The 288358-nt window shown below is 40.2% G+C and overlaps 4 protein-coding genes, 1 long non-coding RNA gene and 1 pseudogene across 13 annotated transcripts; 4 read left to right on the forward strand and 2 right to left on the reverse strand.

The window, feature by feature from the left end:
* Positions 1–11784: 11784 nt before the first annotated feature.
* On the forward strand, positions 11785–38686 carry BAG3 (BAG cochaperone 3). The gene is made up of 4 exons (XM_020786504.3): positions 11785–12110; positions 33914–34267; positions 36554–36922; positions 37434–38686. Exons 1-4 carry the CDS (start codon positions 11928–11930, stop codon positions 38202–38204), a joined length of 1677 nt encoding a protein of 558 aa, XP_020642163.3. The 5' UTR covers positions 11785–11927; the 3' UTR covers positions 38205–38686.
* A 37750-nt stretch (positions 38687–76436) lies between these two features.
* LOC140705500 (uncharacterized) lies at positions 76437–78651 on the forward strand. The gene is made up of 3 exons (XR_012084894.2): positions 76437–76540; positions 77323–77448; positions 78494–78651. It is a non-coding gene; the product is annotated as an uncharacterized LOC140705500 (long non-coding RNA).
* Positions 78652–82807: 4156 nt separating this feature from the next.
* On the forward strand, positions 82808–135124 carry INPP5F (inositol polyphosphate-5-phosphatase F). Of its 3 annotated transcripts, none has more exons than XM_078389623.1 (20): positions 82808–83219; positions 95151–95231; positions 111994–112130; positions 113012–113140; positions 114716–114883; positions 115097–115153; positions 115498–115696; positions 116448–116627; positions 118299–118366; positions 119517–119641; positions 120057–120134; positions 120631–120751; positions 123010–123138; positions 123777–123894; positions 124559–124757; positions 126723–126794; positions 126941–127014; positions 127819–127947; positions 130676–130763; positions 132438–135124. In XM_078389623.1, exons 1-20 carry the CDS (start codon positions 83195–83197, stop codon positions 133591–133593), a joined length of 3333 nt encoding a protein of 1110 aa, XP_078245749.1. In that variant the 5' UTR covers positions 82808–83194; the 3' UTR covers positions 133594–135124. The 3 variants fall into 3 exon arrangements, with proteins under 3 accessions (XP_078245749.1, XP_072851567.2, XP_020642161.3); XM_072995466.2 differs by lacking the exon at positions 82808–83219 and adding an exon at positions 83747–84003; XM_020786502.3 differs by lacking the exon at positions 82808–83219 and adding an exon at positions 83757–83994.
* Positions 135125–141681: 6557 nt separating this feature from the next.
* MCMBP (minichromosome maintenance complex binding protein) lies at positions 141682–177422 on the reverse strand. Of its 6 annotated transcripts, none has more exons than XM_078389624.1 (17): positions 177227–177333; positions 172246–172331; positions 171974–172082; positions 168925–169065; positions 166283–166324; positions 164290–164391; positions 163085–163214; positions 161326–161477; positions 156314–156414; positions 155121–155296; positions 153172–153295; positions 150874–150991; positions 149852–150017; positions 145214–145347; positions 144520–144684; positions 143746–143834; positions 141682–142057 (listed from the first exon to the last, which is right to left on the reverse strand). In XM_078389624.1, exons 3-17 carry the CDS (start codon positions 172007–172009, stop codon positions 141931–141933), a joined length of 1803 nt encoding a protein of 600 aa, XP_078245750.1. In that variant the 5' UTR covers positions 172010–172082; positions 172246–172331; positions 177227–177333; the 3' UTR covers positions 141682–141930. The 6 variants fall into 6 exon arrangements, 5 of the variants coding, with proteins under 5 accessions (XP_078245750.1, XP_072851570.2, XP_072851569.2 ...); XM_072995469.2 differs by lacking the exon at positions 177227–177333 and adding an exon at positions 177038–177177; XR_013543188.1 differs by lacking the exon at positions 171974–172082 and having other exon boundaries at positions 145187–145347; positions 177227–177422.
* LOC140706127 (U1 spliceosomal RNA) lies at positions 158568–158721 on the reverse strand (annotated as a pseudogene).
* Positions 177423–177527: 105 nt separating the features above from the next.
* Positions 177528–213460, forward strand: SEC23IP (SEC23 interacting protein). Of its 2 annotated transcripts, XM_020786510.3 has the most exons (19): positions 177534–177824; positions 182988–183526; positions 184479–184665; positions 185939–186132; positions 186752–186841; positions 188325–188445; positions 189548–189637; positions 190970–191111; positions 192723–192931; positions 193410–193528; positions 193954–194124; positions 195518–195613; positions 196879–197085; positions 197469–197624; positions 198730–198832; positions 201201–201386; positions 202437–202599; positions 208843–208951; positions 211628–213460. In XM_020786510.3, the coding sequence occupies exons 1-18, from the start codon at positions 177644–177646 to the stop codon at positions 208922–208924; spliced, it is 3036 nt and encodes a 1011-aa protein (XP_020642169.3). In that variant the 5' UTR covers positions 177534–177643; the 3' UTR covers positions 208925–208951; positions 211628–213460. The 2 variants fall into 2 exon arrangements, 1 of the variants encoding a protein (XP_020642169.3); XR_013543187.1 differs by lacking the exons at positions 208843–208951; positions 211628–213460 and having other exon boundaries at positions 177528–177824; positions 197469–197764; positions 202437–202649.
* The last annotated feature ends 74898 nt before the right edge of the window (positions 213461–288358 follow it).

Here is a 288358-nt window from a genome sequence, read left to right on the forward strand (position 1 = left end):
CACTATCTGGATTGTCCGGGATATTCTAACCTTTCTGATTTAATTCCTCTGTGTATTCTTGCCACCTCTTCTTGATGTCTTCTGCTTCTGTGAGGTCCCTCCCATTTTTGTCCTTTATTCATGTCCATCTTTGCACAAAATGTTCCTTTAATATATCCAATTTTCTTGAATAGATCTCTGGTTTTTCCCTTTCGATTATTTTCTTCTATTTCTTTGCACTGTTCATTTAAAAAGGCCCTCTTGTCTCTCCTTGCTATTCTTTGGAGTCCTAATAGTTTGATGTATACATGAGGATGTAAAACCTTATGCTACTACTTGGGGCCAGTTAGAAATAGCCAGCCTTCAAAGAAGGGTCCAACAGGGAATCATTCCAAGACTGTCATGAGATCTGCCAAAAAACAGTCACTAAAGTATATTAATAGAATTATTTGTTGCCTTTATGTTAACAGAAAGGATCTACTGGGGCTTGCTCATAAAGGTGTGTCAGTTTTAAAATTCCTTTTATGATTTAACTTTGGCTTGGGATGGCTTAAAATTAGACTCCATATTTCCTGTTCAGTTAAACTAAACCAAAATTCTTTGGTGAAGGCATTCAAGGCATGATCCCATGAAAAATGACAAGCAGACACCTGCCAAGTACTTAACTGCTGCTGAAATACTATGTCCCTTCTTTTGGCAAATTGAGAACAGGCCAAATCCAAAGTTGTGTAGTAAAAGAGATATTATGGACTTCTGATGTGATTATTTTAAATATAAAGTACAATATTTCTCCTAAATAAACCTCTTGCTCTATCCTACCATTTTTCAGATTAGGACATTATATTGCTGGGACCAAATAAGAGCTAGTGCTAAGTAATAAAAATAAAAACTGGGTTTTGTTGTTGTCTGAAAAAGTCCTAAGAGACCACGTATAAAATGCCATTTGATCTGAGTCTCCCTACATTAAGAACAAAAGAGTGCTGTTGGCCCAGACCAACAATCCATCTAGTCTAATGCAATATCCTGTCTCCCACAGTAGAAACTCATAGAATGTCTTAACCAGAGAATTGTACTGCACAGTAGTTATCCAGATGTTTCTAGGAAGTCTGTAAGTAAAGCAGAAATAACATTCACACTGTGTTTTATTTCCAAACTACCATTTCCAAATACTGTATGCCAAAGCATGGATTATTGCATAATTGCTAAACATACTGGCTTGCTGCAGCTACAGATTTGAATAATTTATTCAAACTGGTACAACGAATTTATCTCCTATGCTTCACTGGCAGCCTGCTAAGATTTCAGAAGTTATTTGACTGGCAATTCTCCAAGAGTACCATATTGCTCCTCATGTGTTTTGCCTAAACCCTTTCTTTTCCATGCCCCCATAGTCTCCCCTTTTCCTAGCACCTCAGGTTTTCAACCTGTAGACTTTTCTGTCTCATTTTCCCATAACCCTCTCCCTCTTAAACAATCCTTCCTTCCAATCTGACTTTATACCCTTCACCTGTTCTGTTCTAGTGCATTCCTACTACAGCTCTCAGCTAGCCTTTCTACTGAGGACTTCATGTTTACCCATTTCTTACTGCCAAAATTATACAGCTGTTCTTGTCTTTAGGAGCATTGTTTGTGACATTTCTCCAAACATTGCAACCTTTCTCCCTTCATTTTCTTTTACTTTTTTCTTGTTTCACTCAGATGTCAAGCAAAACACTGATAAAGATTTAAAGAGAGAGACAGATGTGTGTGTGTGTTCAGTCGTTTAGTCGTGTCCGACTCTTCGTGACCCCATGGACCAGACCACGCCAGGCCCTCCTATCTTCCACTGCCTCCCGGAGTTGTGTCAAATTCATGTTGGTTGCTTCGATGACACTGTCCAACCATCTCATCCTCGGTCGTCCCCTTCTCCTCTTGCCTTCACACTTTCCCAACATCAGCGTCTTTTCCAAAGAGTCTTCTCTTGGAGTCTCTTGGAGAGACAGATACAGAGATAAAAACTAATGCAAACATACGTTGAGGGTGATTGTACTAGTCTTACTCTCCCACAGGATTCCAAATACTGTAGCTTCTAAGGACAGAGGATTTCCTGTGCATAAAGTCACCTTTCAGATGTAGAGGGCAAGAAAGATGGATGGGGTAGGGCTAGCATGTTCCTTTTAATATTTACTTTACCTACTTCTTCTCATGCCAGAATATAGATTTTTTTCTCTCCAATATATTATTAGTTTCCTGTTCCTCAATGCATTAAAGTGTACTACTCTTTTCTTTAACATCCCACTATTTGCATTTCTGTTTTTTTTTCATTTCCACTAGATTCCTAGTCTTAAAGTTTCTTAAATTTCTGTCATCCTTCCCTCTTCTTATCAGTGCATGGATCATGTTATTCTCAGTTGTCCTATGCCATCGTCTTGAACTACCTTTCCAGAATTTTTTCTCAACTTTCTACTGCTTACATATTTCCTGAGTAATTGAAATGTCAATTAACATTTCACAATTTGAATGCAGCTCAGCCTCTGACATAGATAGGTAACCAATACTGTATAGAACTTTTAACTTACTTATAGCCTTGTCCTATGAATAACTAAGCACTGTCTTAGAAGACCTAAAAGGCTAAATCCAATTGTTAATCCCAACTAGAGTAATCCCATTGAATCAATGCAATCTATACAAAGTTGATGTACTGTTGATTCACTTGGTCTGTCCTAGTTGAGACTGGCAGTTAGATTTAGGTTTAATTTTGCACAATCTACCTTATTATATGTAATTAGAAAACTATAGTATAAATTCTATCCCATCCGCTCTGGAAAGCTTGCAAAACTGAAAGGTGAAATTGTAAATGCATATCACAGTCTCTCATAATTAAAAATACTTCATCATAATCCCAACACAATAAAGAGAAATTAGCTGAATTTCTCAAATTACCCAGGAGCATTTTAGCAAAGACACATTTTCCTGATGTTTTATTTCAGTCTTGCTCATTATTTGCTGAAGGATAGTGATAAAAAGGAAGTAATATGAACACATATTAAAAGAGAGTTGCATAAAATAGCTTAAATCAAATTATTTTATTACATTTTGTTTCTGATATAAAGTGATATAAAGCTGTTTTTGCAGCTTATTCAGATGATAGGACTACTCCATAATTTGATAACTAACTCATTCTCTATCAAGATTACTGAGAAAAAAAAGTCCACTCAAGAGAGAGCGAAAACATTGTGATGCTACCATTCACCTGCCCCATTCACATACTGGGTGGCTCTAACTGCTACAGAGGAATGCGATAAGATCTTTTTCTGAGCCTCTGCCTGCAGAAACAGAAATTACCCAGTACTGTAGTTGGGGTGGAGGGAGGAAGAAAATGCCTGGAGAGGTGCACCCGGGAAGAGAGGTTGAGGGCTGTTTTTTTCTCCCATGTGAAAAGAAACAGGTTAACTACCACCACTCTGGCTAGTTTTGGCCCAAGTTCAGTAAGAATGCATCCTGGACTGCTCCTAAATTATACTTTTTGTGCAGAAATATTGCTCCTTCAATTCACAAAAGAGGATTGTAAATAGCTCTTTATTTCTGTTCCTGTAAATAAGGTGAAATACGACAAATATTGTTAGTCCACAGTGCTGTTACTAGTCAGTTTGCCCTTGTACAGATATGTCATTAATCTTGGCTGGCTCAAGACACATTGCTGTCACAGAACAAGATGGCACCTCTTAACTGTTCCCATATACGAATGTTGATTGAGGACTCCTCTTGTTGGGAGAAGGGTGAATTATATATGAAATTAAGGAATTAATTTTTCTTTAACCCTCGTAATGGAATAACATATTCCACCACATCTGACAGCAGCAGACTAGCTAAGAGGCACAAGGCTTTCCACAAGGGTGCAATGCTGTTTCTTCCAATACATTGCTGCCAGCACTGAGATTTGTACCCTGAGGCTTCATGCTGCCAAATGTAAATGCTTACCCTGTTAGTAGTACTGTGTGACTGAAACAAGATAGCTTTTGTAAAGATCTGCTGCCTAGACTCAAGGAAGCCTTCCTCCCCCTTCCTAGTCTACTGACTATGGAAAGCAATCTTACCAGAATTGGTTTGCTTTTCTAGCTGTCCCCTCCCCCTGCCCTTCTGTCTGTTACAGACTGTCTCCCTTTCTGTATTCCTTGCCTGAAAAAGCTGGAAACATGGCCAGCTCTTGGATGGGGTTACAAGAGAGAGAGAGCGCTCTAAACTGAACACAAGTATTAACAGAATCCTTTTCAAAAACCCAGTGCTATGCTACATTGCTTTGCTTACACCAGAAGATAGCTATAGCAACAGGACATTAAGTATTCAAAAGTCAATAAATATGGAATTAATGTCCGAATGCTCAGCTTTTTCTGGTCCATTATGTGCTTAATCAAGCCAGTTCCATATTTATTAATATACCCAGTTCTCAGTGAAATTTTGACCAGAGATTTTGGGGGGGGCAAAAAATATCAAATAATAGATTCTGAAAACAATATCCGCTATTAATAATTTGGTGGTTTATATTAGTGAATGTACAGTTTAAATCTCAGAAGTAAATGTTATGAATACCTTTGGGTAGTGTGGGCAGCATATAAGTTAAATAAAATAAATACAAAGTTACTTAGATGTGGACAAGACCATTGTTTGAGGGTACAGTACATGATATAACCACTTAAGCTAAACCAGCTTTGGTATGGTAAGAACATGGGCACTTCATAAATATGGAAGGATACCTGGAAACTTCATGTATGTAGTTTTTTGTTTCATACAAGAACTCAATAGGAGAACAGAAGAAAGGCAAAAATATAAAATATATGAAGTAAACAAATATTCAGCTCTCTACATCTGGTCAGGCACATAGTTGTGTCTGTATGTAGCACCAGTGGTAATACTCTTATTGTTACACCAGCCTGATAAAACTGAATCTATATACCATTATTTAAAGTAGATAATTGTACTTCAAGAAAAAAGAATTCTGGAATTAATAGGTTCCTATCAATCTTGTTTCTTGAAACGTTTCATATTTTATTTTGTTTATTAATCTGTTTTCTTTGATTACATTATTTATATCATTGACCAATTTTACTTTATAATTGATATCTTTTTATTTACGCCGGTGGTCTTTTTGGTGTTGTCAGCAACATTTTGCCTGTGCCAGTACACCAAACTCCCTCCCTCTTGACCTTCAGGAAGCATGTTAAAACTGAGCTATTTAAAGAGGCTTTCCTCCCACTTTGAGATATTTTTCGAACCATTTAGTGCAGTTTTTTATTTGGTTTAGCTGTTGCCTCTAGGTGTGTGTGTGTGTGTGTATGTGTGTGTGTGTGTGTGTGTGTGTGTGTGAGAGAGAGAGAGTTGTATATAAATGCAATAAATAAATAAATAATCACATCTTTTTACTTATGTAAACATCTAATACGTCTAATTCAATTAAGGGGAAGGAGCTAATTAATTTACAGTGATAGAGACATGACTTTAGCCTATTCCCTACATCACTTCATGAAAGGCAGCACCCAAAATTATCCCTATGTAGTCCCAGTGGTATAATAACCTTAGAACTGCAGAGCTGGAAGGGACCCTGTGGATCATCAAGTCCAGCCCCTGCTCTCACTTCTGGCTCCACAGGCAGAGAGACCTAAATGACTGAGCTATCCAGCAGCTAGCTGGGATCACTCTGTATGCCACCAATATTGACCGATGCATCTTGACACTTGGTGGAATGGAGGGAAGAAAAGCAGATGGGAACTAAGTGGTCCTTGTAAGATTATTATCATTCACTGCTAGTCAGGGCCAATTCAAAGTTCTGGTGGGCCCTGAGCAAAAAATATAGTAATGGGGGGGTCCTTCCCTCCTCCCTGCCTCTCTCTTACCTCCCGCCTAAACAGGTCACACATGAACAATGTCATATAAATAAGAATGACTTCCTAAGGTAATCTTAGTAGCAGTAAATAAATGAACAATGCTTAGGAAAACAAACAAACACCATAATAATGAAGTTCTAGCTTATGAGGGAGGCGAGGAAAGGGAAGCCTAAAGCTGAACTCTGAGGCACTCTGCACATGCCCAGAAAAGAGAAAAAGTTGTGCACATCATGTGCAGAACATGCCAAGGCTGCAATCCAGAACAGGCCCCACGTGGACGGGAGGGAAGGCTTTTACCGAGGGGGGGGGGAGGTGGCGCCGGCGGCAGGGCCATGGGGGGCAGGATGTGGTGTGCAAAGGAGCTGAGCACTGTCTGCCCGCTGTCCAGCCCCCATATCTCACCAGCCAGGAGCACCACCTGTGTGCACTGCACCACTGCCCCAGGCCAGCCTTGCCCTTGCAACCCCAGTGGCTCCCGACCTGCTGCTGCTCCGGCCGCTCCATCCCCCTCTTCTCGTGGGCCCCTACAGACTGTGGGCCCTGAGGAAATGCCCACTTTGTTCTCTGAATAAAGTGGCCCTGCCGCTAGTCATAGTCTGACGATCTGCAGTAATGGGTTGCTGTGCGGAGAGTTCCTACTCGGGGTCCTTAGCTAGCCAGCCACTGTTCTGAGATACTGTATAGCATTCCATTTTCCTTTCCCGCAGATACACAGCATTCTAGCATTGCTAAGCATGCTCTGTCCTTGTCGGGCTGCATTTGTGCTCTTACGGTTTTGTTTATCACTTAGAAAAAAAAATATTTCTTTTGAACTACAATTCCCAGAGCCTCCTAGCTAACCTGGAGTTTCCCCAGAAAGGACTGGATCTGCTTGTTCTTTCTCAGTGGCTCTGTTTTGGCTACCATCCCGTCAGCACTCAGCAGCTGGGATTCATATTAGGAGTGATAATGTTTCACTGTTTTAAGCAACTTAGCAGTAGCGGGGGCAGGGTGGAAGGATTTATAGCTGAGTTTTATCACATTGTTCAGTAAAAAAAAAAATAGAAATAAGACATTTCTGAAGTTGTTTTAGTTTAGTTTCATATTGGTAAGGGTGCAATCAATTAATCAATCTGTGGGGTTTTTCCTTGTTAAAAAAAAGAGCATGTACCTGTAATATAAACTCAAACACTGTTTCAATACTACATTAAGTCACAAAATATATGGTTTTGATCTAGAAGCATTGCTTCCATCCCCACACACAAGAATACAATTCTGTATAAAATCTGTGTACATCCACCAAAATGTGTGTAGGCTTACATGTTCATCTTGGAAAATGAAGAGCTCAGGACTACGTATACAGAAGCCCAAGTTCTTTTGGGCGGGGGAGGGTGAGGTTATAGGAAGAGTTAGTGTTACCTTTCTTGACTACAGACCTCAAAATACTCCAAATAGCAACTGGCCTTGACTCACTCACTGCATTTGAGGCAGACTTCCTTTATCTCCCATCAATTGTTACTGCAAGCTACCTTGAGAGCCTTCTAAAAATAGGGAATATATACAGTAAATGATATATTATACAATGAATATACAGGTCATGAATTTCTTTCAACAAGACAGTGTCTGATATCATCTGCAGGTATTCCTTAGCTCTCTTTGGTTTGTAAATAAATGCTCATTTGTGAAACATGTTATCATTTGCAGTTTCAGGTAGAATACTTCTCATCAGCTATCCTGTAACTGTTTATATAGCGTTCGTATTAATTCATGAGGTATAACAGGAACCAATTGATCAAACTCTGTTGTCTTATATGCAGTAATAATATATGGGGAAATGGTTCTGATATATGGTGTCCACTACCAAGGTGTCCTACATATGAAGCACACAGTAGTGGATTACCACCATTAGCGTGGTGCTCTAGGACTGTGTGCCTTGCCCAAGGCAACAGAGGCTAGCTCTTCTCTTAGGAGGCATCGTGTGGAAATGAACTTCCAATGGCTGGTGAGGATTGCCTGGAAATGAAAGATTGTGGTTCTCATAAGGAACTATAGCTTTAGTCTGTTGGATTCATGACAGCCGGAGTGGCAGATTGCTAGCTAGCTTTAGGGCGTAGGAGGGAGGTAGAATAGCTTATGTGTTCTCAAATGGGAGCCAAAATGTGTGTTTTTACAAAGGCACGGTCTCCACCAAGATGCAGCTGTTTTCCTGAGTCAGAGCCATCATGGCTGCTTGCCCAAAATCTGGCCTAGACAATATATGTCACATGGATGTATGACATTTGCTATGTAAGAATATAAACACCGCCTGCTGTGTAACTATGCTGGGTTAAGACATTTCACCACCTGGGGCAAGGGAAGATACCAGCCCCCTTTCATTATACGTACAAAAGGTAACTGGTCTGGCACCTATCTCTTACTATAATACTGGCTACAGGATAGGTAGCAGGTAAGTTTAGGGAGGTTTGGCTTCCAAAATGGGAATGGATTCAGAGAGAACAGCTGCAAGTTGCTCCAGCTGTTTTGCCACTGAATCCTATGGTGTAGTGGCTGAACTGCAGTACTGCAGTCAAAACTAGAGATGGGGGGGTCATATATGAATACAAAGCCTACTGGCACAAGTGGCTGGCTTGATGAACAGCCAACTTCAGACCCCATTGGACTCCAATTGTGGCAGTAGCTCGGCTGCCACAGCGCCACCTCCCTGCTCACCCAGCCACTCTGACAAGGGGGTGGGAGGACAAGCCTCCCTGCTCAGCCATAGAGTGGCCAGGCGAGCAGGGAGGCAAGATTGCGGCAGCCAAGCTACTGCTGTGATTGGGGCACAGATGACGACACTGGCCATGTGCACTGTGTACTGTGTAGTAACTGGTCCATTGGGATCTGGGGTTGGGTGTTCATCAAGCCAGCTACCTGTGCCAGCAGGCTTCATATACAAATACAAAGCCCCCATTGCTAGTCAAAACATCTCATCATCCTGACAGGTTCAGGTAGCCGGCTCAAGGTTGATTCAGCCTTCCATCCATCCAAGATCAGTAAAATGAGTTTCCAGCTTGCTCAGGGACAATTTGCAAAATTATGTTGTAAACTGCCCAGAGAATGCTGTAGCACTATGGGGTGATATATAAGTTGAAACAGCAGCGGCAGCAACATTAGCCACCTGTGGTGGTTGGCCGGTCTGCCTAATGGTAAGGATAATCAAAGTGGGTAAAAGTCATGTATTTAAGGTTAGCTTTGTTTTAGTTGATATCTTGCCTTACCTGATGAAGATGCTGCAAGATATTGCCATCGAAAGCTTGGATTATTTGAACAATAAACTTGTATTGACACTACTGGAAACCCATGAGCTGTTTATGCAAATCATGCAATGTTTGTCTAGTCTAATAAACCTATTCCTCAAACTTGTGTAGATGGTTCGTATAAGGAATGTGGAGAACTGTGTTCCTTAGGAAGTGTTCATTTTGTCTTTGTTGCCTATTTGCATAGTTTTTACTCTGTTCTTATCAGACACATAATCTGTATTTAGATATTTGTAATTTTAAATTTGTGTAATTTGAGTTTTTAGTTACTTGTTTAATATTTTCACTGTTTCTTGTGTAAATTGGTAGCTATTCTGGGCTCCCATTACTAAAGGCATATACTGTAATTAACTGCAAATATAATAATTAAAAGAACCATAATAATCCATGCTAGAGATGTCCTTGGAAAGCAACTACTGTACAAGTTTCACTGTTTCAGCTTACTGCCCAGAAAACGGTTTTCAGTGTTATAGCATAGATCCAATAAATCAAACAGACATTTTAGCCTAGATTTAGGCTCTTTCGGAACTTCCCAACAGGAAAGCACACTATCTGATCAGAAGAAAATAAAAAGATGGAAACAGACCTATACAGAAGGACAGTTAATGGGCTTAAGTTATAGGAAGCCAGATGCAGATTATCTGAATATTGGGTGTTAGAGCAATAAAGCAATGGAACCACTTAATCTGAGAGGAGTTGAGCACACCAACACTGGAGGCATTCAAGAAAAAATTGGACAACCATCTGTCAAATCTGCTTTGATTTGGATTCCTGCATTGAGCAGGTGAGTTAGACTCAGTGCCCTTATAGGCCCCTTCCAACTCCATTATTATGTGATTCTATGATAAAAGGATCACAGACTCTTTTGAAGAGGCATCTTATGATGAAGAACCTACAGTTATAGAAAGTGAAGTTAAGAAGACCAAAATCATGATTACAGAAGAGTTACAAAACTTTACTATTGACAATGAAGGCACTGAAATAGTTAGGAGATTTTGTATGCCTTGGTTCAATCATCAATCCAAATGGAGACTGCGGTCAAGAAAATCAGAAGACTGAGATTCAGAAGGGCAGCAAAGGAATTAGAGAAAGTAATCAAGTGTAAGGATGTGTCAGGAGGAACCAAGAACCACACTCTTTTATTTCTGCTCACCATGTGTAAAAGCCAGGTGGTACAAAAGGCTGACAGGAAAAAAAGTGATTCATTTGAAATATGGTGTTTATGTGTTTTGTGGATATCCTGGATCTCCAGAAAGCTGAACAAGTGGATGTGAGAGTTCGATCTTGGGATTAACAGTCTCCACAACAAAATTACGAGTCGTCTTCAACTTTAAACTAGGGGTCAAGTTTACTGGGGTGTTCAACAAAAAGTCCTTATCAAGTAAGTTATCCCATAATTTATTTCCCATCGCCAACAAGTCGGATGGGGGCATCCATTCTTCCTTTCCCAACAGTTTTGAGTCCTCAGCAACCCTGTTGGGAAAAATAGTCAACGTGTAGGGCTGACATGTGCCTGCATCAATCGGTTTATCAATAGCTGCTATTGTTCTGATAGTTGTTTGATCAACTTTTCTTGCTCTTCGGTGACTCTGTGAATCCAGTCGTCTGTGTATTTGTCTGGTTGTGGAGGGCCCCCTCGTTGGGTGCCAATATGTAAGGTTTCGATCTTGGGATTAACAGTCTCCACAACAAAATCATGAGTCTTCTTCAACTTTAAACTAGGGGTCAGGTTTATTGGGGCGTTCAACAAAAAGTCCTTATCAAGTAAGTTATTCCATAATTTCTTTCCCATCGCTAACAGGTCGGATGGGGGCATCCATTCTTCCTTTCCAAACAGTTTTGAGTCCTCAGCGTTACCCCAGGGTCCAATCCAGAGGGAAAGACGACGACCAAATACAGAATCCCGCAGGCTCAAGTCTACAAGAGCTGAGCAAGTCAGTAGAAGACAGGAACTTTTGAAGATCATTCATTCATAGATTCGCCAGAAGTCGGAGGCGACTTGACAGCTGGTAAGAAAAAACAAACATGCCCTGAGATCCACTTGTTGCGGAGAACGCCGTTGCCTTTATCAGTGGCCTGCTATACCAGCAGGCTGTATTTTTAAGGAAGACGGGTAAGGGAATATTTCACTCTCATTTTCTCCTGCGAGTTAACATTGGCAGGGAACACGTCCGGGCACATTACCGCAAATCGGCAAATAACTCACTAATATCAGAAGTAAGATGCTAAAAGGATTGCAAACCTATTAACTGCGGGGCGCAGGACGTTGATGATTAGAGCCCCAGTTTTGGAGACAATCCCCTCCTCCCTTCCTTTAAACCCACAAGAGCTCAAGAAAGATGGTGCCACGGTCATAGCTTGAAATAATAACCACCGCCCCGCAGGCGGAGCGAAGGCGTCCCGCTCGTCATAATGGAGATACACCGGCGAATAATAATCACGGGTGCGGTGGGGGGGGAGGACGAGGAGAGAGTGACTCAAGGAGGAGCGGCCGGCGCGGCTACCCAGAGGCGCTAGAGGCGCCCAGAAGTTTCCAACGGGGCAGCTGTCCTGCGTCTCTCCTCCTCCTTCTCCTCCTCCTCCCTCTTCCCCTCCTCTTTGGCGTGAAGCTGCTATTTCCAGACACTTCCACCCCCTTCAGCTGTCCCCTCCCCTTCGCTGTTAAGCGATAAAGGTGCCCGGCCGGTTTGGGCGGCTTCGCATGACTCTTTCCCAGTTGATGGCCCGGCAGCCGGCCGAAGTGGTCGTTTCCCTGCGCTCCTTCGCTCCGACGCCCCGGGCCTTACGCTGAACCTTGCTCTCGCGTAGTAGGATGAGCGCTGCGGCTCAGTCTCCCGCGATGGTGCGGACGGAGACCGGAGGAGGCGAACGCGACCCGCTGCCTCCGGGCTGGGAGGTGAAAATAGACCCGCAAACCGGGTGGCCTTTCTTTGTGGATCATAACAACCGCACCACCACTTGGAACGACCCGCGCCTGCCCGGGGATCAGCTGAAGGTACTGCCCCAGAAGCGCGTTCCGGTTTCTTTTCGCCCTTTCTGTTTGCGCGGGAAACTTGGCAGCCTTGGGACTTCCGAGTCGAGAAAGGGGTGGGTGGGTGAGGAGGTCGGAGATTTAGGAGGACTGGCGAACGTGCGGGGTGCGGGTTTTCACAATGTTCTGTTACTCTGTGTAGACGGGAGTCCTTCCCCACGTTTACCCGAGCTGCAGCCGGCCTCCCTTCACCGTCTGTCCTGACTTGGGCGTGCATGATAGGGAGGGGGGGTTTGCTCCGTCAGAATGTGTGTCGTGTGCGGTACTTTTCCCCTCTCTTTATGGCTCTCTTGGAGTGACTCAGGAATAAAAGGCCCCTTAGTTCCCCGCAGTTGGGAAGTGGGGGCGCCGCAGGGGCTGTGGCCCTCCCGCCACTCCTTCTGGCACCGTGTGAAGGGCAGCGGCGGGGCGCTTCCGTGAAGTCCTGTACCAATGCGGTGCAGTGAGTGGGGCAGTGCCAGGAAAAGCCTGTCCTCCTCACCCCCCCCTCCCTGCACATGGCAATGCAGTGAGGCTAGGAGCTGGCTTTTGTCTCTGACGCACTGCAGTCCTTTTTTTGTGCGTAAATCATTTGATACCTCAGTCCTCACAGTGTTTATTTAAAGTTGTTGAAGCCCAACTCTGTATAAAGGAATGAACTTCTCATTTCTGTGGCTGTGAATCTCCAACACGGGGCAGCATGCTGTGGTTTAAAAAACCCTTGTGTAGGTTTCCATTTACTTTTCTAGCGTTCAGAAAAGACGAGAGCCGATTGTGGACAGGTTCCTCTCAAGTGGAAAGGGCAAAAATCAGATTGCACATTCGGATACACTTTTAAAAAATGTCTCTTGGAAGTTCGATCCTGTTTGCCTTAAAAGATGTATAGATTGTGTAAAAGAAATGCTTTTGTTTCGGCTCTTCCATTAGTTTGCTGGGATTAATTATCTGAATTAACAGCATGGTGGAAAACACTTGTTCAGTATATCTTATATTTCCTTGCAGGAATTTTGCTTGTGTTTGGTTTAGAGGTTACTGTACTAGTACCTTGGCATAAAAGCACTAGCAGTTGTTGGAAGCCATATTTGTAATGGTCATAAAGGTGGCTTCCACAGATCTGTGTGAGTTTGTTGAACTTCGGACCACTGCCGTGCTGCCCAGTGGTTATTGAAGAAATTTGAGTACAGTATTCCTAAGCAAACAAAGAATTTGAATTTCAACCCAAAAGCTTTCCAATATTTGGAAAAGCAGCTCTCAGTGTTACTATTAAAACTAGTTGTGTGGGTGGTCTGAGGGCTGTAAAGCTAAGGGCTACACCTAAGTGCTGAAAAACAAACCTTTATTATATTGGTGATATCCCTACTTCATAAATGCTTTGTGTGCAGAACCAAATATCATCGTAGCAAGTGAAATATAAGCTATAGAGTGAACTTCCTTGCCAAAAATTGAACTTTTAGATAAAGGAAGAGAGATAAAACTCTTGACATACTGAAATGATAAAGAAGAATCATCACTTGTGGATGTGTTCTTTCTTTCTTAGGGACTAGTACCCAAGATATTTGTTGTTGCTTCTTCCAGTTTACATGGTCATTTGTTCAAGAAACACTCCAATTTGCTGCTTTAGTACAAAGTGTAACACACTTTAAAGTACTGAAGCTTGTGCTCTGTGTATATAGGTGCATTCTCCTAGCTGCTACCCAAAGTTATTTCCTCTTAAAAAGTCATATGCTTATTGAAGAAGCATGTGAAAAGACAAAGCACAAACAGCATCAATTTGTATTTAAATTCAGGTTGGTGTTATGAATTCATACTGACTGCTGGATGTAAAATAGCCTGGTTTCAAACTTTTAAGCATGCTCGTTTTTGCTCGGTCATGTATATTTAAAATGATCACCTTTTTGAGTAGTTGGAAAAGACCCTGAAAACTTTGGGATAGAATTTTTACTCTCAGTTAATACTTTTAAAGTCTTCCTTCATAATTTTTGTGTGTGTAATTCAAGTGGTTTAGCCAATGTATGTGCCCTATTTCAATTTTCTTGGTGGCTTGGAAGACATGTTTTAGGCCAGGAAATTGGCCATGACTTTTCTTTTTCAGAAAATTCTCCATTAAAAAAGGCATAGTAAATAGGGTATATTACAATGGAGTGTACATGTAATATAAGCATAGTTGATTCATTCTAGCTAAATTACAGCATCAGCATTTTTTTCTGGGTTAAATCCAGTTTTAATCCCAAGTAGAGTAAACCCATTGAATCAGTGGAACCTTGGAAAGTCTTGATTGAACAACTCCCTTTTATTCAGTGGTGTACTCTAATCAGGACTGACAATTGGATATAGCACTATTGGCAGCGGCAGGGGACCTCCGAGAGGCCTCCCATGGCGGCGGAGAAGCCCTGGAAGGCATCTGGAGGGCTGCTGCCGCTGCTGGGAGCCGAGCTGCGCCGGGCGATCTTGGCCATGCTCGGACTCTGGAAGGGAGAAGCGGGGAAAGCGCCAAATTTGAATTTGGCACTTTCCTTTGCGGCCGGAGAAGTATGGATGTCGAAAAGTTTTGTAAGTGGAGCCGTCCGTAAGTCGAGACTCCATTGTATGCAAGCCTGTCATGCAGTGGAGCTGGAGCAGATCCTCCCCTTAGGTTTCCAAACACTGCAGAAATTGTGTTCAACCACTGCTCAAAGGAGCAATTTCAGTAGCATTTGTGTGACTTTCTGACATTTGACTAGATAGATCCTTAGTGCATTCACATTGGTAGCAATTTGTTATATATTCTTTACATAGTAGTTGTAGAGGATTTTCTGCTGTACCACTGCAGTCTGGGAAGACAGAAAAGGGAAACTCCTATTTTTACAATATGATTTAAGAAGCTAGAATGCTGACTAATGCCGCTAAAGTGCATAGTCATATAAACAATCTCATTAGACTAGGCCATGTGAAAGACTGAACTCGACATCTCCAATCTAAAAACTCAGGTTTATGCGCAGAAATAGTTAATGATCAACAAACTATTTTCAAAAGTACTGTGAGAACAGCATCTTTAATGAAAACCGAAATAGTCTGATTGGGAAGAATAGTGGGATGGACGCTTTATTAATTAATGTTTAAATAACTATAGGGTGCTGTTTCCCGTTTGCAGTAATGGGAAGTATTGCTGCTGCATATAAATTATATCTGGATTTAATAAAATGACACCTTTTGGTTAGAGTTAGGTAAATGAGTGATAGATTGTTTGCCAGTAACTTTTGTTTAAACTGGAATTATTTCATAAATTGTGATAACAGGAATAATTGAGTAAAGAGCAGGTGATATCTTTATTAGACCACTAAGAAATCAAACAAACAGCTAGTTTTTGACATAGATCTGTCTTCCTTAAGCTGTGCAGCAAGATTTTGTGGATAGTGCATGAAAAAATATATATGAGAATAACGGATTGTGCAATTGGGTTTGCATAATGTAACCATTAGAATTCAGCCAGTACATTAATTGAAAAAAAGAACAGGTATTATTTGAATTTATGTGAAATGTATTGATTTAAAGCTGTGATTTGGGTAAACTAAGATTGGTTGATTGATTGATTGATTGTCTCGCCTTCCTTCCAATAAAGGAACACATCACAGCATACAATTAAAATTTGCATCTATAAAATCACACTGACATAATGAAAAAAGGATTAGACTAAAAGAATGTTAAAAACAGTTTAAAAGTTAAAATAAACTTAAAACAGTTATTAAAATACTGATAAAAATATGCTGCATCCGTTTCTAAAAAAATACAAGCCCACAAGGGCATTTAGAGGTAAAAGGGTGTTCACTGAACGTGCCTGCAATAAAGGCCTTTCATCAGAGTTCTCAGAGACTGGAGGCAGAGGTTACACAGAGAGATAAAATATTTCAAATATCCTGGACCTAAGCTGCATAGTGCTTTATAGGTCATGACCAGCATGTTGAATAGGACCTGGCAATATACCGTCAGCCAGTGAACTTGTAGCAAGGAAGTTATGGGGTCCCTTTGACTGGCTCTAGTCAGCAGTCTGGCTGCAGCATTTTGAATCAGCTGAAGTTTCAGAACCATCTTAAATGTCCCTTGTAGAGCATGTTACAGTAATCCAAATGGAATGTAACTGGGGCATGTATCACTGCAGCCAATAAGGACTGAGTTGGGGAGGAAATGCCTCCTCTTGCACTTTTGGTGGGACATTCCCTTACCCTGGTTAGCTGCCTGTGGTCAAAAAATGAGGTATAAATATGACTTAACATGAGTTTTTGAATTTGCACTATGTCACACAATCTAAATTATGTTGTTTGCAACTGGTAACCTTAGTGGGGATAAGAGTGTGTATAATTACATATACCATCCAAATCCAAGTTTGGATGAATTCCATGTTTGGAAATTGTCCAAGCAAATACTTTAAAAATGTAGCCATATGGTTATAAAATTTATTCTGTACTGTTTCATGGCAGAATTAAAATACACTGTTCATTGCTGTGTTTCAGGTCACAATCACATGTTCACTTATTAAAAAAAAAATTTGTTTCCTTCTCCTTAGGGTTTTTTTTAGGGGGGGATGTTATGCTTTATTGCATATTTTTATATTTGCATTTGAATTGCAAGGAGGTGGTTTTTCTCCAGCTTGTTTTTCATTTAATTCAGAAGAAGTCTGGCAATAATTTGTGCCTCCTAGCTTGCTATGTTGATTAATACTTCATAGGGACAAATGGAGAACTGTATGGTTTTTCACTGGAAACTTTGCTTCCTCCAGAGGTTTGAAACATCCTAAACATCTCCCCGTTATTGTTGAGCTGTTGCTACCAATTCTGTTTTATGTCATCCTTGCAGAACCTGTGTGACCTGTTTGTTTCTCAAGTTAGGAGGGACAGTGTAACAGATCAACAGGTGTACTTTCTTGACAAACATATTTCAAAGAAATAAAAAGCCATTTCTAGCAAGAAAAGGTTTTCCCCATTTCCTCCAGGTTAGGAAAGTGTGCACCTTACATTTCCCAGCTTCTAAATTGGGTCTCCCCCCCCCCCCCCCCCGTGCATTCTCTTACCTGCTGTGTATTGCAGACGGTATTTCTCTGCACTGTTTCCTTTCCAGTCAGAGAGTCTTACCCTCAATTTGTTTTGGCTGTATAGCCTGTTTCCTCGAAAATAAGACCTAACCTGAAAATAAGGCCTGGTATGATTTTTCAGGATGCTTATAATATAAGCCCTACCCAAAAAAATAAGTCCTAGTTAAGTGAAACCCTGCCCTCCACCATTGTGCAGCAACCAGAAGATGACATGACTGTATTTGAATAAATGTAGATTGTTATACATGAAAACAATAATAAAACATCCCGTGAAAATAGGCCCTAATGCTTTTTTTTTTTTTGGAGCAAAAATTAATATAAGACCCTGTCATATTTTCGGGGAAACATGTTAGAAGCCCCTGTGATTTACATTTTGAAATCTTAAACAACTGAGTGTGCTGCCATTATGAGAAGGGTTTTTTTCTGGTTGATAATTTTGCTTTGTGACTCTTCAAACTCCTTATGACCTAGGGAGCATGGAAATCAAAGATCTACGGTATTATGTGCTCTGATACACATGCTTGATTTTAAACAGTTTGCTAGAATATGCATGCCCTCTCTTCAACAAGGAGAACTTTTTATAGAACTGTTTTTGAAGACCTTGTTTTAATCATTAATTTTGGGTCTGGTAGGATGAAGCGGTGATGCAATTACTCTTCATGGAAAACTTATTTTGTCATCTTGTGATGGAATTTTCGAGTCCAGTTCCATTTATAGGCACACAGGACAAATGGCTTCATTTGTGCTTTAGGGAATCGAGGACATTGTTGTCTGTGAGGACCAATCTCACTGTACAGACAAGAATTTTATTTTATTGAAGTGAAGTTTAGAAGAGCCAGTTTCACGCACATTCTAAATTGACTTGGAACCAGTTCCTTCCTTGCTGGGATCCTGACACTGGTTCGCGGAAGAACCACAGAGCCTACTTAATTTGTATAGTATGTTTAAGTGTGAGATAAAATTTATTTAATAAAACATACCAAAAAAGCAGACTCTTGTTTTGTGTGATGAATCCATAGAAATAATAAACATAATGAAACAGGATGGTAATAGGTGAGTAAGCTCGCCTATTTTATGAAGCATTTTTGGCAAACTGACAAATCCTGAATTCAGTATTCCTGTCCATGAAAATGTGGTGAAGCAAACAATATAACTTTAAGGCTTAATTGATTGCAAAATAAGTGGCCATAATTTAACAGAGCTTGGGAAACTGGGAAATCCATGACCCCATTAGGCAAATTATTACGTATTATTACCTTGTACTGTAACTGTAAAGTACTTTATTATAGCTATAATGGATGAAACAACAATAAAATGGCAGCAGAGGGAAAGAACACAAGAACAGCATTCCAGAGATATAAGTAGCTACTATTTGGAGAGGACAGGGACGTGGTGGCGCTGTGGGCTAAACCGCAGAAGCCTGTGCTGCAGGGTCAGAAGACCAAGCAGTCGTAAGATCGAATCCACGCGACGGAGTGAGCGCCCGTTGCTTGTCCCAGCTCCCGCCAACCTAGCGGTTCGAAAGCATGCAAATGCGAGTAGATAAATAGGTACCATCTTGGTGGGAAGGTAAACAGCGTTCCGTGTCTAAATCACACTGGCCATGTGACGACGGAAAGATTGTCTTCGGACAAACGCTGGCTCTATGGCTTGAAGAGCGGGATGAGCGCTGCCCCCTAGAGTCGGACACGACTGGACAAAAATTGTCAAGGGGAACCTTTACCTTTACCTTTATTTGGAGAGGGAGAGTGTTTAGAATTGCAGTCTTAACCTCCCTCCCTCCCTCCTCTTATTTATCTGATATACGTAGTTGTTCATACAAACAAAATACCAGTCAGGAGATGGGAAATCTTTATAACATGAAACATTGAGGTGAGATATCAAAATGGACCAAGAATCTAAAATATGGTTGGTTTTCATTGCACAATGCTTTGCACACTTTTGCACTCACTCCATTAATGTTCCACTTTTCACAGGCAGTATCTTTTGTGTAATTGTCCCCATTTTGGCTATTTCCTTGCTCTTAGTTACTAATTTGAAACTGCAGTCTTATTCATCCTCTTTAACTAGAAGAAAGATAGAAGGAATCATGGCAGGTATTCAAGCAACACTTTCTAATTGGTAGTCTTACAAATCTATACGTATATAATTAGTCATTAACTGCAGCCCTCAAACAGCTCTAGAAAAACACTGAATAAGGTGTTGTTTAGCTCTTATTATTTGTTGCTAGAAAATATTTACATGTTCTTATGTTATTGGGAATAATTCCAGGAGATACAAGCACATGTAGATGGAAAAAATAGCAAGTCAAAGAGCGGCTTGGACCAAAAAAACCCCCACAAATACAAAATATGGCCTAGAAAAATGAGGTGCTGATGCAAACATATTTTCAAATTAGTACTGTGCACAATTGAGAGTTAACACAGCATTTCTTCCTCATATTCCTCTCATATTATAAATCCTGACAGAGACATGCAATTTCACCTGTTGCAGCCGTCCTATGCATTTCAGGATACAGCTCAATCATATGCATAAAGAGTGCTTGAAAACTGAGCAAGGAATTTTTAAGATTTGCCTTGTTAATGGGTGTAAATCTTCCTTCTGTTGTGATAAAACAGTATCCTCTTTTGTAGATACTATGCAGGTGTATGAAGGTTGTATTGGCCTTCTTTCTAGATTTTTAATGTTGATAGGACTGATTGAGAGGGATTAAGTAAAACTCAGATTTTCTTTCAAATCTGACTAGGCCATCTTTTTGGAAATGCTTATGAATGATACAGAGATGGAACTTCTCTTTTTAATTATTGGCCTAATTGCACAGGTTGTGCCAGCTACACCTCTGTTTATCCACAGATGACCTCACAATAGCCACCATAACCTCTTTAACGATGACTCTTGTAATTCCTCTCTAGTGAGTCCTTTGGCAACTTGTTAATTGCCAGATGAAAGCAACTGAATGTTATGCTTTTGCCTAACAAAGCAACAGGATTTCAGCCACTGTGAGTTGTTCATAAACCAATAATGATTTTCACTTAAACCAAACTGAGTGTTTAAAACTGAAAAAGTGACTTTTTTGCTTTCTAAAAGTAAAAAAAAAAGGGTTTTTTTGCTTTTGAAAAGTTAAATTTTGTTCTCACAGTTTTTTTTAATTGTAAAAATTAGGGGATGGAGACTGCAAAAATGACTTGTGAAATTCATGTTGCTCCATGCCAATATATAGTGATGGGTATCACAGAATCGTGTTGAAAGAGGTCCTATAAGGCCATTGAGTCCAACCCCATGCTCAGTGCAGCAATACAAACCAAAGGATATCTGCCAGGTGGTTGTCTAAATTTCTCTTGAATGCCTCCAGTGTTGGACCACTTACCAAATCTCAAGGTAATTAGTTTCATAGCTATACTGCTCTATCAGTTAGCAAGTTTTTCCTTATAGTGTACTGTATTCAACCAAAATCTGGCTTTCTGTAACTTGAGCCCACTGTTGTGTGTCCTTTATTCAGGGTTGAAAAGTGCTATCATATCTTCTCCTCAGTCTTCTTTTCTCAAGGCTAAACAAGCCCAGTTCTTTCAGTCTGTCCTCTTAGGGCTTAGTTTCCAGCCCTCTCTGATCATCCTTGTTGTCTTCTCTGAACTTCTTCCAGTTTGTTGGCATCCTTCTTGAAGTGTGGTATCCAGAACTGGAAACACTACTCAAGTTGAGACCTAACCAGTGCCAAATAGAGGGGAACTAGTACTTCACAGGATTTGGAGACTATACCTCTATTAATGCAGCCTAAAATAGCACTTGCCTTTTTTGTAGCCACATCCTCCTGTTGGCTCATATTCAGTGCATCTTTTAACTTTTTTATGCTGTATGAGTTGCAAATGTCAAGATTGTGGCTGGTCTTTGTCTTGGTACTTTAGGAAGTATAAATATTCCCAATCACATCTTATATAATAAAAATATAAGTAAAACATGCAAACAGTCATTAATGTACAAGAACAAAAAAAAATGCAGCAAGATGTGAAAAATCAGAAAAAACACTTCATCAAGACTACAGTTGTTTGTAGAATAACTGAGAAAATAAGACATCTGGTACTGAAATGACAGAAAACTAGTTAATGCTTGAACCTTTTTTGGAGGTGGGATTCCATGGTTGGAGCACTTGTCACTGGTAAATTTCTAGGTGTCACCCATCTGACTTCAGAGGGATCTTATCATATAGGAAGGCAGATCCTCTAAACATATTGGAGGACTAAATTTTTTTATAAGCAATTATTGCCATGCCCATAAACATAATCATGGTTATGTCACTGCATACTTTAAAGATGATCCACAAAAAACTCGTAAGAGTTATATTAATTAAGTACCTATTTCCCAATGCAGATTCTGATGCCCATAGCCAAAGTTAAGTCTTAAAATATGTTTGCATCATAACATTGGGTGAAATAGCAGATGAACCCTTCCAGTCAAGGTATATTTCAGAAGCATGAGTGACATTGGAAAAACACATGGTAACATACCCTGTTTCCCCAAAAATAAGACCTAACTTGAAAATAAGCCCTAGTATGATTTTTCAGGATGCTCGTAATATAAGCCCTACCCCCCAAAAAAGCGCCAGTTAAGTGACACTCCACCCCCCACCATTGTGCAGCAACCAGAAGAAGATGACATGACTGTATTTGAATAAATGTAGATTGTTGTACATGAAAAAAAATAAAACATCCCCTGGAAATAAGCTCTAATGCATTATTTTTGAGCAAAAATTAATATAAGACCCTGTCTTGTTTTCGGGGAAACACTGTATATTCTGAGAGGCTGTAGTCAGGAATATTAGTTTTACAAGTACTGTACAATGTAAACTTCCTTTATGGATTCATCTGACACATTTTTTGTTAAAAATTCAAGGCTCTTTCTCATTTTTCTGCACTTCATGTTGGTGTTTCTGCTGTTGGCCCCCTGTCTTCCTTATACAGTGGTGTCTTGCAAGACGATTTTAATTTGTTCTGCGAAAATCGTCGTCTTGTGAAAAATTGTCTTGCAAGGTTTCCCTATGGGGACCTCGCAAGACGAATGAAACTTATTCGTCTTGCAAGGCATCGGTCTTGGGGAAAAAAGTCTTGTGAAGCACAGCCATAGAAAAAACTGTCTTGCAAGGCACCATAGGGAATCGAAAAAACCAATCATCTTGTGGGTTTTTTGTCCCCCGAGGCAATCGTCTTGCGAGGCACCACTGTACTAAAAATGAAGTTTCTGTGTGAAAACAACCCCCCCATCTCTTGCTTTGATCCAGCTCTAATCTCTAGGGCCATTGTATTGTTTTGTAGAAATCAAATATTGGTTTTCCTGGTAAAAAAATTAAATGTGACATGCAGAATCCTTAGATTTTTGGTTTTTGTGTTTAAAAAAGCAGAAACAAACAGCTTATGGCTGAGCCCTGTAGTTCAAAATGTATGTGATGTCTTCCAGTAAAGGAATTAGGTTTTTAAATGTAATGTACTCCATAATACTGTAGGCTTTTTATGACTATATATTTTTTAAATATAAGTGTAATATAAGTAACAGCAGGTTGATGTGTTCTGATAGGCTGCCAGCATACTTTGGAAACCATAATCATAAATGCAATGCAGACAATCACTTAAAAATACAAGGTATATTCTAGTTGTTTTCTTCACCACTCCAGTCCTGTTATAAAGATCCCAAACCTGCTTGGAAAGCAGTAGAAGCTATTAAAAACACTTTTTTCCTTCACAGTATTTTTCTTATGATATACAGAATATATGTAAATTATTTTTTTAAAAAATAACTAGTATAATTGTAAAAGTTAAAATAAATTTAGGAAAATTAATGGTTTTTTTTTTCAGGGCTAGTTCTAAGGACATCGGGTATATTGTGGAGCTTATGTGCTGTATTTAGTTTATTTCAGAAAGAGGAAGAAGATCAGTATTTATTGTTGAAGTTCAAATACAGTTTTACTGTGTTGGAACAATATATATTTCTGTCGCTGGGTTATTTCATCATTACTTTCCATTTTAATTAGTTTATTTCAAAGTTTATTCATTTTTAACTGAGATGTAGGAGCTAGGCTTGATTCCAAATCTAAGCAGCTACATATGTTAACTGGAATATAAATTCATGCTGTTCCCTCATTTTATATTTTCATTATGAATTGTGCTCCAGGTGCAAATGTAATAGATTTGCCTGTTAGTCCTTCATTTCTTCCTTCCTTTCGACTGAGAATATACATCTATTGCTTTAACCTCCCCTTGCCCTATACTCTTACTCTGAAAATGTTGCTATTTCCTCATTCCAAAGATGATGGAGGAGAGAGAGTGTTCAAAAGAATAATGATGCGAATAAAGACTTGTACATAGTGCTTAATACGAGAGAGCTATTATAAAAACTAGCCTGTATGTATAAAATGAAACATGAGTTTAATGCAAGCCTGCTGTAGTCAGCCTTACATCTCTAATACACTGTTTGTAATCTGTCACATACTGAGTCATTGGCATCATTGCCGCTGAGAAAGATCAACCTTTTCATGTCAAGCATTAGAAATACAGCACATATTTTATTGTTGATTACAGTGTTGCGTGGAAAGCCTGTAAGTGGAAACTCTTGAATCTGGGAGAAATTAGTCACAGAGTCCTCTATGTAAGGGGGAAACTGAAGGATGTCTGCATCATTGTTCTTGTGAAATTAAATATTGAGACATTTTTCAGTATGATCAGTTCTTTAAACGGTGATAGGAGACCTACGCTTTTACTGTACAGCCAAATCTACTCAATTGCATTTAAAATCAAGTTAATACACTTATGATGTCAATGCACTTTAAAGCAGTGGTACCAAATCCTCTCCATTCAGCTCTTGATTCCTGGTGTAGTATCTGAAGATTAGCTCAGTGGTTCCTAAACTTGGGTCCCCAGGTGTTCGTGGGCTGAAACTCCCAGAAGCCTTCGCCACTAGCTGTGCTGGCCAGGGTTTCTGGGAGTTGCGGTCAAAGAACACTTCAGGATCCAAGGTTGGGAACCACTGCTGTTTATCTAGTTGTATTAAAACTTCCCCCTGGAACTAAAACATGTATGGAGGTACATTGGATGGAAGTGCAGTTTAAAACACACTAGGAGTGTGTGGGTGAAGTATTCTTTCTACCTGCTGTTCTTCCTGTGGCCTCTTCTCTTACTTCTCATATAAGAAGCTGACTGAAGACAGCAGGGAAGACACCACCGCAGACTGATAGTATAGGGAAGGTTTTGTACCATTGCTTGAAATAGTGCTAGCTGCACTTCTAAGAGCTATTGGGGTAGATTTGCCTGAAAATATATGGGTCTCCACGGTCATATGTAGTTCAGCCTTTACTAAATGGTATTTATCTTGGTGAGGGAAAGAAGTATTTGTTACCTGATCTCTCTTGGAGATTAATGTAGAATGTAGTCCCAAAATAGAAAGGCTACTGCAGGAAGAGCTTCATTAGAGAACTTCAAGGGGGGAATCTTGTATACAAGTTCTGTTTCTGTTCTGTGTAGTATCTTAGTGTCAGATTACAAACATACCTAAGCTTCAGAGTCTTTATTTTCTATTCTCTCTGAATGTTTGTTCTTCTGATCTTCCTACTCATCTTTCTCCCATACTTTCACTCCCACATTATTGCACCTGGTAGACCCTTACTTGTAGTCCTGTCTGTATTTATCATCTAACATTTTTTACATTTTAGTGAGAGCAATTCGAACATTGCTCAGATAATATCCTGTTCAGTTATTTCTGTGCTGTTACCTTCATTGTGAAGAATTGGAGCCAGTCTGTAATTCTGTTTCCAGATTTACATTTCAGGTGTATAAAAAGATAAGGTGCTCTGAATGGAAAACATGGGGGAAGACAGTTTTTCCCCTATTTTTTTTTTCCATTTGGATCACAAGTGCGGCTTTAATCTGCAAATTGTGCAGATCTACATAAGATACATTTGGGAGAAACTCCTCAGTTCATAAATATTTAAAAGCCCATTCTTAACAGCAAAATATTGTTACATCTCTAATTTGAGTCTATTGAACTGAGCATGTAGAAGCTCTTAAGTCTTCGCACTTCAGACCAGTTTAAAAAATAATAATAAGAGCATCTGCTGTGGTTAGCTAATAATGAAGAGCTGTCTTCCGTTCTTCCTGCCAGTTTAGATTTATGGGCTTCCTTAACCCTAGTATTTCTGTTTATGTCCTGTCCCTCCCGGTATACCACTGTACTTTAGTCTTTTCTTCAGTTCTTTGGAAAGATTTAGGCTATGTAAATAGAAGTGTCATTCTCTTGCTAGTCTGCCTTCTAATAATGGGACAGTTTGCCATCAGACTATTTTTTAACTTTGCATGTAATCACACCAATCAGCCAATATTTAAGACGATACACTTGCAGGCAATTGTCAGCTTATATAGGATGTGTTTCTTTGAAATGAACACCTAAGTTCTCTTCATGAAAATTTTGCTAAAAATATTTTTCTTACTGATCATTACATTGGTGAAGATCTGTATACATTGGTCCAGTAACTGATAATCTTACCTGTTCCATTTGTGTCTGTTCTACACTCAGCTACAGATTCACTGTAAAAATAATTGAATTAAGCCCAAGGATTTCAGCACTGAGATGGAAAGGAAATTTCCCCAGAGAGCCATATTTTGAAACTTGTTTTGGTTGCTAAGCCAGAAGTTGGGAATTTGTGCCTATGCTTGTTCCTTTTTCAGTCATTATCTATCTGGAAAATCAGGAGTTTTGATTATATGTAGAACCTATAGGCGAGCATAAATTGTTACATCTTCAGACATATCACACTCTATATGGAGATGATGTCAGAGAGGAGGTAGTGACCAAAGGGGGGTATTGTGCTACATTTCTCCCTGAAGCAAAATCTTCTGCTCTCCTTTTCAGGTTCAGATTTTTTTTTAAAAAAAGGAAGATAGGGATTGTCCTAGCATTTGAGCTGCCAAAGCTCAGATATGATACCCACCCTAGGCTTGGAGCTGAGAAGAGGAGCAGAGGGACATTTTGGTTCTGGCCAGCACCTCCTTTTCCTCCTCCAAATAAGAGGAAGAGACCGAGGTTTGGTTGTTTGTTTGGCACTGACAAAAATTTCTCTGTCACTGTAACTAAATAGATGTCTGCGTTTATATTGTACCCAGAGCTGTGAGGAGAATCGCTTTCTATGCCTAGCTCCCAGTAGGAATGGAAGGTTGAAGTTCTTCTCACATCCTACAAAGGGAGATGGAATACTTACCATGAATACTTAAATTATGGACTCACGCTCGTTGTCCTGTACTTCCAAAGCAAAGGTAGACAAAGTGCTTCCTGGGCATTACAGCTGTCCCCAGAAGTTCCAACCCCCAAATTTTGATATGACCAGTTGTGCCTTCTAGAGGGCATGACTGGCAATTTTAAGCCAAAATCAGAAGTGGTCTCCTGTTCTCTCCCCGTTTTGAAGCAAGACCTTTTCAGATCTAAATAAGGCACAGTGAGAGTCTGCCTCTAGACCAGTGGTCCCCAACTTTTTTTAATGCCAGGGACTGGTTTTATTAAAGACCATTCTTCCAAGGACTGGGGAGGGGTTAGGGTCAAGTCATGGGGGGGCGTGTCTCCTGGGAATAGGATCTCTCAGAGTCATTTAAGTTCCTCCTGAGCTTGGACTTTCTCCTGCCTTTTCCGTGGGGATCATCATCTTAGAACTGCAGAGCTGGAAGGGACCTTATGAGATCATCCAGTCCAGCCCCTGCCAAGGAGGCACAAGTGGTGAATTGAACTCCCAACCTCCAGCCCTGCAGCCCAACACCTAAACTACTGAGCTCTCCAACACCTCATACCTACCCCATGTTGTCCTACTCTAACGTTACAAGTATAGCAGGACTGTGGCTTCACTCAGGTGACAGGAAGTGCAAGACAAAGGGACTCGTACATGCCATCCATAGGCAGCATTAACGTTTCTCCTTCCCGGAGCGCAAGAGTCTTGGAAATTGAGGGGAAGAGCTGGAGGAGCCCCGGTGAGCATGGTGGGGACTGGGCTGGACAGGGAAAAAAAAGACCAAGGGAAGAAGGCGGGATTGAGCAGAGCGATTTCATGGCGCCAGGCCTGTCTGTCCTCCAGCAGCCCAGGAGGGAAGCAACCGGTCCCAGCCCTAGAGAAGCCAAATACTGCAGTGGAATGGGCTCTGTGGTAGAAGATGGTGTGGTGATGCACATCCCTCCCCGCCTCGGCAGCTGAGGAGTTAAACACACTGAGTTGGGCTTCCTAGAAGGAAAGGGGGGAAGAACCGTGCCTCAAAAAGAATGCCTTCCTGTTCCTTTTTTTCTTGTCCTCCAGAGGAAAGCGGGGTTTGGCTCTTTTTCAGGCCTGCCCCTGTTTTCTGGGGATCTAGGGAGTGCGCACCCACCCACCCAAAGCCCACCACCATTGCGCCTGGGGATGAGTACATCCTAATGCTTTACAGCAGCGGTCCTCTGCCGTTGTGCGCCAGGTGGTGTGGGTGTGTGGAGGGAGGGGGTACACGGGCGCGCGCCTGTATTGGAAGGGGGCGTGGAGGCAACGGTACTGGCACTGTAGGGATCTGAGGCACGTCAGCCCGACTGCAGCCCTGAGCGCACCAAAGCCAGTGATGCTGTCGCCGCAAGATGGTGCAAGCCAGTGCAGACTCTTTTCCCGCTGCGGCTCCTCCGGCATCAGGCGAAGGCTCTAGGCTGGCCTCCCGGAGTCTGTGCCCCATCCACCTCGCACCACATCCCACGCCCTGCACCTGGTCACCGTCTGGCTGGCGATCGCTTGGTGCAGATGTGCTTTGTGTGCCGGGGTGACTGTCACCACATCTGTACCGCTGCTGCCACCCCCACCCGGTTTGCTGCGGCTGGGGAGTCAAAGCAAGAGAGTTCGGGAGAATCCTCGGAGCCCGAGGAGGGAGGGGGGTCAGAGGCTCTCGCTCATGGATGGCCATCACCCCTGTCGGCCACCTGCAGAGACCATGGCTTCTCCCCGAGGTAGCCGCCCGGTGTCCATTGGCTCGTTCGGCTTCCTTCTGATTGCTTTGGGAGCATGTAAGGGAAGGCGGACGGGGGGAGCAAGCCAGCCGAGAAGGGGGCATGGGGGCGAAGCGTGAGCGCGACATGCCCCTCCACGAGGGGGTGGAGATCTGTGTCTGCGGCCCAGTTCCAGGAAGCCCACGGACCATCACCGGGCCGCGGACCGGGGGTTGACAACCCCTGCTCTGGACCATGTGATTAGTTACTTAGTTTTTTAAAACAAACAGGCTTAGGTTTGAGGTAGATGGGTCAGGGACAGCTCTCTGGGGTCTCAGGGTAGCAGAGGTGGAATTTCCTATCCTCTTGTAAAGCTAGGATGTGGCAGCTGCTAGAATAGGTGCTGGATCTGCTGCTTCAGCAGAGGAGATAGATTTTAATGTTGTACACAGATGCAGTGCAAACACACACACACACGCACGCACGCACAGAGAGACAGAGAGAGAGAGGGAAAAAAAAGCTTAGAGCCTAGAGCAGGCTTGTCCAACCTGCGGCCCGAGGGCCGCATGCGGCCCAGGTCAGCTCGTAATGCAGCCCAGTGCAATTTTTTATTTTTAAAGAAATTCCAAAGTTTCAAGTTACACTGCTGGCGCTTGCGGCCGGGGCACGTCACAACAGTAGAGGGGGAGAGAGGGAAGGAAGGAGTGGGAGGGGAGGGGACGGGGGGCTGCGTGACTGCATTGTGCCGTCCCCGTCAATAGGTGAACCCCCTCCCGGCCCCATAAAGCCGCCGGAGTCGAAGCTGGCAACCTCTGCTGTCTGAGATCACAGCTGCCGGTAAGCGCGCTTGGAGCGGGGCTGTGAAGGACGGCTAGAGCTGCCCCCCTATGCGGCCCAAACCAAATTTATGTGCGGCCCAATCCAAATTTTCGTCTTCTAATATGGCCCAGGGAAGGTGAAAGGTTGGACACCCCTGGCCTAGAGCTTTACTATAGGAAGCTGCCTAAGCTTAAATTAGACCAATAGTCCTTGTAATTCAGTATTTACTATGCTCATGGGCAATGTCTCTCCAGTGTTTCACACAGGTGTTTTCCACAGCTCTACTTGGAGATGCCAAACAAAGAATCAGGGATCTTTTTCATGCCACTTTTGATATGGACCCACTGCTTCTAACACCGGTGCTGCCTGTCATCAGTTAGAACAGAGGCCGTCAACCCCCAGTCAGTGGCCCGGTGTCGATCTGCGGCCTGAGCCAGACAAGGCTGTGAAGACTGACCTCCCGCCTGCCCCCCCCTGCACTCACTCCCCTCCCCACAGCTGCTTTGCGTGTGTGCCAGCGCTGGCACGAGCACTCCCACATCCCTTCATGCATGTGCGCAGGTGGCCGTGCAAGCGCCCTTGAGCATGAGCGAAGAGGTAGGGGAGCGCTCACGCTGGGGGGCGGGTGATCCCCCACTACTTCGCACATGCACCCGAGAGTGCATGCGTACCTGCGGAGGCCCCCCGCCTTTCTTGGAGGCTCACATGGTCCGCGGTCCCAAAAAGGTTGGAGGCCGCTGAGTTAGAAGGTACATGAGGTGAATTTGTCCATCTCTCACAGTGTGCTGTGTTAGCTTTCTGAGCCCAGATGTTTGCATGCACTGCCTCATGAAGGTAAAGGGATAGACAAGGGGGGAGGGAGGGAGGGAGAAATATATCTTTATTTTAACCTGTTATGTTAGGGTTTCCCATGTTCAAGTCAGTGTTCAAAAAGCCAAGAAATTGCAGGAAACTGTTTCCCCGAAAATAAGACCTGACCTAAAAATAAGCCCTAGTATGATTTTTCAGGATGCTCGTAATATAAGCTGTACCCCAAAAATAAGCCCCAGTTAAGTGAAGCCCTGCCTTCCACCATTGTGCAGCAAGCAGAAGATGAAATGACTATATTTGAATAAATTTAAATTGTTGAGGCGAGGAGGTAGAAGCCCTCGCCGGAGTGTCATCCTTAGGAAAGAACAGGAGGCGCAAACAGACCTGCTTGCATCACCCGTCGAGACGGTACAACGGGGTGTGGACACCGTGAGTTAGAACGGGGTTTGTCTAAATTGACCGTAGCCACTCAGACGGAGAGGGAAATGGCGGGAAAAGAAGAAAGGGGTAGAACCACCGTGGAGGCGGGAATAGGGGATATAAAAGGAATGAGAAATGATATACCAGGGGGCTGGGAGTTAATAGGGGTGAAGGATCCCTGGACTGGGAAATGTGAAAAAGTCCGCGTCCCCAAGGAGAAGAAGAGGTCTGCCTCCACAACCATCGTATTGGGGTGAATCGGAGGCGCGCGAGTGGTGCCGGAGGTTAAAAGAGGAGAAAGAAGTCGTGGGGAGAGCGGAGAGAGAGAGATGGGCATGGAGACTGGAGGAAGCCCGGCAGAGAGGGTTCCTGTCAGACCATGGGCTCCCTTACGAGGAGATGAGGACCCCTTCGATCCAGAGGGGAGAAATGAGGAGGTCAAACCATTGATAAAGCCGGGGACTGACACTTTGGACTTGTATGGCAGGAATCCTTTTACCAAAGGACCCTGGAATGATTTAGACTATAACCCATTCACCAGAGATGTTTGGATGCCCCCGTGGGACCTGTTGGCAGCAAGAGACAATCTTAGAGTTAACCTAGAGAATAATGACCTATTGTTTGATGTTCCAATAAAGCCCAGTTTTGATTTTGCAACACGAGAGCCTCCTGTCTCTTATGTCAAAGCCAGGGGAGACCCCATTTGAACCTTCACATGCGTTTTTTGTAGAAAAAATTAATATAAGACCCTGTCTTATTTTCGGGGAAACACGGTAAGAGTCATGCTCTGAACAGATATGTTATTTAGACAAAAGGAATATAACAAGTATCCTATGTTGTGGTTTCTTCTATTTCTTTTCCACTAATAGAACATGTGAAAGTGGAAAGTTTTTTCTTAATTGAAGGTGATTATGTCTTGATGTCCAAACAGATGAACATAATGATGTGGATAATAATAATAATAATAATAATAATAATAATAATAATAATAATAATAATAATAATAATAATAATAATAATAATAATAATAATAATAATAATAATAATAGTAATAGTAACAGTAACAGTAATAGTAATAGTAGTAGTAGTAGTAGTAGTAGTAATAGTAATAGTAATAGTAATAGTAATAGTAATAGTAATAGTAATAGTAATAGTAATAGTAATATCATCATCATTTCAAAATGTCCCGATTGAAACAGATGAGGCTATCTGAACTAAACAATTCTCCCCCGCATGTGCACACACACACACCATATTTTCTCTTTCTCATTTATTCTCTTCAAATGACATTTCAACAACTATTGAAAAATTCATAGTTCACACAAGTACCCCCTTTTCTCATCTGAGTGTTTTTAAATTGTTTTCTTATCTTTGAACATTTCTGCCCAGATATTACAAAGGAACTAACTCGGCAGCTTATATGCCACATTTGAATTGATTATTTGCTAACATAAGAAGTATGGCTTAGAATCTAAGCCATAGATGACATGCAGAAGCATGTGGCAGTAATGCTGGAGCTTATAATAACTGCCAAAATTAGCTACGGAATACTGGTCACATATCTTAATGTTAAAGCATGTTTACCAAGTGTGGTTGGAAAATTATAAAATTGCTTTTAAAGTAAGGCTCAGACAGACCAAGTATTCAAATAGGCTACTTTATCACACTCTGTGGAAATAAATAAAATGTCCTATGTATTCAGCAAGCACTAAGTTTCCCATTTCTTTTTTAAAAGATAATGGGGAAGGAGAGAAAAAAAGAACAAAGATATTTAATAAAATCATGATTATAATATTGGTCCTCTCCTCCTCCTGGACAGTTTAGATTTAGATTAGGTGAGGCTAGGGACAAATCTTAATCAACAAACCACAGGCCACTGATTTCCCCCCCTTGTGTGTAATTTTTCATTTAGAGGGGCTGACTAAATTATTTCAGCCCACTTCTCTCTTTCTATGTAAGAAACCAAAATGTCATTTATATTTGTTTATTATTATTTTAAATAAAACATAAATGTGGACCACTAGGCTTGACATCATTGGCTAAAATTTTATTGGTGTAAATTTATGCCATGCAAACTAGATTACATAATCATCCAGTGATGGATATTTTTAATTTAATTTAATAAAAAACTTCCTATCCCCCCCCCTCCTGATACTGAATACCTTTTGCTTTGGGAGCCTTGGGTGGGATGGAGGAGTTTTTAATGTCAGATAATTGCAACCAATGGTTTTGTTGCTGAATTAGGATCACTGCTAGCTTTTCAGTGCCATTTTCCAATATCAAATCCCCCTCTCCAAGTCCTGATGGCCCCAGAGGAACAAAAAATAAGGATTCCTAGAGAGCCTTAGAATCTGATGGGAGGGGGCAGGAAATATTTAATTTATGATATCATGTAGCTTGTGTGGCATAAATTAATGCCAACAGGATTTCAGCCAGTGGTTTGGTTAAATATGTATAACAAAATATTTTCTCTCTCTCTCTCTAGTATCACCAGTGACCGGTACAATGGAGAGCTTGCTCAGTTCCTTAAATGTGCAAGAGAGAGAGGCAGACACATTACTCTATCTAAGCAAAAACAAACAAAAACAAACAAAGTATTCTGCTACTCTTAATAAAATTTATTTCTGTGTGAGCTTCTGTTGATGTTATTCTGGTGTTTCTGAAGAAGTGAATTATAGTTTTATGAATGTGTACACTGAAATAAAGTTGTTAAAGGTGCCACAGTACTTTTATTAGTGTTGTATGTCTGTTTTTATTTGAGGGACTCACTAACACATCCCAGTAAAATTTGTGACACATCAAAGTCGTTAATTCCTGGGCCAGAGGCTTTCTCCCTAATAAGGAGTTTTACTACAACTGAATAGGCTGACTTGAGGTATTTCACCTCTCTGCAGATGAGGCAGGGATGTAGTTTAAACAGGAACACAAGGTTTCAGTAGTAATGAATAGACATTCTACATGTCCTTTGGTGAACTCTCCTCTCTTACTAGCTTACATAGTGCATTATATGTTTGTTTCAGGTATTTTGAAAATAATCCTTGATTTGTTTTGATCCCTTTCCCTTCTTCAAATAAATTGAAATAAATGAGCATCAAACAAAAGGCAAAATACTCCTGGCCTATATGAATATGAAACTTGTGAACTTAGCTTTGTCATAACATGTGAACCAACTGAGATGCGAAACCACAGCTGTTGCACCCCTCCCAGAGGAGCTTACTGAACATCCATGTTTTCTAGCTGAGCTGTGGCTAGGCAAAACAGATTCCTACTGGGCATGCACCATCACATACTCACTCCTGAGACTTTTCTTGAGGTACTATTGGTCTCTTTTCTCCCTCCATCACTAGCCTGGTTTTATTTCTCTCAGCATGTGATGGTGGTGGGTACCATGGACTACAGAAGGAGAAAATGTTACCAGGTCCCCTGAAGTTCCACGCCCAAATTTATAAAATACAGAATAAAAATACATTTGACTGCCTACTGTTGATAGGTGTTACATCACATGTGAACTGTTATTGAAGAGAGTTGCTCTCAATTAAGAAAATATTTACTTGAGGTGCTAATAATTCTTTGTTTTAATAACCAATGTTATTCTCTATTTGCTATAATTTTAGCGAAAAGAGTTCCACTAAAAACAATTGAGCTAGCTGCTTTTTTTGAACTGTAAAGATATTGACTCCAAAATTTATACTGTATGATTTGTTTGTTTGTCTAGGAAAGTCAATCAACAAACGGTATTTCTCGAAATAGTCCAAACCAGCCTCAAGTGAGAGATGGAAACGTGGGATACCCAAAGCTTCGTGCTGGTTACATCCCCATTCCGGTCATTCATGAAGGTGCAGAGAACCGGCAGCAGCCCTCATATTATTCTGGCTATCAGCCTGGCATGCAGCGGGTCAAGGCAGAAACCATTCCTTCCACAGCACGAGCCCCATCACCTCTAAGAGGAAATTTTGCCCGTTCACAGTCTCCAGCTAGAGGACCTCCAGAAATTGCCCAGACAGATAAACAGTGTGGACAGACAACAGCAGCTGCACCAGGCCGTGTTTCTCCTTCTCATGGATCTGAGGTAAGCTGACAGAACTGTTGTGGTATGTTTTATGCTGGAATTCTTCAATGACTTAAGATCTAAATAATAGTGTGTAACTAAAGTTCAAAAGCATGCAAATGCAAGTAGATAAATAGGTACCGGTATGGTGGGAAAGTAATGGTGTTACGTGTCTAGTTGCGCTGGCCACGTGACCACGGAAACTTGGACAAATGCTGGCTCTATGGCTTGGAGACGGGGATGAGCACCGCCCCCTAGAGTCGGACATGACTGGACTAAATGTCAAGGGGAACCTTTACCTTTACTAAATTACATTGGCCTCATAACTAGCTATTTCTTTAGTATCCTCATAATATTGTTGGTTATATATAGGTATTTCATATGCAGTTTGTAAATGTGTTCAGATCCACGCAACTGTGCTGCCTGGTGAGTTCTGGGATTTGTACCTCAAAAACATAAATCTGCAGATCTCTATTCTGAGATAATAGTCAGAAAATAGTATCTTCACTCTTCAAACATCTTCCATGTAAAACAGATTGCGCAGTTTGTTTTCTGTAAAACAAGAATGCGGGGCAGAGTTGCTTTTTCAAAATACTTTTTGGTTTGAAAGAGAAATATTTCAGATTTCTGTAGATCTCGGAGCATAGTTGGGCCTGCCTTTTAATACTTGTGCCTTGGATTGGCTATTTGTTGAAAAGGATGATGATCCCAAGTTGTATTTCCCATGAGACTAAATTGCCTTAGGGTCTAAACATCTGAATGATTCTGCAACCTATAGAATGAAGCAACAGGTTTGCTTCTTTCACCAAAGTACTGTAGATCTAACAAGGCAGATTCATATCAATAAAGGCACATCTGATGCTGGTACCCTATTTTTCAGTAGAGGAGAATTCAAATACAATTGTAAAGGATTTTTAACTATGATGTTTGTATGTTATTTCTCTTTGCAGCTATGGAACATTAACTTTCCTTCATCATCATAACTATGTCCTTCATAAATTGATTCTATTCATAAATAGATTTTTCTATACAGCTGCCTATGACTACAGATCCTTGATTTCAGATTGTTCATACTGTTGTTGGGTGTGTTTTTTTGGTTAGAACTTCAGAGCAAGAGCTTTTGAGTTTTTACTGTTTAAAACATTTTTAATTGCTAAATATAGGAAGAATGGAGCAACAGGACTAAAGTTGATACTATGCCAGCATTTCCTCTGTGGAAGTGCAAGTCAGTCTATACACTGCAGGTTAGTTGTGGGTTGGTTGTGTCTTTAGCCAGCAGGAAGTAGAAAGAATGTGAGATTATTTTGACTGAAAATGAAAGCAAGAATGAATAAAGCTTTTTAGAAATTTAGGTGTGTTTTTCACATCCCAGCTTCAAATTGCTTTTTAATATGATCCTCATAGTCTCTAAGAAAGTCTTGTGCTAGGGACCTACAAAAATAATCATAAGGATGCCTTTGAAGACACTAGTGTTGATAATGGGCTTCTACAGTACATCCAGAATTGAGCTTTGTCTAAGAGCTTGCTAGTCAGTTAGTTACTCTCTGTGTGTCAGGTGGTTTACACTGTGTGTTTCTTTAAAGCACTGCTGTGTGCTGAATCAGAATTCTTAGCAGTTCTTGTTATTAAATTATATTTTACTGACCGTGGTTTATGAGCTGTACTCTGTATCTGATCTGCCCTGTATCAACAGATCTCAGGGTGGGGCACACTTAGTGAAGTACATTGAAATAATATAAACAACTATGTAAGATATTTAAAATACCTTAATGTAATTGTTAAATTAAGCTGAATTAAGTGAGACATCTATAGCTAATTAGTTTAAAATAGTAACAGAAACTGATAAAACAAAATAAGTAGCAGTCTCCTTGATTTTCAGTAAGGACTTAGAAGGAACGTTCTTAAAATTAAAACATACTGCGAAATTCGTTTTCTTCAACCTGTTGTGAAGTAAATGTCCTTGCAGTTTTTAACCCCCAAGTAGAATTTACTAGTTTAATCAATGTGTCATCTAGAATATTTGTGCGTGGTTACTGCCAGAGCAGCATCATTGCTAGGACTCAGCAGAAGAGAGTAATCAGCAGCCACTGTTCAAATACTTGGGCCTGCAGAAGCAGATTGTTGACATATGATTTGTGCAACTGGCATGCAGCAGGCACTTCGCCAATGAGCTGGATCAGTTTCTGTGATTTGCTATTATTCGTGTTGATAATTCGCAGTAAAGTACCTGCCTTGAATTACTTTTGGGAAGTTAGACCTATAGCAAACACAATAATGGACATTAATAGTTTTCTTTGCCCCCTGCAGCAGTCTCCATCTCCTACACCTTCTGAATCACCAACAGTGTCTCCTCAGTCATCAGGCAGATCCAACTCAGGAAGCCATCAGCTCCCTCGTGGATATATTCCTATCCCTGTGATCCATGAAGGAAATGTACCAAAGCAGCCACCGCGGGTCTATCATCAGGCACAGAAGACACATTATCCAGCCCAGCAGAGTGAATACCAAGCTCACCAACCAGTGTACCATAAAATCCAAGTTGATGATCAGGAACAGAAGCCACAACGTGCACAGTCCCCATTCAGAGTGTCACAGAGAGGCTCAGCAAGTCGTGAAAGCTCACCGGGCAGAGTCCAGTCTCCAACTCCCATCAGAATACAGTCAGCCAAACCTCAGGTGGGTGTGGCGATGCTCTTTAATTTCCATTAGCAATTAGTTGACTGTATTAGTCATGCGTACTTTGAAAGAATATCATTGAAAACTACAATCTGTTAATTGACATGAATTCCTGGTTAATGATTTTGCAGACTGGAAATTACACCTCCAGCTCTACCATAGGCACCATAAGAATCTTCATTTTATTCTTTTCTGCACACTTTGCTTTTGTGGTTCAAGACATTTTTGGAGTCCTTCCTGGAAATAGGAAAGCCATTAAGCAATTGCAGTGAAATAATGTTGTGCAGTTTTCCACTTCAAATGTGGCCTATTTGGGTGGATCACTATTTAAAATAATGTTATGAGTGTGTAAAGATTGCTGTAGACTGCGTAGCTGTAGATTAAGGATCAGGGAAATGTCTCATATTAGATGTGAGGAGTTCAGTTTTACAATTTTTACTCAAAGCTGAAATCCCTTTACTTGTTTTCTTGTTTTACATTCACCCCTAATCAAGCCGGTTGATCTTTTCAGGCTTCTCAACAACAAATGCCAGCCCAAGGATCAGCACCAACTCCACCGCCTGACGCTAAGTTTGAAACCAAGATAGGCCCATCTAGAACAGAGATCCCTGCACCATATGTTCCCATTCAAGTCATTCGCACAGATACAGATACTAAGCCGCCTCCACAGAAACTGCCTCCTACAGCAGAAGATATTGATAAAAAGATACCTTGCCCTGCTAAAGCTGCTCCGGCAGAAGAGAGATCTCTTCCACAAGAAACTGAACTACAGAAGACTGCTGAGGTGGAAGAGCCTCAGAAACATCCAGGCATCTTGCAAGTTGAAGCTATTCTAAACAGAGTACAGGCATTGGAGCAGGCTGTTGATTCCTTTAAAGGCAAGAAAAATGACAAAAAATATCTAATGATAGAAGAATATTTGACCAAAGAGCTGTTAGCCTTGGACTCTGTAGACCCTGAAGGTCGTCCAGATGTTAGACAGGTCAGGAGAGACGGTGTAAGAAAAGTCCAGAATATATTGGAAAGACTTGAACAGAAAGCAGAAGATGTTCCAGAGCATATTCAAGGGGATGAACCTCAGCCTCCTTTGCCTGAGAATAATCCACTTCCAGAGCTAAAAATAGAGGTTGATCCTAAAGGGGAAAGCATTAATAAGGGTATAAGTGATGAGAATAACAAGGAGCAAATCAAAACGGAAACAAATCAGCCTGGATCTGAGGAGGTAGCAGTCACCGACCTTGCCAAAGAAACCAGCATATCTGAAAATGCAAGTGAACCATAACCACAGGAAAAGAATTAAAGTCCTTGGACACTTCAAGTTACAGTGTGTGTTAAGTGAATTTTAACTTGCATGCATTCAGGAGCTTTGCACCAGTTGGTTTTTAATCAATGTAACAGCTTGGGACACTGTAAACACTCAGGTGAGGTAGATGTGAGGTCAGAAAGAAAATACATTTAGTCTGTATTCTGTATATTACTCAGAGGAAGTGTTCAAAGAATATCATTTAAATGGTTGCTTTCAAGCAAACCCTTTACAGAGAAAGGTCTTGGGTCAAGTAGATTGATTTATGTAAAATCATTACCTAACTATATCAGAATAAAAGTTTTTAAAGACACTTTTAAGGGGAAAATGGTTCCACTGTTAGGCACTTTAAAGTAACAATGCCTGGAAAGTGTGTTAAGAAAAGATAGGGATATTTATATGTGTTGCAAACTTTAGTGCTATATTTTAAATGGGGAAAAAATAAAACAATACTGTAGAAACATGATGGATCAGTGTTGTTTATAAATTTGAAAGCTGGCTATATTTGTATTTATTTCTAATAACATTTCTATCCCAGCTTAGGAAGTTTTTCTTCACACATACTTTCCAGTTAGCCCACAGTTTGTCAAGTGCACATGTAATCTATCTTGGCCAATCACAGTAGATAGTGTGAGGTACAGAATACTCACAGTTGGTGAGTGGATGTTCATTTTCTATTTTATTTGGAGTAGATAAGTGAACAATTGTTTCAGCTGCCTGTCCAAATTTAAGTACACAAGTCAGTGCAAATGAAGATAAAACTGTTTACGAAAAGTCTTCAACGTTGGAATCTGCTGAAATTCAGCTTTATGTGAGATGGTTACAAACTGTAATTCATGAGAACTGAAGTAATTCAGACCTTCTGAGTTCACAGAATTGTTTTGCTAAAGGCTTCTTTGGACAAACTTTTATATAACTCTTTATACTCTTCTCAACCTCTTAGTTTCTTTATCAGAATAAGGGCTAAGAAATCATGAGAGGTTTATATAGTTTTTTTTTTTTTAAAAAATAAATCCTGGTAACTTTCATCTGTGATCTTAAGTCCAAGCTAGCTAGTACAGTAGAAACACAGACTTGCCAATCTTGTATTTCACACATTACGTTAGGTGAGATCCACGCAGACCATTATTATCTACTCCATGTTCTGCATGTCTCACACATACCGTATATTTCCATGTATAAGGCTATAATTTTGTCTAAAATCTTTAGACTAAAAATTGAGGGTCATCTTATACACGGAGGTAAGCTGAGAACAAAAACAAGTGGAGGGGAAAGCAGGGATCAAAACCATCCTGCGCGTTTTGATGCTTTTCCCCCTACACTTGATAAGCCCCACTTAGATTTCTTAATTTTGAATTAGAAAAGTGTGGGGAGCATCTTATACATGGGGGCGTCTTATACATGGAAAAACATGGTACAGTATTCTTCACCTCTGCAAAGCCATTCAAAAGCAGTATAAACTTGACTGGAGGAAAAAGCAGTGAGGAGCCATTTTGGAAATGAAACATTATCACAAGAATGGTTCAGCCAACCTGCCTTCTAGGTTTCCCTCCTACAGGGTTCCCTTTGTTATACATTCATGTAACCTTAGGAAATTATGGGTTTGGTACAAATCCAAAGCAAAATCTAGACTTGCATATCAGAATTTAGGAAGGAGTCTTAGTATTGGATAAATAAGCACTCTGCAAGGGTGCTGCTGTTACCGATCTATATAAACCCTTTCAAGAGAAAAATGCATGATAGCAGCCTTTGGCTTATCAATGTCAGAAGGAGTGAAAGTAGACGATTTAGAATATTCCTTGATTTCCAGTGTAGTAGGTTAATTATAATTGTTAAAGTCTAAGTAGATTCATCAGTCCACAGACTGAAAGCATTTAGTTTCACTTTGTGAATCAACAAGGTTGTATTCAGAACACTAACTACAGTTTTGTTGGCAATATAGCTATCATTCCAATGAAAATGCCTCTGCCTAGACATCACCAGCCGTATACCACTCATGCAAATTCCATTTTTGATGAGGCTATGCCGCTGACATCAGGCTACAAGAATACTTAAAAGAGGGAGCCATCAGTAGTGACTTCCTGTAGGCAAGATATAAACAGCATCTCTCCCACATGCTTTCTCTCGTCTTTTTTCTTTTTCTTTTCTTTTCTTCTTTTTTAATGTCATGCAGAAAAAAATTATCTCAGGTTATCCAAGGTGGTAACCAGATTCTTTCCAACTGTAACTGCACTGTAAGATATTTGTTAAAGTCATAATTATTGGCTTGCTCTCCAATTCTGGCTTAGGTTTTGATATAAGTTTAGATTGAATGAACCAACATCTCAGACTAACAGCATCTTATAATGACAAGCATTGTTTTAACTGATGGCCAAACCATTATTAACCACGGAATTGTATCCAGCTGTCTGTCTACTACTGGAAAGGAAATTACTGGTGGCATGTATTTCTACTCTGTCCTACAGCTTTTCCAGAACTGATTTGGATAGCACTTGGAGGTGGTACTGAGGAGGAAATAAGCAAAGGGGAGATCCTTTTGCATAAGTGGAATGGTGCTCATGTTATACTGGTTATTGCCCACTGTGAGTGTAGTGTAATTACAATGGTAATCACTAAATGCAAAGTGTGGCCTTCCAGGTGTCATTAGACCAGAACTCTTAACATTTAACATTTCTTGTCATTCGTTCTGCTTGCTAATGTTGAGGGTCATTACAATAACACCGAGGGGGCTGTGCCCTCCCTTGCATTAGAGGACAACAGATTTAATTACAGTGGTGCCTCGCATAGCAAGGTTAATCCATTCCGGATTAACCCTCGCTCTGTGAAAACCTCGCTAAACGGAACATAAAAACCCATTGGAACGCATTAAACATTGTTTAATGCGTTCCAGTGGGCCCTAAACTTACCGTGCAGCGAAGTTTCCTCCATAGCGGCAGCCATTTTCGCGCCCTTGGTAAGCGAGGGGAGGGCGTGAAAACGATGCGCGTGGCCATTTCGGGCGTCCGGCGGCCATTTTAGAACCACCGAACAGCTGATCCGCGGGCATCGCAAAGCGAAGATCGGTAAGCGAAACACTTACCGATCGTCGCTATGCGAGTTTTGCCCATTGGAACGATCGGTATGCCTCCGCATTAGCGATCCCGAAAAGGGAATCGCTATGCGGATTCGTCGTTGTACGGTGTGCTCATTAAGCGAGGCACCACTACATCTGAGTGGAGTCAAGAGTTTCCTAAGTCTATTCTGTTACTGTTTTAAGAGAGACAGTGAAGCTCCTATAAATACTCTGTTTTCTCTAACTCTTCTGTGATAGTCATACCAATGCAGCCTCACAAAATATGGCATGCTTACAATGAAAATGCTTCAGTATACTGTATTTATTTAAGGATTTTTAAGGCCACTCACTGTTGGGCTCATATTAAAAGCTATCTGCTCTTGGCATGTTACACTGTGGAGTACACTTACTCTCAGAATTTTTCTTCCTACATAGTTGCTAATTCTTGTATTAAAAAGAGTCCAAAAAACTACCATATTTATCTATCATATACTAGACACTAAATAAGGTATGCTACTGTATGTTAGATGTAAAAGATTATTTACTATACAGTCGTGCCCCGCTTAACAATTGCCTTGCTTAATGAGGAAATCGCTTTATGATGAGGTTTTTGCGATCGCAATTGTGATTGCAAAATGATGGTTTAAATGGGGGAATTTCGCTTAGCGATGATCGGTTCCCTGCTTCGAGAAAAGGCATGAAATGGTTCGCTTGTCAATTAGTGATTATTAATTAAGGCATTTGTTTCTCTGCTTGTGGCTTGACGCAGCAGCCTCCCCCCCCCTTCAGCCTCATGGCATGTAACTACTGTACTGTATTAGGAAACAAGTCCTCAGTTTGGCTATTTCTGATAGCACCTTGAGCTCCATTTGTTGCTGGTGATCAGATGAGGCCTGGTTTGATTCTGGGTCTACAGAGTAACTTCAGATTCCTGAGCAGGTTTTGGAACCTTTCTGGTTGTGGCTGTTGCTAGGCCGATTTTTGCTTTACGATGATCAGCAAACAGCTGATCATCGGGTTTCAAAATGGCTGCCGGCTGAAGAAAATGGCCCCCTGTTGTTTTCTAGGACGGATTCCTCGCTTTACAGGCACCGAAAATGGCCACCGTATGGAGGATCTTCGCTAGACGAGCATGTATTCAGCCCATTGGAACATATTAACCGGGTTTTAATGCGTTTCAATGGGTTTTTAAATTTTGTTTGATGATGTTTTCGCTCTACAGCGATTTTGCTGTAATGAATTAATATCGTCAAGCGAGGCACCACTGTAATTAACTACTTGGACTTTCTGAAGTACTCTTTTTCTGACTAATTTTTTTTGAAATTTTTAAAAAAGAGTCTGAGAAATGTAAAACACAAAAGTACTCTTTTTCTGACTAATTTTTTTGAAATTTTTAAAAAAGAGTCTGAGAAATGTAAAACACAAATAGTACTAAAAACCTAATCAAAGCAATAATGTATAACAATCTATCTAAAATCACACACAGTAGTTGGTTACAGAGGGAAGGCTTGCCTGAAGAGAAAAGTCTTTGCCTCTTTAGCAGCTAGAATCAAGTTTGAGCTATTTAAAAGTCCCACTAGGGTTTTGTTCTTGTTGTTTGTTTTGTTTTTTCAAGATTGGGCTTCTAGGGTTTCAGCCACTTTTGTGATGTTGGCATTTTCCCCCATTCTTTCCCCTGGCCCCCTTCCCCATCACAGGTTACATTTTGAATGTGCTCTGCCAGAGGCTGATGATTAAAATTTTGTCTGTGAAAACTGGATTGTTTTTCTTCCTTGGTCTCGAAACACTCTTCTTGGTGTATATCTGAAATGCCATTTATGTTGCTTGATAGGAGCAATGTGAAGTATATAGGGCTTTCAGCCATACTCTATTTACTTCTAGTGAGTACTGGAGATGGTAAAAAAGAAGAATGCCAAACTCCAAAATGCCTGCCAAATGTTTGCAAGAAAGAGAAAAAAAAACATGTATTCTTTCTGGTACTTACGAAAAGCATGTTCTATGCTCCCATCAACCATGACCTTGAAATGTTAGTTATTTAAAGACTGTACAGTCCAATTAAGTCTAGTTTTGATATCTTCATAAACTTAGCTCTGATGTGATGCTTTTTGTGTATAGCCTCAATTCTTACTTCAGGTTCATTGCTTTTCTGTCTTTTCAATCATTTTTTTTAACTTTCTGTTTCCGGTTACCATCGTGCTCTTTTTAATACTGCATATGTTCCATAAGAAACATGGCTGTGTAAGGAGCACTACGGCATAGAAGAAGCAGAGCACAGGTAATATCACTGAAAAACTGACATTCAAGAAAGGACCCATTGGGTGTTTGGTTTCCAAAATTGATACACTGAGATTATGGTTTTATTCATCTCTGCAATAATTAACATTCAAGGTAAATAACCAGGAAAAATACATTCTCTGTTCATGGTGATCACTCAGCTTCAGAAGTTACATATTGCTGTGCCCTCCGTGAAGGTGAGTGGATGAAGTGCATGTTGCCCTTTTCATGCTAATGACCATTCTCTGCCTTATGTATCTCAGGGGTAGCAGCACTCCATACCCTGGGAGCTACCATTTTAGTTTTTTCCCAGTGTCCCAGAGCAGCGGTCCCCAACCTTTTTGGGACCGTGGACCAGTTGCGGTGTGTGGTGGCTGTGTGCGCGGGGTGTGTGTGTTGCGACACGCCCACCATGCACGCGTGTGTGGGGGCGGAGATCCATCTCCGCGGCCCAGTTCCACGAAGCCCACTGTCCCATAGTATCCGACAGGGTCATTCTCTGACAATGGAGAAAGTAAAATGTTGGCTCGGACACAGCTGCCTAATGTGACGAACTTACTTTTGGGTTAAGGGCTTGTTGCCCAAGACCCCTGATTGGTTGCTGATTTTCTGTGAGTAAGAGCTTGAAACTCTGGAACAAAGGTGCTTGGGGTCTGTGATAAATATGGGAATAAAATGCTCTCAAAAACATTTAGTGATCATGACCCTTTGGAACAAGCATTGCCTTGGCAACTTTCATCTCAGCTATTACATACAAACCTTCATGGATAAGAGTGTAGAAATAATTCTCACACATGCCACAAAGGAGAACCTCAATGACACTGAAATCGGAAGCAAATTCTGTTTATTTTTATTTCATATAAAATAAGTGATAAGCACCATTTATGTGGCTACTATTGGGGTGGTTTATATTCAATTAAACATCAGCAACCAAAACCAAATCAAAGTGGCAGGGAAACAAACCATGAAATGTCCTTATGTTCTAAAAGCCTAGGCAAGCTACATTGTGTTGCTAGGAGTCTGATCTTATGTCCTGATTAGAAGCTGACCAACCCTATCTTTGGGATAGATGAACTGCTCTTTGCTGGACATTTCTGCGTATAAAAAAAATGACAAAGTGAAAACTTTATATGAGATGGCAAAAGAAGTGAATAATTCAACTGTACTAGAAAGATAAAAGGAACACTTTCTTTGCTTTCAAGGAATGATAGTATGCTTTGACCTGTTGGCTTGAAAGCCTGAACTGATTACCCTAACTGACTAGTGCTTTTAAAAAAAAAAAAAAAAAAAATGAATGACTGAGTGAAAGCAGATGCTGATAACTAGTGAGTGTGTCTCTGACCTGGACATGAGAAATAATACTGCAGTATGACCGAACTAGGTGGATGTAGGGTGGCCCCTAGTATTCTGGGCCATAGGTGCTTATCTTGTCTGTGAAACCCCCACAGGGCTGTGATGTCCTCAAAGGGGGTTTGTGAAGGCTTGATGAACTGTTACAATGTTTTGCAGTTAAAATGAAAGAAAAGGAAACATGGAACAAAATCTTAATTTCACTTGTTTGTGTAAAACGGCTATTCTAGCCTACCAAAGAAAAGTAAGAATTGGTTGTGAAAATAACTAGAGATGGGGGTATTTGTATACGAATACAAGGTCCCCCACACAGGTGGAGATAATGAGGGGCCAGCCTCCTGGGGCCAGACCGCCCACTCACCTTCTGCTGTTGCCATGGGCTCCGCGCTCCCTATCGCAAGACGCTCCTGGCGGGAGGATGGGCCTTGCTGGGAGGTCAAAGAGTGGCTTGCAGTCTGCAAGTTCTGGAGCGACAGGAAGGGAGCGTGGAGCCCATGGCAACAGCTGAAGGCGAGGGGACGGTCTGGCCCCAGGGGGCTAGACCCTCATTATCTCCACCTGTGCTGGGGTAGTCATATACAAGTATCTCTCTCTCTAGAAATAACTGATAGCAGATAATTGTTTAATATTTCTGCACGAGGTAAGAACATTCAAGTGAATGACACTGAGTGGCACATGACATGTCTTGCTACTGCGCAGTCAAACTGTGGGAAGAGAGTTGGAGCCCGTGTCAACGTGAGTGAGTGCTTGGATGGACTTCGTGATTATGTTTGTTCAATTTCTGTTAACAAAACCATTTGGTTCTTGTCAGATAAGGTTACTTTTCAATATTATCGCAGTGCATTTTGCAACAATACATTTTGGCTGAGCTTCAGAATGTATCTCTGGCTGAATTTGAAACATAAAACTGATGCTGTTGATGAGAGTGCATCCTGTTCAAAGAAAAATGCAGCTTCTTCCAGTCATCTTAAGTTCACCATTATAGCAAGGAATATCTGTTGATGAGACCCTTCGTGATAAACTTTACATAAATATTTGATGCACTTTAGGGTTTTAGATCTTGAGTTAAGTCTGCGAGACTAACTTGCAGTTAAGTATTTAACCAAGAAAAGGTATTTAAAGGGGGTCCATGGCAAAGAAAAGGTTAAGAACTACTGTTCTGGGTAATTCCTTTAACAGGACAAGGAAAAGGCTACACGGTCCCCAAGGTTACACAAATGTACATGTGGCTGATGCTTTTTATTGGACCACTAAAAAATCAAAATGAATTGCAAACTTTCATGGAGGAATCCCACTTCATCAGGCTGAGCGCAACCCCTTTGTGGATTGTGCAGAAAAATTGTAGACAAGAGTCCAAAACTTAATGGTATATGTCTGTGAGGTGATCTGAGATGACTCAGGTTTCAAAATTTATTTCAAAACTAGCGAGTGTGTTGGGGTGTGTGTGTCAGAGGTCAGCAAAATATTGCCTTGGGTAATTTTAAAACATCTACAAATATAAAATGTATGCATGCAGGTCACTGGACTACATCTTTCTGGACAGAGTAATGTATTTGCGCTAGGAGGAGGTGTGAGAGGAGGACATTGTAAGTTGAGCAACCTTTCCTTCAACCTTGAGAATGCCCCCCCCCCAAGGGAGGATAGCTGGAAAACCAAACCAACCGAAGGTCTGCTTCTAATATACAGTACTGCAATATTTCAGATTTTCCCAGTGCTTTTTAAAAGTCTGCCTTCTCTTCTGCAGAAGAAAAACCAAGTTAGCCAAACCAGAGGTTTTGGCGCTCTCTCTCTCTCTCTCTCTCTCTCTCTCTCTCTCTCTCTCTTCCCCCCCCCCCCCATCTGTGTGATTGGAATAACTGGAAAAACCGGTCCATCTTCCTTGCTCTTCTATGGTAGTAATAGAAACTCATGGTGTTCCCACTCTTCATTCGTCATGCTCCAGCTTCTGAGTGAAGACGAGCTGAGCAACAAGCCTTGGGAATGCGTTCATAAGCAGACTGAAGAGGGAACTGAGCCTCCCCAGTCTACCTTGGGCACGCAGACACATATGGTCCAGCTGCCTGGCAAGCCACCTGGCCAGGTCAAGGGAACACTTGCCAATACACCCTCTGCCCTTTGTTATGCCTTCCACAGATGCAGATGAAGCCTCAGGTAAGCTGGGAGTCTGGATTTCAGCTTGTCTTCTGCAAGGACTGTAGATTCTGCAATCCCCAATGTTTAGATTTTCCACACTAAAACAGATGCATTTAGAAGCACCAAAATGTAGAATAAGGTGGAAACCTGGATTTCAGACAATACCTCCTCATCTCCAAAATATAATATGCTGCCGATTCCCTCTTATGGCAGATTTCTCCAGGGTTTTCTAGGTGTAAAGGACACAGTAAGTGGTTTGCCATTCCTTTATTTCAGGGGGTGCTCAGGAACTCTGCAATTTGCCCCCAAAGGCCACACACACTGGTCTTTGGGGTATTGAGCTCCCAGCCTTTGGCTCCACAACCGGGTACCCAACTCACTGAGTTATCCAGACAGTTGCAAAATATAAATATGTCTAAAAACAAAAAAGAGGGATCCAAAAAACAAGATATCCTTAAACTGCTTTATCAAATTCCAGCAGGTTAAAATAAGAAATAGAAGTTTCTTACAATTGAACTTATTTTTAAAATTCAGCTACAATTGGGAAGCTGTTCTTCCTGCTCTCCTTAGTATAATTAACCATCATGTTGTTTCTGCTGTTCTTAATCTATGCTGAAAAGATCTGATATGGAACAAAAGACATCAATTACCCTTCTGTGAAATACCACATTGACTCACACTATTTGCAATTTTGTAACCAACCACTCATTCTTGTAACTGAAGAAGTGGATTTTATTCACAAAAGCTCACATTAACTGAGCGTCTGTGGTGCCACAATATTTTTGGTGTTTTAATTTGTCCCCCCCCCCGTTATTATTTCTTTTCTTTTGTTTTTGCCTGATACTCCTGGTTCAAACTGATGGGTTCAGCACCTGCACAGAACGTTGTTCAGAACCTTCCAGAGCTGAGCGAAAAACAGGAAGCCTCCCCCCACCCTATAAAGCACACGATTGCACTGTTAATTGTCACAGATACAGTTTGGAGAAACGTGTATAAAAACCGAGCTAAGCAATAAGTACGTAACTGACTTTGTAATTCTAATGAGTTACCTTGGTTCCTACAGTGGAAAGTCAGCCCCAAACAGTCTTTAAAATTCTTGACAATATCACAACTATCAACAGTGTCATGAGCTAAGGTTTGTAGCATACCTGAATTTCCAAGAAGCAAAAATGAATAAAAATACAACTCTAGTAAGGAATGGGAACAGCTGAAAAGCAAGTAGCAAAGATAGCTGGATCCATTCTTTTTATGGGAAGATATAAGAATAGTTCCCATCATTTGAAAAGTGGAATTAAGATTGCCAGAAGAAATATCAACAGCCTCCGATATGCAGATGATACCACTCTGATGGCAGAAAGTGAAGAGGAATTAACGAACCTATCAATAAGGTTGATAGAGGAGAGCACAAAAAAACAGTCTAAAGCTCAACATCAAAAATAAGATCATGGTCACTGGTCCCATCACCTCCTGGGAAATAGAAAGGGAAGATATGGAGGCAGTGACAGTATATGCTTCTTTCTGTTTTGCTTTAAACAGTTTTAATTAAATGCATTTGTATCTATTTATATTGTTTGCCTGGATCCTTAATAAATTTTAGCCATTGTTATTTGTGTTGTTCCTCTTGCAGAATTAAAATTTGATTTTAAAAAGATAGATTAGATGGAGACCTGAATGTTTATGCTGTCAACTGAGGGCCCATCTGTTTACCCAACTTTGTCTAATTATTTTCCTAATTATTAGTATTGTCAATTACCCTGATTTCCAGTGAATTGTTTTCTGTGGATTTTAAGGTTTTTATTGTTCTTTGAACTGTTCTATTGTTTGGATTGTTCTTTATTATATGGGATATTTACAAACAGCTTTGGAAGATTTGAATGAGAGGTTATGCAGAAATGCTCCTGAATATGTATTTTTTAAATGACAAAATAGGCATATGCTTCTCCATTAACTGGCCAGATACATGAAAATGAGTGTGTGGTTACAATTCCAAGGAACATAAAGTCTTGAGATGACTAAACAAACAAGTCTGTGTTTCTAATGCAAACGATTAAATGATAATAATACAAATAAATAATGTTGCCTAGATACTGTAGCTGTAAATCTGTGGTAAATATTTAAGGTGCAACACACATAAACACAGAGACCTGCTTATTTGAAGGGAGGATATGGTACTTACTTGGAATATGGGTGTTGGCAGAACTAATTATATTAGTAATATCATAGTGTTTACCACATTAACACCTAGATGTTCGAGGCTTCATTAACGCCTGGCACAACAAAACAATCTATGACTTCATATCCTACCCCTAACAGCTGTATGGTTTTACACAAAAATCAAGTCCCATACGTGAAACTGAGGCCAACAATGGTGGAGAAAAGCACTGATGGGTTTCCTGCCATTAAGTCTAGATGGCTGTTCGAGGCAGTTGGATTTGCTATTTTCAAGGGTGCAGACAGGATCTTCTGAGAGGTGAGATCCATCATCTGTGTCCTAAACCTTTGCACTTCCTGGTTTATGAAAAGACCAAGGGGGTGGGGGTGGGGGTGACTGACAAGTTCCTGAATGAAATGGTTTATTCATATCCATTTTACTCTGGCTTCCGGCCTGGTTATGGGATAGAAAGAGCTTTGCTCACCTTCGTGAATGACCTACACAAGGAATAGGATGGGGAAGTGTGCCCTGTTGGTTTTGCTGGACCGTTTGGCAACATTCATTGACATCAAGCATTATATCCTTCTGGGCCACCTTTCTGGAAGCACTTTTGAAGAGACTGTGATTTTTCCTTGGAGGGACAAATTCTGAAGATGATGCTGGGGGATTCTTGTATCACATTTTGACCACTGGCCTGTGGGATGGATCCCAAGCTACTCAATATTCACATGAAACGGTTGTGAGAGATTGTCTAGAAATTTGAGATTCAGTGCCACTGCTATGTTGATGATGTCCAGTTCTGTTTCTTAGTCCTTTGGAAATACACTTGGTGATATGGTAAGCAAGAACTCTTGCAGTTTCAGTTTTTTGACTTAGGAACTCCTTGCCTGGAGATGCTATGTTGGGCAATAACAAAAAGCATGTTTAGACAGGCCTTTAGTAACTGAAGTGTAACTAGACGGACATTTGTCCCATTGTTTGTGCTGCACTTCTCACCATTAGTTTCAGTACTTTCCTACAGCTGTAGAGCCAAAGGTTGGCAGTTCAGTTCCATATTGTGTGTCCTAGGGGAACAACCAGCTTGCGTGGCCTTGGGCAACCTGCATAGTCCCAGGACAGCCCCAGAAGAAGGAAATGGTAAAATACTTCTGAGCATTCCCAACCATGGATATTAGTGAACACTATACATGGCAGCATAAAATAAAAAATCCAGAAAAAGTATTTTCACAATATGGTTACCAGATCTGGCCACTAGAGGGAGCCAGATACCATGGTATGTATTCTTGTTGAAGGATACATAGCATGGTCTCTGGGTCTCTCTAATGGCCAGTTCTAGTAAATACATTATGAAAATATGTATTTCTAGGTGGTTTTTTTCTTTCTTTCTGGTTCTTTGGGACAGTGGGAAGCATGTTCTGATTCCATTCAGTGTGGTGCCTTCAGTGGGATGTGATGTTTCAGCATTACTCCCTCTAGGCTCAGAGTCAACAGAATTAAAAAAAAAACTTAACACAACTATTTTAGCACTACCTCAGGTACATGATGTACTGGTAATTCAGAATGATCTTGTGCATTGTCAGCTTGTAAACTGGCTGCTTTGTAAACTGAACAAAAAAGTGGGGGTTGTTTATCCCAAACCAGGGGATTGGCCAGCAGTAAATCTCTCAGCTCCATCCCTGCTGCAGGCAAAGGTAAAAAAAAGAAGAGAGTGGGAACCACATTTTCCTGCCTGAGATGTATTGTTTCTGCATCAGCTTATCAAAAGGATGCATTTTTCAGCAGGGGGTGGAATGAATCCTGCCACTATCCCTCAGGGGCTTTGGGTCAGCGGCCAGAGCTGCTGCCAAAAGCTGAGTCCCAGGGGTGGTCCTGGGAGTCTCCCTGAAGCTGCAACCCTTTGACATCGCTCCCGCTGAGCTGAGTCGGTAAAAAGGGTGTCCTGAGGACTGACTGGGAGGAGTGAAACTGGTCAATTATTTGAATTTAAATAATTATTCAATTAGTTTAACATTGCTTTCAAAATCACTTGTAACTGCAGTTCAGTTTTAATATGAGAACTAGTTCAATTATGTTTTAATAGTTATTAAATATTCATCTGTAGTCCATTTTCAGCTATACTGTAAGCTCCCTTGTTCCAAGTTTCAGAGAGAAAGGCAGGGCACAAACGAAATAAATCAATAAATATTGTGAAAAGGCAGGTGATTATCAATTACAGTATTTGCTTTATTTGCTTTATTTGCTTTACTTACTTACTTACTTACTTACTTACTTACTTACTTACTTACTTACTTACTTACTTACTTACTTACTTACTTACTTACTTACTTACTTACTTACTGCCAAGAAATTTGAGAAATACTGGGATGTTCTGCCTCAATGTCAAAATGACATAACTGGCTTTTTGTACTGTTTGCTTTGTGGGACTGGCAGGGGGAGGTGACATTTCATCTTCTGCCTGGCGGGGAACACACATTGTCTTCAGACAACTTTAAATGCAAAGGTGATGTTGGGAGGGGAGAATGCATGTTGCACAGGGGCCCACAGCAAACTATTCTAATTCTATGTGAAAATATTTGCAGATTTTATTTATTTATTTATTTATTTATTTATTTATTTATTTATTTATTTATTTATTTATTTATTTATTTATTTATTTATTTATTTATTTATTTATTTATTTATTTATTTATATACCACCCATCTAGAACCTGTCTACTCTGGGCAGTTTACATATACTGTAATATAAAAGGGATAGCAATGCAACTTAAAATAGTAAAACAAAAAACAAGGGTCAAATAATATCTACTGGATTAAGCAGTTTATATAGACAATCGATTCGATGTACCTTAAAGTGTAACTTGATAGCATCACTCTTCAAGTTTCTGGTCTCCGTTTTGGAACCTGCAACAACAGATCCCACATTTGCAACAATCTGGTAGGATGATTTTTCTTTAATTATTTTTCTGCTTCACTTCCCAATCCATAGTTTTATAACAGCTAGACTGATGAAAAGCTCTGACACACTCAAAAGTTTGCTTTTTCATGATATTTTGGTGACTCATCAAAGATATTACCCAACTCTGTTTTGTTTCCCTAGCAACCTGCAGGGAAAGCTGTGAGTTCATGCATGGAGACAGCTAGTTTCCCATCCACTTGGTCTGCCTCTCCCAAGACATCCATGCCCTGACTTGACCTGTGCTTCTAAGACATCCACACCTTAAGATGTTTAAAATTTAGCAGGCTTCTGCCCTTCCCGGTAAAGCAAGCTTACTTCTTTACTCATAAGACTCAGTGGGTGGGATCCCGTACTCAGTAATCCTGACACTGATTGCAGAGGATCTACTCTACTAAGTCGAGGTCCAACCCACTGACCTTTTTTTTTTTTTACTCACCTGGATAGTTCCATGCTTCTATATTCCAGATGTGAACTGACAGAATATCTTGTGGAAAGTTCAGAGTCTGTTAATTAGGATCTATATTTTAGTTCTTCGAAGTGGAAAATAATAAAAACTATTAAAAATAGACTGCAGTGATTATATAATTTGTGCTTTAGGTGTGAAGTATTTGTGAGTTAGTAAACTCTGCTATAATAGTATATACAAGGTGATGATAATGGCGACATATTGGATTTTTAAAAATATGTATCAGTATGTTTCACAACTGATTTTAAACACTAAGCCATAGGATTTCAGCCTCTTTTTTTTTTGCTTAAACCTTGAATAGTGTGTTGTTTTAATCTCCCCCCCCCCAAATTCTTAAAATGAACAGATTAATTAAGATCAAGCCATTTGTTTCGCAAGAGTATAAATCACATCAGATGAATCATGGACAGTTAGTATTTATTAGTGGTGTTATGAAGATGTACTGTATAGTCTTTTGATATTTCTGGTTGAGACGAGTGGCAAAAATAGTGACTGCAAAAAGTTCTGTTCATCCAGATTTCCCAGCATTTTATAAACTTTATTGTTGTCCCAAGTCACCAAACAGCTCAGTTCATCCAACACAAAGGTCTCTACCTCCTCATAATGGTTTTCCCGGGTTACTGATTATGTGTATTATGCTGACTGTGCATGACTGGGAGGTTTTCATGTAAGCAGGATATAACACTGTATAATTATATGCCAAAGTAGCTACTTGAATTATGCAAAGCAGTTCAAAAGAGCATTGCCTTGCAAGTGGTAGCTTTTGACCTCAGGGACAGGCGTTAGGTTAGAGGGAATTAACAATGTTCTGGTATTCCACAGCACCTTTCATCAATTTTTTTAAGAATCAATTAAATCTTTCACCATCTTCATGATGTCACTACTGTCATTTCCACTTCTGAAGGCAAGTTGAAAGGCAAAAGGAAGGGTGAGGTTAGAAACAATTTTCCAGTTAAGACACCTACATTTCATGTTACGTAATCTCTAGCTAAGATCGTGCCCATGGTGTGCCCCGGCACTTAAAAGAACGTCTACAATGCCTCCAAACAGTTTCTTCATCTGAAGGCTGTACACAGTTTAATTTTTCCAGATATACTACCCTACCACACCTCTACCTCTTCCTTTGTAAAAGTTTGCCTCTTGCACAAATATTTTTGGCTCCTTCCAATGACTCTTGGCAGATTGAGGGCTTGAGAGATTGAAAGCCTTTGCTTTTAGGATAATTTTTAGGGTGACTCTGCCATAGGTGAAGGGAATAAAAAGTTAGGAACTAATGTTCATATTCAAAGACAGGACACAGTTTTAAGTACTAAGAAGAAGGAGATACAAGATGTGCACTTTTGTTGTTGTTTTTTGGTCTTTAAGTCATGTCCGACTCTTCGTGACCCCATGGACCAAAGCATACCAGGCCCTCCTGTCTTCCACTGCCTCCCGGAGTTATGTCAAATTCATGTTGGTAGCTTCGATGACACTGTCCATCTATCTCGTCCTCTGTCATCCCCTTCTCCTCTTGCCTTCACACTTTCCCAACATCAGGGTCTTTTCCAGGGAGCCTTCTCTTCTCATGAGATGGCCAAAGTATTGGAGCCTCAGCTTCAGGATCTGTCCTTCCAGTGAGCACTCAGGGTTGATTTCCTTCAGAATGGATAGGTTTGTTCTCCTTGCAGTCCAGGGGACTCTCAAGAGGCTCCTCCAGCACCACAATTCAAAAGCATCCATTCTTCGGTGGTCAGCCTTCTTTATGGTCCAGCTCTCACTTCCATACATCGCTACTGGGAAAACCATAGCTTTTACTATGCGGACCTTTGTCGGCAAAGTGATGTCGCTGCTTTTTAAGATGCCGTCGAGGTTTGTCATCGCTTTCCTCCCAAGAAGCAGGCATCTTTTCATTTTGTGGCTGCTGTTCCCATCTGCAGTGATCATGGAGTCCAAGAAAGTAAAATCTGTCACTGCCTCCATATCTTCCCCTTCTATTTGCTAGGAGGTGATGGGACCAGTGGCCATGATCATAGTTTTTTTGATGTTGAGCTTCAGACCATTTTTTGTGCTCTCCTCTTTCATCCTCATTAAGAGGTTCTTTATTTCCTCCTCACTTTCTGCCATCAGAGTGGTATCATCTGCATATCGGAGGTTGTTGATATTTCTTCCGGCAGTCTTAATTCTGGCTTGGGATTCCTCCAGTCCGGCCTTTCGCATGATGTATTCTGCATATAAGTTAAATAAGCAGGGTCCCTTCATGGATTGCTGCCTTGTCGTGGCAAAGTGGCGTGAGTAATTCAGAGAAGCTATGGGCTATGCTGTGTAGGGCCACCCAAGACAGACAGGTCATAGTGAAGAGTTCTGACTAAATGCGATCCACCTGGAGCAGGAACTGGCAAGCCACTCCAGTATCTTTGCCAAGAAAACTCCATGGACCTATGGTGCACAGTACCTTTTAATTAGTAGCATTAAAAGTCATTATTTTGAAAACACCAACAGATGTTCCCTTTTTATTGCAATAGTTAACCATCTGTTTTACACTTCCTGGAGTTTGCATTTCTTTGCAGGAATGTTGTAAATCTATAACACAGTGCATAGTACATTTTGTACTTGTAAGAATGAGAGGGCCTGTTCATTGCTAGTGCACTCCCTGGCTGTCCTATTTTGCAAGCATCATTATAGGGTTGTCAGGTCTAGAAGCACTGTCTGAAGTCCCAGGGAGTTGTTATGCTTTCTCAGGTCTCCAGCTGGGGAGACAAACATCAGGGAAGTAGTGCTGGAGGAGAGCATCATTTGACTTCTTTGTGTGAGGTAGCTTGAAAGCCTACCTATCTCTGCCCATTTGCATTTGATAGCAGAGCTCGCTGGCGAAGCACAAAGGTGGGAAGCAGTAGTGTCAACCTCATGATGGTTCTTCCTGAATATCGTGGCTGTTTTCTTTTGGTGCAGGATAACAGTATGTATAACACACAACCTGTGTAGAACCCTGCAAAGTAGGCTGCTGCCTGAGTATATTATACCCAATCTCATATCCAGTATCACTTTCCCTCTTCTGGATATGGAATGAGGTTAGCTGACTCCCTTTAAGGTTCTACTGATAGCTCTCAGTCTAACCATATACTCTGGTGGGGGACACTTAGTGTGCTTACCTGGTACAAGACCCCAAGCACTGCTGGTGCAGCAGGTAAAATACTGCAGAGTGGTTGCTGGAGCTTCTTTAAGACTTCCAGCACCCTTTAAAGCAGAGGTGAGCAACCTCAAAGGGTCCAGTGGTAATTTTCTGCTGCCAGGACTGCCATTGGAAGCAGCACCCAAAGAATGTTCAACCACTGAGCTCCACGGCACAGTGGTTAAACTGCAGTACTGCAGCCAAACCTCTGCTCAATGCTTTCTGGGAATCCTTCTGAATTCAAATAAGGATTATTAAATTGTGTGTTTGCAAATATTTCATCATCTTCACCAGCAGAGGGCAGTTCATTACCATTTATTCATAAAAAAATTCTCCTCAGACTGTTTCTTCCCACTTCTCTTCTTCCTCTTCCCAGCAGAAACGGAGACTGTAGACTATAAAGCATTGCAGTACAATTATTACACAATTAAAATATAGGAGCACCCCCACCTCCCTGGGATATATAGAGGCCAAAATCCTATTGTGAAAAACTGTGCAAAGGAAAATTTTTGCAAATGGTTATCATACTTTTCTAGCCACCTGTTATGCACTGAAGTGTGAAACTGAGTGCACAAGTAGGTGTGTGCCCCAGGTATGTCCAGTCCCATGACAGACAGTTGGCATGTTTGCACATTCAGTTTGCACCATTTCTGGCTTATGCTATACAATTTCAATATAATTTTGGCCAATACCAAGAAAAGCATTTTGTATCATCCATTCTTCTCTTTCAAAGCTTTACACCTTGCAGAACACAGCAGTAATCTGTTGGAACTCTAGCTGCTATCAGTCCAAGGGATTGCCGCTGCTTTCTGTCATGATCACTAATTAATACTCCCACAAATTACACCCATAATGTGGCATGTGTTTACCTGCATTTCCAAGGAGCAGCATAGTACGAAAGCACAAAAATAGCAGAACACCCAAAGACACACCCAAAGGAACAAATGGTACATTGTGGGCAAAGCAGACTCAAGGTCTTTGCCTGACAGTTGCCTCTTGACATATGCGCCAGGATAATAACCATGAAACTTAATACAAAGCTGGATTAAGAGTCTAAGCAGAAACACACAGACAAGCCCAGACAATCACCATTTTGTATCTCTGTCAACCAGTTCTGCTCTACTGCAAGGCAAGAAGATCTGAGTTTAGAGAGGCCAAAACAACATTTGAGACATTTTGAAAAAGAACATTGTAGACTTTAACTCAGGAAACTTATGTTCAGCATTTGATCTGAACATTATAAATATATGTGGTTGCCTTTTGCAAGCCAGGTTGCCTTTCACAAGCATCGAAAAGACATTCATTTTCAACTGTCAAATATAGTCAAATATTATGTCATCTTTTAAATACTTTAAATCATTAGATACTGCTACATGTCAACCATTTAAAAAACTGTCAAAGCTAGGATGTCAAGTGCTTTCATGTACCAAATAATTAAAGGAAATGTGAAGTGTGATACTGTATGAGGTTTCACATTTCGTTGTTGCTTGGGCACCCAGGAATTCAACCAGCACCTCATGAATGAGTGCCAATTCCCGTTTTTCAAGCATCATTTGCCAATAGGAGTCTGGCTGTATTTTATCACTGTCCATAAGAATAAGCGTGAGGTGCTATTAAAAAGTGAGTTTCTCAATGATGAGAAACTGAGCATCCATGAGTGCGTCAACCTTAGCATTATGGACCACACTGTGTCTTTGAATACTGTGAGGCAAGCAAGAATGATACATATAATTACAGGAAGGACGTGCTGTGTGTTCATGTGTGTGCACATGCAGAACGTGTGTGCTACTTCTACAGCCTATCACAGTTCCACTGGCAGCCATGCCCTCCCCTGGGTTCTTACGCTATTGCAATTTTATCATGGTGAAATGTGAGAACTTTGCAATGCCATACAACTGCCGTCTTAACAAGGAAGTACACACAACATCTACCTAAAGATCACGGCTGAGACCCAAAGAATCGCCCCTCTGTTTCTGCGTACTCCACAGCAACCCACGTTTGAAACTGGGGAGGGTGGGGGAACTGACTTTTTTTTATAGCTAAGATTCAATCATCATCCTGGGCATTGCAAATTCCTTGAACTAGGAATTTCTTAAACTGAGAATCTTCACAGATATATGCTTAAATTGGGATAACAAAATGTTAGGCTTGAGCGTCTTAACTCCACCACACACAAGCCTGACTAGAACCTAGATGGCCAGTAAGTGGAGCCAGTGGCTCAGCAAGTAAAGCAGATACAATCCAGAAGATATAATGTGATTCTAAGCACATAACTCAACTCGAGATTTATTTATTTATTTTTTATTTTGGTAAGGGAGTGAGCATGCTGGATAGCTGGCATGCTCATGACGAGCTGTCTGGCCCGTTTAAGCAGGCTAGGAGAGATAAGGCAGAGAAGAATGCTCAAGCCAAGGAGGGAAGGGAAAAGGGAGGAGAGCTGATGGAAGAGAATCAGCATGACGGTGATGAGCACCTGGCTGAGGTAGGCTGGAGGCAAATAAAAGCCAGGGAGAAGAGGGCTTTGGGGTCTTTGCCTGAAGCATAACAAGAAGAAGATGAATCCTGGCTGGAAATTGCTGCTGATGACCAAGAGGAACAGGCAACATGTTTCTCCCAAGCCAGATGGGCAGCTGCTGACTGAGCGCTGACTTTCCACCCATCCATCTTCCTGGAGGGGCAAGGAGGATGGAGAAGGGATGGACTGCTTAGCCAGAACTCTTGCCTGGTACTGTACAAATCTTCTTTGTCGTATGTCAAATTCCACCTTGTTGTATGTGGACTTTGGAAGAACTCAGTGAGGATAACTCAGGACCCAATGTAAGGGGAAGGTGCCCAGGAGCCAGTGATTTACCCCTCAACCCTCTGCTCCTACAGGGAAAGGGACTCTGCATGAGTATGTTGTAACTCTGGACCAGCATTCCTGCATTCGGGGGAACTGGATAATATCTGCCATCCACAGACACTGGGTGAGAGATGGTGTGCCTGTGGCTGGGCTGCTGCCGGCTGCCAGCTTTTTTGAGGAAGCCTGGCCTTGCATGACTGGGCCCTTTGTTACTCCTGGCTGCCCCACCCCCTCCTCAACATCAGCCACCTGGCTTTCCCTGAGGGAACTGGCTGAGGGAATAAGTTGGGGAACAGGAGGGATTGGGGGAGGTCTTTGGGGCAACCAATAGAGACTATATATGGCAGGGGAAGATATGGCAGTGGGAACAGAGCATGCCCATGTAGGAGAAAGGAGGTTAGATACCTTACACCTATCCCTCTTTCTAGCTCTACTCCCAGCCAAGTGGAACAAGGTGACCGTATCAGCCATCCCCTGAGCCACATGGTACTGTTGGTAAACACCAGGTCAGCAAAAAATAAGACCACCCTCATCCATGATTTAATTTTGGATGAAGGGGCCGACCTGGCATGTATTACTGAGACCTGGGTGGGAGAAGAAGGAGGAGTTTCTCTATCTGACTTGTGTCCCCCTGGGTACTTGGTCCAACACCAGGGTCACCTGAAGGGTCGGGGAGGAGGCGTGGTAATAGTCTACAAGGATTCCTTCCACTTTTCCAGTCTCCCTGTCCCCTTGGGAAATGGTCTTGAGGGCCTGTATTGTGTGTTGAGCTCAAGAGACAGACTGGGGATTCTGTTGCTGTACCACCCACCCTACTGCTTACCAACAGTTTCCCTACCTGAGCTGACGGAGGTGATCTCAGACCTGGTGGGGAGGACCCCTAGGCTTTTGGTACTGGGGGACCTCAACCTCCATGCCGAGGCCACCTTAAGAGGGGTGGCTCAGGACTTCATGGCCGTCATAACAACCATGGGGCTGTTTCAAGATGTCATCTGCCTGACTCATGAGAAGGGCCATACACTTGACCTAGTATTCTCAACGGGATGGGGGGATGGGAATGGGAGTTGTGGTGGGTTTATCTTTGACTTCGTTGTCATGGTCGGACCATTTCCTTGTAAAGTTTAGACTCTCTGCTGCTACTACCCTCTGCAGGGAAGGGGGATCAATTAAAATGATCCAACCCTGGAGACTTATGGATCTTGAAGGATTCCTGAATGCCCTAGGGGAGTTTCCAGCTGATATGGTTGGCGTGCATGTTGAAGCCCAGGTTGCTTTGTGGTACAAGGAGATGGCCCGGGTGGTTGACACGATCGCACCTAGGTGCCAGCTCTCTGCCTGCAGAGCCTATATAGCTCCATGGTACACAGAGGAGCTTCTGGCTATGAAGCGGTTGGGGAGATGACTTGAGCGCAGATGGAGGAAATATAACTGCAAGTATGACCAAACACAGCTTAGAATCAATTATCAGGCCTACTCTGTGGTGATACGGCTGGAAAAACATCAGCATTTTTCCAGTCATATTGCTTCCTTGGAGTGTCACTCAGAAGAGCTATTTTGAGTGGTCCGGGACCTTCTGCAGCTTAATGGTTTGGTGGAGGTCCTGGACCACTCTGTGGCTCGCTGCAACAAATTTGTTACACACTTTGAGGAAAAATTGCTCAGATTCGCAAAGAGTTGGACTTCCCTGTTGATGCAGAGCCTATGGTTGTGTTCAGTGCTCCAGACCTAGGTCATAATTTATTAGATGAGTTTCAGTTGTTACAACCCAAAGATGTGGACAGGGTGCTTGGATCAGTTTGTACCACCACTACGTAACTCAACACTTGCTAATAAAGGAATCTGCCGGTGTGTGTGTGTCACACCTGGATCTTGGAGGTCATCAACTCCTCGCTAAGGGAGGGAGTGGTCCCTGTCCTGTTAAAGGAGTCAGTGATTCACCCACTCCTAAAAAAGCCTAACCTGGACCCAGGTCTAGTGATCAACTACTGACCAGTGATGAACCCCCCTTTTCTGTTGGAACATATGTTGGCTGAGCAGCTCCAGGCTCTCCTGGATGAAACAGATTATCTAGATCCATTTCAATGAGGTTTCAGGCCAGGTTATGGGATGGAGACTGCTTGGTTGATCTGTTTGACGACCTTTGCTGGGAGAGAGACAGGGGGAATGTGTCCCTGTTGATTCTCCTGGACCAGCGGCTTTCAACACTATCGACCATGGGGGCCTTCTGGACAGATTGGCTGGGATGGGAATGGGAGGCACCATTTTACGATGGTTCCGCTCCTACCTGACTGATTGGGTCCAGAAGGTGGTGCTGGGGGACAGTAGCTCTGATCCACAGTGTCATGTGTCATGGAGTTCCTCAGGGTTCTATACTGTCTCCCATGATATTTATACAAGTATCTACATGAAACTGCCAGGGGAGGTCATTAGGAGGTTTTGGTTGAGGAGTCAGCAATATGCTGATGACACCCAGTTCTACCTCTCATTCTCTACCAATCCAGGTGTGGCAGTCACCGTTCTGAACTTGTGCCTGGACTTGATAATGGACTGGATGAGGGTCAATAAACTGAGGCTAAATCCAGACAAGTCGGAAGTACTGCTGGTAGGTGCACTGCCAGATAGTTTAAAGGGCCATTTTCCTGCCCTAGATGGGGTCACACTCCCCCTAAAGGACAGGGTCCGCAGCTTGGGGGTGCTCCTTGACCTGGGTCTGACCTTGGAAGCCCAGGTGGACTCGGTGTCCAGGGGTGCCTTCTTACAGCTGCAGAGAATATATCAACTTTGCCCTTACCTGGATGATCGTAGCCTGGCAACAGTCACACATGCACTGGTAACAACCAGAGTGGACCATTGCAATGTGCTATACAGTGGTGCCCCGCACAGCGAGGTTAATCCGTTCCGGATTAACCTTCGCTGTGGGAAACATCGCACTACGGAACACAAAAAGGCATTGGAATGCATTAAACAGCGTTTAATGCGTTCCAGTGCCAAAGAATACTCACCATTGTGCGATGTTTCCCAGGGGCCGGCAGCCATTTTCACGCTCTCCCCTCGCACAATGAGGGCGCCAAAATGGCTGCCATCAGCTGTCCGGCGGGTCCAAAATGGCCGCCGGAACAGCCGAAAGGGGCCGGGGCGCAGCATTTTCGCGCCCTTGGTAAGCAAGGGGAGCGCACGAAAACGCTGCCGGAAGCCCCGAAATGGTTGCACGTAGCCATTTCGGGGCTTCCGCAGCGTTTTCACGCGCTCCCCTTGCTTACCAAGGGCGCGAAAATGCTGCGCCCCGGCCCCTTTTGGCTGTTCCGGCGGCCATTTTGGACCCGCCGGACAGCTGATCAGCGGGTCGCAAAGCGAAGGTCGGTAAGCGAGCAGCTTACCGACCTTCGCTCTGTGAATTACCGCCTATACGGGCACTGTTTTGCGATCGCATTTGCGATCGCAAAAATGGCCTCGTAGAGCGAATTCATCGCTCTACAGTGCGCCCGTTGTGCGAGGCACCACTGTAGATGGCACAACCTTTGAAGACAGTGCGGTGACTGCAACTGGCATAGAACTGGGCTGCGCGGCTGGTAAGTGGTGCTGCTGCGCAGACCCATATCACACTGATTCTGAAAAATGTACACTGGGTGCCAGTTGCTGCTTGGGCCCAATTCAAAGTACTTACTTTGACATATAAAGCCCTAAACGGCTTAGGACCTGGTTACCTAAAGGACCGCCTTCTTCCATACGAGCCTGCCCATCCTCTAAGATCAGGCCAGGAGGCCCTTCTGAAGGTGCCATCCCTGAAAGAGGTGAGGGGGGTGGCATGTCAAAATAGGGCCTTTTTGGCTGTTGCCCCCCAACTTTGGAACACCCTCCCTATAGAGATCCACCTTGCTCCAACACTTTTGGCTTTTCAGTGCCAGGCAAAAACCTTTCTGTTCAGCCAGCATTTTAATTAAATAGTATCCTTTAGCTGGCCGTATGAACAGCAGGATTTATTAATGATAAATTGACTGTTTTAATATAGGGCATTATTATAATATAGGGTATTTTTAACGGTTTTAATGTTTTTCTAAAGTTTTAATATTGTTGAACACTGCTCAAAGACCATTGGTTATGGCGTGGGTAAAAAATATTGTAACTAACTAAATAAATAAAATAAATAACTTTGAATAAAGCTTCTCTGTGCCTGATATCTGAAACTGAGCCTGTGGATTCTTTGCCAGAGAACCAAACTGCCACAAATTCCCTTGTGTAGGAGACTGGTGTAGCGCACAGTTTTATGTGCCAAAAATGGAACTTACAATCAAATCTTGTCATACATAAATCTACTGCTCCTCCAGACCTGCAGGATTCTGAAACCCAAATGTAGGAAAGGAAAATTCATTTTGGCTTTCCCTCTGGTTAAACCAGTGTTAGCGAAACCATTGGTCTACTGCTAATCACTTGGAGATTAGTCAATAACAAGGGTCTCAAACATGCGGCCCAGGGGCCATTAGCCGGATGATAGTTTGTGGCCCCTGCCTTGCCTGCCCCCCTGAAGTGCCCATGCGTCCTCTGCTGTCAAGAGTTTTAAAAAAGCCTCGCCTCGCTCGCCGGCTGTCCCCCAAGACAGCGCCAGCTCACTCCCAGCCCTTCCTTGAAGAGCGCCTCCAAGCCGCCAATAGCAGCTGCCACTGCCTCCTCTTCCAGGGAGGCAGCTCTCTGGCTCTCTCTCTTGGCACCCACAGCACCAGCCCAGCCAGCGTCCGCCTCAGTGCCCAGCAGTGCTTCCTCCTCCTCCTCCTCTTCGTCCTGCTTCAGGAGGCTGCCTGGGCTCTGGAGGCTGCCTGGGCTCGCCTCGCAAAGTTTTCTCCCCTGTCATGGTGGGGGTAGCTGCTGCTGCTGAGTGCACCTTTTTTTTGAGGGGGATGACCTCAGAGGAAGGTTGCCAGACCTCTCTCTCTCTCTCTCTCTCTCTCTCTCTCTCTCTGTGTGTGTGTGTGTGTGTGTGTGTGCGTGTGCGTGTGTGCGTGCACGCGCGCGCCCCACCCCGTTCTGTTTAATTTCGCAGGTACCGATGGGAGCTTTTCTCCTTTGGCAAGGCAATTCTGTGAGGGTTTAAAAAAATTCGCTGGCACTCCCTCCCTTCTCTGCTTCTTTGTCCTGCTGCTGCTGCTGCTGCTGCTGCTGCTGGTGGTGGTAGTGAAGAAGGAGTTGGAGGGGGTTGTGGCTGGCGACGAGGGTTCGTGCGCCCCTCCTCCTCCTCCTCGGAGCCCCAGCTGGGCTAAGGAAACTCCTGAGTGGCTTCCTTGGGCTCTTGCCCCGCTTGGTGGAAAATCTGATTTGTCCCAGCCTCACACAGACTCTGCCTCCAGCGGCCCCCACATAAATTGAGTTTGAGACCCATAGCTGTCTTCAGTACACACTGATGTAACATGTACCATCCTGTAACCTTAAATACAGCTAATGTGATTCTTTGTATGAAACATAAAAGTTATAATCATGGGCAGAGTTAAGTGACCAAGAAAAAGTTTAAAGGACTACCAACACTCAGCTAAAGGTGGTCAGAAAGATCATTTCTGAGCATTGATTAATTACAGTTTGTGTATATTTATTTCCTCAAAACTTTTTCCCCAAAAGCTAGTCTATGGTAGCATAACATAATCACTCAAATGTGTCTGACCAGGACATTTAAAAATCAATTTACTCATCCAGTAGCTTGTTGGAAAGATAAAACAGCAACTTGCTATTTTTAATATGTTGCAGGTTTATGGCCAATTCAGATGGCATATATCATGAAAATGAGGAGAGATGAGGCTGTAAGTAGTTCATTAGTTTTCTGACACATTTCTAAGGTTTAACACCAGAAATATTTGTTCATATGTTCTAGCTTGAATTTTAAAAATTAGAAAAAGATAGCTTTAGCCATTTTAACGACATCATAACAAATGTAGCCAATCATTCGGAAATATAATCCATTAACATATAACTTTAAAAAGGTAGTTTTGAAAGATGTAGTTAGTCTGTGCAAGTATATCAGCCAAAATCAAATCAAAACAAAACAAAACAAAAAAGATGAAAAGTGGCACCTTAAAAACTAACTGACACATTTGAGGTCAATTTTCTTGAGTTCAAGGGTAGAGAAATACTTTCAAATCCAAGGCACAAGGTGAATTTAAGATATGTTTTGTTGGAGGTTTTGTGCAGAGCAAAAGAGTAGGACCAAAGCCAACATATTTTACTTTAAATTTCTTTCTGCTAGTAGCTAAGCCTTTAAAAAGACATTTCAATCCTTTAGAATGTGAATAAACCCATGTAAAAACTGAAAGACCATGCAAAAACTGAGAAAGGAATGTGGCAGTTTGAGGCATGCATTAGGGCCACTCAGAGGGCTGTATTTAGCCCACGGTTTGAGATTCCCCATGCTTGCTTTGGGCCCGTTTTTCTACACCAGAGTTACTGAGATGCATTTGGCAGGATATACCACAAAATAATTTGGGAAATAAAACATAGATAGGTTGTACTTCAATGGCATCTGTGGGAATCTGGAACAGCCAGCTCCCACCAAGGTCACAGAGCCAGGAGAAATTTTATTTATTCATTCATTCATTTATAGAAAGATGTTAATTCTTATTATTATTGCTTAATCCTTTTGGACAAAGCTGTTTCTCTCTGCCAAGGTTATGGGAATGATCTGTGTGTAACAGCAAGCAAAGGCAACAGTAAACATTTTTGCTTACATTTGATAGTGATCAGCAATTCCTGTTTCATCAGTATAATAAAATAAACTCAAAGAGAGCTGGTGTTCTTTTAATCATTCTTATTATCTTGTTTGAGAAACATTATGTGAACAGAATGATACTTCAACATGCAGGAAAAGGTCTAAAAGCAGTAAGTCATGAGGAAGCAATCAGGCCATGACAAGAGGGTGATGGACACCCTCCCTCCCCAGGCTCAGATGACCTTTTCTATGTCCAGCAGCAAAAATTAGATCCAGGGTATGGCCTGCCACACACATTAGTCCAATGATATACTGATTGCATAGTGATCCCATAATCCTGAGCAGACCCTGTCAGGCCAGTCCCTGAGTGAATGCTGAAGTCCTCTCAGATGATAGTCTTGAGGATCTTGCACGTATTCTAATATCACCTCCGGGAGGGAGACCTCTGGGTGATAAGTGGAATGTCTGTTCTGTCTGTTTAGCCAAGTAGTAAATGGAGAACCTCAAAACTAGTATTTTGAGGAACTTCTCCTGATGAGAAAGATGGGATCTTTGTGGATGATGGCAGTTTGCCTCTCTAAGACCTCCAGCCTGTATTGGTGCTGCAATCTAGAGTGGACAAATCCAAGTCAGATCAAACCTAACCAGATTATCCACCCAGCTCATGGTGACACATGCTAGGTCAACATTCTTATCCATAACCAAGTCACCAAGGGAATTGTTTTGTTCTGAACCAGCCTAGCATTTAGCACTAGTAGCATTCAGCACTGGGCTTGCATTTAAGCTGGCAAGATGAAGAAGATTTGGATGTATCAGATAAGGACTGAAAGATCAGATCACTTTCAGATGTCTCTTTTGTCTGTCCCTTACCTGGTGCTCAGTCCTCAGCTTCTAATATCAGCCCAGGGAGTTACGTTGGAGGAGACCCTTACAGATACCAGAAAAACAAAATGTGAGTGTTCAGTCAACTCAAGCCTGAACTCCCAATAGGGCAAAAATGAGCAAGCTGACGCTATCCTATCATGCACATATAATGAAAATACACATTTAAAATATTTAAAATATTTTTACCTTCCCTTTCTCCTTGAAAAAGACCCAAGGCGGTTTACAACAAAGAAAGACAATATTTAAAGTTGAAAACAATGAATATACAACACTGGTTAACATCATTAAAAGAGAATATTTAAAAATTATGAACAAGGAATAAGGAGCCATTTACATCAATTAACAGGCAATATGAAGGCAAAGATCAACAAGAATACAATTTTTTAAAATGTCACTCTGAGATATGGAAACACAAACAATGGAAAACACAAGTAATACTAATCAGAAAAGACATTATTGCTGGAAAAGTGGGGTTGGGGTTGGGATCAGCTGGAAGAGAGAACAATCTAATATGAGATGTTGTTAGTTTGCAAGACTTGATTAAAACTGCCACTGATATGACATTTTGGAAGTCAATGACTCATATAGTCACCACACATCAGATGTGACTTGATACCACATAACACCTTTGGATTTTATTTCTTAGTGACTAGACAATTTTATAGTGGCAAAACAGGTGGAATGGTTGAAACTATGTCAGGGTATAGGTACCAAAGTTCTATAACATTGAGTAAGACCATCCCCAGCCACAAACCAAAAGAAGAAAGTTTTTTTTCCACAGCTGAAATGGGTAAATTTCTGAATGTTCTCTTTTTTGAAATATATATTATAAAATATTTTTACAACTAGACATAGAATCTCTTTGCCAGCATGAATGCTTGGCCAGGAAGGAGTTTAAAAGTTCTCCTCCTGAGAGTCAGCTAAGTGGGTCAAAAGTTCAAATTGTCCCAAACCTGGACCTGGTTTTCCCTTTGAAGACTTGTGTCAGGAGCCTGGTCTCAAAAATGCTGAAAAAAGGTTCACTGAAAACACACAAGTCTGAGAGAAACACCATTGCTTGCACTTTTCTAATGCAAAAATACTTGAATATGCCTTACAAAATTGTATGGAGATACATAGAAAATATCCCTTTCTGGAGGACTTTTTTATTTGGCTCTTCAATGAGAACTTGTCTTTTGGCTGTTTCTGTGACCTTTCATTGCCTCTCAAACATCTACCTTTCCGGCATACAAAGCTGCAACAATGTATCTATTTTGGAACATTCTTTTGCTGATAATCCTGTTCCATGCATGCTCAGTCTTATAAGAAAGTTGTTGTTTTTCTCTTTTGGAAAGCCTTTGTAGAGGATCAATATTTCAGCCCCTGTAGCCTGGATTCTTTCCAAATTAAAAAAAAAAAAAAGAAAAGAAATGAGACTAACCATTTTCTTCTCGGTAAGCAAGAGTAGGCTTTTCAATTTGGAAGAGCTATTTTAAATCTGGAGATATTTATGGTTGTTTATTTCTCTTTCTGGGCAATGCTGCATCTCTCTATGTCTATTAATGTATTTGTCACAAAGGTTTTTTGCTGCCTTAAATAAAGTTTGAAAGCTGTATTATTACACACACAAACTTGAGAGCAAGTCTCATTTAATTCAACTCTGTCTTTTTCTCTGGAAAGCGTATATAAGACTGTGTGACATGGCTGTCAATGCTTATGTGGCCTGGCCCTATGAATGTTTATTACAAAATCAGTTCCACTGCATTCAGTGAAATGCATCCCCAAATTAGTGTGTATAGGACAGATAATTTCAGGCATATTGTTTTCAAACTGGCATTTTCCTGATCTCTAGGAAAAGGTTATGTCATGTTAAAATTAAAATTGTCATCAAAACAGATATACATTCAAACATGTCTTTGTTTCAGAATGTAAATCACCCTCGGCTAAGATGGCCACAAAGTGCAAGTATTTTACACTCTCATTTCCAGAATATGTTAGAAATGATGTTCTGTCTTATATAAGTTAAAATAACAAAATTCCCTGGGAATTGAGTAGGAATACAAAGAAGGATGTCAGAAAAATAAAATAAAGGAATGGATGCCTGATGGGAGCGCCTTGGCATATTATTCTGGAATCTGGTGATTTTTTGCAGTGATTAGGTCACCTGTCTTGTTGTTACTCAGCAGCCAACAGCATTGTAAACACTTAATAAAGGAGGTGTAATCATGCTCTGCTTTTGGCAACACTTCCTCCTGTTTGTGAAAGATTCATGCCAGTTTCTGGAGCATTAAAGCAGGACTTTTCTGCCAAGAGAGAAAGGGAGGGGGAAGTACTCCATCAATTTCTGTTTATGGTGTGTCATTTGACCCGGTGGCTGTTGTATAACAAGTGTGATTCATAGCTTAAGGGACTGAAACCAGTATTTTACTAGGTAAATAAGGACTCTAAAAGTGCAATCTTGCTTTAAAGAAAATAGCTAGAAAGAAGGGAACAGCACCATTTTTGGAGAGGGAGTTCAGATGCAGCCAGACATTTGCTAGTACAGAAGTGGTTCGCCTCCCACCTGCTCAGAGGTAGCCATGTTTTTCTGTTTAGGCAGGTACAGCACAAAGTCTTGTGGCTCCTTTATGATTAACATCAGCTTTTCAATATAAGTTTCCATGGATTATACTCTACTTCTTTTGATACTCCAGTGGCATTCTGCCCTGCTTTGGGAGAGGAGAGGCAATTTAAAATAATGTGCCAATTACGTTCTGCTCTGTTTGTTCTGCCATCACCTCAGGTTACTTTGCTCACATGTGCTCGGTGTTGCTGTTTATTTAATTAGTTGTTTTGGGTAAATACTCTCGATTGCAGATTAATTAGTTGTGCTAATAGAGTATTCCTATTCCTATTTTATAATGGAAAAAGCAGGGTTTTTTTTAAAAAAATATCTGGATCCAGTGGATTAATTTAGCTAAAGTGAAAGAATGAAATGACTTTGCTCTGTTGTAGTGATATCTCATTTTTAGCAAAAGGAGTTCCGTCAGCAAATAGCCCTGCCCTAGTTACTGCAATCTTTCTCTCTCTGTGAATAGATATGCTTAAATGTGTGCCATTGTGCCTCCTCTGGGATTTTTTTTTAAAAGGCCACAAGGATGATACAGAAATAGCCAGAGACAAACAGAACACAGGCCGCTGTGTGCTTACAATGGTGCAGGGACACTAACTCCCAGTCTTATAAACTAAAATGGCTTCTGGCATGTTGGAAAGGGGGGAGATAACATAGTAATGTTATTTCAATGGGTATATTAGGTATTTATTATAGTGGGGATACAAGGTGTTGTTTGTATAGTTTATTTGCTCCTCATTTGTTCCTTAACAGTGTATATCATAATTGACTAAGAAATTATTTTGACAGCCTCTTTTGAAAGGGTGTAATTCATACTGTAAGTGGGCACCTAATAATAGACAATAAAATGAACAAGACACTACAGAGCAGTTCAGATCAAATGCTAAGCCTTTCTAAAACATGGGTGGGTGGCTTTGCCTAATACAGGACTGAATTTTCTCCCCCTGGAGCAGGGCCCCAGACTGCCCAAAATGCCAAAAAACAAACAAACAAACAAACAAACAAAAACAAAAAACAAAAAACAAAAAAACCCATAACAATTAAAACCAGAGATGGCTAATTTTTTCAAAGGTAAAACACAATTCCTAGAGCCTTCTAGGAAATGGAGTTCCCTTTGTTGGCCAGGAAAAGAGGGGAGTTGGCAGGCTATCGGCAACAACAAACATAAGTTGGGCATAGTTTATGACCTTAGGTATGTACTTTGGTTATAAAACACCCAAGAAAACAGAAGGGAAAAGCATGATAAAAAAAAGGCATCTTTCTTTTGGATCTCTAGAATTTGACTGTGGGAGCCTCTAATATTTGATTAATGGAATGTCACAGTCCTATGTGCAGTATGATACGTGAAAGACATTTCAACACCAAGAGATACTTGACCCTCTCTCTTTGTCCTTCTGCCACCAGGGTAAACCGTAGGTGGCCTATAGTCCAAAGGAGGGGCACTGCACCTCCAAATATGAGGTCTTCCCTTTGATCATGAATCAACCCTAGAGTAAACATGGACCTTTGGGAGCATAGGTCTTAAAATGTCTGACCACTCTAGCTTTTTATTCTTCTCTAATCACCATCCTGGACCAACCCTTATTCTCATTTTTCAGTTCTTGCATTCTGATATGCTTCTGATGACTCAGACTTAGGTACAAGGAAACTGTTTGCTCCAGCTCTCATTGCAGACTCCTACAAGGCTGCCAGGTTCTGAGCTACACCTTTAACAGTAGAGTACTGTGCATACATTAGCATGTGATAACATTTATTTCCATGCTGTAAAAAATAGCACCTGCTGATTACTGTGATCGTCCTTTCTGTGAAAGAAAGGAACAAACAGGCTTGCCTTTTGTGACCTTTACATAACACCAAATCAACATAAAATCTCAACAGATTCTTGTTTTCAGTAGCCAAAGAGTTAATTTCAGCTGCTATATTCCTCTTTCTGCCCCACCCCTTTCCCTCTTTGTCACATGCACCATTTCCTTAACTCAGGTGTTCAAGACAGAACAATGAGCCAGGGTACAGAGTAGTCTCCTGGTGAAGGGCATTGTTGGACAAAGTGACCCAGCCTCTCATCTTACCTGTAGTTTTATATTTCTTGTAAACAAAAACCTGATGACTATTGAGATTGTTTTGAATGTACTTTGTAGCATATGACCTGGAGGGCAACAGACACCTAGAGGCATTATGAATGCTATGGGCTAGCTGCTCATAAAAGAGATAAGAACAACTGCATATGGTAACAATGCATTCTCATGCCTGCAACTGGACTGTGATTTCTTTGTGCTTTAACACATGCGATATGCAAGATCCCTTGTGAGCTTCCACAGAAGTCAACTAACCACATTCATAGGCAATCTAAGGAGTAAGCAGGTTATTACATTTTTCTGTATATTTTTGAGTGAATTGAACCATCTGTTCTCTACCCAACAGCTACCTTGCAATCTGTTTACTAAATTCACATCACAGAATTTGTTCCATTCACTGTTCTGTTGGTCTCACGAAGGGCCTATGTGACTGGGTTCATTAGAAGATTGGAGCAGTTCCTCCTTTTTGGTGGGAAATAACCACTGAGATTCTTTTGAAAGATTAACAAGCTTATTTGCTTTAACCTTTGGTGATTCAACAATGACTTCAACAGGATCAAAACAACTAAAGTCAGGTAATTGTTCATAGGGCGAAGATGAAAATCCAAACTGCACATTAGGAGAGTTTATTGAGGGGCTGGTCCAAACCGCTCCTTGTCCGTGGGCCTCCTCAGTGGAGCATTCCGCACCGTGCATATCATGCCACAACAAGGATGTCTGGCCCTGTCTCCCTCTTGCAGTGGCTGAGGGAGGTCAAATCCAGTCTGATTACCTTCCTCCAATGACCTTGCCCTCGGGGAAAGATCACCACTGTACATTCTTGTGTCTCCATTACTGTTACTTTCTCTTCCTTTAAATCTGGGTCTGGTAGTAATCCTCCTACTTTTAAGTTAGGAAAGTCCTCTAATAGCCTGCACGTTTTCCCATATCTGAGCTCTTCCTCCTTCCTCTCTCTCCCTCTTCCTTCATCCTTCCCCATCTCCCTCCGCAGTATATTGAAAACTCTCCTTCTCTCTTGATCCTTTATATCCTCCTCCCACACTGGTAGAGTTAACCCTCCTCTTCTTTTCCCTTTCCTTTCTCTACCAAACAGATTTCTACTTTTACTTCTTTCTCTCCCTCTTTCTCCGATGCTTCTATTCAGGGGACGGCTCACTCTGATCTTTCTCTCTCTTTCCTATTTGTCCTTCACAGCCTAATTTAGTGACATTGGGAAGAATGATAGCAGGATAAAATGACCAAATTATGCTTTATAATAATATGTAAGAAAGAGCAAACTTTCAAGCTTCATATCATTATTCGGTAGGATTATCAGATTCCTTTTAATGACTCTGCCTCACATAATTAAAGCAGCTGAACATAAAATCGTACTCCATTTTTCCTGGCATGTACTTATTATTTACATCAGCTTACTTTCTTAACATAATCTCCAAGACAGATTGCAGTTTAGTCCAAAATCAATATACAAAAATGGTCCCATACATTTAACAAAATCATGAAATCATGGCCAACACCAGAAGAAAACTGCAACAAGATCAACATAATCAGAATGCAAGGCTATCCCCATTTATATGGGAGCAAGACTCACTCACTTCTGCAGAAATTTGTAGAGGAATGTGTTTAAGCACATTCAAGACCTGGTTTTCCCATCAGAATGGATGGTGACAGATATGGGGAGAGATTTCCGCAAATGGGCTTCCAACAGCAACAAGGCAAGGCTCTATTCCCAGAACTTTGTGACTAGGCAGTGATTTGAAGTTTGGTTTTCCAAATCCAAGGTTCTACCCATTAAATTATATTGGCTCTTTCAGAGCAGGGGTTGCTGTATAAATGATGGCAAGATTGAAGCAAATTGATAGAAAAACAGTGCAATGAATTGTTTTCTTAATTTGTATAATTTGTAAATTTGCCTAATTTGCAGATTTGAATAACTAAAATATGGTGATCCTTCTTGCACCATATACATTCTCAATAAGTTCTGCTGTGGAAGGAAACGTCTATCTGATTTCTTATGGTTTCTTGGACAGCATATCCAAAGCTCACTGGATTTGACTTAAACCAGCTTAAACCACAAGAAGAAGATAAGAAGTTGTTCTAGGTATAGAGGGAGGGAGGAAAAGTTTTTTTCAAAAGGCTATCAGGAAAATGCTGATGCACTGTACCTTTCAGAAAAAAAGAGGAAAGCTTTATCTCAGAAGGAGGAGGAGGAGATAGCTGTCAGCAAGGAAGGGGATTTTATTTATTTTTTGTTCTTTACGTAATGAAGGCAGACCAAATAGGATCACTTGAGGTATCAAGGGTTGCACGAAATGGCATATCAGACCTCTATGTGACCTTAAATGACCCTTTTTAGCCTGCACCGGCCTGCTCCAATTGAACTGTGTAGCCAAGCCCTTTAAAGTTGTCTATTCAATCACCTCTCCCCACACCTCTTATTTGTTTAGCTTATCCCAGTTCTCTCACCCCCTGTAGCTGCCTGTGCTTAGTTCCATGTTATTTGAGAAGGTTCTCAGTTTCTGAATATGCTTTTGTGGAGGCAAAGATGGCTGTGAGGGAGAAAGGGGAATGGGATTGTTTCTCTCTGTGAATGGTTTTATCGCAGGATACAAACCATAGCATTTGTCAATGCCACAGCATAGTTTCTCAAAAAGGTCCTTAGAAAAAGAACTGTAAAATAATTTTTGCAGCGGAAGCCAACAAGGAAACTGTTTCTAGTCAAAGTGGACTTAATTACCTTTTAAAAGCAGATAGGTGCCATTCTTCTCACGTGAATAAAGCCAAAAAGGTAGTAAGTAGCTAAGCATTCAATTAAGGAGATTAGGATATGTGATCTTAGTCAGGGACCAAAGGTTCATACATAAACATGGTATCACTGTCTCAGTGCAAGATCACTTTTCTCAGTAAGGATCTAAGGAATTGTATCATTCTAAACATACATATATTTCCAAGGGTCCGTATAAATGTATTTGCAGGTATTCATAAGATTTATCCAGTGTCTGGAAAGACTGCCTGGTTTGTGCATGTTCAAATAAAGATCCTGCCTGCTGTTTTGATTTCTTTTTACAAAACACTTGTGACACATTGATGAATCCTGAATCTTTGCTGACCCCAAGACATGTGAGCAATACTTTTTCTGACAATCTTCTCTTAGGGAAATATTAATTTGGCAATTGTTGTTCATTATGATCTTTGAGTGAAATATCACCATCACTGTCAAATTTATTGCTTTCTTCTGCATTTTCTTCTTAGAAGAACCACCATTATTTCCTAACCAACCATGGGATAAAATCTACAGGGTTTTAATGGGCAGTGCTGGAACTTGGCAGTGCTGGAACTGAGCAGAGGAATAGAACACAGCCGCAAATGGTCAAGTTAGGTAGTTTTAGATACATACAGTGGGGTCTTGACTTGAGAACTTAATCCGTATTGGAAGGCGGTTCTCAAGTCAAAAAGTTCTCAGGTCAAATCTGCATTTCCCATAGGAATGCATTGAAAACCATTTGATCCGTATCTGCTCTTTTCTGTCCATAGAAACTAATGGGAAGCTGCTATTCTGCCTTGGACCACCAGAGGGGGATATTTTGTTTCTTTTTTTCTTAGGTCAAGAAAGGTTCAGGGAAGGCAGGGAAAATACAGTCCTGGCAGTACAGTACCAGGCAGTCCGAAGACTGTCTCCCAATCCACTCTCTAAATGCTGGGAGGAGTGAGGAAGCAGACAGGCACCCTTTTCACTGGCCAACAGTTAACTGAAAGTTCAAATTTTGCACTTTCCATGCCTTCCATGTGGTTTTTTTAGTTCTTAACTCAAATCTAAGTACTTAAGTCAAGTCAATATTTTCCTATGAGAGCGGTTCTTAAGTCAAAATGTTCTTAACTCAAGCCGTTCTTAAGTCAACACCCCACTGTAGTCTTATGCCATTATTCCATGCCTTGCAATTTCAGAAGTCCCATTAATTCAATTCAATTAATTTGACACTGGTTGAGACTAACAGTTAGAGCTAGCTCTTTGCTGTAGAAAAGGATTTTATATTTTCTTAAAATATTAGAACTATAGTGCTGGTATGGATCATTAAAGAGGCATGGGTGTGTGTGTTGAATTTCCAGCTTCTGGCTCTGCAGCCAGATATCTATACCACTTTTAAAAGTGAAATTACCATAACTAGCATTTATAAGAATGTATTAGCCTGCTCACTGCCCATGACCATGCTTTAAAAAAAAAGAAGAAAAAGAAAAGAGAAAGGCATGCCTATGTCAGGCTGGATGCTGCTTCTTTGTCCATTAGCGGGGGTGTCATCATCTGTTGCTTCTTGGAAGGTCATCTGGGAGTTGCCTGGGATGCAATGCCCTAGACTTTGGTCCTAAGGTATAGACTTAGTTGCATTACTGTTGGGAGAGAGGTCCAATCATGTCCACACAGCACAGCTGTGCTTTTCGCCAAAAATGACAATGCTAGATGGCTCCCAAAACATAAAAACCAAATTAAAGACTCTAAACAGAAGAGTAAGTTTTGGCACAGCTTCATCAGGCTATCCTCAAATATGTCCATCATAGCAGTAACAGTTGCACAGTCAGGAGCTGATCAGCAATCTGCAATTTTAACATGTTAAAAAAATGTATTGGAGAAGAAGTCTGGATTTGCAGAATTTCATTGCTGAAACTGAGTGTAGGTGACTGAAAGAGGTGACACTCGACTTTTCTCTGTCATATGATCCTTCTGTTTTAACATGTCATATTTACATAAAGGCAGAAAATGCTCTGTGGACAGCTGTTTTCAGATACCAGCTGGTAAACTGTAGAATCCAGATTTTCTATTTAGCAATGGCTCATTTCTTATTACCTGATTTGAAAGATTAGTGTTTACAGATCTCCTCATCAGTACAAAATGACTACGAAATTTTATTCTTCCACATTTTCAGACTGACAGACACAAAGACTGAACTGTATGCAAGATAGGCATGTCTCAGCAGGAAATGTTCCATACACACAAGTTGGGGCACCCAGTTTTCACAGATTCCCCATCCCTTGTGTCTCCTCCAAATCAGCTTCTAAAGAGGAAAGGCAAAACACTGAAAGAGTCAGTAAGCAAAAAAGCAGGTGTTTGATTTAAGCTGAGCCTAATTTCCTCTTAAGCAACAAAGCCACCTTTAACTAAACACACTATTATTTCAAAGAGATTCAAGACTTAGGAGTTCATTATTATGAAAATTAAACTTGTATTGCTTCAAGTTGCTAGCTTATTACAGAAATTTACATTTCTGAAATAATCTGCCCCTCACCACCATCCAAACAATCATTTGGAATTAAGTACTGTATATGACAGCCACAATCATAGACACTTTGAGCCCAAGGCACGCTCATATTTTCATAGCACAATTTCACAACCCTAATGATGGGAGTTTCAGACCAACAAGTTCTGGAGGGCCATAGGTTCCCCATCTCCGCTCTAAGGTCTCCTGCCTTCTCAAACAGTTCTGACCATATTCTTGTGCCATGCTTAATGTTAAGCATTTCTTCTCAAAGCAACTACATGGAGGCAGATTTCTCCCTACTAAGGCATCCCTCAGAACTCCTTTTAATTTGTTGTTTATTCCATGGTCTTTCAGATATTGTTGGACCACAGTGCCCACAATCCTTTCTTATTGGCTAGGAGTGATGTGAATTGCAATGAACAACATATGGAAAGCCACAGTTACCCACTAGTGGCTCAGTAAGTGGATTTATTTGCTCTCTGTTGCCTACAAAAACATTGCTTATCTTTTTACCATACATAGATTTAGGCTTAAATGTGTATAAATTCATCTGTATATATCTTTTTGTTAGTTTTGCCTCTGCTTCTCCTTCCTTTTCTCCTGTTTTCCAGTCTGTTTACAATTGTGAGCTGTTTGGGAAATGATCTCTCTTACAATGATCTCTGTAAATCGTTATTTACTATGACGGTTGCATAATCGAAACTACTGAAAAGTATCTCAAAATATCCCCAGTTGACTGAATCATCTCACTTAACCTGCTCTCTTTACTAAACTGAACAAAATATTTCCCATTTAACCCAATGTAAAAATCTGAAAGCAAACAGAAAACAAAAGGGTCATCAGAGGAGTGTGGAACTGAATTGCAAATAGTTTTCCTTCAGCACTCCTTGAGTTACATCAGCCCACATATTCACAGTCAGACAGCAGCTGCCAACAAATCTTAAAAATAGCCAAATTCCTTATTTGCTGACAGGACCATAAGAACCAGTCTTCTCTCTGGGTTTGAACTCAAAGAGCAATAGATCTCTGTGTGGTCTCTATGTGAAACAAACAGCACCAAATCAGATCATTAAAATAAGCTATGTTTTTAGTTATGTTCACATTGCATATCTAAGCACGCACAGGATCAGGTGCTGAACTTTTGGTCTGTAAAGTTTAAATTCTAGAGACAACATAACCCATGGGATGCTAATCCCCAAGGTCCTCTGAGAATGCTCACTGCTTTTTTCCTTTTTTCCAGGTACCAGAAATAACTGTTTAATCTTCAGATCTGTCTTATGTTCCCAGTGACAACATATCCTCTACCTATCCTTGTTAAGCAAGGACAAGAGAAAAATAGATTTAAAAGACTATTTCCTGTGTCCAGGTAAGAGGACTGTGAGTTTGAATGAAACTCAAATGAAGATGGGAGAGAAAAGAAAAAGACTTGGTAAACTGGTGAAAAGAGCTAAAAATAAAGAATAAAGAAGCAATCACTGTGACATTTTCTGTACAAATGAATAGTGGATGGATGAATGCATGCCACCAGCCAAGGTGCCAGCATAACCATCATATTGCCAGAATTACAAGAACACTATGTGGCATTGCAGAAAGATACTGGAACATTTAGTATGAGGGCTTAAGGAAGATGTTGGGTAATGGAAAAAAGGATAACCCCCAGAGAAAGACACAGGACTTGCAAATTAGAATATGCAATATAAACCGCGACCATGGATGTCCATTCCTTATACACATTGAGAATTGTTGATTTTCAATATATATCATGCAAATTATAGATTTTGCTATTAATAATAATAATTGTCTGCTATCAAGTCACTTCTAACTTATGACAACCTTTTTCAAGGGTTTCCAGATGGGGGATATTCAGAAGCAGTTTGCCATTCCCTTCTTCTGGGGGTGCACTGGGCCTGTGCAGGTTTGCCCAAGGCCACACAGGAGGGCTCTACTTGCAGGGGGACACAGTGGGGAATCAAACCCCCAATCTCTGACTCCGCAGCAAGTGAGGAAGAATAAATAAATCTGGCAATATGGGTTTTCAAAATATAGTGTGGTTCAATAGCAAGAATATATGTTGGCTTCCCGAAGCATCAATTTTTCTAGATGAAGATAGTTCCAATGAGTATCATTTGCTATAATATTGCTAAGTGCCAAGATTGTTTAGTCCTTGATATTTTAATTCTAAAATTCAAATTATTGTACAGATGCTTTTGGGGGGGGCAGAACATTTAAAAATGCAAATTTTACAATTTGTCTGTAATAAACTATGAAACTGAACCCTTGAACATCACTGAAATAACAGTGTGTTTTAGTCAAAGGTGCCTTTGTTGCTTAGGAAGAAATTAAGGTCACTTTAAGTTAGGACAGGTTCTTTTTGTTAACTACTCTTTCCATGTGTTCCTGTCCCTCTCTAGGAGCTGAGATGTGGGCAGGGAGAATCAGTGAAACTTTGATGCCCCAACTTGTGTGTATGGAACATTTTCTGCTGAGACACACCTCTCTTGCATACAACTCAGTTTTTTATGGCTGTCAGTCTGAAACTTCGGAAGAATAAAATTTCCTAGTCATTTTGTACTGGTGAGGAGATCTGTAAATACTAATCTTTCATATCAGGCCATAAGAAATGAGCCATTGCTAAGCAGGAAATCTGGAACATACAGTTTACTTGCTGGTATCTAAAAATAGCTGTCAACAGAGCATTTTCTCCTTTCATGCAATTGTGAAATGTTAAAACTGAAGGATTACTTGGGAGAGAAAAGAGGAGAGGCATCTCTTTCAGACACCTATGCTCAGTTTAAGCAATGATATTTTGCAAATCCAAACTTCTTCTCCAACACGTTTCTTAAAAACCACCTGTGCATTTCTGGTTTTCATGACAGTTTTTATGGCCTGCAAGTTGAAATTGTAGATTGCTGATCAACTCCTGACTGTGCAGATGTTACTGCTCTGGTGGATGTCTTTGAGGACAGCTTGATGAAAAATAAGCTGTTCCAAAATTCACTCTTCTTTTCAGAGTCTTTAAATTTTTTTTAATTAATTGACTGCACAGACTATACAGTACTAAAGTAGACTTCCCAAACTGCCCTCTAGATTGTTGAACTACAATGCCCACCATCCCTAGTCATCATTCTCATATATGCTGGTAGGGATGATAGGAAGTGTGATCTAAGACATCTGGGAAATATCAGATTTGGGAAGTTTGCATAGCTGAACAGGGTAATACTGCAATACTTGACTTTAAAAAATATATGGTAAAATGCTCTTTTAATAGCAAACCAGGTTTCATTTATAGACACATTTTGATTATGCACGTCTCTCTTTTTTGCTAACTTGAGTAAACCCATAACCTGATTTGTCCTTCATTTTTCATTCTTGACATTCAAAAGTATGAGACTACCTTAATTAATTAGCCATGACTTTTTCCCCTGGTTGGTTAGCAATTCAACTACAGTACTCTCTCTCTCTCTGTATGTGTGTGGTTGATGCAGCAACCAGCAATGGTTGATGATATCAGAAATTCCAACTGATACGAGCTGAATCAAATATTTAATTATTTTATGTTATTTTATTTAAGATATTTTTATCCCATCTTTCTGCTTAAAAAGGACCCAAGGCAGCTGACATCATTAAAAGACAATATTTAAAGCTAAAAACAATAAGTATACAAATATTAAAATAGAACAAACAAATGCCACTCTAAGAAATAATAAACAAAAGCAGTACTAAAAACGCATTCAGAGCTGTAATGCATAACAATCAATTTAAAATCCAACTCCTAGGGATTATTTGAGCTCCAATATGTCATTTGGATGTGAAGATCATACCAAACGGCATATCACACCTCTACTTTTTTGATCCCAAATAACCCTATTTAGCCTGCACCAGCCCACTCTAAAAGACCCACTAAGACAAACACCAAGTTGGTCTTCTTCAGCTGCTAATTTGCTGGCTGTAGAGGATACATCAGACTTCTGCTAAAAAAATGAAGTAGATCCTGCAGGTCAATGTCTCATTCAACCATTTGCTCAGTGGAGGATCTGCAGTGCTGGATGCAACTACACTTATGGCTGTCCAGCATCTTTGAAGGGGTATTAATGCAGGGTAAGTCTTTCAATCAAATTTATTTATTTATTTATTTATTTATTTATTGGACTTATATACTGCCCCATAGCGCTACAAGCACTCTCCGGGCGGTTTACAAAAAAAGCCTCCATGTTCAGAGACAGAATGACTCTGAAAATAACTTCTTGGGAGCTAAGTGAATGCTTTTTGTGCTTATAGGAAGCAAGTTGAAATAGTGGCCAAAGGTCTCCCAGTGACTCTTACAGCTTAATGGAACCTAAAACAAGGATCTCCAAAGTCCCCATCTAAGTACTAGACCACACTGGCTTATAGGGTGTCCACTTACAAATTACAAAAATAGAGGACCAAAGAAGATACAGATTTGCATAACATTCCATATGCTAATGTATATACAAATGCAAAATTATGAGTTATTTTATAAATTAATTTATCTCACTTGAGTGAGGAGGACAGTGACCAATTAGCCTGTGTGTTGGCTGTCTATGTGCTGCTCACTGTGGTTGAGCAATTGGAAGGTCCCTAATTAAAGTTCTTTTGCTCTCTAAGCAAACTTCGACCTGGCAGGATATCTTCAAAACAAGAATTGTCCTCTGGGAGCCCTTTCAGTGGAGAACTGTCCTCCCTAAAAGAGGATACATGGCCGCCTTAAGTGAGCCTGCACCATAATTTCTCATGGGTTTATAAAACTGCTACAGGATAAAAAGGGAGAAATGGGAGCAGAACACAAAAAGCAACTCATCTCCTTACATATTTCCATAGCTATGAACAACTTCAGCTCTTAATTGAAATTATGATTCAGCAAATTGAATTGTGAAAAATGTAGAATTTGAATTAGTGCTGCTATCATCACTGATGTTCCCATATTTCCAGCAAGCTATAGATCATGCATTCTCTACACACTCATATGTATTTCAGTATCCTCTCTGTTTTATGGCATTTACATATCTCTAGTCATTAGAGCCTCAATGATATAAAACTAGTATTGAAGATTCAGGCTGCTTAGTATGAAATATCTAATATGAAATGCAATTCTAAGCATGTTTACTCTGACTTTCTGACTTCACTGTGACTTATGACCCTAAAAATTTGCATATGACTGCAGCCATTATAGGATTGCAGTGGAATGATTAAACATGATGAGGGCTATTAAGACTTCATAATTCTGGGAATTAATTTATTGGATGCAAAACACAAGTGTGCAAGAAAAATATTAAAAGGATAAGAAAATGTCTTTCTCAACGTATGTGCAGATTCTATGATTTAATGATTTTGAATTATCACAACTTTAGCAACAGTGGGCCCATCCACACAACATCTTTGTTGAACTTTCCCATGCACACGATAGTAGTACTGAATCTTGGTGGCTATATGATGCAAGGCTGAAACTAGCACCTGAGTAAAACAACGACAAAAAAACTTTCCTGGTTTTGTTACACCACCACCAAGAGGTAGTGAATTTTTGTTCAGCTCCTTTTTCTATTATTGTTATATCTTCTTTCTATTTTTTTAAATGTAACTTTTTCATTGTGGCGCTAACGTGGAACCTAAAATTTAAAAGTATTAGAAAGCATTGGGCAAAAATAGGAAGCTCTGAAAATGGTGTGTGGGTAAATCAAAGGGGAGAGGGAGAACAGGCTGTAGTAGACAGAGAAAAGGCAAAGTGGATATCAGCTGTTCCTTCCTTCCTTCCACTGTTGTCACTTCTGAGATAGATGGACCAGTATTTTGACTTCCCATGTTCTACTTCCTATATCTCTAGATATGAGCACAACAGCATACGTATGTCTATTTGTGATACTAATCCCAATGAAGAAGTCCTATTTAGATGGATCAAATGTGCAATGCAATATTTTTTATATTTACTTGGAAACTTGTCCTACTAAGTTCTGTAAGCCTTAGTATGTGTGCCTAAGGCATCAAAGGTAAAAAGTCTAGATATCTTTGGTTCTTAATCAGGGATGAGGAGCCTCTGGTCCACAGGCTGAATGTGTAGTCCACAAAATTCTCCTTCTGACCCACTGGCCTCTCCTTAAGCCCTGCATCCTACAAAGCCCCATCTTCTTAGCTGAAGTACATAGGCAGATGAAAGAGGAGAAGAAGTTTCCTTGCTTTGCTGCCTTCTTTCTGCATTCCTACCTTCCTTGAAAGGGCACTGGCAGGGGAATGGAGTGACCTGGATCTTTTCCAGTTTGAAACGCTCCAGGAAACCTTGTCTTCTGGCACTAAACCTGATACAGTATCTCATTGGCAGCAGACAAATATATTAGTGTTTCATGTACTATTTCTGCTGCAGCATTTCTGCTATCTTTATATGATCTGCTGGATGTTTATTAGATTTTAAAGACATGGTTAGCAGCTTTGTCGTGCCTGGAAGTAAAGGTCATCAAGTGTAAGGATATGTAATTGGTGACTAAGCCCAGGATCATCCACACTCTTGTCTTCCAGATCACCCACCATGTATGAATGGGAAAGCTAGATAGTTAAGAAAGCTTACAGGAAAAAAATTCATTTGAAATATGGTGCTGGAAGAGATCTTTGTGGATACCCTCAACTTTGGGCCTCCAGATGGTCTTGGACTTTAGCTCCCAGAAATCCTGGCCAGCAGAGATGGTGGTGAAGGCTTCTGGGAGTTGTAGTCCAAGAGCATCTGGAGGCCCAAGGTTGGGGACTACATACTGCCCTAGACTGTCAGAAAGATGAACAGGAGCAAATCAAGCCTGAAGTATCTCTGGAGACAAAAATGTTGAAACGGAGGCTGTCCTGATTTGGGCTCATTAGAAGGCAAAATTCTCTGGAAAAGACAATAATGCTGGGAAAGGTGGAAGGCAGAAGAGGAAAACCAAATATGAGATGGACTGACTCCCTAAAGGAAACCACAGGCTTGTTTGCAAGCGCTCACCAGGGCAGTTGAGGGCAGGACATTTTTTTAAGATCATTGATTCTAACCTACACTTGGGCAAACCTAAGTCGGAGGCGACTTGAGGTGACGGCACGTAACAACGCCTTTTGCTAATGCTGCCTCATGATGAAGGATGTCCCCAAAGGCAAGAGAGGCAGGTAAGAGGAGGTATTATTTAGGGGTGAGTCAGTAACGGGGGGGGGGGGGCATTTCATTTGATTATACGACTGACGCACTCCAGAGCAGCCGGCTCTCCCTGTCTACGGTCTCTGGACTATGAGTCGGAACACATCAACACAAAATCCCTAGAACCCAGAGTCTTATATTATGGATCTCCCCTTATTCACCGCCTTCCCTCCCCCGCCTTTCCTATTTCCCCTCAGCCGCCTTCTCCTCCGCCCCGCGAAGGCCGAGATGACCACCGCGAAGCAGGGCAGCGCTTCCGCTTTAAATTAAACACACGCAAAGCTTCGGTTTGACGTCACGTGCCCGGTGGCGGCTCGAGCGCCGCCGGAACCCGTCCGGCCTGAAGAGCGCCAACCGGAGAAGCCGGAGCTGGAAAAAAGGGCGGGGCGGAGTTGGTGGCGGATGTCGCGCGCCGAGTTTGTGCGCGTTCCCGCCATTTCTCCTCCTCCTCCCCCCTCCCGCCGCCTTGAAGCTGCCGCCGCCTGTAGAACTGGTTGCCGGTCGTGGTGCGGAAAGGGGGGGGGGGCAGGTCCCTCCTCCTTCCGCCGGGGCTGGTCGAGGCGGGGCACCCCTTCTCCGTTCCCTCCCCTCCCTTCCTGTCCTTCTTCCCTCCGAGCGCCGGCGGCTCCTTCCCTTTCTCCTCGCCTGCCATGGAGCTTTTCCAGGCGAAGGACCACTACATCCTGCAACAAGGGGAGTGGGCGCTCTGGTGTAGCCGCGCCGACGGCAGCTTCCAGCTCCGTCCCGGTGAGTCGGGTGAGCGGCTGCTGGGCGCGGGGAATAGAGGGTCCCGGCGGAGAGGGGCTCGCCGTCTTGAAAGGTTGGGGTCGGTGGGTGGGGATGGAAAGGGGGGGGGAAAGGGAGCGGCGTCTCTTTCGGGGCCAGCATTCAGAGGGGGGCTCGCCCGGTCCGCGGCGGGAGGGGGGCGGTTGGCCGGGCAGGTGGACTGGCTGTGCGAGGAAGCTTCGGCTCGGAGAGTTCCTGAAGGGCAGCGAGGAAGGAGGCGCTTCTGCTTCGGGGCGCGCAGGTCTCCCTCGGGCTGCTCGGCTTGGAGGACAAGGCTTGGAGCATTTCCCGGCAAAAAGCAAGAAGCGGGGAGTAGGATGGGCCCGATTGGGGAAGGTGCAAAGGGCCAGGTGGGTGAAGGTGAGGGCATTGTCTCCGGGAATGGCTCGGAGGTGGGTGGGTGGGATTGTCCAACTGTAGGTTCGTTTGAGAAGAGGAATTGCAGAAGGGGTCTGCTTCTTCAGAGCAGGACAGCGGGAGTACAAACCTCCCCGATGGTTTGTACTACAGTTCCACTCATCCTTCAACAACACCCATCAGTCGTGCCCTCTAGAGGCAATGAAAAGGGCCATCTAACACTTCTGGAGAGAACCAGGTTGGGAGAGGTTATCTTAGTGGGTCCACCTGCTAGGTGAACATTATGTGTTTTGATTTATGAGATTAAAGGATTTAGAATGCAAACCCCCCTTCATGAATTGCCGCCTTGTCATGGCGAAGGGGCTTGAGTAATTCAGGGACTCTCTGGGCTATGCCATGCAGGGATACCCAAGGACGGACAGGTCATAGTGGAGAGTTCTGACTAAAAGCGATCCACCTGGAGCTGGAAATGACAAGCCACTCCAGTATCTTTCCCATGAAAACTCCATGGACAGAAACAAAAAGATACGACGCTGGAAGATGAGCCCCTCAGGTCGGAAGGCGTCCAACATGCTACTGAGGAACAGTGGAGGACAAGGACAAGTAGCTCCAGAGCTAATGAAGTGGTTGGGCCAGAGTCGAAAGGACGCCTGTAAGTGAAAGGAAAGTCTGATGCTGCAAAGAAAAATACTACACATGAACCTGGAATGTAAGATCAATGAACTTTGGTAAGCTGGATGTGGTCAAACAGGAGATGGCAAGAATAAACATTGACATCCTGGGCGTCAGTGAACTAAAATGGACACAAATTAAATTCAGATGATTATCATATCTACTATTGTGGGTAAGAATCCTGTAGAAGAAATGGAGTAGCTCTCATAGTCAACAAAAGAGTGGGAAAATCTCAAAAATGATAGAATGATTTCAATATGAATCCAAGGCAGACCTTTCAACATCACAATAATCCAAGTGTGTGCACCAGCCACCAATGCTGAAGAGGCCGAAGTTGACTAATTCTATGAAGATTTACAACACCTAGAACTGACACCAAAGAAATAAGTTCTTGTCATTATAGGGGACTGGAATGGTAAAGTAGGGAGTCAAGAGATAAAAGGAACAACAGGTAAGTTTGGCCTTGGAGTTCAAAACAAAGCAGGGCAAAGGCTAATAGAGTTTTGTCAAGAGAACAAGCTGATCATCACAAACACTCTTTTCCAACAACACAAGAGGCGACTCTACACATGGACATCACCATATGGGCAATACTGAAATCAGATTGATTATGTTCTCTGCAGCCAAAGATGGAGAAGCTCCAAACAGTCAGCAAAAACAATACCTGGAGCTGATTGTGGCTGTGATCATCAGCTTCTTATAGCAAAACTCAAGTTTAAACTGAAGAAAGTAGGAAAACCACTGGGCTAGCCAGGTATAATCTAAACCAAATCCCTTATGAATATACAGTAGAAGTGAAGAACAGATTTAAGGAACTAGATTTGGTGGACAGAGTGCCTGATGAACTATGGATGGAGGCTCGTAACATTGTACAGGAGGCAGCAAAGAAAACCATCCCAAAGAAAAGGAAATGCAAGAAAGCAAAGTGGCCGTCCAACAAGGCCTTACAAATAGTAGAGAAGAGAAGGGAAAGTTACAGAAAACGGAATGCAGACTTCCAAAGAATAATAAGGAGAGACAGGAGGGTCTTCATAAATGAACAGTACAGAGAAATGGAGGAAAATAATAGAAAAGGAAAAACCAGAGATCTGTTCAGGAAAATTGGAGATATTAGAGGAACATTTTGTGCAAAGATGGACATGATAAAGGACAAAAATGTTAGTGACCTAACAGAAGCAGAATACATCAAGAAGAGGTGGCTAGAATACACAGAGGAATTATACCAGAAAGATCTGGATGTCCCAGACAACCCAGATAATGTGGTTGCTGACCTTGAGCCAGATATCCTGGAGAGTGAAGTCAAGTGGGCCTTAGAAAGCATGGCTAACAACAAAGCCAGTGGAGGTGATGCCATTCCAGTGGAACTATTTAAAATCTTAAAAGATGATGCTGTTAAGCTGCTACACTCCATATGTCAGCAAGTTTGGAAAACTCAACAGTGGCCAGAGGATTAGAAAAGTTCAGTCTACATCCCAATCCCAAAGAAGGACAGTGCCAAAGAATGCTCCAACTACTGTGCAATTGCACTCATTTCACATGCTAGCAAGGTTATGCTCAAAATCCTCCAAGGTAGACTTCAGCAGTATGTGGACCGAGAACTCCCAGAAGTACAAGCTGGATTTCAAAGGGGCAGAGGAACTAGGGACCAAATTGCTAATATGCGCTGGATTATAGAGAAAGCCAGAGAGTTCCAGAAAAACATCTACTTCTGTTTTATTGGCTATGCAGAAGCCTTTGACTGTGTGGACCACAACAAACTATGGCAAGTTCTTAAAGAAATGGGAGTGCCTGATCACCTTATCTATCTCCTGAGAAATCTATAGGTGGGACAGGAAGCAACAGTTAGAACTGGATATGGAACAACTGATTGGTTCAAAATCGGGACAGGAGTACGACAAGGCTGTATATTGTCTCCCTGCTTATTTAACTTATATGCAGAATACATCATGCGAACGGCCGGACTTAAGGAATCCCAAGACGGAATCAAGATTGTTGGAAGAAATATCAACAACCTCCGATATGCAGAGGATACCACTCTGATGGCAGAAAGTGGGGAGGAATTAAGGAACCTCGTAATGAGGGTGAAAGAGGGGAGCACAAAAAATGGTCTGAAGCTCAACATCAAAAAAACTAAGATCATGGCCACTGGTCCCATCACCTCCTGGGAAATAGAAGGGGAAGATATGGAGGCAGTGACAGATTTTACTTTCCTGGGCTCCATGATCACTACAGATGGTGAGAGCAGCCATGAAATGAAAAGATGCCTGCTTCTTGGGAGGAAAGCAATGACAAACCTAAACAGCATCTTGAAAAGCAGAAACATCACCTTGCCGACAAAGGTTGGCATCGTCAAAGTTATGGTTTTTCCCGTAGTGATGTATGGAAGTGAGAGCTGGACCCTAAAGAAGGCTGACCACCGAAAAATTGATGCTTTTGAATTGTGGTGCTAGAGGGAGACTCTTGAGAGTCCCCTGGACTGCAAGGAGATCAAAATTATCCGTTCTGAAGAAAATCAACCCTGAGTGCTCACTGGAAGGACAGATCCTGAAGCTGAGGCTCCAATACTCTGGCCATGTCATGAGAAGAGAAGACTCATTGGAAAAGACCTTGATGCTGGCAAAATGTGAAGGCAGGAAGAGAAGGGGACACCAGAGGACGAGATGGTTGGACAGTGTCATTGAAGCTACCAACATGAATTTGACCCAACTCCGGGAGGCAGTGGAAGACAGGAGGGCCTGGTATGCTCTGGTCCATGGAGTCACAAAGAGTTGGACATGACTTAGCGACTAAACAACAACAAGGATGCAAAACAGTGGGCCGTTGTTTTGGCCTTAAATACTGTTTAAGAACCCATAGTGTTTTGTAGAAGAGAATAGTAGGGACATGGTGATGCTGCTGAACATAAGGAAACAGCACCCATCCCCCACTCATCTCCTAATCCACAGATGCTGATATTGCACTGTTTTTTAGTCTCCTTACATTGCATGGATTGCATTTCTTCCACTAAGTATCTTGTGACTTGCTGTACCAGGTTGTTAGAGGATACATGGAGTTGTCTGCAGGTGCTGTGTGGATCCTGAGCAGAAGATTGACATGTCAGCTGTTTTCAAAATGTGAAATGCTATTTTCAACATGTGGAATTTTCTTTTATTGCTTTTTCATAGTTTTGGCAAATGTAACAGGCTATCCTTACAGTAACTGGAATATTTTGCAACACAAATAAGGTTGTGAACTTCCTTTGCAATTGAAACTAATGGCTGTTAGTTATAGATCAACTTGTGAGATAGATGAGCAAATTAGGTGTGTGCATGGCCATACATACAACATATCCTTTGGCTCAGGAGAACAAAAGATTGAAATGTGTATGTGAGGTCCTAATCTAGTACTAGCTGTAAACTGGGGAGAAAGTAAGAACAAATAGTTTGCAACTTTTTGCATGAAAGGGAAACGGGTCTACAGCAAGATGCACATTTTTTTCTTTTCTTTTCAAGGGATGGTTAGATGGTTGAATCGGGTTGATTGGTGAAAATGTTTCAGACAGTTAAATGTGTGCTGGAATTATTTAGAATGGGATTGTTTAGGGGAAGATGGATGGGAATGCAGTACCTTGTGGAGACTATAAAATGCCTGGAATGATATTGATGGAGGACATATGGTCCTCTTGGAGTGTTGAGGTTTTTGGATGTATTGGTGACAACGCTCTTGATTAATCTGGTGGCAGATACATTTACCGGGGAAGCAGACATGAATTTGATGGTTTCTTCACTGAAAGGAGAAGTAGATATGGATGACTGGAGAAATAGACCAAGTGAAAGTATGTTTGAAGCACTCAAGAATAACTAGGAAGATGAAATTTCTTGGTCTGGAAGGGTTTTCTTTCCAGGATTATTGGTAGATGGAAATTTTAAAGTGTAAAACTATCTGAACTCCTGTTATTTCATGTTTTGAAGTTTTACCAAGAATGTTTTCACATACAGTACTGTACTTACAAAAGGCAACTTGGTGTTTGCTTTTTGGTGGTTACTCTGTTCTCTGGTACATTGTTGCAGCTTCACATGTCCTTTTGAATGGCTTAGGAAGAGGCGAGACTTTATGGCTGTGTGTATGTATACAGCAGGAAGATTTTATTTCGCACCTTGTTCTTGCTGATTGGCTGGAGTTATAGCTGTAGGGGGAGGAGCATATTCTGAAATACTTGTTCTTTGTATTATTCCTGATAGTGTTAAGAAATCTCCTGATTCAGTAGTAATCTTTTTATATGCTTTGGTATTTGCTCATTTGTTTAGTTTGGGTTTTGTACTCATGGAAACACTAGCCTGGCACCCAAATAATGTTGTTACAGTTCTTTTGTTTACTCTCTGTGTTATGTAAAACAAAACAATGTTTGTTCTGTTGGCTTAGCATGGATCATTGTCATTAAGCTGTGTTTTGGGGAAGCTTGTAAGGGTTTGTGTAGAACCCTAATAATGTGGGCAGATATGTCCCACAACACCTGTATTCCCCAACAGTGTACTGGAGTTGGAACATTTTGAGTGAATGCTAACATGCTTTCACATGGGGAAACAGAAAGGCTCAGCAAGAATGGCAAATGCTTTGTGTATTGTGCAGCATGTGTCTTCTGCAAAGCATATGGATTTTGTGCAGATGCTCAAGGGCTTTTCAGGAAACAAATAAATGCAGGAATTGTTTCCTGAAAGGGAATATTTGAAAGCCAAAAGGTAGATGATGCACTTTACCACAGTTCTGCAGATACTGTAAAGGCTTGTTTCTGGAGTTAAACTGTGTAAAAGAATCAAGGTCCACAAACACTATTTTCTATACTACTATTAGGAAGAATCTCTGTATTTCTGGTACTAGATATGACTAACCTGATAGCACACTAATTTCAGAGGCATTTGAAAAACATAGGCACTTATTACTGTTTTCTGAGCATCTCAAGTATGCTGTGAGGGAAGATCTGGGTTTTTCTCTTGAGCTTAGAGGTGTGTGCAACCTCTTTCCCCCCTTGTTTGATTTTGGAAACATCCAGAAAGCAGCAAACCTTCCATGCCTAAAAGGAATATAGGAACATGCATATATCTTATATTGAGTCACACTGCTGGTCCATCTAGGTTAATATTTGTGTTTACAGTAAAACATAGCTTGGTGCAATGTATGTAAAGCATAATGACACCTAGATTTACATGTTCTCCTTTCACCTCTGGTGTGACCAAGTAGGGGATTGCAGAAGTTTCAATATCTGTTATGTTTTTCACAACTGAAAATGTGGTGGTTTTTAACATGCCAACTTCAGAAACCTGATTTGAAATGGGCTTGTTTCGGGCTTACCATAGTTAGTGTTATCCACTGTTTGTGCTAGATGAAACAAACTCTGGTTAGCTCAACCTAGTTTGAAAGTGTTCAAAGTCTTCCTGTTTACATGAGAGGGAGGGGAAGGACACAAGCCTAAGGCTAGTTCCTGCTCTTGTATGTCATGCTGAGTGGTGTTTTAGCATAATGTGTGAGTATGGCCATTGTTTTCACAAAGTGGCAGTGCCTCTTCATAGGTTCTAATTTATCTTCCCTGACCTCACCTAGCAATATCAGTGACTGAATATGAGACCTTTATGCAAAGCATACTGAGTTGCCATCTTTCCCCTCTATCAGAGGTGGGCTATGTAAAATTGGTGGGCCACATGTGGTGGTGTGATGTCTGTTTTGTAGTCTCTGCTGTGTTGTCCTGGCATCTCCTATGTCCCCTGCAAAAAATCCTTTTAATTCTTCTGCTACTGCCGAACCTCTTAATGATTCTTCATTTTTGGACAGGTAATACCACTTCATGTCTTCCAAATTCTACTCTTTATGGTAGCAGGACACTCTAGCATCCTTCTGCACTACAGAGAATAGTCATGACCTTCACTAAGTTTTGATGATAACAAAATTGGTGGTTTCTGCTGAAATTTTGTGGCATTGCAGGCTCTAATTGTTTTGGGGCTGCAGGCAGTTCAGCACCCCAAAACTGAAAAGTCATGTGGTTCTGTGTTATCTCCAGCATTACTTTGTTCTTTGTAAATACTTGGAGAGCAGTGATGCGGCCATGAATCCATTTGGGGCTAGGGGCTGGTCTTAATGGCTAAATTGAAACTTGTCATCATTAGGACTCTTCCCATTCAAATTGGGGAAATGGAAATAGAGCCATGGGCTTGTTTGCTTGTACTTGTATTGCCTAGATCCTTAAGCTGTTAGAGCCCAGCAGTACGGGAGCTAAAGAAGCTTCTGCTCCCCTTTTTAGTCCATATCCAATAGATATGGGGTGAAATATGGTAGCAAGAGCTTGTTACTTAATTCTCTGTGCTAGTGATGTGCTCACCTAAGCAACACAGCAGCCAAACATCTATGTTTCCCCGAAAATGAGACACGGTCTTATATTATTTTTTTCTCTAAAAAATGCATTAGGGCTTATTTTCAGGAAATGTTTATTTTTCATATACAACAATCTACATTTATTCAAATACAGTAATGTCATCTTCTTCTGGTTACTGCACAATGGTGTAGGGCGGGGTTTCACTTAACTGGGGCTTATTTTGGGGGAAAGAGGGTACTAGCTTTCTACCCAAATGGAGTGAGGATTACTATGCAGTTCCAAAGATAATCGCTGACTCCCACAGCTTCAATCTTAAGAGGAATGTTGAGGGTTATCACACTTAACAGAGAGCAATGATTTGCTTACTTCTATAAGCATAAGAAGTGAAACTGTAAGACATGCTAATTCTTAGTTTGTTTTGAGGCACAGCAAGGCAGAGATGAATCCATATCATTTCCTCCATCCCAGAGCTTTGTTAAGAGGTCTAGGAAAGGGGCTTACTCCTTTTTATCATTCTGGCACTTCAACTCAACATAGAATGAAACCCCTATCACTCCTGCTAGGGGGTGTGGGAAGATAATTCTGGATTCTGGTAAGACTATAGCTTGCTTGCTGATGAAGGCTAATCAAAATGTGTGGACTCCTTAATAAAGAAATAAGTTTTGGTTAATGGTTGTATATTAAACATAACAATACATGGGGTTATTTAAAAGAAGAGTTGAATTGCAGAGGGGGAGATGCTCATTATGTAGCTTAACATCAGTCTTTCATTTTGGAAATTAGCAAGTATAATTTTAGTTTAATATGTAGAGGAGTCTCTCTCAAGCTCTATTATCTTTTGTATTGTATTGCAACTCCCACCATCCCTTAAAATTGTTATGCTGGTCAGTGCTGATGGCTGAGCTTGCCAATAAATTTGAAGGGTGCTCCATTGGGAAATACTGATACTGATTGATATGCTTGCCAACTTGCCTTTTATCCATGAAATAAGAATGCAGTCCTAACAATTCTTATTGGTTGGCTAAATTCTCATCACATCATGTGGTAATGCCTTCTTTTACTATAATCACTGCTAATAACACTTAGGTGTAATTATATACCCCTATACTGTCCAATGCCATATTATCACTGGACACTCTTTTATGTTCACCATTTGATTATATCTTAACATTGCTTATGCTTAGATCAGTGGTTCTTAACCTGGTGTTCTTGGACTGCAACTCCCAGAAAGCCCGATCAGCACAGTTTATAGTGAAAGTCTGTGGGAATTGCAGTCCAAGAACATCAGGAAAATTTCTGGAGGGATAGCTATTTTACACTTAGGTAGCAAAAGCAACAAAAGCTCTAGCAGCATCTTAAATACTGACACATTTCATTTGGAATTAGCTTTAGTGGAATGCAACACATTTCATCAGATGCAGCCTACCTGGTTAGTTCTGCTTCCTTGTCCTTTATTTTTGTTTTGTGGTCTTTATGAACAAGAGAGCAAGTCTAATTTAACATTTTTTATCTTCCACAAATGAAGGATATTTTTCTTGGCAATAATTTTGTTTTAACTATCATTGGACTGCAGTAGTTTATTTGGTTAACAGTCCAGATATAGCCATTAAAAATTCAATTTGTTATTTTACCTATTAGTTGATATAACTGAGGGTCTTAACACCAAGTGTCTAGTTTCCTTCTGATAGAATCCAGCATTTTTTTAAAAATTGCAAATACAGTGGGGTCTTGACTTGAGAACTTAATCCGTATTGGAAGGTGGTTCTCAAGTCAAAAAGTCTGTAAGTCAAGTCTCCATTGACCTACAGTGCATTGAAAACTGATTAATCCCGTAACAGGCCGTTTTTGTTCCATTTTGGTTTTTTTCTGGTCTGTAAGTCAATTCTCAGGCTGCAAGTCAAACCTAAATTTTGCGGCCAGAGAAGTCTGTAACTCAAAAAGTCTGTAAGTCAAGCCGTCTGTAAGTCAAGGGTCCACTGTAGGCAATCTTTGTCAAAATGGCTACATAGGATGAGAATCAAGATCTTTTTTTCAGTTTATCTCTTTCTGTATTCACGAAGGCTTTCACGACCGGGATCTAATGGTTGTTATGGGTTTTTCGGGCTCTTTGGCCGTGTTCTGAAGGTTGTTCTTCCTAATGTTTTGCCAGTCTCTGTGGCCGGCATTTTCAGGGGACAGCACTCTCTTTCTGTTTCTCTCTTCAGTTCAGTTCGAGAGAAGTTTTTCATATTCAGTAAACCATCTTAATGGGAACTAAAGTTCAGTCACAATAGCAGATCTAAAAAATGGATTATGATTGTCTATGTATGCTTATTGCATATAGAATTATGTTATTCTCCATGGTTTGAATGAAAGATCCCTGTTATTTACATTGAATGCATTGAAACAGGATGGGCTTACGTGATGGAGTTTCCAGAAGTGATATATTTTATTTACAACAGAATCCTGTTGGGAATCATGGAACGTAGTGCCCCTCTCTCTAGTAATGATGCATATTGAAGTAGGACAGAATAAATTTCTCAGACACATCCTCGTGGCACCCCAGGGGACCCCAGCAGCTCACCTCAGAACAGAGACAGGTATGGTATCCATCAAAGCCAGGGCAACCTTAGCCATATTCTCTTATTATAAGAGGGTGATGGATATGCCTGACCACCGCCTACCCAAACGCTGTATGATAGAGCAATGGAAGAGTGGCGGCTGGGCAACTTCAGCTCAAAACCTACTAAAATCTAAATCCCTCTCTACAGACATTTTCATTTTTTCTGAGGTTAAAATAATGTTGAGAGATTGGCTCTATAAATCGGATAATGACCAGGACTTGGCCTTAATCCACTCTTCAGGTTTCTCCCACTGGTACCGCCTGTTGAAAACAAACCACTCAAGGGCGCAATATCTAGATGCACTTACTTTTGCCCCCTTGAGAACTGCTTTCACAGAACTCCGCTTCCAAACGATGCCAACCGCTGTCTTAGATGGCAGGTACATGAATGTCCCTAAACATCTAAGGGTGTGCATCTGCGGAGCAGGTGAGATAGAGGATGTTCTCCATTATTTACTCTATTGTCAGCTATATCAGAACCCTCGAGAAAAGCTCCTGGGTAACATTCTGGCTGCTCTACAGGAGGAAAGCCCTCAGACAAAGGTGGTCAGGTTGCTCTTGGATTGTGACCCTTATGTTACGTATAGAACAGCGCTATTCGCAAAAGCGGCCAGAAACATCCGGGCTAATTTTCTGAAAGCCATTGCGATCAATTGTGTGGGAGATTCTCAGATATGAGGGGTCTCTTATTATTTTATATGTCTATGGTTTTATCATGATTTTAATTGACCATATCTGTATTTTAAACAATTGTGACGGCTTTTAGCTAATACAATAAACTTGACTGACTGACTGAATAATGTATATATACTTTGTATGTATTTATAAAAGTGCATACAGTGTACATTGCAGATCAGCATAACTAGTAAGTATATATATATCTATATATAGTTTATCTATATATTGAACTCATAGTAATAGCCAATGAAAACAGTTATTTCCAGATAAATAAATTTATTTTATTCATTGGGATCATAGTGGCATGGTAGGTCATAACTAAAGTAAGCCCACTGAATCAGTGGAGCTGACTCACCAAATCCCCACTCATTCAATAAGTGTACTATTGTTGTAGCTACTGATTAAAAACGGCTTGATTTTAAATTTTTCAGAGGTTTTATTCTTTTATGATATTTTCTTCCACAGCTACTGATCTCCTTCTGGCTTGGAATCCAGTTTGCCTGGGTTTGATTGAGGGACTTATTGGAAAAGTTCAGCTTCATACAGGTATGAACAGTAAAAATTATTTGTCTTGCTATAATGGTAATTAAGATAATGTTAGAATGGCTGTGTCTGTCGGACTAGCAACTTCTAGTCTGACAGGCACAATATAAAATTGAACTGTTGTTTTTGTCATCACCTGTATCAGACTGATTGATGTGCCACTTTTATTTGTCAAACTAATAACTGTCACTGTCTGAATTGGAACACATGATAGATAATCCTATTTACATTTGTAGTAGTTCATGCATATCTGATGAACTTTTTTTCCAGTGCCTCAACAAAAATAGCTAGGGAAGGTGAGAGGGGAAGTAGTGTCTATAAAAATAATTTCATGAAGATAGAGAATCAAATAAAGTAGATGTGTTTTAGCTCAGCTGTTTTTTTAATTCTCCAATATCAAGAAGGCATTTCTTGTAGATGTAAAATTAATTTTGGTTAGTTAATAAAGGTGCAGCATTAGATAAGTCTGTCTTCTTCCCCCTCTATTTGAGTCATGTTTTGAACTTTACCTTGGACAGAATTGTTATGTTTATCCACAGTTCTTTTGAATTTAAATAGTAATTGATAGAGATGATGTGTTGCTATTTATTTCTGAACCCCAGTTGCATCTTTTGGCATTAATGAAGGAAATTAATACTCTCACAGATTTGTCTGGTTATCCTATTAACTGATTAAAACAAGATCTGTGGCTGGTGAAGGACAACTTGTCAGAGAACATATTTACTGACTGACAATTTTAGTGGTGCCCAGATGTTTTTGTATACAGTACTTTGAATACCAGTTCCTAGAAATTCCTAGTGAAGTCATGGCCTTGAGTTTGTAAGAAGTGAGCAGTGCTGTTAATAGTAGGGCATTTTGGAGCTCACTCATTTATGAAGGTGACTTGATAGTGTGTAACAACAACAGTAGGGCTCTTTAACATATGATAATACTAAACAATAAGTTGATTGTTGATTTTTTGATTTTAATAGATACGTGCTTTTGAATTTGATCTCATAGGGTGGGCTCGAAACACTTAAGATGAATATTATAGTTTTGATAATTTTGTGTTCTTTTTGGAATTTCTCTGTATATATCTACTCTACATTTTATTAAAATTAATACATTGTTTTTTTTAAGTTTATGTGAGGTTCCTTACCATTTAAAAATATGCAGTGTTCATTCAATGAAGGTCAGTTTATCTTCCTTAATCTTAGTTTATACCAGGCCTTTATATCAGGCCGTATGCTGATGTTTGATAAATGGTTGAACTATTTCCATCCTGTTGGACTGTCTGTCTTGGGCTGTTTTGGAATCTTCCTGTCTGAAGTCTCTTTCAGTGTAAGAAAATATCAGAGTATACTTTAGAAACACCTTTCCCCCCATTTTTGCAGTTAGGGATATATGTATGTGTATGTGTAATGTCACAATTCCAGTTTGATCTATTTGATCCATTAAATTAACCTTTTGGGATTCTCCAGATCCCAAACTTGGGAACAAGACCTTTTAATGGAAGGTATGGATTATGTGGGTTTTTAATTTTCCCCCATTGATTGATTTATAATGCATTTAATAATAAGCTGAATCATAGCTTCATCATCATATAGAATCATAGAAAAGTAAAGTTGGAAGGGGGGTCTACAAGGCTATCAAGTCCAGCCCCCTGCTCAATGCAGGAATACAATCAAAGCATATCTGCCAGGTGATTATCTGAGTTTTTCTTGAATGCCTCCTGTGTTGGAGCACTCACCAATTCCCATGGTAACTGGTTCCACTGTCGTACTGCTCTGTTATACAGTGGTGCCTTGCTTAACGAGCGCACCGTATGACGAAATCGCATAGCGATTAGGGTTTTGCGATCGCAAATGCGATCGCATACCAATGGCCCCTATGGGCGAAACTCGCATAGCGAAGATCGGAAAGCGTTTCGCTTACCGATCTTCGCTTTGTGACGGCCGACGATCAGCTGTTTGGCGGCTCCAAAATGGCCGCTGGAAGCCCCGAAATGGCCGCGCGCAGCGTTTTCGCGCCCTCCCCTCGCTTACCGAGGGCGCGAAAATGGCTGCCGGCTATGGGAAAACTTCGCTGAACGGTGAGTTTTGGAGCCTATTGGAACGCATTAAACTAAGTTTAATGCGTTCCAATGGCTTTCCCTGTTCCGTACAGCGATGTTTTCACATAGCGAGGGTTAATCCGGAACGGATTAGCCTCGCTATGTGAGGCACCACTGTATACTGCTCTGTTACGTACTGCCCCCCCCCCCAACTTGCACTTCCAATTTGTTTGGCAGTTCATATTCTGTCCTATGGGTAAAGATGGAACTAAAATAGGAATTGGACACCTCTGCCTTTTCTTTGTCCTCTGTTATCATTTGTCCATCTTCATTGCGGAACTGTGCCACAATGTCTTTTGTTTGTCTTTTGCTACTCACGTACCCAAATAATGCTTTTTTATTGCTTTTAGTGTCTCTAGCTAACCTCAGCTCATTCTCAGTTTTTGCCCTCCTGATGCCATCCCTGCATTTCCTTGATACTTGTCTGTACTCATCCTTGGTGGCCTTCTTTCCATATCCTGTACTTGTCTTTTTTGGTTTTTAGGTCCTCTCTGAGCTTTTTGTGAAGCCACACTGGCCTTTTTTGCCATCTCTCCCCCTTTTTTCTTGTTGGAAATTTTTGTAGTTGTGCCTTTAGATTTCTTTTTTTTAGAATCTCCCACCCTTCTTGGACTCCTTTTCTTGTTAGGATCTCCTGCCATGGGACCTTATTTATTCTTGTTCTGTGATTATTAAAATTTGCTTTTTAAAAATCCAGCAGACATGTGTGGCTACACTCTGCTTTCATTTTCTTTGAAATCAAGAATTCTAGAAGACATGGTCACTCTCACCTAGAGTTCCCCTTACTGCCACTTCCCCCACCAAGTCATCTTTGTTGGTCAGAATCGAGTCAAGGATAGCAAATCCTCTAGTTTCTTTCTCCGCTTTTTGTAGGAGAAAATTATCAGCGACACAAACCAGGGATTTCTTGAAAGTGCCATACTTGGCAGAATTGCCTCCCAACATATTGTTTGCTTTACTCTGCTGAATAGTACTATACACCGCTTCATAATTTATTGGTTGTCGATGTAAGTACAGTCCTTCAGCTCTGAGCTACTCAGTGGCTGAAATCTTGTTGCTTAGTAGACCTCTTGAATCAATGAGGGATTTGGTGAGTTAATTCTTCCATAAATTCTTCTGAGTCAGTTATGATTTATTATGCTAAAGTAAGGTCCTGTCCGCACTAGCAGATAGATACAGTATAAGGATTGCTGATGGCATGATTTGAATTGGTGGGGGGGATTTTCTCTGCAAGTGTTTGTACTTAGAACAATCCATCCTTCCCCTTTAAGACCTCTCACACATCTTTCTGGCTTAGTGATAGGGCATGCATTCTTTTTGGCATGCATGTTTAGTTGATTTACCCAGGAGAAAGCAGTCTCCAGCATCCTCAGTTTCCACCTGTGCCTCCTGTCCTCCAGGTCTTGCCTGCTGAAGCACAGAGAACTGTGGTGGACAAAGCTGAGTGAGATTAACCTGCTGTCAATCATTTTTCCACCAGGTCTCTGTAATACAAACCAAGTTGGATTGTCCTGGGTGACTGTTATAGGAAAACTTAAATGCCTAACCCCCGTTAGCCAATGGGCTGAGGATCTTAAGAATCTTCTAGCATTTTGAGTGCTTGCCATATAGGTGGCAACTGGTTTTGGATACTTACCAGGATATTTGAATGTCTTTCATTGAGTTTTATGAGTAAGTCAGATTTTGGTTGTTTCTGTTTGTCTGTTGTTGTTTTTTGTCCTTTCTTTATCCCAGTCTTCTATTTATCTGTTGCATTCTTTATATAATTTAAGCAAAATAAAAATTATTTTTTTAAAAAAATGTTCAGTATATATGACAGAAAACTGAGCTTACAGAAGGGTGCATTTTCTGGAGCTTTAGTTGCTGATGTTCTTGGAGGCCTGCCTTTTTATCTATTTTCTTCAAACACTGCTTCATGATGATGTAGGAAAAGCTAGCCCAGCTTCTATTAATGGAATAGTATAGGAAATCCTGCCAAGAAAAAAGGTTATACACATAAAATACTTCAAAAGTGAGGTCAGCATGCTTTAGATAACTCTTGGCTTGTACTCTGGTTTTGTTTAGCTGACTTCTGAATAAGAATAGCTGTTAACAAGCAGCATTTATTTGTGACCTGGTCTTTCATAATTTTTAGAAATCAGTTAAAAACCGTTAGTTGTCAAAGAGCTATTATATTACAAAGGATAAACGTCCACATTAAGCTTGAAAATTCTTCCTCTGATACTGACTAAAAAAAAAGACCAATGAGAGATCCCTGTGTGTTTGACATATTCTGGAATAAGAGATTTTATTATGAGCATGCTCATGCTACCTGGATGCACTAAGTGGTCCCCAAACTTGTAGGTGCCACTTGACCTAGTTACTACTATCTAGTTATATTTGATATTTGGGTAAAAGGGTGATAAAAGGGTGTTTTACCTATATGCATATGAATTGCTGTACAGTATGACATAAAGGTAAAGGTAAATGTTCCCCTTGACAGTTTTTGTCCAGTCGTGTTCGACTCTAGGGGGCGGTGCTCATCCCTGTTTCCAAGCCATAAAGCCAGCATTTGTCCGAAGACAATCTTCCGTGGTCACAGGGCCAGTGCGACTTAGACACAGAACGCTGTTACCTTCCCACCGAGGTGGTCCCTATTAATCTACTTGCATATCCATGCTTTCGACCTGATAGGTTGGCGGGAGTTGTATGGGATAGCTGCCTTTAAAAATCTGATACACAAGGAACCAACCGCTCAGGAAAATGCTTTCCATGTGGCAGTATATTTAAACCAAGCTGTAGGTTTCCATAGTATGACATTCTATACATATACCTTCATAGGCATCTTTGCATAACCCCCCCAACAATTACATTACTAATATACCCCTGAATATTGGCCGTTTATTCTGCTAGTGAGGGATATCATCAATATCGAAAGAGGAAAAGATTACATAGACATATGCCATTTATAAGAGAAGGCATTGCAGTTTGGGTAAGACAGAGCTCTCAGTTCTGGTGATCCTCTCTGTTGCTATAGTTTTCTCCCACCCTAGCCAGGGCATTTTTGAGAGTCCTGACCAGGAAATGCTTTTGAACAGCAAAATGGCTTTACTGGGGAGAAAGATGTCGGGAAGTTTTTCTGTACGGTCTTCCCATGTTAGAGGCAACCATATACATCAAGCAGATGTCTTGTGAAAACTAGCAAATTACTATTGAAGAAGGCAGAACTTTGTTACTTCCTTCCTGCTAGATTTTTGCAGGGTAGAGTAGTGGGTGGTTGCATTTTTGCAAAAGCTAAATTTGCAGAATTAAAAACACTTTTTGTTCTCTGTGGGCTTATGCCCAACAGGCACAATGTTGTCTGATGTGGAAACTCAGTTGAAGGAGACAAGACCTATTGCTTCCTCTCATAAACTCCTCATGGAAGAAATAAGGTGAAAATATATCACCTTTGCCATTTGTCTTAGTGCTGCTAGTGCTTTTCCAAGTAGCTCAGACTGAGTGTGCAACACAGAGCTAGGAAGGTGAGGTAGCTTCTCTCCCTTAGGCAGATTTTTATTGAAAATCCAGGGATGCTCACTAGTTTGGGGGAAGCAGATTTATAGAATGGAAACCTGCTTTAAACTACTTCACCAAATATCATAGGATTTTGTATGTTGTCTCATAGTGGTGATTTATCAGTAACATTTCTAGTTTTCTATATTTTATATTAAAGCATCCCTTTTCATTTAGATGAACATGTTTGTACCATGCACGTTTTATTCTGAGAAGATTAATGCAAATGTCTAAAGTGTTTTCTTGCAATTAACATGAATAATTTATTCATTTTTCCTTTGGGATACAACAACATTCTATGATTTCATTAAGTATATTTATTGACTTGTAAGAATGCAGACTGGGAAGACAATTTCTTTTCCAGTAGTGTACTCAGAGTTCTGTAAGGCTCTCTTGTAGGAATAATATAACATTGAATATTAGCAGAACTCTTTTTGTCTGAACTATCAGATTCAGAACTCTGAATCTGAACTATCAGATTATTTGTGGGATTACAGTAGTTCTATGTATTGCATAGAATTATATGAAAGTGTCGTGGTCTGTACCACTGCAAAACTGGGAGATAATAATTCTTAGGTAAAAGGTAAAGTTTCCCCTTGACAATTTGTCCAGTCGTGTCCGACTCTAGGCAGCGGTGCTCATCTCTGTTTCCAACCCACAGAGCTAGCGTTTTGTCCTCAGACAATCCTCCATGGTCACGTGGCCAGCGTGACTAGACATGGAACACTGTTACCTTCCCACCATGGTGGTACCTGTTTATACATGCTTTAGAACTACTAGGTTGGCAGGAACTGGGACTAGTGCTGGGGCCCATTCCGTTGCATGGATTCGAACTTACGACTGCAGGTCTTCTGACCTTGCAGCACAGAGGCTTCAGCGGTTTAACCTGCAGTGCCAGCACGTCCCTTAGTAGCTTAAAAACTTTTAAAAGTTGGGTATTGATGCTTAGTGGCTAGCTGGATAACTCAGTGAGTTAGGTATTTGGCTGGCAATTCAAATCCCCAGTGTGCATCCCAGAAGAGCCAGCCTGCATGGGTGCCCAGTTCCAGGGTGCCTCCAGAAGAAGGCAATGTTAGACCACTCCTGATTACTTTCTACTGGAAAACCCTGAAAAGACTCGCCAAAGGTCAGAACTGACTTGACAGCACACATTTAGTAATTTATGCTTAAGGAAAAATAATTTTGTTTAGCCATTTCCTTGATGTCCTGTCTGTCTTATGTGCTAGTACTGCTTACACGGAGGAGAAATTAAACTATGGCATTTCTTCCTGCTGCCTGAAATAGCATACTCCAGGTTTCCATTATGTCATTCACAAATGGTTCACCTTTTAAACAACTCTATCTCTTTGTAGCAATACTTGATAGTATATTAGACTCTTGTTAGATTTTTTATGATTTTTTTTGGTACTGTGCTTGATTAATTAAGAGGACAAGTCTTGAGTAAATACTGTAAAAAGGATATTTGGCAGCCTGGAACTGTGAGGAGAGAAAATTCTTTTAGGACACTGAAAACATTTTCTAGACTTTCATATTTACATTTGCTTGTTAGCAACTAAATAAATTCTTCCAGCTTGTGAACAAAATTTGCAATCATTTTGTAACAATAGCTGGACTCTTCATAAAAGCACTCCTATGAATGTATGTTTCTAAAATAATAGAATATGGCAGAATCAAAGGTGCATATCGTATGTATGACGTAAAGGTAAAATATTCTTCTTTATTAGCAAATGTATCTGCTCTGTGGTCAATTCCTAAATGGAAAATGTATTTCTTCTGCCTGCTTGCTTACCTATAGTATTAGTTACAGACAAGACAAAAAGCATTCTAGGATTCTTGGGCTGACCGGCACCTGGTATGTTTTTGGCATCATACTAGAAAGCGTGATTTCTGTTTTTATGCATTAGCTTTGTTCAGCCCTGCTCTAGGCTGTGGAGTGTCCATCTCCCACTCCTGATTTGAAGTATTCAGAGGAGGCCTGGAAAGAAATGACTAAAGAGGGCTTTATTGTGTTATAGTTGCTATTAGCTGATATGAGCAACATTTAGCAGGAACTGTAGGAAGAACAAGGGTTTTTATCTGGTGTTTGGCAGCATACTTGTTTGTTCTAGAAACTACAAATAAAATACAAAACCCAATTGTCAGTACTGTTTTTGAGCTATGTGTAAACAATTGCTGTATTAGTAATAGTTTTCCTTCTTTTGACCAGCATGATACTGTGTTTGTAAGCTTTGATACCTCCCACTAAGAGTGAGCACGTTTAGGCTGTTACGGAAATCAAGAGCAGTATATGCCTAAATGTTGTTTATTGGGTTCTTCACATTTGCAGAAGAAATACTGTTGGTTGTAATTTTTACTCTGAAAATTTAAAACTATATAAATTTTTGACTGATATGAATATATAAAAATAGCCTTGAAGAAAACTTGCTACTTGAATCATGGTACAGTAATTAGAAAATACTTCCTTCCTCACCATTTTCAGGTTCTATATATTGTGGTATAGAAATTGGTTGACTTGTTAAAATGAAGCACATTTGGCAGCAAGCCATGTCCATTTGCAGAGATTCCTTTTCTGTGTCAGATATGCCACATTACTTGTTTGTCTGGGTGTTGTCCAGATTTTAGGCATTCCACCCCATGACTGTTGAGTCTACCAGCTGGCCCAGATTCTGCATTTACAGCAAGTTAAGTCATTATCCCCCACAGAATCAGAAGTAAAAGGCAGAACATAAAGTTGTTGTTTTGGCCAATTGTATGGTAAGCAACAAACCTTTCCTCTTGCTTAGCCAATGAGAGGACCCATGCACAAATTAATGGTATCTCATAAATATGTAAACCGATGACTGATAGGTTAATGTTCCAGTTGTGGCTCTACCTAGTCCTTGCTGGTTTGCAAAACAGTTATAGTCTGTTTGCAGAGCAACCTGCATGGAAGGCAGTGAAGTCATAAGAATAAATGCTGGTGGGTTATGGTAGTTGTAATCTGAAAAAAGGAACTTTTCAAAACACTTATTGCATGTTTGCTTTGGCAGGAGTTGGACTACAAGTCTGGAAAGCATATTGGGATCCCTTCCTCCTCATAATTCTATGAGTTTATGGTTTTTGGCCTTCCAGAAACATCAAATTCCACTTTCTTTTTTACAGTTCATGACAGTTCAAGTTAGAAGTTTAGCCAGGTGTTACCTAATGGAAAGGAAAAACTGGCAAAAATGAGAGCAGACAAAAAAGAGAAAGGGAAACATAATAGTTTAGAAACTTGTGCTTATAGTTGCTATTATTGTTATTACTATCATTCTTTTCTTTGTTGTTGTTGCCATTGTTGTTGTTGAGCCTATGTTTGCTACAGATTTCAGGTTTCTGAAAAGAGGCTTGATCAACAAAGTAGGGCATTCTTATCAAAGAACAAATTCAACATGCATTTGTCTTGAGAGTGTAAAATGGCTTTTTGAACTACTTACTCTGTTCTCCTAAGTTAAATGGATCACACACTAAATGAGCATAAGAGATTAATATATCTGTACTTATTTAGGAAACAGAGACGAGGAAAGATGTTTCCCTGGACTAGAACTCCCAGAATTGTCCAGCCAGCATGATAAGCATTTAGCCAAGGGCTCCTGAATCACCGGTGTAGTCCACAAATCCCATCTTTTACTGCAGGGGTCCCCAACTCCTGGTCCATGGCCCAGATCTCCCGCCCCACCGCATGCACTCCCCCACCCACCCCACCCGTATGCGCGGCCCTGCCATTGCATGCACAGGTGCACAGGTGCCCTGCCCACCCACGAGCGTGCCTTGCCCCTCCATGAGTGCACTCTGCCCATTTATTTGCACATGCATATGAGCACCCCTGTGAGTGTGCTGTGCCCTTCATGCATGTGTGCAAGCGTTTCCTGGCCATCCGCGAGCGCACTACGCCTACCCACGAACTGAACCCACCCCCCCAACCAGTCTGTGACTCAGAAAAGCTTGGGGACCACTGTTTTAGTGTAATGTAACCCCATAGCAGTGAAACAAAATAGCAGCTAGTGGGGAGGGAGAGTTAGAAGGAAATAAGTTAAAGCATAGGTTCTTAACTTGTAGTCCACGGATCCTTGAGGGGGCCATGATGTCCTCACAGGGGGTCCACAAAGTCTTGAAGAAATGTTGCGATCTTTTGCAGTTAAAATAAAAAGAATGAATGACAGAAAACAAGAAAGAAAACGTTGAACAAAATCTTAATTTCCCTTGCTTATTTGTGTAAAATGTGACTTTTCTAATCTACTACCTCCATTAGAAACAAACATAAGTAAAATTTGGTTATGAAAATAAATGTTTGGTATTTCTGCACATGGTGAGAACATGCAAATGAATGATGCTGAGTGTCCGAGAGAAAGCACGTGACATTCCTTGCTACTGTGCAGAACAATGAGGAGCTGCAGGAAGTCTGAGTCAGGCAGTGTCAGTGTGAGTGAGTGTTTGGATGGACTTCATGATCATGTTCCTTCATTGATTTCTGCCAATAAAACCATTTGGTTATTGTTAGGTAAACTGACTTTTCAGTGTTATTGCCGTGAATTTTGTAACAATACGTTTTGGCTGAGTTTCAGAATGGATCGCTGGCTGAATTTGAAATGTAGAAGAACTGATGCAATTGATGAGGGTGCATCCTGATCCAAAATGAAGCTGTGGCTTTCTTTCTTGAGACAATCCATCTCATGTTCTGCCTTTCTCTCTTCTGTCTTCCTCCCTCCCACTTTTTCTAGAAATATTGTCTTTTCTGATCAAAGCTGTATTTATTTAAAATATTTCTATCCCGCCTTTCTCCCCAAAACGACCCAAGGTGGTATCAGTTTACTCATTTTTGCTCTGTTGAACTTTCAGAATTGACTTAATTGAGAACTTTTATGCCTTTCTATGGCATCTGTAAGGATCTCTAACACTACATTTCAAATGAGTTGATTTTTGTCCATCTTTCTTCACTGTTGTTCTTGCACATAGTGTGGATGGTTTTAACCTTCGTTACCAGTGACAACTTGTGCTAGCTCCCAGCTCCCCCACTTTTTAAAAAAATTCAAAAGGCTAGGCGGCTTCCTTTGGAAAATATGCACATAACATATTCATATAGCTTTTGGTCTGATACGGCTTTTCTTCTTCAGGTTGCTTGCCCCAAGGAAGGGTTTGGAAATTGGAACATAGCTTTCTAATCTGCATTCTGTGGAGTAGGCATGGTAACATTGATTTATCTGAGAGGTTAAAGGATTTGTATGTTTCTCCATTGTATGAGTTACTCACACATTTGCTTCACCATTTCATTAAGCTGAAAACAGCTCTTCAAAATATTTTGGCAAAGAAGGGATTATAGCCATATCCCAGATGTTCTTGCTTTTGTCCTCTCCAAACAACCATAGTACAGAACACGTGGTTATTTTCTGGCATCCTCTAGCATTGGGAAATTCTACATAAACGAAGTTTCTATTGGGATTTTTGTATAGAGTATGTATACTTAAACTTCAATTTTAAAAAGCCAGGAAATTCAGTTCCTCCATGCCACCCATTCATATCTGGATAGATGTGTTTCAGATCTTTGAGAGATTTTGCTGTACTACAGTGCAATCTTAAACATTCCTGTTATGTCTTACAATCTTCCTTTGTATTGAAAGTCAAGAAATCTTGTTTCAGAGGCACAGCTGTAGACAAAATGAGAATGTAATGTAATAGGCATCTCAGTTCTTAGATTTGAAGACTTCCCCGCCTCTTGTAATAGATAGGAATCTTGAGACTACAGTAATCCCTTGCTTTCTAACACATGGTCCTAGAAAATGAGATCCATTCTTTAGCTATGGCAAACATTGTTGCATAAGTAAGTTTAACCTTATTAGTCTAGCATTTCCATAATTCTCTGTGCCAAAGATCATAGCTATGTAGCCTTGAAGTGAAAAATTAAAGTTCCTTTTGTTTTGTCAAAAATGTGTTCAGCTAGTATTCTTTTTACAATGTATTCTTAACAATATACTTCCTCAGAATCCTTTGGCTTTAGCTCCAAATGGTGGCATCTGGCATACTTGTTTAAATATGAATCTGCCACCCAGTCATCTGTAAAATAGTATGGGGATACCTGAGTTTAGGAGAAGGATAGAGGATGGGAGTTTATCTTTCCCAGTTTATTCTCTGAACATCTTCCTTATCAGTGGAAAAATTCCCTTTGGAACCATTTCTGGACACACTTGAAAATGCTGGTTTTAATCTATGAAGCTCTAAGTGGCTTGGGTCCATACTATCTCAATAACCATATCTCTCTTTATGAGCCTGCCTGGGTGTTAAAATCATCACGGGAGGCCTTTCTCTTTGTCGCACCACCTTCAAAAGTGCACTTGGTGAGGACATAGGAGAGGGCCTTGGCTGTCACTGCTCCCAGACTCTGGAACTCCCTCCCACAGGAAGCCAGGCTGGCTCCATCTTTGCTAATTTTTGTAATGTTTTTACCAAACATTTTAAATACATTTGAAATATATTGTATATCTTTTAAATATGTTATTAATTCTTTTTAAATATTTGGATAATGTAACTGTTTTTAGCCTTTAATATTATGTTTTTAATGTTGTAAGCCATTTTGGATCCTTTTTTAGGAGAATGGCAAGAATGAATAAGTGAGTTGAGTGAGTTGAGTGAGTTGAGTGAGTGAGTGAGTGAGTGAGTGAGTGAGTGAGTGAGTAAGTAAGTAAGTAAGTAAGTAAGTAAGTAAGTAAGTAAGTAAGTAAGTAAGTAAGTAAGTAAGTAAGTAAGTAAGTAAGTAAGTAAGTAAGTAAGTGTCTTGGGCCATGGAATGATTCCCTCTTTTTCTCACTGTAATTTCATATACTGTTGCTTCTTGTCTCTTGCTTGTTTAGTGGTACAGATCTAGGTTTAAATAACTGAACCTGCCTCCAACATGAGTGACTAGTGTCATGATCATGAATATGTGGTTTAAAGCATGTAATGTAGATGGTTTGTGTAGTCATGAGAAAATGTAAAATGGATTCAGAATGGTTCTGCGTGAAGTTAATTTTGAATGGTGGGAATATTTTCTGAAGAGATGGCGAGAAAAGTCAAAACATTCCATCCTAATTGGGACCAAGATTAAAGGAAGAAAACAACACCTGGATGGACACCCTTGGATTCCCGTGGAAACGGAGGGCGGAACGAGAACGGACAGCCCTAAATCACAGTTGGTCAACTCCTCAAGAGATGAAGAAGAAGGGTGGTGTTTAGTGGGTAGAAAAATGGAGGTTTTGCTATGTGGAATATTCCTTAGTCTTTAGAGAGTCTCGGGATCCATTTTTTTGCCTTTTCTCTTATCTTTGAGTAAGAGCTTAGGTATGTAAGGAGCAAGAGAAAGAAAGAGGGGGGCTATATTTGCCTGCCCTAAGGAAAAGCCTTGTTTTTAGAAGTTAGTTATTTTGATTTAGCTGAAACTTGTTATTCATTTAACTTCAATATTCTATGGAAGTATAATTCATGCTTTGCTTATGCAACAAACTGAATCTATAAAAACTTATTTTTCAATAAAAAAATTATTCTTAAAACTCCTTAAGAATGGTCTTTTGAACAGCAAGTCTGCTGAGCCTGCTTCCAGGGGGATTGCACGGTCACGAGACTGCTAGTATCAGAGTCCTATCTTTCTGAGCTTTAGTGGGTCTTGGAAGACTACAAAGCCCAGATGCCTGTACTTGTTAAGTGTAACTAAGTGCAGGAGTGAATCTTTCAGGCTAGACATGTGGGAAAGGGTCTGTGATATGCCCTAGCTGAGGTGAATGGGACTCCATCCAGCTGATAAGGGGTACTCAGACGCCTGGACACTCTCTGGCCAACGAACGGCGCGCCATAGAGCAACAACTAGTGTCTTGGAAATACTGTACCAGATTTTCTTGAACAACTTGATCATCAAGATTCCTCTACTTGCACAATACAGTGGTGCCTCGCATTGCGACATTAATTCGTTCCGCAAAAATCACTGTTGAATGAAAACGTCGCAATGCGAAATAAAAAAGCCCATAGAAATGCATTAAAACCTGATTAATGCATTCCTATGGGCTTAAAACTCACAGTTCAGCAAAGATCCTCCATAGCGCGGCCATTTTTGCTGCCTGGTAAGTGCGGAATCCATCCCAGAAAACAGCGGGCGGCCATTTTGTTTACCTCGCAACCATTTTGAAACCGCCGATCAGCTGTTAAAAATCATCGCTTTGCGATGCTCGGTTCCCGAAGCAGGGAACCGATCATCGCAAAAGGAAATTCCCCCATAGGGAACATTGTTTTTCGTTGCAAAGCGATTTCATCGCAAAACGGAGCACTCGCTAAGTGAGGCACCACTGTATATAAATGTAACATCGCAGAAAATCTACGAAAGTACTTGGTGTTTTCCTTCACTCTGCATGAGTAAAGCGAGCACCTCACTCGTGCAGATAACTTTTTCTCTAACCTGCCCTCCTTTAGCTGTATGGCACCTTATTCTGTTGGGCATCTTGAAATGGTCAAGGCTAGATTTTCAGAAGATGGAGTGGTGGAGAAATGAAGTGAGAGGCAAGGCAGTCTCATTCTAATCAGTGAAACAGGGGTTAAGATCTAGAGCAGGGGTCTCAAACATGCGGCCTGGGGGCCATTTGCGGCCCGCCAGAAGATAGTTTGTGGCCCCCGCCTTGCCTACACCCCCTGTAGCTCACTGGCTCTCTTCCAAGACAGCGCCTCTTGCACCCTCCATCTGGAACTGCAGCCTGCCAGCTGGCAGATAGGCGGGCTGGCCGGCAGGCTGCAGTTCCAGATGGAGGGTGCAAGAGGCGCTGTCTTGGGGGCGAGCCGGTGAGTGAGGCGCACTGCTGGCCCTTTCCCCCAAGCACCCAAGTCACCACCAAGCGATGCCTGAGAGTGCAGCTTGCTCCCGGGCCATCCTCAAAGAGTGCCTCCAACAGCGCCTCCAACAGCATCTCCTGCCGCCACCGCCTTTTCCAGGGAAGCGGCTCTCTGGCTCTCATTCTCTCTCAGCACCCCCAGCACCAGCCTGGCCAGCGGCCACCTCAGCGCCCGGCGGTGCTTCCTTCTCCTCCTCTTCGTCCTGCTTCAGCTGCCTCGGCCCTGGAGGCTGCCTGGGCTCGCCTCACAAAGTTTGCTCCCCTGTCATGGTGGGGGTAGCTGCTGCTTCTTTTTTGAGGGGAGCCCTCAGAGAAAGGTTGCAGGACCTCCGTGTGTGTGTGTGTGTGTGTGTGTGTGTGTGTGTGTGTGTGTGTGTGTATGTGCATGCGCACGCATGCACCTGTGGTGGGGCGCCCCATTCTGTTTAATTTCGCAGGTACCGATGGGGGCTTTTCTCCTTTGGCAAGGCGATTCTGTTAGGTTTTTTTAAAAATCTGATGCGCCCCAGCCTCACCAGACTCTGCCTCCAGCGACCCCCAGGTAAATTGAGTTTGAGATCCCTGATCTAGAGTATCTCTGTCTCTCTCTTTGTGTTTGTGCCTTACTTCTGGTTAATTAATACAATAATGTAGCTTTGTATTTTCAAGTTCATTTAATGTTGTTTAGATTTGATGACAGCTTTTGAATCAAATTGGGTGAAATTAGAGAACCTTCTAATAATCTTCGTAGAAAGGCTTATAAATTTCCTTCTCTGTTTTGATTGCTTAGATCAGTGACTTTTTGATTGCTTAAATCAGTGACTCTCAGCCACTTGGGGTGTGTTCCCATAGGGGGTATTGCAGTATCAGGGTAGATGTGTAACTTAACCCCACCCCGCCCTACCGTGCTTCCCCGAAAATAAGACAAGGTCTTATATTAATTTTTGCTCCAAAAATGCATTAGAGCATATTTTCGGAGGATGTTTTATTTTTTCATGTACAACAATCTGCATTTATTCAAATACAGTCATGTCATCTTCTTCTGGTTGCTGCACAATGGTGGAGGGTGGGGTTTCACTTAACAGGGCTTATTTTTGGAATAGGGCTTATATTACAAGCATCCTGAAAAATCCTACTAGGACTTATTTTCAGGTTAGATCTTATTTTCAGGGAAACAGGGTATTATTTAGCTATGGTGGGGAAATAACGTTACTATCACATTGCTACTAAGTAATTCAATTTCCGGTTGCATGTGACTTAGTCTCATTACAGTGGTGCCTCGCATAGCGATCGCTCCGTATAGTGATGAAAGCGATTGCTTTGCGATGGTCCCTATGTGGAAATTTCGCTTTGCGATGATCGCAGGCAAGCGATCATCGCAAAGCCTTCATTTTCGCACAGCTGATCGGCGGTTTCAAAATGGCCGTCCGCTTTGTTTCCTCGCTTAAGAGGCACTGAAAATGGTCACCCCCAAGGTGAGTTTTTAGCCCATAGGAACGCATTAATTGCATTTTAATGCGTTTCTATGGGCTTTTTATTTTCGCTTAGCAATGTTATCGCTTAGCAGCGATTTTTTTTTGCACGGATTAACATCGCTAAGCGAGGCACCACTGTATGTGCACGTCACACATAATCCGAAATGAAAACATTAGGTAGTAGCAATCTGTGGCTGGTCGTGATGTCATTTCTGCTATGCTGATGTAATTATACAGTAGAATACTGGACATTGTGTAATTTTAAATATGGAATATTGGGGGGAAAGAAACCTGTTTGTTTTTAAAGTATATAATATTTCTGGGCTATCATTGCAATATTTAGAGCCATGAAAATAGTTTTTTTTTTCTGGACACAACATGTTTTGTTTCTTCTATTTGCTTTTCTTCCTTCACCAATCATTACTGATTTAGTTGTTTCTCTTCCCATTGTTGGACGTACATAAAAGATTGCTTGAAGTTTGAGAGAGCTCTCTAGATTAGTCACCAAAACTTTACAATCTTTGCCGAGGAGCAAGAAACCTGATTTTGGGGGAGATGACTAGATGGGACTGAATTTCATTTTGTCTTGAGGCTTTTCTCCCTGTGGCTTTAATATGGGAAGCGGCTTGATTTGGGGCAGTTTGTTCTTATATCTGCAGTTCCATATCCTTGGCTTGCAGACTGATATGAGGACTTACCTCAGTGCTGGAAAGAGATAGCTCAGTGCTAAGGAAACACAGTGTGAAGGGTTGCTGTTAACAGTGTTAAAATTACAGTTGGTACTTGTGTCTCATGCCAAACTAATGCATTTGGGTTCCTTATAGATTTGCCTTGGTGGTTGCTTCTAATTCGCCAAAAAGCAGTGGTTGGCAAACTTCCAGGGGATCATGAAATTTATAAGATAACAAAGATTGTAGCAGTACCACTGTCTGAAGCAGAACCTCAAGATCTGGAGCTGGAGGTAAAGGCAAAACTTCTGAAATCTTGTATTTCATAAGTGTAGTGCTTGCAAAGTTGGGGTTCCCTCACCCATTATTGATCCTCTTTCCTGAACGTTTCATCTGGGAATATGCTGTGCCTGAAGCTAAGAATGTCTTACAGAACATCTAGATTGTCTCCAGTGAGTCAGTTCTCATGTTAACAGTTACAGTATACAATAACTGCTTCAACAGTCATGTAGACAAAGATGGTTGCTGGATGGTGTTCTGGAATAATTCATTTCACAGCTTACTTACAGTTTAATTACATGGTTTATTGTACGTTAAAAGAAAAAACTAGTCCCATGTTATGGACAACCTTCTCCCACACAAAATCTGTGTCTCAGTTATGTCCTTGTTCGGAATCTTTCTCATGTCTTCAGAGTTTAAAGAGGTGACTATTGCAAAACAGTATTTTAAGCAATACCATCTATTATCCTCCAGAACCTTTCTCCTTAGACAATTTTGCCTGGCATAAAAAGTCTATTCTGTCTTGTTAAGTTTGTAGGTATTATGTAATAAAGTTTTTCTGGTATCTGCTCCATCTTTCAAATGGATATTGTAAATGTTTTTACTTCTGGATTTGCACTTAGCATTATCATTATCACATGGATTTACAGAGCTGTATTTTAGTATTTTATTGTAGATTGTTTTAGGTGACAACCTTGAGACATACATGAAAGGATGTATCTTTTATTATCTTAAAATAGATAATGTATTTTCACAAAGATGCAAATCGTATTAACTTTTAGTTAAACTGTTTTATAAGAGCACATGCATTTAACAATGATTTCCAAAACAGTCACTCATATAATCAACTATTATCCCTTCAAACATGATATAAACAAAATATATTGTGTTTTAGCTCTGTAAAAAACATCATTTTGGAATATACAAACCAGAGAAGATTACACAATCTCCCGAGGACTCCAAATTTCTGCTCAAGACTTTCACTCAGATTAAATCAAATGTTTCTGCTTCTAATAAAAAGAAGGTGGGTCTTTCGGAACTTTTCTTCTACTTGTGGTAAGAGTTGTGCAAATGCATAATTTTCATGATGTTTTGAACTCCCTGTAGATCATTACATAATATGGTTTCTGGCATTCACACATGGTGTTTTACCCACATTTTCTTATTTCACATCTTCAAGTGAAGGTGTAAAATCAGATTTTTGTTTGGATCTTGTTGCTTCCAATTGTCTTGCGTTTCTCTTGATCTTTGACTCCTGAAATTCACTGAAACATTTCATCAGCAAATTTGGAAACATTTTGTTGCTAATTATGACATTAATTGTTCTCCAGCTTCTTAGTGCACTACATATACTATATTAATAACTGAGGTTTCTGTAGTACCTTATGGATTTCAACAGTTTTTTCCCATGATAGATTCTGAGCTCTGTGCTGGAAACATCTCTTAGCATTCCTGTGACAGCCAAGTCCAGTTGACCATGACCTGCCAAGTAGTAATTAACAGTTTACAATCCCTGTATTAAGAAATCTTGATCAATTTGTCTATTATCTGTACTCTCAACTGGTCTTGGGGATGTGTATAAATACATGGAACATTTATTTGCACTCCGGTGTCTGAAAAAGTGGATAATTCTAGGATTCTAACTTCCATCTTAGTTGGTGACCGTATGTGCAGTTGATTACATGCCATTTTGATTAAAGTTTGTTTAGGCATCAAAGAACCACAGACCTGCAATTTCCTACTGCTGATAATTACATTGTTCAGAATAGTAATACTACATTAAAAAGTAAATTACATTACAAAATCAGTTTTATTTATTGAACTTGTTTGAGGAAATGAGTTTGATCTCATTGAACAATACGTTATGAATTTAAAATATATTAAAAAATTTATAACTTCATCAGAATTTTGTTGCATTGCTCAGTTATATAGGGGCAGCTGCAGAACTGGTGGGATGCATTTTTCTGCCTCGCTGTCACACACCTGACAATCTCATGTGCCTAGATTTAGAATCCGGAGCTCTTGTATTTTAGGAGGTTTTCTGAATGAGCCTCATGGTGCAGTGGTTAAACCACTGTCCTGCAGCCAAAACTGTGCTCAGGACCTGGGGTACAATCCCAGGTAGCCGACTCAAGGTTGACTCAGCCTTCTACCCTTCTGAGGTGGGTAAAATGAGTACCCAGCTCTCTGGGGCAATGTGTAGCCTGCATTATTAGCTTATAAACTGCCCAGAGAGTCCTTGAAGCCCTATGGGGCAGTATATAAGCAGCACGCTTTGCTTTTTTTGCTCCCCCCCCCATTCAGATATGTGCTTCCTTGATGGGAATTGGATTCAATGATCTATAGGATCCCTTCTAGCTCTACAGTTTTAAGATGACAATGACAATGACCATGATGACTAGCAATTTTGACCATGTCTCTTCCTGATGTGAACACACCTGCTTGGGAGGGCAGTCCCAACTACCAGACAATTTGAAAAATGGCCCTTGACTTCTGTGTCCACACCAGTGAACGGATTGACAGCTGAGTAGTGCAAACAAACTTTTTCTCACTCAGTCAAAATATGCAATATGAATTCTAATCTTAATCTGTTTTGCAGGTTAGAGAAAGTAAAGAGAAAGAGAGACTGGAGAGACGGCTTTTGGAAGAACTATTAAAAATGCTTATGGACTCAGATTCTTTTTATTACAGTTTGACTTACGACCTAACAAACTCTGTCCAGAGGCAAAGTGCATGTGAAAAAACTACTTTGCCACTTTGGAAGAAGGTAAGGATATATTTATTGTAAAACTAGATGGATTTTGAATGCTCATCTAAAGATTTTGTCCATGTAAACTCCTCCCCAAATATCCATTTATTTCCTGGTTGAGAAACGTTTTGCTCCAGAAAGGAATTCTGATGGAGAGTTTGCTAGGGAAAAGTCTTTTTCAGTAATTGCTGTTATGTAGAAAGGATACACATAATAATTTATTTTTTTCAGGTTGATGACAGATTCTTTTGGAACAAACACATGATTGAAGATCTGATAAATATTTGTGTGAGTAATGTTTCATATGCATATGAAATCCCTTTAGAACCTCTGTGTGCTGTGTATCTGTCTGTTCTAATTCTTGTTGGCACTGCTCAGTATCATAGGCAAATAAGAACACTGGTACTGTCCATGTACTTGATCTGTTTGTGACAGAGGTATCATTGTATGAGGTGGTACTATCCTTCAAATAGTTTGGGTCCAGACTGTTTGAAGGATTATATCTCCCAAGTGAGCCCATCTGACTTTTAAGATCATCTGGAGAGGCCCTTCCCTCACTTCCTTTCCAAGCTCATTTGGAAGTGAGTTAGTAAACTATAGCTCATTCTACTTCCTTACATTTTAATTTGCAGAAATCTGAAGTGGATTTTTGGATTATCCCAATCATCCAGGGATTTGTTCAGATTGAAGAACTTGTAGTTAATTATAATGAAGCATCGGATGAGGAGAAGAGCAGTCCTGAAACACCACCTCAGGAATCTGTCTGTGTGGATAATATTTACCCTTGTTTTCTTGTGGCGCTAATCTCACGCCGGAGCCGCCATAGAGCTGGTAAGCCAATACAGTCCACATACTTTATAAGTCTAAGATGCTCAGTGAACCTCATTAAAAAAAAAACCACAGACATTTTTTAAAAAATTTACAAAATGTAAAAAAAAAAAAATTAAATTTAGAGGGGAGCTGCTCCATATGAGAAATTATTTGTTACCCAAGACGTTGTGAAGTGGGCAAGAGTCTGTGGCTGAAATCTTGTTTGGTAATGTAAGCAAATTTGTACTTTTTGATCTTGCGGATGCATGCACACCCTGGCTTAGTGCATTCACATGCTCCCTCATGTGAAAGTCATGTTAGGGGCTCTTTATTTAATGTAGAGGACTGGACCAATACTTACATATTTGCTGATTTTATGCAATATGGTGTGCTGAATCTTGATATGTGAATAACTTTTCCTTGTTGTGGCCTTGAGCACTTGAACTGTGATAAAACTAGAAAAAATAGTTATAGCTAAAATTGAGTTCTATTTTTCTGAATTTTTAGATTTTGATAGTGACTATATACTGTCATAAAAATGGTATACATCTGGGCTTCGTGTTTTATATTTACTTATAACAATTTCACTCTCAGTTTCCAGAATAGAACTGTGTTAGCCTGTTGCTATCGAAAGTCAAGATCTGAGATTTTGGATTTCCTTTTATTTCTTTGGGTTCTCATGAGATAATCCAATCCAAATGTTCATGGACAGGTACCATGTACAACTTGAATGTATTGAATGTTTCCTGTGAAATCTTGGCTTATTTTCCAGGGATGCGTTACAAACGACGAGGGGTTGATAAAAATGGGAATGTGGCAAATTATGTGGAGACTGAACAATTGATTCACGTCCATAACCACACCCTCTCCTTTGTTCAGACAAGAGGCTCTGTGCCAGTGTTTTGGAGTCAGGTTGGTTATAGATATAATCCCCGGCCAAGATTGGACAAAAGTAAGTGTTGACATAATGTCAGTGCCTTTTGCTGCGTTTGCTGGATTTAAGATTTTATTGCTGACTTCTAGTTATATTACCTGTAGCAGCAGAGATGATTACTTGGATCTCCTTTACTGGTGCCTGGAAGCAGTGTCTTTGCTGTCATCTCTATGTTTGCTCCTTGTTATTCTAGGGCAGCGATGGCGAACCTATGGCACGCGTGCCACAGCTGGCACACAGAGCCGCTTCTGCTGGCACATGAGCCATAAGTTGCCAGATCACTACTGCCCCCCCCATCCAAACCTGAGAAGGAGGCTGTATCCACGGTGCTGGTGCTTCGGCAGGTGGATCCAGAGCAGCTGGTGCTGGCAGCAGATCCGGAGAGGGGTCTCGAGGCACCTCTGTGCCGGGATTCCCCCTTCCGCCTCCACTTCCAGTTCCACTGTCATGGCACGCCACCCACTGCTTTGTTTTTTTCCCAGTCTGGGCATGTGAGCCCAAAAAGGTTTGCCACCACTGTTCTAGGGCATAGCAGTCTTCTAACCACATCTTCTAGTTTTTCAAGTAGATGATAAACAAGAGGACAAATGCTACTTAATATAGTTGCTGTAAATACTATAAAGCTGAACTATATGGTGAAAGTACATTTCTTACTGACACAGGAACATCTGTGGTCTTAATAAGGAAGGGTCTTCATTTAATTATTGCAGCCTATATTCTTTGTTTGACATTTCTCCGTTCAAGTAGTCACTCTGCAAACAGAGTCTCTGACACCATCTTAACATCTGCCATGTGTCAAATTCTGCCATGTTACTGTTTTTTTTTCTTCCTCTGTATTTGTAGTTTGCATTATTTTACATTTCGCTTCATTTAGATTACAGCAGTACATAGAGTGTACAGTATGTCTGTTGGCATTAGCTGAACTATCAAGCTTTTTTTCATATGTTTGTAAAGGATCACTTCCTAAAGTTAGTTTCAGAGCCCCATTCACCTTAGTAAAAACAGACCTCATGTGCAGAAAGTTTTGGATGTGGCTATTAGGCTGGATTAGCTGAAGTCCTGCTAATTACGATCTCATGATTGAATTGAGTCCCGGGACTGAACCAGAGTTAAGCTCTTCCACTTAGTGTTGACACCCCATTTCTCATGAACCACAGTTTCTGAAGCAAGGAAAAGAGTTGTATCTTGTCTGTAAGACACTTGGCAACCTTACAGTACAGGCAATGCTGACTTTAGTTCTAGCTTTTCCTAGTACACTGCAGTGGCTCATCTATACAGTTTCTTTTAGGAGACTGGATGCCCATACTCAGTACAGCTGAATTCTGCTACATACTAACTAGAACGGTATTAAATATTTTTTGGTTGACTGGTTAGAATAGCATCAGGGGCCAATGCTGTTTGTAGAATCAGGTGGAGATACCAGCCCCGAGAGCTACAAACTGGAAGACTTCGAGCATTCTGGAGTTGAACAAAACTGGAAGTAGAAGCTCATGTGGAAGGGTGTTCTGGAATTAATTTATAATTTTCACCAGAATAGGCCAGATTAGCGAGCTTTTTGTTTGAAATGCTTTCCATAGAAACTTACACATATAGTTCCAATATGATCCTACAGCAGTACTCAGATACAGTACTTTGAAATGTGAGCATATACACCTCCCTCCAGTACTCACAATGTTCTTTGCCTTACAGGTGAAAAGGAAACTATCCCTTATTTCTGTGCACATTTTGAAGAACAGTTAAAAATTTATACAAAACAGGTAGGTTTTGAATAAATTCTTACAACATGTATAATACATGGCAACTTTGAGGACTGGGTCTTAATTTCTGACAAATAGAAACATACCATATTTCCCCGAAAATAAGGCAGGGTATTATATTAATTTTTCCTCCAAAAAGATATTAGGGCTTATTTTCACGGGATTTTTTTTTCATGTACAACAATCTACATTTATTCAAATACTGTCATGTCATCTTCTGGTTGCTGCACAATGGTGGAGGGCAGGGTTTTACTTAACTGGGGCTTATTTTTGGGGTAGGGCTTATATTATGAGCGTCCTGAAAAATCATACCAGGGCTTATTTTCAGGTTAGGGCTTATTTTCAGGGAAACAGGGTATTTTAGCAACGTCTAACTGTTCAGGCTACTATACTTAACAGAAACAAAGTAACAGCTCGGACAAAAATAAATGCTAAGATGTTCTTTGATGTAAAACAGTTGTCTATATGATAGCATCTCAGTTGTTATGGCCATTTACAATGACGTGTGTGTGTTTGTGTTTACGTATGCATACTTTCGTCCTTTGTCTAAGTCCTCAGAGTTGTAGCTGTTACGTGGAGCAAACAGAATGTGTACTATTTAAGAAACTCTGGATTGTATACAACGGGAGCATTGGGCTAGTGGAAATCAAAGAAGAATCTATTTTTTTGCCATGTCTCTGCCCTTATCCCACCTCCACAGCCCTTTGTGGCATGTCACATAGTGTTCAATAAATTTTCTTAACGTTTTTGAGGAGCACAGGAAATGAAATGGGGAGGGCAGTCAGTAAAAATGGAGTTCCGTGCCTTGCACAAGTAGAACTATTTTCTAATTCAGGAAGGCTACCCTTGGATGAAAGTTTGTTTAGTGTGCTCTGCTTGATCCATAAGATTATACTGTATAGAATGATTTGATAGAACACTGGCATTGCAATGGATATAAAATCCCAGTGGAATTCCTAGCACTTCTTGAGAAAGCATTTAAGAATCACTTAAGAATTAACATTCCTGAGAACCTCCTTGGGCATGGAACGTTAACCACTTTAAAAAGTCCAGACGTCTTAACCTGCAATCTTTATGCAAACATATAAACATTTGCCTGCTTTCCTTTTTTTGTAACTAATGGCCTTTTAATTTTATCAATGTTGAACAGATTATTATTAACTTGGTGGATCAGACTGGACGAGAAAAAATTATTGGTGATGCTTATCTTAAACAAGTTTTGCTGTACAACAATCCAAGCCTTACATATGTTTCATTTGATTTCCATGAACATTGGTAAGGATGTGAAAAGTATCTTTAGATGTTCTTTAGAGATTAAGTTAACAGCTTTTTGTCATATGTTTCTACAGATAAAGAGTTTCATGTTTTTTTTAGAAACTATTTCACAACATTGTCTTTATAAAAATATTTATGTAAATAATGACACATAGAAATAAGGATTTGAAGTATGTAATTGTTACACTGTAAGTCCCTGACCTCCCTTGCGATTTATCAATGGTAAATAAATAGAGCAGGCACAGTAATCTCATTTGATCTGTCAAGGACTTGTTTTTGTAGAAGATGATAGAAATTACTTAGGAAAAGTATGAGGGTGAAGATAAAGTTCTTTCAGCTTTTGTGTGATAATGTAAGCTGTATATTCCTGTAATGATAAAAACTGCAACAACTTGTGTTTTCTTTGTTCTTTTAGTCGTGGAATGAAGTTTGAAAATGTGCAAACGTTAACGGATGCCATTTCAGATATCATCACTGATGTGAAGTGGTGCTGGTTGGTATTAATGAGTTCACTGAAATCTGAAATTTGGAAATAAATTGCACAAAGAGAGCTTGTCACACACTTGTAATGGTGCATAAGATACTTGAGTGAGTAGTGACCATGGAGACATCTGGGCAGGAGGTGGCCTCTCCATGTAGAGCCTCCACCAAAGGCAATAGTGTTTTTTTTTTTAATAATGTATGATGCAGTTGTATCACTTAGTATGGATAATGTTTTATCCTGTAAGGCAGTTTTGAAATGGGCAAGAGACATTCTGTAAACAATGTTCAGTGGTGATTTAGTGAGTTAACTTGTCTATAGATTCCATTGATTCAAAGGGCCTATTCTAGTTGTGACTTAGCAACAGGATTTCAGCCAGTATTTTTCATATTGCATGGGAAATCTCTGTCTCATAATAGGTAGTTAATGGAGGATAATGTTTTACTCCAGGTAATACAGGATACCTGTGTTTTAAGCTCACTAATAATTTTGCTTTATTTGTTGGAAGGGTGGACCAAGCTGGTGTGATTTGTAAACAGGAAGGAATTTTTCGAGTTAACTGTATGGATTGCCTGGACCGAACCAATGTTGTTCAAGCTGCTATTGCCCGTGTAGTTATGGAACAACAGGTATTATGGCAGTTTTATTATTGCAACTTTAATTGTCACCAGTCCGTATGAAGAACACTGTTAAATGCCTTGGATGATCTTTAAATAGTAAACAAGTGTGTAAATCTGTGCAAAGAGTATTCATGTTTTAAATATTTAAGACTGATTGTCTAATTTAAAGTCCAAACTCAATACTAGCTCTAGGGATTTTAGAATGATTTCTGTTATAGTTGTTCAAATAATGTTGAAATACACACTGAAATGTTAAATAATCAATCATCTCCTTTGATGGTTTTTAATTAGCAGAGTGATTTAGATAAGGTAGTTTTGTGATCTTATCACAATAAACTATGGTTGATAATTCTATGAAGAATTAGGAGAACATGAAGGATGCAAACATCGTCACATTGTATAAGAACAAAGGAGACAGGGGCGACTGTAATAACTACCATGGCATCTTTCTTCTCAGAGTTGTAGGGAAGCTGCTTGCCTGTGTTGTGCTGAAGAGACTCCAGGTGCTTGCAGACAGAGTCTATCCAGAATCACAATGTGGATTTCGAGCTGAGGTATTCTCCCTCAGACAGCTGCAGGAGAAATGTAGGGAACAACAACAGCCACTCTTTGTGGCCTTCATAGATCTCACAAAGGCCTTTGATTTGGTTAGCAGAGATGAAATACCTCCCAAGATTGGATGTCCACCTCGATTCCTTAAGATCTTCAAGTCCTTTCATGAGGAAATGAAGGGCACTGTAGTTCTTGATGGCTCAGCATCAGATCCCTTTGACATCCGAAGCAGAGTGAAACAGGGCTGTGTCCTCACGCCGAACCTGTTTGGGATCTTTTTTGCTATCATGCTAAAGCATGCCTTTGGGACTGCGACAGAAGGTGTCTACCTCCAGACTAGATCAGATGGAAAGCTCTTTAATCATTCTAGATTGAGAGCGAAAGCCAAAGTCCAGCTGAAATGCATGCGGGACTTCCTCTTCGCCGATGATGCAGCTGTTGTTGCCCACTCTGTTGAAGACCTCCAACAACTCTGAATCGTGTTAGCAAGGCCTACCAAGATGTTGGATTAACAATCAGCCAGAAGAAAACACAAGTCATAGGCCAGGGCATGGACTCACCTCCCTCTATTACCATCTCCACGCAGGAATTGGAGGTTGTTTATGACTTTGTGTACCTTGGCTCAATGATCTCTGACATTCTGTCCTTAGATGTTGAGCTGGATAAACGCATTGGCAAAGCAGCTACCATGTTCTCTAGACTCACAAAGAGAGTATGTATGGCTCAGTAAGAAGCTGACAGCATATACCAAGATCCAGGTCTATAGAGCCTGTGTCCTGAGTATACTCCTGTACTGCAGTGAGTCCAGGACCATTTGTGCATGGCAGGAGAGGAAGCTGAACACGTTCCATATGCATTGTCTCCAACACGTTTTTGGTATCACCTGGCAGGACAAAGTTCCAAATAGAGTAGTCCTAGAATGAGCTGAAATTTTTAGCATGTATACATTACTGAAACAGTGACATCAACGCTGACTTGGGCGTGTCATGAGAATGGCTGATGTTTGAATTCTGAAAGATCTCCTGTATGGAGAATTAGTGCAGGGAAATCATCCCAGAGGGAGATCACAGCTGCGATACAAGGAGATCTGCAAGCGAGATCTGAAGGCCTTAGGAATGGACCTCAACAGATGGGAAACCTTGACATCTGAGTGTTCAACCTGGAGGCAGGTGGTGCATCATGTCCCCTCCCATTTTGAAGAGACCCTTCTCCTGCAGGCCGAGGCAAAGAGGCAGTCACGGAACCAACAAAATCAGGGAGCTGGACAGGGGACAGATTGGATTTGTCTTCAGTGTGGAAGGGATTGTCACTCTCGAATTGGCCTTCTCAGCCACACTAGATGATCTTCCAAGTCCTCCATACAGAGCATATTACCATAGTCTCTTGAGATTGAAGGCTGCCTAAAACTATGGTTTATAATTATATGAAGAATTATAACATTTCAACAAATGTACCATTGCAATTATGAATCCATTATGTGCTTACCTTTTTGCAGATATCTCTGAATGTCACCTTTTTGTTTTTGAGATTTTTGAATGTGAAAGGAGATGGTGGATAATCTGTGTTAGGTACTTGTGGAAAATGAGTGATAAATACCAAAATACATGTTTCTGTACCTCCAGGAGAAAGATATGGCTTGATTAATGCACACCTAGAGTTTAAAAAAAAGTGGGGGCAGAGAAAAGTATAATAATTACAAACAAATTTAATTCTAGTTGAAGAAGTTGGGTGTGATGCCACCAGAACAGCCACTGCCAGTGAAATGCAATCGAATCTACCAGATCATATGGGCTAACAATGGTGATGCAATCAGCAGACAGTATGCTGGTACAGCAGCATTAAAGGTAAAAAACAACAACAAAAAACCCAGCTTGAAATAATATGATCTTTATGTTGCACTTTAGTAAAGTACCTTGTCCTTAACATTATTAAATAACATTCCTTGCTAACAGGAGATGGTTCAGTTCTGTGAAACAGAAATATTTTCAATATGTTATTTCCTTAAAACATTTCTAACAAATAAACTAAATGCCTTTTTCAAATTCTATGGAAACTAGACTGTTTTGGGTTTGCTGAGCTGTTCAAAAACACGCCTGATGATATTACTACAGAGATTGTTTATATTTAGTACATTTTTGCTGCCCTGTATGTATTTGCAGTGAAGCAAACCATTTGTCATATAGGATAATGATCTCTTATTATAGCATAATCTCTTATTATAGCATAATGATCTCTTATTAAGACTGTACCATAAATCTTGTGTTTAGGTCTTTGCAACTATATTTCACAGATGAAAGGTGTGTTTCAAATGGTGATTATGAAATGTGTTTTAATATGTGGCACAACATTAGATTTGAAATGCCATTTTCTACTGCTATAATTTCTCAAAGCAAACTTTGGAAAATTGAAAACTGTTACTTAAAAAAACAGACTTGTGAATAACCAGCTCACTGAATATTCAGAGGGGCATTCTGTGTAATAGGGTGACTTTACAAGGACCGGAGAAAGGAAGCTGGCAGGAGTTATGAAAGATGGTGTTAACTCTGCAAACAGATACTACTTAAATCGCTTCAGGGATGCCTACAGACAGGCAGTCATAGGTAAGACTGTTTCAGTCTATCTTCATGCTGGAATAATTACCTAATATGTATTGTTGAATTCTTGTTTCAGCTGACTTACTTTTGAGAAACTTTAAACTTAAGTGGTTTTATCTTGAGCAGTTTCATTGTCTGGTGGGGAAATGATATTTTGAGACTTTCAGCTAAACTACTTATTTGGTCAGAATCTTTGTGACTATTTATGTGTGAACTGGATTGACCCATTTTAGCTGATTTTTCCAGACAGTAATTGTTATATGTTTTTTTCCCTTCAATAAAACCCCCACAAAAACCCCCACAAAATTTCAGGAAAAAATGAATACTTTGAATAAGGTGGTGGAAAAAGTATGAGGTCAAATGATGGTGGAAAAAATAAACTTAGTAAAAATCAGTGAATTCTCCCCCAAGCTTTAGCCAAGTTATGCTATCCTTGTTGGTTAGGGAACCAAATAAGAGATCCAGATACCACTTTATGTCACCCCCTTTTGGTTATTGTATATCCTCATTTTAATATATTTGACTCTCAAAGCTCTGAAGTATTTAAACTGCTAATCTGTATTTTTATCTAGTATTCATTTTATCTTACAATTTACTCTGCGACGCTCACTGTATATTTTATTGTGTTGTGTTGTATTTTTCTTTTGGCTTTTTTTGCTGGGGTGTCTAGATTTAATGCAGGGCATTCCTGTGACAGAGGATCTCTATTCCATATTTACAAAAGAAAAAGAACATGAAGCACTGCATGGGGAAAACTTGAGAAGTCATCAGGAATTGATAAGCCAGTTATTGCAAAGTTACATGAAGCTGCTTTTACCAGATGATGAAAAATTTCATGGTGGTTGGGCTCTTATTGATTGTGATCCAAGGTATGAAAAAATCTAGAATTATCTTAACTATACAAAACTGTGGTGTCTTCCACAACTACTAAATGTGTGATGAGGTGATACAGTGTGAATGGGGGAGGAGATTATTCTTTACCTTTGTTCATCCAATTTGTGTTTCATATAACTTCCCTAACCTGCTGCCCTTCACGTATATTGAGCCACAATCTTCATTATTCCCAATTGAGGAGTAATGAAAACTCTAGTCCGCTGCGTGTGGAAAAGGTACCAGGATGTGGGAAGCTGCTGTATTATATGTCCTAAAGAACATTGGTTAATGGGGAAAAGAACTGGAATGCTAAAGAAAGTATCTGTTGTTAGAAAATGGGATAACAGACAGACCAATACTGATTTCCTGGGTTTAACTTTCAGATTGTGTGATATTGTGTCCTCACTGCATTCAGTGTTGAGGTCTTGGAATCTTAAATGTCAATTTATAAGTTAGCCATCTAATGTGGTTATTCTTGACTGAGTCCTGTATTTGATTTCAGTTAACTTCTAGATTAGATAACTATAATGCATTATATATGGGGCTGCTTCTAATAATGTCTTAGAAACTTCAAATACAGTTGTCTGATTAACAACTTGGACTAGATGGTTTGATCATGTAATGTTGAAAATTCATGTGGTCCATTTCCACCCCCAGTTCAAAGGGCTGGTTTTAATAGTGAAAGCTCTTCTGTCTTGGGGCTAGAGTATCTAACAGTTGGTCTGATATTCACATCTGTCTGCCCAGTTACCTCAAGATCTTTGACATATACCCTTCTCTAGGCTTCCCCCCCCTACACACTTGCATCTGAAGTGTGGTTGGTGGCAGCTAGAGAAACGGCCTTTTCAGTAGCAGTATCCCTGGTGTGAAATGTTCTTCAGGGAGGTATTCTTCCTTGGTTGTTTTGTAGATACTAGATGAAGACCTCTCATTTCAGCTTGTTTTATCATACTTCTTTTGTTTTTCTTTGGTCAGTTTTGGATTTGACTATCTTTAGTTTATCTCTATTTAATTTTTAAGTTAAGACATGTTTTGTGTCTGTTAACTGCCTGTTTGTTAACTGCCCTGGAACCTTGTCTCAAGGGTGAGGTAAAAACCTCTGTGGGTGTGTATATACTGCACAGTTGTAGCAGTTTGATAACTACAGTACTTTATCTGTGATGCCACTGTGTTTGTCCTGTCTTGAACTATGTAATCTAGACTCCCTAGCAGAGATCCTGGACTTACCATATCATACTACTAATTCTAGAATTCTATAGCAGTGATTCCCAACCATGAGTAAACAAGGTGTTGTTGGACTGCAACTCCCAGAGGCCTTTACCACTAGCTGTGCTGGCTGGAGTTTCTGGGAGTTGCAGTCCAAGAACACCTGGGTTACTCAAGGTTGGGAACCACTATTCTATAGGATAGACCCTTGGAAGCTAAAGTGGCATCAAACTTCTGTAATAGTGTAATATAAGTACATTCCGACACAAATGCTACAGTGTTGATATTTGAAGTTAATATCCATTTGTGTGTGAAATTACTACCACAGTTTTACAATTCTTCAAGAGCTACTGGTATTAGCACAGTAACACTCCCCTGCCCCCGTAGTCTGCCTGTTTCATGCGGTCACAGTACTTAAACATCACTCATTTGGTGCAGGATTTGGTCACAGAACGTGTTCTGTGCTAGAGATACTTATAGTGGGAAGCCTATGAGGAGGTTTACAGTTACTGAACCATTTCACCTCTTCAGCTTAATGTACTTTGAAATAAGAAATTGAAAGATACTTTCATTCTTTACAAGATTTTGAATCAAGTTGTAGATTTCTTGATTTTGTTGATAGTGTTCTAACCAGTCATCTGTAAAAATGGTTTTTGTGTTCATATTGGTTTCTTAGTTGTGTGATGTATAAAAGATCTGATGTATTTACTCTGTAATTTTTGTTATTGTAAGATTCTATATTGTTTTTTATTTAGCCTCATTGATGCTACTCATAAAGATGTAGATGTTCTGCTGCTGCTTTCTAACTGTGCCTACTACGTGGCCTAGTAAGTAAGATTTTTCCTCCTGCTTCATACACTAAACACAAAGATGTCAGAAAGTCATCTTATGTATATTTGGTTGGTTTGTTTCTATTGCATGCATTGTGAAATATTCAAAAGGTAACTTTGGGTATTGATGTTTATTTATCTAGCTATGATGATGAAGTAGATAAAGTAAACCAATACCAAAGGCTGAGCCTTGAAGATCTGGAGAGGATAGAAATTGGTAAGAATAAAGCACTTATATTTTAATGCATTCTAGCCCCTTTTCCTGCCAAGATTATTGTGATATTTATTTATTTATATTTATTTATTTATTGGACTTATATACCGCCCCATAGCGCTACAAGCACTCTCCGGGCAGTTTACAATTTTTAATTATACAGGCTACACATTATTGAAAATGTGAATAACAGTTTAAAATATTTTTGGCTGCCTTATACTGAAAATTTAAGATTTCTTTGGCAAATTTTATAGGTACTTCTTACCAAAGCAGGTGGTGTAGTTACAGCTGGGAAAAACACAGATAAAATACAGAAGGTGAAAGGATTTAAAACAAACCCTTACCTTTCCTCTAAATAACTTAAATATGTGAACACAAATGTGTCCCTTCCCCTTTTATCTTTGATACAACCCTGTGAATTGGGTGAGACTGAGAGATAGTGATTCCCCCGATATTATCCAGTGAGCATCATGCCTAAATAAATTTGAACCTGCAACTTCCAAGACCCAGTCTCTAACCCTCATGTTGCATAGCTGTAGAGGAAAATAAGCAAATTCATTTATGTCACCAGTTTCATGATACATAATTGAAGCTACACAATGGAACTGCAGGAGATAGTTTACAGAGGGGAAGAGTCAATAGCAGTTGATACCACTGAATCAGTAGTGATGATAGGAGCAATGTTTCATCTCTTCTTTGATGCAGCCAGGTAGAATGGCTGCTAATGGAAAGAGTTAGAAGATTCTGACATGTGTTCTTTGAAACGTTCACTCTATGTTCCTAAGAGGCTAATGCTTTTTCAAAAAGGTTCTGAACCAACTCTTTTTGGAAAGCCCAAGTTCTCCTGCATGAGGCTCCATTACAAGTACAACAATACAAGTGGATATTTTCATACCCTTCGAGCTGTCATGCGCAACCCTGAAGAGGATGGAAAAGGTAAATGGGCTACTTCCAAGGGTAGAAGCACATTGTTTTTCTGCACTGCATGTAGGAGATATAATTTAATTTGAAGGATTCCATTGGACAAGTCTTTGGAGCATAAAATAACTTAACAGGAAAAAAGCTAAGAAATCTACATTTCTAAATACATCTGTTTTACAGTTTGATTTTATTGGACAACAGTATAACTCAGAGATGAGATAGCTAAGCCATATACAGGGTTTGGAATAAGCTAATGTTCTTCTGCCAACAGAAATCTGCTTATGCAAGCAGAATCTTGTCTACTGGCTGATCTCAAGGAGCCTCATCTGGTAATTTATCAGAGAGAAAGGGTTGGGATTCAGTATAGTTTTCACTGGCCCTTGGCCGAGTAGGATTATAGATAATTAGTCATGATAAGAGAAGTTAGCTCATTCAGGGGTGCTCAAGTTTATCCCCACTCGCAGGTTTTTTTCTCTACAGTAGTCATTGAGCTGCTACTCTCCTAGGCTAGGAGACAGGAGGAAGGGCTTCAAACTTCCTCTGTGTGTGCCTGAACCTCTGAATAGCACAGACCTGTAATAATAATAATAATAATAATAATAATAATAATAATAATAATAATAATAATAATAATAATAATAATAATAATAATAATAATAATAATAATAATAATAATAATAATAATAATAATAATACTTTATTACAGTCAGTGACCAGGAAGATAAGAATACACTATTTTGATAAAATCACATAATATCAGAGATACTGGTCAAGACATGACACCATCAATGCACCCTCTGACCAACTTTAATTAAAGTTAAAAAGAAGTTCTAAGTTACCAAGCAGTATTGAAAGATGTAACATTTTTTAAAAATGTCAAAGTAGTCACATGATATAGGATGAAATTAGGAGACACACATAACTGTGAGTATGTCACCCTGCAGTTAAAGATGTGAGTCTGCTACTATCACAGGACCAAGATCACTGTTCCTAACACTTCTACTTGACAGTGATTTCTATTTTCGTATTTAATTCTGTACACTACTGCCTGCAGTGTGAAATGGTATATCTAAGATATAGAAGCAAGAGTGGGTAAAACTTCTATTGAACCACAAATTATCATAAACCTATGAGCTTTCCTATCCTGCATGATTTTTTTATTTTATCAGGCTGGGCACTGGAGTGCTTTTGGGGCAGGGAGGAGAACACAAAATTCTAGGAACTATTCTGGCTGAATGTTGAAGCTCCAGCCTCTGGTGATTAGTTTGAGATGTGTTTCATTCTCAACTTTCACCTTAGGAGATTAAAGCCAGTTGTCTTTTTCTCCTTTTGTGGATTAAGAGATGCCACTTCATTTCCTGATATTGAAATATAATGCTCCTCCTCCTCTGGCTGTGAATAGAAATGCCCAAAAGTAATGAGCCTCTCTACTCCAAAGTCTGGAGGCAGGGGACAATTAAAAAAAATGATGTTTTGATTTTATTGCCCCCCCCAAACTCTATAGTATCCAGCCTGCTGAATTTTTCACAACTTGAATGCTTGTCTCTTTATATTATAGTAATTGGACAAACCCACCTGTTTTTTGAATTGTGTACATAAAACACAAGACTGCTTTCTTTTTTATCCAGGATACAAGTTGACAATGTTAGTAAGAGATGGGTCAAACGCCAATAGAAATTCTAGTAGTTTTTAATCAAGAGGGATGTAAAAAAAAAATCACTTCTGTGAATAATTGGAAGTGTAGCTCTAATTCTTTTGTGTTTTTGTTCAATTATGTGGCTGTATTGGTATATAGAGTGTTTTGTGGAAAGCGTAGGAAGATGGTTTGCTTTCCTTTCACTTATACAGTGGTGCCTCGGCGTACGACCATAATCCATTCCAGAAGATCGGCGTAATTCAAAATGGCCGTAAGTTTCAATGTATTTCAATTTCCCATTGAAATACATTGAAACCCCATTAATCTGTTACGGCCAGGAAATAAATAAATAAATAAATAAATAAATAAATAAATAAATAAATAAATAAATAAATGCTGCAAGGCTATAGGAATGGGCTAAGGCTGAAAAACAAACACACCAAAACAAACAAACAAAAAAGCCAGCCCCAGCGGAACACTGTGGGGCTGGGAAAAAACCACAACTTGCCCCTCACACACAGCCAACCTCAGCAGAACGCCATGGGGCTGGAGAAAAAAAGTGCACCCCCCCCCACACACACACATAGGCAGCCCCAGTGGAACGCCATGCAGCTGGGAAAAAAACAGACAGCAAAACACAAAAAACTTAACAACACAGAAACAACCCCACCCAAACCCACCCTGCAAAACAAAGTAAATGTACTTACTCAGGAGCAGAAAGCAGCTCCAGGCAGTCCCAAGCCGCCCCTGATGCACTCACTCTAACCGTTGGGGCGATAGAGCTACAAAGAAGCAGACTCTTCACCTACCAAGGTTAGCAAATTTGAATTCCCCACCTTTTTTCTTTGCCTTTTTCCTTTCGCAACTCAAAGCTCCGGCCGCAAGTCGAAGCAAAATTTTTCAGCCGGAGCTGGCTGCAACTTGAAATGGTTGTAAGTAGAGGCACCACTGTATTGAACAACACTTGTCCAGTTTGAAAAGATTTTTGTGTTGACATTTCATTAAAATTAAGGCAGGTACTATCTTTTACAATTAAATCTTATTTAAATATAGAAATAAAAATGCATTCTGGTCAGGTATAAGTTGGATCAATAATTTATGTTTCAGACACTCTGCAGTGCATTGCAGAGATGCTGCGAATCACAAAACAAGCCCTGGGTTTAGATGTGCCCATTATAGAGAAAAAACTAGAGAGGTAAGTCTGTGCTTTCATTATTTTGAATTCTGAGTTTTAAGTCTTCTACTCATTCCTTAGAGTTACTGCTTACTAATATTAATAACCAACAGCATGCACATTTTAAAGTTCAGCCACAGATTGTTGGCATTATATTCTTTGGCTGTATGGGGATGGGGGCTTCAGAACTATTTCACATAGGATAAGATTGGCATGCAACTGCAGGCAGGGCACCTTTCCACTGCCTTTGCAAATACAAATCTCTCTAGTCTCTTACAAAGAGGAAAAATGGGAACCTCAGCTTTGTGTGTACACGGGCCTCATGTCCAAAATACAAAAAGTTAATAATTGTTGTAGATAACAGAGTGCTTTTCATACCATCAGTTGTAATGGTCTTCTGGGGCACCATTCTGTGATGGGTCTTGCAGTTACTGTTCTGCAGTGGTTCTTACTCTTCCTGGGTGGCTGAACTCAGAAGGTGTATTGGGAGAACCAAATTTGATACAATGGCCATTGGTCTGTGTGTCCCCCAGGGTTCAATCCTGCCTCTCATGCTATTCAACATTTACATGAAACCATTGGAAGAGATTATCCAGAGTTTTGTGGTTCAATGCGATCACCTCTGCCTCTCCTTTCCATCTGATTCCAAGGACGTTCTTCTGTGTCTAGACCAGTGCCTGTTGTCAATAATGAGCTAGATGAGTGCTAACAAATTGGAACTTAACTCGGATAAGACAGAGGTGCTTCTGGTCAGTTAGAAGGCAAAGGAAGGAGATAGAGACTCAGCCTGTACTGGATTGGGTTATACTCTCCCTGAAACCCCAGGTGTACAGCTTGGATATAGTCCTGAATTCAGCTCTGAGCTTGGATGCACATGTCTCAGTAGTGGCCAGGAATGTATTTGCATAGTTACGGCTGGTGTGCTGGCTGCACCTGTTTCTTGAAATGTCCGATCTGGCCATGGTGGCACATGCCTTAGTTGTATCTCATTAGCTCTATGGGGGGCTACCTTTGAAATCTATTTGGGAACATCATCTGGTGGAAAATGCTGCAGCCAGACTGCTGACTGGCACTAGTTACAGAGTGCATATAGCTCCCTTATTACAACAGGTTTACCGATTGCTAGTCTGTTTCCAGACTCAATTGAAAGTTCTGGTTATTACCTGTAATACCCATATGGCTTGGGTGCAAACTATTTCAAGGATCATATGATCTCATATGAGCCTTCTCAGCTTTTTAAATCTTCTGGGAAGCCCCTTTTCTCAGTTCCACCACTTTCCCAAGCTCATTCGGTGAAGACACAAGAGACGGCCTTCATAGTGGCTGCTTCCATGCTTTGGAATGCAGTGCCCTGAGAAGCCAGCTTGGGCCCCTTTCTCCTGTCCTTCTGTCATCAGGCAAAGAACTTCCTTTTCAGGCAGAATTTTAAGCAATAAGTGGGGAATCTCAGGAATGCTTTATTTATTAAATTGAGAGATTTTAAAATGTTTTAAAAATATTTTAATCATTGGTTTTAATATTGATAAATATTAATGTAGTTTCTTTGTTATTTTTAATGTAGTTTCTTTGTTATTTTTATACTGTTATTATTATATAGTTTTAATTGTTGTGAGTTGCCTTGAACATGTAAATAAAACAGATAGTAGCAATAATGTCTGGATAACAGGTAATATTGATTTTTCCTCAATTCTTTAGAAAGAGCAGTAAACCCCATGAGGATATCATTGGCATTAGATCCCAGAACAGAGGATCCTTGGCCCAGGGGAAGAATTACTTAATGAGCAAGTTCTCATCCCTTAATCAGAAAGTGAAGCAAACTAAATCCAATGTAAATATGAACAACCTTAGAAAGCTGGGGAACTTCACAAAGCCTGAAATGAAAGTCAATTTCTTAAAACCCAACCTGAAAGTAAATCTTTGGAAGTCTGACAGTAGTCTTGAAACCTTGGAAAATCCCACGACCAATACTAAAGTCACTGCGGAATCGGACATTGAGATCTCCTCTGATAATGACTCATTCCATTCAGATGACTTCCTTACAAATTCTAAATCTGATGATGACGATCAACAGTTCATGGACTCTTTAGAGGACATCGATTATGTCCTTCCCAGTTGCGGCATCATTGCATCTGCTCCTCGGATAGGTAGTCGGTCCCAGTCTATAAGCAGCACCGACATTAACATTAGCATCCCTGTTCCTTCAGAAGTTCGTGTTACACAGTATGGTGAGCAAACTAACAAGTCTGAATCTGACAGCGAAGCACTGCAGGAACCTCCTTCCACTGGCAACACAGCAGGGAAGTTCATTAAGCCAATTGATGCCTACTGCCACAGGTTTGTACAAGATGCTCAGATAAAAATGGCCAGTGTTTCAGAAGTCGAGATTGGTTCTCAGGAGTCTCAGCAAGCAGATTGTTTTAGCAGCCGTGCTTCTAAGAAAACAGAATCTTGTTTGGGAAGAACTAATGAGACTCCTTCGAGGCCATCAAAATTGGATGTACCATTTTCAGAGGCAAAATCACAGCTCTTAGCAGTTGAACAGACTAATTATTCTAGGTGTCATCAAAGCCCAGGCTCCTCATCCAGTATCCTTGAAGCTGAGTCAGGGTTTCATATGACTCCGTCACCAGCAGAGAGTAATGGTAGTAGGGCAGTTTCACCCTTTGCAAAAATCCGCAGCTCCATGGTCCAGGTGGCTAATATTACACAGGCTGGGTTGGCTCAAGGAATCAACTTTGCAGTGGCTAAAGTCCAGAAGAGCCCTGCTGAACCAGAAACTATAAATGAAATTCAGCAAAATGAACTGAGAGAAATGTTTACACAATGTCAGACGCGGATAATTCAGATCTAAAACGTGCACTCTTCAGATTCGGTTGTACATACTGAAAAACAAAAGGTCTGTAACACCACTGCTGGGAAAGATGTACAAACTGCCATTGAGTGTTGGTATTTTAAAAAACACTAATTATGTTTACAGTGTGGTTTGGCAGAACTTAATTGGGTTCTGAACAGGTTTCAGGACTAATCTCTGACAGCTGAGCTGGTGAAGGTGAATCATACTATACAGGTAGCTCATACAGCAGTGGTTGATGTGAATGCTGTTCGTTTGAGTGATCAGTTGCACAGTTATCTTCTGAGACCAATTTTTATAGGTCTTCTGATTTACCTAGTATATTAGTATTGCAGGGCTAGTACTGACACCTGTTACCTTATTAATCTTGCACTGTACCAGTGAACATTTTATTTACAAGATAACATCCTATTTATTTTTCAGACAAACTTTTTAATTTTTAAAATTTGTGTTCATTATCTACTTGCATTCCTAACCATGTGTTCTCTGCAGAGGGAACATTTAAATATATTTGTATAAGAACTTACTGTCCTTTCTCCCTTGCCAGTTCCTTGCTTCTTTCTACCTCTGTTCATTGGTAGCTACGGTACCGTGGAGCAATCTAATATAGTAAGATGTTAAAAGCTTATTAGCTAGGTGCTGAATGAGTTTTTCTTACTAGAAAAAAAAAATTAATCCATTAAAAAAATTATGGTGTTTGGAAGCTTCACAATTCCTGTAATCAAACTAGCTTCTTACTGTTACACTATAACATTTTTAAAAACACAAAAATAAAAATAACACAGAGATCTTTAACTCCAAAATAAATGCTGAATGTCAGGTATATGCTACTGTGTTCATATAAAAACATTATAATACTGTATTGTCTAAACTGAAGCAGAAGAGCTCCAAAAGTAAATGAAAACACAAATTCATCTGTAAAATCATAGCACTGATATTTAAAATCAGGTTAATGCAAAGTGTTTTTAAAGTTTAGTTGTAATCCACAGAGACAAATTCTGGCTTTGCCACAGTACTGCTTGGGAATGAGACTGCATTTGAAAGTTTGTCCTAGGAATCTGATCCCAAATGGTTGATGTGCACAGGATAAATTCTTTATAGGGCGTGCTTTTGTTTCCCAGAAGTCTTGTGGCTGATACTCTACAGTAGAATATAGCAACTGAAATAACACTGGATACTGCTATTTTGTGGTTCATAACCTCTGTAATCTTTAACATCCCAGAACCCAGGTCTCTTAGTACCTGTGTACTATACTAGGCTGCACGTACTGTACTTGGCAGTTAACAAGTGTCATAAACAATAGTATGATGTCTTTGAGTACCTGTACTTTAACAGAAGTGATCATCAACTTAACTTGATTGTCTTCTTTGTCTGTTGGTTTTGATACTGTTTCCATTTTGTTATTTATTTCTTAATACTGTAATGTGTGTTCCTTTTTGTGTCTGTATAAATTTGTGGGTATATTTAAAATAAAATATTGTTTTAATGGGAGAACTGTATGAGAAATATTTTAATAAAAATGCAAATTATATGCATTGGAGCACGGTCTAAATATGTCACAGCTTTTTCAGTTCCCCATCTTTAAAATATACAAGATTTTCTGTTCTATAACTCATATCTAGTATGAATCATTATTCCCTTGATTCCTCTTAGAGGTGTCCTACACAGCCATTTCCATGGTCTTACAGGAGTAAACTGTGCAAGTATAGTATGTGACATTTTAACAGGGATAAATGTAACCCTTTGAGAATAGCCATGGTGGCAGCTTCTTCCATTTCTTGACTCGTGGGTGCAGTTGCACTTTGACTAGCTACATTGATTTGTCTAGCTATTTTTGACAAAAACATTTTTAGAAAAACTACCTACGTATCTATTGAGAACAGATTAAAAGACTATCAGGAATAAAGAGACATACCTACCTATACTTTGACTCATTGTAAATATAGGATGTGAAGGATATCAAACAATGGTGCTGACACTAGGGATGTGTCATTCATCTTTTTTAAAAAAGTGCCAAACCCCCAAATTCTCCATTCTGAGAGTTCCACCTGCAGAGCCACATTTAAATTGTGTTCATCTGGAGAAAGAATAGGCTGGAAGGAATAATGGCTTTGGATAGGTCAAGCTCAGGTCGATAGGCTCATTAGTGCTTGCTTGGAACTCTGGGATTTAGACTGGGAAAAAAACCCCACAATGCACATACCTAGCTGTCCCCTAACACAGAGGTGGTCAACCCCCGGTCCGCGGCTTGAGCCTGACCAGGCTGCGAAGACAGACCTCCCTCCGCCCGCACTCCCCTCAGCTGCTTTACGCGCATGTCCCAGCGCCCGCATGAGTGCTCCCTCACCCCTTCATGCAAGCACCCATTGCATGAGGGAGTGCGGGTGGGGTAGCGGGAGGTCTGGCTTTGTGCCTGGTGGTGGTGGTGGTGGGTGGGGGTGGACCGGAGCCAGGAGGCAGGGCAAGAGCCAGGTGCTCCGGCTGCTCTCCTCTTGGCGGGCTCCAACGAAGCCGGGGTAGGCGCTCCTCACCGCCTTCAGCAGACCGATGCCACCGCTGGTGCCTCCAGCTCTGGAATCGGCACCAGTAGCTGCATTTGAATTTCCTGCGGAGGGTGGCAAGGAGTAAAATAAAAAATGTTTAGTAAAATAAAATTTTAAAAAAGACTCCTAGGCTTCCGCCGCCGCCACGCACTCCCTCACCCCTTCAAGCATGTGCCTGCATGCAAGGGTGGGGTAGGCAGGCGTGTGCCTCCCCAACCACTTCACACGTGCGTCGTAGAGCGCAAGCACGAAAGGACGCCCCACCTCAGAGGCTCCGCCGATCCGCACTACTAAAAAGGTTGGGGAACGCTGCCCTAACAAAATATTTTTAAAATAGCTATGAAAGAAAAACTGTTGATTTTAGGCCATGTATATAGGATACAAATTCCAGCATTCCTGCACTCGGGGGAGCCGAATTTCATCTGCCTTCCGCAGCTCACCGAGTGAGAGACGGTGGGTTTGTGGTTGGCCGGCTGCCAGCCTTTGGCAAGGGAACTGGCTAAGTCACCCTCTGCTCTGCAGGATTGGGCCCTGTCGCTTCTTGGCTGCCTCCTCCCCTCCCTACATCAGCCACCTGGCTCAAGGGGAAAAAGAAGGCTTTTAAGTCGGAGCTGCTTCTGGGGCCCTTTCAGACCAGCATTCCTGCACTCGGGGGAGCCGAATTTCATCTGCCTTCCACAGCTCACCGAGTGAGAGACGGTGGGTTTGTGGTTGGCCGGCTGCCAGCCTTTGGCAAGGGAACTGGCTAAGTCACCCTCTGCTCTGCAGGATTGGGCCCTGTCGCTTCTTGGCTGCCTCCTCCCCTCCCTACATCAGCCACCTGGCTCAAGGGGAAAAAGAAGGCTTTTAAGTCGGAGCTGCTTCTGGGGCCCTTTCAGACCAGCATTCCTGCACTCGGGGGAGCCGAATTTCATCTGCCTTCCGCAGCTCACCGAGTGAGAGACGGTGGGACTATGGCTGGGCTCTCGCCTGCTACCAGATTCCCTGAAGGAACTGGCTGGGGAACAAGCTGGGAAACAGGGGGGTCTGAGGGGTCTCTGGGGCAACCAATAGAGACAATATACGGCAGGGGAAGATATGGTGGTGGGAGTAGAGCATGCCCGAGTAGGAGAAAGGAGGTTAGATACCTTACACCTATCCCCCTTTCTAGCTCTACTCCTAGCCAAATGGTACCAGGTGACCATATCAGCCACCCCCCGGGCCACATGGTATTGTTGGTAAATGCCAGGTCGGCAAAAAACAAGACTGCCCTCATCCATGACTTAATTTTGGATGAGGGGGCCGACCTGGCATGCATTACTGAGACCTGGGTGGGAGAAGAAGGAGGAGTTCCTCTATCTCAGTTATGTCCCCCTGGGTACTTGGTCCAACACCAGGGTCGCCCGGAGGGGCGGGGAGGAGGTGTGGCAATAGTCTACAAGGATTCCTTCCATTTTTCCTGGTTCCCTGTCCCCTTGGGAAATGGTCTAGAGGGCCTGTATTGTGTGTTGGGCTTGCGAGACAGACTAGGGATTCTGCTGGTGTACCGCCCACCCTGCTGCTTACCAACAGTCTCCCTGCCTGAGCTGACGGAGGTGATCTCGGATCTGGTGTTGAGGACCCCCAGACTTTTGGTACTGGGGGACCTCAATCTCCATGCCGAGGCCACTTTATCAGGGGCAGCTCAGGACTTCATGGCCGCCATGACAACCATGGGGCTGTCTCAACATGTCATCGGCCCGACTCATGAGAAAGGCCATACACTTGACCTAGTATTCTCTACGGGACAGGGGGATGGTGGTCCGGATGTGGTGGATTTATCTTTGATTCCGTTGTCATGGTCGGACCATTTCCTGGTAAAATTTAGACTCTCAGCCACTACTACCCTCTGCAGGGGTGGGGGATCAATTAAAATGATCCGCCCCCGGAGACTTATGGATCCTGAAGGATTCCTGAATGCTCTAGGGGAGTTTCCAGCTGATATGGTCGGCGCTCCTGTCGAAGCCCAGGTCGCCTTGTGGTACAAGGAGATGGCCCGGGCGGTTGACATGATCGCACCTAGGCGCCCTCTCCCTGCCCGCAGAGCCTATAAGGCTCCATGGTACACAGAGGAGCTTTTGGCCATGAAACGGTTGGGGAGACGGCTTGAGCGCAGATGGAGGAAATATCGCTGCGACTATGACCAAACACAGCTTAGAGCCCATTATCAGGCCTACTCTGTGGCAATACGGCTGGTGAAACGCCAGTATTTCTCCAGCCGTATCGCTTCCTCGGTGTGTCGTCCAGCAGAGCTATTTCGAGTGGTCCGGGACCTTCTTCAACCTAATGGCTCGGTGGAGGTCCTGGACTCCTCAGTGGCTCACTGTAACGAATTTGTTACACACTTTGAGAGAAAAATTGCTCAGATTCGCAAAGATTTGGACTCCACTGTTGATGCAGAGCCCATGGTTGTGTCCAGTGCTCCGGACTTATGTCATAATTTATTGGATGAGTTTCAGTTGTTGCGACCTGAGGATGTGGACAGGGTGCTTGGATCGGTTCGTGCCACCACTACACAACTCGACCCTTGCCCATCATGGCTAATAAAGAAATCTGCCAGGGGAGTTTGCACCTGGATCCTGGAGGTCATCAACTCCTCGTTAAGAGAGGGAGTGGTTCCTGCCCCATTAAAGGAGGCAGTGATTCGCCCACTCCTAAAAAAACCTAATCTGGATCCAGCTCTAGTGAACAACTATCGTCCAATAGCAAACCTCCCTTTTCTGGGCAAGGTGTTGGAACGTGTGGTGGCTGAGCAGCTCCAGGCTCTCCTGGATGAAACGGATTATCTAGATCCATTTCAATCGGGTTTCAGGCCGGGTTATGGGACGGAAACTGCCTTGGTCGCCCTGTATGACGACCTTTGCCGGGAGAAAGACAGGGGTAATGCATCCCTGTTGATTCTCCTGGACCTCTCAGCGGCTTTCGACACCATCGACCATGGTGTCCTTCTGGACAGACTGGCTGGGATGGGAATTGGAGGCACTGTTTTACAGTGGTTCTGCTCCTACCTGGCTGATCGAGTCCAGAAGGTGGTGCTGGGGGACAGTAGCTCTGACCCATGGCGGTTGCGTCATGGGGTTCCTCAGGGCTCTATACTGTCCCCCATGCTGTTCAATATCTACATGAAACCGCTGGGGGAGGTCGTTAGGAGGTTTGGGCTGAGGAGTCAGCAATATGCTGACGACACCCAGCTCTACCTCTCATTTTCTACCAATCCAGGTGTGGCAGTCACCGTTCTGAACTCGTGCCTGGACTCGATAATGGTCTGGATGAGGGTCAATAAACTGAGGCTCAATCCAGACAAGTCTGAAGTGCTGCTGGTAGGTGCCCCGCCAGATAGGTTAAAGGGCCATCTCCCTACCTTAGACGGGATCACACTCCCCCTAAAGGATAGGGTCCGCAGCTTGGGGGTGCTCCTTGACCCCAGTCTGACCTTGGAAGCCCAGGTGGACTCGGTATCCAGGGGTGCCTTCTTACAGCTGCGGAGAATATATCAACTTCGCCCTTACCTGGATGAGCGGAACCTGGCAGCAGTCACTCATGCACTGGTAACAACCAGACTGGATTACTGCAATGCGCTATACGTGGGGCAGCCTTTGAAGACGGTCCGACAACTGCAACTGGCACAAAACCGGGCTGCGCGGCTGGTAAGTGGTGCCGCCGCACGGACTCATATCACGCCGGTTCTGAAAAATTTACACTGGCTGCCGGTTGCTGCTCGAGCCCAATTCAAAGTGCTTACTTTGACATATAAAGCCCTAAACGGCTTAGGACCTGGTTACCTAAAGGACCGCCTTTTTCCATATGTGCCTGCCCGTCCTCTAAGATCAGGCCAGGAGGCCCTTCTGAAGGTGCCATCCCTGAAAGAGGTGAAGGGGATGGCATGTCGGAATAGGGCCTTCTCGGTTGTTGCCCCCCAACTTTGGAACACCCTCCCTAGAGAGATCCGCCTGGCTCCGACACTCTTGGCCTTTCGGCGCCAGGCAAAGACCTTTCTGTTCACCCAGCATTTTAATTAATTCATTTTAATGTTTTAATTGTTTTAAGAAATATTTTAATATATGGTATTTTATACTGTTTCTTAAAATGTTTTTAATGTTTTTAGGTTTTAATGTTGTACGCCGCCCAGAAGCCACTGGCAATGGTGCGGCTAAAAAATATTGTAAATAAATAAATAAATAAATTGAGAAATTTTGTGAACGACAAGGAATTCCTTTAATTCCATCCAGTTGTTGAAACACCCTCTTCCAAACACTGCTAGCTTAGTGAAGGGCATGTCCTAATGTAAGACTGATTAAATGGCATTCTGTAGAATGCAGAACTTTAGTTATTGCATTGGACAGAGGCCTGTGATAAATAAACTAGAAAAATGCCATGTCTTGTTCAAACCAAGTTCTGCTTGGTTGATAACAGCTGTGTGACTGCTCTTCCTTACCAGGAAAATCTTATGCTTTGAGTTCCTACTCAGTACTTCTGAAGGAGTGAAACATGTCAGTGTATGTGCTAAAGTAGTTTTCAGATGTTCTGCTGTTCAGTAAAGTCAGCAATGACACATGTTTCCCTGGGAGACAGTATTGCTACTATTATCCCATTCATCTAATGGGCAGCTGCACATATTTATTGTGAGCATGTCTGGTCACCATTGTGTGTATATTTCTATAAAGATCTAGAGTTCTATACTGAACAGTCAATGCTGTGTGGCAGAACCTCACAGAAGATAGAAAGTAAGGGTCTGAACCTAGATTATTCTGGTTCAGAAAGGTTTTACATTTTTCATTTTAGGATGTAGTTCTCATATGACACAGGATGAGATAGAATTCTTTAACATATATCCATATAAGCTCAGGTCCATGGGAATTATGCCCTCATTGCAACGATTTAAACCACTGACTGGAAAACTTTTGCAATACAGCTGTAATATCTGTACTGTGACAACTATTAGCCTCATTATGTTCCTAGTGCCCAAGCTACTGATAAATGCATACTAAATGCTATTTCTAGATTAAAGCTTATGCTGATGCTATCAAAGTCATGGCACCATGCCATGTTACTGAGAGATTAAAACTTCCACTTATCTGCATTAATGTTATGCACTATCAAGTCAGAACTGACTTATAATGACCCTCGGATTTTTAAGGTAAGGCATTTAAGGAGTGGTTTTACTAGTTCTACTCCCCAGTGAGTATGGAGAATCGAACCCAGGGCTCCCGAGTCCTTGTCAATTACACTATCCACTACACCACATTGGATACCCATGTACACTGAAACCATCAGTTTAATTTCAGGGTGAATAGTAAGTACCACAAAGTTTGTGAACACTTAAGAACTTATCCACACTACAGCTAAATTGGGTCAGCAGTGATTACTAAAGAATTCATTTGTAAGTAGGGTAGTGATTCAGTGTTGCCACTTCAGTGAACTATATGTCCTAGTACAGATTCATTTCCCTCTCCAACGTAATGAAGTAAACAGCTTAAACCCAATTATCTGTGCTGTGTCCTTAAATTTCAGTACAGGTCAGACAGTATTTTTGTAATAAATCTTTAATATCAAACATTTTCAATAGTTGCTAATTCAGTTACAAAAATGAGCCCCCAAATTTTATCAGTGTTAATTACTTGAACACCATAAACTGTGTTCAAATTTAAGAAAACAGCCAAAACTTTCCAGTATAAATTATCTACAAAACCCAATATAAACATAAGCTCCCTGCAGACTAGCTCAGCGTATGTTAGGCAAAGCTTGCCGTCATATAAGCAACACAGGCCCAGTAGCACTAAAGTTCATTTCCATTTACACATTTCTGTTGCTGTAGCCTGCCTTTGCGTAGTGCCTCCAACTGCTTTGCTCTTAGCCACCTCTCTCTTGACAGTGTCGTTTGGCCAGCACTGAGAGAAAGGAACCTGCAGGCAAAAAGTGTTGAATGAGAAAGTTTGCTTCTAGAAGTAGAGGCTTTAACTTGCTCTTACTGCTATAAATGTGACAGAAATGCATTTCGCCCCCTCACTATGTAGTGAACCGTCTTACAGAAATTTCTATGTTCTAAATGCAAAATAACATGTACAAATTGTATCTCAACATAGTGAAGTTTCTAGTGCAAATTACAGTACTACTCAAAAACATTTGATGCTTGAGAACTGTACACCTTAAGAAAACTATTAGAAAGGCTTTATTATTTTGATGATGATAATGCAAGCCTTTAAACAATGGGGGAGAATTTTTTTCTCCCCCATTGGAATGCATTGAACTGTAGTTCAATGCATTCCAATGGGGGAGAAAAAATTCACCAAAAATTAACGAAGACTCAGAACAAAGCCAAATTAAGTTTGCACAGGTTTTGCAAGGTGACTAACAATCCCAAGCATTTAAAACCATTTTTGAACATTGTAAGACACTTAAAATTGCAAAAACGGACATCGTTAAGCGAAACAGGGGGACCTAAACTGTCACTGCTAAGCGAAGCAAGGTCCCGAACATCGCTATGCGAAATTTCCCCATAGGAAACACTGCTAAATGGAGCACAAAATCGCTCAAAAAACCCCATCGCTAAGCGACTACATTGTTAAATGAGGCAATCGCTAAGCGAGGCACCACTGTATTCCTACATCCAGGTAATAATTCAATGAAGAACTGCATCCTCTACCTAGTCTTCAAGAACAGGCTTACACTGCCTAAAATTGTTTAGGTACAGAAAAGATCTGACTAACTGCTTCATGTTAAGAAATCTATGAAGACATAACCTCTTGCACACTGAGTCATGTTATTTGATATGTAACAGATAATGTCTACAGAGATTTCTTAACTTGAATCAGCTCAACTCCAAAAGTGAAGCCTTTTGCATAACTAAGGGACTGGATTTCAGGCAGGAAATACACTTTCTGTAAGAGTAAAAGGAAAGGATGTGGAACCTGCTGCCCTCCAGCTATTGTCAGTGCTCAGGGGAGTTGTAGTCCAGCCTGGCTAATGGTGACAGATAAAAGAGTTACAATGTAACATTGCAAAGGTTGCAGATTGTTCCCCCCGACTTGTCCAGGGGGGAGGAATTTTGCTTCTGTCTGGAGTGGGCAATGACAAAAATCTAGACAGAATCTGGAGTGTTACAGTGGCCCTCACATCATCCACGAGGAAAGTTTCATTCAAGCAAACTCCAACAATCCTCCTTTGAAGAGTTTGAATTTGTAGGCCACAGAACTTTGGGTATTCAAATACAGCTTGCTTATTAAAACCCAATATTCTCAATCACACTTGCTCTATATGGCAAGTTACTACTGTAACTCAGATCTCATCTAAAATTTGTACTGGAAAGTGGTTGCACTAGACTGACAAAATTACTCAAACCTAGCTCTGTGCAGCAGCCTGAGCCTGCTCACCTAGCTTACAGAGTCCAGAATTATGTCAGGAAAAAAATGTTCCTGCTAAAGAGATGGGCAATTTAACTACAAGGAAACAGAGGTAGGAAGGTGGGTCATATGGGGGAAAAGGTACATGAAAAGAAACTGAGTGGGATCAAAGTGTATGTATTCCTTAGGTAAATTCTTCAGCACCTATGAGACTTTTATCCAGTTTGCTAAACTGTAATCTTCCTCCTCACCTTGCTACAAGCAGAGTTCTATGAAGATCATCAGCTGTGATACTCTCTGGATCATTTTTACGCATTTCCACAAAATCATCTTCTACTGCCTTTCAAAGAGATTGTTTGATTAAATGCAGGAATCACATCAATACCTAAATATGGACTATAAAGCAAGCTACCTCACCCCTGTTACACTTTTTGAACCATGTCAAATTTTACACAGGGTTATTTGCCTACTATCCAAAGTACACACTTGCTCCCTGTTATTTTAAGGCACTCTGACAGGAATATGCTATAGTATTATACTTTTGTACTGAAGAAATGATATACTTCTCAATCAATTGGAAATATGTACTTTCCAGTATCTGAATTTACAACTCTTAAAATAGCTAGGGAAGCTTTGTTTTCCTGAGGATATTATTCTAAAACATGAAGTGTGTTCTGTTCCCCATATAACACCAGGGTATGTTTCATTACTTTATTTTTCAATACAAAGGATCTATTTGTTGCAAGTAATACTGCACTCTTGTACTTGCTTCTTAATCCTGAAGAGAAACTTAACTTGTTCTAGGCAAGAACTGATTTTTTTCAGGAAACTAGGCAGAACTAGAGGTCATATTTCAAGTTTAGAAGAAATGTTTTTAAAATCTAGACCAGTTTTCAGAATTAGGTCAAGGAGCAAATGATATATGGAATGGTACTGCTCAAGAGATGACAACCTACAAAGAATATTTAAATCCCAAACTGAACACCTAGTTACACAGTGGATACTGGTAGGAAAGGTCTTCATACCTTGGTCACTTCATCAGATATGCCGTAATCCAGCAGTCTCAACAGACTTAGGAAAATGCGAAACTTGTTAAGGACCGATGGCAACAATGCTGTGAGAAGGCTGTTCATGTACTCTTCCATGTTGGGGGGAATAAGCTGTGGCTGCAGGTGGACCTGGCAGTCTGACTGTGGAAAGATGTTGCATACTGTCATTTGTGTTTTCACTTAGTCATCCTATGTGCAAGAGATATGCATGATATTTCTGCACTGAGCAGGAGGATGGACTCAACGGCCTTATAGGCCCCTTCCAACTTTATTATTCTTTATTTTTCTTGCACATCCCCCGCCCCCAAATATGTGCAAGACAAAACAATCTAGATTTATGTAAATTCCCCAAAGGTAACTTGCTTCAGAGCTTTGTATATGACTAAAGTATTGTGGCCTAAATTCTCCTCTGCCTACAAATGCAGAAAAATACAGTAACTGTGGGCAAAAGAAAAAAAATTAAGCTTCATGCAGTCTTGCCCCTACATTACTAAAGCCTTTCCCCTTAATTCTGAAATAAAATGTCAGATCTCAAAACCAGCCTATTATTGAACCACATTGTCCTTAATGCAGAGCACAAAGTTAACTGGCCTGAAACAGTGTGTTTTCTCTTCATTAAGAAGTAATAAAATGCAGATGAGACCTTGCTTCAAGTGCAGCATTTCCATACCGGTAGGAGTGATCTGCCCTCTGAAGTGATAAGGACATTAATGTTGCATGGGAATTCCATCTGGTGGTAACTGAAGTCATAATCCACTTTCTGCCAAGTTATCAGGTGGCCTAGTGCAGTCACATTGTGCACACCTAGGGACACAACAAAAGGAACCCTCTGAGGTCTATTTGCAACATATTTAGCTTTAGAATCAAAGAAAATCACAGCAGCTGCCAAGAACAGCTATTCTGCAGAGTATATTCAACGTCTAGTCTAAAATCATTTTAAAATCACATGAAAACCATTTCAAAAAATGTTTTCTAGGACACTGAATCAAATTATGAACTATGAACAAGACACTGTCCACAAATTTATGTAGAGAGAACAGACATGGAAAATTATACTTTGTTCAAACATGTAACAAATGCCATATACTAACTGGGTACATTCAGCTGTTCAACAAAAAGGCATTTTGTTAAAAAACAAATATATTAGTGTTTCAGCAATGAACTATAGGTGCTGCAATGCCTGTAGAAATCTCCAAGTTGTAAAACATTAAGCTGGTAGTTTCAGCCTTCCAATTCTAGGAAGCTGTTATCTTATAGGAAGTGTGCTGAAATTAACATAAGACAAACAAGCTACAATACTTGGGTTAGATAATAAAAAATGAAAAGTATATGTTGGCTGAAGTCCCCTTTTTAGTGCAGTAAAATGCACTACAATAGGCCCCCACTGAAACTGGAGATTTGGTGAGTCCCCTCCTCCATAAATTCAGGACCTACAAGTACACTTACTATGTTAAGCAAAGGGATATTAGCCATTGTTTGGGGAAAATATGTGTAAGAAGGAGAAGAAATTATTGCTTAAAGTACAATGAAAAATGGTTCGGATGTAAGACAACACCATTTGAATCGTAAAAATAATGACGTTGGAAGGGACCTATAAGGTGATTGAGTACAAACCCCCTGGCTCAGTGAAGGAATCCAAAGCAAAGTACATCTGGCAGATGGTTATCCAATTTTCTCTTGAATTCCTCCAACATTGGAGCACTCAACACCTCCAAAGGTAACTGGTTCCATTGTTGTAATGCTCTAATGGTAATGAAGTTTTTCCTGATATTCAACTAAAATCTTTCTTCCTGTAATTTGAGCCCATTATTACATATCCTGCACTCTGGGATGATTGAGAACAGATCCTGACCCTCCTCAGTATGACAATCTTTCAAGTATTTGAAGATTGCTATCATATCTCTCCTCAATCTTCTCAAGGCTAAACATGGCCAGTTCTTTCAGTTTTTCCTCACAGGGCTTGGTTTCCAGTCCCCTGATCATCCTTGTTGCCCTCCTCTGAACCTATTCCAGTTTTTCGGTATCCTTCTTAAAATGCAGTGTCCACAATTGTATACCTTACTCAAGATGAGGCTTAGCCACTGCCAAACAGAGGGGAACTAGTAACTCATGGGATTTAAAGACTATACTTGTTAATGCAATGTAAAATAGCATTTGCCTTTTTAAAATCCACATCATACTGTTAGCTCATGTTCAGCTCATGATCTGCAACCATTACAAGATCCTTCTTCCTCATAGTATTACTGAGCCAAGTATCCTCCACCTTATAAATGTGTATTTGTTTTTTCCCCCCAGGTGTAAAACTTTGCACTTTCCCTTGTTAAATTTCATTCTGTTGTTTTCAGCCCAGTGTTCAAGCCTATCAAGATCTTTATTTCTGTCTTCCAGAGTATTAGCTATTCCATCCAATTTTGTGTCACATGCAGATTTGATAAGCATTCCCTGCACCACTTCATCCAAATCATTAATAAAAATGTTGAAGAACACTGTACCCAAGACTGAGCTTATGGTACCCCACTTGTTACCATCTCCCAGTCTGCGGAGGAGCCACTGATAAGCACTCTCTGAGTATGATTCTGTAACCAACTTTGTATCCATCCCACACCTAGTTAACTTGCTGATCAGAATATCATGGGGCACTGTGTCAAAGGCTTTCCTGAAGTCAAGATATATTACAGTTACAGCATTCCCATCTATCAGGGAGGTTACTCAATCAAAAAATGATATAAGATCAGTCTGGAAGGATTTGTTCTTGATGCATTCAGGTTGGATCTGGTTATTACTGCATTGTTTTCAAGGTGCTTGCAAAATGACCGCTTTATAATCTGCTCCAGAATTTTCCTTGGGACTGATCTGTAGTTCCCAGGTTCCTCCCATTTGAATACAGGGTAGGGACAATACTAGCCCTCCTCCAGTCATCTAGCAGTTCATCCATCCTCCATGATTTCAAGAAAAAAATAGTGGTTTTGAGGGTTCTTTAGCTTAGTTCCTTCAATATTCTTGGATGCAGTTCATTGGGCCCTGGAAATTTGAACTTGTTCAAAGTAATAAGGTATTCCTTGCTTATTTGTTTATCAATCCTAAACTTCAATCCTGTCCCATCCATCTGTACATCCCCCATATGCCTGGGTGGGTGCGTAATAGAATATCTTTTTGGGGGAGAAAAGAACTAAAGTAAGAACTGAGCACTTTTGCCTTTTCTTTGTCATCTGTTACCATTTCCCCTATCCCATTCAATAGCTGAGCTACTATTTCTTTCCTCTATCTTTTGCTACGCATGTTCCTGAAGATTGTTTTTTTCGTTTCAGATTCTTGCTGAGTTTTCTGTGAAGCCACTTTGGCCTTTTTTTTTTTTTGGCTGTCTTCCACCTTTTTCCACCCTTGTTGGAATTATTTGTAGCTATGCTTTTAGAATTTCCTTTCTGAGAAACTCTCACCCATCTTGGACTCCTTTTCTTGTTAGGATCTCCTACCAGAGGACCTAACTTATGATGGTTCTGATTTTATTAAAATTGAATTTCCTAAAATCCAGCATATCATGTGACTGGCTACACTCTGCTTTTTACTTCCTTTGAAATCAATCACTGTTTATATCTCCAATAAATTCAATTACAATGAAATGAATCTAGGCTTGATACATAATAAGAACAGAATACTGTAGCTTATATCCTAAATGTCTCCATGAAAAAGAAATAGTAATTCTCCTTCCATTTACAGTTTCCAAACCAGATTTCTAACAGGCTGCAGCAGGGTGAATTATATTTAAATCAAGTTGATTTAAATCATGACTTAAATCACTAATCAATAAGACTAGATTTAAATCATGATTTTTAAATGTAAATATTTATTCTTGCTGGTAGTTAAAATCTTTAATGTTTGAAACTACTTAAATTGTTTTATTTAACTAAAACAATGACATTATATAGCATACATATCCTTGACTTTGCTTAAACACCATTGTGTTCATTGCTTGTACATAGATTTGCAGAAAAACAATGGGAATGAGATCTTTTCCTGAATTTTGTTTATTTTATACCATTTTTACTATGAAAAAATGCATGCTATCTCAGCTTGGATAATTTAGATTAATTGAATTGGTGTACCAAAAATGTAAATATTGCATGAATATTTTCATGCTACATTAAGTACTATTTCATGCTAAATAAACTTTGAACTATAACGTATATTAAATAGAAAACTATCTTTAGATAGATTTTTCCTTTAAAAGCATTTCACTGAAATAAATGTGATTTAAATTTTTAAAAAATCTGATATAAATTTTAAAAATCCAATTTTTTGATTTTTTAAACAAGGAATCATCAATTTTAATTCATTGTGGCTGCAGCTGAGGGAGACAAAATGGGATGAAGAATAAGTTCACCAGTCCTGCTAAAATATCAGTTCCACAAAGACTTTGACTATTGGAAGGCATACCAGCAGGCTGCAGAAGATGGAGAAGAAATGAGAAATAGGGCCATTCCATTTGTCCCAGAAGGGACGTGGTGGCACTGTGGGCTAAACCGCAGAAGCCTGTGCTGCAGGGTCAGAAGACCAAGCAGTCGTAAGATTGAATCCACGCGACGGAGTGAGCGCCCGTTGCTTGTCCCAGCTCCCGCAAACCTAGCGGTTCGAAAGCATGCAAATGCGAGTAGATAAATAGGTACCATCTCGGTGGGAAGGGAAACAGCGTTCCGTGTCTAAATCACACTGGCCATGTGACCACGGAAAGATTGTCTTCGGACAAACGCTGGCTCTATGGCTTGAAGAGCGGGATGAGCGCCGCCCCCTAGAGTCGGACACGACTGGACAAAAATTGTCAAGGGGAACCTTTACCTTTTACATTTGTCCCAATGAAACACTGTCTCCTTTCCTTTTATATAATGTCTTCTCAGATGGTGAGCTTTAAATTTACAGGCTACAGCCAAATATTCAACTACATTTTCAGAAGCAACTGTGGAATAAGCTCCAGAGGCAGACAAGATTGATTCTATCCTCATTTTGTTTTCAATGGGTAGTAAAGACTTTCATTTTGTGAGTGTTTTTTTAACTCTGTTTCTGTTCAGTCTTAATGTAATATTATACACTACACTACACTACAACACACACACACAAACGCACTCACACACAGAGAGAGTCATTATTGCTCCAGCTCACTGAGGGTGTCATTTATATATACATAAACAAACATTCCCAACTAATGTTTCAACTCTGAAGTGAGAAAATAATTAAACAATATTACATATGCAGACTTTCTTACTATAATGTGTGAGCTTTATATTGGAACATGGCAAAACACTGGAATACCAACCTCTTGAGTCAAGCTGTCCTTGCTCAAGCAAAGTCTCATCTATGACAAGGGATGTATTGTTTGCCAGCTGTAGTACTCCACTAACCAAACGATTCGCTGTGTAGTCCTTGTGCGGGTTGAACTGTAAGCGGTTCATGTTCTCTATGGTCATTTGCAGACGATACGACTGCCAAGAAAAACGAACAGTCTTCAGTTCTCAAGCTAGCAAGTGTCCCTAGACAACTAAGCCTATTCTAGTTCACTAGCAAAACAAATAGAGCTAGTAGGCAAAGATAAAACAACTAGCAGGTAACGATAAAAGATTTCAGAGGAGAGGTTCATACAGCTGCAAATAGCAACCAGGAAAACATCACACAGTTGTATAAGGAAATAATCTTATTAAGATTTTTGCAGAACAGTTTAATAAGATGGAATCATATATATATGTGCTGTGTTCTGCTTAAGGCTCCACATTAATATGAATCACATTGGCCTTAAGCACTTAAAAGTGTCATACAGAATCATGGAGAATTACTATATGACAGAACAGCATCTTATAACATTCTTCATACATTTGCTTTCTGCCTCTGCAAAGGGGCACCGTGACCTAGAAATTGAGCATACCAGAAAATAAACCAGTCAGATTAATGGAGTGGTGGCAGTTCACACAAGAAATCTCCTTGAGCCACACAGGAAGTAAAACACTTATTAATATGATCTAGAAAAGCAGCACTGGCTGGCCAACTGTTATTAATGGACAGCACATGTGCTCATCATCCTCAAAATACCATACAGATGGTATAGGCCTTCAGGCACACATGACCAGAAAATAATGAGTAGAGAAGAATATACACATATCAAATCATCAGAACAAAATTATTGCAGGAAAGCTGGTAGCTGCTTTTCTTGAAATGTTTCCATATTGGCTGTTGTACACTAAAACATTCAAGCAGAAGCACAAATCGTTACCAGAGCAAAATATCCACATATCTGAACCACCACATAATCAGCTATTCTACAAAACATATAAATGTAATCCTTACTGCAGGAACAAGCTGCTGAATAATACGGTATATGTGCTCTGTGAAGACACTATTTCTTGGACAGCCACTTAGGTTGACTGTGAATTTTCCCAGAGGAAGGACATCTCTTCTTGCATAGCTAGATAACACACAACAGAGCAGTTAAGCAGTTTGAGAATAATAGACTGACTACAATAAGTAAATGGCATCTTAATAATGCTTTCATGCTTTTGAGCACTGACAAGGGATCTCATGCCAACAGAACATTTGAATCTCCCCCTTCTCAACACAATTATCAAAAGTTAACTTCTGTTTTACAGTAGATATGTCTAAAATTCACTAAGAGGTAGCTCAGCTTCATGTGAAGATGACAGGAGTACAGTGGGGTCTTGACTTAAGAACGGCTCGAGTTAAGAACATTTTGACTTAAGAACCACTCTCATAGGAAAATATTGACCTGACTTACATACTTAGATTTGAGTTAAGAACTGAAAAAAACCACGTGGGAGGCAGGGAAAGTGCAAAATTTGAACTTTCAGTTAACTGTTGGCCAGTGAAAAGGGTGCCTGTCTGCTTCCTCACTCCTCCCAGCGTTTAGAGAGTGGATTGGGAGACAGTCTTCAGACTGACTGGTACTGTACTGCCTGGACTGTATTTTCCCTGCCTTCCCTGAACCTTTCTTGACCTAAGAAAAAAAGAAACAAAATATCCCCCTCTAGTGGTCGAAGGCAGAATAGCAGCTTCCCATTAGTTTCTATGGACAGAAAAGAGCAGATACGGATCAAATGGTTTTCAATGCATTCCTATGGGAAATGCAGATGTGACCTGCAAACGTTTTGACTTGAGAACCGCCTTCCAATACTGATTAAGTTCTCAAGTCAAGACCCCACTGTATTAAAGACAATGTAGCTATGGAAACTGACTTCAGGGGCTGATACTGTATTACAAGTGGAATTCTGGGGGCCTAGCAAGTAATGATGGACTGGTTTGAAGTGCTGGAACAAAGGGAAGTCATACTGCTGGCTTTTATTTTTTTGTGATAATCCTCTGTTTTAATTGATGAGCAGCATGAAAGACATATGATTTCAGAATTGATTGCTCTTTCCTGATTAATATTGGAAGGCAAAATATATGAAACACAAAAACCCAGACTGTTAAAAATGGTTTGCAAGAAACACTAGCACAACCGCGTATCCTCTTCAGGATTCCCAACTGTCCACTTCCTGCATAAGCAAATAATCAATCAGTTGTAACACATACTTTAGAAATGGTGCTAACAATGTATAATGATTTAATGTAAGAATGATTTAATGTTTTCTGGGTTCTTCTATAAGAAAAGACTGTATATGAATCCTTTGCAGTTGGAAATGGATCTCAGCACCAAATCTGCTTATATTCAACTGCATCTGATGGCGCACAAACACTTATGCCAAATGAACCCTGTCAATCTTTAAAGTCACACAAGGGTTTTTCAAAATTGTAGGAGTACCAGATGGGCCTCCGGTGGCCAAGTGGAAAAAGTACATTCTCTGCTTCTATGAGCCTGTTCACTCACTTGCCAGCCTAAAATTCTTGGTCATCTTTAACTACCAGGCAAATAGTAAATACAAGGCTGATTCAGCAGAAGTGTTTGAATGTTCACTGGTATTGGTGTAATTAATTCTGGACTCCTGACAGAATTACTCTAATAATAACCAGTCTCTATCTATGTATTAAATTTGTTGTTCCTTCAACCTATATACCACACCCTAGTGCTAGAGTACCCTCTGAACAGTTTACAACATAATTATGCAAACAACACTTTGCCCCCTGCCCCCCGCCGAAACTGGGTACTTATTTACCAACATTGGTAGGATGGAAGAATGAGTCAGCCTGAGCCCGCTACCTGAATCTGTAGGAATCAATCTCAGATTGAGAGCAATTATGAGATATGTGTGAAGTCTTTGTAAAAAAAAAAACCTGGTTTGAAAGCAATCAGTTGAACTGAGTATGCAACAAGAACTGGGGCACTTCCTGACTAGAATTCTCCAGCTGACGACTCACAAAGAGAGATGGGGAGGATTTCAGCTCATTTTTCCACCAATACCAAGTGTAACCATCACACTGTTCCTGAGGATACCAAATCTTCAGTAAATATTTTGGAGGCCATGATGAATTGCAAAGGAGAAGGGATTAGCAAAAGTCACTTCCTTCCCTGTTATCCCAAAATAAATGATCCAATGAGTCAGAGACCTTCAAAACACAGAAAGAGCATTCTGATTTGCAGAAGAAAAAAGAATCAAACCCAAAATATTCTTAACAGGTGACTTTGCTACTTACACTGTGGAGATGAGATGCAATATAAGGTACTCAGCAACCAAACTGTCTCCTAAGAAGGCATGAGTGAGAAAGCCAAGAAGCTCTGCTCTGACTGGTGATAGTTCAGACATGAAACTAGAAACAACTAATAAAGATAACAATAGACAGCTGTCAGAAATATCACAACCTCTGTGTCAAACATGGTTCTTGCATGCAATCAGAAGAGGAGAGGCAACATAAAATATGGTTCCACGTCAGTCAAAAGGTAGTCTATTCCAATTTTGTCTACCTGACAACTTCAGAATATTGAAATTTGTTTCACAGTTGGGGTGAATTTTCTCAATCCAGGCCATTACTATTTTAACAGAGTATCAACATAATTGGGTTTTGTTTTTGAAAAGATCATATATGTATCATATCACTTGTAATCTGGATTTCAAAATCAACACAATTCTGAAAGAAAATCCAGTGCCAATTATTGCTATATATGTATCTCTTCTGATGATAAACATATTGCACAGGAATATATATATACACACACACATGGGGAAAAATCTATATATGACAAAATCCTGTTGCCTAACTCTGCCTGTGCAATGGGAATATTATTCATCACTAGTCTGTTACTGACAAAGACTTACTTTTGCAATTCTAGGATGCACAACTAAATTGTGTGCATCCTGGAACAGAAAAAAGTATTTCTCTAGTAGCAATCTGCAAACATGACTCCAGTTGTACTATCTTTAAACATCATTCTATATTGGAGAAAGAAATAGCTACCTTTTCTGAGATTTACTTGGGAAATATGCGAAATGCAACATTTGATGTTCTAGAACAGTGGTTCTTAACCTTGGGTAACCCAGGTGTTCTTGACTAGAATTCCCAGAAGCCTTTAGCTGGTCAGGGTTTCTGGGAGTTGTGGTGTAAATCCTACTTTATAACCAATCTTCATTATGTGAAATTGATTTTTTTTTGAGCCAAATGTATATAAATAATCTTTGCCAAATTCAGTTTGCTGAAATGAGCCACAGCTATGTTTACAAACGATATAAGCTTTAGAAACACAAGTGCCATTAGGGAACATCAAGCTCAAAGTTTAAAATCAAAGGCATGATAGTTTATAGCAACCTGCCTTTCTAACTTTTTGCATCATGGTTTCTTCTTCCATATTCAATATGTGTTTGCATATTTCATATTGTTTATTAGATAAGTATTGATCAGAGTCTCACTTGTTCCTACATGAGATGGGCATCGGTTGTTCTACTACAGAATTAGCATTTTCCTTTTCTCTCTCTCTTTTAACCAACTATTAACTTGCAGCTGAAATATACAGTGGTGCCTTGCAAGACGAGCGCTCCATTTTACGATGAAATTGCATAACGATGAGTTTTTGCGATCGCAAAATGATGTTTCCTATGGGGTTTTTTCGCTTTGCAATGATCGGTTCCCTGCTTCAGGAACAGATTCTCGCAAAACGACGATTTTCCTACAGCTGATCGGCGGTTTCAAAATGGCCGCCGGGTAAAAAAAATGGCTGCCCGCTGTTTTCTAGGATGGATTCCTCGCTGCACCGGCAGCGAAAATGGCGCTATGGACGATCTTCGCTGGACGGTGAGTTTCAAGCCCAGAGGAACGCATTAATCGGGTTTTAATGCATTTCTATGGGCTTTTTAATTTCGCTTTACGATGTTTTCGTTCTACAGTGATTTCGCTGGAACGAATTAACATCATAATGCTAGGCACCACTGTAGTCATATTTTTTAAATAAACAAGGAATCCCACTACAAATATCATTGTGGAACTATTCCCAAGTCTTCTTTCTAAAATAAATGAGTTCATGTTGAATTTTAACAATGTAGAACCCTGGAAAAATAGACTTCTTTGTGAATAAGGAAGTCGAAGTAATAAAGTTGAGTGCAGATATTCAACAATGATGAGGTAATATTCCCCATAACAGAATAAATACGTACAGCTCTTGCTTTCTTCTTCATTAAGGCAGGCAGGCAACAATGGATTTATGTGTTGAAGTTTCTGTGCTAAAATCACATGGATTCTGGGAACTAATGAGGCTGGTGGACTGTGGACTCTCTGTTCTTCTATTGTGTCCATACAATCCATAGATTCCACTGGAGATGAAGAATTTTCCCTAGGGGAAGAAAACAAGTGAATTTACACATGCTCCATGTAACTACAAAGTTTCCATATGTGAATTATATACAGAATTCCTGAAGTAAGACAAAAAGAAAACAAAATACACCACCAGGAAGGGAATTCCTACCAGGTTTCAATCACAACATGATGAATTAAGCTTACTAGATTCAAAGTTGTCACAAGGTCTACAACAGTGGTTCCCAACCCTGGGTGCCCAGAGGTTCTTAGACTCCAACTCCCAGAAATCCTGGCCAGCACAGATAGTGGTGAAGACTTCTGGGAATTTTAGTCTCAGAATATATGGGGACCCAAGGTTGGGAACGACTGGTCAACAAGGTGAGATACTATCCTTAACACACCACCATGCTACAGTATATGTTCAGGGACAGGGTGGTGCATCAACTACATGAAAGAAAAAAAGCCTGCTTGGAAATTTTTCACAACACTGCATACAAAAGAGAGACTGGAAAAAAGAGAGGTGAAGATACAGCATATTTTCAAGTGGCTGGGGAAATACTGCACCTCAATGGCATGGTTTATGAGAGTCAGAATCAATGCCTTTAAATTAAAAGAGAAATAAAGCCAACTTTTATTCTCAACTAACTCTTCTTACTGAAATACTGTTGCTTAGCATAGTAAGTTGCACTACAGTGGACCCACTGAATCAGTGGGGATTTGGTGAGGCAAGTCCTCCGTAAGTTCCATTGATTCAAATGGGCCTATTCCAGTTGCGACTTACTACGCTAAAATAAACTGTGATTACAATTAACCCATTTGAATCAATGGAACTTATGGGGGAGTTGACTCACCAAACCTCCATTAAATTTATGGGCCTACTTTACACAACTTACTATGCTAAGCAACAGGGTTTTAGTCATTCTATCCAGAGCACAAGCCTTTTAAAATCATTTTTAAAAAATCTATTTTATTTATTTCATATCTAGGCTGCCTTTCTCCCAGAAAGGACCCCCAAAGCAGCTCACAGTTGTCACCTATGACATTAAAACAGTACCTTTCCTCGTTGTTTACTATGTTCAGGACAGGATCAACAGATAAAATCCCATAGACTTCAAGAATGTCGTTCACCTTGAAACTATCCCCGTTTTCATATATCTACCATAGAAATAATATTTTTAAGTGAAAAAGAATATAATCAGTAAAAGTGAATGTGTTTGGATGTAGGGATAAAGTACCGTGCATTTATTCATTCATTTATTTTATATACTATTTGCATATGGAAATTCCTATAAAGTAAAAAAATTCAAATAAGATATCCATTAAAAGGCAATAAAGCAATAAAATGTTTCACTGAAATCAACAATTCACAAGGGATAGCTGATTAGCATATGATCAAGAAAATGCATGGCCAAACATGTATGTCCTCAGCTGGCAACAGAACACTCTATATTGAACTTAGTGGGAAGGCTCTCCCACAAGGTGAGTGCCACAACAGAGAAGGTCCTTTTCCCCACTCTATCCACATGAAACCATTATGGAGACAACCCATTATGAACCTTGGGCTCACATGCTAACCTGGTTTCTCTGGTGATATATGAACCTTGAGTGTTGTTAATTTTTAACAACTATTTATTGAAGCATCCTAGCAAATAAGCTTAACCATAATCAATCATTAGCAAACAAATTAGAAACAACCACCACCACCTCAAGCAACCCAACACCAACCCCACATACATTCTGAGACATATTTTCCTCTATGGGGTCTGACAAACGTCATAAATATACCATAGTGTCTCTGTTATTCTTCAATAAATATTTTCATGCTAGCTTACCATATAAACATAGACTGAGATGTATGTTTGAGAATGTTAAGACGATGATCTAAGTCTAAGTATTTTAATAATTTGTTGACCAAATGAATGATGTCAGAAATGGAGATTATCACCACACTGCACAAAACAACATCCACTTCTCACTTTTACTAATCTCAGATTTCCAAAAAATGCATGGGAACAGTTCGGGTCTTCCTAGCATAATCTATTCAGAAAGCCAACACGCTCACTTTCAGACCCTCATCTCTATAATAAAATCTGCATACAGTGATACCTCCACTTACGAACTTAATCCGTATTGGAACGGATTTAATCCGTACTGGCTGTTTTTCGTTCTTAAGTCAAGGCACTGCTCTTAAGCAGTGAGCAATCTTTTTGTAGGGATAATGTCCAAATTTCAGATTGGCTGTCATCCTAAAGGCTGTACCTCTGCCACCACAATTGCTGAAAATCTACAGCACAGCTTCCCATTTGTTTTCTCTGCTTTGAACTAAATATCTTATGTTTATTTAATCTTATTTAGTGATTAAATACGGTATTTAGTTTTTTTTAAAGAAACATTCTGTATTTTTTTTTTGCCTTATCCAAATACGCATGTCTTCCATTAGAAGTCTTCAATCCATATACATTGGCAACTGTTTTTCCTTTCACATGACTCAGTGAGTAGGGACTGTTTAGGCATCTATGTGATTCTCTGATGGCTATACAGTCCTTCACCACCAAATCCTGTAAGAGGAAACAATAAACATTTGCTAATTAAGGAAGGAAGCTGATTAAAGACTTCTCTCTGAAGACTATTTTAATAAATTAAGTCAATTATGGTACAAAACAACAATTTTAAAGAAAAATAAAGGCAATACAAAGTATTTAATCATTAAATAAGTTCTAGTAGCTTACATAAGCATAAAATAGCAATTACAAAGACAGAGAAATGACTGGGAATACTTACTGCCTATTTTCAATAATGCTTCCAATTTTCAGCGGCTTTTTAAAAAAGTTATATCTCTATGCAATCTTAGTGTACCATTAAAAATGGTGTAAAGGCTGTATGCAGTACACAGATCACATGAAATTCAGCTTCTGCTTTACAGAGTAAAATGCAAATGTCTTAACTGGAGATGGGGGTATTCGTATTTATATATGAATATGAATACCCCCTCACAGGTGGAGATACCGTATTTTTTGCTCTATAAGACGCACTCCCCCCCAAATAGTGGGGGAGAAAGTATGTGCGTCTTATGGGACGAATACAGTAAAAGGGGGGTTCAACCACCACCACCCAGAAGCTCCCCAGTCATGCTGGGAGGCCTCTGAACTAGCACCAGAGAGTGCTTGCTGTTTGGACCTCTGCACTGCTGGCTTTCTAGGATCTGCTTCCTGGAGCCCACTTGGAAAACCAGCAAGGCCAACAGGCCTATGGCAGCAGGCAGTGAAAACAGCCAAGGACAAAAGGGGAAAGAGTAATTCTAGAAAAACCAGGGGAAACTACAAACACAGTCCCCCACTTAGGCAGTTGATTTTCCCATATTTAGGAAAATCACAGGGGTCAGCACATCCAAGGTGCAATAGATGAGCCTCACCCTGGAAAACTACTTTGATGATCATGGTATCTCCCCTGCCAGGTATGAGTTGGAATGGCCTCTGAACCTCCTGCCCCTTTCTGTGCCCTGTCCCCCAAAGTCATGGTGACTCCCTGGCTGCACCTCCTGATCAGAACAGGGCTGCACAGCCCCAGTCCTGAAAGAGGCCAAGAGAGCTACTCAGTGTTTTGGGGTGCCCCACAGGGGCTGGATGTTCCCCCCACAATCCTCCAGTGCACAGATATTAGCATACCTAATATGCGGCAAAGGCAGGGAAAGCGGGGAAATTCAAACTTTCAGTTAGTGAAGAGGCTGCTTGTCTGCTTCCTTGCTAGTCCAAGCAGTTAGAGAGCTGGGAGAGAGACCTGGGACTGCCTAGTATTGTCATTTTAAAATGTAGAATTTAGTTTAAAAGCTGTTTGTTTGGGGTTAGTGCTTGGGTGAAAAGGTGCTCCGTATGAGTTGAAACCTGCTTGTGTAGAAACGTGCATACTTGCTTTAAAAGCTGTCTAGGAAGTGTTCAGACCAGTGCCGATCAGCTGTTAGGTGGAGAGGGGAGGGGAAAGGAGCAGGAGTGGAGAAGAGTACAAAGTGGCTGCTGTCTGTCGGCTGCATGCTGGCTTTTAGCTGTTTGGGGCTCTTTTTTGGCTGTTCTAGGGTCTACCAAGGCACTGTGAAGAGCAAGGCTCAGTCTACAGTACCTGGTAAGTGACTTTCTTTTAAATTTTTAAAAGTTTCTGACCTCCCCCCCCCATAAAAATGCATTAATTAATTTTCAATGCATTTCAATGGGAAATTTGGATTCAACTTGCAAACTTTTCAACTAGTTCTGGGCATCTAATAGAGAATGTATTTCCAAAGGGTGTTGCAGCAAGGAAACTAACTGTGCCTCGTGACTTCTAACTGGATTACAGTACCTGCTTCCTGATTTCAGCTACTATAGTTTGTATTCAATTTTTTTGGCTCATCAAAAACATTGTTCATGGCTTTGTGTGGCCTAACCTGTTGTGCCTCACATGCTATAAATGTTCAATTATGTCGGAAAATGGAGATTTGGTCTTATGCTGAGCATGTGCTACTGCTGGTGAATGGGATCAGGTTAAGCTTTGTGTTGCTGTTCTTTTGCATAACCTAAAGTAAATTAAGGAAAACCAACTGTTAAATAATTTAATTCCACTATTTATCCTCCACACAACTAAAAGGGACCTCTCAATGCAGTGCCAAATCAGACAAACCATTTCTAACTTAATATAGGCTTGAGCTGTAGCTGGGCAGAGTTGCACAACAATCTCATCTGTCATTGAGACATTTCTATAAGCATGGGGAGAAGGTGGATGAAAGGAAATGTAAAATATAGGTAGAGTGGTATAGGTCTTATCGCTGGCTGATAATGGTCTATATTAATGCCACTGTTGACTGCTGTTCACTTTACATAGTTCAAATGTTATTCTGTTATAGTTTATTAAATATTTTATTACACTATTTGGTTCAGAATATATTTTCCCTGTGTTCCTCCTCTATAAATTATGTGCGTCTTAAGGTCAGGTGCGTCTTATGGAGCAAAAAATACGGTAACAAGCGTCCGGCCCCATGGTGCCGGACAGTCCACTCACCAATCTGCTGCTGCCGCGGACTCCACACTAGCATCCTATTGCTTCTTTGCTGAAGATTTGCTAGCCACTCCTGGCAGAAGGTGGGATGACAAGCCTCTCTGCCAGGTCAAAGAGTGGCTCACTGATCTTCAAGAACAAAGGGATAGGACACTAGCATGGAGCCCGTGGGAGCAGCAGATCGGTGAGCGGACCATCCGGCACCATGGGGCTGGACCCTCGTTATCTTCACCTGTGGAGGGATATTCGTATACGAATACCCCCATCTCTAGTCTTAACTCTTGTCCTAAGTAGCAATAAATATGTGATTGCGTTCAAACTACTTCTACAACTTCTTATCTTCATCTGGAAAAGAAGAGAAATAAGCCAGGGTGAACATTATGAACTCTGAAATGTGCATCCTTCCACAGTTCAGTAGTGTAGTGGTAGCAACCCTCTGTACACTTTTACACAAGCAATTTCACTTTCAAACAGGGCACATGCTCCATGCAAACCTTGTTTTAAAGCAGACGTGCTTTTTAAAATTCACATGCATACATAAACATATATACACACATGCACAGATATATGGCATCCATTGCTAAATTTGCCACCAGATGATGACACCATCACCATATTTTAACTGCATGGCTATATGGCTCAAAGTAAATTGAACAAATGACAATGCTGCTCTCACTCATGGAAAGCAGCCACCTCTGAATAAAGCAAACATGCTCTAATTCTCAAGTATATGTGCATATGACCACACCTGAAGCTACAGAGAAATGGAATTTCTCAGTGTCCTCCACCACAGCATAAAATAGATTGCCGCTGCCTTGAATAACAGAACTTATTTTAAGGATTATGTAAAGCTCTGAAGTTACTATTGCATCTAACTTACTAATATACAATATATGTCTGCGTGAATTAATAAGATAGAAGATTAAATTTGATCACTGTAACTAAGCATAAATACCCCAAGTTCAGGTTTTAACTTTCATCCATAGATTAACATATACAAAAGGTAACATTACTTTGATATTTAGTGCTTACACAACTTATTACCTTCACAAGACATGCAGGACCTTTTTCTCCTGGGAGTGGAAAATTTAAATCTAAAGGAGGTGAGCAGTTTAAGGAGATCATCTGACGTCTTGCAGAAGCTTCTGTCTCTAATCTCTTTGGCTCTCCGCTCCCATGAATATCGGATATATTTCCTGTCAAGTTGAATAAAAGAAAATTTCCAAAATCTCCCATAAATTTTTGCCTTCATTTGAAAGTTGCCCTGAATCTTGCTGATAAATTAAGTGGCAAATTGTGCTAGTTAAGAAGTCACCACTTGTATCCCTCATTGTGTGCCAGTTGTGTGAGTTGGTACATCATGAGGGACAGAAACCACTGCATTTATGCCAATCTTGTGAACTAACTAGCTCTTGTAAAATATACTGAACCACAAGAACAAAATATGCATTAAGGGAGACTTTTGACTTATTTTCTTTCTAGGTTGCCACAAAATAGCTTTATCTCAACTTTTTAAAACAATAAATATAACACAGATAGGTTAAACCTGTGTTGTATTTTTGTTGTTATTCCAGAATCCCACAAAAAATGTAGGCAACAGCTGAAATGTTGACATATAAAAACTGTAAGATGAAAGTCTGTCACTTTGGTGTTTTAGTCCTATAGCTCCAGCAAGCAATGTAATACCACAAGTGCTGTATTAACATAGCAGCTCAATGATTATAGCTAGTGTTTCAACATTATAGGCCTATATCTAGAAAACATTAAAAAGAGGTGGGTAAAAAGAAATTTTCCTGCTCTCTTCTCCAACTAGCAACCCACTCCCACCCCCGTCTCTTCTGAGCATCATGAACTTGGCTAGAGCACAAAATTCTAAGCAATACCTACTTCAGCTTCCTAGCTCACAATCCAACCCATGCTGGGCGGGGAGAATCTTGGTGCATTTAGGTAAGCAGTTCAGGAGAGGCTTTAATGGAGTACAGTGGTGCCTCGCATTATGAGTGCTCTGTTTTACAATGAAATCGCTTTATGTTGAAGGTTTTGCGATCACAAAACAATGTTTCCTATGGGGGAATTTCGCTTTGCGATGATCAGTTCCCTGCTTCGGGAACCGATTCTCGCAAAGCGATGATTTTCGGCCAGCTGATCGGCGGTTTCAAAATGGCCGCCGGGTAAAAAACATGGCTCCCCGCTCTTTTCTGGGATGGATTCCTCGCTGCACAGGCAGCGAAAATGGCCGCGCTATGGAGGATCTTCGCTGGACGGATTAATCGGGTTTTAACGCGTTTCTATGGGCTTTTTAATTTCGCATTACCACATTTTCATTCTACAGCGATTTTGCTGGAACGAATTAATGTCGTAATGCGAGGCACCACTGTATGTGAGGTTGGAAAAGTACCTCCTTCTGACACTGCTCTCAATCTAATTCCTTGCCTGTGCATAGCATGATGGGAAACCCAAAACCCTTGCTGTACCAGTTGAAGTACCATATAATCTAGCATTGCTTTTGGCTGTGGCTGGGCAGATAAGTTCTGCAAGGATATAAGCACCATGAGACAGTGACAGTCCCACACCTCTTCAAGACTTTTGGGGTAAGAGGACACTCATGCTACCTGGGTAATTTCCCATATGTGACACAAAATTTGACTGAATTCCAACTGGTAATTTCACAAATCAAGGAAATGAAAACATTTTTCTTAAGTTGTTAAGGCATGAAACTCTAAAGCATTTGGGTCAGGCATATATGAATTCTGAAAAAACATTGCATTTTAAAGAAAATGATGATTAGCATCTCAGCTGATACCCAGGTGTTGTTCTCTTTGTTTAGAAGGGTGTAACTCCATATCTTCATCTTCTTCATAACTCCTCTTGTGGCGACTTGGTGTGTAAGAAGTTGAAGGGCAAACTCGAGCTTGACTCATGCTAGTATAGGCGTACATTTTAAATTAAGGACAATTTCATTCATGAATTGTAGAGTTAACCAATACAATCTCATCTGATACTCTGACTGCATATAAATACTTTTAAAAAAGGTGGGTAATGTTACTCTGCATGTTAACATCCACATGTGGGTGAAAGAAATGAGACAAAATTGTGCTCTATCACACATCTCACAGTGTGAATCCAACATGCCATTTACAATACATATTGTCTTATCATTCCATGGAGAGAATCTTCTTCTCATGAATGCTTCTGCAGGCAATGGACAGCCAAATAAAGGGTACAAAGAAATAAAATAAAATGCTAAACAAGTCGCAACTGACTGTATATGAATGGGGAGAAAATGAGATTTGGTTCCCAAGACCGGAGATTTTATTCAATCACATCTTCATTTTATCATGCATGCTTCATTATCACCACAATTCCTGATGTAAGAAGTCAAGTTATCAAAAGCCCCTAAAAACATTTCCTAACTGTCTCATATGAGTTGATTTCTGTCTAAATTATTTCCTTTCTGACTTACCATCATAATTATTTGCAGCAGGGAAGTATCACCTGTTTGCATAAACACCTCCATGCCATCTAATGAACTCTAAGAAAGGATGGGTAGGTAACATCTGAAGTCTAAAATATTAAACCTCAAAACCCCCACCAGGATACTTAACAATTACTCAACATATTTCCCACTGGCATGCCTTGCCTAATAATTCCAAAAATCTGTAATTTTATTCAAAACTGCTCTTCATCACATTATTCTTGGAAAAAATATCAGAGGGAGCCCTAATTTTCAAAATACTTTAGCCCAATTATATATTAAAATTTGAAATTAAATTAAAATGCACAAAATCACTGCTGTACTTGTATAGAACTATCCAGAAAAAGCAATTATTATATTTTTAGAGATCTAAAAGTAAATAACCTCAGATTTTATTTTCACATCAGTATGACAAATTCTAACTTTTTCTTTCAAATATTACAAGGATTTGTATCTTCAGCATTTTCCTCCCACAACACTGCATATTTTTTCTGTATATCAATATACAATATTGTAAAAAACTGAAAGGATATTTCTTTTACCCATGCTGATTCTCCAGGCACTGGAACACAGTAAAAAGTCTGTCTGTCTGCAGTGACTATTTGTTTAGGATTTAAGTCTATTTCATGATGAGGCTAGAATAGATTGAGTAATGTTCAACAACATTAGAATTATTTAAAATGTACAGTACATGTTAAATGCTTTAAAAATTACCCAAAACCTCCGATAATATATCAGAATACTATTAAATATCTAATTCCTCTGGGCCATGTTTACTCCATTGTTTTTGGCTCATCAGAGAAAATACACAGTCCATTCTGTAATCATTTAAAATAATAAAGCAAGATATGCAGCTGGTTTATACAACAAAACAATACAGGATTTAATTGTGTACAGCATGAATAGCTGCATCATTTGAAGTTTGAGATTTACTAGTTAGCATTTTACTGCTATGACAACAGCAACTAGAAAACTGATTTTGGAATTCTGGTTTGAAATTACCTTCCAAAATAACTGCACTAAGTCATCAATGCCCACATCACTCAGATATATGAATATGAGTTAGTATAGGAATAAGGATGCAAGTTTAAACTTCCAGTATAGTGTAATCAAATTACACCTATAAACATAACTCACTCAATCTCTATTTACTAACAACTCATATAATCAGTATTCACTGAATGCTGATTGCTTTTTAAAGAAAGAACAGAAAAACAAAAAAGGAAAATGAAATAAAATATCCAGAAAAAATACAACCAGTGCACAGTGCAACACTTTGTTACATGTCCCACAAATTATTAAACCTCAAATGATTTCAAGTAATGTTAATAAAGAAACAAGAGTCTAATAACAACTTAAAGATCTACTATGTGAGAATCTTCACAGAAACAACTTAAAGACTTAACAGATTCATTGTGGCAAAAGCCTTCTTCACACATCTGATGTGTGTGAAAGCACATGCCACAATAGTTTCATTTTTGGGGGGCTTTTGGGCAAGAAACTAACAGAGGTATTCTAGAATATATATAAGCCTTTGATGTAAAAATGGAAGGTTGTTCAATGCTAGATGCATTTAAAAAGTGTGTCTAATGTACTGGCAAATACATATTTAATTATAGAGTAAGTATTAGGTACCATCTTTCTGCCCCGGCACAATTTATTAAAGGATGACCTGATGCCCAGCTATGTTTAAATGAACTGTTTATATGGTTTGGTAAATATGTGTTAGAAAGGTGAATGAGGAACATGGGATGTTGGTAAGAATGGTTCGCACAGGCTGGGAGAAAACTAGAAAAGGAGGGGAACTGCCTGGGAACCAGTCTCGTGTGGAGAGATTTGGAAGCATCTGAAAGTGGAGTCTGGCAGGAAGATCAAGACAGGTTCTATATTAGAGAGCTGCCTGAGAGAAAGATGGGGGGGGGGGGGGAGATAAGTAATTGAGAAATTGAACAATTGTGCTAAATGAATGTAAACCCTAGGAATAAACAATATCCTTTTAAAACTATTATTTTAATAAAAGATTCTTAGTTGTATTCAAGCTTAATGGTGCTGAGTTCAATAGCTGAGGACTGATTATGTGGAGTGTGTTACAATTGCCTGAGTGAAAGAGCAAATATGCACATACATTGGTACATCTAAAGGTTGGTGGCAGCAAAAGAGGAAGAGAGGAAATAAATTACGATTATTAAAGAAAATACATTTATTCTTGTAGTGATTTAAAGACACAATGACATAAACTGTTAAATGATAAGACAAAGGGAGTTTTGACATCAATATATGAGAGAGGGGTTTGACAAATACTTTCTTATGTTACTGATCAAAGGAATGACCCACCAATGGTAGTCTCCATGAGAAATGCGGGAAAGGCACATACAGGATGAGCATATTAAATTTAACAAAATTAACAATATCTATATTTTGAAAACCTGCCATGCACTTACTCAATCAATGCACAAGACAAACCAAAAAAATGACAGTTCAATTTGATTTATAACTGAGTACTATATTTATAATATTTGCACTTACAGCACATTCTGCTACATCTCTGTACTTCCCAAAATGCAAAGCCTGTTACAAGGAAGAAAATGCAAAATCATTGTAATAGTTCATATCAATTTCTATGATTAACAGAACAGTTCCCAAGCATACATATGTTCTTCAACTGTACCTGTGCTCAAAACAAAGGTTAGGACCAGCATTATGTTAACTGTTTCAAATTGCAAAAAGGGCCCTATTACATAATGTACCTGTAGTAAGCTTTCGGTACAGCAGACATCAACCGCACACAGGGTGGACAAAATTAAAATTGATTTAAATCACAATTTAAATAAAAATGATTTTTTAAAAATAAAACCATTAAATATATCCATTTTTAAAAATTTAAATTGTGATTTAAATCAAATCCATCCTGATTGTACAACTCCCTCTCTCTCGAGCTTCCAACAGGTGATCAAGATTACTGTCCTGAAGGCCCTCTGGTCTGTAAGAATTTCTAAAAACTGCTTTTGGAGAATGTTTGGATCTTATGAACGTTTTTCATCTATTATTAATAAATTTAATCTATTCTAAGTCAGTTTGGAAGCCACATTGGGTAGAAAGATCAGGCTGGCTCTGGCCCATTTATCTTTCCGCCAACAGCTGAAAAACCATCTTTTCCGAAGAACCATCATGATTGAGACCCTGACTGAATGACTTTTTAAAGATAAGATAATTTCTAACATTTAGTTAGTTAGGCATCCTTCAGTCTCGAAAGACTATGGTACCGTGCTCTGTATGGAGGACTTGGAACAGCGTCTAGTGTGGCTGAGGAGGCCGATTCGAGAGTGACAGTCTCTTCCACACTGAAGACAAATCCAATCTGTCCCCTGTCCAGCTCCCTGGTTTTGCTGCTTTTGTGACTTCCTCTTTGCCTCAGCCTGCTGGACAAGGGTCTCTTCAAATTGGGAGAGGCCGTGATGCAATGCCTGCCTCCAGGCTGAACGCCCAGGTGTCAGGGTTTCCCATCTGTTGAGGTCCATTCCTAAGGCCTTCAGATCTCGCTTGCGGATATCCTTGTATCACAGCTGTGGTCTCCCTCTGGGGCGATTTCCCTGCACTAATTCTCCATACAGGAGATCCTTTGGAATCCGACCATCAGCCATTCTCACAACGTGCCCAAGCCAACGTAGACGTCGCTGTTTCAGTAATGTGTTCATGCTGAAAATTCCAGCTCGTTCTAGGACTACTCTGTTTGGAACTTTGTCCTGCCACTTGCTCTTAATTATTAAATTGTACTTTACTAAGTGTATAGTCTTAATTGTTTTTTAATGTTTAACATATGTTTTTAATTTTATTCTTTTTAATACTGTGAGCTGCCTTGGGCCCCTTATCAGGAGAAAAATAGCCTAAAAACAACAAGAACAACAGCAATAATATCATTGACATTGCAATTCCAGGGGATGCCAGAGTTGAAAATAAAGAATTGGAAAAACTAACAAAATACAGAGATCTGGCAATCAAAACATTTTGCCTGTGGATGAAACACACTTTAGTGCGTCCCCATAGTCATCAGGGCTTTGGGAACAGTATCAAGAAATTTCACACAGTACTATAAGCAGTTGCAGATCTCAGAAATCACACTATTAGAGTTACAAAAAAGGCAATATTAGGTACAGTATTATAATTTTGACTGACTGTGCCTAGAACAACAAAAACAATAAAAATAAAAGGTAATGAGTAATTTCTAGAAAGATGCCAGAACTTTTAAAATGTGATTAATATAAAAAAGAAAACACATCTTCAATTATACCAGCTTCATTACAAGCTAGTGCTTTGTGTCCTAACCTCATTTTTCTAAGAATAGATGGCCCTATAATATACAAAGCAGGTCAGACAGGAGTGAGTCTAAGGCTAGCACACCAATGCCATAGACATACCAATTTATAAAAAAAAGACATAAATAGGTGAGAGTTGTGGATCCATGCAGCATCTTTTCAATCTCATTAAGAAGGACTGCAAGGCTCTCCTGTCAAATGAGCTGTGTCATCAGAGTAGATGCTAAGAAAAAGAAATGCCACTGAACAAGCATTAAAGACGGCTAATCTCACAGTAGCAAAACATTTTGCCCTTTTTCTGAATGCTTTTTTCTGAGTCAACTGAACAACATTTTTCCTCACAGTGTGCTGTAAGAGAAATGCAAATGAGAGATAAGTCCCAAGATGTATAAAATATGTAGCTGATCTTTTAATTTGATTTTAAAATGCTCAATACGTTTTGGCACACAGCCTTCTCCAGGAGCAAGATTTTACAATCAAAACTTCATTAGCTCATTCAGTGTGTACCACTAGCTCTGATCAGAAGCAGACACAAAGGAGCATGAATTGGGGGCTGATATTCCACACATCCAAGAGGACTTGAGAGGTATGATGAGTGATTGGATATAGTTTCATTTAAGGTAGAATTCTGCACAAACAGAGTAATGTGCTGCTTTTGTAAAAGTCCCATGTAAAAATGGGACAAGGACTTCGGAACGCTTGTGAATGATGGCAGCCTCAAATAACAACTAGTTAATAAGAGGAAAAGCAAAAATATCTAGGCATCTGTGCAGTGACAGCACTAATAACATATGTATGTTTAAATGAGTAGGAAAGAGAAGGTAATAAGCACACTAATATAGAATGCCCACTTACACGTGTTTTAGCATGTGTGTCAATTGTTTCATACACATTCATATACAGTTCAGGATCAAACATATCTTGAACCATACAGCGGAATTTCACTAAACTGTTAGGCTTTAGATAATGTAAAGGAACATCATTCAATGAAGGCACCTATAGAAAAAAGAAAGGAGATTCAGTAATTATTTATTTCATGTGAAAAAAACCACCAGAACTTCTAACTACTATTTGATTAAATATTCAAAAACATTAAAGGATAACTATGAGAATGTTTGAGAGATAATTTACACTAGGTATGATCCAGATTTAGTATCTCAATCTACATCAAGGGCAATTTCTCTGAAATATATAATTTGGTTATTTACTCCAGCATAAGTGCAATGGGCATAAACTGCAGCAGCAAATTGCTACTAATTGATGGGTGACTATTTGCATTCCTCATTGTGCTCCACCTCATATAACTGCATGATGCAAAATACAAGTGGTGACTTTTTAACTGAGATTTGTAACACTGCACTTACACTGGTGTGAATAATTAATAGAATCCAGACCACTGTGTGACCAAATCTTCAATCCTTCTTTCTGTTCATATATTTGAATAAAATATACATCAGTTATGAATCATAGTTATTACTAGATGAGATTGAAGAGTGCTCTCAGACAGGTTCAGCTTTTACGAAGTAGTCTGCTGCTAGATGTGGAGCTGTGTAATGCTATGACTCTTGAGACAGTCACTGAGACTAACCATACTACTGATGTATTGGACTGGACAAGGATCACTAAAGATTAGACTACGGTGAGCAACCTCTAGAGGTCCAGGATTACACATGCTCACTCTTCACCTTGATTACTGCAGTCATTCCTGAAAGCCTCACATCCTTCCAAAAACTCTTACAAAAATGTAGTCCTTAAAAAAACCTTGAACTCTCCAGTGGCCTAAATTTTCTCAAAAACAAACACAAAACCATTAAGATTTGTTGTAGAGTGGAATTCCCAACTGATGCTGGGGTGTGTGTGCTCAAAACTAGGCAAAATTGCTCCTACCTTTCTAAAGAGCACAAGGAGACTTTCTGAGCCAAACATTTTAGAACCTTTTGGGAGGCACGAAGATGCTCTTTGGGGGATGCATGAACAGGACTATGTGCAAAATGAATGTATAAATACAGTGTAATCCATCTCCTGAATATAGCTTCCATAACCAAGGTTAACTGCCCATTATCCAGATAACCTGCCAGGCTATCTGGCCAAGTGAAGCAGCTCTTGGGATATGGATTTACTTATTGGAGAACTTGAATGCACACATTCATAAAATTAAAGGGAGAAAGAAAGGGGTTGCGTCGGGTGGGGAAATGCTGTGGCACTTTACTTCAGTGTAAACTTATGTGGCTCAAAATCCACTTCTTCAGATATCAGGAGTGCAAAGCAATGTCTTCAGTATTTATATGTATCTCAGGAATGGTGAGAAATCATGACCAAGTGAGGATGCAGATAACAGACAAAGAGACAATGCTTTCTTAACACAGGAGCTATTACACTATACAGTATATTAGTTGAGGTAGCAGACCCAGCTGAATGCCAAGTAGATTTGGCTCTCACAGAAATACTAAGAGTTATTTCTGCAGCATAGATCACAGCTTATCAGGGGAGCAACTACCTTATACCTACAAGTTATTATAAAAAGCTGAGTTATTTATATATGTAGTGTGCTAAGAAGCCTTCGTTTCTATTTAGCCTCTTGGAGATGCACTGGAACATGTTTACACAGATATGTGTTTATTCATTCTTTTCCACAGAGATTATTTTGTTTGCCCTATGCAGAATGCAGAATAATAAATAGAATGCTGAAAGGGTAAACAAACACCTAATATTCTAGTTGATATAGTTGGGACCATTTATAGTGCTGAAGGTATAGATATGGGGGTACAACTGGCTTCTAGATTTGTCACAGAGTCTTGAGCCTGTCGGCCACTCCATGTTGTGTTCCCTGTTTTGTATCAGCACTTTTTTAAGTTTGTGAGGTTCTCTATAGTCATATTTAGGCTGCTTCTCTCACAAAAGCCTGAAAGGAGGAGATACTGTTGTCTAGAATGGCTGCAGGTCACTGATTGCTGCAACTGGAGCTGTAGGTGCGGAAGAGTGCCACAATATTTTGTATTTTTTTCTTTCTTTTTCTTTCAATTTTGTAGACATGAGACTGACTTAACACAGCTGCCTCCTTGAATGTACAGGTATCTGATTCTACTTAAGTCAGCACAAAAGGACATTCAAATAAACTGACAAATGTATCAAAATTGGTGTCTCTGTGCAATCCTTATAATCATATTACTTTTTAATACTCCTATGAGTTCCTCTTTTTATTTGCACCTATTTATAGCATGCTTTTATCCTAAATGTAAGATGTCATGTTTTACACAACAATGACCAGGTTCCTATTGTAGAAATCCACATACACAAGGACAATTATGCAGTGTTTCTCTCTCCAGTGAGCTGTCCTTTGCATGACTGTTACAAGCTCAATTTCTCAAGCAGACCAGGCATGTGAACACCAGTCCACCAGAGGGAACTGCTGCTGACTGCCCTCTTACTGCATATCTGCCCAAGAAGATTCTGTGCTATGTGTAGGGATTGAAAGCAATAAGATAACTTCTATCCAATCTTCCCTCTAAGGTACACATGCATGCACAGAGCTCTGCGAGGCTCTTCATGCACAGCAGGCAGCCAGTTTCTTTATTTCTAATTTTGGATGAAGCCCCATCCCTCCGGGTGTGCATGGGGCAAAGCTCCCACATAGTGGGAACAAAAATGAAAGGGACGTAGCTTCTATCTAATATATTTTATAGACAATTAGATCTACTATCCATACTCCACACAGCAAAATTTCTACCTAGCTCATGACACACTGCATATATGAAGATGGCCTTCTGTTCTGAAACAGAAAGGATTTGTCATAAAGGAGTGAAAAACACTTGTGCCAATGCAATGTTATCATCTCTGCAGCAGCAAAATTTCTAGAAACAAGCTTGGCTTTGTTCTACATGGCCTCAGAAACCAGAATACTCACACAGTTGGCCCAGCAATAACAGCGGCAAGAAAACATGGCATCTCAGTGGATATCGCTTTGAGATGGGAGAGGCCTTCACTCCCATGCCTGCTCCCAGTGATCCTTAGACCTATGTGTAAAGAGATGGGTTTAACTTTCCCCACCCCTAACATGCCCTCAGACAGCACTGCGGTCCCTCAGAATCAAAAAAGTTCTACATCCCAGAGCTAGAGAAATGGCATACAAAGCAAAAAAGAAAGGAGAAAGATTTATATAAGCAAGCACAATCTTACCCAGTTAGTTGCATTATTTTCTTTTAGCTTCTCTCTGAAATATTCTGTTACTTTTCCCTCCCATTCAGAATTTGTACTATTTTGAGCTAGGGAGAAAAAAAGCCAGAACTATTTCAGTACACTGGTAAGACAACAGGATCTGGCCATGAACAATGTGCCCTTCAATTTGGTTTAAAATTAAACAACAACAACTGAAGAAAAACACCAATTCAACTCTATACTGAAAGGATATGACTAGAGTTGTTGAGGCCTTCTACACTAAGAATGTTGATATTTGGATAACTGGACGATAACTTTGTAACTGTTTCCAGCCTATAGGCAGATAAACCAGGAATTATACAGCACAGCAGTAGCTCCACCATGTTATACTGAAGACTGGATTACATTTTGAGCTGTTTGCCACATGCAACATATTTTTATTTATTGGACTTTATTTATTTATTGGACTTATATACCACCCCATAGCACTACAAGCACTCTCCGGGCGGTTTACAATTTTTAATTATACAGGCTACACATTGCCCCCCCAGCAAGCTGGGTACTCATTTTACCGACCTCGGAAGGATGGAAGGCTGAGTCAACCTTGAGCTGGCTACCTGGGATTTGAACCCCAGGTCGTGAGCACAGTTTTAGCTGCAGTACAGCGTTTTAACCACTGCGCCACGAGGAGTAGAAAGAAGAGTATCCCCATGCCTCTGGATCAAACTTTACATACTCCTGTTTCTTCAGTGCTGGCACAGAATATCACATAGCATTGTCTGGCTGACCTGTTTGTTTTACAAAACGAAAGTTTTGTAAGAAGTAAACATTTTTCCAATTTCAGACAATCAGCAGCGAGACAACCTGAATCCCAGAAAAATAATATTTGTCCTAATTGTGCTGCAATTAGAGAAACAGCCTTGAAAGAATGGTGGTTTAGTTGCCTGATGTCTTAACTAAAATTCCTATTAGTCTTTTAGCAAGGGCAGAGGGAACTGTGGATAACAGGTTAACTTCTCTGTGAATAAATAATATTGGAAATGTTAACTTTATCCTAAGTTTGGCACTAGTATTTTAAACATGGCATGTTAGTGACACTCTCTGAATAATACAATCCTAAACATGGTAAATATTAGACTTACAGATAACAATATTTACTACCAGTTTTATGCATCTAACATGAATACACCTCAAAACAGAAAACCCAAAGTGAACAGTCTGATATATGGAGGGGAATGGAAATAGTTTTAAAATGAATGAATAAATCAGTATTTTTTTAAAAAATGCATAACTTGCAAAAACAAATTATAGTGAAAATCTTTTAAAATATTGTTTAAAATTATAACCAAATACATTCAATTTCTTTAAACTGAATTCATGACTATCTATTAGACAGTATAAAATATACTGTCCAGAATAAAAAAATGCTTGATGAAGAATTTTCCACTGCTATATTTTTCTGTTAAAAAACGTCAACATCATATAGCCCTACATTTATCCATAAATGTGGGTTGTCTTATTACAATCAATCTTGTTAGAGGGGAATAATATGAAGGTCTTTCAGTTATTCTTCTACAGAGAAAAGCATGGACAAACCTTAAGGGTCACCTCCCCATGGGGAAATTAAAAAAAAAAAAAAGATGACAAGCTCTTACTGTCAACAAGGTTGTTGGCTCCTGATTGGGTGTGGACCAAACTTATAAAGTGGTGCCTCGCATTACGAGCGCTCCATTTTACGACGAAATCGCTTTACGTTGATTGTTACATTATGAAATCACTTTACGCAAAAGCGATCGCAAAACGATGTTTCCTATGGGGGAATTTCGGTTTGCGATGATCTGTTCCCTGCTTCGGGAACCAATTCTCGCAAACGATGATTTTCGGCCAGCTGATCGGCGGTTTCAAAATGGCCGCCGGGTAAAAAACATGGCTCCCTGCTCTTTTCTGGGATGGATTCCTCGCTGCACAGGTAGCGAAAATGGCCGCGCTATGGAGGATCTTCACTGGACGGTGTGTTTCAAGCCCCTAGGAACGCATTAATCAGGTTTTAATGCGTTTCTATGGGCTTTTAAATTTTGCATTATGACATTTTCGTTCTACAGCGATTTCGCTGGAACGAATTAATGCCATAATGCGAGGCACCACTGCACATGGTACACTTATGCTCTCTTGCTAATCTGCTGTGATGGCAAACTGAATGGAAAAGTGAAACTAGAATTGTGATTAATGCTTATTTCAATGTCCTTAGAGAAATGCCTCATTTCTTCACTGCTCAGGGAGTTGTAAGAGTGTGCGTAAGATTTGTTAATCATCTAGTGCTTATGGCTGCTTTGAGCTAACTCATGATGCTAAAATACAAAGAGACTACCATGTGGCATTACTACAGTAAAAACACCGTAGGAAGAAAACATTTGCTAAATGTAAATATTGTGGACAGGAGTACTTTAATAACATTTTTTCAGCTCTCCTTTTTCCAGGAAACCCACATCACTATCTACAATCCTCTTTGTTTTCCTCATGTAAAAGTGGCCTGGCTCTTTCCCAGTTTGTGCAAAGAGGTAACCAGTGCTTCTTTATGGAAACATTAGCTCTTTTCTTTTCAATGCACCAGTCTGGACTTGCACAATGACACACTGGACATTGTGTGGGATATGATGCTGGTGGGGCATTATGGTCCTCATTGCTGAACATGATACTGGCAACTGAGTTTAATCCTAATTTTCTATGGAAAAGAAACAACTAGGAACAAAGAAATCACCTATCTTAGCCAAAGCTGGGCTTACTGCCACGAAACCCACCCCAATCTCCACAAATTCAGTGAGAAGTCTGAAAGGGTCTTCTATGTATCTGAAATCATGGCTGCACAGGTTTCCAAAATTGCTGAGTGCATACTGTAGGCACACAGAGGCTCTTTCAGCTGTGCTGTTGGTTAAGTAAAAGATTCTGCCACCCCCCCCCCCGTTCCATGTATGTACATCTGATTTTAAATATGCCCCAAACAATCTAAATCGGGTGTATCATGGCATACTTAAAGACTTCACTATATATGCTAGGCTACAACTTTTATCTGTCTCAACAAGGCTGAGAAAAACTTGCTTAGGTTGTCAACAAAATAGCACTGATACTTATTGTGTTTCCCCGAAAATACGACAGGGTCTCATGTTAATTTTTGCTCCAAAAATGCACTAGGGCTTATTTTCAGGGAATAGTTGCTTTTTTTTCATGTACAACAATCTACATTTACTCAAATACAGTCTTGTCATTTTCTTCTGGTTGCTGCACAATGGTGGAGGGTGGGGTATCACTTAACTGGGACTTATGTTTGGGGTAGGTCTTATATTATGAGCATCCCGAAAAATCATACTAGGGCTTATTTTCAGGTTAGGTCTTATTTTTGGGGAAACAGGGTATTTTCCATGTCATAAGGATCTATTTCTGGTCCAGGAACTAGTAATTAATGCTGCTTCTGAACAAAAATTAGGTGGTTGGATACCAAGTAAGTGTTAGTGCCCTGAAATATTTAAATAATGTTTCACAATTACCATACCAATATATGTAGATTTTGTGGAGCAGAAGACATTTATCTGACCAGTGAGTTGGACATTATACTCTGGGACAGTATTAAGCTTCTATGAAGTTGCAAACTGCTCTGTTTAAACTGTTAAAACAGGCACCTAGTATACATATCAATTAAGAAAAATGTGTAAATATGGCAATTTTTTCAGCTGTTGACTGCACAGTAAGTAAGTAACACAAAAGTTGGAACATTGACTCAGTTAGCCCTTTTCATCTAAACCAGTGGTTCTTAACCTTGGTTACTCAGGTGTTTTTGAACTGCAGCTCCCAGAAACCCCAGCCAGCACAGCTGGTGGAGAAGGCTTCTGGGAGTTGCAGTCCAAAAACATCTGAGTAACCCAAGATTAAGAACCACTGATCTAAACCACTGTTGTTGTTTAGTCCTGTCCGACTCTTCGTGACCCCATGGACCAGAGCATGCCAAACCCTCCTGTCTTCCACTGCCTCCCAGAGTTTGGTCAAATTAGTGGGATACAAATACCTCCACTGTATAAGCTACTGAGGGGGGAGAATACAGAAAAAAAACATGACCCTATCAACTAGTACCCAACTTTGACACACACCAGCCTAATATCTGGTCCCTATCCTATTTTGACCTCTTCAAATATGTTTTTTTTAGTGCTTGCTTTTTCAAAAGAGAGATATGTAATTTCAGTCTGTTTGGACCCATAACTTCCCGACTTGAAAGACCACTCTCTCTCTCTCTCTCTTCACCCGGACTCCAAATTCCACACAGTGCATCGCATACACCTACAGTACACACGCCCAAGAGACACTGCCATCACCCCATCAGGGGCTCTCTGTACCTCCGAAAAAGTGGGCTGATACGAAAACTTCCCCCCCACACCCCAAGTAAAACTCGTTAGTCTTGAAGGCGTCACGGGAGTCTTGGCTATTTCTCTCCTCACTGCCCAGCCAACAGCCGTGTGTGTGGGGGGTCTCTTTTAAACTAAAGCGAGTGTTGTTTTTAATGAGAGCCGGAGGGCTCGCGGGGAGGGGCATTCAGCCGGCGGGAAGCGCAAGCCGTCTCTTAAGAGAGCGAGAGGTCCCCGCGGCTGCTCGGCTCCGACGCCCGAGTCGCGGCCCTCCTCCACGAGCAGCTTCCGGGGCGCCCTCCCTTCCGACCAGGCCGATCCCCGCAAGGGTGCCCGGCGCCAGCGGCCAGCTCGGCCCGGCCCTCTTCTTCCCTCCACCTTAATCACGGTCTCCACGACCCCCCCCCCCTTCCCGCCCTCGCCTTCTTCCTGGGAATCCTTGGCCCAGAGTTCCTCTCAGCGCTGCCCGACCAGCGCCTCTCTCCTCGTCGCACACGCACGCCACACACTTCCCTTGGCCGGCTCTGTGCTTTGCCCGACTCCATTCCGAGCGCCTCACTCCCCGCCGCCCACCCCAGTTGTTTCCTTCCCCCCCCCGCCCGCGCTCTCACCGAAGATGCTTTGCACGATACTGAGGGGGCAGTTCAGCCAGTCCGCTACGCACGGCATCTTTCTCGGTTCTTCGGGGTCCTAGGCCGGGAGGCACACACGGGGGTCTTCGGAGGTCGGCTTACAGGCACGCCCCGGCTGGCAAGGGCACTTAGAAAAGGAAGGCGAATGGTGGCGGGGACGTTTTGGGCGGCGGTGACAGAGGCGCAGGCCAGGCCGAAGCGGGCTCTCCTCCTCCTCCTCCTTCTTCTTCTTCTTTCTCCTCTTCTCACTTCACTTCTTCCTCCTCAGCGCGGGCTCGGGTTGGCGGGAGAGATGGGAGGAGACCCGTGACTCCCGTGGCGCCATCTTAGAGCCGGGCGGAAGGGGCAGGATTCTGTGAGGGACAGCCGAGACGGAGACGTGGACGCGGTACAATCATGGCTGCCCCGAGAGGCTCGCTGGCTGGCACCACGTCCGCTGCGAGTGGCAGCACGAACTTGCTCTTTTCTTCGTCAGCCACCGAGTTCAATTTCACGGTTCCCTTCATCCCAGTGAGCCAAGCCCCGCCGCCACCGCCGCCTCCAGCCGACGCCTCGGGGCCTGGCCTCCTGCCTACAGGTAATGGGGGAGGGGGGGAGAGAGAGAGCTTCACCAGGGGCGAGGGTCCCTGTTTGAGTTTCTGCTCTCGAATTCGTATGTATAATCCTTCTGCCTTGTCCAGAGGACTCGAAACGAGTAGAGGGTCCTCCCCATTTGTCAATTCACACTCCTTTCTTCTCTTTCCCTTTCCCTTCCTCTTAAGAGCTGGAGATCTCTCTAGTTGGATGGATAGGTGCCTAATACGCTGAGGCAAAGGGAAGAGGCTTCTGAAAGGTTCATTCATGGTGAGGGGTTAAAGAAAGTGTTTACTCTTAGGGTCTCTGAAGGGAATTATTTAGAAGACCTAATCAGCTGGTAGACTTGGTTTAAGTGAGACAGTTACAAAGGAAGCTCCAGGTTAGAAAGATGCCAGGTAACTTCACAGCGCCTTATAGCAGTGAAGGATAGCTGGAAATACCATAGGTAAAACATGGCGAGTAAAACAAGGGAGATTTTGCTTCTTTTAGCCTTGGCATAGAATTGTCACAAACATGGCTTTTTGTATTTTGTATTTTGTTGCTGTTTGATCCTCTTCCGCTCTCCCTTCCATAGCTAAGTATGCACATCATTTGACAGCTGAGGATGACACTTTGTGCATCTGATCTTGTAACAGATATGCTTGCCTTCAAGGTGCCACAAGGCTTCCTATTGAGTAGTCCTATTGAGTGGAGGCATTTAAGAGAAACTTAGACAAGTACCTGACAGATATCCTTTGATAAGGGGGTCGGACTTGATGGTCTTATAGGCCTCTTCCAACTCCATGATTCTATGATCATAGATGGTTTCAGAAAGACTTCCTGATCATTTGGACTGAAGGCATTTTCTTTGGTTGAAAAGGAAGCATTGATAGAGACCTATGTATGTTGAGAGGGTAATGGTCAGTAGGGAAAGTTATTTTTGATGAGTGTCTTTTGAAGGGAACAGATCAAGAAAGGTTTGATGATCTTTGAAAAACAGGATATGGGGATGTTGATGTGAGTTCAGGAAAAATGATAGCTAATACTGTCAAGTCCCTGTAATTTGTGGGAGAAAATGCAGATCCATAAAGACCCGGAAGTGGTTGGTGATTGGTTTTTCTAGAACAGTGTTTTTAGGGAATATTCTTAAACTTTTAAAGTAAGTTCATTACATGCTTCAGTCACTCAAGCATATTCTGAATAAGGCTACTCTGAAGGTACCCTGTTTCTTCCTTGGATGCTGATTAGTACATACTGACCCAAATCTTATTGCATAGTGCAGTTAGTCTCACTAGAGTAGGCTCATTGAATCAGGTATTTGGTGAGTCATCTTCTCAATAAGTTCTGTTGATTCAAATGGGCCTGTTCTAACTGTGGCTTACAATGCTAAAGTATGAATGACTCTTTTTCCTCCTCTTTCCATCATTGTTTTCTCCCTGTGGAGAATAATGTGCCTGAAAAAGAGATGTTCATGCTTGTGTATAGGCTCTTCACTCAAGCAAGAACTCCAGTTTTCCATGGGTCTTGTTTGTGTGTAGAGTCTACAGCCAAGCAACGATCACCTTCTCTTCAGAGATTGTTCTTCATGGGGGTAAAAGTAGCAATGCAGGGGGGCAGGAGCTAGGCACTCTAACCAGGTTGTCAAGGCTGAGTATGTGGCCTGAGTATGTAGTGAGTTAATAAGGTTTTAGTGATTTTGATAGATGAATTGGTAATATGGTAAATTAACCCAATTTGTGAGATCTAATAAAAGAAACACAATATTCCTGCTCCATTATACTTTAGATCAGTGGCTCCCAATCTTGGATAACCCAGGTAATTCCCATAGACCCTGGGCAACACAGCTGGTGGTGAAGGCTTCTGGCAATTGCAACCCAAGAACACGTGGGTTCCCCATGACTGGGATATGTGATGCTCACTGCCCCCTAAAGGGTCATTGGGCATTCAGCCAGAGAGTTTGACCGGCACTTAGCTACCAGCTTTGCACTGGGTCGAGTCCTTAGACCTCAGCAGTGCGTATCATAAGCCCTTTGAACAAGTCTGACCTAAAAAGAACACTTCACACTTACTCAGTACTTTGCAAGTACAGGCACAGGGGCATTGTGATTCCTTAGAACTCACAACAACTCAGTTAGGTAGGACTCTTGAATGATAGCTAGTTTGTGGCCCTCTCCACTTCCTGGATTTAGCCAGACCCTGCTGTTCAATAAGGCCAGTCCTCAATAAGGATTTTTAATAATATTTTTATTAGAAAAATAAAGATTCATTAGAAATAAGTTTATATTGCATAAGCTGTAGCCTTCAAGAACAGATTCAAAGATCATTGCAGTTAAATAAAATAACTACAGTATTTCCCATTTAAAATAATAAACTCCAAAAGCTAATCTAGGCTAGGCTATGGTGGGTTAGCCCCACCTCCTTCTTTCTCCTTACTTACATCCTTTCTCAATCAAGTCCTTTCTCTCCCATCATCATGGAATAGAAATCCATCATCAGAAAAACACACAAACCATTGAACACAATTCACACAACTCATCGTCCATTTTCTACTTTCCCAAACTCCTCCCTTCTTCATGGCTCATCTGGCTGTTAACAAATTAAACTTAAGAGGTTGTACCACCTCTCTCCTCCTCTAATTCCCATGAGATTGCAGGTGCTGCTTATGTCTTCCATAACAAGTTTGGAATGTTGATTCTGCCATGCCTCCTTGATTTGGCCTTCATGTGATCAGCATGCTGGGTGTAGTGGTCTTCAGGAAAGCACTCCCATGGCGCTTAGAAAAACACATTTCAAAGTCTCTCAAATCTTCCTTACACAGATCCCATCTGCCTCCATTTTACATTTTTCTGACTACATATCCCATCATCATGACACACTTTTGATTACATATCCCATCACCATGACACACTTTGGACTACATATCCCATATTCATGACACACTTTGGACTACATATCCCATGATAATGACAGGAAACACTGCATTATGTAAATAAGTAGCAGCATACTTAATTTTAGACTGTATTTTCAGTTGGCAATACTTGATTTATACAGTGATTTTGTTTTAAGATTTTGTGTAAGCATGCCTTTCCAGTTTGAACAAATACAGAGTCTGGGATTGATGATGGCCACCATTAATTTGCTCAGAATTGCTGAGTGTGTTCAGAACTCTCCTGGAATATTAATGATTAGGCAATGATTTTTACTTACATCCTTTCTGTAGAAATGCTAATACTGAGGAGGTGTAATAACAGGTAAATTTGAGCTGCCTGTACATACTGAGAGAAGGTCAAGTTTCTGCTATTTTCTAACAAAAAATTCCATGCTTCATTATTTGGCTATATTAAGCTTCTGTAATCAGTGGCTATTGTTTGTTTCCCTTCAAAAAGCACTACAGTGTACTTCTGTGCAAACACACTGGCAAGTCTTCATTAAAACCTTAAACTGTCACTATATTTTCAGTTTGCAACAAGGTAGCCATGTTAGTCTGTCCCAACATGCTTAGCAAAAATAAAAACAAAGCAGTTGTAACTACTTAAGAACCAACTGATTTATTCAGTGTCATCTTTCATGAATCACATTGTTTGAGGAAATGGATTGTGACCCATAAAACAGTGGTACCCAACCTTGGGCCTCCAGATGTTCTTGGACTACAACTCCCAGAAACCTTCACCACCACCTTTGCTGTCCAGGATTTCTGGGAGCTGAAGTCCAAGAACATCTGGAGGCCCAAGGTTGGAGACCACTGCCATAAAAGATCACATTGAAAGAAAATGGGTTAGTCTTTAAAGGTGCCACAACTCTTTTGTTTTTATTTTTGCTATACATGATCATTTTCGAAATCTCAATGTTAGCAAAAGCATTTCTTTATTGAGTAGGTGGAAGTAAGGATGTAACAAATATTGAGGAAAAACAGTCTTGTCATACTAGGATTGCCTAGTGAAACATAAATATTTGCTGCAATTTTTTGCCGTTCCATAAACATGCAAATACAACTTTTTATGTTAGCAGTAGCATTTGCAAAAAGTTGTTTTGTTCACAAAAAGATGTTTTGTGTTAAAAACCATTTTTTTGCATGAAACACAGGGTTTTCTGTGCACTGTATGGGTTTGGGGGTGGGTTCCTTCCTTCCTTCTTGCACAAAGCCTGCATGTTTTCCCCCCCTAAAGTATTAACATGCACAGTTTTGTAATCTCATCTAGCAATTAGAACACTTTTGAAATTTCACAGTTACAGGAAATACATTCTTCACAAGAATATAAATGGAGATTTACATTCCTAGAGGGAAGTGTTAATATTTATTATGTATTGATTTGTATCTTGCTCCCATTAGTGCTGAGGCACTACTCTGGGCAGTTTCTTCTGCCTACAGCTGGAGTTTCTCAATTATACCATAGTTTTTAATGTGCGGTTCTTTTTTAAAGTAAAGGGATAAGAATTGTACGCCAAATCATAACAAGGCTATTTCTGTGTTTCTGTGACTCAGGACTTCCTCCTGCACTGCCTCTAAACTGCTCCTTGCAAAATGAAATGAAATGAAATAAAATTAAAAAATTAAAAATGGGGAATTGTGTTTCCAGGAGCATGATTTTCCCATGAAACCTGTTCACCAACCTTTTCCTTTAAAGCTAGAAATGACAAAAAGATTGATGAAGAAAACTACAGTGGTGCCCCACTTGACGACGATAATCAGTTCCAGCAAAATCGCTGTACAGTGAAATTGTTGTCAAGCAAAAAAAACTCCCTTTGAAATGCATTGAAAACCGGTCAATGCGTTCCAGTGGGGGAAATACCTGATCGTGCAGCGAAGATCCTCTATAGGGCAGCCATTTTGCAGTGCCTGTAAAGCAAAGAATTGGTCCTGAAAACAGCGGGGAGCCATTTTGCAACCTGCCAATCAGCTGTTTCTAATTGTTGTCTGGCAAAGAAACGGTTCCCAAAGCAGGGAACTATTCATCGTCGAGCGAAAAAACTCCATATAAATATCGTTTTGCGATCGCTATAGTGATCGCAAGAAAGGCATCATAAAGCGATTTTGTTGTCAAGTGGGGTAACCGTCTAGTGAGGCGGCACTGTAGTTTGTTTTGGCAATTTAACAGGTGACTTCAAATCTTGTTTTTGAAATTCATATTGAAATAAGCTTACTGTACCTTTATTTCAGTCAACCTTGCTGCATCTTTTGTTACAGATGACTCCACTGATGTTGGGGAAGAAGACAGCTTCCTGGGCCAGATATCTGCCAATCCTAATCCCCCACCAACATTCAGTTATTTCTCCCAGGTTCCTAGCGCTAGTGATCCTTTTGGAAGCATTGGGCAACCACCCTTAGGAGTGACATCTCCATCCCAAACTGGAATGTCTGTTTTCTCTAAGCCTCCAGTATCTCTCCCGCTTCTTCCTGGATCACAAGATGGGCCAAATGTTTTCTCAGCAGCTCCAACCCAGTCGCAGTCTTCTAATACACCACCTACTTCACTACAGGGAATTGGTTCATACCAAACATCCCACCAGAGTGGTGCTCCACCAACTGGCTTTTCAACGCTTCCTCATGGTACACCTCAGCAAGGCTACAATCCGTACCGTCACACTACTTTAAGCAGTAGAGCCAATCCGTACATCACTCCACCACAGCTTCAACAAAGTCATACACCCACTGAGAGTGTGCAGCCTCCACCCTCTGTACCACCCGTGCAGATGTATCCAACTCCTCCAGGGCCATTGCCACCGGTATGGAAACTGTTGAATTTCCTTGAAGGGCTATGTAGTATATTTCTGCTTTAGTGACATGTGGTTCCTTAGCCAAATATGTCTTTTCCTGAATTTTTGACATTTACCAGGTGTTTCCAGATGAATAAGTTCACATGATCTCCAGACAGTATGACTGGTATATACATTTACAATCTTAACTTTGGGTTGGATCTTGTACCAACTATTCCTGTTAGGTGTGGCAGGATCTGTTCTTTATTATTCCAGAATGCAGGACACATAATAATGAGCTCATGTTACAGAAAGCTGGATTTCATTTGATTATAAAGAAAAATCTCCTCACTGTTAGAACAGTACGACAATGAAACCATTTATCTTGGGAGATCGTGAGTGCTCCAACACTAGAGGCATTCAACAGAAAAACAGATGCTTAATTTAGGTTCCTGTACTGAACAGGGAGTTAGACTGGATAGCCTTATAGTCTCCCTCCAACTTCATTATTCTATGAGATGTGTGTGTGTGTAAAAAAAGATAATACTTTATGGAATGTTTGACAATGCTTAACCAAAAGAAATAATAGTTCATGGAATATATTTGATAATTAATCAGTGGCCCAATTTAAAGATGCGTATAAATTCTTTAAAAAGAGTTTTTTTATTTAATTTGATAGCTCTTGAAAATTAAGCCGAAATGAACTTTGATGCAGGATTCATGTGAGTGTTTGCAGTTCCTAGCGATTTGTGATTGAATGCAATTAGTGGTCAAGTATAGAGGGAGGGATGGGCAAAACTGTGCTAGAACTGTGCTCATTCTAGAAGTTAATTGAAAGCAAGTGTGACAATAATATCCATGACCATTGTTATTTAGAGGGCAATGAATGTTTTATTTGTAAAAGCATGGAACTGGAATTGGTAAAATTTGAAAAAAGCTATCAAAAATTAGCTGCTTTTATTTTCATTTTTCTTCACTACAGTCAGCACTGTCACCTCAGGCCTCAGTTTCAGCAGGTGCACTGGTAAAGGCGCCACCCATCTTACTACATAACCAATATGAACCAGTTCAGCCTCATTGGTTTTACTGCAAGGAGGTCGAAAACAAGAAGCTGTGGATGCCATTCAGTGTCCTGGATTCTACAGCTCTAGAGGAAATTTATAATTCTGGTAAGATTTAAAATTACTTCTCTATGTTTCTTTAGTGTGACAGGCTTTGAACATCAAAACAGAAACAAACCAGACATCTTGTGATTTACAATCAGAGAGGCAGATCATTTTTACAATTGGTTGGGTTTTTTTATGTTCTCATACAGGGATTCTTTCAGTGGGAACAGTACCCAGCAGTTTCCACATTCAGAGATAAACATGACATTTGCTTCTAAATCCTTGCTTTTGTTTTCACACTTGGCTATTGGTTTCATTTCCTCTGACATCTTTGTGTAGACCAGCAAAGTGGGGTAGGTTTTGGCTGGGGGACCGTAGAACAGACAGAACATGCCCTCCCCCCATGCATGTTAAAGAGAGTTGACTGGCCTAATTTTTAGCATTAATTTTCATTAGATGCAGATAAGTTTCAAAGTAATCCCTGCAGAATAAAAAGATTCAGTAGAAGTTAATTATGTTCTGTGTAATATATCATACACTGTGTCTCAGAAAGTTATACCAAATATTACATCTTTTGAAATGTTTTAGTTTTTTACTACAATGTTTAATGAAGACTTGCATATTAATAACTGCCATTGGGTAAAGACAGTTAAACAAAATAGCTCATGAAATAAATTAGAGTGCTGTTTAGCTTAATATAAGCAAGGGAAATGGTTTCAATTAATATAACAGTTTGCATATTGAATACTTTGTTACACAGGATTTCAGAGAGAAGACAGACTACTTGCCTTTCCTAGTTTTCATGTTATTTTTTCCTGTTTCTTCTTCCTTCTGCTTGGTATCTACTGAGCTTTCCTTTCCTATCCCTGGTACTTGTGGTGCTGTCCTTTCTTACAGACTCTACTCTTTAGAGTACTGGTAGCCAATTGAGTTTGATTGGATTTCTTGTCTGTGGCAATACTAGTGTTTTTCACGTACTGTCTGCATTCTGACCATCACCAGTGAACAAAGTAGAACAACTGGGGAAAGAGACATGCAATAGTAAGTTGAGAAATTATTCTGAAATGCCACACTTCCTGATAGCATCTTTGGTTCAGTATCAGAATTGCACTTTTCTGTACAAAACTTGGAGGGAAGGAAATGAGAAGACTTTCTACTTCTTTCTAATATCCATAGGTTTATCAGAATTGAAAAAGACATTTTGCCAAGGTAACCATTCATTCATTAGGCATCCTTCAGTCTCGAAAGACTATGGTAACGTGCTTTGTATGGAGGACTTCGAACAACATCTAGTGTGGCTGAGGAGGCCAATTCAAATAACTTTTTATATTTGTAGTGCAACCTGACCCAGAGAGTGTGGTCTTGAGTACTGATGGAGGACGTTATGATGTTTATCTCTATGACCGAGTGAGGAAAGCTGTATATTGGGAAGAAGAGGAATCTGAAGTGAGACGATGTACTTGGTTTTACAAAGGCGACACAGACAGCAGATTTATTCCTTACACAGAAGATTTCAGTGAAAAGCTGGAGGTAACTGTTCTTGAATTGTAAGAATACCAAAATAACATTGTATGATAAATTATCAACAAACAAGAGTTGAAAAGGTTTAATTTTTATGAAAATATGTTTTATACCCTACTGTGTTCTGATTATCATATGGGGTGAAACCTGGTACCCAAGTGTCAAATGCAATAGTGACTATATTTAGTGCTGCCACCATTGTACAGTGGCCAAAATGAATTCCCTGAGTTAAGAACAGTAAAGTTTGCTTTATAAATGCAGACCTGATTAAGTGCTCATATTTCCATTAAACATCTAGTGTACTTCACTAACCCCATTTGCCATTAACTCTAAATAGAACTCCATGTTATTTCTTTTGACTTGCTGTGCCTCAGAGATCCAGCAGTAACATCTGACTTCATCTCTCTCAGCTCAGTCTTGCTATCTTTTAAATAAATGTGGCTAGGCAAGAAAGAAATGTTCCAAATAGATACTAAAGACATAAAAAGGCATAATGAATGAAATATCTGAGGCTTGGTACTGTGAAAATAACAATAAAGGAAGTTTGGATAAGATGCTTGTAAAGTAATCTTTGACAGGATGCTTTCATATCTAAAGTTTGACTTAGAAAACTGGTCTACCTTCACAGGCAGAATATAAAAAAGCTGTTACCACAAATCAGTGGCATCGACGGCTGGAATTTCCAGGTGGAGAAACTATTGTTATGCATAATCCTAAGGTAATAAGAGATCCCACTCCAAAGTAGTATCAGATGTTTGGATACGGGGGAATGTAAAACTCAGCATGATGTGTTTACAAGAAAGTTAACTTGTTTAGAACCTAAAAATAGCACTGCTAATTGTGCTCTGCACAAGGAATTGAGTAGGGCAATCGTATTTTTGATCTCAAAGAACTCTTGATCTCAAAGAACTTTCTAAACCTTGTCTTGGGTTGTAACCAGCAGAGTAGAAATTGTGTACACTTTTGTTGTTCTCTTCCCTTCCCAATATTTTCTTTTTTTTTCCTTTTTAAACTGAAGAGGAGAACCTCTTGCTCCTAAGCTCGATATAGCCTGCCAGGTGGCCTACAGGGACTTGAATGGAACTCCTTCCTCTCCCCAAAGCCCTGAATGTGGGAAATAGCAGAGGAGCAAAGTTAGTGTGGGACTCAGATAATGCCTGGAGGAACTACTTCACCAGACATCAGCCAGGCTGTCTTTGCCCTTCACACCACTCAGCAGCTCCTCCATGTATAAGCTGAGTCTCTTGGCCTGCTGCTTCCTGTTCTTTTTTTTTTTTTTTTTTTTGGGGGGGGGGAAGGAGATTAGTAAGGTTTTTTGGATCAAAGTTATTATGGTCATTGAAATTTTCTTTGCCAATCATGTGTAGAGCAACTGCCTATATTTTTACATGGAAGCAAGTTCTGTTATGTTTTCTGGAACTTATTCCAAGTAAGCATGCATAGGCTTGCAACTATAGATGGGGGTATTCGTATATGAATATGAATATCCCCATGCAGCTGGACTTAATGAGGGGCTGGCCCCTGGGGCTGGACCGTCCACTTAAGCGTCCTGTGACGGCTTGGCTCATCCTTCCAATTGCACTTGGAGCGCTGCTTGCTGCCCGCTTGGCTGGCCGCTCCAGACAGGGGTAGAAAGGATGAGTCTCCCTGCACGGCTGCTGAGTGGCTAGATGAGCGGAAAGAGAGCGGAACTCTGGGGGCGACTGGAAGGATGAGTGGGGCTGCTGCAGGCTGCATGAGTGGACCATCCAGCCATTATTAAGTCCAGCTGCTGGGGATATTTGTTTATGAATACCCCATCTGTACTTGCAACCTTAGTCAATTTCTCTTAATACATATTAGTTTATAGTGCAATGTGCAGCTCACAGATTACATGCCTTCCTCTCACACATTTTTGTGCTTTCTGGCCCCACAATATCATGCCATACTTTTTTTCTTTTTTGCACAAAAATAGGAAATTTCTGCTCCTGGAAGCCTCCACAGTTCCCTGTGTCTTATTTTGCACACCCTGCTACAGGTGTTGCAAAACTAGAGGGAGAATCTGCATTTTCTGAGTGACTCTACTTTCATCCACCAGTTTGCCCTGGGGACACAAAAGTGGCCTTTGTAATTTGTCTGCCCTGTTACAATGTAATTGCTCTTGTGTAACTTTAAATTAAAATGAATCTAAAAATGGTGTGGTATCCATGTTGTCTTTGAAGGTTATAGTTCAATTCCAACCTTCTGCAATACCAGATGAATGGGGTACCACACAAGATGGTCAGACAAGACCAAGAGTGGTAAAACGAGGGATCGATGATGATCATGAGGAAATTCCTGATGGTAGGTGCATTGGAGTTTGGGACAAAGGACTAGGTTGCCTATTCATTTAATACTTTAATTTGCCTTCATTGATGCATGTGCTCTTAAGTAATCCTAAGGATTGTGGGAGGAAAGGTATTAAAGTGTCTACCAGGTATTGACATGAAAGGCAGAGTGTGGCATACTGTTCACTTCAGCTTTATATACAAAACCAAAATTGTAATGTAACTCAGTCTCATTGACTCATGAACCTCCTGTTGTTCAGACTACTATGGATTCAAACTTGTTCCCAAGTCCCAAAGTGGGGAGTAGTTAATTCACCCTCATCTACTGTCCATTAATAGGTTAGATCTTACTTGTGTCCCCACTGCTGTGCTTGACCGTGATATGCAAGCCAACTGTCCCTGAGTGGCAAGCAGCCATTGGAGGTGTGCAAATTGCTTCTGCATTCTCCACCTCTGTAGTAGTGTCGGAGTGGGGGTCTTTGGTTTGGAGTAATCTGGACATTGATTGTGCCATGATTGTGCTATAGTCTTCTAAAGCAGGGGTCCCCAAACTTTTCACCCCATAGACCGGCTGGAAAAGGCGGGGAACCCCCGCACTCGTCCGCATGCACAAATGAGTGTGCTCTCTCTCGTGAACGGTGGTGCGGCTTGTGCGGGAACACGCGTGCTTGTGTGTATGCGCAAACGGTAAGGTGGACCTGAGGAGAACATCCTGTGGGTGACTGGTGTGGAAAGCATGGGGGTTGGCCTGACATTGCACCCTTCTATGACCCCTTCACAATTGGCCATGAAGCCTTGGCTTAATCATCTTATAGTCAGTACAGCAGAATTTGATCTCTTTATTATTGTTCTGGATGTGAGCATCCTGATAAGACTTTGTTTTTTTTTTGCAATGTATTTCTTGCTCTGTTTATTTCTGTCAAGTATGTGTGCTCCTTTTCAATCTCATAGGGCCATCAAAGCAGGTGCAAAGAAGGCAATAAAAATTCAAGAAAATGATAGGCAAACATACATTTATATATAAGGATACAATTCGTAAATGTTTAGGTAAAAATGCATCATTTTCCCAAACAATTTCTTTTGTGAATTTCATGGACATTGCTGCTATTTATTTATAGGTGAAGTATCTCAAATTGACCATTTAGTATTCATGGTGCATGGGATTGGCCCTGTCTGTGATCTACGGTTCAGAAGTATTGTTGAATGTGGTAAGTTTTTAAACCTGTGTATGTTTAAGTCCAGGTATACTCACCATAGGTAGAGGATTGTATATCCTCAGCTTACAGTTTCACTGCTGTCCTCCTTGTGAAAGCCAGTCAGTGTGAAGAAGGAGAACTCTGCTGCTCTTCATGTGAATCAGGGATCTAAAATATCAAGATCTTGAATCTGAGTGTTTTCAAGGAGAGTGGAGAATCTTTGCTTCACAGTTGTTGCTTTCTATGTGCAGGAGGCTGTCACAGCTGGAAACATAGGAAGTGAAACTTCAGTGCTCTCCTCTACCAACTGCTAATGTCAACAGATGCTTAATATAGCACTTTTCAACTACTTGAAAGGCTTTAATGCAGAGGAGGGGCAGGATTTGTTCTCAATCAACCCAGAGGGCAGGGCACACAACAATAGGCTCAAGTTACAGGAAGCCAGATTTCAGTTGTATTTCAGGAAAAACTTCCTGACTGTTAGAGCAGTACAGCTATAGAACCAGTTACCTCGAGACATGGTGAGTGCTCCAACATTGGAGGCATTCAAGATAAATTTAGACAGCCATCTTGCAGATATCCTTTGATCTGTATTCCTGCATTGAGCGGGGAGTTGGACTTCATAATCTTTATAGGCCACTTCCAACTTTATGATTCTATCTCAGTAGAAACAGAGTGTAGAATTGATGTATTTGCGAAGACTTTCACGGTCGGGATCTAATGGTTGTTGTGGGTTTTTCGGGCTCTTTGGCCATGTTCTGAAGGTCTCCCAAGCACAGAGTGCTGTCCTCTGAAGATGCCGGCCACAGAGCCTGGCAAAACGTTAGGAAGAACAACCTTCAGAACATGGCCAAAGAGCCTGAAAAACCCACAACAACCAGTGTAGAATTAAGTTTGATGAAATTTGTACATAAAAGCTTGGCATTGAATTAGAGTACAAAATTAATTTTATTGAAATCGAATAGATAGAAGCCATGACTCCTCCAATAGTGAGGAAATGAGGAGAATAGGATGGTCATGACAAATTGCTACAAGGTACTTTCAATGAGTTTCTGATGTTTTGGATGGGTGGCACTTCATGCAGTTTTAAGACTGAGCTATCATTGAGTAAATGGCAAGCTTCAATTCTCTAGTTATTAGCTTAACATTTCCTGTTTCATATTTTAGTGCTTTTACAGATCCATGTAGTTCTGTATAGTATATGGTATGGAAAGCATTGGTTAAACCACTAAGGCTTTGGCCTTGAAGAATAGTATGGAGAAATGTAGTTGAATACACATAATATTATATACTTGTTCTGCTAACCTTAACCTCTGCTGTCCTCTTTTCATCCCTTTTATAAAGTCGATGATTTTCGAACAGTATCCCTGAAACTGTTGAAGACACATTTCAGGAAGTCAGTTGAAGAGCTCAAAGTAAATCGTGTCGAGTTTTTGCCAGTTCATTGGCATAGTTCCTTGCATGGAGATGCAACAGGGGTAGATAGGTAGGTCTACTACAGAGAACAGCTGTACCAAAATAATACTCTTTTGTAGTTCTAATACTATTTATCAGTGCTGATGTTGCACTTGAAAAAGGATTGAACACAGTCCCAGAGACAAGGGGTTGGGACTGTTAATGTGCTATAATGTTCATTAAAATCAATGATGAATTTTTCACAAGCTGACTTTCTAGTTACTGTTGCTACATCTTAGGTTTTTTTTTAAAAAAATAAAGGAACACATGCCATCTTGGGACTGATTGCTTAAATTGTTAAAATTGTAAACCTATGATTTATATTTTATATCACTTTGTTTTATCTATGTAAAACTGTGTATATTTTAAATTGTTTTTATCATGTATGTTGTGAGCCGCCCAGAGTAGACTATGTCTAGATGGGCAGCATATAAATGCAATAAATAAAATAAATAAATAAGAATCTGCTCTAGCTAAAATTGATCTTAAATTAATTGCCATAAGATTTATTGTTTGTCATATTAACTAGTGTTTTACTGTAATAGAAACACACTTCAGTAAGCCATGCATTCACATGCTTGGAAGCTTTCACTTTCAGTTTTGATTAGCAGCAACTTGTTGCCAGCATTTTAACTTCAACTAAATCTGTGGCTTGTTTGAAGCAACCCAAATTCAAACCATATGTTATGAACCAGATTGATTTCAGCAAGCCATAGTTTGAATACATATAGAATCCATATATAGTATTATATAATAGTGAGTAAGAAATGGGAATGGTGGTTTCACCATAGTGTATTATAACATCTGAATTTAGGTGGTATAGTGCTGTGAATTTTGATATTTGCTTTCCTAGAATGCCAAAGAGTTAAATTGGGCTTGGAGTAGCTATGTTCTGCGTGCAATTCAGTCTTTTGGCTGCAGCTTTTTATCTGTAAAATGCAGGTCATAATGACCTTTCTGAAAGCTGTGATGAACTGAATCGATTAAAGGAGTCTTTGGTAGGATTTGTATACCATATTCACAAGTACCTGGGATTGTGGCAAGTTTGTATGTGTGTGCTACATAGCCACATGTCAGACACAGAATGCTATAATGTCCAGTTTTGTGGGCTATGAAATACATACAATAGATCTTTGTTTTATTCCATACAGCACGGGTCTCCAAACTTTTCACATGGAGGGCCACATAATATATTTTTGATATTTTCGAGGGCTGAAGGAATGCGCATAAACACACCTGCCCACACTCTTGCCCGCTTGCACTCCTGCCTGCCCGTCCGCACACATGGGCTGGACGAAAAGGCCAGGTAGGCCAGATGTGGCCTGCGGGCTGTATTTTGGAGACCATTGCCATACAGGCATTTATATGTTATGTCTGGTGCACAGGGTGAGGCAACCATTTTGATGTTAATCCTGGAGAGGGTGGTATTAGCATGCAGTTATTTAAACAAACAAATGTTTATTGTATAGTTTATAGCATGAGGTAGAAGACTAATTATTATGCTAGGCTGATATTGTTTTAAAGTCTTGAAGTGTGTGAAAACTTTGTCTGTAATCTTTTCATTTTTCCTGGATTCCTCCTATTTACATAAAGTTTATTAAAAATTACTCTTTTGCTAATTGGTTGATTTTTTTGTTCCCAGGAATATTAAAAAAATAACTTTGCCAACTATTGGACGTCTGCGACACTTCACCAATGAGACTCTGCTTGATATTCTGTTTTACAATAGCCCCACCTACTGTCAAAGGATTGTGGATAAAGTAGGATTGGAGATGAACCGTCTGTATGCACTTTTCATGAGCAGAAATCCTGACTTTAAGGGCGGAATCTCTGTTTCTGGTCATAGTTTAGGTAATCCTATAACTTTAAAACAAATGAAGTTATCTCTTTCAACATAAATGTATGTTTTAATCATGCAACTCTCACTTAGAAAAGTGCTGTAAATATTCTGAATCTGTTAATCTGTAAATACCCTGTTTCCTCGAAAATAAGACCTAACCTGAAAATAAGCCCTAGTATGATTTTTCAGGATGCTTGTAATATAAGCCCTACCCCCAAAATAAGCCCCAGTTAAGTGAAAACCTGCCCTCCAGGGTTGTGCAGCAACCAGAAGATTACTTGACTGTAAAATAAAGCATCCCCTGAAAATTATACCTATTGTGTTTTTGGAGCAAAAATTAATATAAGACTCTGTCTTATTTTTGGGGAAACACAGTATATTTCCACTTTGTCAGGCAAGGAGAAGATAATCACGGAAGTAAGCATTGTCTATCTCCGTTTAAGTCTACAGAGTCAGAATACCTTGTGACAGCTTGTTTTATCTCTTCAGGTTCCTTAATATTATTTGACATACTTTCCAACCAAAAAGACTGGGCTTCTACAGTTAATTCTGTGGCACCTGTTGCTACAAATGGTGTTGTAAAGGATATGGCTGAATATGACCAACAGGTATCTGTGCTGAACAAGTATTTTTGTTTTTGTTTTTTAAAGAAATAGTTAAAATATTGAGGACTCAGGTTTTCACCTCCCCCAATACAAGACAAAATTTCCCATAGCCCCCTCAGTTTTACAATCCAATTGTGATGTGAATTGCTATGGAGACACAAAAATGACCCTGGGGCATGTTGCCCCCGCTGCCTTACAGTAACACCATATTTCACCTCATGTCTTTTACAAGCTAAGCATATGCTGTTCTGTGTCTTCTTCTTTATTTTTTTGGCAATGGTAAATTGCTGCTGATGCTAAAGTTGCCATTGATACATTGTTGCACTTGAATTTAAATCTGTCTTCAAAATGTGGGTACCTAATTTTTTAGTTACATTGGTCACAGTATATTTTAAATTGTATCTTAATATATTTTTCTTTCTTTCAAGATGGTAGTGGATTCTAACTCAGCCAGTTCCGCACTTTGTCTTTCATATGATGAAAATGCTGATCATGATGGAGAAGAGGATATTCCAACCTTGGAAAGAACTTTGGAAATGCTTAGCTTGTCTGAGTACATCAGCACATTTGAAAAGGAGAAGATTGACACTGAATCTCTGGTATAGCAAACACTTCAAATTGACATTGAGAAGTAGCAAGAAATGCAGGTGTGAGTGTGGGCAGTGGATGGTGAGATGGGAATATTGAATGGTTTGGGTATAAAACCAAAAGCCCTGATATATGAATATAAGCCTAAGACTATAATATATGAGAAGTGAGTGTGTGTGTGTGTGTGTGTGTGTGTGTGTGTGTGTGTGTGTGTGTGTGTGTGTGTGTGTGTGTGTGTGTGTGTGTGTGTGTGTGTGTGTGTGTGTGTGTACACTTTCACTTCTCAGTTGAAAGCACATATAGATATGTTTGTATGCGTGTGCTTCTTCTGTCTCCCTCCAGTATCTCTCAGATGGCTTGAGGCCATTTCACACACAACTTATCTGTGCAGGGCGATCCTCATTGGAATCCCCCCTTATGCAAAGGAGTACTATACATGAACAGCATTGCAGGGGAAGCCAAGTCTTATTGGCATAATTCCAAGAGGCCTTGGGCAGGAACATTGAGACCTCCTGAGCTCTTTGGGAAATGCCTGAAATAGATATGATCCTTGAGGAGAATGTGTATAAATATGGAGCTCTGTGCTAGGATTATTAATTTTTTGTAATTCAGTTATTTTCCTTCATTGGATAGTTGTAAAGAACTCTCTTCTTCTGTAAATGTCAGAAGATTAACTTTTATGTCAATTTCTGAATATTACACCTTGAAACAAACCATTTGTGTGAACACACAATTGACTGATCAAGTCACAGTTTGTGTACTAATGGCACTTGATACTAAAAGATTTCTGCTGACTGTATTCAGTTTAATTCCTGTAGTTTTACAAAGGATTAATTTGCTCTTTTCTGATATTTTCTTCACTTTCTACCTTTGTTTTGCTCTGTCTTCATTCTCAATCTCTGCTTATACTTGTTCCAAATTTTCCATAGCTTCATAATGTAATCTCCATAGAGAAAATGATTATGTTCACCTTCTCATTTGGTCCCTTTGTTGAAATATGGTGGATGATTTTCCATTCCACTGCTCGGACCCTTCCTCTCCTTTGTGCTTTCTATCTTATAATGCATAGGACTTTTGATGCAGAACTATGAGTGCATTATTTTCTTTTGCACAGAATGATCATGTACTTTCCTACCCAAGGAGCTTAAACTCTAGAAATTGATTCAAGGTTGGCAAATGGAGGCAAAGTTACATGGTAAAATAATATGCTGCTGTTTCAGTTTCAATTTGTGTTTAGCTATATTGGAGTATTCTTACGTTTTGTCATGTTTATGGGGAGTGATATAATTGTGATTTCAGATGCAGAATAACTCTGTATTTACATCTTTGTAACTAAAATATGTAATTAAAATAAAGTTGTCTGTATTCTATTATATATTACATATATCTTTTTTTTTTCCAAAGCTGATGTGTACAATTGATGATCTGAAGGAAATGGGAATACCTCTTGGACCACGAAAGAAGATAGCAAACTTTGTCAAAGACAGAGCAGCCAAACAGGTGGGGAATTGTTGATTTGCTAGCCTCAGTTACCTCTTAAATCCTTGTTTTCCAGCAATGATGGCTGATTTCTACCAAGCAGGTGAAAAAACAAAAGACTGATATCCTGATAGTATTTTGTTGTTCTTATCTTTTGGAAGAACTTTCCCCATATTTAATATAGATTATATCTTAGCTCCAATTTCTAACAGGAAATACTTGCTTAAAATTTTATGGATAATAGTAAGGGAGACGTGTGCAGGTTTCGCAAAAATGGAGCATGATGCTGAAAAAAATTAGCAACCACTGCTATAAACAAGATGCAAGTGATTCTGAACACTATTATAATTAATTGTGAATTGGAATTCTTTTATTTCTGAAAGGGGCAGTATTCCATCTAAATGGGCAGTCCTCAGCTTATGATGCCAGAATGAATAATACTATTAGATTTAGAAGTGTCATCCACTCATCTTATTTGCTATGTTAGGTGCAACTCTCTTTGGGGAAAAAATGAAGTTGCCACAATTATCAGTACAGTAACAATACTTAGAGTAGATAACAAGAATGTGTTATATATACCTTTTCTATGACAGTTACTTACAACTTTCTTTGAAAAAAACAGTTGTTACCCTAAATGTATTATATGCTACTTACTGGCATTGTGAAATGGATCATATTTTGCCTTTTCTTATATGTCTTTCCAGTTTGTTTCTGAGAACAATGCAAAATGCTTGTTCAGAATATGAAGTACCGAATGGTGTAGGACAAGCATATCATGAAGAAATTAATGTCTGCTCCTAATTTGTATGTTAATTTCTTCAACCGAAGCAGTGTTTAAGATGTCACCATCTTCTAGAAGGGGAAGGAACACTGAAATACAGGGTTTCCTTTAAGAAGGCAATACCCATTTTGTGATTCGCCCTCCCCACGGAAATTTGTCAAGCACCTTGTTTTGCTTTGCTTTAGGCACCTAGTCTACACTATGTTGTTCACACACGCAGTTACTAGAATTTGACATTGGATTTAATCTGTAATTTTATGTAGCCAAATATAATGCCTTATTACATGGTTGTAAGCTGACCTAAGAACTAATTTGATTTAAAGATTTTACACACACACACACACACACACACACACACACACACACAGAGAGAGAGAGAGAGAGAGAGTATAATAAAAAGTATTTTAAATTAGTGAAGAGGTACTTAAGGTAATTCTTTAAATAGGATGAATTAGAGGTTGATAATTTTGATTTTCTTGAGCCTTTTAAACCTTTGTATTAATAGGAACAGAGGAAAGTTGCGCTGGAGAAAAAGGCAGCAATGGATGCCCTTAAAAGGAACCAGGAAGAATCGGCAAAAAAGGTGGCTAATTTTACAGCACCTTCAGAGCCTAGTATGCCTCAGGATAAATCCAAGAAAAGACTTCCAGTTGGAGCTTCAGTTTTGTCTGCACATATAGATTATGAATATTTTGATGTGGGTACTGGGCAGGTAAGATCAATGCAAATTGAACCATTCCACTTTATTGCTAGCTGTTGAAACTGCTTGTTAAATTGCACTATTTGTGTAGCTTACGTGATGATATGGTAAGCCTGACCAGTACCAATGTATAAAGGGATGGGATATTGGCCCAGATAACAGTGGATGTTGAAATACAAATGGGAATAATGTAAACATCAGGGTGTATTAACAGCTTTCCCTATAGAAACATATCTTCTATGGTAACTTCTTTTTTAAAAAAGATGTTTTCATTTGACAAGTTTTGTTGATTTCATAAAAACTCCGGTGTATCTATGATATGAGCCATGTTCATAAAGTGGAACAGGTCATATATACGGGAATTGTTAGCTATCTTCTGATTTTTCTTCTTCTAGGTGTCGGTGGTATACAGTGCACTTGACTTTGAGCCAGAGATTTTCTTTGCTCTGGGTTCTCCAATCGGTGTATTTCTGACTGTAAGAGGAGTGGAAAAAATTGATGAAAACTACAAGCTCCCCACCTGCAAGGGATTCTTCAACATTTATCATCCAGTTAGTAAGAAGTACAAGGCTTCAGTCACCCTCAGGGAAAAGATAATAGACAGACTGCCAATTTAAGTCCTAATTGTGCTTTTTAAGAAGCTTAAGGAAGCAATTTCTTAGACTTAAACGTGATTTTTAGTACTTTCCAGGTACTGCTGCAAGAACATCTATCTATTTAAGAGTTCCAAGCACTGATTTGTTTAATATCCTGCATTTCAGTAGAACTTCATTGTGTTGAAACTCTGCAATGGGTTGTAGTTGCTCTTTATGGAAGAGTGGCTGGATCTTGTTTTGGAAATAAGTACCCTGTCACCTTGTTATTTCCAGCTGTTTGCTTCCAATTTGTTGCTAGGGAATTGAGGTGACTTTTTCAAGATTTCAGTACTGTTTATCATCCTGTTTAGCTCAGGATTCTATCTGCAAACCTTTTATATGCCAAGAGAAAGATGCTGTGCTCCATGTGTCTACCAAAGACTGTCCCACTCAATTGCATATTGAATGAAATCCTGAGAGCATTTCCTATATGTTGAAAGGAGTGAAGCTTCTCGCTGCGTACACAATATTCTGTTTAGTTCATGTGAGCCTTATATAGACAACGGAGTTACTGAATTAGAATTTATATTCCACTGTATAGCTGAACAGTTAGGCTTTTTTTTACTATTTATTTATTTATTTATTCATTCATTCATTTATGTATGCATTTATTTATTTATTTATATCCCGCCTATCTAGTCAATTAAGACCACTCTAGGTGGCTATAAATTTAAAAGTTTATTAGTAACTAAATAATACATCAGTTACTGGAAATCTACATGAACTATACCATGCATGCCCAACTTTAGACCAATAATATATATGACTTACAAGTTTAGTATGAGCAAATTGAAGAGCTCAACATATAATGTTTAACTTTGAATGATAGACCTTCCTGCTGTATCATAGTTTTTCCCAAGTCTATTCAGTTCCAAGATCTGTTTGTTTCTTGGATTTGGGGTGCTTTATGTTGGAAGAATGAATGATCTTTTGATTTATTAAACTAATGGTGGCGTTTGTAGTGTTTGTAGACATTTGATATTAAGAATTACAATTACTATGTCTGTCTTCTCCCTTCTAGCTTGATCCAGTGGCTTACAGGCTAGAACCTATGATTATTCCTGACTTCAGCATAAAACCAGTTCTGATTCCACATCACAAAGGCAGAAAAAGACTTCACCTTGGTAAACAAGTGTACTCAGATATTTCCATTACTTGTATATATAAGTAATATATACGTCTGTGATATACAAAGAAGAAGCTCATCTAGACAAGACAGCATGAGCACATGCTTGGAAATAAAAATCCATGTAATGCAATTTATATATACACAGGAGCTCATTGAACCTTAGAGAAAGATTACTTTTAGTGTAGTGGTCCCCAGCCTTTTTAGCTCTGTGGACCAGCTGGGGAAGGTGGGGCACCACCTGCGCTCATGCGCATAGGAATGTTTTCAGACACATGTGCTTGTGCACATGTGCAAAGGAGCCGGGGCGCTAATGCAGGCGTGCGTGTGCAGGCGCAAATGGGCTATGCAGGGGGGAGTGCGTGCAGTGGTGGGGTGGGGAGGTGTCTCTCCACGGCCTGGTCTGGCTCAGGCCACGGACCGGCACCGGGCCATGGACCGGGGCTTGGGGACCTCTGTTTTAAGGCCATTACAACCTTCATTCTTCAGTATAGTGGATAGAAGTGTTATTGTGTTTCCTTATACACTCATGTATGCCTGTATTTCATGCTTTACCCTAGAGTCACCATCGGAAACATGCAGCTAAGCTTGCAAAATCTTTGGGAACTGTACCCATTTCCACCCATGGCCCAGCTCATTATGCATAGCCTGCTATCCTGGCACTGTGATTAGTGACACGAGGACACAAATTTTACTGAGAATTGTTGGGATATATGCATATAGGCTTTCACTTCGGCCAGCCTTTCCAGTGATTTGGACACCTTTGAGATTGCTGTTTATTTTTAGTTAGTTACATGGGACATGGGATCACAGTGGTGGCAGAGACTTTCACCTCTGTCTTCCATCAACCTTTTGCAGTTAAGATCATGGGATGACAGGGGAGACCATAACAGTTTAAGTCATTTGGACATTTTGAGTAATTTTGAGTAGCTGACTTTACTCTCACAGAAAGAGAAAGTATATCTGCAAATCTTGTCCGTTTTTATAAAGGGTCCTCCTTTATAAAAAGAAAAGCTGCAAATTTAAATGTACCTAGTATAGAAATGTCTGTACCAAGTTGTCTGAATTTGGCAGGTTTCATATATTCAGAAGAGACTATTATGTAGTAAATTTCATTCAGTTCTGTCAAAATAAAAGACTTACAGACATTTCTTCTCCCATGGGAAAATATGCTGGTTTGGAGCAAGATGAAGCAGATTATGCCTGAAAATAACCTTTGGTCTGAAGCACTGAAGCATGGTCTTAATCAAATCTTATCTTCACTAAATATACCATTCGTAAAGGAGATAGCATGTGCTAAACTTTTTACTGGCAAGGATTTCTTTCTAAAACTGCAGTTTAGGGAAGAGGTCTCTCAATGCAAAGCATTGCAAAGGAGAGATCTAGGATGATTGAAGGACCTTAGCTTTCTTGCTGTGAATGGTGAGTGCTTGGTGAAAAGATGGAGAGCTATGCGCAGAGTCTGGGTACAGGTATACACCCTTAAAAATGCCTATGATTGTTAATGTGTTTTACCATTGGTAGTAGTTCATTGGTTGGTGCTGCATGCAGCTATGTTATGAACCTAGAAGGCAGTAAGGCAGTATGTATATTCTGGGTGATTCAGTGCTCTTTTCACAAACGGTGGGAATTGTTCCTGTTCTACTTGCTAAAGGAAGACAGGCAGTGTATATCTGGTTTGTTGCCAAAGTTTACTTTGCATTCTTTTCCCAAATAAAATGGAAGTACACTAATAGCTGCCTCTCATCCTCTCGGTAACAGCAGGACATAGCATGATGCTACTTAGAATATATTTTATTGATTCCTTTTGCTTGGTTTTGGTTGTGTTTGGGCAACCCTGTAATCTCTGTTGTTAGTAGTGATATGTTCCATATGGTTGCAATTCACAGGCAAGTTCCTGTTACAAATGTATCAGTTGACATTTTATATACAGTACTGCCAGATGCTTCAGTTGAATTACATATTTTGGTAACATGCAATACAAGATTAAAATGTTATTGGTTTGTTTCATGTATATAAACAGGTAACTTTTGAAAAGTATTAATAGCTATTTTGTAGCCATACTACTGTTGCAAATCTAGTGATGATTAAATGCTAGCAACTGACTCTCTTTTTGATAACTTTAGTGAGAAAGTATTTTAAACTCTTCTTTTGATCTGACAGTCTCAAGATGATTTTAGAACTTTGAAAAAAATGCCTCAACCTTTAAGGTGGTAGGATTGCTTATTTCTCAGCAGATATTTTATTCTATGTTTCTTTCGAAGTGTTTCCTCCAAACTTTTAAAATAAATTCACATCTCTTGAATAACATGTCATTACAGTGTTATGGCTTTGTTTGTTTGTTTGTTTGTTTGTTTGTTTGTCAGAGTTGAAGGATTCTCTGTCTCGTATGGGATCAGATTTGAAGCAAGGTTTTATCAGCTCGTTGAAAAGTGCTTGGCAAACCCTTAATGAATTTGCACGTGCTCATACCTCATCTACTCAGCTCCAAGCAGAACTGGAGAAAGTGGCTCATCAAATTAAAGAGGAAGAAGAAAAAAATGAAGCAGAAGGTTAGTTGATGCACTTTGATATTTTAAAAAGTGTTGTGTTTTGGGTTTTTTTCTTTAAACATTGCTAAAATGAGAGTACATGGTAATAATTTGCACATCAAGTATTCTGAACTTTTTTTAGTCAGATATAATTGTGTTTACTACCTTCCCAAACATCATGTAATGAAGTATTTCATTACAAGAAATGATTATTGTCACTTTCTGGGAGATTAATATTAGTAGAAGATGGCAAGCAGTTTCCTTGCTTCAACTTGTTTGTGGTGCATATTGCTTACCAATGCTTCCCCTGCCAGAATCATCAGTTGGAAATAATATACTTTTATTAGTTAAGAGGTAAAGGCATATGTTCATTGTGTCCAATACGATGTTTGACTTTTGGCACTGAACAGAAAACTCCACCATGCTGTATCACAAATTGCTTTTGAACGTCTCTTTTGTTTTCCAGAGTGGTTTACCAAATTGTATGAATTTTACCAAATTGCTGTTTGAGAAATCCAATTCTAGGGATCCTTTGCATGTCTGGAATAGTTTTAGTTTGGATTTCCGTATTCAGATTATTTATTTTATTTTATTTAGGGGAGAAAATATAAATATTGCTTTATTTGTGACTAATGACTCTAATCCTGTTGAGCAATTAGATGAACAGCAAAACTTTTGGAGGCAAATTGCTGAAAACTAAGAAATCTCCATAGGCATTATCTATTGCTTACAGAGCCACACAACTAAGAGTGCAATGGATAGCTTGAAACAATTTACATCTAAAATTTATGCAATTGTATAGCTGCTCAACAGAATTTCAGCCAGTGTAATAAAATCCCAGTCAAATATCTATTTGTATTTTTTATTTAATGCCTCCAAATTTCCAAGTCTAGTGTCTTGGTAGCTATTATGTATATTTAGAAAAACAAAAACATATGGCTGTAACAGGTCTGACCACATGCTAATAGGTTTGACATTTTCTTGTAGTCAAGAAAACAGAAAAGTAGAATCAATAACTGAAAGAAGGTTCAAATTGTAATGTATTTTTTACATTCTTTCTTTGTACTGTAGCAGAAAAGATTGTTGAGAGTCCAGATTTTTCAAAAGATGAAGACTTGAATGTAAAAGTTGGTTTGCTAAACGGAGGCCGGCGTATTGATTATGTTCTGCAAGAAAAACCCATCGAAAGTTTCAATGAATACTTGTTTGCTCTACAGAGCCACTTGTGCTATTGGTAAGATTTTTTTAAAATCTCCTCTGACACAAAGTGTAACTTTGGTTCCCTCATTTAATTATATTTTAACTGCTTCTTGGTGGTCTTGTATGGAACTTAAAAAGCTTCTTCTAGCTGTAATTTGCCCTGTAGATTAAGAAAGTTATTAAGAAATATACATTATATGGATACGCAATAAGAGAATTTGTTAACAATTGTGTCAGAGTCTTATTGTTGCATAAGGGCAATCACAGAAGCACTCCCTGACTCCTGCAGCAGGCTCTCCTTCATCTGGCTAATTGATTGGGGAGACATGCGAAGAGTAGTTCATAGTAGTTTACTCTGTTTTCTCAGGTGGGTTTTGGCCTGATTGTCTTTTGTTCACAGAAAATTAAGGCTTTTGACAAAATCCCTTACGATATTCTATCAGCCAAGCTGGTGAAAAGTGGGTTAGATGATGTTACTGTCAAGTAGGTGGCTGACAGGCCATACTTGAAAGAGTGTTCACCAATGGTTCCTCCTCATCCTGGAGAGAAGTGATAAGTGGGGTGACACAGGGTTCTGTCCTGGGTCCAGCACTATTCAGCAGTTTTATAAATGACTTGAATGAGGAGGTGGAGGAGATGTTCATGAAATTTGCTTTTGACACCAAAATGGGAGAGATAGCCAACATTCCAGAAGATAGAATCAGGATTCGAGACAGCCTAATTGGAGTATTGGGCCAAAACTAACAAAATTAGTTTCAGCAGGGAAAAATATAAAGTTTTACTGCCAGTCAGGAACAACCAGCTGAAAAAATATATGACAGTTGGCTTGGTAGTAGTACACATGAAAAGGATCAAGGGTTCTTAATGGGCTGTAAGCTTAATATGAGTCAACAGTGTGATGTGGTAGCAAAAAATGTAGTAATTAGTTACAACAGTAGAAGTACAGCATAGAAGATCAAAGGAAGTAATGTATCACTCCATTTTGCTTTGGTAAGACTTTACCTGGAATAATGTATCCATAGTATAAGATGGATATTGACTAACTGGAACATGTCTGAAGGAGGACAACCAGAATGGGAAACAAAATCCTATGAGGATCAGCTGAGGAAGCTGAATTGTTTAATGCAGAGAGAATAACATGGAAGATGAAGCAGATTTGTTCACTGTAGCTCCAAAGAGTAGGACTCAAAGTAATGGACTAAAATTATGAGAAAAGCGATTTTGTGTAAACATTAGAAAGAACTTCTTGGCAGTAAGAGATGGTGGTGGACTCTTCATTGGAGGTTTTAAACAGAAAGAAGATGGTCATCTGTCAGGGATACTTTAGTTATACAGTGGTGTCTCAACTTATGAACTTAATCCGTTCCAGAAGATGGGCGAAAGTCGAAATGGTCATAAGTCGAAGCACCATTTCCCATTGAAATGCAATTGATCCATTTCGGCTGAAGAAAAAAAACACACGCAAAATCACTGCAAGACCCATTGGAAAGGGCTGCTGTCCTTCTGCAGTGTTGGCACATGCAAAATCTAAATGTGAAGTGCCAAGAGTTGGAGTCTGGGCAGACAACTGAAGTGTGCAAATGGTGGTGTGGCAGAGATTTTGGCAGGGTTCTGCAGATCTGGGCTCTCTGTACCAGTGTGGTTCAGTGGATAAAAGGTATACTTGAAATTTTGTCTATGATTATGGTAATATTTTCTGTGGATCTAAAAGAGATCTGTTCAAGAAAATTGGACATATTAAAGGAACATTTTGTTCAAAGATGGACATGATAAAGTACAAAAATGGCAGGGACTTCACAGAAGCAGAAGACATCAAGAAGAGGTGGCAAGAAAAATACACAAAGGAATTATACCAGAAAGATCTGGATGTCCCGGACAACCCAGATAATGTGGCTGCTGACCTTGAGCCAGACATCCTGGAAAGTGAAGTCAAGTGGGCCTTAGAAAGCATGGCTAACAACAAGGCCAAAGGTGTTGATGGCATTCCATTTGAACTATTTAAAATCTTAAAAGATGACACTGTTAAGGTGCTACATTCAATATGCCAGCAAGTTTGGAAAACTCAGCAGTGGGCAAAGGATTGGAAAAGATCAGCCTACATCGCAATCCCAGAGAAGGGTAGTGCTAAAGAATGCTCCAACTACCGTACAGTTGCACTCATTTCACACGCTAGCAAGGTTATGCTCAAAATCCTCCAAGGTAGGCTTCAGCAGTATGTTCCCAGAAGTACAATCTGGGTTTCGAAAGGAAAGAGGAACTAGAGACCAAATTGCTAACATGAGCTAGATTATGGAAAAAGCCAGAGAGTTCCAGAAAAATATCTACTTCTGTTTCATTGACTACACAAAAGCCTTTGTCTGTGTGGACCACAAGAAACTATGGCAAGTTCTTAAAGAAATGGGAGTGCCTGACCACCTTATCTATTTCCTGAGAAATCTATATGTAGGACAGGAAGCAATGGTTAGAACTGGGTATGGAACAACTGATTGGTTCAAAATTGGGAAAGGAGTACGACAAGGTTGTATATTGTCCCCCTGCTTATTTAACTTATATGCAGAATACATCATGCGAAAGGCTGGACTGGAGGAATCTCAAGCCAGAATGAAGATTGCCAGAAGAAATATCAACAACCTCAGATATGCAGATGATACCACTCTGATGGCAGAAAGTGAAGAGGAATTAAAGAACCTCATAATGAGGGTGAAAGAGGAGAGTGCAAAAAATGGTCTGAAGCTCAACATCAAACAAACTAAGATTATGGCCACTGGTCCCATTACCTCCTGGCAAATAGAAGGGGAAGATATGGAGGCAGTGACAGATTTTACTTTCTTGTGCTCAATGATCACTGCAGATGGTGACAGCAGCCACGAAATTAAAAGACGCCTGCTTCTTGGGAGGAAAGTGATGACAAACCAAGAAAGCATCTTAAAAAGCAGAGACCTCACCTTGCCAACAAAAGTACACATAGTCAAAGCTATGGTTTATCCAGTAGCCATGTATGGAAGTGAGAGCTGGACCATAAAGAAAGCTGACAGCCGAAGAATTGATGCTTTTGAATTGTGATGCTGGAGGAGACTCTTGAGAGTCCCATGGACTGCAAGGAGAATAAACCTATCCATTTTGAAAGAAATCAGCCCTGGGTGCTCACTAGAAGGACAGATTCTGAAGCTGAGGCTCCAGTACTTTGGCCATCTCATGAGAAGAGAAGATTCCCTGGAAAAGACCCTGATGTTGGGAAAGTGTGAAGGCAAGAGGAGAAGGGGACGACAGAGGACAAGATGGATGAACAGTGTTACTGAATCTACCAACATGAATTTGACCCAATTCCAGGAGGCAGTGGAAGACAGGAGGGCCTGGTGTGCTCTGGTCCATGGGGTCATGAAGAGTCGGACACGACTTAACGACTAAACAACAACAAATGGTAATATTTTGTTGAAAACCTATATTGTATGAAAAGTATAGTCAATATATATCTTCTGAGTAGCATTTCTGTTGCTCCATGGAAGATAAATTGATGAGAAGAATGTATTTGGGGTGGCTGGGATATGTTTGTCACGAAAAATGAAATAAAAATAGTTCCTACTATTATAACACTAAAAGCAACCATCTGAATTTTTTGTCATTTTCTTCCAGTGTTTTTAATTGACTGGTTGGTGTAATGTACTTCTCAGCACATTTCCTCTGTGTTTTTTGTGTAGTATTAATGTTCCAATTTATTTTGTTCAGCCTAGTCACAAAGAGAGATCTCCATAAGATGGCACTCTTGAGTTTACAAAAAATATATAGTTATATTAGGTCAGATTGACAGGCTTCTTAAAAGTATTTTCTAATATAAAAGACAGGCTAGAGCCAAGAAGGACTCATTGTTTATGGATATTCATTTGTTGTCCCTGAGGTAGTAAAGAAATAACTTATGTTATTTGCTGTCAAGTCAGGACTTGCAGTGATCCTACTGGGATCCTTCTCATTTTCAAGGCAGATGAGATACTCAGGGAGTGGTTTTACCAATTCCTTCCTCCATTGCTAAATGGGGATTTAAATCCAGGTCTCCTGAGTTCTAGTCTGTCACTTTGTCTGTTACTCCATACTAGGTATTCATACTTGACAGTGTAAGATCAAGTGCGTGTTGTGGTTCATGTAGCAGACTCTCTATTTCCCTCCTCCCTCACCACTGTTTTTATGTAGTCTATTAGAAAGTAGTCCTCTGTGTGGGGAGTTCACTCTTTTTTCATAATTTTGTAGCACTTTTGTACACTAGCTGTAAAGCACTTTTTGAGTAAATTGCAGTAATACATGATGATGTTCGGATGAGCTGGACCTCTAAGGAGAGAGATGTGAACATGAAATAAATTGCCTCAGATACTGCTGTTTCGTATGTTTTGGAATAGCCCAGTTACTTTGGAATTTTAATTTGAAATCAGTTTTTAAATAATGTATTCTTGAATTAATAAATTCTACAAATAATATGGGTCTTATATTTTCTAGTGTATCTGCCCCATACAGTCAACCCTCGACTTATAAACGGCTCTAGATACGAACATTTCAACTTGTGAACTTTTTTCAAGTTATGAACAAAAAAAAACCACAGAAAGAGAAGGCAGGGAACCTCCCTTCCCACCGCCCCCCACCGCAGCAAGCGCCACTTTCAGAAGCCTCCCAGGGTCAGAGGAAAAGCACCTGTACAAGCTTTCTCCCTGCCTTTCTGGCAGCCATTTTCTGTTCTTCTCCGCTCCCCCCCTTCCCACCTCTCAGCTGATCTGCGCTGGGTCTCAGAGGTTTCCCCGGGCTTGCTCAGCAGGTAAAAAGGCGGGCCTGTTCCCCCCCCCCCAGCAAAGCCCCGCTTTCAGATGCTTCCCTGGGTGCTTTTGCACTGCCTTTTTACCTGCTGAGCAAGCCCGGGGAAGCCTCTGAGATGAGACCCAGCGCAGATCAGCTGAGAGGTGGGGAGGGGGGGCGGGAGCGGAGAAGAGCAAAAAATGGCTGCTACCAAGGCACTGTGAGGAGCCAGGCTCACTTACCAGTACCTGGTAAGTGACTTTGTTTAAATTTTTCCCCCGTAGGAACGCATCAATTAAATTTCAATTCATTCCTATGGGAAATTTGGTTTCGACTTAAGAACTTTTCAACTTATGAACTGACCTTCCAGAACGGGTTACGTTTGTACATCGAGGGTTGACTGTATGGAACTACCAGGGTGGTGCGTTCATCCATCTCCCTTTTAGAAAGAGGTTGAAGCACATTGTTTCTTGACATATATTAACTGTTATATTATTGGCTGATAATAAAATAAATCCACATAGTGCAGATAAAACAGAGAAAGCAGTAAAGGTTCAGTAGCAGTTTGGCCAACAGAAGTTGAATAACTGTCTGTAAAGGTTCATACATTTCATACATGTTGAAATAAGTAATTAAAATGATTTCATTTTTTATTCTGTTCTACCCTCAGGTAAGAACCTTAGGTGGACTACATTAATAAATTCAACAAAGCAGCACAAGAGGCTTAATTTACTGAAATGTAATGATAATATTAAAAGGCCAAATCAAACATGAAAATCAAATAAAATCTAGAAATGGTCAGGTGAAAAAGCTTTTTGTGCATAGGTGGAAAAAATCACTTTCAAACATAAAATATGTTAAAATAGCCTGGTGTATTTATTTTAATTGTGATTCTGAGGCATTAGATACATACTAATGATAATGATATATGGATTAATATTATGGTGTGCCAAATAAAACTGACAAAGAAATGAAATTGTCAGCAGTGGAATGGTTGTGTTCCATGCCTATGATAGGGTATGGTAAATTGTGGACTGACTGATAAACCTTTCAGGGGTTCTTGGCAGGGGAAGAACTGTGAGTTAGCTTTCTTTCTCTCCTCTACCTGATTGATGAGGTGGGAGGGAAAGGAAACAGAAAAAAAACCTCAGAAAGTTTGGCTTGAAGACATTCTGTGGTGCTAGAAAGGTAAGATGTTTGGAGTGCTCATTTTGACACACTTGATACTTGCTTTTTTGTTTATATAGTTTTAATTTGAGTGCACAGTAGTGAGACTGGAAGAGAAACAAATGCCTGAAATACTGTATATGGGAGGAGTACGGTAGATTCGTAAAGTACTAAAAGAAATATATGAAAGCATCAAGGTAACAATCTTTCAGTTAGCAAAACTGCATTGTTAGATATTTGTCTGCTGCACTAGCAAAAATACACGCAGAATAGAACATGATTGCTCAAAATAGTTTGCTCTTTAGTAAAAAACAACAAATGTTTTTATCTGTAGGGAATCTGAAGATACAGCTTTGCTTCTCCTGAAAGAAATATATAGAACTATGAATGTCTATCCTGAACAACCACAGCATTGATGTATGGACGCTTGTCATGGAGAGCCTGTAAGTAATACCCAGCATAAAGTGCAAACTATCTTTGCTTGAGAGGACAGAACACGTTGCAGAACAGGAAAGTCTCCCCACCTCGTATGAAGAGAAAGTGTTAAATGAATCAGTTTTTCACTTATTGAAGAACTGTCAGCATATTTTGTATTTGTACCCATTATACGCTTGATCTGCTTTATAGCAATGCCATTTTATCCACAATCTCAGCATAAGTATTCCATTTGCAATCTTATTTTTTTCTTCATGCCTACTACAAAATTGTTGTAAGCCGCCCAGAGACCTTTGGGTAGAGTGGGCGGCATATAAATTAAATAAATAAATAAATAAATAAATAAATAAATACTACAAGTGAATTCAGTGAGCATCTACATCTATCTGTGTCTGTGGGTCTGTCTGTATACAATATGTATAATTGAAGCATGAAAGATTGGACTACTGCTTACCATGCAAATTCCAAGGGATATTCGAGACACAGAGGAAGCATGGAACAGAAATTACTGACATTCTGATTCTCTGTGTGGGTGTTTTGTATTGTATTTAGTTTAAATATTTGAAGTAAAATTTCACAGCTTTTCCTTGTGGATGATTTTATGTGTAGCTTCTGAAGCCATTAACAAAATAATTTTATATCTTTATCTAAACCTGATAAAATCCTTGTTCCAGTTGTATATTACATAAGATCAGTATGGTGAAAATTCAGTGTTGATGTAGCAGCATGGGTTTTAAGTGACTGTGAGAGTTGTTCTAAAAGGAGCTGTTCACTAACATGAAAAATACGACTTACTGCAGTAGAATAGATAAAATAATGTGTTCCGAAATGTCTGTACACGTCACCAAAAAATTAAAAAACATTATTTTATGTATTTCCCCCATGGTCCCTTGTGCCGGGAAGAAATAGATTAGCTTCCTTTCTGTCTTCTTTCTGATTTCTGAAATGGGAGGGAAATTAAACAGAAACAAAATCCTCAGTATATCCCTTTCCCTTATAAGATTTAATTTTGAAATACTGAGCTTGGTATTAATTTTTATTCAATGAGATACCTAGTATTTCAGTTATTGCCCTCCAGTCTGCTATGCTTTGTTGTCATAGTAACGTTTTCTGGATAGAGAATGTGTATGTGGAAAGAGTTCAACTGAGGTGTGTATGTACATGTAGGCTTAAAGGATTTGAAACTTGGAGCAGGTATTTGTTTTGTACTGCTTAATTAGATATTCTTGCCAGTTTCCCTGAATACACAGTGGGATCAGTGAATATGATATATTAAGCACTGTTTGCTTTAATATCTTAGTATTTTCTTGCATGAATTACTAGTTGCAGTTTTAGTAAATGAATAAAAAACAGGTGTAGAACTTATACTGGTTATTCCCATAATTTAGTGAAATATGCAGTTTGGCAAATACCATGATGTTCAAGACATATACTCGTACAAGTTTTGCTTATTAAATGAAGCTTTGTTTAAAAATATGGAGATTAAATGCCTGGAATCTTAAATACTATAGGGCTCCTAACTCTCCAAATAAGTGTTCCATATAGACAAGAAGGGAGACGGAGTCCTGTGCATGGTGGGGGGGCACATCCCACTCCTTACACTTATTACTGTATCAGTCTCAGTAACACATTCTGCTTAAAATCTTTATTATGGAACAACCTTTGTAAATGGATTGTACTCAAATCAGTTGAAATTCCCTTTTAGTTGACTGTCTTCTATTAGCAGTGCTTCAAAGTGAAACATCAGTCTAGTACATAATTCTGTTTACCAAGTGTGCACACTGTCTGAGAAAGAAGATCATAACTGTAATACTGCATGTTGCCATTAGAAGGATTCAAAGCTTGGTGATAGCTGTTTGCAATTAACTAGAGGCTGGTAATTACCTTGTCTTGCCAGTCACTAAGGTTTAACTAGGGACAGTATTGCTCATTCTGCAGTGTGACTGTGGCCAGTATCCAGACAGCAGCCCATCCTGTCTTCTTTTTCCACCAGCATTGGATTGGGTGGAGAAAGTCTTAACAATGCTGTTCTTACATTTGTTGATCATATGATCGTATCTGGGTGACAAGGCCTTGTAAATATCTAATGGGAAAGAGGGGAAAAGCCATGTGGTTCTTGCACAGAGTGCAGTAACAAGGCGGGTTAATACCTTTCTTGGATCACTAAAACATTAGAATAGCTGAGGTTTTGAGTTCAGTATGAACTTTCTTTAGGCTGGGCTTTGCACAGCTTGAGAGGGGATGGGGAGAAACAGAGAACTTCAGCAACGTACCCTGACCAAGTGTTGCACTGTCAGTATCAATGACTCAGGATGAACTTCAGGCTGGTCACATCAGCTTGAGGCATTAGGTTTTGCCCTGGGCAACACAGGATGAATGGTCTTTGCCCATCTTTGTAGACAAAGGGGCGGGGGCAGGGGCAGGGGGACAAATACCTAACACATTCTTCATGCTTTGTAGACACATCTAGCTCCTGTTTGGCTGGAAGTAGTTTCTGTCTATGCCTTAATATTTTCGTAGTCTAGTAAAGGTATTACCCAGCCTTGTTTTTTGATACGTTATAGAAACAGTGTAGAAATATGGGGGGAACAAGGGGAGAGAGGTGGTTACAGCATCTGATACATACTGTTAAAGTAAGGAAGTTTGTCACAACTTATCTCCACTTTTTCTCTCTTTTTTTACAGCATTCCTAATGTTCCTTTTGGTTTGCTAATAACCTTTCGAAGAGGCAGCGCCAATTGCCCGTTTACAGATGACAGACATACTTTTCCTCTGCAGCCTTCAGATTCCATCCAACCTTTTTTTTTTTGCCCTGTTAAAGAAAGTGGGGTATACGAACAAAAAAAAATCAAGTCTGCCTTTCAGAATACACATACAGTTTCCCCAGGCTTGAATCATTTGTGGAATCTTTGCCAAACCTAAGTGACCCTTCAAGAAGTGTGTGGCATGCAAATTCATCTTTCTAATATGCCTGGATTAGTTGGTTTATCAAACCTCTGTTTTCTATTGAGGCTGTATGTTTTTATTTATAAGACATATTGTTGATAAACTGCAATAACTTTTTGATTAATAAAAAGAATTTTGTCCCATTTCTTTAAAAATGTGAAGTAGTTCAAGCTACTTGAATTCAAAATTACATCAAGTCATTTATACTTGCTGGAATGAACAACTAAAGCCAGTTTGTTATAATGGAGTAGCCTAATATTAAGATTTTATAAAAGCCTTCTGAGCCTCTGATTGTGTGTGTTTTCATTTTGTTTTTGGTGCCTGTGACATAATTTTCTTACTCTAGATGATGGAAAAAACTGCTATGAAGTAGGTGCTGATCTATACATCTTGCTCCGTGTGTGTCTCCACATAGGGAGCAGTGACTATCAAGTTGAGGTACCTGAGACTATATCTTATTTGAGGACTGGATAAGTGCATTATGGACTCACAGGAAAAGAGGATTGTTTTGAAGATCATATTCAGAGGCATTCTTTTTCTTGCTTTTTCTCTAGTGAAATATATGATGCTCTAATGAATACATTTATAAACACTGGACTTCTTCGGCTTATTTCCTGCTGCTTGTGGTATTTTATTTTATTTGCTGATTGGCCAGTTTTTCACCAAAAATGATATTGCAACAACTTTTGTTTGTTTCGGTTATAGATAGTGGATTCTTATGGATCAGTAGCATTTTCCTCAAGTATATGATTTTTAGGGGATGTACCCACATTATTATTTTTTTATAAAGACATAGCAGTGTCATTCTCAGAGAAGGAGATATAAAATAGAAGTAGAGATTTTGTAACTAGATCAGCCTTTTCCTGCTGTAGGAGCTGTGCACCTGGTTCAGTACACTGTGCTACATTTACCTATTTTATATGTCTTCATAAGTATGATATTCTGGCTGATATTAAAAGATACTGAGTCTCAGAAAGCAATGGAATCTTCCCAGTACTGTTTTTTTTTCTCATTCTGAATGTTGGTGCTCCATTTATCAGTTTGAAATTTCCTGTCAGTCATTTGTTAAACTAGAACAAATTCTGTAAGAAGGATGGCAGATGAATCAGCACCTTGTCAATTGAAATAGCAAATGGGAAAGACCTCCAATAAATCTTGGATTAAATTTGTCTTCAGTTTTCGCCATTATTCTGATCATACTCTCATTTCTGAGTAAAATGCTAAAGAATAAAGATGTGCAGAAATGTTCAAGAATCAACAACACTACTAACTATGTGGAGTCTGCTGAAGCAGACGTTTAAAGGTAAAGGTAAATGTTTACAACAGTGAAAATGGAAAAGTGTTAAAGATTTTCATTTGGAAGAATTTGCTTTGTTTTTCATTTGTTCAGTATTGTTTAACTCTTTGAAAGGAAATGGCTGTTGAAAACTGATTAAACTATTTTAATTGGTTGCATAGAGAATAAAATGTGTGTTTGGTCTTGTACATTTAAAATTGATCATGAACTTCTAATTTCAGTAGAGATAAAATATTCCTTGTTATATGAACAGATTAAAACAGTGTAACAAAAATTTTAATATCTGTCCTCCCTGTATGCTGTAATGTTTTGTTTTTGCCTTTTGTGAGCACTATTCAGTAACTTGGTTCTATTCCATTGTAGCATTGTTCTAGGGTCAAGTGAGGTGAGTACTACAGATTTACAACATTGGATTTCGGTTTTTAAAAGTATGTATTTAGAAGCACAGCCATAGTTCCACAATGACATAGCAAATGAGAATCCTCTCTTGAGGGACAGTGCATACAAAGGAGCAAACTGAGGTGTTTGCAGCGTTTCACTAGACAGAAAATGTAGCTCGACACTGTGGCAACTGTATCTGTAAGGATTTTCCCCTATTTTCTCATCCTAACAAGAGCATCTCTCTTCCCCCTCCCCCAATTATCACTTGGTATTTCCATAGCCTTTGCTTACAGAGGCCATGAGCACTGAAGCCTATCATGGACCACGAGTTGTAACATTTTTGCTAGTGCTTCTCTGTGTCAGCAGAAATAGATGGCAACTCCCACAAAGCCATGGAGCAATGCTATACATAAATGATTGTGAGAAATTAAATAGATAACTATAGATTACCAATAGGTAAATAGGGAAATTAAATAGTTCACCTATAGATAGTGAAGACTCTGCTCATGATCCAAATTCAATCATGGGCTCAGGTTTGAGGCTGACTCAACCTTCCACCCTTCCAAGGCTGATAAATTGAGTACTTATCTCACTGGGGTGGGGTGGAGGGCAGTGTGTAGCTTGCATAATTAAAAATTGTAAACTGCCTAGATAGTGCTTTAAGAACAATGGGGCAGTATATAAGCAGCACATTTTGCTAACTGCTGCTGTTAAATAAGACCACAGTGTCCTCTTAAAACTGGACCTGTAACAAAACCTCTCAAAACTTCATTAAAATTATGTTTTATTTAATTCTGCCTTGTTTTATATTGAGCTTTTCCAGGTTAATGGAAGGAAGAATATTAAACTTCTGGTAATCCTTTCCTTTGAGGATGTTGTTAATCCCAATGTTGGTAATCCTCAATTTTAAATACTGGTATCTAAAAATATAAATCCATGTTGTCATCTTCAATTCCATTCTACTTAATGTGGTGATAGAGATAACGTTCAGGTTCTTCATAGACCTGTTTTTTTTGGGGGGGGAGGGGGTTAATTCTTGGTGTCTCATCATGTTTGTGCCTTTTTTTTTTTGCTCTGGACAACAGCTACATGATTTGCATTTTAGTGAAGTATCTTGTCACAGTAGCAACCTGATGTTTTAATACATATTCCAGTACAGTGGTGCCTCGCTTACCGATCGCTCCGTTTAACGATGAAATCGCTTACCGATGAGGTTTTGGCCATCGCCAGAGCGATCGGTTAGCGATGGCCCCTATGGGGATAAATCGCTTTGCGATCATGGCAAAGCGACCCTTGCACGTCCGGGAGGAGGTGGGAGGATCCACCCGGAGGAGAGCAGAGCAGCGGTGCGCTGAGGGGGAGCCTCTCATCCCGGCCAAGGGATCTCGTGGAAGCCCACCCTCCATTGGGAGTCCCCACCACCACCGGCCGCTCTCTCCTCCGCCGGCTTCACCCTTTCGCCTTCTAGCCTGGAGTCTGTCCTCCCCCCCTCCTCGCAAGGAACGCCTCTGCGGCCACTTAGGCCATCAGGACACCCATATGTCCACCTCCTGCCCCTCCGAGCCGGTGTGTGTGTGTGTGTCAAAGACTCTCCACCCCAAACCCCCCATACAGCCGCCTCCATCCCCCGCCCTGCAAATGGCAGTTTTGCTCCGCGGCGGGAAAGAAGCGCCGCCTTCCGCCACACACACACACACACCCGCCTGCCTTGCCTTGCGCCCAGGGAGCAGAGAGGGCTATGGGGCTGACTCCTCCTTAGACCAGCAGGCTTCTGCTGCTGCTGCTCCAGATTAGGCAGCACAGGGAGTGCCCGCTCTTTTCTCCTTTTTTTTTCTCCTCGCCTCCCCTGCCTTTTGTCTTTTTTTCCCTTCACTTCCTTCTCGCTCTCTTCCAAGCCAGGCTCAAGCGGGCAGAGCTCGGGGCCCTGGGTGGCCAATCCCGGCCATCGGGCCTTGGGCTCCATTGGGGCGAGGGGAAGAGGAACGTGCTCTCTCACACACACACACACACACACACACACACACACACACACACACACACACACACACACACACACACACACACACACACACACACACACACACACACACACACACACACACACACACACACTTGGTGGAGGAAAGCAGTGGCGGGCTCAGGCAGCCGGGCAGGAGAGAAAAAAAAAGAGAGAAGGGGAAATGGCTCCCTGGACAAGGAGAGCAGATGCGAACGTTGCTCTTTCCCGCTTTTGCAATGCTTTTAAGCATCTGATCGGCAGTTTCAAAATGGACCCCCACTGTTTTGCCTCACTTAAGAGGCATGGAAAATGGCCACCCCTATGGAGGATCCTTGCTTAAGGTTAGTTTTGAAGCCCATAGAAACGCATTAAACACGTTTTAATGCATTTCTATGGGCTTTTAAAAATCGCTTAACGATTAAATCACTTAGTGACGTTTTTTCCGGAACGGATTAACGTCGTTAAGTGAGGCACCACTGTAGTTTGTGGTAAATGCCTCTTACTAAAGTGGTGAAAATTTAATGTTGAACTTAAAAATGTACCCTATTCTTTTTAGTTAGACCTTGTTCATTTCTTTCTCTCTTTCATGGGAGTATATGATATGCATCAATATGAAGAGGCTGCACATACAATGTTTTTTTAAAAGCTTAATAGAAGTTGTTTATTAAATATATTGAGGGACGCGGTAGCGTTGTGGGTTAAGCCTCTGTGCTGCAAGGTCAGAAGACCAGCAGTTGTAAGATCAAATCCATGCGATGGAGTGAGCTCCCATCGCTTGTCCCAGCTCCTGCCAACCTAGCAGTTCGAAAGCATGTAAAAATGCAAGTAGATAAATAGGTACCACCATGGTGGGAAGGTAATGGCATTCCCTGTCTAGTTGCGTTGGCCACGTGACCACGGAAGCTGTCTTCGGACAAACGCTGGCTCTACAGCTTGGAAATGGAGATGAGCACCACCCCCTAGAGCCGGACACGACTGGACTAAATGTTAAGGGGAACCTTTACCTTTACCTATTAAATATATGTGGGAAACTTTATCAACAGTGCTTTCTTCTAGTTGCTGCCAGGGCCACATATTTATACCTCCTAATCAGGAGTTGTGGTTTTTGCCAGAATCTAGTAAGATTGTTTATGTTATCTGACATGACAAAAGAATTTTTAAGAGATGGTGCCAGTACAGAGCTGTTTAGCAATATCTTTAGGATAGCTTATATTTACAGCAGAAGGATTTGAAACAAATGTTGTGTTTGTTTTTCTCAACAAAGTTCACTTTCCTTTATTTTTTTCTTTTTTCTTTATAGTCAATAGGTTGAACATTTGGATTATCAGAAAGTACTGGTGAATTGACCAGTCAGATCTTGTCAGATAATGCCAGTTACCATTAAAAACATTGGTTTTATTAGAACAAAAACAAAGATTAATTACGAACAGCTTGAAAATCTTGCCAGTTGCAAAAATAAGTACAAATCTATGTACGTGCACTCTCTCTCCACCCCTCCCTGAGCGAACCGCACCCCTTCGTGCATGCACATGAGCCGCATTCTGCCCATTTGCGCATGCACATGAGCATGCCCTGCCCCTCCACAAGTATGCTCCACCCCTCCGTGCATGCGGGCAAGCACGCCCTTCCCCTCCATGAGCACGACCCTTCGCAAACAGACCCCACTCCCCCCACCGGTCCGTGACTCAAAAGGTTGGAGACCACTGCCTTAAGCTATCTGTATATAGTATAGTCTCACGTTCCATCTAGTGGCCAGTCCTAGTAATACACCTTGTGGTTTTTTAAATTATTTTTAAATTTTTTTTTCCACACAGTGGATAAGTGAAACTGTGGGCATTGATCCTGTGGATTTGGCAGTCCTACTGTACTGGGGAGCCACAGCTAGTGGCCAGTAAGTCAATGGAGCCACTAAGTCAAGCCATTAATAACAAATGTATCCAGTGGTACTAAAAGTGTGCAAAATTACCTATTTAAGACAGCATGCACAAAGTGTAGCTAGAACCATTCATCAACATTCTGCATATTTGCTGAGTTGTGGAAAATTTTTATGTGATGTAAGAGAGTCTTTTATTGTTAGCTCTTTGGAGCACTGTTGATTTATAAAGTGTATACAGTGGTGCCTCGCACAGCGAGGTTAATCCGTCCCGGATTAACCCTCGCTGTGTGAAACATCGCTGAGCGATGTTTAATGCGTTCCAAATCAGCTGAAAACTCACCATTCAGTGATGCTTCCGGGGTCCGGCAGCCATTTTCGCGCCCTCCCCTCGCTGAACGAGGGCACGAAAATGGCTGCGATCAGCTGTTCCGCGGCTTCAAAATGGCCACCGGAACAGCCGAAAGGGCCGGGTGCAGCGTTTTCGCGCCCTTAGTAAGCAAGGGGAGGGCGCGAAAACGCTGCGGGAACAGCCGAAATGGCCGTGCGCAGCGTTTTTGCGCTCTCCCCTTGCTTACCAAGGGCGCGAAAACGCTGCACCCGGCCCTTTCGGCTGTTCCGGCGGCCATTTTGAAGCCACGGAACAGCTGATCGGCAGGTCGCAAAGCGAAGGTCGGTAAGCGAACCGCTTACCGACCTTCGCTATGCGATTTTCGCCCATTGGGGCCATCGCTGTGCGATCGCATTAGCGATCGCAAAAGCGTCCTCATAGAGCGAATTCATCGCTCTACGGGGCGCTCGTTGTGCGAGGCACCACTGTACATGGTAAGTAATTTGTCTGGTTCTTTACCATTTGTACTGTGGCCTCCATTTTCAACCTCTTGGTTCTGTTGATCAAATATTTATTTTATTTTATTTTATTTGTATCCCGCCCATGTGGTCTTGCAACCACTCTAGGTGGCTTCCAATACAACGTAAATAACTAATAAAAATAACACAAAAAATTACATAAATCTTGCAATAACAATTTACAAGATGAGAAATAAAATAAAGAATAAATAAAGAAAAAAGAAAAGATCAAGTATTGACTGGAGGGAAGGCCTAAATAAACATCCATGTTTTTAATTGGTTATTAAAGATACCTAGTGTGGGGGCCACGCAAATCTCTGGAGTGAGATTGTTCCAAAGGGGAGGAGCCACTGCTGAGAAGGCCCAATTTCGTGTCTTTTCATTCCGGGCCTCTCTCAGCATCAAGCTCCTCAGCCTCATCTCCTGATTCACTCGGGTGGTCAGGGTAGATCTTGGTGGGAGTAGGCGTTCCACCAAATATCGAGGTCCTAAACCATTTTAGGCTTTGTAAGTAAGCATTAAAACTTTGAAGTTGATGCGGAACTGAATGGGCAGCCAATGCAGTGCGGCCAGAATAGGAGAAATATGCTGCTATTTTCTTGCTCCGCTAAGGAGTCTGGCTGCTGTATTCTGCACCACCTGGAGTTTCCGCATCAGCCTCAAAGGCAGCCTCACATACAGCGCGTTACAGTGGTCTAATCTTGAGATTATGAGCGCATGCACCAAGGTAGTGAGCGCCCCCGTGTCGAGATAGGACCGCAGCCGGGTTATCCGCCAAAGATGGAAAAAGACGGTGCGGACTACTGATGCCACCTGAGTCTCCATGGTGAGCATCGGGTCCAGATGTATCCCCAGGCTGCAAACCCCACTCTTCACAGCCAGGGTCACCCCCCAAATGAGAGAAAGTCACCCAAGCCGCCAACCACGGGGGCACCCACCCTCAGAACCTCCATGTTGTCCAGGTTCAGCCTCAGCCCATTTTCCTGCATTCATTGCAGTACGGTCCCCAGGCAGCGCTGGAGGGACAGGACGGCATCACCTGCAGTTGGTGAAAAGAAGATGTAGAGCTGGGTGTCATCAGCATATTGATGGCACGATGCTCCACACCCCCTGACGACCCCACCCAGCGGCCTCATATAGATATTAAACATTATATACGAATAGACTGCTTTTTAGCTAATTGGACTTCCTGGTTGGGGATTATGTGTTGTTTAGTGTCCTGTTCTGTAGTTCTGCTGACAGTGGGTGTGATGTGGCAGCAGAAAGCCACTAACTATAGAATTCCTCCTTTTGCATTTCTTTGCCACACTGCGGGAAGCTCCTGCTCAAGGCTGCTAGTTGTTATCTGTTACAGTGATAGCAAACACTCCTGGCAGAGAAGCAGCAGCTCCTAGCAGGTGAGGTGACCTCCCATTATGCCTTTCCCCTTAGAGTTAGATCATAACATCAAAGACTTTCTCCAGCCATTCTTAGTGGTGATTAGGTAACTAGTGTTCTATCTGAATTCTCAGGACATACGATGCAACTCTTGCTATATTAAAAGGGTTCTCAAGGCATTGCCTGGGGGCTCCGCTGGATCGGACATCTGCTTGTTGACTTTGCAATTGCCTTCCTATTTTTCTGTAATCACCCACATCATTAGCCTTTCTTTGTCCTGTGATCACCTACACCATACTATACACAATTTACACACAACCCTAAATCAAAGGTGTTCTATAATTGCCACAAGCTGCTGGTGACAGTGCTTCTGCTACACCAGTAGAGTAGTGAGAAGGGTACTGCCTGATGTTATTCAGACCCAATGTCAGTTTAAAAACAACAACGGTGAAGTATGTTTCATCATGTCTTTCTAATTTAAAAATTGACCTGAAGAAAAGTTACAATGATCAACTTTGTGGTGTTTTAATTGCTGTTTTGCTGTTGCTGTTGCATTTACCCATCTGCTGACAAAGAAGACTACCTTTAAATTTTGATGCCTCCATAGTACTTTGAATTCTCCTTGACCTCTGTTAATATGTCTTTCAGCTAGTTGGAAAAGATGCTGCTTAAATGCGGCAGTAGTCTTTACTGCTTGTTGACAAGTTTTGATAGCTTATTGACTTCTAACTTTCTTTCATTGCCTTAGCACAATGCCTCTAAATCCCGTCTGTTTACATTTCAAATAGACACTGAAGATTTCCTTCATGTTATTGCCATAATGTTTTGTGGACAGTCCTGGATTTTAAAACAGCTGGTTATGAGATTGCTTTTACAATCATGTTCCTGAATGAATTTTCTTTTGAATAGGTCACCATAATATGAATACTTAAAAGAGTCAATAAGCTGCTTCATCACGTTCTGTCTCTGTGCATGCATTCTTTTCAGCTTGATACAGTTAGTGTGCTCCAGTGGCCAAAAAGCTACTGCAACACTGGGCTGTATCAAAAGATGGATATGTCAAGATCAAGAGGGGTAACAGTACTGAAGCCTATTCTGAGCGCCATAATTTTAAGAATTTTGAGAAGTTTGAACACATTCATAAGAGGGCATGAAGATGATACAAGGCCTGCAAACTAAGGAATCATTGAGGGCATATATGTAGCGTGGAGAAGACAGGGACATATTGTAGCCATCTTCTGATATTTGAAGGACTGTCACATGGGAGATGGAACAAAGCTGTTGTATGTGACTGCAGAGGACAGGACCCTAACTGATAAATTCAAATTACAAAAAAGGAGCTTGGCTCTATAGAAGGGAGGTGCTGGTTGCCTGGCATACAGAAACATACACACAACAAAAAACAACTGGACAAAATGAAGGGAGAAATGCTTCCATCTGTGTCCAGCTAACAGTAATGACCACCCACATATCCCAGTGGGACACTGTTAACTTCACAAAGTCCACTTTCCTGCTGAACCCCCCCAAGAAACAGTACAATCTCAACTCCCCACCAAAATATACATCTTTAACAGAATAAATAATAAATTATCCAAATAACCTTTTTTTAAAAAAAATAATTCAATAAAGAAAACATTTCCCCCACAAAGAAAAAAATAGCAAAACGAAAGCACGCCATCCCCCAAATCAAGAAAACTAATCAAGTAAGGGTAAAAAACACACAATCAAACCCAACCTCAATTATTAGAATAGACAGAGATTTCTCCTCCCACTGCCATCACTTGATGTCTTCTCTTCCATTGAGTTCATCAGGAGTGCCAGGAAACTGCAAAAAATAATCCAAGAAAGGAAAGGGTTATCCTCAGGGAGGGGGTCCTTGAGAGGGGGGAATATAAAAACTAATCCCAGGGAGTCATGCTGGCATCAGCAAAAACAAAGAAATGGGGGTGGGGGAAATCCCCCTAAAAATCAAGGAAGAGGTAAAAAGGGAGAGTCTAAGATGGAGGCAGAGATAGGTAGGCAGGCAGTAATCAAAGATGGAAATTACCAAGAGCTGAGCACATTCATGACTGCAGGAAAGAGCATACATTCTCATCAGATTACAGGCCATTTTTTTACAGATTCAAAATTCCTCTTCCCCCTAGATGTTTTGAATGGCTGCTGATAGCCCTTGTGACACTGATGGATGAACTGTTTCTTAGTCAATTAGACATATATGGGACACTGAAAGGTTAAACTGAAGAGGGGAAAGAAGCAATTTTCATGTATCCCTTTTTGTAAATACAAATATTTTGTGTTTTAGAGGCTGTCTCTTGGCATTTTACAAAATATCACAAATTACGGAGAAAAGGGCCTCTTTTTGTTTCAGGTTTTTTATTAAACTTGAAAGACTCATCCTTACTGAGGAATAACTTTTAGCAGTGTGCTCATTTAATCTTAGTTTTGCTCTCCATGCCACAAACTGGTGTTGCTAGAATAAGCATTCGTGGCTATCTCTGCAATGCAAAGCTTTAAGCTGATCTGTCAGCTTTCTTTTTCATTCTTGGCTCTTCATCCCTTGCAGTCCATTCCCCTTTTGAATAACAGTTGCTCCAAAGTCTCTCTTGATGCAAGGAGATGCTTTAGGTACAAGCACAGCATGAATTGAGGGCTTACCATCAATCTGGAACCTTTTGGAATGCATGATATTTTAGATGTAACTGGTCCCTCTAGTGAAGTTTTGTAGAAAGCTACTTTGGTGTTGTTACCAATGAATGTGGCAAGTAAAGGAGATTGTGCTTTAGCCTTCTTTCAGCAATACTGTGGTTTGTATCCAAATAGTTGAAATTCATAGGATGAAAATCTGGTCTCCTTTCCCATCCTGGAGCCCTTGAAAAGCTTCTCTGGAGTGTTTAGAGGAAGAGTCATAATGGGAAAAGAAGACATTTTCCTTTTCTGAATTTCCTCTGGATGTCCCTAAATTAAATATGAATCTGTCATTTCAGTGCAGATGTGCACCTGAATAATTTTATCTTGGAGTTGGTCCCCGGCAAGTAACTGCATCTGGACATGTACGTTAGCACAGAAGATCAGCAGCACACGCAATGGGCAGCTGCTATTTATGCAGAATAAACTTTAAGGACACCAGTGATTTTCCATTTAGGAAGACAGCGCCTGTCTAGACTTTCAGACAGCATAATTTTTACTCTCCCTGGTATTAAAGATTTTATAATTTATAGAACAAAATTTTCAGCAGATGGTTTCCTAGGGATGGATATGTATGATTCTTAGTTTAGATTAGATTCTGCCGCCTCTTCAGGGAGATTGATAAAGTCTGTAGTTTGTCTATTTCTTGTTTCAGTATTTTCAGGGCAGTTGCTATTTACCGTATTTTTCCGTTTATAAGACAACCCGATGTATAAGACGACCCCCCCTTTTCTAACCCCAAATTTGAAAATGTGATCCCGTCTTTTCCCTTCCTTTTGCTAAGCCATGGGGCTTAGCAAAAGGAAGGGAAAAACAGGGATCAAAGGGCTGCATGATCACTGAGCTTGCAACCGGGACGGAGGCAGCAACAGCAGGAAGCGGAGACTGAGGCAAAGAAGCAGCCGGGCTCAGCCGCCTCTCGCTGCTACCCATTGACTGCTGCTGCCGCCGCCCAATCACAAGGAGACAATCATTGGGGTGGTGGTGATTGGGCTGCCTTCCATGTACAAAACGACGCTCAATTTTTTTCTCTAATTATTTTAGGAAAAAGTGTCATTTTCTCTGTCACAGCTGAATCCTTAATGTGTTACCATAAACAATCTGAAAAGCCATATATAATCAAGTAAAATATGATAAATTGATACTTTTTGCACAATAATGGAACTGCAGGTCATTGAGAGTAGAATTAAGCATACTTTTATTCACTTTTTGGACATGTCTAGTGCTCTTCAGACATGTCAAGTTTCTAGTGTGCCATTTCATTTTCTTCTTGACTAAAGACTACAGAGGGTTTTCTCTCTTGAGCAGACAGGAGTGACAGAGCTCTTTGATTGCTTATAAAACAAGAGCTTTCTCGGTGGTGGCCCCCATTCTTGGACAGTTCACCATTGGATATACAGCAGGCTGCTTCCCTCCTTATGTTCAGGAGAGTGTTAAGAACAGTACTATTCGAACCTGCCTTTAACAACTGAATCTTCTGGCTGCTGCTAATATCAATATTTTATTTTTATTTTCCTTTTTCATGATTTTTTAAAAAGGCATATTATATGTATGTTATATGTATGGTCATGTGGGATTTTCAAGATTCATAAATTTTAACTCATAAACCACCTGGAATAGTGTATTCACAAATGGGGTGGTATGTAATTCCAATTCAATCCAATCAATCAAAATTCACTTTTTCAAAGAAAAGAAATTCATGGAATCTGCTACTGTAGCTTTAACTAATCTAGTGACCATGCAAGCTGGGAATGATTGAGTTATAGATCAATAATATCTGGAGAATATTGGATTGCTAACAACTGTTCTACATTTTTTGCAAGTCAATATTGAAAGGATACACGATCCAGTAGCACATGCCTTTCCAAATGGCTTCTGCTACAATACATGGTCCGTGACGCAGTTCCTGTGCTACAGGTCACCTTCACTGGTCATGACAAGATTAGTGCTTCTGCTCTTCAGGACAAATTTGCTGCGCTGAAACTTATATCAGCTTGCCCAGAATTTCAAGTGATACCTTCAAAAATAATTGATGTAACAGGAGAAATTTTTCAGTGCCTTGGGAGGTTTTATGCATGTCAGCTGTATGATTCAAAGAATGCTGCTGATTCAAATGAGTCACACAACCTAATCGTCTGTGCCAAAAAATAAAATAAAAAGTGGGGCAGAATCCAGTCAGCTGCCACCTTGTCTTATTAAGGCAGCTAAAACAGTTCCTCTGTGGGCAAGTCACAGCAGTAGCAGCAACTGATGTTACATTTATGGAAAAGACAAGGTGACAAAATTGAAGTGAAAACTGAATAGAGTGGATGACAAATGGCTCTCTTTGGAAAAGTTGCTCCTTGCTCAGGATGCCTCCACCTGCCTGAACACAAAAACGCCAAAAGCAGAGAAAATCCAAAAACATGCCGCCCTTCAGAAAGCTTGGTTAAAAGCTGGACAAAGATTTATAGATCAAAATCAACACATCATTTCTAGATATAAGTCAAACGAGGATCTAGTGGAGATATTTTAACTCTGCCAGCGGCTTAATACTGAAGTCCCACTGGAAAAACAAAACAAAACTAGATCCCTGGCAGCTGTTTACTTGCTGTATTTTGAAACCAACAATTTTCAAAGGTAATCCTACTGTAATCTAATCTGGATGTTACCAGAACAGTGGCAGGCTTCTTTAATGTGGCTGCAGCTGGCATGTTAGCTAATCAGATACAACAAACTATGCATTAACTTTAGTAAATGAACTTTAGTAAATGAACAACAACAAGCTTCAAAAAAGTAACTTCACCTCTTCCCTCAGTACTTAACTATATAATAGGACTTCCCTTGTTTCACCACAGACAGGTTTTCTGGCATTCATGCGTGATGAGCCGAGGATTTATCAAGGTTCCAGTTCGTAGAGTCCCTGTCATTTTGGAAAAGTCAAGGCTTGGGTTTTTGATGGTCTGCACTGTTCATCATTGTAGCTCTGTAGAGTGCAAAATATTCTTTCTCATCAGATTTCTCCAGACTAAAGGAAGCTTTTGCATATAACCATCCAGGATTGACAGTTCTGTGTTGCTAATCTTCTATCCCTGACAACTTCCCAGAATTTAGAAGCTTTGAACATTGCTGCACTCTGAAGTAATTTTTGTTTAATGGTACTACTTTCAACCAGAGCTTAGTAAACTTACTTTTTTTTTTACACTGTATGACCCAGAGTGATCCTGCTGGCTAGGAGAGTCTGTGAGTTGTAGTTAAAAAAGAAGTAACTTTACAACAAGTAGAATAATTCTTAGTTGTAGATTTATTTAAAAGGTCTCACAACCATCATTATTCCAGATATTAACTTTCATATAGTATTCATAGTCTGTGTGCAAGAGATATGAGCACTCAATGCCCCTAGTTGTTTTGAGGATACAGTACAATAGGCACCATAGGCTGCGGGGCACACAGCCACTCCTCTGCCCACTGAGGACACAGTCTTCTGCCACCAAAATCCTAGCCAGCACCTTGCCTCAGTACTTGAAAATGAGTAGCTTCACTTTAGAACAGGACACATGGGCTTCCAGCAGACTTCTGAGAGTGTGCTGATCTGCTTTAAAACAAAAAGTTAGGAGTTCAATTCTCCACTCTGTCTCCTTGACAGGAACTGGACTTGATCATCCATAGGATCCCTTCCAACTCTGCAATTTGAAGATCAATGAGCAGAAATAATGATTTTAAGTTGTTGTTGTTGTTGTTGTTGTTGTTGTTGTTGTTGTTGGTTTTTCAGGCTCTTTGGCTGTGTTCTGAAGGTTGTTCTTCCTAATGTTTCGCCAGTCTCTGTGGCCGGCATCTTCAGAGGACAGCAAGAGTGCTGTCCTCTGAAGATGCCGGCCACAGAGACTGGCGAAACATTAGGAAGAACAACCTTCAGAACACAGCCAAAGAGCCTGAAAAACCCACAACAACCATTAGATCCTGTCTGTGAAAGCCTTTGCGAATACATTTTTTTCTTCCTTTTTTTTTTTTGCTACTTCATCATAGATATTGGGCAACATTGGGGGCAAATGTGAAGAAAGTGATGCTATTTTTGTTACAGGTTCATCAAATTCAGCAGCAGTGGCATCAGGGGGCCTAGGGAGATTCACGAAAATGACCAGGGGTGCATACTTCCATATCTACGTAATGATATTAAACTGTATTTTAACTTCTGTTCTCTACTGATATCCTTGATATAATGTATTTCTTTCATACTTTTCTGCCTCCTTGCCAATGCTAACCCTGTAGGATACACAATATCAGTTTTTTATCTTCCAATGTCCATATAGCGGTTAGCAATTCTGACTGGGTAGTTCAGTGGTTTAGGTATCTGGCTGCAAAGTCAGAGGCTGGGAGTTCAATTCCCCTCCTGGGAGAAGAGCCACCTTGTGTAGCAATGGACAAGCTACACAGTCCCAGGATGCCCCCAAAAGAAGGGAATGGTAAACCACTTCTGAATGTTCTTTACTAGAAAACATTGTGAAGGCTCACCATAAGTTGGAATCAATTGCAGAAAATTATTATTAATGCTTCCCACTATGATGGGATTGGTGACCTCAATGGTCACACATCAGGAAGTGAGCTTCTGTTCTAGCAGCAAATCTTGTAATATTTAAATTTTTCTCAGGCACAGTTAAAGCAAAATGAAACAGACATGAAGGTTTAGTGGTTGGTAAGAAAGCCTCTCATATTCTGTGTTACCAACATAGGGCAAAGAGAGAGAGAAAGAGACGTATTCAAGCCACAGAAACACAATTTGTACTGCAAGATAAGATCAGTTATGGAGAAAATTTGCAAAGATTCCCTTTGCACAACAGCTGGTGAATTAGCCAAAAGCTGTCTTCGTGGCTCAAAGGCTCTCTGGTATATTTGTGTCTCATGATGGTGCAAATACACTGACTAGGGGTACATTCAGTTGTTACCTTATTGGCATTGCCAACCCAGATTGGAGTGTGTGTGTGTGTGGGGGGGTTAGACCTGCCCCTCCTTCCTTGCTGAACTCATGCAAGTAGCCATTTATCTGAAGAGGTTCTTGCTCATATGTAGGCTCTACCTGTGAGCAAGAGGTCATGATGAACATTCTTTTATGCTGGTTGATGGTTTTGTAAGTTACTTACATTAATCAGAATGCAAGTTATGATGGTGCTGTGCCTAAAAATTCATGAAAAGAGCGCTCACCACTTTGGTGCACGCGCTCGTAATCTCAAGATTAGACTACTGTAATGCGCTCTACATGGGGCTACCTTTGAGGCTGCTGTGGAAACTTCAGGTGGTGCAGAATGTGGCGGCCAGACTCCTTAGTGGGGTGAGAAAATTCCAACATATCTCGCCCACTCTGGCCGCATTGCACTGGCTGCCCATCCGATTCCGCATCGACTTCAAGGTGTTGATGCTCACGTACAAAGCCCTAAAAGGTTTAGGGCCTCGATATTTGGCGGAACGCCTTCTACCACCAAGTTCTACCCGTGTCACTCGCGCGAGCCAGGAGGTGAGGTTGAGGAGCCTAACGCCGAGGGAGGCCCGGAAGGAAAAGACAAGAAGTCGGGCCTTCTCGGCGGTGGCTCCTCGCCTCTGGAACAATCTTCCCCCGGACATTCGCGCGGCCCCCTCGCTGGGTATTTTAAAAAAGCAATTAATAACAATGATGTTTCGGCAGGCCTTCCCCCCACCCTCCCTTAGCTAATCCCGCTTTTTCCTTTTTCTTTTTCTTAGTGTATAATTTTATGGTTGAAAGTTTTCTTCTTTGTAAATTTGTTTTTAGTTATTGTTGTACCCCTGTTGTGAGCCGCCTAGAGTGGTCTATTGACTAGATAGGTGGGATATAAAATAAATAAATAAATAAATAAATAAATAAATAAATAAATAAATAAATAAATAAATAAATATGATTTTTGTCTGTTGATCTCATTGGGGTCAAACATGCTGTATCCATGTGTAGTCTGTAACTGTGAACAAGAACCAAGGGTTTTCTAGAGGGACTTTTGTTCCTGTGTAGAGACTACATGACAGCAGGATTTTCTCCTATTTAGACTCACTACTGCTTGTGTAGACAAAGTGACAAGCAGGGGCAAGGCTAGAAACCTTTCTTTATCTGCATGGAGAAGTCCTGATAACGACTGACTAGCACTTCTGTAATATTTAAATTGTAGTTCTTACATCTTGGCCTCAAGATTCACTGTGTTTAGGAATGTAGCTTAATTCTTTCTTGCAAGCAAGATCATAAGTAAAATAAAATAAAATAAATCAAAAGCCTTTCTCCTGCTTGGTGAGACTGTGATAATTGTGCCTTATTTTTTTGGGGGGGGGGGGTTTGAACTTTTGTGTGAAAATTTGCACAATGGGGGTTTTCACAAAAACTTTGAAATTTTTGCAGAAAGCCTTATATTTTGCATAAGCACTGTTTCTCATGTGAAATTCAAGCTTTTCCAACAAAATTCTGGCCACTGTTTCTGAAGAAAAGCATGCTGATCCTTTTCTCTCTTAAAGGATTCAAAAACATTATTAGAGTTGCTAATTGTTTAAATAGAGTGTTTCAGTGCATCAAGGCATCCCTTTTTTTTTTATGCTGAGGATGAGAACATTTGCAAGTATTTTTTACATCCGTACCGTAACCTCCCTGAATATTCCCCAGAAAAAAAGAAGGAATATTGTTAATAACCTTTGCACTCGGAACTTCTTTGGCCTGGGGGAACCACCATGCTTCCATTCTTTAGACTGTTCCTTTGTCTCAGGATCATAACAGTAGATCCATGTCTCATCACCATTTACCAGTTTGTCCAGGAAATCTGACTCATTTCTTGCAAAATGTTCCAAAACAGCTGCCAATGACTCCACACGTTTCCTCTTTTGTTTGGTTATCAAAAGTTTGGGGATCCACTTTGCTGCCAGCTTTCTCATTTCCAAGTCGTTGTGGATAATGGCACCAACTCTCTCATGTGATATTTTCAGATATATAGAAATACTTTTGGCTGATATTCAGCGGTCCTCCATGGATCATGTCATGGGTGGCTTTCACATTTGCAGGCACAGAGACAGAAACAGGCCTTACACTGGCTTTCTCACTTTCAACACCGAAATGGCCAGTTTAAAAATTGACAACCCAATGTTTAACTGTTGCATATGAAGGGCCACTGTCACCCATAGTTTCTGACATTTCATCATGGGTCTGCGTTGCACCTTTCCCTTGGAGAAACAGGAACTTGATATGGTCCTATGCTCTTCCACATTGAACTTTTCTGGAGGTGCCGCCATGTTCACTTTGGACCTGAACATGAAAGATCAGTTAAAATCATAGGTAGTTGATGTTTGCAACAGACACTGCAACTTATAGCTTCCTAGCTCATTTTTTTTTTCAGGGAAAGGCTCAATGCTTATCAGCACCCCCTCATATGTCAGTGTTAACATAGGAGACAAAACAGAACCCTGCTAAGTGATTGTACAGCTCTCATGATAAGCCATGTCACAATGACTTAATGGTTATGTACTTGGCTGCAGAGTCGGAGGTTGGGAGTTTGATTCCCCACTTTGTCTTCCTGACTGGGGCCAGACTTGACCATCCATAAGGGTCCCTAGCAGCTCTGTAGTTCTAAAATGATAGATTACAGAGCCGTTTACATGTAAAAAAGCGGCCGTCTCTAAGATAGCTCAGCATTCCAAAACAGTCAGTTTGTTTTTGCACATTTCAGCTGATGAAGCTTTATAAGCAAATGGTAGTAATTTTATGCCACGCTTGGCGAATGAGGATGGAAATGAAACGAGAGAGATCCTGACCTCCCTGAGCATTGCACCTCAGTGGCATCTTTCTTGTTCTGCAGTGCTGATAATCAGAATCTGGGATAAGAGCAGCAAATTCAAATGCTAATGTAATGATGCCAACTGCAGTGTTCATATTATGGCTAATGAGGAGTTATTTATATGCAATTTAGAAATAAAAACAGAAGTTTGACTGTGGGCTCGCTTCCAAGATTTAAAAACGGAAAATATACCAAGGTAGTTTGCTTTGTGAAATATTGTTTTTGCTCGGGAGAATATGGTAAAAAAAAGGGTGGTATGACATAAAGAGACCTTAGATTGAGAATCCTGAGCCAAACTCTCCAATTTATTGCATTTTGTCAATTCTTGATGTTGTCCTTCAGTGCAAGTAGTATAGAAGATAGTAGCATCATACATAACTTCAGCTCCGTGCTGCAGACCAGATCTGCTTTTACAGTCCACAGTGTTTAATTATTTTTCTGACTATAAGCCTTTTGAAAAGAAATGACTGTCACCCTTTTAAAAATTGGGTTATGAATATCAATTGCAGAAGTCTGAAGGGAGATTGCTGGAGGGGGATGGAATTGTCAGCACTGTATTATCCCTGCCATTGTCCTCTCTCTCCAGGAAAGCTTAAATGACACCTCCATGTTGTTGCTTTGGCAGCAGTGAGAGACCTTTCTATTTTCTCAAACCTTTTAATCTAAACAGTTTGATCTCTGTGTTGTGCCACAGCTCTTTTAATATTTGGATCCTACTGCTTTTAGTCAACTTGTGTTTTCGTGTTCTTAAATGCAGTTTATTATCTTTTTTAAAAAATAGGAGCTGTCCTGGAATTTATTTAAAGGGTTTGCTATCCATTCCCATAATGAATACAGTGGTGCCTCAACTTACGACCATAATCCGTTCCAGAAGATGGATGTAACTCAAAATGGTGATAAGTTGAAGCACCATTTCCCATAGGAATGCACTGAAATGCAATTAATCCGTTCCGGCCAAAGGAAAAAAAAAACACCAAAAAAAAAAAATCACTGCAAGACTCATTGGAAACATGATTAATCCCTTCCGGCCAAAGGGGGGAAAAAGAAAGAAAAGCAATCAAGCATGCAAGACCCATTGGAAATGCATAAAAAACAAATGGAGCATATTGGAAATGCACAGAGAATAAAGGGGGCAGGTTGGAAATGCAAAGAAAACAAACAAGAAAGCAAGGGAATCATGCAAGACCCATAGGAAATGGGGGAAAAACAAGCCAACAAACAACCCCCCAAGACCCATTGGAAATGGGAAAAACACTCCAAAAAAGCAACAACCCCTCCAAGACCTATCAGAAATGGGGGGGAAACAAAAAACAAACCCCCCAAGACCCATCACAGCACAGAAACATAACCCCCAGCTCAAAACCACGCTGCAAAAACACCCAGAACAATTTTTAAAAAGCAGAAAACAGCACCTTACCTTACAAGGCAGCCCGAAGCCTCCCTGCAAACACACACACACATACACACTCATAAGCAGAAGGAGGCACTCCCAAGCCTCCAACGACAAGGAACACTATCTGCTGGAGCGAAAGAGCTACAAAGAAGCAGCCTCGTCGCCACCTACAGTTAGAAATTTGAATTTCCCGCCTTTCCCCTCTGCCTTTTTCTGTTCTTAAGTGGAAGCTTCGGTCGCAAGTAGAAGCAAATTTTGCGGCTGGAGCTGGTCGTAACTCAAAATGGTTGTAAGTAGGGACATTCATAAGTTGAGGCACCACTGTATGGGGCACCAAAATGCCCCAATGCATTTCCGCATTGATTTCAAAGTGTTAATGATGACATATAAAGCCCTAAATGGTTTAGGACCTCGATATCTAGCGGAACGCCTCCTGCCACCTAGATCTACCCGAATCATTTGTTCTAGCCAGGAAGGGCGATTGAGGGCCCTAACGCTGAGGGAGGCCCAGAGAGAAAGAACAAGAAACCTTCTCGGCAGTGGCCCCTCGCCTTTGGAACAGTCTCCCCTCAGAGATCTGCATGGCTCCCTCGCTGGGTGTTTTTAAGAGCCAACTTAAGACCTGGCTCTTTAGGCAGGCTTTCCCTATTGTCATCACTTGATTATTTTCCCCCCATCTTGAACTATATTATTATTGTTGCTTTTTATTTTATTATGCTGTTTAATTCTATTTTTATTGTTAGCCGCCCAGAGTAGACATGTGTCTAGATGAGTGGGGTATAAATTTAATAAATAAATAAAATATCTACAAGATCAGCAGCATTTCATTTTTAAGAGTTCCTAATCACACAGTGAGGGCTGTAAGTATTTATACTTGTTTATGTCTAGGGTCCCTCCTGACTTTCAGAAAAACATGTTTCCAACACAGAGATACAAAGAATTATTTAGTGGCCTGGATGGCTTGGTTATTCTGGAAACGGTAGAAGTAACAGCTCCCATTTTGGGTACAGAAGACGTTTCCTGCTGCCAACATGACCTATCAAGACATTTCACTGCCTGAAGCCAAGAATAAGATAGTGCTTTCCTTTCTTTCCATTTTCAGAAGCTGGCTAGACTGACGGCACTCCACACTTGCTACATGACAGCAATCTCCACAGCACCTGAGGGCAGCACTAAGTTACAGGGAACAGGAAAACAATATGGAACATGCAGTTTTACCAGCCATAACCTTGTACTTTCTCAGCCTTTCTCAGTTATACAAACCATACAACAATCATCAGTTGGATTCTGGCCACTATTTGGAAGGAGCAAAACATGTTTGTTTCATTTCCTGGTCAGGTGTCTTCTATGATATATTAAATGAGTGGGTATTGTAGTTAAACATTTGCACTGTATTGATTCAAACTGGGTTGCCTACATAGATAAATAGCCAGCATAGACTGAAATTAGCTCCCTGCTATATTTCATGTGACTACTTTGACTCCATATTGGGCTCTTAGAATTTTCCTCTTTCTGTTTTTTAAAAGAGACTACCTTCCTTCTGAGTTCTCACCAGACTCTTCTACGGTAAATAATTATTTTCATCTATATAATGGTAATGTTCAAATAAAGAGTGAAGGCCTGGCCCTACCAGTAGGCAAAGTGAGTTGGCTGCCTCAAATAGCTGAAGTTGAGGAACCTCAGAAGTTGGCTGACACTGAGTTAGAACAGTAGTTCAACTGGCTTACCCCACTGTCAACTCTAACAAGCAAGGGCTGTCAAGTACAATTCCTTTCTAGTCCTACTTGAAAATTGCTGACATTCCCTGCTGGTTTCCCATCCAAAGGGGAGAACTTTGGCCTTGAATCCTAAACAACTGTCTTGTAGTGATGTATGCTACACCTGGGAATAATGTTAAAACACCACTGTGCCGCTTCACCACCACTATCCCAGAAGGCTTCCTATGGCTGCCCTTGCATCCAGACACAAATCCTCCTTCGCTTTTGAAATCACATCAGACCAGGTGTGTTTGGAATGACATTTTGGGCAAATCATCTTTTTTTTTTCCTGGAAGTTTTTGTGCCTGGGCTGTTTTTCTGCTCATTTACAGGGATCAGTGCAAGAAGTGTGTCTTTTTCCTCCTAACTCATTAGTATGCTGTTCTACTTTCAATGACTGCAGCAGAGCATGCTGAATATGATGAGTTTAGATGGAATTGCTGTGATTGAGTTTAAAATGAGATGCCAGTGATGGTCTGAGCATCACTGCAGGAGCAGCAAACATGCAGCTGGGGCAGTTTAGAGCAATCTCTTACAGGTTTGTTTATGTATTTATTTTGAAAAGAATATCATCCACACAATGATCTAGGCAGGATTTTTTACTCTTGTAGTCTTTTTAAAATTTTCTTTAAATTTTTGCTGCTGCTCAGAAGTAGATGGGTTCTTTCATGCTCTTTCAAAATGTTGTTTTATTTAAACAGGCCCAAAGAAATGATTGGTTCAGCTACTTATTTCTGATGCAAACCACCCCCCATCCCAAAGGCCTCATGGTTTTCCAGTTTGGTCTGAAATTGCACCAAATTACCAAATCTATGAGGCCAGGAAAAAAAAACCTTAGAGATGCTTCATTCCCTGTGAGAAACTGAGATGATGAAGTCATTTCTTTTCAGTAGTGCATATCTGAATTGACCAAAGTTGTTTTCAGTCTGCTCAGCATTCATCTGACAAGGGAAACTGTCCTGAAAGAAGCACAGGGCATTCAAATACATATGAATAGTTAAAGCAGAATAATAAAAACATCCGTTCCCTGCAACAAATATACAGAATTCTAGTAGTCACTGAAAGATGCTTGTTAAATCAGCACAGGGATTAGTTTTTAAAAAGTCATGCTTGCAAATAGAGAATATAATACCTATTCCTTTTGCAGGAAAGCAAGGATCTTAAGTAGAAATTGAATATATAGAAGTAACAATATAGGAAGTAATGTACTCAAAGCTAAATTCAGTTGTTATTCCCAGGCAGAGTAAACCCTCCAGTTGAGATCTTGTTGAGCAGTTCTGTTTTGCAACAGGAATTGCACCAGCAGTAACAATAAATCAAAGTGAGTTCATCAGAGTGCAATCACAGATTGGTCGCTATACAGCTATAACCTGAGTATTACCATCTTAACTCAGGTTATGGAAAGGGATGGAACAGGAAGTAGATAAAAGCAAAACACAACTGCTCCTGATTCGGAGGAAATGCTAGTCTTGGAGCTATGGGGAAATCTGAGAAATATAATTGTTATAAATCCTTACTTGTCATATTTCCACATGGAAGGACAAGGAACCAAGAGAAGCTAACAACAATGAAGACTAATTTGTTTGGTGCAAATTAAACAAAACTGCACAAATAATTATTTTTTAATTTCATTTCTGAGCCTGGATGGCCAGGTTTCAGTTGAGTCCGGAAGTATCTTTGCACACTTAAAACCAGTAGCTATGGCAGTTCTTGGAGAGGTCTGATCAGGTCACAGTGACAAATGCCTTAGTTACATCCCAGCTGGACTACTGTAATGTGCTCTATATGGGGCTGCCTCTGGAAAGTGTTCAGAAACGTCAATGGGTCCAAAATGCTGCAGCCAGGAATCACATAACCCCCTTTTACAGAAGCTCCACTGGCTACCAATCTATTTCAAAGCACAATTCAAAGCACTGGTTCTAATCTATAAAGCCTTAAGCAACTTTGGTTCAAGCTATCTTGATGAGCCTGCTGGGTGTTAATATAATCAGGGGAGGCCTTTCTCTGTGTCCTACCACCTCACAGGTTCACTTGGTGTGTATATGGGAGAATGCCTTCTCTGTCGCTGCTCCCAGACTCTGGAATCCCTCCTACAGGAGGCCAGGCTGGAGTCATCTTTGCTGTCCTTCTGCAAATATATTTTTTTAAATGAATTGTTATGTCTTACTGCTTTGAATGTGTTGAAAATTTGGTCTTGCTTTTGTTTATTGTTTTATTAGTGTGGTATCTGATCCTTTTTAGTATTTTTAAACCTACTGTTTTTAGCTTTAAATATTGTCTTTTAATGATGTAAGCTGCCTTGGGTCCTTTTTAAAGGAGAAAGGCAGGGTAAACTATTAATTTTTTTAAAAAATAAATAAATTATTTAACATAACTCCTTCACCAATCATAAATGGCACAAAAAGACACTGGCTACTGCTTTTTACATAGTTTTTAAAGGAATAGAAGTACTGAGGGAAGGGAGGGTTGCCTGTCTTTTTATGATCAGTCTGTCATTTTCTGTGTGCTTCTGCTTGAAAAACTCTTGTTTAAGTCTCTAATTAAGTTGAAACAGCCTATGTATGTAAGAGTGAGGAATTCCGTGAGTATTCTTTACATCCCCTAGATTTGAACATTCAGAACACAGGATGTACAGTGGGGTCTTGACTTGAGAACTTAATCCGTATTGGAAGGCAGTTCTCAAGTCAAAAAGTTCTCAGGTCAAATCTGCATTTCCCATAGGAATGCATTGAAAACCATTTGATCCGTATCTGCTCTTTTCCGTCCATAGAAACTAATGGGAAGCTGCTATTCTGCCTTCGACCACTAGAGGGGGATATTTTGTTTCTTTTTTTCTTAGGTCAAGAAAGGTTCAGGGAAGGCAGGGAAAATACAGTCCAGGCAGTACCAGGCAGTCTGAAGACTATTTCCCAATCCACTCTCTAAACGCTGGGAGGAGTGAGGAAGCAGACAGGTACCCTTTTCACTGGCCAACAGTTAACTGAAAGTTCAAATTTTGCACTTTCCCTGCCTCCCACGTGGTTTTTTTCAGTTCTTAACTCAAATCTAAGTATGTAAGTCAAGCCAATATTTTCCTATGAGAGTGGTTCTTAAGTCAAAATGTTCTTAACTCAAGCCGTTCTTAAGTCAAGATCCCACTGTATTACTTCAAGTTACTACCTGCTTCTAGGTGTTATATGGAGAACATCTTTTCTCCCAATTATTGCTGGATTACAACTCCTGTCATCTCCAACCGGCATGATGAGACTTGTTCATAGGCAACATTTGTAAGGCCTCAAGTTTTCCACTCCTGTTCTAGTTGTTCTGGAGAAAATTTTCCATTCCCATTATGAGACTGAGAAACTATGAAATAATTTCCACCAAACTGTCTACAAAGCCACAAAACAATGGATTCCTTCAGATGACATTATAAGCTAGGGTTCTGTGGGAACTTTGGTTTATCACGAATGAGCAGCATGCTCGTGCATATTATTCATCTGCTCCTATTTGTACTGAAAGTGGTAACTGGAAGCTTCCCTCCTCAGCACACCAGAGAAAGAAGCCAATAACAGACCCTGGACTCTTTCTCAAGGAACAAGAAGGGAAGAAGCCAAATGACTCAATGAAAAGGCCACGGACTAAGGTGAATGAACAAGTATTCTCCACCAGCAATGCTGCTCATTCTTGACAAGACTGGCTTTCTGCTGAATCCTGGCTTGTTATATCTTGCGAATGCCCTAAAAGCCTTAGTTTCAGAATTAAGCTGGATATGAGAACTGGAGAGTTGCAATTAATTCTTAACTTCCTGGCTCAGTCCATAATTTATTTATTTATTTATTGCATTTATATGCCGCCCATCTAGACATGGTCTACTCTGGGCGGCTCACAACATAGAAATAGAAACAATTTAAAATATACACAATTTACATATATAAAAACAGAGAAATATAAAATCAAAGAACTTACAATTTTAACAATTAATTTAAAAGTAAAGAGTCCTAAGATGGCATGAATTAAAAGGAAAGAAATAAGAAATAAGCATCACTTAATTGACTGGAGGGAAGGTCTGCTTGAACAGCCAAGTTTTCAGCTGGCTTTTGAAAACGCCCAGCGAGGGTGCCAGCTGAATTTCGGTAGGGAGGGTGTTCCACAGCCGAGGGGCCACTGCTGAGAAGGCCCGGTTTCTCATTTTTTCCTTCTGGGCCTCCCTCGACATCAGACCCCCTCAGCCGTCCCTGCTGGCTATGTCGGGTGATTCAGGTAGATCTGGGTGGGAGAAGACGATCTGCCAGATATTGAGGTCCCAAACCGTTTAGGGCTTTATATGTAATCATTAACACTTTAAAGTCAACATGGAAATGGACGGGCAACCAGTGCAAAGCAGCCAGAGTGGGGGAGATATGTTGGTATTTTCTCACCCCACTGAGAAGCCTGGCTGCCGCATTCTGGACCATCTGAAGTTTCCGCGTCAGCCTCAAAGGTAGCCCCACGTAGAGTGCGTTATAATGATCTAATCTCGAGATTACGAGCGTGTGGACTAGAGTAGCGAGAGCCCCCCCATCAAGATAGGGTCGCAGCTGGGCAATCCGCCATAGATGAAAATAGGCGGAGCGGACCACGGACGCCACCTGGGTTTCCATGGTAAGCGCCGGGTCCAGATGTACCCCCAATCTGCGGACCTCACTCTTTGCGGCAACGGTTATCCCCCCAAAAGAAAGGGAGTTACCTATACCGGTGATGGAAGGACCACCCACCCTCAAGACCTCTGTCTTATCTGGATTCAGCTTCAACCCATTCGACTGCATCCATTCCAATACAGTCTCCAGGCAGCGCTGAAGGGACAGGACGGCATCCACTGAGGTAGATGAACAGGAGATGTAGAGCTGTGTGTCATCAGCATACTAGTGACACGATGCCCCACACCCCCTGATGACCCCCCCAGCAGCCTCATGTAGATGTTAAACAGCATTGGAGAGATGATTGACCCCTGTGGAACCCCTGAGACTCCTTGGGGCCAAGCCATTCTCCCCAAGCTGTACTCTCTGGGGGCGGTCCTCCAGGAAGGAGCAGAGTCAGGCAAGCACCAGGCCACCGACTTCCAACTCGGAGAGCCTCCCCAGGAGGATACCGTGGTCAACGGTACCAAAGGCTGCCAAAATGTCGAGGAGGACCAACAAGGACATATTGCCCCCATCAGCCTCTCTCAACAGGTCATCCATCAGTGCGACCAGTGCCATCTCTGTACCATAGCGCGGCCTGAAGCCCGACTGGAATGGGTTCAGGGCATTGGTTTCATCCAAGAGCGCCTGGAGCTGATCTGCCACCACCCTCTCAACCACTTTGCTAAAGAAAGAAACGTTGGCGACGGGCCTATAATTGCCAATGTCGTCCGTCGCCAAATTTGTTTTCTTCCTAATGGGCGTAATGATTGTCTCCTTGAGGGCAAGGGGTACCTTGCCCTCCTGAAGAGACCCATTAATTATTGCAGTGGCCCATTCGATTGTTACAGGCCTGGCTGCTTTGATTAGCCAGGCCAGGCAAGGGTCGAGAGAAGAGGTGATGATGCGACAGCGATCAAGCGCCTTGCCAACCAAATCTGGTGTTACAGGCTGGAAGGAGTCAAGAATTACTGGGCAAGGCAGAGCGCTGGACATCTCTGCTAGATCCATTGTATTTTTGGACTCTCAAAAACATTTAATGCAAATCCAATTCATAAAAAGAACCAGAACCAACCCCAGTAATATTTTGAAAACAAAGCTCTCTAAATTTAGATAATACTTAGATAGAGAAAATAAGAGTGGAAAGAATATAAATGGCTCCAAGGCAGAGCATTTTATTTGAAGAAGTAAATTCAGCTTTCTTTAAATAACTTGGAGTTTTTAGATTGCTGACGGTAAAAATGAAGAATGTATAGCTCAGTGGTTCCCAAACTTTTTTGAGTCATGACCAAGTAACCTGCAATGCACACCCCACCGCGTTTGCATAAAAATGGGATAAAGTAGAGGCATCCTCCTCCCCCAAAAGGGTCTGTTTCTCATGCATAAACATAGACATTAACTTTAATATCCTGCATCAAAAGGTCAAGAAAGAAATGATTTAACAAGGGCTACAACACATAGAAGGCAACCTGCAACTCCCCAAAAAACACTTTTAGATTCCTAGGCTGGGAAACACGGGTATAGGTGAATGTGATAGGAGTGGTCCGGATTTAAAAACCTGTAAGCATAACCTGGCAATTGCCAGAATTTCCAGATCTCAAACTTCTCTCTACATGGCTTTGTTCTCCCAGCTCAAGTAAAGATTTCAATAAAATAATGTTCTTTTGTCAGAGCTGTCAGTTCTTTCAGCTGATGACTGCTCTACTGCGCAGCTAGGCAGTATTGGAAAAATGACCTGAACAAAGATATGTCAGTCATTTGTTGATCATCACGAAAAGTACAAAAAACACAAACAATCACATACAAAAGGCTTATTTGATTCTTGAATGCTTCTGCTGATCAGTACGGTTAGTAAGTAAAACAGCAGATTTACCATAACTAACAGTTAAGAATAATATAACTGAAGATTATACACATTGTAACGTATTATTCCCCCCTCCTCATATTTCAGCATTCTGGTTATAGCTTTAAAAATAACTGTGGTTCCAATGCTACCAATTAGTTATAAAAATTGTTAACTATTTTAAAATTCTGCTTTAATATCCAGCTTAGAATTAAAATGCATATTGTCACACAAAATGAAAAAAAAATCAAATTTTAGAATGCAAATAAACAATCCTAAGCATTTTCATTAGGAAGCATGCCCTACTGAATCCAGAAGATCTTACCCCTAAATCACTGCACACAAGACTCTAGATGCATGCTGCAATTCTTAATACGTACATTTAAGACACTGAACACAGTGTGGTATTATTAGTAACTATGTGTAGGATTACAGTGTAAAACTGAAAAAGATACTTAAAACATTCCCTAGAAATGAATACAATTAATAGAAGTCTTAAAACCTAGCACCATGTATATTGTGTTATTTGATGAATACCTACCTAAAAAGCAATAGCATTTGGCATTTTAAATCTAATCAGTTCTGGTTTTCATGTAGTTGTTCGGTGGAAGCAGAATTTAATTGCATTTTCCTCGGATAAGCTGCAAAAACTCAAACCTTGCAGGATAATAGAACTGTCACATTTTTTCATGTTTTGTGTCAGATATAAATGAAATTGTTTTGCAATATCCCATATGTTACAAGAAGCATATAAGCAGAGAACAAGAAAAGGAATGAAAAAATGAAGAACGATTGATTAATACAATTGTCCTTATTGAATAATGTTATTTTCTGTATATGCCAAAAGATAGAATCAGATTTCAAAGAACTTTGAGACCGATGGAAAATTGATAATCAAGATTAGCAGATACATTTCCACCCTATGCCTTTTTCCAATGAGCGTCTCATTAATAAGTGATTTCACTTGTGTTCCTAGCAGTGAAAGGATGGCTTAGCCACACAGTGGTCAGAATCTTGTTGGCTGCCATGGAGCATAAAGTTACACAGGTGTAATTATGCCCAGGCAACCATTCAGTTGAGCTGTTACTCATTGTGTTTCCTGTTGCAACTCACTGCACAATGCTTTATTGTTGTGTACTGTCAAGTCACCTCTAAATTATAGTGAATGAGTGATCTCCAAAATGTTCTGTGTTCAACTGCACTTCTCAGCTCTTCCAAACTCAATCCTGTCATTTTTTTAGGAAGTCAGACCATCTCACATTTTGTTTTCCTCTTTTCCTGCTGTCTCCCATCTTTACCAGCATCATTGCCTTTTCCAGAGAATCCTGCCTTCTCACGCTGTGCCCAAAGTAGGATAGCCTCAGTTTTATGCCTGCAGTAGTGTTCAGAAGGATTTCTGCCAATGCCGTGTGTAGGGAGGGATGAGGAAGAAGAAGAAGAAAAAAGGACATCTAAACTTTCACACATGCAAAACAGGGAAGACAGGTGAGTGTGTACCTTTTATTACAGCAAATTGGTGCTTCTGTGCAGGTGCATCTAAACCATTTTTTACCCCCATCATGCAACTGGGGCCCTCTAGATGTTTTTGGCCTAATATTACCATCAGCCCTACCAAACAGCCAACAATGAAGGGCTATTGACATTGCCGTCTGAGAACATTTGGAGAGCTACGGTGGCCCAAACCTGTGCTAAACCTTACTTTGTGGACTCTCTGTGCAGCCACTAAGCCTTTTCGAGCATGTGCCTTCGTTGGTTGCTTCTGGCTTATTCGAAAATAACTCATACATTTTTCTTTAATCAATTCTTAAGTTTAAATAAATCAGTGGTGGGGCTTTTAAAAAAAAACAAACATATCCAAACAGGACTAAAATGTAAAAAGTTTTTTATTAATTTTTATCTCATTTGAATACCATTCATCGTTTCCTGTTATCTTTCCAAAGAGATAACATTCAGATGAGAGCACAACACTTAAGCACATTTGCATTTTCCTTTTCCTTTTCACTACACAAAGTCCTCCCCTACCAGTTAAACAAGAAATCTGTGCATGAATGCCATCTTGTGTTGACTTGGTAATTTTTTCAAGTAGATTTTTATGACCACTGGGCTTCTTGCTTTGAACTGAGATGACACCTATCTGCCTTCCTCTACCCATTCTTTGAAAACAGGATTTGAATAAATCTTTAGGGCTTTTGTTGTGCGACTTAACAGCAAAGAAGAAGGAAAAAAAACAGGACACTTTGACTTGCCATTTTCATATTAGACTTAAAATCTGTGAGGTCACAATCACTTATACTGTTCTCACAAGGATTATATGCACTTGCTCATGGATCATCCACATTTTGGTTCATCACCTTTTATTTTCAAGGAATTAAGTGATCCTCATGTCTCCTGCAGAAATACGGGAAAGCCTGATTGCATAGGGATGACAAGAATGATGACTGAATTGAATTTTGGCATGCCTGTTGCTTCTACCTCTTGTACATACACTTTTCAGTAGAAAGAGAATGACCCTCTGCTGTCAACTGAAACAGACACAGATGGGTGAGGATATTTGCATAGATATTTAACTCTTTCACTGCAAAAAATGCTTAATGGAGGAATGCCATGACAGTGAGTGATGGAACTCTTCAAGCAGGTGAAAAAAACTGTATCTCCAAAATCTTCCTTATCTGCATAATTATTAACTCTGTAGGAGACTTATTCTTCTTTGCCTCTCCATCCAGTTAAAAAAAGGTACAAAATGGACATTCCAAGCAATGCTGTTCAGCTTGCTAATGAAAGTGTGTTTCAATACAAAGATCTCATTATCTAGTCACCCGATCTTAATTCACAATTTTAGGGATGCGATCTAGATAGTGGCACCTTCAGAGATCTAGAGATTGACAACTTGAGACTTTCTAGCATTTTCTCACCTTATCTGTCTGTTTCTTCTTAGATGTATCTTAAGAAGTTAAAAAGGGTATTGTTGTTAGGTGCCATCAAGTCAGAACTTATTGATAGTGATCTTAAGAGTGCTTTCAAGGTAAATGAGATATTTAAAAAGCAGTTTTATCAGCTCCATACCCCCAGTGAGTTTTCATGGCTGAGCGGGAATTCAAACCTAGGCCCCTTGATTTCTAGTCCTTCACACAATCCACTGTACTGGGGATCAAAAAGGAAATAGTTAGGTTGCTAGGGGAAGTTAATGGAGATGACCTGCCAAGGACTCTATTACTGTGGGAAACAGAGAAGAACCTGTCTTCTCTTACACCTTCTTTTTCTTTATGTCTTTTTGTGTCTGCCTCTGAAAATACATAGTCTCTTTAATAGGTAGTAGTTAATCTTGTATAATCATTGAAATGATACTTCTGTAAAGCCTGTGTTGGTCAAAGATAGTATTCAGTCTGAACTGGAGTCCCAAAGTTCTATCGCATTGTGGCCAATATTATAAACAATCTTGCTGCAGCATGCAGGATTCATCTTGGCTTGTCTATTCTAGACAGTGCAGTCTGAAAAAGCAAATTTCATCATCTCTGCTTTGCCTTGTTGCCTGGCAAGACTGGTTCTGAACTCATTCAAAATATTTGTTTATTGATTTATTAGTGTTTATTTCTACCCTTTCTTTCTCCCTGTAACAGGACTTTTGAAGATAGGACAATTTATGATATCCCGTCCCCCCAGAAAAACATCCTATGTCTCAAGAATTCTTGATAGCAGTTGACTCAGCCACACCCCTGAGGACTAGAGGTAGCTAATTCCATTACTGAAGTCACTAGCCAACTTTCCACAAAATATTGTATGTAATAGTGGTTCTCAGATATGCCCAACCCCTTCCTTAATGACATTTTGTATGGGTATGAAATCTGAATGCTAACAGGCCGTCTTCACTTCCATTCATTTATACCTATGAGTAGTATCTTTGCTTTCTACATTGCAGTGTTCCAGTTGGTACATAACAATATTGAAAGCATGACAATAAAATCGAAAGCATGTGTGTGTGGAGTGTAATGGATTCTGGACTGAGTAGGTCAAAGGGGGGTTGGGGTGGGCATTGTAACTTCTCAGTGGAAACCAGACCTCTGGATGTTGGACACCCCCATTTACTGAAGCAATAATAGCCTCTGTCTGCTCAATTCTAGCTTTCAAAATCCAATCTGAACAAGAGGGTTTTAGGAACAACTCAGACAAATGTTTTCTTGTGTAAATGGACCTCCATGGACAATGGACCTTTACCGAACATTCTTCTGTATTGTCTTGTACTTTGTACATATATGTGGAATGGTAAAATCATGAAGTCCACTTCACTAGATTAACTGAACCAGGTTATGATTTGGCATCTTCTCCAAGTAGACCTGCCATTTTCTGTGGCCATTCCACATGAATAATTTTTGTAACTATGAAGAATGAGACCCTGAGTTTGCTTTTCATATTTTCTCCCATTTCTTTTTCTTTTTCTCCTTTTGCATCTAGAAAGCTCATTCCCCAACAAATCTCAACATTTAACTGGGGTGGGGGCTTATATTTATACCACCTTGAATTAGAGACTGCAACAACATGCAAGCAGGGCTGTTGACTTTCTATTTTCTTCCTTATCTTGCACCTAGAAAACTTCAGGCGCAAACTTCAACTTTATTGTAATGAGCGTAAAGAAAGGGAGTGTCACTGTTATATCTCACTGCATTTGAATCTTTGGATCTTTGATGCTAGTCAGGAAGAGGAAGAGTGTGACAAGAGCTTTGCAACCAACTAACCAGCCACTGGAATAACATTTAATAGCTGCAGCCATAGGAAACTGGCAAGCAGTTTGAGTAGCTGGGTGTGATTTATCGTGGTGGCAAATGAAGCGTGACAGGAGGTAGAGGTAAGAATGGTGATAGCCATGGGTGTTTTACAGAAGTTGGGTTGGGAATAGGCATCTATTCAAAGGACTATCCAGTCCCAATCTAATTTAAAGGTAAAGAATAATGAAAAAAAAAAAAGGGGGGGAATGTGCAGTTTACAGCAGCAGCAGATTGAACAGGCTCATAGAACTTCTAGACAGTCATTTCACCAGGGTGACATGTATAGTAAATTTATTTAAATTCCAGTTATTTTTACTTTTGCACCTCTCTTTCTTTCTATGTTATGCAGATTGGCATTGTCTTCTTGGGTGATAACATTTCCTTTATTTTGGTGATTTGCAAATGTTCATCCTAGCCAGAACAGTTATCTTCCTTGAATGTTCATCATTCTGAATTTTATGCTCTACTCTTCTGACAGGAATCAATTTTGCTGAGTCAGTGTTCATTTATGTTCTGTGTGAGCTGAAAATTCAGAATTAAGTGATGAGACACTTAAGGTAGCTAGCTACAGAGGGATCTTTGCATGAATGAGGACCGGAGAAGAAAATAAACCCACAAGAACAATATATATAGTCTAGTACCCGGAGCAGAGCCATTATAACAACAGCATCATGTCATCAGATTGATTCTGACCTTTGATGTCCTCTTCTAGGATTTATTAGGTGTTGAGTGCTCAGAAGTGATTTGCCATTCTCTTTGTTTGAGGGAGCTCTCCGGCTGTGCAGCTTCCCTGAGGCTACACAGACTCTCTCTTCCCCATGGAGGTACACTGAGGAATCAGACTTGCAAATCCTGGCTCTCAACCAGGTGTTCCAACTTAATGAGCTATGTAGATGCTAGCAAGCTATTGTTTGATGAATAGGAGGACTATATTTCATATCTGTATGATACCATTCTGATGTTGAAAGATATTTGTGACTGATTGTTTTCCTCCCTGAATATTCACAGCCTTATTTGCTATGGTTCAAATACTGTGCAATAGGAGAGAATTCACAAGACAAATAAAAAAAAATACATCTACCATGAAAATGAACACCCAAATCAGCAAAGAATGTCCAATTAACATTAAGTAATGAATTAGAAAACAGGGGCTGAAATTCTTTTGATTCTGTGTAGTAACTCACAACTAGAGTAAATATAATGAGTTAACTCTAGTTGTGACTTGTTATACTAAGCAACTGGATTTCAGCTTATAGGTAGCAAGTTATCCAATGTTGACCATCATCATACTTACAGATTATGGAAAATGTACTTGTTTTATTAAATGGAATGAATCTATTTATCGTGTCTTCAGTAAATTCATTTCTGAAACTTTTGGATAGCTATAGCTTGAGGGAATATTTAATGCATTGGTATCCTTTGCTAAAGTAGTATTTGTACATCACTGTTTAACTTTTAACCTCTCTGCACTTTGATGAAAGGAGTATATAAGGGATAATAAAAAGTTTTGAATATAAGGGATAATAAAAAGTTCAAATTAATTGCCACATTGTTCTCATAGAATGGGAGATTAACATGCTTATTTTAAGTAATCCATTTTGAAGCAAGGACAGATCTATTGGGTCATCCAGCCACTGCCATCTGATGCTGGCCAGGATGGAAGAGGTTGGTGGAGATGGTGTTGCTGTTCCAGCCAACCTGTGGCACCTCCTGATGGAACATTTGTTCTCCTTAATATACAGGATTCTATACTGATTGTGTTGGCATTTTCCCCTTTGTGCAGACAACAATCCTTTTGTGTCACTTAGTACAGTGACTTTTTCTGTGATTTTCTGTGCTTTTTTTGGCAGGGGGTACCTAAAAACACTATTTCTTGTTAGTTACACTTTGTTCTGATGAATGGAGTTTACTGCTATTCTGCTTCCCACTGAAGTTCATGACTGGATTCAGACACTCATGCTTGGAAGCTTTCTGTCCAGGAGACAAATGGATTTATTATTATTTTTAAATTAAACCGATTTCCTAATAGTATGTGGGTTTCCTACACAGAAGAGAAGTGGCTTTCTAAAGGGAGGTTTAGACATGAATCCTGGTAAACTGCACACAAGTGAGAGAAAGGAGGGTAGACCTTTTGTTGTCTGGAACACCCCTTATTGGAACCATATATTTTACATTCTTTTACTGGAAAAGCAGTGGTGGTGACTAGAGAGGGGAATGAATTGTATGTCAATTCCAAAGCGGGCATAACTTGCTCATCTCTATGTGGCTCCTCTGAGAGAACAGCAGAGCTCTGGATTTTATTTTATTTTTTAAATCTTGGTTTTAGCCACTCTCTGCCTTGTATCCTGTTTATTTATTTATTTAGTTAATTAATTAATGTATTTATTCTACCTATATCTTTCCCATCTAGTGGTGAACCCACTATTCTGGGTGGCTTACGAAAGAACATGTAACAAAACATTCAGCCCAAAATAACACATAAGAGTGACAGAAACAAACATGAAGATCATAAAATAATATAGCATACCAAAATATTAGAACATAAATGAGAACTGACTTGAGAGTACACAATTATTAGAATTAATATAACTGGGTTTCATACTTTGTGTAATACAGTATACACATTACATATGTTTTCGTGGAGGCATGTGCAGGACTCTGCTGTGGAATAGTCTGAGCACCACAAAGCTTTGGGATTTTCCAGCAGTTGACACTGGCATGAAAATGGATGGAGTTTGCTTTCTGACCGATACAGGTACAACAGCTGTCTCAGCTCATGGAAACAGTCCTCTCTACTGTTGGAGGTCAATAGAGAGGCATCAGTGCAAAATCCTAATCCCCTCCTCCTTTATCCCAACATTTGGGGTAAAATTGAGCTCTACCTTCTAAGGAACAAAGCCATAGATTATCTGCTGTTGGTTGAATACCTGCAAGTTTTTAAATGTGCTTACAGTTGATGGCTAACAATGTTTTTTTTTTAATGTGAGTTGCATCACTTACATTAATGTGGAAAATGGAAAGTGGACACTTTTAGATTAAAAGTACATTGCAGCAAGTATTGGTGTGGATCCAGCTGTGTTAAACTATTTACATAACAGTTCATTGCACAAGCAGTTTGACATTTTTGGCGCTTGTACACCACGACATCCAATTTCTCACGGCACAAGTGGAAGTTCCATTTTCATGAGAGTAATCATTTAGTGTGCAATGACTACAGTGATGGGACGTTTTGCTCTGCTGACATTAAACTGGATCACTGGTTTCACATTCCATGCAAGAAATGCATAAACATTTAAGCATCAGTTGTGAAAACAACACAGCACCCCATCAGGAAAAAACTGACACAGTGAAACAGAGCCGTTCTGTAGACATGGAAGCACAGCAAAATGAGAGAGGTTGGTGTGAGTCATTTGGATAGCATTGGGTGTTGATAAGAGGAAACAGGATTCAAAGCCTTCTTAGCTCAGTCAGGCAGTTCATTGGGAATCTAATCAATTACATATAGTTATGGTAGAGAAGAAGATGCTAAAATGAGAAATGAAACATGGTGCTGGGTCACTGAAAAAAAAAAACACAGCTTGAAGGAACAGAAAATTGAGTGAAGTATTTCCAAGTATCATGGAGGCTAGTTCCATTAAACAGCTGAGAAGTACCTCTTAGTGAACAAACAACTGCCTACATCATATGCCCTCTTATATACTATGCTGGTTCAATCCAGACCTGGTCACACCTAGAGTAAGTCCAATAAGGTCAATAGGACCTGCTGGTCATTATTAACTTAAGTCTCAGTGATTTCAATCAGTCTATGCCAATTATACCTAAGTTTGAATTTATTTATTTATTTATTTAATTTATTTAATTTCTATGCCGCCCACACTACCCAAAGTTCTCTGGGCGGCTTACAACATTTAAAATACAATAAAATTTAGAACAATTAAAATACAATTAAAATATATATAAAAAGTGCCATTGGACCCACAGCTAATATTATTTCAATTAAAAACCTTCTGGAACAGGAAGGTTTTGACCTGGCACTGAAATGTCATCAGCGTCAGCGCCAGACGAATCTCAGTCAGGAGGGCATTCCATAGTCTGGGGGCAGCTGCTGAAAAGGCCCTTTGTCTACAAGCCTTCTCTCTTACCTCCTTAAGGGATGGCTCTTTCAAAAGGGCCTCCTGGCTAGATCTTAACTGCCGGGTAGGTTCATATGGAAGGAGGCGGTCCTTCAGGTATCCAGGGCCCAAGCCGTTTAGTGCTTTATATGTCAAAACAAGCATTTTGAATTGGGCCCAGGCAGCAACTGGTAGCCAATGTAACTTATACAGAATCGGCTTGATATGTTCCCTGGCGGCTGCACCACTCACCAGCCGCGCAGCTCGATTCTGGACCAGTTGCAGTCGCCGGACCATCTTCAAAGGCAGCCCCACATAGAGCACATTGCAGTAATCTATGTGGGATGTTACCAGTGCATTTAACCCAATGTGCATTATCAAGATACGTTTTCCAGAGATCTGGAAATGTTATATAGTTCTTAGAAATCAGTTTTTTAAAAAATGTCTAGAGACAATTTTTGCCTTAAAGAATTTGTTGGAACAATACTATAAAACTTGGGGCTTGTTCTAATAATCAAAGGTAAGACTTTATCAGTCAAGTCCAATGAATACAGAGCTGTCTGATCAACTGTCCACCTTTTTATGCTGGATGATTATATGGTCTCCATGCAGTATCTTTGAGTATTGCCCTTACTTTTAATTAGCCAGTACTTTAATTGTGCTTTGGTTGCTAAACACATAGAAAACCAATACATAGAAAACCAAAACACACCTGAATAGAAATATGTGTTTAAGCCAGTGCATGAATTCTATCTAAATGGATTTAATAAATTCAATTAGAAAGTGGTTTTGATTCACATATTAATGGTTGCTTAACATTTTGTTGAAAATTTCCACCTAGAAAATGGAGTTTTGTGTGCTGAATAGAAGATCTCTCTATAATGAGATTGGGAAACTAACAGTGTGAGCTAGATGGAGATGTAGCTATGAGACTCTCACCACCTGGATTCCTAAACTGCTGAAAATGTCCGACTGTCACCGTGGGAGCATTCCACAGCTCCGATAGTTTGCAAATTAGCTCACTTTGTGTGATTGGTCATTGGGAGGTAAGCACAGAATGCTTGCAAGTATGTTTCCTCACTTACGAAGATCTACCTGAATCATGTCACTGGAACACTAAAAGATTTCAGCTTCTAATGATAGGCAGTCATTAGACATATATTTTAGCCCTGGTTAGACCATATTCTTCTACTCTGACAGCTGCATTTTTCCTCATAAAACAATGCCACAGATATTACAGATGTTTGGAGTTTCTATTGTTATATTGAGTTTGGTTCTATGTTGGTGTGCAGAAGTGAGTAACAACAGCAACTTACACTGCCTTGAAACACAACTGAGCAAAAGTGCAGGATTTGGAGTAAGCAGAGATCTATTTCACAATGAAAAAATTGCTATATAAATTTGGTATGTATATGTGTTTTTAAAAGTGAATTAAGAACCCTTTTAGGGTCAAGGGAAATCAATACTGGAGCAGCGGCACCATGTACTATAAATAAAAGCAAATTGCTCTATCTACCCTTCATGCTCCTTTCTTGAATTATACTATATGTGATCAGTGAGTTTCTGTACTCCCAGATTTGAATCTAATAGAATTTCAAGCAAAGGTATGGTATCAAGGGTATATTAAACATTATTGTGTGGGGATATGTTGCCATACTTTGCTTTAATTTGTTGAGCTGTAAAACACACAAATCATTTTAAAAATAAAAATGGATTTTTTTCACTGTGAGGGTAGGTTTCTTGTAGGACTTCACTGTTATACAAAGAGAAACAAAAGATTTAAATGACAAAAACACATTGTTCTTCACATTTTATCTTTCTTTAGCTTTAATTAATAAGCCCCTTTACTGTTTGTACCGGCTTTGTACAGATGATTGAGTTCATAGGCACTTGGGAGCTAAAATCCAAATAGTTTTACCTTAGTTCCTAGTTGAAGAATAAAATTGTGCAGTGTACCAGGGATATAATTGGTTCCAGTTGTAAGTCTTATTGTATAATCTCTGAGCATAGACAGAAAAGTCACTGGCAGATCAAAGAAAAATGAAAAACAAGTGATGTTGGTAAAATAAAGAATATCGTTAGTAAATCCTTGTAAACCATGACATGCAACATCAGATCATTTACTGTATTTTCTCTTGTGGTATTGGAAAAATTTATTGTTTTAAGGAAGTAAACCTCTGATAACTATGGACCATGAGGTTTTCCCAGTATTTATCAATCCCGTAAGGCTATGGCTAATGCTACTGAATCAGAGACAGTAAGTGATTTAGGCTATTGTACTGTATTTGGAAATAAGTTTCATTCAACTTAGTGAGACTGACCTCTGAGTAATTAATTAAAAGTAATTAAAAAGTACTTATTTATTTCCTTTTGATAAATGTTAAAGTAGATTTAAAATGTCATAATTCCAAGTCCTGTAACAGAATTTAGTTATATTGGTAACTAAATAACAGTAACACATTACTTTTCAAAAGCAGTTCTGAATGACAGTGAGTAGGCAAATATTTTGTCCATGGAATCTTTTGAAGCTGAATGCAATATTCAGCATTGGCAAATATCAGTGTTATATTAATTCATTTGTTTGTTTGTTTCAAGGCCACTATGTGCAGTTTACAACAGAAAACACACAACAAGCATGGCTAAAATACAGAATAAAACCAACTAAAAATAATAATGGTAAGGTAAAAATAAACAACACAATTAAAATGCATTAAGATATAATTTACATGAACAAATAAAATGGTGGAATCATAATATGGTTGCTCTTTGCTTGGTTACAGAAATGTACTTTAATAAGGTGCTCATAAATGTTATATTAGAATTTTTACAGAACAGAAAGGGGGGGAGGGAGGGAGGGGGAGGGGCAGACAGAGAGAGAAACAGGGTCAGCTAGTAAAATGTTCTTCCATCCGAACACTGCTTGGTGGTTATAGTCTTTTGGGCTTCTCCAAGAAAATTTCATTGCTTGTATGAAACAGAGAGGTTTTTTTTATTGGCATATAAAAACTGTTTCTTCTTTTTGTTCCCTTAACCTTTGTTTCAGAAGAAGGCCTGGGAAGCCTAACATTCTGAATGTCATTGAGCTTTGAACTGGATTCCTTAGGCCCACTAAAAGAGCCTGTGGTTTAGATTTCTTCCATTATTTGCTTGTATCTTCTGAACAGCTTTTACAGTATGTGGATTAATACTTGCCCTAACCGCTCAGGTCTGCTCATCCATCACTACTCTCAAGTATAGTGGCAAACAGCCAGCTTTGTAGATGTCATTCAATAAGAAGAAATAATGGGTATATAAGATGCAGGGAAACTGACCAGGAATTTGCATTTTTCTAACTCATTTGGAGAACTTGCAGAGTGGCTCCAATTACGGAGTTCCTTCAATTCACAGAGAAGTTTGTTCACAGCTCGTTTTTATAACTATCTATTTTACAAAGCCATTTCTTGTTTAACAGCCATGACAAGAACTACATTTACCACTTTAGAATTTTTTTTTTTTTGGAGAGGGGTGTTGTCTGATTTGTATCCTTTTTGCCTTTATTCACTATAAATCATCTTAAAGTGGATACAACACTGGTCCATCAAGTTGCACAGTTGGGAGCAGCTATCCAAAGTCACAAACATTGGTCTCCGCCATTCTCCATAAGATCTCAGCAAAGCTTTTCTTTAGCTTTTAGGCAGTAATCACAAAATCTCATAATCCTATGGCTAAAATTCTGTTGGGGTTTTATGCTGGCATGGCATAAACAGTGTAACATTTGAAGGCAAATTGCTTTAAATTAAGAAATCCTGGTAAGTGATACCTTTTGTACACAGTGTCACACAAATGTCTACAGTGACTTCTTTACTTGAGGTGATTTGCCTCCAGGAGTTACACCATTTGCATTAGCTTCTGAATGTGATTAATGGATTTTGACAAAGAGGTCACAAACTTGTCAAAATAAGACAACAGATGTATAATTTTACTTCATCCTCACCAACGTATATATTCTTTAACCAATTTGAAATGAACTTTGCCCCAGATTCTGAATCTGAAGATCAGTATAATAAATAGTGATGTAGAACCACTACAACCTGACTATATACTCTGTTTCCCCGATAATAAGACCTAACCTGAAAATAAGCCCTAGTATGATTTTTCAGGATGCTCCTAATATAAGCCCCACCCCCAAAAAAAGCCCCAGTTAAGTGACACCCCAACCTCCACCATTGTGCAGCAACCAGAAGAAGATGACATGACCGTATTTGAAGAAATGTAGGTTGTTGTATATGAAAACAAATAAAGCATCCCCTGAAAAAAAGCCCTAATGCATTTTGGAGCAAAAATTAATATAAGACCCTGTCTTATTTTCAGGGAAACACAGTACAAAGATACTGCTTTATGGATATTTACAGCTTGATCCCCTAAACATTGTGAAGGTGTCATCTGAAATCACAGTGCCAGAAATTCCGTTATAAGAGAAATAGCTATCAGGGCATGTAAGTAATTCTTAAGTCTCTAAATGTAAAAAACACAACTGTGAAAGAAACAATGATTTCTGCATTGCCTTTAAGTCTTTCTGGAATAAAAGTCCCACAGCTTATTGTTTATAACTATCTAGGGTCCTTTTCTTAAGAATATGGGCTGTTAAATCAAGACTTATCATTTATTGTCTACTATTAGATACAGAGGTGATTTGGGTGTGAGACTTCCGCTGTTCTACGATAAGTTTCTTGGGAATCTATAATCTTCAGTGTTAACAATTTTTAAGATAAGGTATTAACAAACCTACAAAGATATAAAACTGTACAAGTATAGTTTCAGTCTTTGCTGCAGTACTCATTGCTCCAGTGGAAGGTGGTAAGCCAAGTAATGGCCACACTCTGTTGCTTATGTATCTTGCCATAATCATTATCTTAGAACTGCACAGCTCTAAGAGACCCTGTGGATGATCAAATCCAGCCCTTGTCAAGGAGGCACAGTGGGGAATCAAACTCCCAACCTCTGGCTCTGCAGCCAGATACCTAAACAGTGGGAAATTAAATTACAGTGTCAAAATACTGCTAGTTAAGGAGCCGTTGCTTGTATTCTTTATTGTGGCAAGTCTTCAGCTGCTGGCAGTTCATCACTGTGATATATGATTCATACACTGAAAAGTTATTTGGGTGGTTTCTAAAGGTGTTTTTCTCTTCTGTGGCGGGGGGCAGACTCCATATGTCAGCTGCAAAAGCCCTTTTCTTAAACAGCTCTAAGGGCAGGAGGACACATATAACCATATTTAGCTTTAGTGAAACACAAGTCTCCTTGCAATGATCTCGAGGCCTTCAACGGAGAGGCAGTCAAACAATAGCCCCAATTTTCCCTGTCAGTAAGACCATATACTGTATCAAGGTACTTAAAATGTCTCAATTGCTTGTCTGTCCTTATACTTGTAAGGATGTGCCCCAAATACTACCAACTTTTGTCTTTATTTAATTTACAGTTAGAAGTGTTTCAATAAATTTTCTCCAAGTCTTTTAGTAAGAATTTAATTCCAGTTTGAAGATATGGTCATGAAACTGTATCATCCCCAGAAAACATGACAGATAACTCTTAAGAGGAAGCCAAAAAAAGAAAAATATTTTAATTGCTTAAGATTAATATTACATAATTTACACATAAATTAAAAACAAAGGGAGTTAATAAACAACTCAGATGTACTTTTTTTCAGGTGTGAATTAGGTCTGACTACTATCCTTTTCAAGCCTCTTCTCATTCTTATGTATTTTCATCAGAAAATTCTGCTGAGCTTAAATAATCACTGACTAGTATTAGAAATTCAGTATTTTATCCACAGCCTTTCACAATTTCTTCTATGAAAACCTGATGTAAACTATATACCCACATAAAAATATTTCTTGGAACCCTTCCTGTACCTAATTACTGTACTAACTTAATTAATGGTTTTAATGTTTTTAAAGTTTTAATATTGTTGTACACCACTCAGAGACCACTGGTAATGGCACAGCTAAAAAATCTTGTAAATAAATAAATAAACACGATTTAGAACATAACACTATTTTGCTTAATTTACACACAAGTGCACATGCATGCATACACACACATGCTCTCTCTCTCTCTCGCTCTCACACACACACACACACACACACATGAGAGAGAGAGAGAGAGAGAGAGAGAGAGAGAGAGAGAGAGAGTAGTGATCAGTAGGTATTGTGCATACAGTTTGATGCAGCCAAATTATGGACCTACCATTGGTTTGGTTTGTCCAGTTTCTTGCAAATAAGTACTGTCATATCCTATCTTTAGAAAAAAATTATCATATTTATACAAGAGAAGACATCTGCAACTGCAGAGGACTACCAGATAAGGTTCTCAGGCATCAATTTTGGGGGCAGGTTAGCATGTCTTCATGTTATATTTTGTTACAATTTGATGGTTTCATCAGATTTTAACCTCTGATATTACTAATGATGACCAAGAATCAGTTTCATTCAGCTCTTGGTATCTGATGGAGACATGCACTTCAGGATTAGAGAGTTTTGAATTGAAGGCTTAACTGAATAAAGAAATATTCCCATTTATTAGTAAAAATGTAAGTGAATACCAACTTTCAATTGCTTAATTTTTTTCTGCCACTAATGACCAACATTATGCAGAATCATTCCCAACTGCATCTTGTTCTAAATCCTGCTAAAAGTATTCTTGTTGCAGGAAAGCATCTTTAACAATAGTTTTTATTTCCTTTGTTGTTGCACCATTGCAAATAACACAGAACCACTATAATTTTGTTTTCTTCTCCGTGCTAAATGTCTTAGTCTTGCTTCCTTTTGCTACATTCTTCATCAGATCATTCTGCATCAGAATGTTTGGATTTAGCCTGAACACCGCAGGGTTTCCTTAGTGCAGGCTGTAACTTCTGATTGAAGCAATTATAGGTATTCAAAGCCTTAACCTTTTCCATTAAAACATTCTTTCCTCTGTATAAAAACTAAATACTACATTTTCTACCCCATTTTCCATCTTCAAATCCCATCTGATCTTGTGCTGGCCATGTTGAGTATGTGTAGGGGTTTGCCTTTCCTTTAAAACCAGACCAAGAATTTAGAATAATCAATGTGTGTACATTGCCCAATTATATTAACAAAGGTGGGTAGTCATTTCCTGTTTTTCCACTATACAGAAAAATTCTGAAATTGAGAACTGTCTTGATGATGGGATATAATTGATCACATTTCTCCCACTGCTTGAAGAAAAGATAAAAGGGTATTTGGGTCATCTGTTCTTTGATATTACAGATGCCTAGCTGATCTTCATAAACAATATTAAAAAAGTTAATATGTACTTCCCTAATTGTAGGCAAGTTAAAATATACTGCTAGAAGAGAACTAGGGGAAGAGAACTTTCAGAAGAAGGGGAAAGGAAGAGGTTTGCTTCCACAAGAAACGGGACAAGCACCATTTTTGCAGAGGTGAGATCACTTGGACAATGGATGTTTATTCATTTATGAACTTGGCAGGCTCAGTTGACGAAACAATTCTTTTATGACATATAATTGGACATATAATTCTTTTATGCCTAGGACAAAGTGGAACATAATGAAAGTGAACAGTTTGAGTTGCTGATTTCCAAACTCAATCCATGAACTTTCACTGGAATGCCAGAGCTGTCCATGGTGCCATTGATGCAACTCCTAAACAATATAGTTTGCTGATAATCCATAAAAAGGTAAAGGTAAAGGTTCCCCTTGACAATTTTTGTCCAGTCGTGTTCGACTCTAGGGGGCGGTGCTCATCCCCGTTTCCAAGCCATAGAGCCAGCGTTTTGTCCAAAGACAATCTTCCGTGGTCACATGGCCAGTGCGACTTAGACACGGAACGCTGTTACCTTCCCACCGCGGTGGTCCCTATTAATCTACTTGCATTTGCATGCTTTCGAACCGCTAGATTGGCGGGAGCGGGGACAAGCGGCGGGCGCTCACTCCGTCGCATGGATTCGATCTTACGACTGCTGGTCTTCTAACCCTGCAGCACAGGCTTCTGCGGTTTAGCCCACAGCGCCACCACGTCCCTGATAATCCATACTCAGATACAAAGCTATTCAATGGTATGTGTCACAAAAAGAAGTAAGATAACACATGCAAAGCAAAGTTACATAGCCAATAGCAATTAATATAATAAATAGGATAAAACATAAAATGAACCACTTACATTTTGGTTTAAATCTAACACATAACTATCTAAATATTCCTTGATTATTAATTTTATTCATTTTTGAATCCTGTCCCTTTCAGACACACAATTATTATGGCACACTTTCAGTCTTCCTTTTAAACACAAATATTCATGTCCTATCACATCCTGCTACTCAAGTGTAATCTTTGCTGCAACCATAAACAAACTGGTCCTTAGTTTCCATTTCAGCTTTTTTGGATCACCTGGCTCAGATTATGTGACATGAAAACAAAACCATAACATTGTGTTTCGGCATCAGACCTGGGCTAGGCTGCCTGCAGCTCATTGTGTGATAATGATGCAAAGCCAATCAATATCTATTTATAATGATCTCAGAGGACGGGGTCCCTTTTCATCCTGAATAACTGTTGGCACAGCCACATTGAAACATATTTGGTTTATTTAATACCTTGTGAGGCTGCCCCAGACTGATTATAAGCTGTGAACATTTTATCATGATGTCATGCACTCTTGAACTTCTCTTAAATTAGAGTGGGGTTTGTATCCTTACCTTTACTGGTTACAACATGTTGTAAAATAGTGTTGACAAATGGTGTTACAACATCTTACAGTAATAGCCTGGTGTTCTGTAATTGGGATCCCAAGAAAATACACTCCCCTCCCCCATCTGACATAAAACACTACAACCATGCTAGTTGCATTGAGGCTTACATTAAATTCACATTGACTTCTTTACACAAACCATTTTAACTGTACTTTTTTGACTGCATGCTTTCAACTATTTTAATACGTCTTTGCACAGCCTACAAACACAGAGGATGGTGCATCTGTCTTCTGTGTCCCACTCATCATCTTCTGATCAATTTTTTATTGCCTGTCTGGCATCAAAACCTTATCAAGTGTTGCACAGATAAAGTTGCTACTGCTTTTAACTTCCAGGGCTCCCACAGGTCAATACTTTAAGCAGTATAGGAGCTGGTGTGTGTGTGTGTTACAACGCACAGAAGATGCAAACAACAGAAACATATTACCTGATGACAGCTCTTTCCTCTGTAAATAACACAGTTTCTCCCTCCCCCTCTCTGCCCCTGTCATGATCTCTGAACTTCATGTAGATGCTTGGGATAAAATATCTGCAGTTTCTGACTCCCACACACTGCTGATTCTTTCACTGGAACAGAAAGTTCAATATGAGAACTATAGTCAGGGACATGCTACATACTGTTAAAATGCATGTGTCTCCATAGGTGTCTGAAACTCCGGGCACATACTCCCAAGTTTCAGATGGTGAGGAGAATGCAATCTACTTTGCCCCTTCTACCTGACTCCAGAATATGTGTAAGAAAAGTTTCTTACCAGCTGACACAGTTCACAGATTTCAATCACAACTCCTTTGTCTCAGTGAGTAGTAATCCTCACTAACTCACCTGCTGCTGTGTCCAGTGTCTTCCTAAAGATCCTGTGAAGTTGCCTGGCATTTCACACCACAATGGGCTGAGTGCTTTGGGGGGGGGGGGGCTTGTTTACTTATAGCATCAGCCACAAGAATTTCCCTGCTTCATGCTGGTTTCTTGGCTGAATCACAAAGAAACTGTTAAGTGTACTGGCAAAACACTTTGAGTCTTGGTATACTAAACAGCTGCTTTCCTGGTGCTGCTTCAGGCAAATAGCAGCTTTCCACAAGACTGTAGTGTTGTGTGCCATAAATCATACAGCAAGCCAAAATGGCTACAGCTTTCCATATGGCATCCCCCATCCTTAGTCTCCAAAAAATCTTATTATGTACAGGAAGATAATGGTTGTAGATAAAACTGACTCCTTGTTGGTACAAGTACTGTAGATCTGAGTAAGATGTCCAATGCATGGTCTAGTCTAACTAAATTGGATCAGTTTCCATTAGTATAGCCTGAGTATGTGGACAAGGCACTTGCACACTACAAAGCAGCTACCTCTTCTCTAGATTCTTGCCTATTATGAAATCAGCAAAGGATTTCTTAAAATCAGCAAAGGAAATGACAGTGGAATGGGCTTTGTACATTATTAATGCATCTCTACAGGAGGGTAAATGAGCCTCCCGTACACCAGTGTGTGGGTAAATGACCTTCCTGTTTCCAGAAAACCTCTCTCTCTCTCTCTCTCTCTCTCTGTCTGTCTGTCTGTCTGTCTAATTAATCAATCAATCAATCAATCAATCAATCAATCAATCAATCAATCAATCAATCAATCAATCAATCAATTAATTAATTAATTAATTATATTTTACCTCACCTTTCTCTTTTAAAAGGATTTGCCTGAAGAGAAGACAGCAAAGATGGGGCCAGTGAAGCTGCTGTAACAGGGGGCTGGTGTGATCTCTGTAACCGGTGCCAATGAATGAACTGATTGCTGTATTTTGGACCCATACACTATCCAGGGGCACCCCCATGTATTACAGTAATCCAGCTGGGAAGTAACCAAGGCATGTTTTATAAGTAGAGATGGGGGCTTTCATATATGAATATCCCAACACAAGTGGCATTAATGAGGACACAGCCCCATGGGGCCAGATGGTCCACTCACCCTGGACACGGATGGTGTGATTCTACCAATGGCTCCACAGCGTGTGATCCGCTTGCCACTCTTTGACCTTGCAGCAAGGCTTGTCCTCCCACCTCCTGCCAGCTGTTGGCTACCATCTTCTACCAAGAAGATGGTACCCAACTAGCTGCAGGTGTTCTTCAAGGATATGGCTAGACTAGATCCAGTTCAGCTAGGGTTCAGGCCTGCCATGGAACTGAAATAGCATTGATTACCCTGAAAATCTCCTGAGGGAGGCAGACAGGGGAGCGTAACCCTGCTGGTCTTCCTGCTGCTGACTATGGTGTCCTTTCCAAGACGGCTATCAAGTTTAGGACCTGGTGGTTCCATTTTTTCAATGGTTCCTGTCCTTCCTTAAGGCCCAGTCTCAGATGGTGCAACTTGAGAATGAGGTATCCTTCCCTTGGGATATATGTCACAGGGTCCCTCAGGGGTCATCCATCCCCTCAATATTTTTAGTATCTATATGAAATCGCTGGGAGAAGACATGTAGAGATTTGGAGTTTGTTGCCATCAACATGCAAATATCTCTCCCGTTCTTCAACTGTAGGTGATGCTGTGCAAGTTCTTAAGTGCTCACTGTCCTCAATAATGGACTGGACAAGGACCAACAAACTGAAACTGAACCCAGATAAGATGGAGATCCTAATGTTGGGTGAATGACAGAACAGTGGGAGGGATATTTACAGTCCCTCTGAAAGATCAGGTTGACAGCTTGGGGTTGCTGTTGGACATAGATCTCTTCATAGAGGTGCAAATATTTCCTTTGGCCAAGAATGCATTTTATCTGGCTGATTGCTCAGCTGTGCTCCTACCTGGATAAAAAAAAAATGCCTCACAACAATGGTTTATGCGCTGGAAATCTCTAAAATAGATTCCCGCAATGCTCTCTACATAGGTCTGGCCTTGAAATTGATAAGGAAATTCCAGCAGGTAGAAAATGCCATTTCCAGACTGATTACAGGTACCAACAGACACGAACACACATGTCCAGTCTTGGCATGCCTTCATTGGCTCCCTGTTAATGTTCATGCTGAATTCAAATTGCTGGATATAGCCTATGAAGTTCTTAATCATTTAGGTCCTTGATACTTTTTTGAACATCTCTCTTGTAAAATACTCTAGCAACCCCATCTACCCACTCATCGCAGTCCTTGATTCTAAAGATTGTGACACTTCATGAGGCCAAAAGAGTTAACACCAGGAACTGTGCTTTCTCAGTCAAGGCCCCTTCTGTCTAGAATAAGATTCCTACAGAGGTTTGTTAGGTGCCTTCCCTCTCAGTTTTCAAGAAGTTAATTAAAACTGAACTGTATAAAGCTGCCTTTTGCTAGTATTTTACTAACTGACATGGGATGTTCAAATTTGTTTAATTTGTTTAAGTACAAATTTTGCAAATTCAGCTTGTAACAGGGTTATTATTGTTTTTATTGTATTTATTGCATTTTCCTGTTTGTCTGGAATTATGCCTTGATGAGTTGTGAACCATCTAGAGAGAGTTTGCACTGATAGGTGGTATAGAAGTTGGATGAATGAATGAATGAATGAATGAATGAATGAATGAATGAATGAATTGCTTAAAAGAGAACAAACCCACCAGACATACAGGCAGTCCAGTCTAATAAAGAAATTTTAATACACACATGCGTAACCCATGTGTCTGCAGCTCATACTTTTTTCTGGATTCAACTTCACATCTTAGCCAAGTCTTCCTGGCTAGTTTCAATATCTTCTTAGCTCTTTTCTCTGGCCAGGGAAGATTTCTTAACTCTTTTCTTAACTCTTTTCTGCGCAAGACCCAGCTTGCATTCTTCCATCACTTCACTTCCTCTTGGGCACTTTCAATAGCCTTCTCAAACAACTTCCTGTCTTCTCTAGCTGTGTGAATCCTAGGGGCAGAGATGAGCAGAGCTCACCCAGCTTACATCACTCACCCAGCTTACATCACCTTTATGGCCTGATGCCTCCTTTTCAGCTCACAGATTCAAAGCACTTGTCAGTATTCTTCTGAATGAGCAGCAATAGATTCTTCTTTAAGCAGATCTATGCTCCATTCACAGCGGAGAAAATAGTTCATTCAGCACTTTGCATGACCAGAGTTCCAGGTAGCAACCTGGCCAATGCTCTCATGTAGTATTTGCCACTAATGCTTTCTCTTGCCCACAGTGTGACTGTTCCAAGCAATGCTGCCAACCAGTGTCTTCATTTGCAGGTGTGAATACTCAGGCCTTTCCAGCACCACTCATTTTATCCATAATCTTAAAAAGTGGGTTGAAATGAAAACTCCTACCCTTTCTTACTGGTTGATTTTGCGCTTTGCCTTACATTTATTATTGCCATCATAGCCGTAGAGGCTTCTGGTAATGGTTTCCCCATGCCATGGGATTTCCTTTCCATCTTTTAAATGCATTTCCTAAAGTCCATTGGGGTCAGTTTCTCCCATGGAGAGCTGATACAGCATTTCTATTTGCAACAGCCAAAGCTAAAGCCGGGGCAGGGTAGCTTAGAAGGATTCTGATCTATACACAACATTTCTTCAAGGGAAATGTTATCAATTCTACCATCAGTATTAAGGGAGATTTATATGTTTTCTACCCAAAACAGAGCCTACTCTTTTCTTCCCTTTGGTGGGCAAAGCCTTTGACAGAGGTTTAAATTTATGATTCTACAATCCAGCTATTATTCCTAATATTTCCTTTATCTTATGCACTAAATCTTTAATTTCCAGCATGTCACAACCCATGAAATTATTACACACATCACATGTGGCCTGAGTTTTCCTAGTATTTATTACTAGGAATTACCAAGATTTCCTTCCAACTTCTTAGACACAGCTGGCTCCCAAACTCCTGGCCCTTTTCTTTTACTCTATTCCTAATAACAACATCTTAATTTATCAACAGACTCTCAGTCAATAGGGATGGATGGAGAATCTCCTGGCTTTATTTTACTCAAGTTCATGCGGATGGAGCTATTTAACCAGCTGCTTCCCCAAAGCTGCTCATTTATTGAAAACTATTCTTTTCCTCTGGGTCAAAAACAAAACAAAAAAGCCTAGGGAAATAGTAACATCTGCTACATTAGCCTGGATATGGGACAAAGTGCCTTGTTCAACCATTTTTCTTTTCAAATTCTGAAATTAGAGTAACAGTAATTGAGATCCTCCTCTGCATCAGTTGAATTACTGGAAGGGATAAAGTAAAGTCTGTTACAGCTCTAAACCAACAGAGGTTTCTTTTGGTCCAGCCTGTCTTTATACAAGTAATACAGTTCAAGTTTGCTTGGTAAAGGAGAACTGCAAAGGCCTAGATCCCATCAGGAGCATGAACCACCTCACCAGATGAACCACTGAATATCAGAACAGTGACTGAAAGTTTAGTTGCACTGAGAAATACATGACTGGCTGGAGGCTGCCCATTAAGCTTAGTGGCTGAGTAGGAATTTAAAACTATATCTAACAGGTCCTAGCCTAATGTGCAGCAATCCACTTGACCACATTGACTTACATAGTATAGGACAGTATACTTTGGTAGATAATTAGCATTTTTATTTGGAAGACTTCAAGAAGAGCAGAAAGAGCTGATTAGCTGAGAACTATACATCACTATATTTGTTCATTTACTGATTTGTTCATTACTGGTCTATATTTTCTATCACCCAATCAAAGCTCACCCAAGTCAACCTTCAGTATATAAAGGTTGCAGTAAATGGCAAGTTTTCTAGAACCAAAGGACATCTATACTTTTTAGCTTTTAAGTTTTCTAATTTTAGAGTATTACTAGCTGGCAATTTATACAGTCTGAAATATTATTCAATAAAGTCACTGATGTGATTAATGAACACTGTCTAAAAAAAGAGAGCGATGTTAAGAAAACCAAGTTCATCGTAATTAGTAAGAATCAAGCAAGCCAAGAAATGCAGTTAGAAGTCCAAAATGAAAATGTGAGTGTGTTGATAAATTTATCTTGGAATTTGGCTAAATGAGCAACAACCACAGGCATACAATGAAAAGCAGAAGAGTAATGACCCAGAAGAATGTAATATGCAATAAAAATTGAAACTGACTTTATAGTGCACTATGTGTTCTTGGTTCTGTTGTGTGGCATGGAAGCTACACATGCAACTACTAAAAGATAGAAGCATCTGGAATGTGCATTTATCACAGAAGACTAGGAACTGCTTGAATCAATGAATTGACTAAGGAAGGGGTACTAATGCAAATGAATAAAGGCTAATAAATTATAAGACACCAAAAATACAGACTGCCAGAAGTGTCTGGTTATATAATCGGAAGATACAGATTGTTACATTTGATTGTTGAGTGTAAAATATATGGAAAAAGAGGTGCAGGAAGAACTTCTTGGTTGAAAAATATTAGAGTCTGGTCAGATTCAACACAACATCATGGCTTGTGGCTGCCCCATCCAAGACTTGGAAAATCGTGATGACATCCTGTTTCCAGCAGGACAGGAATGTGGAAAAGAAGACCGTTTTTGGATTCAGTGTGGTAGAAGGCAGGATCTAAACAGTCATGCTCAAGGGACAAAAGCAAAGTATAAGATTATGAACACAGATGTCTGAGCACTGCTGAGGTGTAAGAGAAAAAGGACTGGGCAAAATATTGACATTTGTCAGTTACAATCTATGATTACAAGGCTTTTTTTATAGGCGGAGAGTCGGTGTTGGTACATCAGCTATGTGTTGTGGCAAAGTGCAATAGATGAAGGTTTTGCCTAATAAAACTTTATACCCTTGTATCTCTAAAATGTATAAAGTTCTATTTATGAAGGAGACAACAAGCAAGGCCTTGCCATTGGCATCAGCTCTTGAGTAAACAGAAAATAAAACACCACCACTCTCAATGGGGAAAAAACCTTGAACAAACAAAGCATTGTTTGAAAACACAGGCACTTCCCCCTCCTCCCAACTTGTCATGAACCTTTCTTGTTTCTTTCATTAACACATTTTCTCCATAGCTTCACTTCATGTTATACACTGTTATTCTGTACAGGGCATTGGCTTGCATTCTCAACTCATTACTGAGATTCATGAAAATTAAAAAATGGAATTATTTTGGATTTTCATGAATCTGCAGCACTATTAACTTAATGTGCTAAAGAGACGGATAGACATATGTGGAAAATAAAAACAAAAATAGCTAGTGCTACTTCACTTGCTTGTTACAAATATTCTGATGTTTTGATAATTTCATTGCGATGATTTACCTTTTATTGTACACCATGGCCGAAATTCTCTTGCATGTTGCATGAAGCTGTTGATGTCTTCACCCATGGAGATTTTTCAGAAATACACAAATTCTGATTCCCTCCTGAAGATCTTGAGGCTGCCATGGAACCCTTTTTATCATGGGAAAGCTGTTGGGGGCTGCAAGGTGGGGGGAATCTTCCTTTAAAAAATCACCACCAACGATTAAATAATCCTGGTAGCTGAAATTGCCAGAAATTGAAGACTCCTACCTGCATCCTACCATCTCCAATAGTTTCCAGTCAATGAAAGGGATTCCACAGGAACTGTGGGACTCTCAGGGGAGAAATGAGAAATGTTTTATTCCCCCCCCAAAAAAAGATTGCTGATGATGCCATCAGCATTACACAGTAGAGTTGAATGAACCGGATTTCAGCCTATGTTGTGATGTTGTAATTTTTTTAAAGTTTCTTTCCTTTATACATGTTCAAATATTTTTAGGAGATGGTTCCCCACACAAATGCAACTCACTCCTTGGAGATCCCTAATTATATTTCCAATAATGATTTTTAAAAAGTATTATGCAAACCTCTAATTAATATTTAAAAATCTGATTCATATCTTGGATCCTTCTAAGTTCACCATTGTTTGATAAGGCTTTTCAGCAACTTACATGTTTCCTACAATGTACAGTTCCAGAGATACTCCAATGAGTGCTAAAATAAGACATGGGAGAGATAAGAAGAGGTTCTAAAATATGTGCTCAACAGACAGAACATTTTCTTTTTACTGCTGTAGAGAGTGAATTAGCATTTTAACACTTCTGATATGAGACTCCCACTTCACACAAGTTATTTTGGGACCTATAGCTTCCTCTTTGAATCATCATTGTGATGATTATGATTCAGAATCACTCCTCTCAGTTCTAAATTGTCTTGTTTTGCTATACCTTTTCGGCAGCTGCCCCCAGACTATGGAATGCCCTCCCGACTGAGATTCGTCTGGCGCCGACACTGATGACATTTCGGCGCCAGGTCAAAACCTTCCTGTTCCAGAAGGCTTTTAACTGAAATAATATTAACTGTGGGTCTGATGGCAATTTTATATATATTTTAATTTTATTTTAATTGTACATATCTTTATTGTATTTTAAATGCTGTAAGCCGCCCAGAGACCTTTGGGTAGTGTGGGCGGCATATAAATTAAATAAATAAATAAATAAATAAATAAATAAATAAATAAATAAATAAATAAATAAATAAATAAATAAATAAATAAATAAATAAATAAATAAATATACGTATATGTCTTTCTGCAATGTTGCTAAGGATCTGTACTATTGGGATTGTCTAAGCAACAATACTGTGTCGGTTCTAGTGAGCATCTTCCACCCTTCCAAGTCCTTCTCCTTGTTGAAGTGGAACTTGATGCATGTAAGTGACAGTAGGATTTGTGCAGAAATGGGAACCATAAAGGCTACCAATGGAATTTTTCTATTGATTCAATTGTTGGGAAACTATCAGAAGAAAAAGAGTTTCTCATTGAGACCAAGTTAGTGATTAAAATCCGTACACTGTGAACTCCTCAAAAGTCCTGTCTGCTTACATGTGCCCCATTCAGACATGACATCCCTGGATCAACCATATATGGTTATGAACTTCAAAACTCAGATGGGTTTAACTACTTTCAATGTTCACAAAATCTGCTTCTTTCAACTTCTCTTTGAATCAAGAAGGGCAAGCCCTCAAAGTATCTCAGGTCTCTAAACTGTGGCTACTGTATATTCAATTGTCAGCACCAACTAAAGTAGACCCATGTTAAGTTAATATGTATATAAACTCTGTTGATTCAGTGTGTCTTTTCTGTTGGGAATTCACAACAGCAAAGTCTCCACAGAAAACTATTATTATACTGTACATAGATTAAGATACAGGATGTCTTATGTGTCTGGTGAAAGACAAGAAATGGAGTGGATCTAGTACCACACATATGTATTTTGACTGTAAGGAGTCAAGAACATTTTGGCAGCCAACTTTGCTAATGATGTGAAATTATTCAGCATGCTTAAATCCCCAAAACTAAATTAAGAGTTCTTTTTAACTAGGTGACTAGGCAAAATAATTTAATGTAAGTCTATGCAAAGGATTCCATGTTGTGGTAAAAAAAGAGAAAAAGCTATGCCCGCATAGGACCAACTAGTAATAATATAAACATTTTACTGAAAACCTTAGTTCAGCATACTACTATTATTACTACTACTACTAACATGCTACCAAGTTAGTCTCAGATTACGGTGATGCCTTCCAGGGTTTTCTAGGTATACTCAGAAGTGGTTTACCATTCCCTTCTTCTGGAGTCTTGATCTCTGAGCATTCAGCCTGGAGGCAGGCGGTGTATCATGGCCTCTCCCATTTTGAAGAGACACTTGTCTAGCAGGCCGAGGCAAAGAGGCAGTCCCGAAACCAGCAAAATCGGGGAGCTGGACAGGGGACAGATTGTATTTGTCTCCAGTGCGGAAAGGATTGTCACTCTCGAACTGGTCTTCTCAGCCATGCTAGATGCCACATTCAGAGCACGTTACTATAGTCTCTTGAGACTGAAGGATGCCTAATCTCTTCTGTGGACACTGTGGGATATGCACCATGCCCATGGTAACACAGGTCATCTCTCCTCCTGAGAGGCATACCAGGGAATCAAACTCTCAACCTCTGGCTCCTCAAAGAATTATCTAATTCAGTGACTGAAAAATGACCAATTCAGGGTTAGGAATTATTAGAAAGGAATTAAAAATAGAAATGACATTATGTGAATCCATACTACATCTCAATTTGGATGATACCGTACACTGTTGAGCTTGCTTTATGTAAGAAAAAGATAAAAGCAAGAGGATAGAACATTCTCCTTATGAGGTAAGACTTAAGAAACACTTTAGTTTTTAGGCTCCTCAGCCCCCCAGGAAAGATAAAAGAAAAAGGACATTATAAATATGTGTGTAACAGTGAATAAAGAATGAATGCAGAATAACTATTCTATGCCTCAATGTATTTAGAACAGGATCAAAAATTATGAAACAAAATGCATTTCTCTGTGTCTGTCTGTATCACTAACACTGTGAAACTCAGACACCGGAAACCTGTCTTGGCTGTTATTAGTGGTGTAGACTTTGCAGTTATTTTGTTTTGAAAATTCATTACTTTATTAAAATGCATTAATTAATGGAATTGTAGCTTGCAATATCATCTTTCATCATTTGGTGGCATTGTGTAGAGACACGGTTCGTACAGGTCTTCAATATTCATTTCTCAAGAGGGTCCCTAAGGAGCTCACTGTGGTGTTTTCTTGTGTAGGGGCCTATAACATCTCAATCAACTATGTGAGAGAAAATTAATGAAATTCTGAAGAAATACTGAAGACTTAATTAACAAAGCATCCAAATGTCTAGAAGCAATCCATATAATCGACTTACATAGAAGGGGTTCAAGACAGCGTAGATTTTAATCATTTTAAGCATTTATGTGGATGGAAAGAAGAACTTCCATAGACACAGCTAAAGGGATAAGGGAAAAACACCTGTCCAAGCAGATGTCATGATCTATTAGACTGACCAGCTACTAAACACCTTAAAAGAAACTAATGACAGTAGCTGGACTAAACTGGACAGAGGAACGCCAAAAGAAAAGAAAAGATCCAGTAGTTCAAGAACTTGAAGTATAATATTGCTGTGCGTCTTTAGAAATGTTAAGCTAATGACTCTTTTCTATAAAAAGTTTATTCTTTTTGGAATGTTATGTTTTCAAGTCATCTAAATGTATTAGAATCACCCCATCGTCCAGTTAGAGATCTGTTGAATGGGAGAAATGGAAGGCTGGAGATGACATTTACTCTGACGAATAGGTATCTTCTGTATCTTCTGTGAAAGGGCTCAGATGAGACAGGACAGGTAGGACTAATCTTGGCCTTCTTCCGTGTGAGTTAAAACTTAAATGGGACTATGAGATATTTTTGAAATGTGATGAGAAGCCATTTCTCTAGGAAAGGTAATGTTTTTAATAAATATAGTGGCAGAAAGCTGACTGTAGATGGTGAAATTCTAGAGACAAATTATTGTGGATTTGTGGAGCCTCTGTGATAATGTCTATACCCTAAAAGGGACAAAATCAAAATATTGTAACCCCATTTGAGTGAAATTAAAATAAAACTATATTTTCAAAACATAACTGTGTTCTCATCATGATTTTCACCTATCAAATAAAGGGATATGAAGTTCAGAGACCCTAAGGTGTAAAGGCCAGCAAAATCAACCTGGGCATAACAACACCGATCAGTTATTAAAAAGTCTTTCACAGTTCCTATGATGGATAGGCTGAAAAGATAAATTCATAGGGCATAATTTATCAAGGCTGTTCCCCAGGTGTTCCAGATAGCCAGCTGACTGCTTGTAAATAATTTTTCTTTCACTGTAAATTATAAACGGAATTGCAATTGACTTCTGACAGTAGTTGTGGATATTGTACATTTTTGGTCTGTACATTCCACTGTGTACTGTCTTCCTCACCATTGCCCTTAGCACTCCCGTTCAATTCCCCCCCCCTTCAGGAGCACAGTTTTGATGTGCAGAGTGACTTACTGTACCCCTGAACTGTTCATAGCTCAGGACATACACACACACACAAACAAACACATACATACTGCAGTTTGTATTCGGTATCGTTGTTGACCTTTTTTTTTACTTTTAACTTTGATTGTTTTGAATTAAATGTTTAACTTATGAGTAGCATGAAAACATTCGTCTTGATTATACATGCATTGATTTACATTTTGAAGTATCAGTGGAATACCACTTAAATGAAAGTCTTGTGCAGCTACATTTATGCAGCTATGTAATAAAATGTATGCATTTTAAAAATGTTGGGAAAGCCTCTTTCTATTCAACACAATTTCAGCATGGTGGTAGAAAAGATTTTAAAACATGATTCTTTAAAACTTAGCATTAAAGGGCATAGCATTTAGACCCTTGTAATGGTCATCTTTGATCGCCACCATAAACTCTCGTACTAAAGCAGTCCTGAATGAAAAGGGGTTTTGCAATCATTTTAAAATATGTTTATATTGCACTATCTATTTTTTTATAGTTCCAGGTCATCAAGCAATCAGAGTTCACAAGTCATTGGACACATAAATATAAAAAACTACTATATAAAACAATTCGTTGATGAAAAGTAACACTGCAATGAAACCAGGGAAACCAGGGCAGTACAAAACCCCAATGTAGAACAAATGAAATAAGCAAATAAACAAGCAAATGCCCAAATAAAGTGTGAACAGAGAAAGCACTAAAACAGCTCTTAAAATGCCAACATTTTTGGAGAGGAAATTCCAAAGCTGGAGGGCTACAATTGAAAAGGCTCTCTTTTGTAGCCATGTGGCTTGCCTCTTCTGGGCAGCTGTAAGAGGATCTGACTATGACTGCAAGATCCAAATATAGATATATGTGAGAAATAATTCTGAAACTAATGGGGCCATAAGCCATTTAGGCTGTTAAAACCAGCACTTTATATAGGGCATTGAAACAGATTAGCATTCCAGAGCTACAACCAGAGGCACCTCACTATAGAGTGTGATCCCCCAAATTTTTTTAAACACATGCCAGGAAAAGTACTTTAATGCCACTTAAAAGTTTAATGTGGGGGAGAGGTAATTAAAATTACGCCTGTACCACAAAAGGGTTATGTGAAATGTGTGCTTAGCTGCAATAGGCCATTACCCTTTTCAAAACCACATTTCTTTTTTAAAAGGGGTAGAGTAGTGCTAAGGGCACCTAAACCTGCAAAGGTTGTGTTACCCTTTGTCGAAATGTCAGACTACTTCCAGTTAGAAAAAAGAGGGCAGCAGCAGTGAGAAAATATGGAAGGATCACTAGCAACAGATGAGGATGTTGTATAGATTTAAAACATGCATGGGCAAGCCGTGGCAATTCCATAATAAATCATTGTCTGTAAGTAGCCAACAAAGGGTATTTTAAACGTATCTCCATCTATGTCTATCTACCTATCAATATATTCAGAGGCTGAAAATATATATTCAGAGGCCAGCTACTATTTCTTGGGGGCAGATAGTTGGGAAGGGAGTACTGATGCATGTAACAAGTGATCGGAATAAGTGGGGTGAGAATAGGTAGACAGGCAACCTAGGTGTGTTTTTCTTTCTTGCCTTTCTTAATCTATGTTTTGATTGCTACTTTTTAGACTACATTTTTCATCCTTCCTCTGTGGTTACTTCCTGCTTTTTCCTCTTTAAAGCTACAGGGAGACATACTGCATCTGGCTTCTATATAGTGCCAAACAGATCTACATTGCATAAAAGCCTGCTTTAGGAGCTTCAGTAACAATCATCAGTGTTCTTTGTATCAGAATGGATTTCCTGAAGCAATAAACATTAATCATCTACTTTAATTTTTAAAATAATTGTAAGTTTCTAGAAGTGTTACTCATATTGAATAACTAGAAGTTCAACAGAAGTCCATGTTTATGCCTTCTGCTCGCACAATAATAAAATAATACTTATGTGTTATCTGTTCAGTTGTGACTTAGGACAACCCTTTCCAAGGGTTTCTAGGTATAAAATACTCAGCAGTGGTTTACCTTTTCCTTCTTGTCTGAATGCTCTGGGGCTGTGCAGCTTGTCCAACTCTAAACAGTTGGTTCTTCATCTGATACACATACAAACTCCCAACCTCTGGCTAACTCTCTGAGCCAATCAATCAGCAAAACTACCAAATATTAATTTAATTTTAATTTAATTTAATTTAATTTAATTTAATTTATTTATATGCTGCCCACTCTACCCAGAGGTCTCTGGGCGGCTTACAATAATTAAAATTCAATACAATAAAATGATTAAAATACAATTAAAATACAATTAAAATACAATTAAAATTACTGCAAGGAATGTTTACCTCTTCCAAAACTAGTTCCAGCTTGCTTTATTTGTGACTATTCATAATTCCATGGATTTAATAAAATTCAATTCTTTAAAAAACCCTCTAGTTTATGAATATGAGATAGTGCGCTTCTGCACCCACAATTCAAAAAGCCAGGAAATGGCCTGATACTGCTGCACAATATGGTGCTCATATTGCCAGCAGGAAAAAGGATGCCAAGTTTCACATAGCAAAGAGCAGCCTGAATGTTGACAAGGCCAATGGTAGCAGTCAAGATAGTCTACAGGATACCCTCTTGTGCTCACTCACTATCATTCACAAAGTGGTACCTTGCAAGGGAAAATCTCAGAAGCTGACTCGTTCTTTCATCAGCTTATGTTTCACCCAAACACAAAGCAATTGTCAGGGTTGTTTTCCAACAATTGTGAATGGCAGTGAGAAGGACAGAGTGAGTATCTTGTAGACCATCTTGTCTGCCTTTGGTGTTGTCAACATTCAGGCTGCCCTTTGCTATGTAAATTGGCATCCTTTTCACCATTTTTAAAGTTACAATTTTTTTATTTGGGCCATCCCCATTTTTTGAATTGCCTTATGGAATGCTGACTTCCTTTAATGAGACAAATGCATGGAGATAGTCTATCAGCAGCTGAAATCCTGTTGCTTAGTGTAATAAGTTGTAACTAGAGTTGGCCCATAAAGCAACAGGATTTGAGCTAGTGTCTGTTAGCCAAAATAAAAAGAGGGGAACCTTTATGTTCAGAGACAGTGTGCCTTTTGTAGATGTATCACCTCCCTGTGAGTCTTCCAGGAGAATCTAGCTTGTCACTGCTGAAGATGCACAAACTGGATGCATGTTTCATTAGATTCAGCATTCCAGTTCTAATGCCAGTGATTTATGAAGGGAAAAATTATCACAGATCCACATGTCCTCTTCTTATGATATTTTTACAACCATCAGCACAGAAAACATGAAACTTACTGGTACAAAATCAGTGAGACCAATAAGCCTAAATATGATCCAACTCTTGATCTCATCCATATCAACTAGTTAATATATATGGAGAAAAAGAAGAATATCATTTTTATTGTAGATAAAAATGCAAATTAGTCTCAATTACTCTGCATTTACATGATTTAATCTGCCATCATTCAGAATTGAAGCAAGTGACCTAATCTTGCTTGGCCATTAATGAAGCTTTTAGAGTAAGCTTAAATAACTTCAGGAAATATGAAAAATGAATTGAATTGAAATCCATTGAAAAATGGACTGAATTCTTTGTGTCAAGAACAATAGATATAGCTTGTAGCATATGACAGAAAACTATTGTGAGGAGGCGGGCTTTAGTCTATTTGGGACACATTTTGGAACCATGAACAACTTCCAGTGCCAAAATACTAATAATTCATTATTTAAAGAATAAGTCTATATTGATTTATCTTGCTTGTGATGAAGAATACACACACACGCACACACACACACACATACACACACACACACATTGAATAAATAAATAAATAAATAAATAAATAAATAAATAAATAAATAAATAAATAAATAAATAAATAAATAAATAAATAAATAAATAAATATGTTAGGCACAGATCTGACGTATTTTCTTGAAACCTAGCATATATTTATACCATTATTTCTTGAGGGCATGTGAGGAGCTAGGATTTGCTCCACCTGCTCTTCATACTATATCCACTGGACAGCCGTGGCTGAACGAAAATACACCTAGTGTGTCTGGAGTACTACTAAACAACAGATGAGATGAACCAACCAACCAAACACGCATTGTGTGGGCAGCTGGATGCTCAGAAATTAGAAATCAGAGTGAGAATGTCTAGTTAGTGGGCAAAGCAGAATGAGGTCTACATAAACCTGAGAGCTCACATGTGGAATGGGGAATAATAGTGGGGAACTAGGGCCAAGGGAGATGAGGAAAACTAAGAAGGAGAAAAGAGGGAAAAATCCTTGGAGGGTCAAACCAGCCCCAGGAAATGATAATACTTTTTTTGGGGGGGGGCTTTGAAACCACCAGCAGCAAGAGGGCCCAACAAAGGTATGGCCTAGCTCATCTCAGACTTTGAGAAGAGGAACTGTTCACCCCATTATCCAATGGGCTCTCCACAAGGGGCTGAACTGGATTTGACATACCATCCCCATGGGGCTGGTCAATCTCAGTTCACACTCTTTAAGGACCCAACATTCTTCCATCAGGGACTCAGTCCTTCCCACCTTGCCAACTGCTGAAGTCTTTCGGAGACTCATACCTAGATCCAGGCCTAATGCAGCCAAGACTTAATCCTGACAGTATATTAGGAAGTCATAGAAGGTTGTGTTGAAACTTCTTTCCAAAGGCAGAATAAACTAGGTGGACCCTATTCTGTTGCAAGGTGGCAGGAGAGGAAGATGTTACGGTATTCAGCACACAATCTTTTAGGTTGTGCTATTCTTTTAAGTGTTCCTAAAAGGTCTGAGATATCAGGAAATGTAAGCAACCACAAAGTTTTTGAAAGCTCTGGAGCCCTCTGATGAAGATGGAACCTTTCCCCCAACTTTGTTCGGTGAGAAGTAGAACTGCCTTTCTTTTCCTTTGCAATGAGTTGTGGAGTGGGAAGGGAAAGGGCTTACTGAATAAGAAGGAAGGAGGAATTTACTGTTGAATGCTACCTTGAGAAAGGAATGGAAGATTGGATCTGTAATGCATCTGTACATTTCTTTCACCTGTGAAAGTATCAATATGCATTTCACTGGGCTAACAAAATGATAACACTCCCTGGCCATGGGAGCAGGATTTGAGAGGATTCCCAGAAAATGGCAGACAAGCTCTGCTCTGGGCTTACTTACAAGGAAGACAGGTTTATAGGGTGGCTTACAACACACAGGTGTACCTGATGGCTTGGAATGGATGGCAGCCTGGATCCCAAACCAGCACAAGAATTCTAAGCACTCACTGAGTAAAGCAAACAATTTTTATACAGTTTTGGCTGTTTACAATAATAAGATGCAGCCGGTCAATACATATGCAAAGCATAATATAAAGAATGATACTGCCATGTGAACTACTCTTGTACCAGTACCCTGTACAAGGTAGACACTTGTACAGCTCAGGTAGACACTGATCAAGTAAATAAACTAGTTAGTGGCATATGATAAGGAACATCTGCCTCCACATCCCTTCATGTTCCCAAAACACAATGCAGCTTGCATGCCCATTGTCCGTCTCTGAATCATGGGGACATTGGAGCAGCTACACAAAAAGGAGGGCAGCAGATCGAAACAGAAGACAGACAGTGCCTCTAGATATGGGCACAACAACCTAAAAATGCAAAGGTACCTGGAAGACACTAAAAGTCTTGAAGGAATGAAGACACTTCCAAAATGCATACAAACATATCCTTGCTCACAGTTGCATAACAATTGAACACTGAATGAGAATTTATAGTGATATGGAGAATTTGACACTCCTTTCATTAGGTTCAGCATCTCAGCATGAACGGAGTTTGAAAACCTATTATTTTTTCCAGATGGTAACTCTGACATCCATTTATTATACTATCTGACATAGACACGTCCAGCTTAGCTGTCTGTTTTCAGATTGCTCTTTAGAGTAATGACAGCCTGCTGAACCCATAAATTGATTTCTTTTAACTCTTAAATTAATTAACAAGAGACTATATAAATACAGTCAAACAAATTTAATAAAGCAGGCACTCCAGATGGTGGGAAGGTAGGCGCTTGTAAATTCAGAACATTCCTAACTGTAATTGCAATCCTAGGCCGAGATAGAGACTGACACTTTGGGGAATCAGTAGACGATATGCTGTACAATCTGCTTGGAGGCATAATATTAGGAGAATTTATTGTCACAGGAAATACATTGTGACAACCGGAAAAAAAGAAACACAGCTCCTCATTAATTTTTGACAGTTTAGACCCCAACATTGTTATGTATTTATTACATTTGCTTTGACCTGTAGACCTTTTTATTTCAGAAAGAATATTTGAAATACGTGAGGAAACTGAAATATATTGCTCTTTCTTTTTCAGCATTTGTGTGTAATTTGCCTCAGATTGCTTAATAAACCCCTTATTTCTCACACCCCATACATTTTGTTGGCACTGTGATTCTTCAAAACGCTCTGCATCAAATTGTGATTTGCATATGCATTTCCCTCGGATTGTAAAGAAATTCTACATGCATTAAAAACAGGTCACGTTTTGTTTTTGTCTGCCAGTAAAATAAACAATAAACTCTGGATAGCTTAAATGGTGTTGAATTGATCGTTGTTATCACACTACCTCAGGGGCAGACAATCACAAAATGCATAGAGTGTATATGTTTAAATATACATTGAGAGCATGATCCATCAATTTCTTGTCAAGGATGGGTTACCCAACCCAAAGTTCGTTGCAGAATGAGAAGAGAAGAGATTCAATCTCTGCCATCATCAAATCTCCCATTTGTAATTGTGTGCCAAACTGGCCTTAGATAAAAGGGGAAGAAAGAAAGAGGAAAGATTCAATATTGGAGGAGGCTGGTGTGGCAACTTTAAAGGAGCTTTCCAATGTGCTGAACATATTTTGGTCAAGGGGCTGTTCACAGTGGTAACAGGGTCACATGAAGGGCTCCCCACTTTGCCTTTCTTAAGCAGTCCATTTCCAAACTATAGACTGATATTAACAGAGTGACTTTATTTCCTTGTTTTCTTACCCCCTTCTGTCTTCCCGACACCTCTCCCCCTCTCATTTTGGATGATTGTTCTTATGCAATGCATGTGGTGTTTGTTTTCATACAACTTCCAACAGCTTTAGGTTAGGTTAGGCATCTTTCAGTCTCAAGTGCGCATTATTCAGGTAATGTGTTCTGAATGGAGGACTTGGAACAGCCTCTAGTGTGGCTGAGAAGGCCAATTTTAGAGTAACTATCCCTTCCACACTAAATACAAATACAATCTGTCCTCTGTCCAGCTCCCTGATCTTGCTGGTTTCGGGACTGCCTCTTTGCCTCAGCCTGCTGGACAAGGGTTCCTTCAAAATGAGAGAGGCGATGATGCACCGCCTGCCTCCAGGCTGTACACTCAGATGTCAAGGTTTCCCATCTGTTCATGTCCCTTCCTAAGGCCTTCAGATCCCGCTTGCAGATGTCCTTGCATTGCAGCTGTGGTCTCTCTCTGGGGTGATTCCCCTGCACTAATTCTCCATACAGGAGATCTTTTGAAATCCGACCATCAGCCATTCTCATGACAAATTCCAACAAGAAGACAGTATTTTCATAGCTTCTTCACAAAAACAGACCCTCAGCTCTAATGATACAGAACAGCCTTCATTCCCTTTTCTCACTGCTTCAGAACTCTTTCTCTCTACCTCTTCCAGATTACTCAGGTCTGGCTCATGTTATAACCCTAATCACAGCCTTTTCTGTCTTTTCCTCACTCCCCAGCCCATATCAAATAGCCATTCTCCAACTGGGAATTATATTAGCCAATCAAGTCACAGTTTCTATTTTAACTGTCTTTCCTGGTGTATATCCTACCAATCACTGTCAATCAAACCTAATCAATCACCACGTATAATAGTAACCTCTCTCTCTCTATATATATATATGTCTGTGTTCTGTGTTGTCAAATTGGAACTGACTTATAGTGAACCTAATAGGGCTTTCAAGGTAAGTGAGATATTTAAGAAGTGGTTTGAATAAAAGAAAAATGTTTGTTAAAGGAATGCCACAGTTAGATAAGACTACTTGCAGACCTGGGAGAAGGGGCAGGTAGGGGGAGGGAGAAGAGGAGGGAGAGAACAACGACGTTACCTTGTAAAAATTTGCCTATAGTCTGGAAATCGACAGTTTACACAAGACAAAGGGAGGGACTTCCCATGCAGCTCTGTATCCATCACCATTACCATCTGTAGGCACATAGTCCTTAATGTAAATATGGTTGCACTCCACTTTCAATATTCTCATGAACACTAACTTTGAGATGTAGGAAAGAAAAAAATGTTCTCAGGGATCCAATTTGGGAGTTCAGATATGAGACATGTCACTTCACTTTCCAAAAAGAAAGGTTAATAAGAGATATTGGGGTAGAATCCACAAAACTCCAGAATGGTTTAGGAACTGGCATGCATGCCCTGTTCTCAGGTGAGAGGAAAGACTCACGTGACAGATCTTCAACTTTGTAGGCCCTTTTCAAGATCTCGCCACCTCCCTTCATTGCTCCGGTATATAGATTGCAGTGGATAGGAAGCGTACCTGATGTCCAGCTTCATGCCCTGTGCTGAGCTATGATACCTTTTGAGAGCTGTAACCAACAAAGTTATGCTCATTTATACCCTGTTCCTGAGTATATGTGGTTGAAATTCCTTCTGTTGCTTTCCCAGTCCCTTTATGTGCTGCTGTTACAATAGATCTAATTGAATTGTCCTCCCTGGTAACACATTTAAATAATACTCAACCCCGTTTTTCTAATGACCCAAAGATCACACTTGCAACTGAAATCTGTTTGACTGCTTTTAAATTCTGGTAGTCGAGAGCCAGGTCTCGCATTAGGTGGAGTGAGGTCACTGTCTCATCTCACACATTCTGGGAAGTATTTGGGGCAGACTTCCAGATGTTCCTCCTGAGTTTCACAATATTTCTCCTCTCTTGCCTGATAAGGCGATATAGCCAAAAGCTAGAGTTTTACTGCAAGGGAAATTGTGCCAAGAGTTTTTGTGATTTGTCTGCTGTCAGGGTGCGTGACCAGTTGTATGATTGACTGTACAACTAAGGCATGATCAGGCATGCAAAGTCCAGTTGACAAAACAGCTAGCACTGCATACTTGATTGTCCCTTTGTAATCAGATAACTTAATAGAATTATGGTCATTAAAAATCCTAATTGCAGTTGTGTTTTAATGTGTATCAGACAGAAACTGTAACAGTGGTGCGAAGTGTTGAAATATATGGCCAGAAGTACACATCTTCTCCAAACTGATTTTAATGTGAAGAGACTTTCACATGTGAGGTCTGTGGGATTTTAAAGTTTTAACTTGTGAATTGCCCAGAGTAGTGCATTCACAAATGTGGTGGTGGTGGTGGTGGTGGTGGTGGTGGTGTGTGTGTGTATGTGTGTGTGTGAATGAGTGAGTGAGTGAGTGAGTGAATGAATAACGTAAGCTCTACTGCACTTCAAAATGGCACCCAATGCGCACTATTTTAAAGCTCATGATGCCTTCAGCTCTGTGAGAGAAACTTTCCTCATCTGCAGGGTTTGCATGTCCTGTGGGGAGCTGGATGGTGATGACTGAAGAGCACAGTAGTGGTATCATCATCATCATCATCATCATCATCATCATCATCATCATCATCATCATCATCATCATCATCATCATCATCATCATCTTTGATGACCAGTGAGACCTCCATTGCTGTGGTTGCTACCAACATGCGCTCCCTGGCTGCTGCCATCCAGCTGCCTGCTGGACAAGCAAGAACTGCAGGGGAGGAAGGGCAGCATAGCCATGGCTGCTCCGCAGGCCATGAAAATGCCTTCTTCTGTATCCAGTTACAGTACTTTCAATCTTTGCTGCTCTAAAATAAGCCACTTATATACGAGGCCTTGACAGGAACCTTGACATCATGCTTTCCACAGTTTGGGATATCTCCTCACCACCCTTTCCTAATAAGGAAAAAGTCATACCAAATTCCTTTCTGAAAATACAGTGGTGCCTCGACATACAAACGTCTCGACATACAACCATTTCAATTTATGATCCGCTCTGGCTGCAAAATTTTGCTTCTACTTGCGACCGGAGCTTCGAGTTACGAACAGAAAAAGGCAGGGAGAAAAGGCGGGGAATTCAAATTGCTAACCGTTGGTCGTGAAGAGGTGGCTTCTTTGTAGCTCTTTTGCCCCAGCAGTTAGAGAGTGTGCATTTGGAGGAGGCTTTGGACTGCCTGGTAAGATGCTGCTTTGTACTTTTAAAAAACTTTTCTGGGTGGGTTTTGCAGCATGGTTTTGGGCTGGGTGGTGGGATTATGTTTCTATGTTGTGATGAGTTGTGCAGGTTTTTTTGGGTTTTTTCCCCATTTCCAGTGGGTCTTTCACTCTGCTTTTTGGGTTTTTTGTTTGCATTTCTGATGGGTCTTGCATTCTGTGTTTGCATTCTGTGTTTGCTTTTTGGTTTTCCTTTTTTTGCATTTCCAATGGGTCTTGCACTCTCTGTTTGCTTTTTGGTTTTCCTTTTCTTTTCTTTTTTCTTTTTGCATTTCCAATAGGTCTTGCACTCTCTGTTTGCTTTTTGGTGTTTTTTTTTTGTTTGTTTGCAGTTCTGATGGGTCTTGCAGTGTTCGTTTGCTTTTTGGTTTTTCCCCCCTTTGACTGGAATGGATGGGTCTTGCAGTGTTTTATGTGATTATTTTCTTTGGCAGGAACAGATTAATTGCATTTCAGTGCATTCCTGTGGGAAATGGAGCTTCGACTTATGACCATTTCGAGTTATGACCGGAGTTCTGGAACCAATCAAGTTAGTAAATCGAGGCACCACTGTATGCTAAATCTAGGAAATAAAGATGCAAATCATGCCCCCATAAGGACACTTAACTGTAAGCAATAATTTTTAGCATTTCTTAATTATGCTTGTGGATTTCCTAATCCTTTCATGTAGAAAACTCAGGGTTTTTCTAACATTAGTTTTTATTGCAAATGGAAGTCTCCCCTCCCCCTATATTTAAAGGACAGAGGCTCTCTCCCCTTTACTGCACCATTTAAAAACCAGCCTCTATTGGTTAAATACTTTGGTGAACAGAGTATTTTGAAAGGAAGATGAGCTTGATGTGTAGTACGATACAATGATCAAGACCAATTATAATGTTGCTGCAATTATTGTAGTGTTGAATCATTTCCTTTGTGGCTTCTGTATAGTGGCATATTGACAGAGTGTACAGGCCCCTTTATTTACTACAATGCAAAGCGTAGTTATCAGGGGCTTTTAAATTGTTGCACCCATGCTAAGATACATTATTGGAAGCAGGCATTTGGAACACATTTAACATGAATTGTTTGTATTTTATTTAGCCAGTGGTCTAGGGTAGCTGTATTCACTCCTGTCATCAGTATCGTTATTCTATAAACAGAGACAGCTTTGGTGAACTATTTGGTGAACAGTGGCTAAGTGTTTATCAATGTGGGAATTGAGCAGGGCCATGCCAAAATGAAAGGATGCTTTCTTCCTATTCCAGGAACTCACTAGATATGCAGAAGTATGCAAAAATGTATTTTTTTAATAAAAAGCACACTGAAAGAGACTGACAAATGCTTCAGAATATGTTGAGCCACAGGTACATTGCAGTGCATGGTAAATCTGCCTTGCCCCTGTTAAGATGCAAAACAGTACTGCAGATGGAAGTCAAGCGAAGTCTCAGCCCTGTGAAAGTACTCAAGCATGGCCTTGATGTAAGCTCCCTCTATTCCTGGATTTTATTCACAGCATTTTATGGTAATACCTCTTCTGCTTCTGACATACAGAAAACTGACAGAGCAGAAAAAGGTAGAGTTTCATATCCAGCACTTTTCTCCTTATACCATGGGGAAATGTGGGTTTACCATGGGTTCTCTTGGTAGAATCTGTTATACCATTATTGCACTGCTTCCAGCCCAGCTAACTAGTGTCGTTTAGGACATTTCCCCATAATGAGTTCAAGAAGGATGAACTTCGCACACATGTATGATTAACAGAAGAAGCTAAAGATGCAGCTGACTGCAGTGGTGTTGGCTGTGTGTGTGTGTGTGTGTGTGTGTGTGTGTGAGTGAGTGTGTGTGTGTGTGTGTGTGTGTGTGTTTGTTTAGAATATCAGGACATGTTTCTTGTATGAGGTGCAAATGCATGTGAAAAGCCCCCAGAAGGTAATTTGGTCTGTCAGCTAGGTCACTGGGGCTTTAGTTGCTCTGTCATGATTCCTAATCTATTTCTTCCTTAATTGCTTTGTGATCTTTTCATTTTTCTTTTTGGAAAGCACACTGAACTCCAATCTGATTACCACAGGCTGCTACTTATCTGTTAACTTCTGCTGCTGAATATTCTGGAAATTTCTGGGATCTGGTTCCATAATCTGCATTGCATGCAGTAGGAAGCAGCAGCTAAAGCACGTGGTGGATTCATTTCCTGAATATCAGGGTGATTACCAGAACACCCCCTCTTCCTCTGGAAAGGAATCACAACCACACTCTTTACTCTGTGGAAATAAGAAAGCTAGTGTTTATTAGAAAAATGCATTATGATGAGAAAGATAAAAGAAAGCCTAACTAAGGTGGAGATGCAGGGAGCCATGACTGCTCCCTAATCTCTGAGGGAGAAAAAGTGAAATGTCTACTTTGCTGTCTCCCAGAGAGGTTTGAAAAGTAAAACATGAGAAAAAAGGAAGTGACATCAACAACCCTAAGAATATCAGTCTAGGCTGAAGATGCTGGAGTTTTTTCAACTCTTGTGTGCTGCGTGCAGAAGGTGTGGCTGGGAGGGACCTTTCTGGACTAAGGTGACTGTCAGTCTATCTGGCACTAACCAATGATTCCTCCCCTGTTGTGAATTCAAAGAGAGCCCTGCCTCTCTGCTCAGGGCTTCTCTCTCTCTCTCTCTTCAGTCCATTGAAGTTGGTTAGTTTGTTGAGACCTGTTGCTTAAAGCAGCCATGTATGTTAGTTTGCTGTTTGTTCACAACTGTAAGTAAAGAAAATAGTTTTTATTCTTTTTCCTACTAAGGTCAAAGATTGGGTTATTGAGACTGTAAGTGCCAGTTACTGGGGAAAAGGGCTGCTCTGCTCTGGGGAACTTAAAGATATTCAGTGAGTCCCTGCACTCCTGCTCCGCAGCTAGAGGAAGTTAACCAGTTCACAACAAGGAAAGGATAAGCTATGAAACCTGATGAGGTCCTTTTTATCCCTTTTTACTCCTTTCCTTGCAAGGACTATGCATTTTTTCTCAGTGCATGTTGAGTTATATCTAGTCACATCCAACATGTACAAATATTTACTGGTATCTCTGTCATGAGGTAATACTAATATTGAACTCAAGGCGGAGACAAAGGTTCCTTGACAAAGGAGGAACTTTGTTCTAAAGTGTGGTGTTTTCTTCTGAGTTAATGCTAAAGCAATCTTCTGAATTATAAGATATGCAGGTTTGTCAGAGGTGTACTGAATGATGTATCATTTATTCGCTTTCATGTTACAAGTCTTTCTAAAGGTGAAATTCTGCTTTCACAAAGCAAGCCTTTTAACTTGTAAATTCTTTGAAGAGCTAGGACTTAATAAAAAATGTATTATGCCCAGCATATTGGAATGTAATAAACCATTTCCGTAATATAGGAAGAATTCATTTCAACTGCCGGGCAAGGTCATTTGATACAACATCCATCTTACAACACAGATATGATGCCATAATGAAATAAAACATTATCATTTCATTCAAGTTTCTTTAATTGCTAGTATTACCATCGACACAGGAGAGGCCTTTAAAAAGCTTAATATCACTATTCCGTATGCAGTGGTTTAAAATGTTTGCCTCACCCAGTTCCTAGAGATAAGCACGTGGGTTCCAGTTGTAGACCAAGGGCGAGGCAATGCAGCCTTCCAGATATTCTTGGATGCAATATCTGTCTGTCTGCCTCTCTATCTGTCAAACATCACTGACCAGGCAGTGAGGAGTGACCATCAGTTGGAAAGAGCCTAGACACAAGTCTTTGGTGGTATATTTGAGATATGGCTGAAAGAGCCAGTTCTACCATTAGTCTATGGAAGATGGGGCTGAAAAATTCACAATTCCCCCTATCTGTTACTTGAGTGTGGTTGCTATTTGCTCTTCATAGAGGGCAAGGAAAAGGCAATGCTAATGCTGCTGCCTTCAGACAAAATGGGGGGTGGGGAGAAGGAGAAGAGGATGATGAGCCAGCTGGTGATGCCAGCAGCTATTATCAAAAGAGGTGGAAGAAATGAAAGAAGGGGACAAGGAGGAAGTAGCAATAGCTGAATGATCCATGACTGTCACCAGAGGCTGCCTCTATATACAGTCAGTTTCTCCCTTGAAGTTCTTCAGTCAGTGGTTGATCCTGAGGATTCTTCAGAGTTAAGACCCAATGAGATGAAGAAGGAGAAAGGAAAATTACCTGAAGACCAAGGTATTTAGATGGCCATGGGCAGAAAGCAGTCACCTCTTCTGCTCCTGCTCTGGGGGTGGACACCATCAGGACCCTCTATCTCCTCCCTCTGTCTTTCCCAGTGCTACTTTTTCATCATGTGCCACCTTCTACACTGAAATCGGGGATATACTGACTGAGAGGAAGCCTCAATTTCCTGAGGTGGAGGGAACTCCTTGTGTTGCTACAGGTGCAAATGTGTGTGTACACACCCACTCACCCACACCGTGTGGCAGACCATGCTATGAGATGTGGCGTTTTTTCCTTGTCTTATACTGACCCTGATAAAAATGCTAAAATGTGTGAGATGTTCAAGAAGTGCTGGACTACAGCTACTCCCCCAGTGAGTTTCCATGGCCATGTGAAGTGTCAGAATGGCAGTCTGACCCTTTATCCACTTGAGGCTGCTCCAGGTAGCAGCCCATTTTCCATATATTTTCAGAAGGATGTGAGATAATGCATTCAGGTATGATGATTGTCAATTACAGGTCTCACAAAGTTATTGCAAATGACTTGGTTAAAACACTCTTTCCAAGTAGGGTCTTCAGGGATGTTTATAGTAGATTTACACTTCTGGAGCCAAGTAGTGACATGTAGGTACTGTCAAAAAATGTTTGATGGTAAAGGAATGGTAGTATTTTTCTCAACCATTTTTTTTTAGTTAATGTAATCCCACTACTACAACATTATTCCATCAATATTGTCATGACACTTGTGGCTCTGGGTTGATTTTGTGTTGATTTAATAATGTGCGAACATATTCCTGTATGTATGAAAAGGCCTTTCATTCTTCTAACAAACCTCCTAATACTGTAGCTACCATAGAGAGCACACCCAATTGTAAACTAACTTTAATTGTGAAAACATCTGGCACAGCAGTAAACAACTTTCTAAAGTTGGCCTCTTTCACAAAACACACATTATTTCTTCAGGTGAATAATGATCCAGCTATGGACTTGTAATTACTTCTTAATTGGTGAGAATAAGTTACTGAATGTGATACGGCTATTTTCATTATAATTTTTCATAATTCCTCTGGTACAAATGCAAGGGGTTGCTTAAAAAACCCCACCCACCCAACAGTGTAAAAGGTTCCTAGCTTGATATGACCCCCAAAACATAAAACCCATTAACACTGGGGTGAATTTTAAAAACTACACATCTTTCACCTAGGAAAAGGAAAACATATGTTTACATACAAACACATACTCTTGATTTTCATAAATATGGGAGCATGCCAACAAACAAACTCAGTGAAAAGAACTATTGAATCACAGTGAAACAGATTTTGCTTGTCATCAATGGAAACATGATTTATAAACTGCACAGTCTGATGGAAGGCAGCATAAAATTCCATAAACCTTTTCCATGCTTGGAATGTCTAAAATCTAGAAGGAAGCATCTCAGAGTACCAATGAGGATAGTTTTGCAAAGTGACCAGAAAAATTATTACTCAAGTGCCTGACTATCTCAGAAGTATGAATCAATCTTACTACAAACACAGGGCTTGTAAGAGTGAAGGCTTGCCAGGAGGGTAATCCTTTTCAGATATGGAACAAAAATAGGAGGGGCAGTACTTAGAGCGGCATTTACTGGCAGATTCGCTTCTGACCTAAAAGAGAATCTTCTTAAAATGTAGAGATAGAAAGAGAGAGAGAAAGAGAGAAGAAAGGGGGTGATCAGGGCAGGGGATCTGTATTGTTTTGCTTGGAGGGTTGAGAAGGATGGATCCTGGTATTAAAAATAGAAGGTGGATGGCTCCCATTGTGATTGATGGGATGGCAGTTACAGCATCTGATGCTCAGTAGAGCTTATGGTGCCAGGCAGAGCCAGGGACAAAAGTGGGTATTCATAAATACAAATGGAGGCAAGTAAGGAAGTATTCTCTCTCTCTCTCTCTTATGACATTCACTTGGACAATGTCTCATCGCCACTCTTTCATTCCTTTTGATTGCTGGGTCCTAACAGAGCACAACTGAGGAATAAAGCTGAGGCGGACCCAGGGAACTTGTCACCAGGGACAGCTAACAGGAGTTTGATGGGGGAGAGACAAGAGGAAAGGTGGGAAGGAAAGGTCTACTGAAGGAAGGGATAAAAGAAAAGGACAGACCAAGGAGACAAAGGCAGAGAGTTATATATTACTGGACTTTGCCAGCTACATTTAGGTTAACAAAAAAAAGGAAAGGGCATTCATATACAAACAGATCAAAGCAAAAAAGTAACCAGGATCATGGAGGGAAGAGGCACTTCAGCTGTGGTGACCTCCAAAGTTTGTGCAATGTTTGTCTTTGTGCCTGCATACATGCAGCAAATGTTAACTGGTGGCACTGTTAGAAGAAAAAGTGAGAAAACTGGAGCAGCAAGTAGCTATACTTGAGGCTGTAAGGGAAGAAGTATACATTAACAGAACTCTTGAGCAGCAGCAGCAGCAGTCAAAGGAGGCCCTGGAGGTGAAAGAGCAACAAGCAAAGGCAGAGGCGAACAATGCTGAAGAGAGAGTGAACATATTGGAGGGAGAACCATGGAAAAGAGTCTCAGTTAGGAACAAAAGAAGGAGAATATTATCTTCGGTGGAACTGTGAAACTGATTTCAGGTTCTTGAGGAGTCTGACAGCAAGACAACAAGCAGACAGAGTCAAAGATGAGGCCTCGTAGGAGTACATGAGAGGGACAGAAACTCAGCTAAGCACAGGCACTGAACCCACACCCTACAAAAAGAGGAAGAGAAGAATAGTTGTAATAGAAGACTCCGTACTGTGTGGGATGGAAACTGAAGTATGCTGGGAAGATCCAAGGACCTGCCAGGTATACTGTCTCCCTGGAGTACAGATTAGGAATGTGACAGAAGGATTGTCATCACTCATAAAACCCACGGATACACATCCTTTACCTCTCATCCATGTGGGAACAAACTATACAGCCAAGAGCAACTTTGAAGAGATCAGAGCAGACTCTGAAGCTCTGGGAAGGAAACTTAAGGATTTTGGAGCTGAGATAGTTTTCTCATAACCCGACCAGTACTTAGAAGACGAATAGAAAGGAAAAGGAAAATACTCCAGTGTTTGACTGGCTTCGAAGGTGGTGTCGAAGTGAGGGATTTGATTTTTGGGACCACAGGCTAAACTTTCTGGAAGATGGATGGCTTACATCTCACAAGGCCTGGGAAGAATGTGTTTGGCCACAGCATGAAGAACTTTGTCAGAAGGGCTTTAAACTGAACTGGAAGGGGGAGGCAGAGAAAAGCACGGAGGTAGACAGATGAAGCCTTGCACACAATAAGAAGAATGGACCAAACAGTTCTAATAGTTTTAATGTCAATAGTAACATTAACATGAATGATAATATTCATAAAAATGAACAGAGAAAAGGCCATAAATCACACAATCTTTGATGCCTATATACAAATATCAGGTGTATGGGGAACAAACAAGAAGAACTGGAAATCCTAGCTCATGAGTGTAAATATAACTTGATAGGAATAACTGAAGCTTTGTGGGATGACTCCCATGACTGAAATACAGCAATTGAAAGATATAAATAGTTCAAAAAGAACAGAACAAATAGGAAGGGAGGTGGAGTTACAATATATGCCAAAAATGTGCATTCCTGCACAGAAATACAGGAGGAGGAGATGGCTGTCCCATTGAGAGCCTCTGCATCAATGTAGTTGGGATGAAAAACAAAAGAACATGGTTGTTGGAGTTTACCACCAATCACCCAATCAAGGAGAGGATGTGGGTGAAACTTTTGAAGTAGATCACAAGATGAGTATGAGCTAATAGTGTGATGTAGCTACAAAAAGGCAAATAATATTTTAGGCTGCATTAACAGAATCCCATGAAATAGATGTTGTTGTTTAGTCATTAAGTCATGTCCAGCTCTTCATGACCCCATGGACCAGAGCACGCCAGGCCCTCCTGTCTTCCAGTGCCGCCCGGAGTTGGGTCAAATTCATGTTGGTAGCTTCGATGACACTGTCCAAACATCTTGTCCTCTGTCGTCCCCTTCTCCTCTTGCCCCCTCACTTTCCCAACATCAGGGTCTTTTCAAGGGAATCTTCTCTGAAATACTAGTTCCCCTCTATTCAGCACTGGTTAGGCCTCACCTTAAGTATTGCGTCCAGTTTTGCACACCACACTTCAAGGATGCTGGCAAATTTGAACAAGTTCAGAGGAGGGCAACAAGGATGATCAGGGGGCTGGAAACCAAGTCCTATGAGGAAAGACTGCAAGAACTGGGCATGTTGAGCCTTGAGAAAAGAAGACTGGGAGGAAATATGGCAGCACTTTTCAAATACATGAAAGGCTGCTATATAGAGGACCAGGATCAATCATCCCAGAATGCAGGACACACAGCTATGGGCTCAAGTTACAGGAAGTCAGATTTCAGTTATATCAGAAAAAACTTCCTAACTTTTAGAGCAGTATAGCAATGGAACCAATTACCTCGAGAGGTGGTGAGTGCTCCAATGCTGAAGTGCTCCAACCAGAGATCCTTCGATTTGTATTCCTGCACTGAAGACGGGGTTGGACTCAATAGCTTGATAGGCCCCTTCCAACTTCATGATTCTATGATTCATTCCACAACTCAGCCAAACATCAGAAAAATACTGTTACCCCAAGAAATGTTTTTGCTATTGCTGTATCCCCCTG

Source organism: Pogona vitticeps, chromosome 3 (assembly GCF_051106095.1).
Source record: "Pogona vitticeps strain Pit_001003342236 chromosome 3, PviZW2.1, whole genome shotgun sequence".
Taxonomy (NCBI): Eukaryota; Metazoa; Chordata; class Lepidosauria; order Squamata; family Agamidae; genus Pogona; species Pogona vitticeps.

Excerpts from the sequence above, each read along its gene's own strand:
- BAG3 (XM_020786504.3), top strand. The coding sequence starts at position 11,928 with ATGAGCGCTGCGGCTCAGTCTCCCGCGATGGTGCGGACGGAGACCGGA. Across the intron at positions 34,268-36,553 it reads CTCCTTCTCATGGATCTGAG|CAGTCTCCATCTCCTACACC; the intron begins GTAAGCTGACAG and ends TGCCCCCTGCAG. Across the intron at positions 36,923-37,433 it reads TACAGTCAGCCAAACCTCAG|GCTTCTCAACAACAAATGCC; the intron begins GTGGGTGTGGCG and ends TGATCTTTTCAG.
- INPP5F (XM_072995466.2), top strand. The coding sequence starts at position 83,898 with ATGGAGCTTTTCCAGGCGAAGGACCACTACATCCTGCAACAAGGGGAG. Across the intron at positions 115,154-115,497 it reads AAGATCTGATAAATATTTGT|AAATCTGAAGTGGATTTTTG; the intron begins GTGAGTAATGTT and ends TTTAATTTGCAG. Across the intron at positions 118,367-119,516 it reads TAAAAATTTATACAAAACAG|ATTATTATTAACTTGGTGGA; the intron begins GTAGGTTTTGAA and ends AATGTTGAACAG.
- MCMBP (XM_072995468.2), bottom strand. The coding sequence starts at position 177,284 with ATGCCGTGCGTAGCGGACTGGCTGAACTGCCCCCTCAGTATCGTGCAA. Across the intron at positions 172,332-177,226 it reads TATCGTGCAAAGCATCTTCG|CTCAAAATAGTACAAATTCT; the intron begins GTGAGAGCGCGG and ends TTTTCTCCCTAG. Across the intron at positions 144,685-145,213 it reads AGGGCAGATCACTCCTACCG|TCAGACTGCCAGGTCCACCT; the intron begins GTATGGAAATGC and ends ATCTTTCCACAG.
- SEC23IP (XM_020786510.3), top strand. The coding sequence starts at position 177,644 with ATGGCTGCCCCGAGAGGCTCGCTGGCTGGCACCACGTCCGCTGCGAGT. Across the intron at positions 184,666-185,938 it reads AGAGGAAATTTATAATTCTG|TGCAACCTGACCCAGAGAGT; the intron begins GTAAGATTTAAA and ends TTATATTTGTAG. Across the intron at positions 197,625-198,729 it reads TCTTCAACATTTATCATCCA|CTTGATCCAGTGGCTTACAG; the intron begins GTTAGTAAGAAG and ends TCTCCCTTCTAG.